This window comes from Ambystoma mexicanum, chromosome 8, assembly GCF_040938575.1.
Source record: "Ambystoma mexicanum isolate Mex_15411 chromosome 8, UKY_AmexF1_1, whole genome shotgun sequence".
In the NCBI taxonomy this organism is placed as follows: Eukaryota; Metazoa; Chordata; class Amphibia; order Caudata; family Ambystomatidae; genus Ambystoma; species Ambystoma mexicanum.
In genome coordinates, this window is record NC_090929.1 from 1,715,588,483 (window position 1) to 1,715,876,840 (window position 288,358).

Below are 288,358 nucleotides of genomic sequence, written 5' to 3' on the forward strand. Positions count from 1 at the left end.
CCCTGGATTATTGTAAGGTTGCATGCTGCCGCACCCCAGACCTGCTGCCACCAAAAGGAAACTGTAAGGCCTGCACTACCGTGAGATGCATAAGCAGCCCTGTTACTTGGCAGAGACAGAGCTCAAGTGGAACCTAGAAGACTGAATTGGGCCGCCTTCTGAAATTGTGAAACTGGCACAGTTAGGACGAAAGGAATTCTCCTACACAGCTGAAACTGGAAAGAGGCACAACACGGGCAGGCTTGCCATGTAAACGAAACACTACACAAGCTGTGAGGACATTGAACGCTTGCTGGGGGGCATTGTCACTGGAGTACTATAAACAGTGTACCGGAGCAGAAGAGAGCTGGATTGGGGTACGTGGCAGAAGATGCAATATGGAGACCCAGCCCACGGACAGGAGGGGCCGTTCAGACAATTAAAGAACTTGGGTGCAAAAAAAAAGTTTTTTTCACGACCGTACACCGCAATCAAAAAGTGAGTAAAAAGGGGATCGGCTGACTGGAAAGGGCACAGCTGATGGGAGCCATTTCAAGGCAGAGCTGGAAGGACTCCAGAGCCTAAGACATTCAAGAGAATGTAGCAGGTCCCACCAGAACTATAGCTGCCACAAGACAGGCCCTGAAGGGCGTCAGTCTACAAGTGCGAGGTAGTACCGCCCATACCAATACCCAAAGGGCCCCCAGCTGGTTCAAAGAGTTGTGGCAACCACATCAACAAGTAAACGGAAGTACTGGGGGGGTCAACAACCGGACAGGGTGCTAGAGAACAGAGGCTCCAGAGAGGCAGAGCAGGCCTATGAAATAGGACGGGTGAACCCGTGCAGGAAGTTTAACACTGGCCACCACCGGAGCAGTCCAGTCCAGATCTGGCAGGATAAGCATTAGGTGCAGTCTGAATGCTGTGTTAACTCTGCTACAACACAAGCCCAGTAATGGAAGACAGCAGCAGCACAGTGGCTGGAAGAGAGTGGGCCAAAAGATGGAGGTGCAGGTATAGTGCCAGCTGCATCACACAAAGGGTGAACCAGCACATATTGAGCAATCACAGACGTGGAACCTTATAACGAACATAACCTGGCAAGGCGGGAAACCCCTCTAATACCACGAATGCAGAGCGCCTGAGGCGCGGCGGCCTTGTTCAGTGCCACAACGGCATTGACCACGGATGCAGAGCAACAACAAAAAAGAAACCCCCAAGAACAGAACGAACTGTCCCCAACAAGGGGATTGAGACCTATCACAAAGCAGCACCTGACACGTCTGCCTTACTCGTGTGAAGATGACATCTAAGTTGCCCAAAGCCAAGGGGAAACAACGTACCGAGAGGAGATCGCTAAATCACCACCATCAGTGAAAGGGGCCAGACCTAAGGGACAGCACACACAACAGGAAGAAATCACAGCTCGCAGCGACAAACAAATACTAGATGCCATAGCGGAATTAAAAGTATCTTGGGCGAGCCAGATGGACACTGCTATCCAAGAATTGAAGACCTCGCTCGAGTGCAAAATTGGCGCAGTAAGTGTGGACTTCAATCTGCTGCGACAAGATGTTGGAGTGCTAGCCGAGCGCACAAGGAACATGGAAAAGGAGGTAAAAGCAAACACAGGCAAGTGCTCAACCAATGCCAAAGAGATCCACATGTTGCAACAAGTGCACAACCTCGAAAGCAGAGCTGAAGAAGCAGGAGGGCGTGCGCGCAGAAATAATGTACGCATTGTGGGACTTCCGAAAGGCGAGGAAGGATCGGACCCGACAAATTACGTCGAGAATATGTTATTGTAAGAGATAACTGGTGGAGCACTCAGCCAGGGGTTCGCAGTGGAACGAGCGCTCAGAGCCTTGGTCAGAAAGCTGCCACCGGGAGCCCCCACCATGGCCGATCATCGCTAAAATACTGAACTATAAAGACAGAGAGAAGATTTTGGAACATTTCGGCAAAGGGGGGATGATAAGCAGAGCATCGGCAACCATCACGGCGTACCCGGACTGCACCCTCTTGGTGCAGAGACAGCGTATGAACTATGTGGTGGTCAAAAGGAGGCTGCGGGAGGCGGGCTACAGATACATGCTGCTGTATCCCGCGTAGATGAAAGTGCTCCATAAAAACAAGGCCCTTTTTTTTGACTCACCAGAGGATGTGATGGCATGGCTGGACGCAAGGAACTGCCCATCAGGACCGGAAGACCACGCGGAGAGGGAGATGGAAAAGTGAATCAGTACCTTCGCAAGGCCACACATGCGGACACATAGATCCTATGGAGATAAGTACAGCACATATATTAACTTTGGGACTAGATTAAAATCGCGCATTAGATCCGTACCCCGGATCTATAATATATATAAAGACAGTTGAACTGAGTTGTGGAAGTTATGCAGTGCTTAATAATATACAGAAACGTATAATAAACTATAGCTTCAATGCAGGAACAGAGGAGACGCACCTATAACCCCAGAAGTTAGATTAGGTAGGATATTAGTAGTAAAGTATCCCCCTGCTGGGTTCTGAGTATCGGCTAGGCCGCAGAAAGGGAATAGATGCAGGGTAGCCTGAGATCCAGGAGTGGAGCTGGGCAATTGTTTGGGGAGTTGGGGACGGGAAGGGTGGGGGGTGGGAAGGGAGTTGGGGGATTTGCAGTGGGGAGTTGGGGGATTTGCAGTGTTATTTGTTGGGAAACGAGCTTACACACATGCGCGCCTGCGCTTAAAGCGGATGACGGGGAGGGACAATGGAGGGGAATGGATATGGTCGAAATATGGGGGACCTTAAGATAGTTACCTGGAAAGTCAGGGGGCTCAACAGTTACCTGAAGAGGAACAATATTATGATGTACTTAAGAAGGCAGAAAATAGATATAGCCCTCATACAGGAAACATACCTCACGAAAGAGAAGGTGGTTCAGAGCAAATGGAAGGGCACCATCATTGGTGCAACATACTCGGCTTATGCCAGAGGGGTGATCACTTGGGTAGCACCACATGTCCCTTTCCAACTGCTACAGACCACAGTGGAAGCGGATGGGAGGATGGTGGCAATAAGGGATTCATAGAAAATAGAGAAATATGCATTATCAATACATATGCCCCGAATCAAGACACAGTGGCTTACTTCAAGACCCTATATAGAAAAATGAGTCCGTACCTGGGGGGGGGTGGGGCAGGGATATGGGGAGGCGACTTTAACTGCATGTTGCACCCAAGGGTACACAGGGCAGACAGGAAATCGGACAAACCCACCCCTGCTGCCAAAACCCTAAAGACCCTGTTGATAGACCTCCGGCTAGAGGATATGTGTAGGCTACACCATCCACACGATAGACAGTATTCTCATTACTCTGCCCCACAAAACTTGTGCACATGGTTAGACTATATATTTGCCTCGCAGGAGATGATGGCGGAAATAGTGCGATCAGAGTACAAAGCGAGGGTCCTTTCGGACCACTCGCCATTGGTCTTAACATGGCAATATCTGACTCCAAGGGCTAGGATCTCAATGTGGCGACTCAGAGCTGAAGCATTGAAAGACACAGTGTTCGGGGAGTACCTGAGAGACGAAATTACAGAATACTTTGGAAATAACACTGGGAGTGTTGAATTGGCCAGCACTCTATGGGAAGCATTTAAGGTGGTGGTGAGAGGATAGGCTATAGCCAAATCCAAAGGGATGCAGGGAGGCAGAGGCGAAACTAGAGACAGTTTTGGGTAAAGGAGGTAACTCCCGGGAAGATGCTGAAACCATAAGCCATTTGCAGCAGGAATGTGCAGGGCACTGGGAGAGATTGTGCAATCTAAACTACAAGAAATACATAGAGAGGCAACACGTTGGGGGAGACAAGCCGGGGAGACTGCTAGCATGGTTGTATAAAAGTGAGACCCCCAGACCAAGGATCAGAACAGTAGTAGGGGAGAGTGGGCAAATATTGGATACCCAAGAGGGGGTGTGAACGGAGAGTTCTTTGAATACTATTAACGATTGTACGGGGAAGAAGGAGGGAGTGAAAGTAGCGAGATAATGGAAACACTAGAGGATATTGGCCCGCCAAAAATAAGTGCTGAAGAGCGAGAGGCCCAGATGCCCCAATTACATTGGAAGAATTAGAAGCAGTGGTTGAGCAACTTCCCACCAGCAAGACCCCGGGAGCGGATGGACTCCCCAGTGAGTTTTACAAAATGTATAGGAATGAAGTGCTCCCCTCGCTGCTCGCGATGTTTAATGAGGCATTTGAAACAGGACTGCGGGTCATATAGACTGCTGTCGATGCTGAACCAGGACAGCAAGATACTCACGGCTGTGTTGGAAAATAGAATGAGACAGGTTATAAGCAGGCTAATACACCCTGATCAGAGCGGTTATGCCCTGAGCAGAAGCATATCAGACAACCTCAGACGACTCCACCGGGTCATAGAGCACACAGTAGGAGACTCGAGCGAGATTGCAATTGTATCACTTGATGCAGTGAAGGCCTTTGACTCCATAAAATGGCCTTGGCTGATGGCAGCTCTAAGAAAATATGGGATGGGGCCCGGGTGCCGGGTAACTTAAGTGGGTGAAATTACTCTACAGTTCACTGATATCCAGAGTTAAGACGGGAGCGATCATCTCGGAAAGGTGGCAACTCAGTAGGGGCACCAGACAAGGATGCCCTTGGTCCCCGATGTTGTACATCCTAGCATTGGAACCCCTGGCGATATACTTGAGGCAGCAATACAAGGAAGACGGGATTTACACAAAAGGGGGACCTCACGTAATCTCATTATATGCAGATGACATGTTACTATACTTGAGATACCCTGAGGAAAATCTTCAATACATTCTAGAAGTAATCGATTTGCGTTGCTCTCTGGCATTGCAGTTAATCCCAAGAAATCATGCATATTCCGCCTGGGGAGGTATTTAGGGGTCCTGCGGGAACAACTGCCAGTCTTACAAATGGCGTGGGAGACCAGCACTTTCATATACCTGGGGATTGACATTTATCACACGGTGGGAGCAGAATATAAACACAACACTGAGAAAGCGGCAGTGAACCTTGAAAATAGCATGAGGTTCTGGACTAAGCTCCCCTTGGTCATGATAGGGAGGGGGCGCTGTTGTAGATGGTTGTGTTGCCTAGGCTACTACATTTTTTTGGGAACATACCATACATGATACCAAAGCTTTTCTTTGTCAAAATTCAGAGCATATGCAGGGGCTTTACTTGGCATGGAACTAGGAACAGAATTGCCTTATGAAAGTTGCAGAACACGTATGATAAAGAGGGTATAAAATTGCCTAATGGTGAGATCTATTACTTGGCCAGTCAACTGCAATATTTGATCAAATGCTTGACGGAACACTCGACATCAGAGTCCAGACTGTTGAGATCGGAGTGTGCGCCATTTTTTCTGAAAGAAGTGATATGGCTGCCCACATCTGAGCTAATAGGGCGCCTGGGGATGTTGAGATTGGGATGGAAGATATGGTGCAAAGCTTGTGGGGTCATGGAGAACCCAACCCTGTGTTCTCCGCAAGTGCTGCTTGTGGCATTGACTGGAGGAGATGTGCAACTAACAAAGACAATTCATAGGCACTGGGAACCGGTGGGGATAGCAACGGTGGGAGAACAATGGCAGGAGGGAGAAGTAAAGGAATTTGGAGTGCTGGCAGAGGAAATGGTTCTACACGTAGGGCAGTATATTACGTATACTAGAATGGTACGGTGGATCAGAGAGACATGGTCTGAAATTATACTGGAAGATCAACCTGATACGGCCATAGAAACGATATATGATATAGCAGAGGGAGGACATTAAGTTTCTCAAATCTATGAGCTGCTGATGTCCAGGGTGGGAAAGGAAGTGGCCCAATTAAATCAAGATTGGGAAGAGGAAGCCGGAGAACTCATGAGTGACGGGCTATGGGAGAGGCTCAAGGGTAATATAAAAAAGTGTCTAGGAACGCAAGGCTTCAACAAATACAGCTATATGTAACCCACAGGGCATACAGGACCCCCCAGAGGATAGCTCAATTTAAGAACGCCGATCGACAAACATGCCCCAAATGCGGGGAAGAAAATGCAGGGATAACACACATGTTTTGGGCATGTCCAGAAATTGGGAAGTTCTGGGGAGAAGTAGCCCATCGATTACATGAGAAAGGGATCAAGCTAAATATGGAATCAGTGTGGGCATGCATGGTAGGGGGGTTCGCTGGACCGCGCCAATTTAAACAGGTGAGCAATCTTAAGGACTTGGCATATATACTTGCCAAGCGCAGAATTGCTATGGGGTTGAAGGCATGCAACAGAACGAGGGTAGAGGTTTGGTGGAGTGACCTCTAGAAATGGACCAAAGCCGAAATGGCCGTGTGGTATGAAGCAGGAAGTAGGGGAGGGGAGGAGGAAGCAGAAACCCTGACGACATGGAAACACTTAGTGGCCACATTGTATGGGTCCATCCAGGACTGCTTAAGTGATCAGGAATCTTTGGAGAATACGGAAGGGGAGGTTCCCCCGAGGAAAGAGAAGCAGAATGCAAAGTGGAGTAGGCTCAAGTTGGGGGGAGGGTAAGGGGTGAGCGGTAGATATTTAACGATATGTACATGATGCTAAAGTGTTATGATAATTACTTCTGGTTTTGAATGTTGATTGTTTTTTGTAAAAAAACAATAAAATTGATTTAAAAAAAATGAAGGAGTTGAACTGTAATTGTTTTTGGAAGCTGGAAATGTTGAACTCTTGGGGAAGGGAACCCTGAGACGTTGGGAACTGTGGTGAACTCTTGGGAAAGTGATAGGCAGAATTACATGCAGTACCCTTTGGGAACACGACACACAATTAAGACTACAGATGTAACCTCAATCTCACCTTTGGTATAAGTCTGTACTACACAGTTTTGTGGTAGCAGGGCTGAGCAGCCAGGCTTATATCAAGAGGGATGTGAGCAGTACAAGGTGTTACACAAAGCACTTGCAATCACAGTGGTTCAAACAAACATTTACTCAAGGTTTCTTGGTAAAACAATATTAATTTATTTACACAGTTAGTAAGAAAACATTCCACTGGTAATAAGCAGCTCAATATTACACTATAATACACTACAGTACCAAACCAATACGTTTCTGAACAAGTTATGCTGCCCTGAAGTGGGAGCAAAATGGCACTTCAGTAACTTTCAAAGGGGGTAAGAAGACAAAGTTTATAAGAATCAAACACAATTACTTTCATAGGCAGGGCAAATAGTTTCAGTCACTACAAGAGGCAATTCAATTCAATAGGCCTGAGCCAAAGTCAATGGGCCTCATTATAAGTGTTGCGGTAAGGCAACAACAGCGCCGGTAGTGCTACCGGCGCCGTTGTTACCTAGTCGCAACATTACGAGTTCTGTTCGCGGGGGCCGCTCTGCACGTCTTGTCTGACCAGGCGTGCAGAGCGACCCCCGCAAGCAGATCTCGTAATGTTGCGGTGATGTAACAACGGCACTGGTAGCACTACCAGTGCCGTTGTTGCCTTACCGCAACCCTTATAATGAGGCCCAGTGTCTTGGATAGGATAGCACAGTTCTGGTAGTAAACGGTTAAGTCTTTGCCAATTTTCTTAGAAGTAGTTTGAATGGAAAAGAGTAATATGTCGGATTAGGAGCGAACAAGAGCCCAAAGTTGGGAAAGTTTCACAAACTTTCACTGCGACAAAGAGGATTTCTCTACCGCATTTGCACAGTACATTTTGAATGAAGAAAAGCTGTAGCTGAGGCAGCTGTTCCTGGCAGTTCCTGCATATCTCGCTGTTCCTGTGTCTCAGTTGTGGGGACAAGACGGAGGACGTCGGGAGGTTCCTGCACTGCACGGGGAAGGACCCACAAGCTTGGCAAAATGTTGGTTTAAGGTGTGAGTCCATTAAAGTCCACAAACTGGTATCTTTCTCACTGGCTATCCGGTTTTCAACAGCACTCTGAAGAAAATTCGACCAGTATGGAGATGGTTTCCAGGTGGCTTGCGAGTTGGTTGTTCCCACCAGCTCAAGGAAGAGAAGTCGTCCTTGAAGGGGCTTCTCTGTCAAGGGAGTTTCAGGCAATTCGGACCTGCAGCAGGGCTTCTCCGGGCAAACCAACGGTCCACGAGTTGCAGGAGTGGTCTTCCTTCAGCTCGACTTCGGTTCTTTCGTTCCAGTGGTCGACTCTGCCTTCCAAGTCCCAGAGAACTGCTTGTAAACAGTTTTCTCCCATTCATTCCAGCTTAGCTGTCACTCACCCAGCAGGGTGGCCATCCTTGCCGGACAGTCAGCCAGCCAATCACACCAGAGTGCATTCAGCTCTCCTAGGAGACTAAGCACAGGGAGTTTCGGGCACCTCCCTCACATCCTGTCCACCCCAGACACTCAGGCGCCAGAGGGGGGCTTCAGTACAGAAGCCCGCCAAAGGCAAATGACCAAAGGGACCAAACCTGGTTTGACGTGAAGGGACAAACACTAGAAGGACCTTTCCAAAAAGAAATGGCAAAAAAAGTTGATCAGAACCTGTTTTTACAGAGGGGGCTCAGACGCCATCTTGAAAAACATGGCTTCAGTGGATTTCAGCTACCGCAGCGTTTAAACCGGTCGCGGTCGGAGAAATCATAGTAATACCACTGCCACCAGCCATTCTGAGAGGAAAGGGTAGCTGAGGGCTACATGCGTTTTCTAGGCATAGGGAACACTAGGTATTCCCTCCAGCACTCTGCTGTAAGGCAGTGTCATGGTGCATGCCCCCAAAACCCTGAAACCCGCGAGCCCAGCCCAGACTCTGGCTTCCTTTGTGACTCCCAGGCCCCAGCTAGGCTCACCTGGGCTCCGTCCTGGCGCCGCTGGCGCCAGGCTCATGGCAAGCGTTAAATACATGGTCCATTTATTTGGCTCTGAGATGCTGAGCCATTCAGTACAGGGTGTGTCTTGGGACTACTTTGCCTGAGAGACAGGATACGATGAAGGGGACTATTCTCCTGGAACTACTTGCAAGGCTATTTGAACCGCACCCTGCAAACTGAACACGCTTCGCGTTTATCTGCACTCCTGCAGCATAACGCTCACCGTGTCAGTTCTTGCTTCCTTTCTGCCACGCCCGTCCAGAGTCTTCCATCCATCGGCACCTGTGAAAATAGAAGAACAAGAGTTATTCACTCATTGAAGGCCTTACCTGCAGAACATCCGGACCTCGCCTTCACGCTTATCCAAGGGCCGCCGCACCTGTAGAAGATCAGAACAGAAGGTACCCTCTCGGGTAGCGATGCACCTGACTCATCCTCCTCCAGGAACTCCACTGAGCAGTTCTCCATCATTCTGCATCGTGCCGCATCTCGACACTGTCAGTCGGACCTTCCATCTTCTTCCTGGAAAAGCGCTGCACCTGCCGAACAGAAAAGACAAAGCAGGTTAGTCGCACACAACAAGAAGGCTAAAATAAAGCAAACTATTAGCGTATCTCGCACAGCGCTCTACTAGAACCCTGCACATCATTGTCAGGAGAGTCATCCATCATCCGAAAACCAATTTTGTGCCGCACTTGAAAGACAAAAAAACAAACATTAGATATCTTGCATGCAAAGACTTAAGGCAGCTAGTTCAAGGAGTTATTGAAATAGACATGTACCTGCTTACTCCGGTCCATCCACTTCAGCAACGTCCATCGGATCAGTGAAGTAACTCGATCCTGGAACTACAGAGTAACCGCGCCCCTGCCAGAGAGTGTGCAGGTCAGAGAGCTCACCCATATAATAGACAAGGTGAGCCAGGGAAAGAGAAGGATAACACGGAAGGAGGTGAAAACCAAAACCAGCTCCACACTGTTGGCTAATATCTTGTTTCAACTTGCAGACGAAAATCTCCTGAGGCAAGACGGAAGGGAAGACGCAAGCAGGCCCTCATTAAGCAGAACAAAACCAGTGCAGACATCATCCTTTGCACACGAGCACGCCCCCGTGGAGACCAGGTGAGCGTGACAGAAAGCAAAGCCTTACACAAATTCTCTACCTGGCCGCCATGGAAACATCGGAAACGGATCAGCTAGCTCAGCTTTTGGGGGAACTCAGGGCCGAGGTACATTCGGCTAGGCAGGAAACCAATGCCTTTACGAAGGGAACTGATTGTATCAAAGGACCGCACCAATGATCTCGACAGACAGTTGCTCCAGTCACAGGTGGGGCAAACGCTACTACCTGGAGTGGGGTCAACGGTACCACCTGCATCAAGCAACACAATTCAGGTGCTCCTCCCAGGAGCTGTACCTTTGGCACCCCAGTACGATTCGCTGGAGATCCAAAAAGGTATGTGGTTTTTATGAATCAGTGCCGTCTACACTTCTTATGCAGACCAGGAGCCTTTCCAAACGACCAGTCCAAAGTGGCCTTTGTACTTTCATATCTTAGTGGCAGTGCTGCTGATTGGTCGGTATCGCTGGTCAGTCGGGATGATCCCATCTCGAGAGACATCCAAAGATTCCAATTGGATATGGAGAAGCTGTTTGCCCGGCGCTGCCAAGGTCAGGCAATGGACAATGAGCTTTTGTCTTTGCGTCAAGGCAACCAGGATCTGCTAACTTACATTGCGACCTTCATTAGACTGGTTGTGGAAACTGATTGGCCGGACGACAAACAAACAACGCTGTTTTACCGTGGCCTGAGAGGGGAATTAAAGGACGTTTTATCTCAAGTGGTTAATCCGCCCAGAGACTGTGCAGAGTACATAGACTCAGTGGTCCAGCTTGATCACAGACTGCAGAACCGTAAGGCTGATCGTGCTAGAATCGATTCAAGGGTATTTGTACGCCTCAAGGAAAACGCCTCCAAGGCCACCGACGTGTCAGAACCCATGCAAATCAGAGGAGTGCATGGGCCATTAGCCAAGGCTGAAAGAGATAGGAGAAGACAACAACAACTGTGTTTGTATTGCGGGTCAGCCAGCCATTTCCTTCGAGAGTGCCCAGTAAAGCCACCTAAAAAGACAGTGGGAGTCGCTGGTAAGGTTGAAACAGAGTCTGAGCCGGAAAACTTCTCTTCCCGGCAGGCGTAGAGGTCCACTTGCTGAGTGAAAAGAAGGACTACCAGACCTTGCACCTAGTTTTACCTATGGTCCTTATAAACCACCAACAGCCATCTCGAATGCATGCAGTCAGAGCATACATTGACAGTGGAGCCTTTGGAAATTACATGGATCAGGAGTTGGCTTCGAGGATGAACCTTTCCCTTTGCGAAAAGGCAACAACAGACTTAGTCACCACAGTCGACGGAACTGAAATCGTTTCGGGTCCAGTAACGCATTCTACGACAGAGATGACTCTTTTGTGCCAAGATGGTCATCGGGAAACCATAGTGTTTGATATAATCAAGGCTCCACAATTTCAAATAATTCTGGGAATGCCATGGTTAGTATCACATAATCCTTGCATAGACTGGCGTGCCAAGAGGTTGATCTTCTCAGTCGACTGTGCTCAAACTTGTTATCCAACTAAAGGACCTTTGGTCACTGGAGCGACGACGATCATGAAACCAACCAATTCCCTCCCTCTGGTATATCAAGACTACCAGGATATATTCCAAAAGGATCAAGCTAACACACTGCCCCCTCATAGGTCGTATGACTGCCAGATCAACCTTGTACCAGGAGGACAGATTCCGTGCGGTCGAATCTATGCTCTCAGAGAGCCCGAAAACCTGCTTTTGAGAAAATATTTAGACCAGTACCTGGCAAGCGGTTTCATTCGCCCATCCAAGTCCCCGGCGGCATCACCCTTGTTCTTCGTGCCTAAAAAGGAAGGTGACCCTAGGACTTGCATCGACTACCGCACATTGAATCAGGTCACTGTTAAAAAACGTTACCCTTTGCCTTTGATTCCTGACCTATTGGATCAAGTTAAAGATGCCCGAATTCACACCAAGTTAGACCTTCGCGGAGCATACCACCTGGTACGGATCAGGAAAGGGGACGAATGGAAGACCGCTTTCCGCACCAAATACAGGCTATTTGAATACCAGGTGATGCCTTATGCCTGTCAAGTGGCACAGCGAGTAGAGCGCTCGCTTTGACATCCGTGCAGAGCTTGCTAATGCAGGTTCGAATCCCAGCGGGGCCAAACTCAGCCTTTCATCCTTCCGAGGTCGATAAATGAGCACCACACACCGTGGGTAATAATAAGCAGCGCTCAGATACCCGAGGGTTCGTAGCGCTATATAAATGCCAAATTATTATTATTATTGGCCTTTGCAACGCCCCAGTGGCGTTCCAGTATTTCATGAACAATGTTTTGCGAGAAATGATTGATGTGTGTGTCTTAGTATACATCAACGACATTCTGGTATACTCTCGTTCAGAGCAAGAACACGTGAAACATGTCCGGGCCGTTTTGGACAAACTTCGACAACACAAACTGTTTGCAAAGCTGGAAAAATGTTTTTTCCATGTCACTTAGGTCGAGTTCCTTGGATTTGTATTAACCCCTCATGGTGTGTGCATGGATTCACGAAAGGTTGAAGCCATTCTCAACTGGCCATCTCCAACTTCGATTAAAGGAGTTCAGAGCATGTTCGGATTTGCAAACTTCTATCGTCGTTTCATTCTAGGATTTTCGCAACTAGTGCACCCCATCACCACTCTGCTGCGCAAAAACAAGCGATTTGAATGGTCCGAAGAGGCTGAGTAAGTCTTCCAGGAGCTAAAACAAAGATTCATCTCAGCCCTGATCCTGAAACACCCTCGTCCAGATCTTCCATACGTGGTTGAAACAGATGCTTCCAGTCTGGCAATGGGAGTGGTCCTTTCCCAAAGGAACCCCGAAACTGGTCAACTACACCCAGTAGCCTTTTGGTCACAGAACTTTACGGCTCTTGAGTTGAATTATTCTATTACGGATAAGGAACTGTTAGCCATGAAGGCGGCATTACCTCTCAGGAGCTAGGCAAACCAAAACAGTAATTACAGACCATCTCAATTTACAGTACCTAAAGGTGGCAAAAGCTCAATCATCGCGTCAACTCTGATGGGCATTATTTTTCGCGGAGTTTGAATTTGTAATTACTTACCGACATGGCTGTCGAAATGGCAAGGCAGATGCACTGTCCCGTATAGGATAGACAAGGAATACGCCAATCCCGACCCTGTGCCCATCATTTCTGGTGAAAAGATTCTTGGAATTACTACGTCTCTAACGCTAGAAGACATTCAAGAAGAAATCCCTCATCACATGGATTCCAACGCCCTAAAGAATTGGCTGAACAAAAGTCCTCACCATTCAGTCACTAACCAATTACCCTATTTTCGAGGACATCTCTACCTACCCAGCAAAGAACTTCAGGAAAAGGTTGTTTCACATTCCCATGACTCATTAGTGGAAGGTCATCCCGGAATTGCAAAAACTGAGGCTAAGGTCTAACGGCATTTTTGGTGGCCGACATGGCGTAAAGACATCAAGCAGTTTGTACTATCGTGTGGTGTTTGCGCTCAAAACAAGGCCCAGAAAAAGAAATCACCGGCCTGCTTCAGCCATTAGACATCCCACCTACACCTTGGCACACCCTATCTCTTGATTTTATAACAGATCTTCCTCCTTGTGACGGGTTCAACACAATTTTAGTAGTGGTGGATTTATTTTCAAAAATGGCCCATTTCATCCCTATAAAAGGATTGCCCTCCTCTTCAATTCTGGCTAAAGAATTTGTGGAGCAGATTGTTCGAATTCACGGATTTCTTTCCATCCTAATCTCAGACCGTGGCAGCCAGTTTATCTCACGCTTCTGGAAGAAATGTTGCGAGTTAGCTCAAATCGACGTAAGGCTTTCCACCAGTCACCATCCCCAAACTGATGGTCAGACAGAGAGAACAAATCAGACCTTAGAGCAATATCTCAGGTGCATGTTACATCAAACTGAAGGCAGCTGGAAGGATGTTTTATGGATCACCGAGTATGCCTATAACAACTCCCTGCACTACAGTACAGGTCAAAGTCCCTTCTATACAATCTATGGGTTACATCCGCGAACTTCCAATCTTGACCCACCGCAACTTCTGGAAATGCCAGCTGTAAAAAGTTTGCACTCTACCATCTTCCAAGCCTTCAAACAAGCGACAGATCATCTAAAACAAGCTAAGGAAAGGTACAAGAAATAAGCCGATGTGCTTAGAAGTGAAGCTCCAAAATATCATGTTGGAGATGAAGTCAGGTTGGCGTCTAAGCACATACCAGTGAAGGGACCTCGTACCTTCAACCCCAGATATTTAGGTCCATATACCATTAAAGCCATTATCAATCCAGAGGCTATGAAATTGGACTTACCTCCGCACATGAAGATACATCCAGTGTTCCACGTCTCACTATTGAAACCAATGCAACCTGGAACACGAGTTGTGAAACCACCGAAACCAATCACTGTAAACGGGGAATCTGAGTTTGAGGTGAAAGAAATTCTTGACTCAAAAATCACTAAGTCAAAACTATTTTATTTGATAGACTGGAAAGGATACGGACCACATGAAAGATCATGGGAACCTAGCGAGAATGTGCATGCTCCACAGTTATTAAAAAGGTTCCACTGCATTCACCCAAACAAACCAGGACCAATGGGTGAGTCTGCCATTAGGGAGGCCTTGGGGGGGAGTGCTGTCACGCTGCATGCCCCCAAAACCCTGAAACCCACGAGCCCAGCCCAGACTCTGGCTTCCTTTGGGACCTCCCAGGCCCCAGCTAGGCTCACCTGGGCTCAGTCCTGGCACCGCTGGCGCCAGGCTCATGGTAAGCGTTAAATAGATGTTCCATTTATTTGGCTCTGAGATGCTGAGCCATTCAGTACAGGGTGTGGCTTGGGACTACTTTACCAGAGAGACAAGATACGATGAAGGGGACTATTTTCCTGGAACTACTTGTAAGGCTATTTAAACCGCACCTTGCAAACTGAACACGCTTCGCGTTAATCTGCACTCCTGCAGCGTAACGCTCACCGTGTCAGTTCTTGCTTCCTTTCTGCCATGCCCGTCCAGAGTCTTCCATCCATCGGCACCTGTGAAAATAGAAGAACAAGAGTTATTCACGCATTGAAGGCCTTACCTGCAGAACATCCGGACCTTGCCTTCACGCTTATCCAGGGGCCGCCACCTCTGTAGAAGATCAGAACAGAAGGTACCCTCTCGGGTAGCGACGCACCTGACTCGGCCTCCCCCAGCGGAACTCCAGCGAGCAGTTCTCCATCATTCTGCATCGCGCCGCATCTCGACATCGTCAGTCGGACCTTCCATCTTCTTCCTGGAAAAGCGCTGCACCTGCCAAACAGAAAAGACAAAGCAGGTTAGTCACACACAACAAGAAGGCTAAAATAAAGCAAACTATTAGCGCAACTCGCACAGTGCTCTACTTACCGGCAAGAATCCTGCACATCATTGTCAGGAGAGTCATCCATCATCCGAAAAACAATTTTGTGCCGCACTTGAAAGACAAAAAAACAAACATTAGATATCTTGCATGCAAAGACTTAAGGCAGCTATTTCAAGGAGTTATTGAAATAGACATTTACCTACTTACTCCGGTCCATCCACTTCAGCAACGTCCATCGGATCAGTGAAGTAACTCGATCCTGGAACTACAGAGTAACCGCGCCCCTGCCAGAGAGTGTGCAGGACGGAGAGCTCACCCATATAATAGACAAGGTGAGCCAGGGAAAGAGAAGGATAACACGGAAGGAGGTGAAAACCAAAACCAGCTCCACACTGTTGGCTAATATCTTGTTTCAACTTGCAAACGAAAATCTCCCGAGGCAAGACGGAAGGGAAGACGCAAGCAGGCCCTCATTAAGCAGAACAACACCAGTGCAGACATCATCCTTTGCACACGAGCACGCTCCCGTGGAGACCAGGTGAGTGTGACAGGCAGTGTGTGCTGGGTATAGCAATTTAAAAAGACTAGCCAAGTCAATTTAACTTTACATTCACTGGGAGACAGTAGTCAGTCCCAGAGAAGGTATTTAAACCTTGGGAAGTCTGAAAGACATCCCTGTGCCACTGCACTGAGGGTTCTGTTTGACACACAAGAAAAAGATGATGCCTAGGGAGTTGTCTAAAACTCCATGTCCAAATAACACAAGAGTAAAACACACATCAAAATACATGAAAGAGTGGGAAAAAAGGCTCACACTCTTTCCAGGTAAAAATTAAAATCCTAGAAATCCAGCAAAGTTGCTGGGGGTCTCAGAAGATAAGGGAAATGAGCACATTTATGAGAATTCTCCCTAACACACGTCCCCTCCAGACTAAGGGATAGGAGGATTTAATCCACTCCTGGATGAATCTCCTTACTCCAGTCGGTCAAACATCCTAGAGAGACCACCAGCATGTTGGTGGTGTCACCCTGACCTGTGTTCAATGTTGAAATCAAACCCTTGTAGGCTGATTGACCATCTCAATAGTTTAGGTTTTCACCTTTCATTTGCATCAACCATCTCAAGGGTTTGTGGTCAGTCTGAATCACAAAAGTAGATCCGTACAAGTATGTTCTAAACTTCTTCAGTGACCACACAATAGCACAACATTCTCTTTCAATGGTTGCCCGCCTTGTTTCTGGTTCCTTCAGCTTCCTGCTGATGAAGCAAATTGGGTGTTCCCTACCTTTCTCATCCACCTGACTCAGAACTGCACCTATACCTGTATTGTAAGCATCTGTTTGCACAATGAAGGTTTGGTTGTAGTCAGGATCTCTTAAAAGTGGAGCTTGGCAAAGGGCTTTCTTCAGTCCTTCAAATGCTCGAGTGCACTCCTTATTCCACCTGACCTTTTGGGGTAATTTGGGTGAGGATATGACATTCAAGGGAGAAGCTATGGTCCCATAGTGCTCTATGAAGTTCCTATAGTAACCAGTGAGGCCTAGGAAGGCTCTCACCTGGGTTTCAGTAGTAGGGGTGGCCCAGTTTTGTATAGCTTGTACTTTGCTTGGCAATGACCTGATTTCACCTCCTCCGACCTCATGTCCAAGGTAGACCACTTCACTCTGACCAATTTGACACTTACTTGCCTTTATGGTCAGATGGGCCTGCTTAAGAGCCTGCAAAACATGTCCTAGGTGGTCCATATGTTCTTTCCAAGTAGGCCTGAACACTGAAATGTCATCCAAGTATGCCATGCAGAAGTCCTCCATCCCGTTCAGAACTTGATTAACCATCCTTTGGAATGTTGCAGGTGCATTCTTTAGTCCAAAAGGCATTACCTTAAACTGGTAGAGGCATGCTGGTTTAGAAAATGCAGTTTTCTCCTTTGCATGGTCTGTCAGTGCTATTTGCAAATAGCCTGAAGTGAGATCAAATGTACTTAGGTACTTGGCTGAACCAGGTTTGTCCACCAGTTCATCTGTCCTTGGTAAAGGATGGGCATCGGTCTTGGTGACTGCATTAAGAGCTCTATACTCCACACAGAATCTCAACTCTTTGGGTCCTGCCTTTGGCACTAGTACAACTGGACTAGACCATGGACTGATAGATGGCTCTATAACTCTGAGATCAAGCATCTTGTTGACCTCCTCCTTTATGTGGGTTCGTACATGATCTGACATTCTATAATGTCTGCTTTTAATAGGTAAATAGTCACCAGTGAGGATATCATGCTGGCCCCAAGGGGTCAAGCCTGGTGATAGTGAAAACAGGGAGGCAAACTGATTTAACAGAAACGTGCACTCCTCCTGTTGTTCCAGTGTCAGATTAGAAGTGAGATTGACTCCTTCTATCTTCTCATCTAAAGGCTGTCCTCTGAGTAGGTCAGGTAGAGGTTCACTCTCCTCCTCCTCTTGAGCTGAAGCTAGAAGCAAAGCTCCTACGTCTGGTCTTGAGACATAAGCTTTTAGACGGTTGGTGTGAAAGATTCTTCGAGCCTCCTTAGGATTGCCTAAGTCCACCAGATAGTTGACCTCTCCAAGTTGTCCCACAACCTTGAAGGGTCCTATCCATTTATCCTGTAAGGCCCTCTGCCTTGTAGGTACCATAACTAAAACTTGCTGGTCTTGAGTAAACTCAATCATGTTGGCCTTCTGGTCATGCCAATGCTTCACCAGAGCCTAACCTGATTTTAAGTTATCTGATGCTTCTGCCATCATGTGTGACATTCTCCTCCAGAGACCTATCACATAGTCAGTGACTCTCACTGGCTTGGAGGGAGGAGCACTCTCCAACCCCTCCATAATTAGGGCCAAGGGCCATCTAACTGGATGGCCATAGAAAAGCTCAAAGGGACGAAATCCAACTCCCTCCTGAGGGACTTCTCTATGAGCAAATAGAAGGCATGGCAGTAGAAGGTCCCACTTTCTTCTAAGGGGTTCCTCTAAGGCACCTATCATGCTCTTCATATTACCATTAAACCTCTCTACCAATCCATTTGTCTGTGGATGGTAGGTCGTTGAGAACATGTAAGTCAATCTACAGTTTTTCCACATGGCCTGCATGTAGTGGGAAATAAAATTGGATCCCCTGTCAGAGATGACTTCCTTAGGAAAACCTACCCTTTAAAAATACCAAGTAGGGCCTTAGCAACACCCTGAGCTGTAACAGTCCTCATAGGTATTGCTTCAGGGTATCTAGTTGCATGGTCTGCTACTGTAACGCTTACCTTATCTCTGTGGGAGCGCACAGGTCTAACCCCTGGTGCATTTGACTACTTCTTGTGATATGCCTCCCCAATGATTGATACTGGTGCTTGATTTTGTAGAGCTCTCCATCCTGCTTGGTAACAGGGGCGCTTGTCCTGAAGAATGATGAGATGTTGATGGAGAGGAGGAATACTTTTGAAGAAATTGGAATGGTGGATACTTAGAAAAAGGGTGGGTAAAGACTCTCACAGAATATATGTTCTTTATATTGTTCAGGGTACGGTAAAAGGTAGTCTTTACAGTTCATGGAAGGTAGTGGTATACTACTAGAACCGCACTAACAGATAGCGCGGAGAAAACAACGCTAAGGTAACTTCTTAAATAAATTGGCAAAGGATGAATATGTTTCAACTGAAAATGACAGCTACGTTTGGTTCCACAACACACTTGATGGTAATTTGTGTTGGTGTGCTAATGTCCCCTTCTTGCGTAGCTGTGTGAGGAATATTTTATGAGCTGTACCTTGTTATAAGTGTCACCAAAGGATTCCAAAGGCGTAGTATTCACGGATGAAGGTTTTCTCAGCTTCGTAGACGTTGCTGTACTAGTTGCTGGCTTCTGACGCTCCGTTGAGGTGAGGAGAACTGAATGGTGAAACAATTGGGAAGGTGACTGGAATACTGGAAAAAGAGAAGCGAGGAATAGGAGGGGACTGAAGGGGCATAGGAAAAGACTGCTGGCAGAGACAACTAGGGCAACTGTGAATCTTGGAATGACTGTGAGTTATTTGGATACTGAGGGCAGCGGTAAGCGTTGCACTGCTTGAGGCAGAATTCAATGCAAAGCGCTGGCTCCCCGATGGGCGGGCTTATAAGGAGAGCCTGACTCGAGGCATAGAATGGTACAGAGAGTAAACTGGCTACCAGCTGGGCGGACATCTTAGGTATCCACGAAGGACCTTGAATTTCATTGGGAAAGTTCAAAAGCAGAATTCAACTTGTGAGCAAAACAGGAACGCCAAGCCAAAGAACATTTCTTCTTTACACAGTAATACTGGCACCTTTGGTTAAGTAGATGGGTAGCAGATCCAAGAAACTTTGTAGTGGTCATGACAGTATTCACCCCCCCCCCAAGGCCCCTCCTAAACTATTTTCACCCCTCCCTGGTTTGTGTTAATTATACAGATGAAACTACTTCAACAACCTAGGAGCATGGATATTTTCAAGGGGTTCCCAAATTCTGTTTTGAGGTCCATAGCCCTTCCAATCCACTAAGGAACTTCGTACTCTGGCTGATCACTTTCCAGGTCCGCGGGATTATCTTGAATTTGAGTATTTGGGCAAACTAGTTTTAACAGAGAGACGTGAAAGACCGGGTATATCTTCATATGCCTGGGAAGAGCCAATTTCATGGCCACCGCATTGATGACCGTTTCAATTGTAAATGGACCCAAAAATCTTGGATGAAATTTCCGACATCCCTTCAAGGCTAGATTTCTTGATGCTAACCAAACAGTGTCCCCCACCTGATACACTGGAGTATTGCTGCGATGGCGATCGGCAAACTTCTTCTGAGCGTCTTTTGCTACAGTTAGTTAGCACCTGGGCCTTGGCTATTGCTGTGGAAATATTTTCGTGCAGTGATTTAACTGCAGGCATCTCCAAGGGTTCTGGCAGATCGTAAACTGTTGTCCGTGGATGCCGACCATTCAAAGTGTAGAAGGAGCTAGGACCGGTAGATGAGTGCACCAAATTATTGTAGGCATACTCTGCCACCCACAAAACATCCAACCACAAATTATCGGTCTGATGGAGCAAGCATCTCAGATACTGTTCAACGTCGGATTTGTGCGTTCTGTCTGCCCATCAGTCTGTGGTTGATGGCTGGTGGACAATCATACTTCAATTTTGGCCAACTCGAAACATTTCCTCCAGAACATTGTTAAGCGGAAAACCTGTGCAGTTCTCTCTGGGACCACTGCAAAAGATTTAGGCTTACAGGTGTTGGCAGTAAACCCACTTGGTAACTGTCTGTACCACACAGATTCACCTGGTAGCTGTGGCTGAGCAGTCAGACCTCTCTCAAGAAAAGTTAGGCAGTATGTGGAGTATACAAAATAGGGAAATTTACACAGTAGACCAAGCAAACACGGAACAGAGCTTGGGTGTAAAGATATATAGGTATTTATTTATAACAACACATCTATGAAAACACTCTGGCACTAATACGGCAAACAACTTCAATTACAATTACTATAAGTAAATCAATCCCCCTAACAATAGTTCGACAAGTCTAGGTTCAACAGCACCACTTATTTGCAGACAGAGGTGAATGCTTTAACATAGATGGCACTCTAATATTCGTTAGGATGGGAGAGAAAAGGCAGGGTATGAAATCAACTCGGTACCAACACTTTTACGAACAAATGCAAGGCAAGTAAGGCAGGGTCTATTGTGGATCGCAAAGTCAGAGGCCAGGCCCATTCGGAGAGAGGCAAGGCGATATGTCCCAAAAAGTATCACAGTGGAAATGCACTTCGAGTCTTTGTCGCAAATTGTTGTAGAAAGATTGGACTAGTTCAGAACAGAAAGTTCAGAAAGCTTGGAGGCGACCCAATGGAGAGGCGAGGATTAAGACACCTCACGCTACCCGTCACGAGGGAAGCCAGGCGGACACGGTACCTTGTATGTGGAGAGACAGCTCCGGTGGGGGCAGTTGTTCCTGGTGGTGGATGCAAGTCGGGGCTTTGCCAAGAGAAGAGATGATCTCGTCGTCGAAGGAAAGTTGAAGATCGTTGCACCACCAGGGAAGAGACCAGCCGCGGAGTGCTCCGTCACAAGGCACAACCTTTTGGTCGCGGTATGGGGTAGTGGCTATCCGGTTGCCGAGGTGCTCCGCACGGGCAATTCGACAACTACGCCCCGGAAGCGAAGAAAAAGCAAAGGGGACTGGTTGTGCCCACCAGTCAGGGGAAGAAGACTCTCCGCCGGGGAGATCTCCTCTGTCGTCGGAAAGTGGTGAGTCGGTTCAGCAGGGCTCCACCGGAGGTGTCGTCGATGCCAGTCGGCTCAGCTTTACCCTTGTCGGATTTTTAGGTCCTGTGGCGACTTCTGAAGATCCAGTCCCAAAAGCCCTGCTTTTATGCAGAAAACCCCCATTCATTCAGCCTAGCTGTCAATCAAAACACGCTAAGTAGTGAGTGGGGTGGCTCACCACTTGGGCCAATCACACCAGAGTGCGACTTGAGTTGGCAAGGCAACTCAGTCCAGGGTGCCTAAACCCCCTCCCACACCCCCTGTGGTACTCAGACAGAATGGCACCACTTTGGAGGGCCTCTGTGCAGAAGCCTGCCAAAAGTGGAACAAAGGGCTCAACCTTTGGTTTAGGAGTCACAGAGACGAACACAGACGCCATTTTAAAAAACGATTTCTGGCAGAAAATACCAACCGATAGATTTGTTTAAGACAAATAAACCAGTGGTATGTTAGAGATTAACGAGAAAAAGTATCAACCTCCAACAATGGGAAGAATCCCATAGAGTTATATTCGGGGTCGAATATAACAAGTAGTTTCCACTGCCACCAGCCATAACTCGACGAGAATGGACGGGACAGTGCCCCCTTGAATAACAGACCCAGGGGTAATCGGATTACCCCTACCAGTACGTCCACAATAGGATGGTTTGTACTAGTTCTGTTAGTAAATTTAGGTCTAGAAAAGCCAATGGTGACTTTACATGCCCAGGGAGACAGTATGGAGTCTATGGTGGGGGTCCTCTAGGACGCCCCGGTGTTACGGCACGGAGGGTGCGTTGTAACACACATAGCAAAACACATGAGACCCTATGGAGTAAAAGACTGCATAGCCGATAGAACACCTTGACATTCAAAGGAATTACCACATTCATGTCCAAGAGTGGGAGAAAAGAGTCTCACTCTTGGCAGGATGGAAAAAAACAAACTCCAGAAATCCAGCAAAGCTGCTGGGGGACTCACTAGGTTAGGAAATTCAGCCTAAACAGAGAATTTTCCCTAACAAACATCGAGATGAATTGGCTTCCATGGTCGTATATAACAGCTGATGGAAACCCATTTAATTTTTTGCAGTATTTTCTAAAAAGGTCTTTGCTAGGACCAGTGCCGAAGGAAGCCCTTTTAGGGCCATTAAATGAGCCATCTTGGAAAATAGATCTACCACCACTAGGATGGTGTCGAACCCTTCATACGGTGGTAAGTCTGTAATGAAATACATAGAGATGGTATGCCACGGGGTAGACGGCGCCGCCAATGGTTGGAGAAGACTTGCGGGTTTCTTTTTCTGAGCCTTATTTCGCACACAAATTCCACATGTTTGGATGAACATCTTTGTGCCAAGTTGGCCACCAGTGACCTCTTTTGATTTTTTTCAGTGTCTTGGACACCCCTGGGTGCCCTTCCATCAAGGAACCATGGTAATTGGCAATCACCTGAGTCTGCAATTGTGGTGTTGCCAAATATAGTCGTACTTGGTAACACGGCAAGCCGTCTTGAATACAACAGTCAGTCTTTCCTCACACCCACTCTTGCTGTTCTGCCGACATCATGCTGCTCTTCACTTCTTCTCTAAGATTTTCAAGGAATGCACTTTGAGTTTCAACAACCCCCAGCACATTTTCTCCTGAAATTATGTTCACAGGATTTAGGATTACATAAGCATCTTCACCTTTCCCGATACGAGACAAGGCGTCAGCCTTACCATTGCGTACTCCTAGGCGAAATGTAATCACAAAGTCATACTCAGCAAAGAAAAGGGCCCATCGCAACTGTTGTGAGGATTGAGCCTTGGCTGAACAGAGGTACTGCAAACAGTATGTCGAGCTCCCAGTAGAAAGTGTCTCCATTCCTAAAGGGCGCTCTTTATGCCAACAGCTTTTCAGTTACTGTGTAATTAAGCTCGGCTGCTGAACATTCTTTTGACCAAAAGGCTACCGGGTGTAGCTCCTTAGTGTCTGGATTGCATTGGGACAAGACTGTGCCCATTGCCACGCTGGATGGATCCGTCTCCACCACGAAAGGTAGGTCCGGTCTAGGGTGCTCTAGAACTGGGACTGTAGTAAACATGTTCTTTAAACTCTGGAAAGCCTCTTCTGCCTCACTGGTCCATTCAAATTTCATTTTTTTTCTGAGCAGGGACGGGATGGGGTGCACCAATTGAGAAAAGTCAGATACAATTCGTCTATGAAAGTTTGAGAACCCCAAAAAACTTTGGACACCCTTCACTGAAGTTGCGGCTGGCCAGGTGAGTATATCATCCACTTTTCGGTTATCCATCTTCACACCTTGAGGGGATAAGATAAATCCCAGGAATTCCATTTCTGTGACGTGAAAGGAGCATTTTTCCAACTTGACATACAAAGAATTTTCCCTCAGTCTCTTGTGAACGGAACGTACACGACTCACATGCTCCTGAAGATTTGCAGAATTTTTTTTAAATATCATCGATGTATACCACTGCACAAAAGTCCAGCAGTTCACATAGGATATCATTCATGAATCATTGGAAGGCAGCTGGAGCATTACACAGCCCAAAGGGCATCACTTGATACTCCAATAGGCCTTATCTGGTTCTGAAGGCGGTTTTCCACTCCTCTCCTTTCTGGATGCAAATCAAATGGTAAGCTCCTCTGTGGTCTAATTTGGTAAAAATCTGTGCCTGCTTTACTTGGTCCAACAGGACTGGGATGAGGGGAAGTGGATACTGATTTGTTACCGTAATTTGATTTAATGCTTGGTAGTCTATGCATGTTCTTAGATCCCCCTCGTTCTTAGGCACAAAGAAGAGGGGCGAGGCTGCAGGGGACTTCGACAGTCTTATGAAACCATTAGCCAAATACTTATCTAGATATGCCTTGAGATGGACCTTCTCCTGCTCGGTCAATCCGTCTATTCGGCTACACAGGATTTCAGCCCCAGGGACAAGATCAATTTGGCAGTCATAAGGCCGATGTGGGGGTAACGCTTCTGCTTGCTCTTCTTCAAACATGTCCTGAAATCCCTGGTATTCCTGCGGGAGCACGGCCATCAAATTCAGAGTCGATTCCACAGGTTGCATGGCACGCACGGATCTCTCAGCTTCTTGTTTCACCGTCTCACCAGTATCTTCATACTTCTGATCAAAGGTCAGTGTTCTGGACCGGCAATCAATAGTCGGGCTATGCTTTTCCAGCCATAGCATTCCCAAAATTATCTGAAACTGCGGAGCACAGGTCAGGTAGAATGAGTGCCTCTCTCTGTGGCCATCCTGACCAAGCAAGGTAAGATCGTCAGTACGCTGCGTTACAGGACCCGACACTAAGGGAGTGCCGTCCACAGCTTCTACTTTAGCAGCAGCTGACTTATCAATCATGGGAAATCCCATTTTGCTAGCCGGATTAAAATCCATTAAATTAGGTTCATCTCTGATCAACTGATGAAAGATCCTGTTTGTAGAAAGTTTGTATTCCCAACAAGTAAAGAAGGCGGCACATGCAGCCCAGTGTGTTCTCTTTGTGTGAAATGTAATCGTGGTGAGTCTGCAATGAGATTGTGATACACTATGAAATCCGAGACTACCGAAAGGTGATTTTTGTTTGGACATTCAAATGTGAAAGGCATGTTCGGAGTGAAATGTTTGAGGATGTAATTAGGAGTGTAAATGTGATGAGAATGTTTTAATCTGTTTATTTTAAGATTAGTCTATTTATGAAATGTTTTGTAAAGTTTTAAATAAATCAAATCAAATAAAGAAAAAAAATCCATATAGTTACCAATCGCCCCAAGATTATGGGAACCACAAAATGTGACGCTGTAGAAACCCCTTCCGTGCTCGACAAGCTGACCTCTAAACTTGTCGTGCGCTGGAGTTTTCTGGGATCTGGTCTTCTGGTTTAGTGTTGATTCCCCCCAAAGGTTTTCGAGGGGGGTTTACTGGGCAATCCTTGAGAAAATGGCTAGCTTTCCACAATATAAACATAGTTGCTGTTGCCGTCCCTTATCTCTCTCAGCCTGAGCTATTGGCCCTCTAACACCACCCAACTGCATTGGTGCTGGATGATTTTCCGCTGCAGATCTCGTTGGGTTGTCCTTAGGACGACCATAGTAGGTTCTGTTCTCCGAGTGTGCACAGTCAGCTCGACGGTCCTGCAAACGATGATCCAGTTGAATGGTCAGGTCAATGTACTCAGCAATACCCTCCGGTGGATTTACCACCTGCGCCAAAACATCCTTCAACTCACTACGTAAGCCATGATAAAATAAGTTTGTTCTTTTGTCAGCAGGCCAATTTGTCTCTACCACCAATCGGTTAAAGGTAGCCACATAAGCTAATAGATCCTGGTTGCCTTGTCATAATGACAACAGTTCGTTATCCAGGGCCTGTCCTTGAGTATGGCGGACGAAGAGCTTCTCCAACTCTCTCTGGAAGCCTTGGAAATTTCGTAAGAACAGGTCATCTCGATTAACCAGGGGAATAGACAAATCCGCAGCGTAACCTCCCAGATAAGACAACACAAAGGCAACCTTAGACTGGTCTGTGGGAAAAACCCCAGGTCTACTAAGAAAGTGCAATCTGCATTGGTTCATAAACACTGCAAATCTCTTCGGGTCTCCTGAAAACCGTTCGGGAGATTCCAGCGGAATACTACCAGGTACCAAAACTTGGACTGGAACCGGGGGCATCACTGGAACTGGGGCTGGGAGGTTCTTAACCGGAAGAGGAACTTGACCTGCTTGAGCTTGTAGAAATTGTTGGCCCAACTCTTCTGTTCGGTCTCGGTTTACTACTAACTCTCTCCGCAGTGCGCTTGTCTCGGAAGGAGCTGAATGGACTTCTGCTTGCAACTAACCCAGCAACTGTGCCAACTGATCTACCTCTGGGGTTTCCATAGCGCCCAGGCAGAGTAGTTTCCGTACAGCTTTGCGTTCTGTAACGCTTACCTTAATCTCTGCGGGAGCGGACAGGTTTAACCGCTGGTCCCTTTGACTACTTCTTGTGATGTGCCTCCCCAATGATTGATACTTGTGCTTGATTTTGTAGAGCTCTCCATCCTGCTTGGTAACAGGGGTGCTTGTCCTGAAGAATGATGACATGGTGATGGTGAGGAGGAATACTTGTGAAGAAATTGGAACAGTGGATACTTAGAAAAAGGGGGGAGACTCTCACAGAAGAAAGTTCTTTATATTGTTCAAGGTGCAGTAAAAGGTAGTCTTTACCGTTCATGGAAGGTAGTGGTATACAAATAGAACCGCACTAACAGATATTGCAGAGAAAACAACGCTGAGGTAACATCTTAGATAAGTTGGCAAAGGATGAATACATTCGAACTCAAAGTGACAACTACGTTTGGTTCCACAACACACTTGATGGTAATTGCTAAGGGCTGAAGAGAGGGTCTTGCGTAGCTGTGCGAGGAATATTTTATGAGCTGAAGCTCGTGAAGTTGTTGCGAATAAATACCCTCCAGTGGAGGAATAGCGTAACGAGTTTGTAACAAGAAATAACTTCCCTTTACTAACTCGGGAATTAAATGTAGAACTAAACAACGTTGGTGTGAAAATGTCCCCTTCTGTGTACCTTGTTATGTGTCCCCACAGGATTCTGAAGGCGTAATATTCACGGGCGAAGGTTTCCTCAGCTTCGTAGATGTTGCTGCACTCACAGCATGGCGAGTTGCTGGCTTCTGACACTTCAGTTGAGGTGAGGAGAAGTAATTGGTGAAACAATTGGAAAGGTGACTGGAATACTGGAAAAAGAGAAGAAAGGAATAGGAGGGGACTGAAGGGGCATAGGAAAAGACTGCTGGCAGAGAAAACTAGGGCAACTGTGAATCTTGGAATTACTGTGAGTTATTCAGATACAGAGGGCAGCAGTAACCGTTGCACTGCTTGAGGCAGAATTCAAGGCGAACTGCCAGCTCCCCGATGGGCAGGAGAGCCTGACTCGAGGCATAGAACGCTACCGAGAATAATCTGGCTACCAACTGGGCGGCCATTTTAGGTATCCAGGAAGGACCTTGAATTTTATTGGGAAAGTTCAAAAGCAGAATTCAACTTGTGAGCAAACCAGGAACGCCAAGCCAAAGACCATTTCTTCTTTACACAGTAATACTGGCACCTTCAAAGGGATTGTGTCCTCCGACGTATTCCTTATCTTGATAGATTACATTTCAGCTTGCTGGCCTCGGAAATTTTTTCAGTAGAGGGCGCTGCGCATCGACGTCCCTCGAGCTGGTGTCCCTCCACAGCCTCAGTTCCGGAGCCGACGTCATCGCACATATAAATAGACACGCGCAGCGGCCGTTGCTCAGTTCCATTTTTCCGTGCTTCGTGGGCCTCAGAATTGTGTTGCTCAGTTCTTTCTTCAAGAAGATTCAACTTATTCTTCCAAGATATCATCTTTATTCGATGGCTTCGAGCGGTTCCTCATCCGAACTATCGACCCTACGGTCCTGCTTCAAAAAGTGTCATGATTGTGGGAAGAAAATGTTGTTGACGGATCCTCACACGATCTGTTTGTGGTGCTTGGGACCGGAGCATCACTGTTCGGAATGCGAGGACTGTATGTCCATGACGGCGAAAGCCTTGAAGGGGCGAAAGGGGAAGCTTGAAAGAGGTAAGACTCTTAAAACTTCTACTCCCTCAAAAGTTTCTTTCATTCGTCTCCTCGCCGTCACAGGAAACATTCCCATTCAAGGTCTCGAAGCGGTTCCCATCAGTCTTCGAGATCGAAACACTCTAAGAAGAGGCGTTGTAGATCTCTCTCTTCTTCGTCTTTTTCTGTCTCCCCGGAAAGGGTCACCTGCCCCACGAAACACATCTTTCCAGCTAAGTGGGAGGAATTCCGTAAGAAAATGCTTAGCGTCTTCGAGAAAGCGGCCTCGACCCCCTCGGAGATGGCTAAAGGTGATACACCGGGTGAAAGACCCAAAAAATCAAAACGCTGCGAATCGTTGCACCCGGTGAAAGAAACTACCCGAAAGCGTCATGAATCCTCGAGTAAAGGCAGTAAATACGCGTCATCAACGCCATCGTCAAAGGTTTCTTCGACTCATAAATCTGCGTCATCGACGCCTTTGTCGAAGGGTTTGTCGATACATAAATCGGTTGCATCAACACCGTCTTCGACGCCTATGTCGACGCCGATAAAAGACAGACCTACAGCTGTCAGTACATCTCAGACAGTAAAGGTGTCGAGGACCTTGACCATTACCTCGAGGATGCCGTCGACAACCTTGACGACTCCGAGTAGGATTCCGATCCTCTCGAGTACTTCGAGACCTCTTCTAACTTTTTCGACGCCTTTTCCGGGTTTGTCAAAGCCTTTGACTTCCACGTCAACAACTTTAACGTTTTCTCAACCGGTGACAACCAATTTGGCGCCCTCTGCTCTAGAAATGGGTTTTAAACCATACCCTAGGTCTGATTACTTTAGAGCTTTCTCCTCTATATATGATGAAGGGGAGGATTCCGACCATGAGAGACCTTTTGGTTTACAAAGGACCACAACACCTATACCAGAGGAATTTATCTCTGAAGAGAACAGGTTAAAAGATCTTCAAGACTATTTACATGAAGCAAGTGGTTTAGATACTTCTCCAGAAGTAGAGTTTGCTAAACCAGACCTTGGGGAGCATGCTGAGACCCCTTATAGGGTTCTGATGGCTAGAATAATAGAATTCATAGGGTGGTCTACACCTACACCTTCTCTTCAGCAGGATGACCTTACTGACATTTTAGTTAAAGGTCCACAGGAAGATCCTGTTGTTCCTTTTCATACTGCTCTGCAAAGAAAGATCTCTGCTAATTGGGAAACCCCTGAAGTTATCCCTGCATTTAACAAGAAACTATCTGCCAAATACCGGGTATCTGCTACAGATCCTGAATACTTGAGCAAACATCCAACTCGAGAGAGTTTGGTTGTACAAGGAGCAACTTCATCAAATAGTAGATCTGCAAACCCTACTATTCCACAGGACAGGGGCGATAAAAGGTTTGATGCTATGTCAAAAAAAGTATTTTCGGCATGTAGCATGGCGCTTAAATCTATTAACGCCACTTGCACGCTTGCAAAATTCAGCCATACACTTTGGGAGTGTGCTTCATCTGCGGCTGACTGTCTCCCAGAAGGAGAGGAAAGGGAAGCATTTTTAAACATCATCAAAGATGGGAAAGATGCAATGTGCGAGTCCCTTCAAACTGGCATTGATTCTGCTGGCAGTATCAGCAGGGCCATGGCGGCAAGTACCACAATCCACCGATTTGCGTGTTTGCAGAAGTCTGGTTTTGCTCCAGATGTACAAGCCAGACTTTTGAACATGCCCTTAGACGGCACTTCTTTATTTAGTAAGAAGGCTGATGACAGCCTGGAGAAGTTACAAACATCCAAGGCAGCAGCAAAATCTCTTGGGGCTGCAATCTGACAGACTCCGAATTGCCCCTCAGGAACCTCCTGGAGGGTAGGTCCTTTCGCTTTTACTCCACATTCAGAAAAGGCAGAGGACAGCCAGCTCAAAAGGGCCAGAAACGATTCACCCGTGGTGGACGGGTCAAAGGTACAAAAACCGCAGCAGCAGGTGCCGCTTTGCCCTTGGCATCTGCGTCAGCCGCTTCTAAACCTCTCTGAGGTCTCCCCTCACACAACAACAGTAGGGGGCAGGTTAACTCAACATCTAACGGAATGGCAGGCTATTACGTCAGATGCTTGGGCATTGGAGACAGTTGCCCAAGGTTACTGCCTGCCCTTCCTACACACCCCTCAGAGTCATCCACCGGGGAACAAGTCTTTGAAGTTTCCAGACCCGCTCCTTATGCAGGATATTGTAGACCTGCTAGAGAAAGGTGCCATAGAACCGGTACCTGTAGCGGAGAGGAACAAGGGTTGGTATTCTCCCTACTTCCTAATACCAAAGAAGGACGGAGGACTGAGACCCATCTTGGACTTGAGGGAATCGAACAAATTCCTCAGGAAAGACAAGTTCAAGATGGTAACCCTTTCTCAGATCCTCCAGGCCCTCCAGCTTCAGGACCGGTTTGTATCTCTGCACCTTCATGATGCTCATTTCCATGTGCCAACCCATCTCAAACACAGGAAATACCGGAGGTTCACAATTGGCAACTCTCACTATCAATTTCGTTTTCTGCCATTTGGGCTGACCTCCTCCCCGAGAGTCTTCACCAAGCTAATGTCTGTAGTGGCTGCAAGTCTAAGGAGGGAAGGAATCCACGTCTACCCCTACCTAGACGATTGGTTGATCAGAGCAGTATCTTCAGAACAAGCTCAGATCCAGCTAGATTATGTCTGCCACTTCCTTCACAAGCTGGGCTTCTCTCTCAACTTAAAGAAGTCTCAGATGATGCCATCACAGGGACTCCAGTTCATTGGACCAGTCCTGGACACTTCCCTGGGAAAAGCCTCACCACCAGAGGTGAGGGCTCAAGATATTCTACAGATGGTCCCCAAGTTTCAAAATGCCTAAAGTCTTCGACTTTTTGAGGTTTCTAGGCCTCATGGCATCCTGCATCTTCCTAGTGCCGTCTCGCCTGAGAATGAGATCCCTCCAGTGGGCACTAAGAACCCAATGGTCGCAATTCTCAGGAAGAATGTCAGATCTCCTTCAAGTCCCGTACAGAGTGGCTCGAGACCTTCAGTGGTGGGCCTGCCAGGAGAACATCTTGAAAGGAGAACAGTTTTGGCACCCATGGCCGGAGATAACAGTAGTCACGGATGCCTCACTAACAGGGTGGGGAGCTCATGCCAACGACTTGACCATCAGCGGTCGTTGGTCTCCATCGGAGTCCAGACTACACATCAACCTGTTGGAGCTGAGAGCAATCAGACTAGCGCTGAAAGCCTTCCTGCCATCTGTACAAGGGAAAAATGTCCTAATGATGACGGACAACACAGTGGCCATGCACTACCTCAACAAAAGAGGAGGCGTAGGATCACTGCCACTGTGCAGAGAGGCGATGCAGCTCTGGTTTTGGGCAATTCAAGAAGCAATCTCTCTATCCCAGTTCACTTAGCCGGAGAGAAGAACTTGACAGCGGATGCTCTGAGCAGGCAGACCACAGTCTCCCACGCGTGGGAGCTAGCTCAGGAAGTCCTTCAAGGGATCTTCGCCCTTTGGGGAACCCCTCAAGTGGATCTGTTCGCCACCAGTATCAACAGGAAGTGCGATCAGTTTTGTTCAAGGGAATTTCCCCCGAGAAGAGCTCTAGGGGACGCGTTCGTAGTAGACTGGGAGTTTCCACTTCTATACGCGTTTCCTCCCGTCCCTGTCATTCCTCAGATGATCAGGAGGTTGAGAAGATTCCGGAAGACTATGATCCTAATTGCCCCAGATTGAGCCAGGAGAACGTGGTACCCGGATCTTCTGGACATGTCCATCTGCCCTCCGATTCATCTTCCGCAAAGAGAGGATCTTCTCTCGCAGAAGGGAGGTCAGGTTCTTCATCCAGACATCAGAACCCTCAACCTTCACACTTGGTTTCTGACAGGTTGAGATACAAGGATTGGGACCTCCCGGATGACGTCATGGAGGTGTTGCTGTCAGCTAGAAGGCCATCAACGAAGACTTTAAGCTGGTGTAGAGAAAAGAATATCGAACCCTTTTCATGCAGTACACCAATGGTGTTATCTTTTTTGCTCTATTTGGCGAATTCAGGTCTTCAAGTTGGTACTATCAAGGGCTACCTCGCAGTGCTGTCAATCTTTAGCGTACTGCGGAGGAGCCAGCATATTTCAAATTACCCCTAGTAATCCAATTTCTGAAAGGGTTAACTAATGTCTATCCCCCAAGGCCGTTCCAAGTTCCCTTGTGGGACTTAAATCTAGTCTTATATTTTCTGATGGGTACTCCTTTTGAACCACTCCACTCTTGTTCATTCAGATTTCTCACTCTTAAAACAATTTTCCTAGCGGCTCTAACATCTGCCAGAAGAGTGAGCGAATTACAAGCTCTGTCTTGCAAACCTCCTCATACAATTTTTCACAAAGACAAAGTTGTCCTGTAAGTGAAGCCTAATTTCCTCCCAAAGGTGGTTTCTGAATTCCACATCACTCAGAAGATAACCTTACCCTCATTCTATCCTCCTCCCCATCCTGGGAAAGAGGAAGAGAGGCTACATAAGCTGGATCCAGGGCGAGCCTTGAGATTTTATATCAACAGACTTGCTAGAATAAGGCAAGCAGACCAACTGTTTGTAGGTTATGCAGGACACAAATTAGGATTGCCAATCACAAAACAGACAATTTCAAGATGGATTATTTTAGCCATTCTAGAATGCTACAAATTGGCAGGGAAAGAGCCACCTCAACACCTTAGGGCTCATTCAACCAGGGGTATTGCAGCCTCTTCGGCTCTCCAAAGAGGGGTACCGATTCAGGACATATGTGCGGCTGCCACATGGTCGTCTGCACATACCTTTACAAAATTCTATAGTCTGGATTACTCCTCTAGCCAGGAGACAAGATTTGGCAAAGCTGTGTTACATTCTGTTCATTCTTAAAGGGGAATATTCCAATTTTACTCCCACCTCCTTTTTCACACCACTGCTATGGGCGTCTATCAAGATAAGGAATATGTTGGAGGACACAATCCCTTCAAAGAACAAGTTACTTCTTACCTTTAAACGTTCTTTCAATGGCATGTTCCTCCAACGTATTCCTTATCGCCCCTCCCATCCATCCCCGCAGTAAAACTTCCCTTGTAGTTGCAGTTTACGCCCCTTCAAGGTCAATAACCAATTCATGCACAGCCATCTTGGCTCCACTCTTGCCAGATGTCGGACAAGTGTGACAGCTCCTACAGAATTTATCTACATCAGAACCCAACTTAGGCCAGTAGAAATACAGAGAAAGCGTTTCCTTAGTCTTCTTGAACCTCAAGTGACCAGCCAAAGGAATCTTGTGGGCTAACTGTAGGAGCTGGTGTCTACTCTCTAGAGGTACTAGAAGTCTCCCGTAGTCCCCTGGGATAGACTCAGTTGGTTCACTGTAGAAGAGACCATCTTCTCAGTATAACCTATGTTTCCCTGGCTCTTGCCCTTCCAGCAGGAAGCTGCCTGTGGGCGAAGGGCTTCAAGAGTAGGACACTCTCTTTGACCTTTGCTGAAGTCTGCCCTACAGGGCCACCTTCTGCCAGTAAAGACTGCAACTCAGGATGGTCTTTAGGATCCAGATCTCCAACAGGGGGAAGGTCTTCTTCCAGCTCTGAATCTTCAGCAGCTGATTCAATCACTCATGGTGGTTCCTCACACTCAGCCTCAGCAGGTGGATGAGTCACACTTGTGCCTATGGACTTAGGTTTCCCCTTTTCCTCCATTTTCTTGGAAATAGCAGTCAGTAAGTCCTGTGGACTGGGGTTTATAGATTCCTCTTTAATTTCCCCTAGAGTCTTTCAGGGTACTCTCTCTGGCCTTCCTTCTCTGCTCCTGTTTCCTTTTGCTGGGAGGCCTGCGGGTGCTTGATACAACTCCAAGAGTTTTTAAGTCATTCCCCATCAGGACTCTCCCAGGTACTTCACTCTGCACATTAACAGGTATCTTGACAGTAGTGTCATTGCACTGGATGAAAGGTGGTAACTGTGGAAGCATTTGGACAGGGCCTCCAGAAAGCTTAGTGAGGTATTTGGGTGCCTTAGTAACATCCTCCACTTTGAAAAAAGATTCATCCACTACAGTAATGCTGGCACCAGTGTCTCTGATGGCAGGGGACTCCTGACCATTCACAAATACACTGCGCCTCATTCCAAGTTTGGAGGTAGCCATGGCGCTATTTGCGCCATGGCTGCCTCCAAACCCGGGTCCGTGTTCGGTCTGGGTGAATGGGGACTTACCGGGACATTCCGACCTGTGCGGACACGGTAAGTCCCCATTCAACCAACCATTCCCCATTCCCATTGAGCCCCCATAGGGCTCAATGGGAATGGGGAAAGCGCTAATTACGGGCCCATAAATTACGGGCCCGTTATTAGCGCCCTGGTACCTTAGCAGGACCCGCAAAGGGCGTGTGGTCAGACCACGCGGCCTTTGCGGGTCCCGCTAAGGGACCTCGGAATTGGGCGCTAAGGATTTAACGCACCGGTCTCCTTACCGGTGACCGTTAACCCTTACCACCCAACTCAGAATGAGGCCCACTGTCTTTGTAATACTCTTTAGTATTGTCTGGGATAGAATTATAGACATCTCAGTTATGTTGTGACCACAGACCTAGGGACACTAAAGAAACACTGGCTGAGACTTTCATGGGTTCCTCAGCCAGTAGGTGATAGTTTCCACTTGCCATTTGTACTTTTTCCTCTGAGGAGAAGGCTAAGTAGACAATGTGGATCCCTGAAGGTTTACCCTTACATCTGGGATCCGCTTTCACATGGTCAGTTGACCACAAGCAAAACACTTTCCAAAGTTTTTGATAAATGGGGGTTTGGCCTGACCTCCCCCTGGTTTAGCACCAGAGGTTTCACTAGCCTGATTCGGTTTCCCAGGGGGCTAACCCTTCTTATGTTTGGGGCCCTCTTTTGGATTGAAGGTATTGGATTTCTCTTTGTTATCTCTCTTGTGCTGATTTCCCTCATCCTTCTTCCGAGTAGCCCCATAATCCTTGTGAGTAGCCCTGTTGGTAACCCACAAGTCAGCAGCCTTTGCTAACTTCTTTGGATCAATTTCCTTAGAGTCAGCCAAGTGCTGTCTCATCTCAGAAGAGCAGGCATCATAGATAGACTCTAACATGAATATATTTACCTTCATAAGTGTTAACTCTGTAACCCTTAACCCAACCATCTAAGTGTTTCAAACATTCACACACCCAGGTAGCCCAAGGGGTGCCATCATGCTTTCTGAGGGTTCTAAACCTCTTAAGATACTGGGAAGGAGTTTTCCCAAACCTAACTATTAAAGCTAGTTTCACATTTTCATACTCCATCCTGTCTATTCCCCCCACCTCCATTACAGCAGCAGTTGCAACCTGGGGCAGCCTAGGCAAAAGCCAAGCAATCAGCTGATTCCCTGTAATTTCCTGACTCTCATAGTTTTACACAAAAACAGTCAACCAATCCAAAATTGGGCATGCAAGGCCTCTTACGACTGGAAGACCTAGAAGACTCTGGGAGAGAACCATTCTCAAGAGAGAATTTCTTCATTTCAAGAGCATGTTGTAATTCCATTTCCCTTAGTTTAAGTGATTGATGTTTACTTTCAGTTTGTGCTTGGAACCTTTTGAATTCTAACTCAAGCCTCATCTTCTCAAGAGAGACCACCTCTGGACTCAGTACCTGACCTGGTTGGGTCCCTGTGGCTAAAGGTTGAGGCCTAAGAGCAGGTAGAGGTGAAGTAGGGCCTACATCTTGGGACTCCTCTGTCTCTTCTAGCTCAATAATAACATTTGAGTTGGACTCTGAAACATTATCATCCTCATCATCATTTTCCACATTTTCATCAGAAGTAGGTACAGCAGACCTATTTTCTAGACTTTGACATTCCAACAATTTTCCTATCAATTCATTATTTTGCCTTTAACAGTGAGGTGCCTAGTTTTACACATTTCCCTTAGTTGATCAACTGTTAAAATGACTAGGGTTTCTTGTCTGTAGTTATCCATATCAGGCATGATAAAACTATTGCTTTTCTAGTGGTGCTTAGCCTTGTGAAGGTTATTTGAACAACAGTAAGAGCAGCACTCCCAATGTAACAACTATACTTTATCCTCAACTCTTGCCACCAGTGTTAGGCAGAATTACATGCAGTACCCTTTGGGAACACTACACACAATTAAGACTACAGGTGTAAGCACAATCTCACCGTTGGTATAAGTCTGTACTACACAGTTTTGTGGTAGCAGTGCTGAGCAGCCAGGCTTATCTCAAGAGGGATGTGAGCAGTACAAGGTGTTACACAAAGGACTTGCAATCACAGTGGTTCAAACAAACACTTCTTGGTAAAACAATATTAATTTATTTACACAGTTAGTTAGAAAACATTACACTAGTAATAAGCAGCTCAATATCACACTACAGTACCAAACCAATATGTTTCTGAACAAGTTAGGCTCCCCTGAGGTGGGAGCAAAATGGCACTTCAGTAACTTTCAAAAGGGGTAAGAAAACAAAGGTTATAAGAATCAAACACAATTACTGTCATAGGCAGGGCAAATAGTGTCAGTCACTACAAGAGGCAATTCAATTCAATGGGCCTGGGCCAAAGTCAATGGATCAGTGTCTTGTATAGGATAGCACAATTCTGGTAGTAAACGGTTAAGTCTTTGCCAATGTTCTTAGAAGTAGTTTGCACGAAAAAGAGTTATATGTCGGATTAGGACCGAACAAGACTCCAAAGTGGGAAAGTTTCACAAACTTTCAGACGGCAAAGAGGATTTTTCTACCACATTTGCACAGTACCTTTTGAATGAAGAAGAGCTGTTGCTGAGGCACTTGTTCCTGGCAGTTCCTGCAGATCTCGCTGTTCCTGAGCCTCAGTCGTGGGGACAAGAGGGAGGACGTCGATGTGTTCCTGCCCTGCACTGGGAAGAAGCCACAAGCTTGGCAAAACGTCGGTTTAAGGTGTGAGTGCCTTAAAGTCCACAACTGGTATTCTTCTCACTGGCTATTTAGTTTTCAACAGCACTCTGAAGAAAATTTAACCAGTAATTAGATGGTTTCCACTTGGCTTGCGAATTGGTGGTTCCCACTAGCTCAAGGGAAGAAGTCGTCCTTGAAGGGGCTTCTCTGTCGAAGGAGTTTCAAGCAATTTGGATCTGCGGCAAGGCTTCACCGGGCAAACCAACGGTCCAGGAGTTGCAGCAGTCGTCTTCCTTCAGCTTGTCTTCGGTTATTTCGTTCCAGTGGTCGACTCTGCTTTCCAAGTCCCAGAGACCTGCTTTTAAACAGTTTTCTCCCATTCATTCCAGCCTAGCTGTCACTCGCCCAGCAGGGTGGCTGTCCTTGCTGGACAGTCAGCCAGTCAATCACGCCAGAGTGCATTCAGGTCTCCTAGGAGACTAAGCACAGGGAGTTTTGGGCACCTCCCGCACATATTGTCCACCCAGACATTCAGGTGCCAAAGGGGGGCTTCAGTACAGAAGCCCGCCAAAGGCAAACGAACAAAGGGACCAATCCTAATTGGCATTACCAGCTCTAATTGGTCTGAGCTAGGTTCTTCTATGAAGTTTATCTATGAGGTAACTAGGGACTGCATTGTTTAAGGCTTTGTTGGTCAGTGATATCATTTTTAACTGTATTTTGTTGTTGGTAGAAAGCCATTTATGATGGAAGAGATATGAGTTCTTTTGTTTATGCCGAGTGCTGCTCTCAGGGCATTATTTTGTAATGTTTGTAGCCTTTGGATGGTGACTTTATTGGCACCACTGTATAGGGCATTACAGTAGTCAATCCTGGATAGTATTAAGGTTCTGGCCAGGATCATGCAGCTGTCGTTAGAGAGGAATGGCTTGCCAGCTCTTATCAGCTTGCAAGTGTAGGCAGTGGTGGAAGCCAGGGTTTTACCTGTTTGTCAAAGGACATGGTGGAATCAAGGTAGAAGCCAAGGGTTTTTACTTCCTTGGAAACTTTGATGATATTCCCGTCAACATTGAAAGAGGAAAATTCCTCTCCTAGTTTTTTAATGTTGGCATGTGTACCCATGATTATCAGCTCAGTTTTATCATCGTTCAGGCATAGGCCATGGGTGGTCATCCATGCCTGGATGATAAGATATACCCTGTTCACCAGCTCTGTGTCCTTACTATGATCCCCAGAAAGCAGGAGGAGAATCTGTGTATCATCTGCATAGTTAGTGTAGGTGATACCCAGACGGTCCAGATCATCAAACAAGGGCTTGGTGAAGATGTTGTATAGGGTTGGCGAGACACATGAGCCTTGAGGAACACCGCACAAGATGGGGGTAGGGTCTGCAGCTGCTGATGGAGAGAATACTCTCATAGCTCTCTCGCTCAGGAAAGACTCGATCCATTTGATATCCTCAGAGGAGAAGTGAGCAGCAGAGTCCAGGTGTCTACAGAGGACCTTGTGGTCCACTAGATCAAATGCAGCTGAGAGATCAAGTAGGAGCATAACTGTTGTTTTCCCTTTGTCTCTCAGCTCGTCAATTTGGGGTTTTAAATCAATTAAAGCAGTTTCCGTCCTGTGTATTGGGCGGAAGCCAGATTGTCTAGTTCCTAGGAGTTTATGCAGTTCTAAGTGTTTTTGAATCTGAATATAAGCAGCTTTATCCAGTATTTTAAGTAAGAATGGTACTGTGGTAATGGGACGGTAGTTAGTGGGAATGAAAGGGTCTAATGTCTGTTTCTTGAGGAGTGGGAGCACCCAAGAATGTTTTAGGTTGGCAGGGATGGTACCTGAGGCAAAGGAGGCATTAATCAGGTTGGAGATGAAAGGAGATAAGTCTCTGGCAGGGTCTTTTATTAGCTGAGCTGGGCAGATGTGCCCTTTGCAATTGGAGGGTTTAAGCGAAACGATAATTTTTTCTACTTCCAGGGTGGACATTTTAGTGAAGTGAAATGTATTGTTGTATGCCGTGCGTGGGTCACTGGGCGGCGGGATGTTAGGCAGGTGCTGTAGATTCAGCGTTTCTTTCTTTTGCTGTATTTTATTTTGGAGCATGTTGATTTTATTAGATAGTGCCTGTTGGATTTCTCTACACCAGGACTTATCCGTGGTGCAAATATCTGGTGTGGCTATTGGTGACTCTAATTCTTTTAATATGGAAAAGAGTTCCTTCATGCTAGAGTTAGATTTGCCAATGCTTTGTCATAAGAATTGTGTTTTGCCAAGAAGACTTCATTCTTATAGTGTGAGGAGAGGGAAGTTAATTTGGCTTGGTTGTCATTGGAGGGGTATAATCTCCAATTGGTTTCACTTTTTCTTTTCGGGAGGCCTAGGTCTCTAAGTTGTGGCGTAAACCATTTGTTTAAATGGGCTTTGGGTTTGCTTGATCTGAGTTTAAGAGGGGCGATTTTGTCCATGGTAGTGAGCATGATACTGTTGAATTCATGGACTAGATTACTGGGATCTAGATTTTCTGGCAGGCATTTAGAGTGGGCAGGATAGCAGGGATAATTTTGTCCACTGTGATGCTCTTTTTGTTTCTGGTTAAGCATGGTGGTGCTAGTAGAGGGGCTGTAGGAGTGGGTCTGGTGGCAGATAAATTAAAGGAAACCAGTGAGAGGTCAGTCCAGGGTAGAGGCAGGATGGATGAGATAGTAGCAGTGGAGTTATAGTCAGCTATCCAATCCAATGTTCTCCCCTTCAAGTGGGTGGGTTTGTTAACTTTTTGTTACAAGCCTAGTGCGTCAATGGTATTAGCTATATTGGTAGCGTTTTTGTCCATTGGATCATTAAAGCTTAGGTTAAAGTCCCTTAGTAGGAGTAGTTGAGAGGATAGTTTGAGGTGGTTAGTAAGTATGTTATGCGGATCCTCCTTGAAGGTGCCAAGAGGGCCAGGAGGTCTATATATTAGATGAATGGTAAGTGATTGTGAATTGTTTATCTGGAATTTAGCAGATAGAAATTCGCAAGATTGTGACAGTTGGGTGGGGGCTAGTCTGAGGGAGGGGCGCATTTTAGAGATAATGGCGATACCGCCTCCTTGTGCGCCATCTCGGTCTTGTCTAGATATAGTACAGCCGTCTGGGATGGCTAACATAAGTGAGGGTCCTGCCACATTACGCAGCCATGTCTCAGTAACCGCAAAGAAATCCAGATTACCTTCTGTAATTAGGTCAGCTATGTCGAGGGCATGGGCGACGAGCGATCTCGCATTGAGAAGTGCTCCTTTAAGGGAAGGGGCCTCAGATGCAGCTTTGGCCTGGATAGGCTTAGCTATGTTGGTGACAGTTGGCTTGGACTTGCGACTTTTGGGTTGGGAGGCATTTTTATTAGAGGTAGAATATAGCGATGGCAAATTGGTATGACTGGGTTTCATAATATACTGGTAGTTTGTTTTCAGATTGGTAGGTGGTAGAGATCTTCTCGGTTCATGTAATTTGGTAAGTCTGGCACAGAGTCTATAGTTTCTATCAGCCGTGGCACATGCTAAAGAGGATAGGTTACTGTCCCTAGGACACTGTCATGTTTAGCTTGGGAGATGGTGGCGTTATTCATAGCTGAATTGGTCAGGGTAGGTAGGCTAGGAGCTGGGAGAGGTGCTGGTGGGAGCTCCGTAAGGCATACTGAAGTTCTGGGAGCAGAGTGTAGAGTGACAGCCATTATGCAGAGCAGAGTTGTTAGACTTAGCATCTTGCACAACTTAAATAGCAAAAATATGTGCTGCACGTAAAGGCACCTAGGCCTGGTCGCAGTCAGACTGCGGAGATAGGGCAGTGCTTGTGAGGCACCTGGGCCCGATCTCCATTAAGCAGCAAGGATAGGGCAATGTGTGTAAAGGCACCTGGGCCCGAACACCATTAAGCAGCAAGGATAGGGCAATGTGTGTAAAGGCACCTGGGCCCGAACACCATTAAACAGCAGTAATAAGGCAATGCATGGGAGGCACCTGGGCCTGATCACAATTAAACAGCAGCAATAAGGCAATGCATGGGAGGCACCTGGGCCTGATCACAATTAAACAGCAGCAATAAGGCAATGCATGGGAGGCACCTGGGCCTGATCACAATTAAACAGCAGTAATAAGGCAATGCATGGGAGGCACCTTGGCCTGATCACAATTAAACAGCAGTGATAAGGCAATGCATGGGAGGCGCCTTGGCCTGATCAGAATTAAACAGCAGCAATAAGGCAATGCATGGGAGGCACCTGGGCCTGATCACAATTAAACAGCAGCAATAAGGCAATGCATGGGAGGCACCTGGGCCTGATCACAATTAAGCAGCAAGGATAGGGCAATGTGTGTAAAGGCACCTGGGCCCGATCACCATTAAGCAGCAAGGATAGGGCAATGTGTGTAAAGGCACCTGGGCCCGAACACCATTAAGCAGCAGTAATAAGGCAATGCATGGGAGGCACCTGGGCCTGATCACAATTAAACAGCAGCGATAAGGCAATGCATGGGAGGCACCTGGGCCTGATCACAATTAAACAGCAGTGATAAGGCAATGCATGGGAGGCGCCTTGGCCTGATCACAATTAAACAGCAGTGATAAGGCAATGCATGGGAGGCGCCTTGGCCTGATCACAATTAAACAACAGCAATAAGGCAATGCATGGGAGGCACCTGGGCCTGATCACAATTAAACAGCAGCAATAAGGCAATGCATGGGAGGCGCCTGGGCCTGATCACAATTAAACAGCAGCAATAAGGCAATGCATGGGAGGCGCCTGGGCCTGATCACAATTAAACAGCAGCAATAAGGCAATGCATGGGAGGCGCCTTGGCCTGATCACAACTAAACAGCAGTAATAAGGCAATGCATGGGAGGCACCTGGGCCTGATCACAATTAAACAGCAGCAATAAGGCAATGCATGGGAGGCACCTGGGCCTGATCACAATTAAATAGCAGCAATAAGGCAATGCATGGGAAGCACCTGGGCCTGATCACAATTAAACAGCAGCAATAAGGCAATGCATGGGAGGCACCTGGGCCTGATCACAATTAAACAGCAGCAATAAGGCAATGCATGGGAGGCACCTGGGCCTGATCACAATTAAACAGCAGCAATAAGGCAATGCATGGGAGGCACCTGGGCCTGATCACAATTAAACAGCAGCAATAAGGCAATGCATGGGAGGCACCTGGGCCTGATCACAATTAAACAGCAGCAATAAGGCAATGCATGGGAGGCACCTGGGCCTGATCACAATTAAACAGCAGCAATAAGGCAATGCATGGGAGGCACCTTGGCCTGATCACAATTAAACAGCAGCAATAAGGCAATGCATGGGAGGCACCTCGGCCTGATCACAATTAAACAGCAGCAATAAGGCATGGGAGGCACCTTGGCCTGATCACAATTAAACAGCAGTAATAAGGCAATGCATGGGAGGCACCTGGGCCTGATCACAATTAAACAGCAGCAATACGGCAATGCATGGGAGGCACCTGGGCCTGATCACAATTAAACAGCAGCAATAAGGCAATGCATGGGAGGCACCTGGGCCTGATCACAATTAAACAGCAGCAATAAGGCAATGCATGGGAGGCACCTGGGCCTGATCACAATTAAACAGCAGCAATAAGGCAATGCATGGGAGGCACCTGGGCCTGATCACAATTAAACAGCAGCAATAAGGCAATGCATGGGAGGCACCTGGGCCTGATCATAATTAAACAGCAGCAATAAGGCAATGCATGGGAGGCACCTTGGCCTGATCACAATTAAACAGCAGCAATAAGGCAATGCATGGGAGGCACCTGGGCCTGATCACAATTAAACAGCAGCAATAAGGCATGGGAGGCACCTTGGCCTGATCACAATTAAACAGCAGTAATAAGGCAATGCATGGGAGGCACCTGGGCCTGATCACAATTAAACAGCAGCAATAAGGCAATGCATGGGAGGCACCTGGGCCCAAACACCATTAATCAGCAAAAATAAGGCGATGCATGGGAGGCACCTGGGCCTGATCATAATTAAACAGCAGTAATAAGACAATGCATGGGAGGCACCTGGGCCTGATCATAATTAAACAGCAGTAATAAGGCAATGCATGGGAGGCACCTGGGCCCGAACACCATTAATCAGCAAAAATAAGGCAATGCATGGGAGGCACCTGGGCCTGATCACAATTAAACAGCAGTAATAAGGCAATGCATGGGAGGCACCTTGGCCTGATCACAATTAAACAGCAGTGATAAGGCAATGCATGGGAGGCGCCTTGGCCTGATCACAATTAAACAGCAGCAATAAGACAATGCATGGGAGGCACCTGGGCCCGAACACCATTAATCAGCAAAAATAAGGCAATGCATGGGAGGCACCTGGGCCTGATCACAATTAAACAGCAGTAATAAGGCAATGCATGGGAGGCACCTTGGCCTGATCACAATTAAACAGCAGTAATAAGGCAATGCATGGGAGGCGCCTTGGCCTGATCACAATTAAACAGCAGTAATAAGGCAATGCATGGGAGGCGCCTTGGCCTGATCACAATTAAACAGCAGTAATAAGGCAATGCATGGGAGGCACCTTGGCCTGATCACAATTAAACAGCAGCAATAAGGCAATGCATGGGAGGCACCTTGGCCTGATCACAATTAAACAGCAGTAATAAGGCAATGCATGGGAGGCACCTGGGCCTGATCACAATTAAACAGCAGCAAAAAGGCAATGCATGGGAGGCGCCTTGGCCTGATCATAATTAAACAGCAGTAATAAGGCAATGCATGGGAGGCGCCTTGGCCTGATCATAATTAAACAACAGTAATAAGGCAATGCATGGGAGGCACCTGGGCCTGATCACAATTAAACAGCAGTAATAAGGCAATGCATGGGAGGCGCCTTGGCCTGATCACAATTAAACAGCAGCAATAAGGCATGGGAGGCGCCTTGGCCTGATCAGGTTGAGGAGGAAAAATTATACAGGTGCATCGCATGTGACCAATGCCTAATTGGGAGTAACAGACAGCGAGTACGAAAGGTTGATTCAACAGTCAGGGACATTGGAGGTGTGCGGGTAAGGGGAGCACAATTGGAATGCACAGCATGTTAGATTGGGCACGTATGGCTCAAGTGGGCTCAAAGTAGATAGAGAGTGTTGCGGTTCATTAGTCAATGCACATGCGTGGGCGGATAGATAGGAGCCTCGTAGTAGTAGTTGTCACGACTTCAGCTTCCAGGCTCAGGAGTGGCACGAACCAACCTACCCCTCCAGGGTCTTGGCGCCTGCAAGTTTAGACTTACACAAGCTTCCGTGACCCGGGTGGGGAAAGAGGGTTAGGATCTCGATGGTTGGATAGGTTCAGTAGTTAGGGTAACTGGAAAGAGGACTGGGAGAGGGGAGGTGGTCAGGGAAGGGGACATTGGATAACACAAAGCAATAACTGGTATTCATAGACATAGGGCCTCATTACACGGTAGGCGGTGAGCCATGGCGCTATTAGCGCCATGGCTCATGCCGGTAAAATACTGGCACCGCCTTGGCGGAAAGGGGATTTACCGCCCCATTCCAAGGTTGGAGGGGCGGTAAATCCCCTTTCCGCCATTGCCCTTCCCCATTCCCATTTCTGCCCCATAGGGCTCTATGGAAATGGGGAAGGCGCTAATTACGGCACCGCAATTTTGCGGTGCCGTAATTAGCTCCGAGGTCCCTTAGCGGGTTGGATTTTAACGCCTGCAAGGAGCAGGCGTTAAATCCTCCAACCCGCAAAGGGACCTCGTAGTACGGCGGTAAGGGTTAACGGTCACCGTTGCCATTAACGGTGACCGTTAACCCTTACCGCCGTCCGTGTAATGAGGCCCATAGACATTCACAACATGCACATTTCCCCCCAGACCCCACAACAAGGCTTATAACCAGAAAGGGACTTATCTCAAGGGGTGAGTGCTGGCCTCCTGCCTGCGCACTCTCAGGTCCGGAAACCGGAGCAGTGTTATGCTGAAAAGAGAGTGGGAATTACCATCTGCGTGTTACCTCACACACCGAATGTTGACATTCACTCACTCTTGCACTAGAAGTTCATGCACCCTTCAGTGCTCAATAGTTTAGTACATGCAGCTGTTATAATGCCCCTTTACGAGCGGATTGCAGCTGCGCGTGACTCCGCGTCTTTTATTGCCCAAAAGTTATGCAGGCTTTTTCCCTTTACGAGCGGATGACTGCCGCGCATGGCTCCGCGTCTTTTATTGCCCAAATTGTGTTGCCCCAAAGGCTTCTGCGCAGCAACAACTCGTGGTGTAATCTAGATGGTTGTTAGTGGGTTAAAAATGCCCGACTATGCGCTGCGTGTTTTTCTATCGTTGCGCGTAGTTAAACTGCAGGCACTTATGGCGTTAATATTCAACACTTAGCTTGCTGGAGCGGGGGGGGACATGAGGAGTTTGGGCGGAGCCCCCCTGAGCGTGCCCCTGACCGCTGTTGCTGGTGGTATCCTCTGACTCTCTATGGTCGTGCACAGCGCTGCGCGCCTTCCCCCAGATCGGCTTACGCTGCTGATTGTCTGCTGTACTTATCTGTATGGCTTGAGGGGCCCGGGTGGAGGTTGCATGGGGCGTGGCCCCTCGTGAGCTTCCCCTTGCTCGGAGCTCCGAAGAACACGTCTTCTCTGGTTGCTGTCCTGAGCACAAGCCCCGTGCTCTTGTTGAACGCGTGCGCATGCGCGCGCGTGACCCGCCCGACGTGGGCTTCAACATGTAGTTCTTGGCCCCGGGGTGCTTGGGATATGTGGTCCTTGAGCTGTTTCTCCTGCAGAAAGGACACAACAGCCTTTTGTACAAAAGTATTTTGTTTTTTGTGGCTTGCATCTTCTTGATGCTGATTGTCATTAGTTCCTGAGCCCTTCCCAACACTGGAATACTATGTTTATTATTGTGGCCCATGACAGTACTCCCCCCCGCACAGGAGGATCTGGGCTTAGGTTTAGTTGGATGGTTACGATGGAATGCCTTGACCAGTCGCGGTGCATGAACATCCCTAGCAGATTCCCAAGATCGATCCTCCGGACCGTACCCTACCCAATCAATGAGGTAATATAGCCCATCTTTCCGGTGTTGTGAGTTCAAGATAGCCCGCACTTCATACTCAGGGTGTCCTTGTACCATAATGGGTGGTGGTTTTATAGTACGGATAGTAGGTAGGGCGGGCTTAAGCAATGATACATGAAAGGTTGGGTGGATCTTCATTCGGCTGGGTAACCTGAGTCTTACTGCCACCGGATTGATCACAGCGGTTATGGTAAATGGTCCAATGAATCGGGGCTGTAATTTACGGGGCCCTGTCATTCGAATGTGGTGTGTGGAGAGCCAAACTCGATCTCCTGGTTTATACTGGGGGCTATCACGTCTTTTTTTGTCTGCATAGGCCTTATAAGTTTGCTTGGCTTTATTTAGGTTTTGTTGTATGTTTGTCCAAACCTGGTGTGCATGTGAATGCAACCCTAACAGCGTGGGTAAGTTTTCCTGGGGTACATTAGCAACGGTGGGCAAGACCCTGGGATGGTAGCCGTAGACTCCATAGTATGGCGTATACCCTGTGGAGCAGTGTACTGAATTGTTGTAGGCGATTTCAGCCAACCAGACATATTCCACCCACAGTGATTCAGAGGTGGTGGTGTAACAGCGGAGGTACTGTTCAAGTCCCTGATTTACTTTCTCTGTCTGTCCATCTGTTTCCGGATGGTACCGTGAAGACAAACTCACCTCCATGCCAATTAGTTGGCAAAAGGCTCGCCAAAAGCGTGAGGTGAATTGTGGCCCGCGATCAGTAATGACTCGCATAGGTAAACCGTGGAGTCGTACTATGTTTTGCAGAAATAATTCTGCCGATTCTCCAGCAGTGGGGACACCCCGACAAGGGATAAAATGACCCATTTTGGTTAATGAATCAACCACGACTAGAATCGAAGTGTATTTTCGAATGGGTAGTAGATCCACAATCAGATCCATGGTAATCGTATGCCAAGGAGTCGGTGGAGAAGGCAGTGGTTGTAAAAATCCGGCAGGTTTCTGATGACTGGCCTTTTGCCTACTGCAAGTGCTACACTTGGTTAAATAGAGTCGTACGTCCCGGTGTAAGGCAGGCCACCAGTAATGACGTGCCACATTTTGTTGTGTTTTAGCTATTCCTGGATGTCCTGCAGTGGGAGCGTCATGACACCAACTCATAACCTCTTCCCTCAGGGCCGTCGTTGGTAAGTACAAGGCAGAGGCATAATACGGGAGACGCTTCACTAAGGTGTGTTGAGAACCTCGAGAACACCACTCATTCAATTCCTGGGTAGACATGGCGTGGAGTACATCCTCAAAGATATTGGGCCGACCTATTAACCCGACAATTCGAGCTGCAGGGATTATTGGACGTATTTCCCTGTTGTTTCTTATCTCATTTTCAGGGTATCGTGACAACAGGTCAGCTTTACCATTATCTGATCCTGGACGATAGGTTATGAGGAAGTCAAAATCCTCAAAATAAAGTGCCCAACGCAGCTGTCGGGGACTGAGGGTTTTTGCAGTTTTAATTAACTGTAGATTTCTATGATCTGTGATCACTGTTATGGTATGGTGAGCGCCCAGAAGATAATGGCGCCACTCCTCGAAAGCTGCCTTCACGGCCAATAATTCTCGGTCTGCTATGGTGTAATTTATTTCAGCCGGAAGCAGTTTCCGAGAGTAGTATGCAACTGGGTGTAATAACCATGTTGATCCATCCCGTTGAGATAAGACGGCTCCCAAGGCGTAATTGGAGGCATCAGTCTCAACCACGAAAGGCGACGCCAGATCTGGGTGCCTGAGAACTGGGGCCGAAGTGAAGGCATGCTTTAGTTTTTGAAATCCTCGTTCTGCAGCCTCATCCCACTGGAATGTCTTCCCCTTTTTTAGCAAGGTTGTAATGGGACCAACTCCGAGAAGTTTTTTATAAACCTGCGATAGAAATTCGCGAATCCCAGGAATGTCTGTGCTTCCTTCATAGTGGTAGGAGCCGGCCAATCTAGAACAGCCTGTACTTTTCGCTGGTCCATTAGAACACCAGAGGGTGTCAAAAAATATCCCAGGAAATCTACTGTAGTACAATGGAATTCGCATTTCTCTATTTTTGCGAACAAACGATGTTCTCGAAGCCGTTGGAGTACTGCCTTAACATGTTTTACGTGTTCTTGCATGTTATTAGAATATATCAAGATGTCGTCTATATAGACCACCGCGAACACGTCCAAATATCCTCGCAAAACCTCGTCTAAGAAGTGCTGGAAGGCTGCAGGAGCGTTGCACAAACCAAACGGCATCACTTGGTACTCATAGAGCCCGAATTTGGTTCTAAAGGCCGTTTTCCATTCATCACCGGTTCTTACCCGCACCAGGTGATATGCTCCTCGAAGATCCAGCTTAGTATAAACCTTAGCCTTGCGGACTTGCTCTAATAGAACCGGTATCAGAGGTTAAGGGTATCGGTTCTTGATGGTTATGCGATTTACCCCGCGATAATCTATACACGTTCTCAAGTCTCTGGTCTTCTTAGGTATGAAGAAGAGTGGAGACGAGACCGGTGAATTAGATGGCCTGATAAATCCATTCTTTAAATTAGTGTCTATATAGCTCTTTAAATGGATGGTTTCTGCTTCTGTGATGGCGTAAACCCTACTACAAGGCAAAACCGCCCCTGGCTCAAAATCAATTCGGCAGTCAAATGGCCTGTGAGGTGGCAGAGTTTCAGCTGCTTGCTTGCTAAATACATCCCGGTACTCGAGGTATTCTAGAGGCAAAGAACTCAGATCGGGTTCCTCGACGAATGTGGCACAAACACTTATTTCAGAGCTCTGAACAGGCTCGTCGACCTTCTCTGAGACAATACAATGCTCCAAGCAATATGGAGAGGTTAGAAAGACTTCCCCCTTAGACCATCGCACCTGCGGATCGTGTTTAATTAACCAGGGTAAACCTAGAATGATCCCAAACTGAGAGGCTGCAATCAGATCAAACTGAATGTTTTCCATATGACATTGTTGGCAGCATAACGACAGCGTTTGAGTACACTGTGTAATAAGTCCAGAACTTAATGCAGTGCCGTCAACTGCTCGTACCGCCTCTGGGGACGCCTTTTGACTTAAGGCTACTCCTAGTTTACGCGCATATGTTATGTCAATAAAGTTGCCGTGGCCCCCGAGTCCAACAGCAAAGCCACGGAGACCCTCTGATCAAGAAAACATAGGGTACCTGTCAAGGTTATATGTGGAGCAAAATTAGCAAACTTAACTGCTGGGGCATCTTCTGCCACTTGGCTCGACCGTATCACCCCTACTACTGTCGAGCCGATACATTTCCCTGTGCCTTGGGTTTGGTGGAACACTCCTTTACAAAATGTCCCTCTGAGCCACAATACATACAGAGCCCCTCCTTACGTCGGCGCTCTTTTTCCTCTTTAGTAAGAGGACCTCTGGTCGAGCCTATTTGCATGGGTTCGTCTCCAGACGTCTTTTCAGACGGGCCCGTAGGATGTGGCCCACGGAACTGATCTAACCGTGCTATCGGTCTTGAGTCCCCACGTTTCCTGTCTCCCCGGCGCTCTGCCTGCCGGTGATCTAATCGCAAAGCTAAATCGATCATTGCTGGGCAATCGAGTGGCTGGGGATCAACTTGAGCTATGAGATCTTTAAGCTCTTCTCTCAGTCCCTGAAAAAAAAGGGACATTTGTTTTTCTCGAGGCCATTCTGCCTCTGCAACCAGGCGGTTAAACTGGGTGACGTATGTCACCAATTCTTTATTCCCTTGACGCAAGGTTAGCAACTCCCGATCTTCGCACATAGTAGCCGCCCTACGATCAAATATCTTTCCGAACTCATTCTGGAAGTCTTCCCAGTCATACAAAACTGCATCATCCCTTTGTATTAATAGATTTGCCCAAGCCGCTGCGTCCCCCGTCAAATACGAAATAACAAAAGCTGTTCTAGCTTGGGTTGATTGAAACACTGCAGGTTTGGTCAAGAAATTAAGTTTACATTGTGTGAGGAAGGTTTGATATTTCTGAGGATCCCCCCATACCTTTCCGGTGGAGCCAAGGGAACCATGTGTTCGGGAGTTACATGTACCTGGACCGGAGTAGGCGTCGCTGCACCACCAGGAAGGGGGGAAGTTTGGGCAGATAGACTGCGCACCTGGGTGGCAAACACTGCGTAATCTTGTCTAGTGGCAGCAAGCTCAGCCTGCAGATTCTGCAGGACCTTGGTGAGTTCCTCCATGACTGGTTGGGTCGTACCACTCGGGAGCCGGTGACACTTGGGCTTGTGCTTCTGTCATGGCTTCAGCTTCCAGGCTCAGGAGTGGCACGAACCAACCTACCCCTCCAGGGTCTTGGCGCCTGCAAGTTTAGACTTACACAAGCTTCCGCGACCCGGGCGGGGAAAGAGGGTTAGGATCTCGATGGTTGGATAGGTTCAGTAGTTAGGGTAACCGGAAAGAGGACTGGGAGAGGGGAGGTGGTCAGGGAAGGGGACATTGGATAACACAAAGCAATAACTGGTATTCATAGACATAGACATTCACAACATGCACATTTCCCCCCAGACTCCAGAACAAGGCTTATAACCAGAAAGGGACTTATCTCAAGGGGTGAGTGCTGGCCTCCTGCCTGCGCACTCTCAGGTCCAGAATCCGGAGCAGTGTTATGCTGAAAAGAGAGTGGGAATTACCATCTGCGTGTTACCTCACACACCGAATGTTGACATTCATTCACTCTTGCACTTGAAGTTCATGCACCCTTCAGTGCTCAATAGTTTAGTACATGCAGCTGTTAACATGCCCCTTTACGAGCGGATTGCAGCTGCGCGTGGCTCCGCGTCTTTTATTGCCCAAATTGTGTTGCCCCAAAGGCTTCTGCGCAGCAACAACTCGTGGCGTAATCTAGATGTTTGTTAGTGGGTTAAACATGCCCGACTATGCGCTGCATGTTTTTCTATCGTTGCGCGTAGTTCAACTGCAGGCACTTATGGCGTTAATATTCAACACTTAGCTTGCTGGAGCAGGGGGGGAACATGAGGAGTTTGGGTGGAGCCCCCCTGCGCGTGCCCCTGACCGCTGTTGCTGGTTGTATCCTCTGACTCTCTATGGTTCTGCACAGCGCTGCGCGCCTTCCCCCAGATCGGCTTACGCTGCGGATTGTCTACGGTACTTATCTGTATGGCTTGAGGGGCCCGGGTGGAGGTTGCATGGGGCGTGGCCCCTCGTAAGCTTCCCCTTGCTCGGAGCTCCGAAGAACACATCTTCTCTGGTTGCTGTCCTGAGCACAAGCCCCGTGCTCTTGTTGAACGCGTGAGCATGCGCGTGCGTGCCCCGCCCGACGTGGGCTTCAACATGTAGTTCTTGGCCCCAGGGTGCTTGGGAGATGTGGTCCTTGAGCTGTTTCTCCTGCAGAAAGGACACAACAGCCTTTTGTACAAAAGTATTTTGTTTTTTGTGGGATGCTGATTGTCATTAGTTCCTGAGCCCTTCCCAACACTGGAATACTATGTTTAATATTGTGGCCCATGACAGTAGTGCACTAGGAGACTAATACATATACAAAGTAGTCGGAGTGGATTGCTACTAAGGGCAAGGATCAGCGGTTAGGAAATGGCAGTAAAGAGTTACCTTGGTGTTGCATAGGGGTTAGTTCAGTTCATGCAGGGGTTCTGGCAGACGGCATGACGGCTGGTGACAGGCTGAGGACAGGTAAAAGCCTTGATTCCTCGGCCTTGTTGACGTGGGCCGGCTTTCGCCTGCCGGCTCACGGGATAGGCTGTGTAAATTCTACTAGAGGCCAATCGGTGCCTCCCGAGGTGTGCTTAGCCTGGAAGGGTGAAGAGAGGCTAAATCGAGCAGCAGTTAGCCATCTTGGAGGGGATTTCATTCCACGAGGAAGCCAATGGCATCTAGTATCACGAAGAGCGGCACAGGCCATCGGAGTCTGTTTCCAGCTGGCAAAATGCTGTTAGGCACATCAGGGCGATATTAGCTATATTTAGGGCGACCACCTTTGTCTTTCTACCTCTTTTGAAAGTTACTGAAGTGCCATTTTGCTCCCACTTCAGGGGAGCCTAACTTGTTCACAAACTTGTTGGTTTGGTACTGTAGTGTATCTTAGTGTGATATTGAGCTGCTTATTACGAGTGGAATGTTTTCTAGCTAAATGTTGAAATAAATTAATATTGTTTTACCAAGAGACCTGGAGTAAGTGTTTGTTTGAACCACTGTGATTGCAAGTCCTTTGCGTAATACCTTGTACTGCTCACATCCCTCTTGAGATGAGCCTGGCTGCTCAGCCCTGCTACCACAAAACTGTGTAGTACAGACTTATACTAAAGTTGAGATTGTGCTTACATCTGTAGTCTTAATTGTGTGTAGTGTTCCCAAAGAGTACTGCATGTAATTCTGCCTAACATGGAGCAAGCATCAACCATCAAATGAAAATAACGTAGTCCTAGTGGCGTTGTGTCAAATAAAAATTAAAATAACGCAGTCCTAGTGGCGTTGTGTCAAATAAAAAGGGCCTATACTAAGAAACCTATTACCAAACCTTACAATTAATACAAAAATGGTGTGGGAGGGTTTTCAAGAAAAGAAGTGTTCACAAATAATATCTCATGATGTGGTAACTTGGGTCTTCCTTCCCCACGTTTTGAACACATGGTAAGGTGGTATCTTGGAGCACAGCACACATTCAAACTTCCCTCTTCTGGACGCTGACCCTTTTTCTATTGATATCAGGTCCTCAGTGCTTGTCTCTCCTGTTTCCAAGGGCCTGATAGGTTTTGGAATAACAAAACAGCAAACAAACACAAAGTTCTGTTCTACATATTTCTTGGATGATGGACTCACCCATGAGCCCCCCTCTTCTGGGCACTGACCCCTCTTTGCTTTCAGCCTCCCTCCACCGAGTTCACTATGACTTTTCCAGGGTGATGGATTCACCCCTGGATCTCCCTCGTTTGGGCTCGGATCCCTCTCGACTGTTGGCCCTCCTCGACCTGGTTCACTGTGGCTTTCAACAATCTTCCTTTATCCTTCTCATATGACATCTTTTCAGCAGTACGTTGTGAACCTCCCTTTCGAATGGATTGTGTGCTCCCACATATTCCTCATCTTATGACGTATTCCTCATTTTATGACATTCGTATCCTGCCAGCTTTGCTACTTCGGAAAAGATTCTCGGCAGAGGGCGCTGTGCACGAGGTTGTGGCGTTGATGTCCCTCGACGGGCTCCATACTGTGTCGACGTCACCATCAGTATGAATAGCTTGTGCCGCCCCCGTTGGCTTCAGTTCCGTTTTTCCGATTGCTTCGCTCTCGACTACAGCGCGCTTAGAACATTTCTTCAAAAAATGTCGTCTTCTTCCACCGCTTCTACTCCCAAGACGGGGTTCAAAAAATGTATCAACTGTAGATCGAAGATGTCGATTACAGATCCTCAACGGGTTTGTCTTTGGTGCCTAGGTTCAGACCATCGAACCGGCGACTGTGGCTCCTGTCAGTCGATGACGGAGAAGGCCCTTGATGAGAGGAAAGGTAAACTGGCGGTGGGGCGAGAAGCTTCCAAGGCATCCTCGAAGGCCTCGTCAAAAAGACATATGAAATCGAGCGATTCAAAAGAATTGGATAGTCGTAAACACTCTAAAAGATCTCTATCACACAGTAGATCGAGACGCTCCTTATATTCAAAAAAGGTTAAGAGGAGACATAGATCTCCCTCTTGTTCCTGGGATACATCTGCCGAATTGGTACGATGCCCGACTAAGTCGGATTCCTCAAGAAAATGGGATGAATTTAGAAGGACGGTGATGAAGGTCTTTGAGAATGCGGCCTCGACCCCCTCAAAGAAGCCTCAAAAGAGCCAGACCCCGGTCGCTCCGTCAGACGACACAGGGAAGTCAGGAACTACTGTAGAAAAATCCAGTAGTAAGGGTAAACTCTAAAGACTCGAGTCGATGTCAAATCGCCGAAGATTCCTCGAGACTCGATTGTTTCCCTGACACAGTCTAAAAAACATAAGTCGTTGAAACCCTTGATGACTTTGTCGATGCCATCAGCGCTGACGGTTTCGACATCATAGCCAAAAGCGTTTTTGACTCCTTTGTCAAAGACGTCTTCGGTGTCTTCGAAGACTCCTTCGATAACATCGAAGATTCCTTCGATTCCTTCGACCCAAACTCTATGTACAGGAAAGGCGATTTACTCCTTTACCTAGGTCAGACTTCTTTAAGTCTATGTCTTCTATATTTGAAGAAAGTGGCTCTGAAGAAGAAGAGGTTTCTCCTTTTGGAGTACAATATGGTACTAGAGAGGCCCCAGAAGAATTAATCGATCCAGAATCCAAAATGAGAGACCTGTGTGATACCCTTCACTCTGCTAGTGGCATTGATACATCACCCGAGCTGGAGTTTGCAAAACCTGACCCTGCAGAACGTGCAGATTCAGGGTACAGGAGTCTAATGAATAGAGTGGTTGAATACAAGGGCTGGGGTAGAGCCTCACCCACTTTTGATCACAATGATATGACTGATATACTTGATCAGGGCCCCCAGAAGGATGCAGTTCTCCCCTTCCATAGGGCACTTCAAAGAACGGTAGAAAAAAACTGGGATAGTTCCTGATACAATTGCTGCAGTCAACAATAATTTTCCAAGGAAGTATAGAACTTCTAGTTCTGATCCTGATTATTTAAGCAGGTATCCCACTCCAGAAAGTCTGGTTATTCAGGCTGCAACTTCCTCAAGACAAATAGCATATCCATCTATCCCCCCGAATAGAGAGGATAAGAAGGTGGATGCTTGGGCCCGTAAGGTCTTTACCTCGGGTAGCATGGCTCTCAAGTCAACTAATGTCACCTGTAACCTGGCCAGGTTCACCCATACCCTGTGGGACTGCATTTAAGCGGCCGAGCATATTCCGGAAGGCGAGGAAAGGGAAGGCTTACTGAATATTGTCAAAGACGGAAAGGAGGCAATGGGGGAATGTCTCCAGTCTGGACTGGATCCTGCTGATAGTGTCAGCAGATCCATGGCTGCAAGCACAGTGCTGCACAGATTTGCATGGTTGAGGAAGTCAGGGTTTGCACCAGTTGTGCGGGCCAGACTTCTCAACATGCCTTTTGATGGCTTGAGGTTGTTTGGTAGTAAAGCTGATGAAAGCTTAGAGAAACTACAGACCTCAAAAGCGGCAGCTAAATCTTAGCGCCTCCATGCGATAGCATCAGAAACCTTATTCGGGCTCATCTTCCTGAAGAGGTCGTTCTTTTCGGTACTACTCCTCTTTTGGTAAAGGAAGAGGACAGTCCATTCAAAGAGGCAAGAGAAATGTCGCTAGTGGTGGACGAGGAAAAAGTGCAAAACCAGCCTCAGGAACGGCATCTTTGCCCTCAGCCGCTCATGCAGCCGCTTCCAAATCATTCTGAGGCCTCATCACACAAAACCCCGGTGGGAGGCAGAATCTTTCAGCATCTGAAAGAATGATGGGGCATTACTTTAGATGCTTGTGCACTGAAGACAGTAGCTCAAGGTTACTGCCTTCCCTTCCTAAAAAGACCTCAGGACCATCCACCGGGAACCAACTCTGTCAAAATTCCAGATACACTCCTGTTGCAGGACATTTTAACCCTGCTAGAGAAAGGTGCAATAGAACCAGTACCTGTAGCGGAGAGGAACAAGGTTTAATATTCCCCCTGCTCTCTCATCCCAAAGAAGGACGGAGGACTGAGACCCATCTTGGACTTAAGAAACTTGAACAAGTTCCTGAGGAAGAACAAGTTCAAGATGGTAACCCTTTCTCCTTTCTCAGATCCTTCTGGCTCTCCAACTCCAAAACTAATTGGTATCATTGGACCTTCAGGATGCTTACTTTCATGTGCCAATCCATCCCAAGCACAGAAAGTACCTGAGGTTGGCGGTTCTCACTTTCAGTTTCGAGTTCTGCCATAAAGGCTGACCTCCGCCGCGAGGGTGTTCACCAAACTGATGGCGGTTGTGGCAGCGAGTCTCAGGAGAGGGGGGGATTCACGTCTACCCCTACCTGGATGATTGGCTGATCAGAGCATGTTCTCCGGAACAAGCTCAGGAACATCTGTCAATCACCTGTCACTTCCTTCACAAACTGGCCTTCTGCCTCAATTTCAAGAAGTCTCACATGATACCTTCCCAAATGCTCGAGTTTATCGGAACAGTTTTGGAGACTTCCTCGGGCAAAGCCTCGCCTCCCGAGGTGAGAGCTCTCCACATTCTGCAGATGGTAACAAAGTTCCAGAATGCCCAGCATCTGCCGGCCTTTGGTTTTCTGAGGTTGCTCAACCTCATGGCATCCTGCATTTTTCTGGTGCCACAGGCTCGACTGAGGATGAGATCTCTCCAATGGGCCCTCAGAACTCAGTGGTCCCAATTCTCAGGGAGTATGTTAGATCTCCTGTAAGTCCTGAGCGCAGTTGCTCAGGATCTACTATGGTGGGCTTGCAACGAGAACATCCTCAAAGGAGAATATTTTTGGCAACCATGGCCGGAGATAACTGTAGTGACCGGCGCCTCACTCACGGGGTGCGGAGCCCACACCAACGATATGACAATCAGGAGTCGTTGGTATCCATCAGAGTCCAAACTACACATCAACCTATTGGAGCTGAGGGCAATCAGACTAGCGCTGAAGGCCTTCCTGCCCTCTGTATGGGGAAGAAATGTCCTGATAATGATGGACTACACAGTGGCCATGTACTACCTCAACAAGAGAGGAGGCGTAGGGTCACTACCACTGTGCAGAGAGGCAATACAGCTCTGGTTCTGGGCAATATAAGGAATCTCTCTATCAGCAGTTCACCTAGCCCCAAGAGCAGAACACGGCGGCAGACGCTCTGAGCAGGCAGAGCACAGTCTCCCACGAGTGGGAGCTAGCTCAGGAAGTCCTTCTGGAGATCTTCCCCCTTTGCCGAACCCCTCAAGTGGATCTGTTTGCGACCACGGTAAACAGGAAGTGCGAACAGTACTGCTCAAGGGAATTTCCTCAGAGAGTTTTCACTTATGTATGCGTTTCCTCCAGTCACTGTGAGTCCTCAAGTAATCAGGAGGTTGAGAAAGTTCAGGAAAACCATGATCCTAATTGCCCCGGATTGGGCCAGGAGGACGTGGTACACGGACCTTTTGGACATGTCCATCTGCCCTCCAATACATCTTCCACAAACAGAGGATCTTCTCTCGCAAGAGGAAGTTCGGGTACTTCATCCAGAGGTCAAAACACTCAACCTTCACACATTGTTTCTGAGAGGTTGAGATACAAGGATTGGGATCTTCCGGATGACGTAATGGAGATTTTGCTTTCGGCCAGAAGGCCAGCAACAAAATCCTTGTACCGGTGTCACTAGAACAAGTTCAGTAACTGGTGCAAAGATAAGGATGTGGACCCTTTTCAATGTGGCAGCCCAATGGTGCTCTCTTTCCCATTGCATCTAGCCAATTTGGGGCTCCAGATCGGAACAATTAAAGGATACCTAGCTGCGCTGTCCATTTTCAAGCGTTCCTCAGAAGAGGTTTCTTACTTCAAAATTCCATTAATAATTCAATTCCTGAAAGGGCTTACTAATGTATACCCTGCAGTCCCCTTTCATGTCCCAACTTGGGATTTATATCTAGTACTTAAGTTTTTAACTTGTATACCTTTTGAGCCTCTGCACTCCTGTCCCTTGAGACTTCTAACATTAAAGATTGTCCTTCTTGTGGCCTTAAAATTAGCCCGCCGGGTTAGTGAACTACAGGCTCTCTCGTGTAAACCTCCATATACTACTTTTTACAAGGACAAAGTGGTTCTTAAGGTTGAACCCTCTTTCATACCAAAAGTAGTTTCTGACTTCCATTTGTCACAAAAAATCATATCACCAACCTTCTATCCTCCTCCTCATTTGGGCAAAAGGGCTCTCAGTTTTTACATTTCAAGAATGTCAAAATTAAGTAAAGATGACCAACTTTTTGTAGGTTATACAGGTAATAAATTGGGATTAGCGGTGACAAAACAGACTATGGGCCTCATAACACGTAATGTGGTAAACCATGGTGCTATTAGCACCATGGTTGCCGCTGGTACCATACAAGTACCACCATGGAGAAAAGGGAAATTACCACCCCATTCCAAGGTTGGCGGGCGGTAATTCCCCCTTTCTCCATGGCCCTTCCCCATTCCCATTTTTGCCCCATAGGGCTCAATGGGAATGGGGAAGGAGCTAATTACGGTACTGCAAATTGCGGTACTGTAATTAGCACCAAGGTCCCTTTGCGGGTCCCAACTTTAACGGCTGGTGTACACAAGCTGTTAAGGTCGGGTCCCGCAAAGGGACCTCGTAGTAAGGCGGTAAGGGGTTACCGGTACCGGTGCCCTTACCGGTACCGGTAAACCCTTACCGCCTACTGTGTAATGAGGCCCTATATCCTGTTGGATCATTCTGGCTATAATTGAGTGCTACAGATTGGCAGGAAAAGACCCACAAGATGGGCTTCGAGCCCATTTCACTAGGGGGATTGCTACTTCTGCGGCTCTGAAGAGGGGAGTCCCTGCAGCAGATTTGTTCAGCTCCAACATGGGTGTCAATGCATACCTCCATCAAGCATTATTGTTTAGATGCCTCTTCTTCCAATGAGGGTTTATTTGCCAAGGCGGTACTTCATTCATGAGAACAATAACTAGTGCTCCCACCTCCAGAATTACCACTGCTATGAGAGTCAATCATAAAATGAGGAATACGTGGGAGGACACAATCCATTCGAAGAACAAGTTACTTAACAACTGTAAAGTTCTATCGACTGGATGTTCCTCCCACGTATTCCTCATCGCCCCTCCCATCCTACACCGCAGTACAGTTTACATTACTTACACTTTCCTCTCACCAAAAGTCTATCAGTCATGAGGCACGCCTGGGTGTTCCTCGAATATTTCCTCGAAAAAGCAGAATTGTAGTCAACAGGCACGGCACGGCACGAGCGATTTATACTGTTGGTGACGTCCACATGGTACGGAGCCCGTCGAGGGACGTCGACGGCACGACCTCGTGCACAGCGCCCTCTGCCGGAAACATTTATTCCAAAGCAGCAAAGCTGGCAGGATACGAATGTCATAAGATGAGGAATACATCCAGTTGAAAGAACTGTATAGTTGGTAAGTAACTTGTTCTTCTTGGGTTCAATTGATCAGGTTGATACTGGCTCACCCTTGGGTCCCCCTCTTCTGGCCGCTGACCGCTTCTCAAATCTTAAGGTCTTTTTAAACGTTTCGAGTGGACATCCCTCGGCCGGGTTCACTCTTGTCAACACACTTTTTCTTGGGACTTTAAACTTGCCCCCTTCTCGTCAGCATCCCTCTTCCGGGTTCACTCTTGACAACTTCATATTCACAAATGATTGTGGGATTCACTTCCCTTGCTTTCTTACAGTTCTTAAGTCAAAGGCTTTCGACTGAGCGCCAGGGGACCACTCCGGTGGTGATAGTGCGCGGTACAAATGACCTTTAACATTAACATTAACATATACAGGGATTTTGCTTGACCTCCTGTATGACCACTTGGACCTATCTTGCCGGCTCTCCTACGGACCTCTGGTTTTTGTAGTTTCTTTAAAACAGGTATCAACCATAGTCTCTCGAGTTAGCACCCACGTGGTGCTGGTTCCCTCTGCAGCTGGTCTCCTCTCAACACTTTTACAGTTCTTTGAACTTAGTTCAACTTGCCACTTTACGTCTTTCATTCACCACAGCCCGGCTCTTATTGGCTCTCCCATCGATTCCCCACTGCGATGAACTGCTTCACTTTCCTCGTAACTGGAGTCAAGGCCGGTAACACGATAGCAGGTATTTTCCTTGCTCTTGCTTAACAGCTTGACATCTGCTGCAACACACTTGTGCTATTGTCCTAGGTCTTACGATTCGCTCTGCGGAGGGTTTGCGGGTCTGCGTCGAAAAGCGCAAAGTCGTGTCCTTCCTTGTCAGCCTCTCGATATTCGCTGCTTTTCTCCTTCTTTTGAACTGCTGGGTTTGAATTGCTGTCTCGTTGTGCGGTCTTCCTTGCTCGTACACTGTGCTCTCTTGCTCCACCTTTTATCCCTGTGGGGAATCGAAAGGGCGGTCAGGTGTGTGTGAATCTGATCAATTGCCTGACTTTGTCTGACCCTTGTATTGGGACATGTCAGGTAAACAGCTCTGGTGTTAGTCCGTCCTCTGCTGTTTCACGCAAAAGTGTTTGTGTCGGAAAAGGCGGATGAGGGAGCAGTGATTTTGAATGTCTTCTGTGGTAGGATGGAGAAAAGGTAGTAAAAGAAGTGGGATACCGCGTCTCACCCATCGGTGTCCCACTTCCACTCCCTGACGACCCCCATCCAGGTGATCCTCCCTCAGTGCTCCACCCCCAGGAACTGGATCCAATAGCGATGGCTGTGTCTTGGCCACCTGGATGACATATCCCTGGGGACTAGTCAGGGAGACACCTTCAGGTTTCTCACACTTCACAGTCCTGAAGAAGAGTGTCTGGACATCTTGTGCCCAAGAAGTCCAGCAACATCGTACAGGGTCCGGAAGCTGTTTGTGGGCATTGGAAAGTCACTTTGCTGTGTATCACCCAGGAGAGGGGGTACGCTGGCATAGTGCTGCTCAATGCCTGGAGCTTGCCAAGTTCCAATCAACTGAAGAAATCTTCAAGTGGCACTGCAGCCATGACATTTGTCCACCTTTATATGGTTGAGGAAGTCCAGTGTTGCCACCTGCAGAGACGTGCTGGCCGGTGGGTTTCCTGCCGTTCCGAACCAAAGCATGAGTACTGGGGGTCCAAACTTGGTGGTGGTCCGCAGAGAAGTCAAGTGCTTGAGTCCAAGTTGGCAGAAGCCATCCAGTAATCCTTCCTGTTACTGCAACACCGAAGAATCAAACAGCGGGAAAATGAAAATTACCGAAACCCGACACCTATTTCTTTCACAGTACCAGTCACCACCGAAGGTCATCGATGAAACCCGAAAGGACTCATCCTCACCTCCCCACAAGCCTTGTCGAGGGCCGCAGTAAATTTCAGGTTCGTGCGACATCCACATCCGGCGTAGCGACCCGACCATGGATACCACTGCAACAGGCCTTCACTTTTGCCTTTCTGACACTGCTTGGTCCCCTTCTCCTGCTCGACAGCAACGACCCACTGACGTATTCTTCCAGGTGGGTAAATCCTCGAGGGGCATTGTCGAGTAAAGCTGAGGGGCTCCACCACTTTGCCTTCGAAGGAACCCAGGGTACTGTGATGAGGAAGAGGGGCTTCCGCCCTCAGAGGCCTCTCTTGGCCCCTCTCCCACCTGCAAGGCTAAAAACCTCGGGGTCATCTTCAACTCTGCACTCTCTCCTTCTCCCCTCACATCTCTGACATCTCTAAGAAGTCACACTATCAGCTGCACCTCCTTAGAGGTATTCTTCCTTTCCTCTCCTGCCCCCAGAAGCTCACTGTCTCCAGAGCCCTGGTCCTCTCTAAGCTGGACTATTGTAACAGCCTCTATCTAAATCTGCCTGCTCCTCTGCAACTTATCCAGAACAGGACTGCGAGACTTGTCCTTGTCCTCAAGCCCAGGGACAGTATCTCTCCAGGAATGAAATATCTGCACTGGCTCCCAGTGGCTGTGAGGATTAAGTTCAAAACCCTCTGCATTGTACACAAGGCCTTCTGGGGTCTGGGACCGCAATACCTTCAACTCTCTCTTCCTAAATATCTTCCTTCTCGAGCTCTTTGCTCATCTGCCTCCAACTCCCTCAGGGTCAGTCGCTTCTTCAAGCAACGAATTGGTGGCAGATCACTCTCTTCGGCAGGGGCCTCTCTCTGGAACAGCCTTCCTGCCTCTCTGAAACTTGAGGAGAACCATCTCTGGTTCCGGAAGCACCTCAAAACCTTCCTCTTTGCTTCTGCTTTCTCTCCTCCCCTCTCCTGCTGAATTCCTGACTGAAATTGCACTGGTTACCTGGCCACCCTTTTCTGATCTCTGGCCCAGGCCACGTCAATCTTCCACCTGCACTGCCTCCCTGGCAACCCCTGCACTTGGGGACTATTTTCTGTATCCCTACAGTCCCCCTACCAGCACTTATGTCTGCACTTCCTTGCACTTGCCACTAGCTGGCTGTTTTATTTGTCTTATTTATCTTATTTATTCCACTTTCCCATGTACTGCACTTTCCCCTCTCCCTTCCCCCCGCGCACTTTCCTCTCCCCTCTTCCCATGCACTTGCGCAATCTGAATGACTCCTGGTTTAGTAGGATCGTTGTCTGTCCTCCCTTGTTCCCCCCCTTGCCTCGTCGCGCCTTCAGACACTTGTGTATAGGCGCGTTATAAATGCCATATCATATCATATCCAGGGGTCTCAGATTCGTCTTGGGCTCGGCTCACCTGTTGCTTCCTAGGTACTTTTTGGTGGTGGGACCTGTAAAGAGAAAATCAGACAATTACTGAACATTTAAGGACTGACCTTTAATATAAAAGCAAAGTATAACTCACCTTTTATTGCAGGTTGCCCAGTTGGGGGGATATGCACAAAAAATAGCATTTTACCCTGACATGTATTGTGCCAGTGTTCTAAAGTAATGTGCCTGCATGTCTACATTTGTGGTTTTGAAGTTAAACAGTGTTTAGTAATTGTGGTGCATTTTATTACAACTACCAATTAGTGCATTATTGCTCAAGCTAAGACTAAGGGCCTCATCACGAGTTGGGCGCTAACCCCGGTGGTATTACAGCCGGGCCTATTAGCCCTACTGCCAAACCCCCCACCGCTATTAGCACCGGATCAAGGTTTTGGCGGAACGGTAAGTCCCCTTTCTCCATTGGGCTCATTCGGGAAATTCCCATTCCCCATACCGCCGGCGATAATAGCACCAAAAATCAGCAAAATCGCAGCAGATTTAAAATACGCCAAGCCTGTGATTTGGCGGACCCTTAAATGTGGCGGTAATAGCACTACTGCCGGATTTCAGGTTTACCGTCAAACTCGTGAAGAGGCCCTAACTGTGGTACCACATAGTACTGCACATGTAGTGTTAACTGTTGGAGTAGAGTTTTCTAAGTACAAAAGGAGTCTTATTTAAGTGTATATATTCATCTAAACCTAATCTATTAAATACAAGAATTGTGTTAGCACATAACATAGTGTGTGGCCATGCCATTGTGGGGAGCTTGGGGATTCACTGTACCTAAGAAGCAGCTGCATCGCCTCCCTTGAGTCTCAGCCTTGGTTGCTGGTCCATGGCTAGCCTTTGAGGCCCGTGGCTGGGGTGCTTCTGTGCCTCAACCAAATAGTGGGTAGTACCACCGACAAACCCCTCCAGTCTTTACACACCACATAACGAAACAGACCAGCTCATAGTGACCTGTTAATCCGAACTGAAGCCACAAACAGCTTCAGAGCACTCCCAGCCCCGCTTCCTTTTCAGGTCCACCAGAGCCCTGGAGACCATGAAAATGGCAGCGGTGCGCGGAATAAATCACCTTAACATAACATGCTCAAATATGTTAGGATCGTCAGTGAAGAAGCACAAAACCTTTTTAGGTTTTCTTTGAATGAAAAGGGTTAATTAATTGAAAATGTGATTGGACTTTATACGAATATGTTAACCAGTTCTGCAGTCTCTGTGCATCAATTAATGGGACTTGGTTGTTTGTTTTATTTCTGTAATTTTAAGAGGTCTTGTTCGTATTTGGTTTCTGTATGCATTATGGAGAAATCCCAAAACTCTTACTATTAAAGTCATTTAATCAAACCATTTTTTATGATTTTTGAGAAGTTGCTTGTAAATGAAAAGCCTTAGTAAATAAATAGAATGTTAGTAGACAGCTCCACAAAGTTGCATAGTTTAAACAGTTCATATGCATTTGCCAAAAAGTACCAAAAAAAAGGTTTATAAGCGATACTTACATGTTTGTTATTACTTTGAAGTAGCTTATTGTTTTAAAAACGATTTCAATTTTGGACTCAGCTGGGTTCTCAAACATCAGGGAATGATGTGATAATATGTGACATTTATAACACGCCTGTACACAAGTGTGTTTAAGGCACGAATAAGAAAGCAGATCTGAGGCCTGGTTACAGAAACTTTGCACAACTGTAAAAATGTATTGAAAGTTCATGTTTTTTCCACAACAGCAATTTTTGCCCTAGTGCTTGAACCCTGAAAAATGGCACTCGGCATGGTGAAAGGTTTTCTAATATGGCCTTAATGTTTTTAGCACTAAGGCAAACATTGCCCTAGTGGTACTATTGTGCAACTTTGCACTTGCCCCAGTGCATAGTCACAAAAGTGGAAATTTGCTGGCACCTTTGTGATCGACACGCCTGAAGTTTATTCATGAATGTGCTGTAGGTTGTGCAGACGAGGCTGGAGGTTGTGCAGAATGGCCCGAAGGTTGTGCGGACGGGGCCAGAGGTGATGCAGACAGAGCCGTAATTGGTGCAGACAGAGCCGTAATTGGTGCAGACTAGGATGGAGGTGGTGGTTCAGGCTGGGCTAGGGGTGGTGCAGACTAGGCCGGTGATGGTGGTGCAGACTGGGCCGCAGGTGGTGCAGATAGCACATCAAGTGGTGCAGAAGAGGCTGGAGGTAGTGCAGACGGGGTCGGAGGTGGTGCAAACGGGGCCGGAGGTGGTGCAGACTGGGCCGGAGGTGGTGCAGACTGGGCCGGAGGTGGAGCAGATGGGCCAGAGGTGGTGCAGATAAAGCCAGAAGTGGTGCAGAGTGGGCCAGAGGTGGTGCAGATGGGCCAGAGGTGGTGCAGACTGGACAGCAGGTGGTGCAGACTGGGCAGGACTGGTGCTGCTTTTCCATTTTCCATTGTTCTGGAATGTTGCATTTGGAATGGCTTTGGAATGAGTGAAAGCAGCAAAGGCTAATGGCTGCCCCCACCCAGGAGGCTGAAGTGAATCCCCCTGTGCGCCTGGCAGCAGGGTCCGTAACACGAGAGTGAGTGCCAGGCGTACTATCCAGTAATGGCTTTGGTCATGCCCTGCCTCGCAATGGCCGCTGCCACTAAGGTTTCCTCCTCAGGGGACTTCCTGTTACCAGCCTGGTGCTTTCTACACAGTCTCTGATTTTTCTGATTATGTCTCCTTATGATGTCCTACAAGTGGAAGAATAAACTGCCTTTCTATTGTGATCCAAACAGATTCTGGCGTGTCCGCGATGACCACTGGGGTCCCAGGTAAGAGCAATGTCCTGACTCTGAGGTTTTATTCAAGCTGGTCCTTCAGGAATTGAGGTGTTGCACCCTTGGATGGACAGAGCTTTACAGTAATAATAGGGACAGGCAGGGGAGGGGACACGAGAACTGGGTTTATAGACTGTTGAGAGGGTGTGGGTACATAGATCTGGCTCTATGAATGTCCCGTCCACCAATAGAAACCACCCATATATTCTAGACAGGTCGGCACACCATCAGTTTGCTAAAACTTGGCCTAGCACGAATTCAGTTTAGCACTCCAAGCACTTTACGCCGCCCTCGGGCATCCTTGGAATCTTACACAGTGGCAAAGCCAAGCTTCCAGCTGCCCGGGTCATTTGCCATCCACATTCATTTGACAATTTCTCCTTCAAAACACGTGTGCTCCCATATTGGTTTGCCAAGAACATGGGTCTGATGTCATCTGAGTTATGTTAACAGTGATTGGTCTCAGTGAGCAAGCATCCATCATGGACACACGTTTCGCGCCCCACAGTGCTTTCTCAAGGCTCTTGAAATGGCAGTCAACAGGGAATTAAAATATGTAGATTATGTGAAAAGCGAAAAAGCTGTTTAAACTGGAAAACTGAAAGTAGAAACATTTGCTATTTCGTTTTTCCATGTGCTGCCTCTCTGCCATTTTACTTCACTTCACGTCAAGAGCGCCGTGAACGCGCACTCCGGGCCACCATGAACGAGCCTCAGTTTAGAGGGCCTGTGTATTATACACTGCTGGGTAGCGCGGAGGCTGTGCGCTTGGGCCCATCACACACTTCAGGCACTTGTTTACTTGTCTATGCAGCGGCTTCACTCTAATGTGCCAGAACGGGGGGGGGGGGGCAGTGGTGCCCAGAGTCCTGGTGTCACTGCCCTGTGGGCCCGCCCGAGCCTGGACTCAGCCCTCCTCTCACACTTGCCAGCAGACGGAAGGGTCCACCTCTCGGTGTACTGGCGACCCGTCCGAGCCCAGCTTCCATCTCACTGTGCCCACCTCGGTTCCTTTACTGGGCACCATGGAGATGGGTGAAAGGGTTTCAGTCTGCAGACTTCAGGAATAAAATGTCCTTTTTTTCTTTTTAACTTTTCTAACAGATTTGGCAAAAAGACTATCAACAACAAAAAGACCCCGAGGTACAGTATTTAGCTTCTCAGCACTGCTGCTTGCTAATTGTGCTGGGTCTGCAGAGGAATGAAAGGGTGGGGGCAGGGGGTTGAATGAGCTGGGGAGGGACTGGTGTGGACATTAGATAATTGTTCATTGAGGGGGGGGGGCAATTAGGAAAAGAAGGTCACAAGGGTGATTATCCACATTTCACCCTACAATTATTTTTGGCAAAGGAGAAAAATGTTAAGTGACAAAAACAGAATTACTATAAGTTCGAATTAATTTTATAGACAAAGAAAATGTAGTAATCAAATATTCTGCCCCACATCTGCTTCTCATGTTCTCCCTCCTGCCCACCATTCCCACCTCCTCATGTTCTCCCTCCTGCTGCCCTCCATCTCCACCTCCTCATGTTCTCCCTCCTGCTGCCCTCCATCTCCACCTCCTCATGTTCTCCCTCCCGCTGCCCTCCATCCCCACACCCTCATGTTCTCCCTCCTGCCCACCATTCCCACCTCCTCATGTTCCCCCTCCTGCTGCCCACCATCTCCGCCTCCTCATGTTCTCCCTCCTGCTGCCCTCCATCTCCACCTCCTCATGTTCTCTCTCCTGCTGCCCACCATCTCCACCTCCTCATGTTCTCTCTCCTGCTGCCCACCATCTCCACCTCCTCATGTTCTCTCTCCTGCTGCCTTCCATCTTCACCTCCTCATGTTCTCTCTCCTGCTGCCCACCATCTCCACCTCCTCATGTTCTCTCTCCTGCTGCCTTCCATCTTCACCTCCTCATGTTCTCCCTCCTGCTGCCCTCCATCTCCACCTCCTCATGTTCTCCCCTCCTGCTGCCCCCATCTCCACCTCCTCATGTTCCCCCTCCTGCTGCCCTCCTCTCACCTCCTCGTGTTCTCTCTCCTGCTGCCCACCATCTCCACCTCCTCATGTTCTCCCTCCTGCTGCCCTCCATCTCCACCTCCTCGTGTTCTCCCTCCTGCTGCCCTCCATCTCCACCTCCTCATGTTCCCCCTCCTGCTGCCCTCCATCGCCACCTCCTCATGTTCTCCCTCCTGCTGCCCTCCTCTCACCTCCTCATGTTCCCCCTCCTGCTGCCCTCCATCTCCACCTCCTCATGTTCTCCCTCCTGTTGCCCCTCCATCTCCACCTCCTCATGTTCTCCCTCCTGCTGCCCTCCGTCTCCACCTCCTCATGTTCTCCCTCCTGCTGCCCTCCATCTCCACCTCCTCGTGTTCTCCCTCCTGCTGCCCTCCATCTCCACCTCCTCATGTTCTCCCTCCTGCTGCCCTCCATCTCCACCTCCTCGTGTTCTCTCTCCTGCTGCCCACCATCTCCACCTCCTCATGTTCTCCCTCCTGCTGCCCTCCATCTCCACCTCCTCGTGTTCTCCCTCCTGCTGCCCTCCATCTCCACCTCCTCATGTTCCCCCTCCTGCTGCCCTCCATCTCCACCTCCTCATGTTCTCCCTCCTGCTGCCCTCCTCTCACCTCCTCATGTTCCCCCTCCTGCTGCCCTCATCTCCACCTCCTCATGTTCTCCCTCCTGCTGCCCACCATCTCACCTCCTCGTGTTCTCCCTCCTGCTGCCCTCCATCTCCACCTCCTCATGTTCCCCCTCCTGCTGCCCTCCATCTCCACCTCCTCATGTTCCCCCTCCTACTGCCCTCCATCTCCACCTCCTCATGTTCTCCCTCCTGCTGCCCTCCTCTCACCTCCTCATGTTCCCCCTCCTGCTGCCCTCCATCTCCACCTCCTCATGTTCTCCCTCCTGTTGCCCTCCATCTCCACCTCCTCATGTTCTCCCTCCTGCTGCCCTCCATCTCCACCTCCTCATGTTCTCCCTCCTGCTGCCCACCATCTCCACCTCCTCATGTTCCCCCTCCTGCTGCCCTCCATCTCCACCTCCTCATGTTCTCCCTCCTGCTGCCCTCCATCTCCACCTCCTCATGTTCCCCCTCCTGCTGCCCTCCATCTCCACCTCCTCATGTTCTCCATCCTGCTGCCCTCCATCTCCACCTCCTCATGTTCTCCCTCCTGCTGCCCCATCTCCACCACCTCATGTTCTCCCTCCTGCTGCCCTCCATCTCCACCTCCTCGTGTTCTCCCTCCTGCTGCCCCATCTCCACCACCTCACGTTCTCCCTCCTGCTGCCCACCATCTCACCTTCTCGTGTTCTCCCTCCTGCTGCCCACCATCTCCACCTTCTCATGTTCCCCCTCCTGCTGCCCACCATCTCCACCTCCTCGTGTTCTCCCTCCTGCTGCCCACCATCTCACCTCCTCGTGTTCTCCCTCCTGCTGCCCTCCATCTCACCTCCTCATGTTCTCCCTCCTGCTGCCCTCCATCTCCACCTCCGCATGTTCCCTCTCCTGCTGCCCTCCATCTCACCTCCTCATGTTCTCCCTCCTGCTGCCCTCCATCTCCACCTCCTCATGTTCTCCCTCCTGCTGCCCTCCATCTCCACCTCCTCATGTTCCCCCTCCTGCTGCCCTCCATCTCCACCTCCTCATGTTCTCCCTCCTGCTGCCCCCCATCTCCAACTCCTCGTGTTCTCCCTCCTGCTGCCCTCCATCTCACCTTCTCATGTTCTCCCTCCTGCTGCCCTCCATCTCCACCTCCTCATGTTCTCCCTCCTGCTGCCCTCCATCTCCACCTCCTCATGTTCTCCCTCCTGCTGCCCCCCATCTCCAACTCCTCGTGTTCTCCCTCCTGCTGCCCTCCATCTCACCTTCTCATGTTCTCCCTCCTGCTGCCCTCCATCTCACCTCCTCATGTTCTCCCTCCTGCTGCCCTCCATCTCCACCTCCTCATTTTCTCCCTCCTGCTGCCCTCCATCTCCACCTCCTCATGTTCTCCCTCCTGCTGCCCCCCATCTCCAACTCCTCGTGTTCTCCCTCCTGCTGCCCTCCATCTCACCTTCTCATGTTCCCCCTCCTGCTGCCCTCCTCTCACCTCCTCATGTTCCCCCTCCTGCTGCCCTCCATCTCCACCTCCTCAGGTTCTCCCTCCTGCTGCCCTCCATCTCCACCTCCTCATGTTCCCCCTCCTGCTGCCCTCCATCTCCATCTCCTCATGTTCTCTCTCCTGCTGCCCTCCATCTCCACCTCCTCATGTTCTCCCTCCTGGTGCCCCCCATCTCCAACTCCTCGTGTTCTCCCTCCTGCTGCCCTCCATCTCACCTTCTCATGTTCCCCCTCCTGCTGCCCTACTCTCACCTACTCATGTTCCCCCTCCTGCTGCCCTCCATCTCACCTCCTCATGTTCTCCCTCCCGCTGACCTCCATCTCCACCTCCTCTTGTTCCTCCTCCTGCTGCTCTCCATCTCCACCTCCCCATACTCCCCCTCCTGCTGCCCCCATCCCCACCACCTCATGTTCTCCCTCCTGCTGCCCACCATCCCCACCTGCTCATGTTCTCCCTCCCGCTGCCCTCCATCTCCACCTCCTCATGTTCCCTCTCCTGCCCACCATTCCCACCTCCTCATGTTCCCCCTCCTGCTGCCCTCCATCTCCACCTCCTCATGTTCCCCCTCCTGCTGCCCTCCATCTCACCTCCTCATGTTCTCCCTCCTGCTGCCCTCCACCTCCACCTCCGCATGTTCCCTCTCCTGCTGCCCTCCATCTCACCTCCTCATGTTCTCCCTCCTGCTCCCCACCATCCCCACCTCCTCATGTTCTCCCTCCTGCTGCTCACCATCTCCACCTCCTCATGTGCCCCTTCCTGCTGCCCTCCATCTCCACCTCCTCATGTGCCCCTTCCTGCTGCCCTCCATCTCACCTCCTCATGTTCTCCCTCCTGCTCCCCACCATCCCCACCTCCTCATGTTCTCCCTCCTGCTGCTCACCATCTCCACCTCCTCATGTGCCCCTTCCTGCTGCCCTCCATCTCCACCTCCTCATGTGCCCCTTCCTGCTGCCCTCCATCTCCACCTCCTCACGTTCTCCATCCTGCTGCCCTCCATCTCCACCTAATCATGTTCTCCCTCCTACTGCCCACCATCCCCACCACCTCATGTTCTCCCTCCTGCTGCCCACCATCTCCACCTTAAAATGTTCCCCCTCCCGCTGACCTCCATCTCCACCTCCTCATGTTCCTCCTCCTGCTGCTCTCCATCTCCACCTCCCCATACTACCCCTCCTGCTGCCCCCATCCCCACCACCTCATGTTCTCCCTCCTGCTGCCCACCATCCCCACCTCCTCATGTTCTCCCTCCCGCTGCCCTCCATCCCCACCTCCTCATGTTCTCCCTCCCGCTGCCCTCCATTCCCAACTCCTCATGTTCCCCATCCTGCTGCCCTCCATCTCCACCTCCTCATGTTCCCCCTCCTGCTGCCCTCCATCTCCACCTCCTCAAGTTCCCTCTCCTGCTGCCCTCCATCTCACCTCCTCATGTTCTCCCTCCAGCTCCCCACCATCCCCACCTCCTCATGTTCTCTCTCCTGCTGCTCACCATCTCCACCTCCTCATGTGCCCCTTCCTGCTGCCCTCCATCTCCACCTCCTCATGTGCCCCTTCCTGCTGCCCTCCATCTCCACCTCCTCATGTTCCCCATCCTGCTGCCCTCCATCTCCACCTCCTCATGTTCCCCCTCCTGCTGCCCTCCATCTCCACCTCCTCATGTTCCCCCTCCTGCTGCCCTCCATCCCCACCTCCTCATGTTCTCCCTCCTGCTGCCCTCCATCTCCACCTCCTCATGTTCCTCCTCCTGCTGCCCTCCATCTCCACCTCCTCATGTTCTCCCACCTGCTGCCCACATTCTCCACCTCCTCGTGTTCTCCCTCCTGCTGCCCTCCATCTCACCTCCTCATGTTCTCCCTCTTGCTCCCCACCATCCCCACCTCCTCATGTTCTCCCTCCTGCTGCCCTCCATCTCCACCTCCTCATGTTCCTCCTCCTGCTGCCCACCATCTCCACCTCCTCATGTTCCCCCTCCTGCTGCCCTCCATCTCCACCTCCTCATGTTCCTCCTCCTGCTGCCCACCATCTCCACCTCCTCATGTTCCTCCTCCTGCTGCCCACCATCTCCACCTCCTCATGTTCCCCCTCCTGCTGCCCTCCATCTCCACCTCCTCATGTTCTCCCTCCTGCTGCCCACCATCCCCACCTCCTCATGTTCTCCCTCCTGCTGCCCTCCATCTCCACCTCCTCATGTTCCCCCTCCTGCTGCCCTCCATCTCCACCTCCTCATGTTCCCTCTCCTGCCCACCATCTCCACCTCCTCATGTTCCCCCTCCTGCTGCCCTCCATCTCCACCTCCTCATGTTCCCTCTCGTGCCCACCATCTCCACCTCCTCATGTTCCCCCTCCTGCTGCCCCCCATCTCCACCTCCTCATGTTCTCCCTCCCGCTGACCTCCATCTCCACCTCCTCAGGTTCCTCCTCCGGCACTCTCCATCTCCACCTCCTCATGTTCCCCCTCCTGCTGCCCTCCATCTCCACCTCCTCATGTTCTCCCTCCTGCTGCCCTCCATCTCCACCTCCTCATGTTCCCCCTCCTGCTGCCCTCCATCTCCACCTCCTCATGTTCCCTCTCCTGCCCACCATCTCCACCTCCTCATGTGCCCCTTCCTGCTGCCCTCCATCTCCACCTAATCATGTTCTCCCTCCTGCTGCCCACCATCCCCACCTCCTCATGTTCTCCCTCCTGCTGCCCACCATCTCCACCTCCTCATGTTCCCCCTCCTGCTGCCCCCCATCTCCACCTCCTCATGTTCTCCCTCCCGCTGACCTCCATCTCCACCTCCTCATGTTCCCCCTCCTGCTGCCCTCCATCTCCACCTCCTCATGTTCTCCCTCCCGCTGACCTCCATCTCCACCTCCTCATGTTCCTCCTCCTGCACTCTCCATCTCCACCTCCTCGTGTTCTCCCTCCTGCTGCCCTCCATCTCCACCTCCTCATGTTCCCCCTCCTGCTGCCCTCCATCTCCACCTCCTCAGGTTCTCCCTCCTGCTGCCCTCCATCTCACCTCCTCATGTTCTCCATCCTGCTGCCCTCCATCTCCACCTCCTCATGTTCCCCCTCCTGCTGCCCTCCATCTCCACCTCCTCATGTTCCCCCTCCTGCTGCCCTCCATCTCACCTCCTCAAGTTCTCCATCTTGCTGCCCCCCATCTTCACCTCCTCATTTTCCCCCTCCTGCTGCCCTCCATCTCCACCTCCTCATGTTCCCCCTCCTGCTGCCCTCCTCTCACCTCCTCATGTTCTCCATCCTGCTGCCCCCATCTTCACCTCCTCATGTTCCCCCTCCTGCTGCCCTCCATCTCCACCTCCTCATGTTCCCCCTCCTGCTGCCCTCCATCCCCACCTCCTCATGTTCTCCCTCCTGCTGCCCTCCATCTCCACCTCCTCATGTTCCCCATCCTGCTGCCCACCATCTCCGCCTCCTCATGTTCTCACTCCTGCTGCCCACCATCCCCACCTCCTCATGTTCTCCCTCCTGCTGCCCTCCATCTCCACCTCCTCATGTTCCCTCTTCTGCTGCCCTCCATCTCCACCTCCTCATATTCTCCCTCCTGCTGCCCACCATCTCCACCTCCTCATGTTCTCCATCCTGCTGCCCTCCATCTCCACCTCCTCATGTTCCCCCTCCTGCTGCCCTCCATCTCCATCTCCTCATGTTCCCCCTCATGCTGCCCTCCATCTCCACCTCCTCATGTTCCCCCTCCTGCTGCCCTCCATCTCCACCTCCTCATGTTCTCCCTCCTGCTGCCCTCCTCTCACCTCCTCATGTTCCCCCTCCTGCTGCCCACCATCTCCACCTCCTCATGTTCCCCCTACTGCTGCCCTCCATCTCACCTCCTCAAGTTCTCCATCTTGCTGCCCCCATCTTCACCTCCTCATTTTCCCCCTCCTGCTGCCCTCCATCTCCACCTCCTCATGTTCCCCCTCCTGCTGCCCTCCATCTCCACCTCCTCATGTTCCCCCTCCTGCTGCCCTCCATCTCCACCTCCTCATGTTCTCCCTCCTGCTGCCCTCCATCTCACCTCCTCATGTTCCCTCTCCTGCCCACCATCTCCACCACCTCATGTTCCCCCTCCTGCTGCCCACCATCTTCGCCTCCTCATGTTCTCACTCCTGCTGCCCACCATCCCCACCTCCTCATGTTCTCCCTCCTGCTGCCCTCCATCTCCGCCTCCTCATGTTCCCCCTCCTGCTGCCCTCCATCTCACCTCCTCATGTTCTCCCTCTTGCTGCCCTCCATCTCCACCTCCTCATGTTCTCCCTCCTGCTGCCCACCATCCCCACCTCCTCATGTTCTCCCTCCTGCTGCCCTCCATCTCCACTTCCTCATGTTCTCCCTCCTGCTACCCTCCATCTCACCTCCTCATGTTCCCCCTCCTGCCGCCCTCCATCTCCACCTTCTCATGTTCCCCCTCCTGCTGCCCACCATCCCCACCTCCTCATGTTCTCCCTCCTGCTGCCCACCATCTCCGCCTCCTCATGTTCTCCCTCCTGCTGCCCCATCCCCACCTCCTCATGTTCTCCCTCCTGCTGCCCCATCCCCACCTCCTCATGTTCTCCATCCTGCTGCCCTCCATCTCCACCTCCTCATGTTCTCCCTTCTGCTGCCCACCATCTCCACCTCCTCATGTTCCCCCTCCTGCTGCCCTCCATCTCCACCTCCTAATGTTCTCCCTCCTGCTGCCCACCATCCCCACCTCCTCATGTTCTCCCTCCTGCTGCCCTCCATCTCCACCTCCTCATGTTCCCCCTCCTGCTGCCCTCCATCTCCACCTCCTCATGTTCCCTCTCCTGCCCACCATCTCCACCTCCTCATGTTCCCCCTCCTGCTGCCCTCCATCTCCACCTCCTCATGTTCCCTCTCGTGCCCACCATCTCCACCTCCTCATGTTCCCCCTCCTGCTGCCCCCCATCTCCACCTCCTCATGTTCTCCCTCCCGCTGACCTCCATCTCCACCTCCTCAGGTTCCTCCTCCTGCACTCTCCATCTCCACCTCCTCATGTTCCCCCTCCTGCTGCCCTCCATCTCCACCTCCTCATGTTCTCCCTCCTGCTGCCCTCCATCTCCACCTCCTCATGTTCCCCCTCCTGCTGCCCTCCATCTCCACCTCCTCATGTTCCCTCTCCTGCCCACCATCTCCACCTCCTCATGTGCCCCTTCCTGCTGCCCTCCATCTCCACCTAATCATGTTCTCCCTCCTGCTGCCCACCATCCCCACCTCCTCATGTTCTCCCTCCTGCTGCCCACCATCTCCACCTCCTCATGTTCCCCCTCCTGCTGCCCCCCATCTCCACCTCCTCATGTTCTCCCTCCCGCTGACCTCCATCTCCACCTCCTCATGTTCCCCCTCCTGCTGCCCTCCATCTCCACCTCCTCATGTTCTCCCTCCCGCTGACCTCCATCTCCACCTCCTCATGTTCCTCCTCCTGCACTCTCCATCTCCACCTCCTCGTGTTCTCCCTCCTGCTGCCCTCCATCTCCACCTCCTCATGTTCCCCCTCCTGCTGCCCTCCATCTCCACCTCCTCAGGTTCTCCCTCCTGCTGCCCTCCATCTCACCTCCTCATGTTCTCCATCCTGCTGCCCTCCATCTCCACCTCCTCATGTTCCCCCTCCTGCTGCCCTCCATCTCCACCTCCTCATGTTCCCCCTCCTTCTGCCCTCCATCTCACCTCCTCAAGTTCTCCATCTTGCTGCCCCCCATCTTCACCTCCTCATTTTCCCCCTCCTGCTGCCCTCCATCTCCACCTCCTCATGTTCCCCCTCCTGCTGCCCTCCTCTCACCTCCTCATGTTCTCCATCCTGCTGCCCCCATCTTCACCTCCTCATGTTCCCCCTCCTGCTGCCCTCCATCTCCACCTCCTCATGTTCCCCCTCCTGCTGCCCTCCATCCCCACCTCCTCATGTTCTCCCTCCTGCTGCCCTCCATCTCCACCTCCTCATGTTCCCCCTCCTGCTGCCCACCATCTCCGCCTCCTCATGTTCTCACTCCTGCTGCCCACCATCCCCACCTCCTCATGTTCTCCCTCCTGCTGCCCTCCATCTCCACCTCCTCATGTTCCCTCTTCTGCTGCCCTCCATCTCCACCTCCTCATATTCTCCCTCCTGCTGCCCACCATCTCCACCTCCTCATGTTCTCCATCCTGCTGCCCTCCATCTCCACCTCCTCATGTTCCCCCTCCTGCTGCCCTCCATCTCCATCTCCTCATGTTCCCCCTCATGCTGCCCTCCATCTCCACCTCCTCATGTTCCCCCTCCTGCTGCCCTCCATCTCCACCTCCTCATGTTCTCCCTCCTGCTGCCCTCCTCTCACCTCCTCATGTTCCCCCTCCTGCTGCCCACCATCTCCACCTCCTCATGTTCCCCCTACTGCTGCCCTCCATCTCACCTCCTCAAGTTCTCCATCTTGCTGCCCCCATCTTCACCTCCTCATTTTCCCCCTCCTGCTGCCCTCCATCTCCACCTCCTCATGTTCCCCCTCCTGCTGCCCTCCATCTCCACCTCCTCATGTTCCCCCTCCTGCTGCCCTCCATCTCCACCTCCTCATGTTCTCCCTCCTGCTGCCCTCCATCTCACCTCCTCATGTTCCCTCTCCTGCCCACCATCTCCACCACCTCATGTTCCCCCTCCTGCTGCCCACCATCTTCGCCTCCTCATGTTCTCACTCCTGCTGCCCACCATCCCCACCTCCTCATGTTCTCCCTCCTGCTGCCCTCCATCTCCGCCTCCTCATGTTCCCCCTCCTGCTGCCCTCCATCTCACCTCCTCATGTTCTCCCTCTTGCTGCCCTCCATCTCCACCTCCTCATGTTCTCCCTCCTGCTGCCCACCATCCCCACCTCCTCATGTTCTCCCTCCTGCTGCCCTCCATCTCCACCTCCTCATGTTCTCCCTCCTGCTACCCTCCATCTCACCTCCTCATGTTCCCCCTCCTGCCGCCCTCCATCTCCACCTTCTCATGTTCCCCCTCCTGCTGCCCACCATCCCCACCTCCTCATGTTCTCCCTCCTGCTGCCCACCATCTCCGCCTCCTCATGTTCTCCCTCCTGCTGCCCCATCCCCACCTCCTCATGTTCTCCCTCCTGCTGCCCCATCCCCACCTCCTCATGTTCTCCATCCTGCTGCCCTCCATCTCCACCTCCTCATGTTCTCCCTCCTGCTGCCCACCATCCCCACCTCCTCATGTTCTCCCTCCTGCTGCCCTCCATCTCCACCTCCTCATGTTCTCCATCCTGCTGCCCTCCATCTCCACCTCCTCATGTTCTCCCTCCTGCTGCCCACCATCCCCACCTCCTCGTGTTCTCCCTCCTGCTGCCCACCATCCCCACCTCCTCATGTTCTCCCTCCTGCTGCCCTCCATCTCCGCCTCCTCATGTGCTCCCTCCTGCTGCCCACCATCCCCACACCCTCATGTTCTCCCTCCTGCTGCCCCATCCCCACCTCCTCATGTTCTCCCTCCTGCTGCCCCATCTCCACCTCCTCATGTTCTCCCTCCTGCTGCCCTCCATCTCCACCTCCTCATGTTCTCTGTCCTGCTGCCCTCCATCTCCACCTCCTCATGTTCCCCCTCCTGCTGCCCTCCATCTCCACCTCCTCATGTTCTCCATCCTGCTGCCCTCCATCTCCACCTCCTCATGTTCTCCCTCCTGCTGCCCCATCTCCACCTCCTCATGTGCCCCTTCCAGCTGCCCACCATCCCCACCACCTCATGTTCTCCCTCCTGCTGCCCTCCATCTCACCTCCTCATGTTCTCCATCTTGATGCCCCCCATCTCCACCACCTCGTGTTCTCCCTCCTGCTGCCCTCCATCTCCACCTCCTCAGGTTCCTCCTCCTGCTGCCCTCCATCTCCACCTCCTCCTGCTGCCCACCATCTCCACCACCTCGTGTTCTCCCTCCTGCTGCCCTCCATCTCCACCTCCTCATGTTCTCCCTCCTGTTGCCCTCCATCTCCACCTCCTCATGTTCTCCCTCCTGCTGCCCTCCATCTCCACCTCCTCATGTTCCCCCTCCTGCCCTCCATCTCCACCTCCTCATGTTCTCCCTCCTGTTGCCCTCCATCTCCACCTCCTCATGTTCTCCCTCCTGCTGCCCACCATCCCCACCTCCTCATGTTCCCCCTCCTGCTGCCCACCATCCCCACCTCCTCGTGTTCTCCCTCCTGCTGCCCTCCATCTCACCTCCTCGTGTTCTCCCTCCTGCTGTCCTCCATCTCACCTCCTCATGTTCTCCCTCCTGCTGCCCCCCATCTCCACCTCCTCATGTTCTCCCTCCATCTGCTCTCCATCCCCACCTCCTCATGTTCTCCCTCCATCTGCTCTCCATCTCCACCTCCTCATGTTCTCCCTCCTGCTGCCCTCCATCTCCACCTACGCATGTTCCCTCTCCTGCTGCTCTCCATCTCACCTCCTCATGTTCTCCCTCCTGCTGCCCTCCATCTCCACCTCCTCATGTTCTCCCTCCTGCTGCCCTCCATCCCCACCTCCTCATGTTCTCCCTCCTGTTGCCCTCCATCTCCACCTCCTCATGTTCTCCCTCCTGCTGCCCTCCATCTCCACCTCCTCATGTTCCCCCTCCTGCCCTCCATCTCCACCTCCTCATGTTCTCCCTCCTGTTGCCCTCCAGCTCCACCTCCTCATGTTCTCCCTCCTGCTGCCCACCATCCCCACCTCCTCATGTTCCCCCTCCTGCTGCCCACCATCCCCACCTCCTCGTGTTCTCCCTCCTGCTGCCCTCCATCTCACCTCCTCGTGTTCTCCCTCCTGCTGTCCTCCATCTCACCTCCTCATGTTCTCCCTCCTGCTGCCTTCCATCTCCACCTCCTCATGTTCTCCCTCCATCTGCTCTCCATCCCCACCTCCTCATGTTCTCCCTCCATCTGCTCTCCATCTCCACCTCCTCATGTTCTCCCTCCTGCTGCTCTCCATCTCCACCTACGCATGTTCCCTCTCCTGCTGCCCTCCATCTCACCTCCTCATGTTCTCCCTCCTGCTGCCCTCCATCTCCACCTCCTCATGTTCTCCCTCCTGCTGCCCTCCAACCCCACCTCCTCGTGTTCTCCCTCCTGCTGCCCTCCATCTCACCTCCTCATGTTCTCCCTCCTGCTGCCCTCCATCTCACCTCCTCATGTTCTCCCTCCTGCTCCCCACCATCTCCACATCCTCATGTTCCCCCTCCTGCTGCCCTCCATCTCCACCACCTCACGTTCTCCCTCCTGCTGCCCTCCATCTCCACCTCCTCATGTTCTCCCTCCTGCTGCCCTCCATCTCCACCTCCTTATGTTCCCCCTCCTGCTGCCCTCCATCTCCACCACGTCACGTTCTCCCTCCCGCTGACCTCCATCTCCACCTCCTCATGTTCCCTCTCCTGCTGCCCACCATCTCCGCCTCCTCATGTTCTCCCTCCCGCTGCCCACCATCCCCACCTCCTCATGTTCTCCCTTCTGCTGCCCTCCATCCCCACCTCCTCATGTTCCCCCTCCTGCTGCCCTCCATCTCACCTCCTCATGTTCTCCCTCCTGCTCCCCACCATCCCCACCTCCTCACGTTCTCCATCCTGCTGCCCACCATCTCCACCTCCTCATGTTCCCCCTCCTGCTGCCCCCATCTCCACCTCCTCATGTTCTCCCTCCCGCTGACCTCCATCTCCACCTCCTCATGTTCCCCCTCCTGCTGCCCCCCATCTCCACCTCCTCATGTTCTCCCTCCCGCTGACCTCCATCTCCACCTCCTCATGTTCCCCCTCCTGCTGCCCCCCATCTCCACCTCCTCATGTTCTCCCTCCCGCTGACCTCCATCTCCACCTCCTCATGTTCCCCCTCCTGCTGCCCCCCATCTCCACCTCCTCATGTTCTCCCTCCCGCTGACCTCCATCCCCACCTCCTCATATTCTCCATCCTGCTGCCCTCCAGCTCCACCTCCTCATGTTCCCCCTCCTGCTGCCCTCCATCTCCACCTCCTCATGTTCCCCCTCCTGCTGCCCTCCATCTCCACCTCCTCATGTTCCCCATCCTGCTGCCCTCCATCTCCACCTCCTCATGTTCCCCCCCCTGCTGCCCTCCTCTCACCTCCTCATGTTCTCCCTCCTGCTGCCCTCCATCTCACCTTCTCATGTTCTCCCTCCTGCTGCCCACCATCTCCACCTCCTCATGTTCACTCTCCTGCTCCCCACCATCCCCACCTCCTCACGTTCTCCATCCTGCTGCCCACCATCTCCACCTCCTCATGTTCCCCCTCCTGCTGCCCCCCATCTCCACCTCCTCATGTTCTCCCTCCCGCTGACCTCCATCTCCACCTCCTCATGTTCCCCCTCCTGCTGCCCCCCATCTCCACCTCCTCATGTTCTCCCTCCCGCTGACCTCCATCTCCACCTCCTCATGATCCCCCTCCTGCTGCCCCCCTTCTCCACCTCCTCATGTTCTCCCTCCCGCTGACCTCCATCCCCACCTCCTCATATTCCCCATCCTGCTGCCCTCCAGCTCCACCTCCTCATGTTCCCCCTCCTGCTGCCCTCCATCTCCACCTCCTCATGTTCCCCCTCCTGCTGCCCTCCATCTCCACCTCCTCATGTTCCCCATCCTGCTGCCCTCCATCTCCACCTCCTCATGTTCCCCCTCCTGCTGCCCTCCTCTCACCTCCTCATGTTCTCCCTCCTGCTGCCCTCCATCTCACCTTCTCATGTTCTCCCTCCTGCTGCCCACCCTCTCCACCTCCTCATGTTCACTCTCCTGCTGCCCACCAACTCCACCTCCTCATGTTCCCCTCCTGCTGCCCACATTCTCCACCTCCTCGTGTTCTCCCTCCTGCTGCCCTCCATCTCGCCTCCTCATGTTCTCCCTCCTGCTCCCCACCATCCCCACCTCCTCATGTTCTCCCTCCTGCTGCCCTCCATCTCCACCTCCTCATGTTCCCCCTCCTGCTGCCCTCCATCTCCACCTCCTCATGTTCTCTCTCCTGCTGCCCTCCATCTCCACCTCCTCATGTTCCCCCTCCTGCTGCCCTCCATCTCCACCTCCTCATGTTCTCCCTCCTGCTGCCCACCATCCCCACCTCCTCATGTTCTCCCTCCTGCTGCCCACCATCTCCACCTAATCATGTTCTCCCTCCTGCTGCCCACCATCCCCACCTCCTCATGTTCTCCCTCCTGCTGCCCTCCATCTCCACCTCCTCATGTTCCCCCTCCTGCTGCCCTCCATCTCCACCTCCTCATGTTCCCCCTCCTGCTGCCCTCCATCTCCACCTCCTCATGTTCCCCCTCCTGCTGCCCTCCATCTCCACCTCCTCATGTTCCCTCTCCTGCCCACCATTCCCACCTCCTCATGTTCCCCCTCCTGCTGCCCTCCATCTCCACCTCCTCATGTTCCCGCTCCTGCTGCCCTCCATCTCCACCTCCTCATGTTCCCCCTCCTGCTGCCCTCCATCTCCACCTCCTCATGTTCCCCCTCCTGCTGCCCACCATCTCCACCTAATCATGTTCTCCCTCCTGCTGCCCACCATCCCCACCTCCTCATGTTCTCCCTTCTGCTGCCCTCCATCTCCACCTCCTCATGTTCCCTCTCCTGCCCACCATTCCCACCTCCTCATGTTCCCCCTCCTGCTGCCCTCCATCTCCACCTCCTCATGTTCCTCCTCCTCCTCATGTTCTCCCTCCTGCTGCCCTCCATCTCCACCTCCTCATGTTCTCCCTCCTGCTGCCCCCCATCTCCACCTCCTCATGTTCCCCCTCTTGCTGCCCTCCATCTCCACCTCCTCATATTCTCCCTCCTGCTGCCCTCCATCTCCACCTCCTCATGTTCCCCCTCTTGCTGCCCTCCATCTCCACCTCCTCATGTTCCCCCTCCTGCTGCCCTCCATCTCCACCTCCTCATGTTCCCCCTCCTGCTGCCCTCCATCTCCACCTCCTCATGTTCCCCCTCTTGCTGCCCTCCATCTCCACCTCCTCATGTTCCCCCTCTTGCTGCCCTCCATCTCCACCTCCTCATATTCTCCCTCCTGCTGCCCTCCATCTCCACCTCCTCATGTTCCCACTCTTGCTGCCCTCCATCTCCACCTCCTCATGTTCCCCCTCTTGCTGCCCTCCATCTCCACCTCCTCATGTTCTCCCTCCTGCTGCCCACCATCCCCACCTCCTCATATTCTCCCTCCTGCTGCCCCCCATCTCCACCTCCTCATGTTCCCCCTCTTGCTGCTCTCCATCTCCACCTCCTCATGTTCTCCCTCCTGCTGCCCACCATCCCCACCTCCTCATATTCTCCCTCCTGCTGCCCCCCATCTCCACCTCCTCATGTTCCCCCTCTTGCTGCCCTCCATCTCCACCTCCTCATGTTCCCCCTCTTGCTGCCCTCCATCTCCACCTCCTCATGTTCCCCGTCCTGCTGCCCTCCATCTCCACCTCCTCATGTTCCCCCTCCTGCTGCCCTCCATCTCCACCTCCTCATGTTCCCCCTCTTGCTGCCCTCCATCTCCACCTCCTCATGTTCCCCCTCCTGCTGCCCTCCATCTCCACCTCCTCATGTTCCCCTTCCTGCTGCCCTCCATCTCACCTCCTCATGTTCCCCCTCCTGCTGCCCCCCATCTTCACCTCCTCACGTTCCCCCTCCTGCTGCCCTCCATCTCACCTCCTCATGTTCTCTCTCCTGCAGCCCTCCATCTCCACCTAATCATGTTCTCCCTCCTGCTGCCCACCATCCCCACCTCCTCATGTTCTCCCTCCTGCTGCCCTCCATCTCCACCTCCTCATGTTCCCCCTCCTGCTGCCCTCCATCTCCACCTCCTCATGTTCTCCCGCCTGCTGCCCTCCATCTCACCTCCTCATGTTCTCCATCCTGCTGCCCTCCATCTCCACCTCCTCATGTTCCCCCTTCTGCTGCCCTCCATCTCCACCTCCTCATGTTCCCCCTACTGATGCCCCCCATCTCCACCTCCTCGTGTTCTCCCTCCTGCTGCCCTCCATCTCCACCTCCTCGTGTTCTCCCTCCTGCTGCCCACCATCTCCACCTCCTCATGTTCCCTCTCCTGCTGCCCTCCATCTCACCTCCTCATGTTCTCCCTCCTGTTGCCCTCCATCCCCACCTCCTCATGTTCTCCCTCCTGCTGCCCACCATCTCCACCTCCTCATGTTCCCCCTCCTGCTTCCCCCCATCTCCACCTCCTCATGTTCTCCCTCCCGCTGACCTCCATCTCCACCTCCTCATGTTCCTCCTCCTGCACTCTCCATCTCCACCTCCTCGTGTTCTCCCTCCTGCTGCCCTCCATCTCCACCTCCTCATGTTCTCCCTCCATCTGCTCTCCATCTCCACCTCCTCATGTTCTCCCTCCTGCTGCCCTCCATCTCCACCTCCTCATGTTCTCCCTCCTGCTGCCCTCCATCTCCATCTCCTCATGTTCCCCCTACTGCTGCCCTCCATCTCACCTCCTCATGTTCTCCATCCTGCTGCCCCCATCTTCACCTCCTCATGTTCTCCCTCCTGCTGCCCTCCATCTCCACCTCCTCATGTTCTCTCTCCTGCTGCCCTCCATCTCCACCTCCTCATGTTCCCCCTCCTGCTGCCCTCCATCTCCACCTCCTCATGTTCCCCCTCCCGCTGCCCCATCTCCACCTCCTCATGTTCTCCCTCCTGCTGCCCTCCATCTCACCTCCTCATGTTCTCCCTCCTGCTGCCCTCCATCTCACCTCCTCATGTTCTCCCTCCTGCTCCCCACCATCTCCACATCCTCATGTTCCCCCTCCTGCTGCCCTCCATCTCCACCACCTCACGTTCTCCCTCCTGCTGCCCTCCATCTCCACCTCCTCATGTTCTCCCTCCTGCTGCCCTCCATCTCCACCTCCTTATGTTCCCCCTCCTGCTGCCCTCCATCTCCACCACCTCACGTTCTCCCTCCCGCTGACCTCCATCTCCACCTCCTCATGTTCCCTCTCCTGCTGCCCACCATCTCCGCCTCCTCATGTTCTCCCTCCCGCTGCCCACCATCCCCACCTCCTCATGTTCTCCCTCCTGCTGCCCTCCATCCCCACCTCCTCATGTTCCCCCTCCTGCTGCCCTCCATCTCACCTCCTCATGTTCTCCCTCCTGCTCCCCACCATCCCCACCTCCTCACGTTCTCCATCCTGCTGCCCACCATCTCCACCTCCTCATGTTCCCCCTCCTGCTGCCCCCATCTCCACCTCCTCATGTTCTCCCTCCCGCTGACCTCCATCTCCACCTCCTCATGTTCCCCCTCCTGCTGCCCCCCATCTCCACCTCCTCATGTTCTCCCTCCCGCTGACCTCCATCTCCACCTCCTCATGTTCCCCCTCCTGCTGCCCCCCATCTCCACCTCCTCATGTTCTCCCTCCCGCTGACCTCCATCTCCACCTCCTCATGTTCCCCCTCCTGCTGCCCCCCATCTCCACCTCCTCATGTTCTCCCTCCCGCTGACCTCCATCCCCACCTCCTCATATTCTCCATCCTGCTGCCCTCCAGCTCCACCTCCTCATGTTCCCCCTCCTGCTGCCCTCCATCTCCACCTCCTCATGTTCCCCCTCCTGCTGCCCTCCATCTCCACCTCCTCATGTTCCCCATCCTGCTGCCCTCCATCTCCACCTCCTCATGTTCCCCCCCCTGCTGCCCTCCTCTCACCTCCTCATGTTCTCCCTCCTGCTGCCCTCCATCTCACCTTCTCATGTTCTCCCTCCTGCTGCCCACCATCTCCACCTCCTCATGTTCACTCTCCTGCTCCCCACCATCCCCACCTCCTCACGTTCTCCATCCTGCTGCCCACCATCTCCACCTCCTCATGTTCCCCCTCCTGCTGCCCCCCATCTCCACCTCCTCATGTTCTCCCTCCCGCTGACCTCCATCTCCACCTCCTCATGTTCCCCCTCCTGCTGCCCCCCATCTCCACCTCCTCATGTTCTCCCTCCCGCTGACCTCCATCTCCACCTCCTCATGATCCCCCTCCTGCTGCCCCCCATCTCCACCTCCTCATGTTCTCCCTCCCGCTGACCTCCATCCCCACCTCCTCATATTCCCCATCCTGCTGCCCTCCAGCTCCACCTCCTCATGTTCCCCCTCCTGCTGCCCTCCATCTCCACCTCCTCATGTTCCCCCTCCTGCTGCCCTCCATCTCCACCTCCTCATGTTCCCCATCCTGCTGCCCTCCATCTCCACCTCCTCATGTTCCCCCTCCTGCTGCCCTCCTCTCACCTCCTCATGTTCTCCCTCCTGCTGCCCTCCATCTCACCTTCTCATGTTCTCCCTCCTGCTGCCCACCATCTCCACCTCCTCATGTTCACTCTCCTGCTGCCCACCAACTCCACCTCCTCATGTTCCCGTCCTGCTGCCCACATTCTCCACCTCCTCGTGTTCTCCCTCCTGCTGCCCTCCATCTCGCCTCCTCATGTTCTCCCTCCTGCTCCCCACCATCCCCACCTCCTCATGTTCTCCCTCCTGCTGCCCTCCATCTCCACCTCCTCATGTTCCCCCTCCTGCTGCCCTCCATCTCCACCTCCTCATGTTCTCTCTCCTGCTGCCCTCCATCTCCACCTCCTCATGTTCCCCCTCCTGCTGCCCTCCATCTCCACCTCCTCATGTTCTCCCTCCTGCTGCCCACCATCCCCACCTCCTCATGTTCTCCCTCCTGCTGCCCACCATCTCCACCTAATCATGTTCTCCCTCCTGCTGCCCACCATCCCCACCTCCTCATGTTCTCCCTCCTGCTGCCCTCCATCTCCACCTCCTCATGTTCCCCCTCCTGCTGCCCTCCATCTCCACCTCCTCATGTTCCCCCTCCTGCTGCCCTCCATCTCCACCTCCTCATGTTCCCCCTCCTGCTGCCCTCCATCTCCACCTCCTCATGTTCCCTCTCCTGCCCACCATTCCCACCTCCTCATGTTCCCCCTCCTGCTGCCCTCCATCTCCACCTCCTCATGTTCCCGCTCCTGCTGCCCTCCATCTCCACCTCCTCATGTTCCCCCTCCTGCTGCCCTCCATCTCCACCTCCTCATGTTCCCCCTCCTGCTGCCCACCATCTCCACCTAATCATGTTCTCCCTCCTGCTGCCCACCATCCCCACCTCCTCATGTTCTCCCTCCTGCTGCCCTCCATCTCCACCTCCTCATGTTCCCTCTCCTGCCCACCATTCCCACCTCCTCATGTTCCCCCTCCTGCTGCCCTCCATCTCCACCTCCTCATGTTCCTCCTCCTCCTCATGTTCTCCCTCCTGCTGCCCTCCATCTCCACCTCCTCATGTTCTCCCTCCTGCTGCCCCCCATCTCCACCTCCTCATGTTCCCCCTCTTGCTGCCCTCCATCTCCACCTCCTCATATTCTCCCTCCTGCTGCCCTCCATCTCCACCTCCTCATGTTCCCCCTCTTGCTGCCCTCCATCTCCACCTCCTCATGTTCCCCCTCCTGCTGCCCTCCATCTCCACCTCCTCATGTTCCCCCTCCTGCTGCCCTCCATCTCCACCTCCTCATGTTCCCCCTCTTGCTGCCCTCCATCTCCACCTCCTCATGTTCCCCCTCTTGCTGCCCTCCATCTCCACCTCCTCATATTCTCCCTCCTGCTGCCCTCCATCTCCACCTCCTCATGTTCCCACTCTTGCTGCCCTCCATCTCCACCTCCTCATATTCCCCCTCTTGCTGCCCTCCATCTCCACCTCCTCATGTTCTCCCTCCTGCTGCCCACCATCCCCACCTCCTCATATTCTCCCTCCTGCTGCCCCCCATCTCCACCTCCTCATGTTCCCCCTCTTCCTGCTCTCCATCTCCACCTCCTCATGTTCTCCCTCCTGCTGCCCACCATCCCCACCTCCTCATATTCTCCCTCCTGCTGCCCCCCATCTCCACCTCCTCATGTTCCCCCTCTTGCTGCCCTCCATCTCCACCTCCTCATGTTCCCCCTCTTGCTGCCCTCCATCTCCACCTCCTCATGTTCCCCCTCCTGCTGCCCTCCATCTCCACCTCCTCATGTTCCCCCTCCTGCTGCCCTCCATCTCCACCTCCTCATGTTCCCCCTCTTGCTGCCCTCCATCTCCACCTCCTCATGTTCCCCCTCCTGCTGCCCTCCATCTCCACCTCCTCATGTTCCCCTTCCTGCTGCCCTCCATCTCACCTCCTCATGTTCCCCCTCATGCTGCCCCCCATCTTCACCTCCTCACGTTCCCCCTCCTGCTGCCCTCCATCTCACCTCCTCATGTTCTCTCTCCTGCAGCCCTCCATCTCCACCTAATCATGTTCTCCATCCTGCTGCCCACCATCCCCACCTCCTCATGTTCTCCCTCCTGCTGCCCTCCATCTCCACCTCCTCATGTTCCCCCTCCTGCTGCCCTCCATCTCCACCTCCTCATGTTCTCCCGCCTGCTGCCCTCCATCTCACCTCCTCATGTTCTCCATCCTGCTGCCCTCCATCTCCACCTCCTCATGTTCCCCCTTCTGCTGCCCTCCATCTCCACCTCCTCATGTTCCCCCTACTGATGCCCCCCATCTCCACCTCCTCGTGTTCTCCCTCCTGCTGCCCTCCATCTCCACCTCCTCGTGTTCTCCCTCCTGCTGCCCACCATCTCCACCTCCTCATGTTCCCTCTCCTGCTGCCCTCCATCTCACCTCCTCATGTTCTCCCTCCTGTTGCCCTCCATCCCCACCTCCTCATGTTCTCCCTCCTGCTGCCCACCATCTCCACCTCCTCATGTTCCCCCTCCTGCTGCCCCCCATCTCCACCTCCTCATGTTCTCCCTCCCGCTGACCTCCATCTCCACCTCCTCATGTTCCTCCTCCTGCACTCTCCATCTCCACCTCCTCGTGTTCTCCCTCCTGCTGCCCTCCATCTCCACCTCCTCATGTTCTCCCTCCATCTGCTCTCCATCTCCACCTCCTCATGTTCTCCCTCCTGCTGCCCTCCATCTCCACCTCCTCATGTTCTCCCTCCTGCTGCCCTCCATCTCCATCTCCTCATGTTCCCCCTACTGCTGCCCTCCATCTCACCTCCTCATGTTCTCCATCCTGCTGCCCCCATCTTCACCTCCTCATGTTCTCCCTCCTGCTGCCCTCCATCTCCACCTCCTCATGTTCTCTCTCCTGCTGCCCTCCATCTCCACCTCCTCATGTTCCCCCTCCTGCTGCCCTCCATCTCCACCTCCTCATGTTCCCCCTCCCGCTGCCCCATCTCCACCTCCTCATGTTCTCCCTCCTGCTGCCCTCCATCTCACCTCCTCATGTTCCCCCTCCTGCTGCCCTCCATCTCCACCTCCTCATGTTCCCCCTCATGCTGCCCTCCATCTCCACCTCCTCATGTTCTCCCTCCATCTGCTCTCCATCTCCTCATGTTCTCCCTCCTGCTGCCCACCATCCCCACCTCCTCATGTTCTCCCTCCTGCTGCCCTCCATCTCCACCTCCGCATGTTCCCTCTCCTGCTGCCCTCCATCTCACCTCCTCATGTTCCCCCTCTTGCTGCCCTCCATCTCCACCTCCTCATGTTCTCCCTCCTGCTGCCCTCCATCTCCACCTCCTCATGTTCCCCCTACTGCTGCCCTCCATCTCACCTCCTCAAGTTCTCCATCTTGCTGCCCCCCATCTTCACCTCCTCATTTTCCCTCTCCTGCTGCCCACCATCTCCACCTCCTCATGTTCTCCCTCCTGCTGCCCACCATCCCCACCTCCTCGTGTTCTCCCTCCTGCTGCCCTCCATCCCCACCTCCTCATGTTCTCCCTCCTGCTGCCCTCCATCTCCACCTCCTCATGTTCCCCCTCCTGCTGCCCACCATCTCCACCTCCTCATGTTCCCCCTCCTGCTGCCCACCATCCCCACCTCCTCATGTTCCCCCTCCTGCTGCCCTCCATCTCCACCTCCTCATGTTCCCCCTCCTGCTGCCCTCCATCTCCACCTCCTCATGTTCCCCCTCCTGCTGCCCTCCTCTCACCTCCTCATGTTCTCCATCCTGCTGCCCCCCATCTTCACCTCCTCATGTTCCCCCTCCTGCTGCCCTCCATCTCCACCTCCTCATGTTCTCCCTCCTGCTGCCCTCCATCTCCACCTCCTCATATTCTCCCTCCTGCTGCCCTCCATCTCCACCTCCTCATGTTCCCCCTCTTGCTGCCCTCCATCTCCACCTCCTCATGTTCCCCCTCTTGCTGCCCTCCATCTCCACCTCCTCATGTTCCCCCTCCTGCTGCCCTCCATCTCCACCTCCTCATGTTCCCCCTCCTGCTGCCCTCCATCTCCACCTCCTCATGTTCCCCCTCCTGCTGCCCTCCATCTCACCTCCTCATGTTCCCCCTCCTGCTGCCCCCCATCTTCACCTCCTCACGTTCCCCCTCATGCTGCCCTCCATCTCCACCTCCTCATGTTCTCCCTCCATCTGCTCTCCATCCCCACCTCCTCATGTTCTCCCTCCATCTGCTCTCCATCTCCACCTCCTCATGTTCTCCCTCCTGCTGCCCCCCATCTTCACCTCCTCATGTTCCCCCTCATGCTGCCCTCCATCTCCACCTCCTCATGATCTCCCTCCTGCTGCCCACCATCTCCACCTCCTCATTTTCTCCTTCCTGCTGCCCTCCATTCCCACCTCCTCATGTTCCCCCTTCTGCTGCCCACCATCCCCACCTCCTCATGTTCTCCCTCCTGCTCCCCTCCTCTCACCTCCTCATGTTCCCACTCCTGCCCACCATTCCCACCTCCTCATGGTCCCCCTCCTGCTGCCCTCCATCTCCACCTCCTCATGTTCGCCATCCTGCTGCCCACCATCTCCACCTCCTCATGTTCTCCCTCCTGCTGCCCCCATCTCCACCTCCTCATGTTCTCCCTCCTGCTGCCCTCCATCTCCACCTCCTCATATTCTCCCTCCTGCTGCCCTCCATCTCCACCTCCTCATGTTCCCCCTCTTGCTGCCCTCCATCTCCACCTCCTCATGTTCCCCCTCTTGCTGCCCTCCATCTCCACCTCCTCATGTTCCCCCTCCTGCTGCCCTCCATCTCCACCTCCTCATGTTCCCCCTCCTGCTGCCCTCCATCTCCACCTCCTCATGTTCCCCCTCCTGCTGCCCTCCATCTCACCTCCTCATGTTCCCCCTCCTGCTGCCCCCCATCTTCACCTCCTCACGTTCCCCCTCATGCTGCCCTCCATCTCCACCTCCTCATGTTCTCCCTCCATCTGCTCTCCATCCCCACCTCCTCATGTTCTCCCTCCATCTGCTCTCCATCTCCACCTCCTCATGTTCTCCCTCCTGCTGCCCCCCATCTTCACCTCCTCATGTTCCCCCTCATGCTGCCCTCCATCTCCACCTCCTCATGATCTCCCTCCTGCTGCCCACCATCTCCACCTCCTCATTTTCTCCTTCCTGCTGCCCTCCATTCCCACCTCCTCATGTTCCCCCTTCTGCTGCCCACCATCCCCACCTCCTCATGTTCTCCCTCCTGCTCCCCTCCTCTCACCTCCTCATGTTCCCACTCCTGCCCACCATTCCCACCTCCTCATGGTCCCCCTCCTGCTGCCCTCCATCTCCACCTCCTCATGTTCGCCATCCTGCTGCCCACCATCTCCACCTCCTCATGTTCTCCCTCCTGCTGCCCCCATCTCCACCTCCTCATGTTCTCCCTCCTGCTGCCCTCCATCTCCACCTCCTCATGTTCCCCCTCCTGCTGCCCACCATCCCCACCTCCTCATGTTCTCCCTCCCGCTGCCCTCCATCCCCACACCCTCATGTTCTCCCTCCTGCCCACCATTCCCACCTCCTCATGTTCCCCCTCCTGCTGCCCACCATCTCCGCCTCATGTTCTCCCTCCTGCTGCCCTCCATCTCCACCTCCCCATACTGCCTCTCCTGCTGCCCACCATCTCCACCTCCTCATGTTCTCCCTCCTGCTGCCCTCCATACCCACCTCCTCATGTTCTCCCTCCTGCTGCCCTCCATCTCCACCTCCTCATGTTCTCCCTCCTGCTGCCCTCCATCTCTACCTCCTCGTGTTCTCCCTCCTGCTGCCCTCCATCTCTACCTCCTCGTGTTCTCCCTCCTGCTGCCCTCCATCTCCACCTCCTCATGTTCCTCCTCCTGCTGCCCTCCATCTCCACCTCCTCATGTTCTCCCTCCTGCTGCCCTCCATCTCCACCACCTCATGTTTTCCCTCCTGCTGCCCTCCATCTCCACCTCCTCATGTTCCCCCTCCTGCTGCCCCCATCTCCACCTCTTCATGTTCTCCCTCCTGCTGCCCACCATCTCCACCTCCTCATGTTCTCCCTCTTGCAGCCCACCATCTCCACCTCCTCATGTTCCCTCTCCTGCCCTCCATCTCCACCTCCTCATGTTCCCTCTCCTGCCCACCATCCCCACCTCCTCATGTTCTCCCTCCTGCTGCCCACCATCTCCACCTCCTCGTGTTCTCCCTCCTGCTGCCCACCATCTCCACCTCCTCATGTTCCCCCTCCTGCTGCCCTCGATCTCCACCTCCTCATGTTCCTCCTGTTGCCCTCCATCTCCACCTCCTCATGTTCTCCCTCCTGCTGCCCTCCATCTCCACCACCTCATGTTTTCCCTCCTGCTGCCCTCCATCTCCACCTCCTCATGTTCTCCCTCCTGCTGCCCTCCATCTCCTCCTCCTCAGGTTCCTCCTCCTGCTGCCCTCCATCTCCACCTCCTCCTGCTGCCCACCATCTCCACCTCCTCGTGTTCTCCCTCCTGCTGCCCTCCATCTCTACCTCCTCATGTTCTCCCTCCTGCTGCCCACCATCTCCACCTCCTCATGTTCTCGCTCCTGCTGCCCTCCATCTCCACCTCCTCATATTCTCCCTCCTGCTGCCCACCATCTCCACCTCCTCGTGTCCCGCCTCCTGCTGCCCTCCATCCCTCTTGGAGATTTCTCCCATTTTCCAATTCATGGACTCCCTTAACGTAGATTAGATTTAATGGTTTTGCCAAAAGGCTTCAGCGTTCACTTCACAGGTCTTGCTTCTTCTTGGCATAGAAGGCACACAGGGGTTTCTGTGCTAGTTTAGAATGTCCAGATGCCCCCTTTCCATGACCTAGGCGAGTGCCGTCTGTAACGGGCCCCCCATTGCTGCTTGTCTGCAGTGGTTCTGTCTTTTATTCTGGAATGCCATGATGTTGATAAGTGTGTAGGTTCAGCGCCAGGACCCCAGCCTTGCAGTATTCTTTGATGAGGACAGGACTGTGCTTACGTCCTTCTTTGGTGGGTGCCAGTATGTCATTCTGAGCCCTTCATTCTCAGAGCTGGGGCCTGGGATTCCTCCAGTAACGCAGGGAAGTCCTTGATAGAGAGATTGAAAAGGGTTGGGCTGAGGTTGTAAACCTCGTCTCTTTCCTCGCTTCTGTTTAAATGGCAGAGATTAATTATTGTTAAACTTCACTTTGCATCTGATTGATTTAAAAAAAATTGAATTATTTTATGTCATAAGTCTCCCGATAACACCCCCCCCCCCGCCACCCCCCGGCCCCACTATTCAAGTCTGCTGTAGTTTAAGACTTCATGCAGGGTGCAGACCAAATCAAGCACTGTTTGAAAATCGATAAAACAAATACATATTGATTAACTCATTTTCACCCCATGCATGCTACCTCATAGCCTGTCATCACCATCCACACACCCTTAACCTCTGCCACCAAGTCCACCACTCTACCTCATAGCCTGTCATCACCATCCACCCACCCTAAATTAACCTCTGCCTCCAAAGTCCACCCACTCTACGTCATAGCCTGTCACCACCACCCACCCACTCTAAATTAACCTCTGCCACCAAAGTCCACCCACTCTACCTCATAGCCTGTCATCACCATCCACCCATCATTAACCTCTGCCACCAAAGTCCACCCACTCTACCTCATAGCCTGTCACCACCACCCACCCACTCTAAATTAACCTCTGCTACCAAAGTCCACCCACTCTACCTCATAGCCTGTCATCACCATCCACCTACCCTTAACCTCTGCCACCAAAGTCCACCCACTCTACCTTATAGCCTGTCACCACCACCCACCCACTCTAAATTAACCTCTGCCACCAAAGTCCACCCACTCTACCTCATAGCCTGTCATCACCATCCACCCATCCTTAACCTCTGCCACCAAAGTCCACCCACTCTACCACCAAAGTCCACCCACTGTACCTCAGCGCCTGTCACCCCACCCACCTTACCATAACCCATCACCTTCACCAATCCACACTAGCTCAAGTCCTTATAACCCTACCAAGCAGCCCTAGCCCCCCAAAGTTATGCCCCACGCCCACCATACCTCATGCCCGTTGCCCCCACCCTCACTACTTCAAACCCTGTCACTACACTCATCCCCTGCCACACGCCCACGCTAGATTATCCCCAATCACCCCCACCTGCTCACTGTACGTTATCCCCTGACACCCCCACCCACATTACTTTACCCCTATCACCTTAACCTGTTCACCCATACACTCTATCCCCTGCCGCATGCCCGACCTACGGTATCCCCCGACACTTCACCTGCCCACCCGCCCCATCAGCCCAAGCCCTACTTCATCCTACGTCACATGCTTTATCCTCCATGAGCCCTATACCCGCACACCCCGATGCATCCTCTGGAACTGGATTTGATGTCTTGAGAACAGCTGTGGACAGTCAATCTGTCTCCTTTCTTGTTCCCAAGAGTGATGTTACTGGAGCAGAGAGTCCGGCTGAGATCAGCGCAGTCTCCTCTGCCTTTTACTGCCTTTTTATTTTATGAGTTGCCATGGCATCGCGCTCATGATACCCAGCTCGGGTTTAGGGTGGCACCTGATGTCTGGGAGAACGCACCTGCTTCCCGGAATGCCTTTTGGCAGTTCACTGGTGGATGCAGGCAGACGATGTAACGATGAACCCAGTAAAAACTGACCTCATGGTCCTGTGGAATCCAACGGCCTAGGGCCTGTTATCTTCTGGCCCAATCAGCTTGACCCATGGCCACCTCTGTGATCAAGAAATTGTGCGACTCGATTGACACAGGTTTGGCCACAAAACCTCATATCTGTGCCATTGGCAAGAGGGTTTCTTGTTGGGAAAGATGTTCTCATTTCTCGTGTTTCCCAATAAGGTGCAGGTCACAAGGCTCCTGTTCTGCCTCGCCTGGACATTTGAATCTCTCTCTCTTGGCCTTCCTACACATGTGACGAGTCTCCTTCAGAGAGTCCAGACACACCTGCTCGACTTCTTTTGAAGCTCTGATGGCATGCTCAAGTCCCACCGGCCTTTCATGCTCTCTGCTGCTTCCTGTGGAAGGCAGAGGGGCAAGTAAGGAGCTGCTACTGCTTCTCTCTGCATGCTTTCATCTCGAGACACTAATCATGGAGATCAAGTTCCACATGATGACTTCCATCACCTCCTGGGTCTTCCAGTCCCACCCCACCACAAGGGCTAGATACAGAGGAGCTGGTGAAGTGAATGTCTCCTTGAATGCTGCTTGTCTCTGCATGGCCCTCTTGAGATCCTCAGGAGATCATTACAAGCCAGCCTCTTTCAGACTTAGGGCCTCATTATGACCCTGGCGGTGCCAGTAGAGCTGCGGGTGCCGTTAACCCCATACTGCCTCATTACGAGGTCCGCTCGTGGGACCCGCTCAGATTGCCTGGTTTTTAACGGGCCGTTGTTAGCATCCTCCCCATTCCCATTGAGCCCTATGGGGGCTCAAATGGGAACGGGGATTCACCGGGTCTGGGTTCCTTGAATGGGGAAATACCGGGCCCTCCTAGGTCCGAATGGCCCGGTATTTCCCGATTCAGGGAACCCGGACCCGAGTTTGGGGGGTAGCCATGCCCTTATTAAGGGCATGGCTACCTCCAAACTCGTAATGAGGCCCTTAGTTTCCTTTCTATTAATACCTCTGTCTTACTTCTCTGTGAACTATTTCTAGCGCCTGGAAGCTGCCTTACCCGAGTCAGTGTGCTCTAAAAAACACACTGACTCGGGTATATATTATAACATATTTTATAGCATAACAGTCAGTCAGTCAACACACGGTTATTCGATGTAAAACCTTCACGTTAATACACAATAAAGACAATCATAAGATTGGCATGAAGTATTATATAGAAAGAGGACCAAAGCCAGAATGAGAGCACTGCTCCCAGCCCCCAACAGTAGAAACACAATCTAAATACAATTAGCAGTTGAGTTTAACAGCTTCTTTCTCAGCAGCCGCGGCCTGGGTGTGTAAGGGGCGGTTCTGGGCTGTGCCTGAGAAACAGCCGAGCAGTGAGAGGACCCATCCGCCCCGCCTCATTGAGGATTGGCTTCCGGTGAATGCTCCGGAAGTGTTTTCTTTTAGTCCAAATCCCATACAGTGCAGCATGGTTTCTCTAGCCTCACAGCCCTAATGAGGGTGTGATATGTACTCAGCCTCCTGGGCTTCGGGAGGACGGGGTAGGGCCGGGTCAAGAGGGCAATAGGTTTATTGTCTCGTCCGACTAACAGTTTTCCAAATTGCCATCCAGTCCCCCCAAAACTGTGAGGCGGACTCTGCCCCTGGATCCCGCTGTCTACCCCCTGTAGATCCCTTGCTGCCAATTGCCCCCCTTCTTCTGTTGTTATCTCCCTGCTCCCTTTTTCTATACTTCCCTCACTGAGTCCTTCCCCCATGTCTGCGCTCAATCAATAACCTAATGATGATTTGTATTTTTGTTAATTATAATTTCTGTCTTTAAATATGTGCAAAACAAGCCCCTGTACTACGCGTCTTTGCTTATTCCAACCAAAATGCAATTGTTTTTTCTATCCAGCTTGAATTTTCATTTCTGACCTCATTGTGAGTATTGTGGTCCTTTACAGCAGGTCTGACCATATATCCTCTGCAATAACATTGGGAGGAAATGCAGTAAAGTTGGGGTACTTCAATTGCCACATGTTTCACTGCACACCACACAACCCATAATGCAGCATTATTATTGCGCGCGGTGCTTTACTGCCCTCTCGCACCGCTTGGCTCCAACTTCTGGAGATGACATCTTGTAGAAACAGAGAAATGCACAATGCAGCTATCGCACTGAACACACACACACACGGTGCAAAGACACACACACACACACACACCACACACACGATGCACACACCACACACACACACACACACACACACGCACACACCACACACACACGGTGCACACACACACCACACACACACGGTGCACACACACCGTGCACACACACACACACGCACACACCACACACACACGGTGCACACACACACCACACACACACGGTGCACACACATCACACACACACGCACACACCACACACACACACTGTGCACACTTCGCCATCACCTGGCACAGGCTTTCCATCACGTGTCCCTGTTTCCCATTGGAATAAAGCTGACTCCCTTTCCGTGTGTGTTCCTTGTCTTCAGAGGAGCTGGACCTGCGCCTGGTTGGCGGGGAGCACCGATGCGCCGGGCGAGTTGAGATCCTCTACGCTGGTTCCTGGGGGACGGTCTGCGATGACTACTGGGACATGCCTGAAGCAGAGATCGTGTGCAAGCAGCTTGGGTGCGGGGGTGCTGTTTACGCCACAGAAAAAGCCAGCTTTGGCCAGGGCCAAGGCCCTATTCTCATGGATAATGTCAACTGTCGGGGAGGCGAGCCCAACCTGTGGGCTTGTTCACACAGCGGCTGGGGACATCACAACTGTTTGCACTCATCGGACGCCGGGGTCATCTGCTCAGGTAGGTTGGGTGTTTCTCTCCCAAGTCCTTGTCGGGCTCCAATGGCTGCCTCCCAGTTGGGACACGAGTATGGGTGCAAGATTGAAATGACTGACTCTTGGCGCTGTATGTCTGGGTGCGGGTGCAAAGAGCAGGGGGCTTTGCGAAATCTCAAAGGGTGCAGTAGCAACTGAAAGTCCTTAGTGTCTCTTAGAGCACAACAGACAGATATGTGGCATTTACAATATGGCGTGGCCATGTCTAGCACTTACTTCATTTCCTCAACGGCCGGACCTCCTCCTTTCAAGATGTGGCCCTGCCCAGGGTAAGGGCCACCCCCGCATTCCTCTCCGGTGCCTACAGACTTAGAACTCATAAAGGGTTTCTGCCAACCTGCCTCGTTAGAGCCCTGCCCAGCATCATTCTCTTAGTGGACGAATACGTTTTTACTGCATTTTTGTTGCTGTTTTTCCTTTTTTACCACAAACCTGCAGATGGTGAGTTGGGGTAAGGTATATAGTGGGTCGGGGAGTTGAAGGGGGTGGTCGGGTGGTCTCCCCCCACTGTTCGTGGTAAAAAAAAAAGGGGTACATCGGCAAAAGAAATGCAGCAAAGATTCATAGAACTATTGGAAGCAAGTGAGTCAGTCTACATGGAGACTGTGTACCCATGGGTCCCTATGGTATAGGGTGCAGTACCCCACTCGCTGACTAGACACATAACTCTGCCATGCACGCTCTTCTCAGTACTAGTGTGAGAGCATTCCCTGAGCTTGAGTGGCTGCTAACAACTTCTGGTCTTTTTCTATCGAGATGTCACTGTGCAAGGGCCTTCCAAGGACATTCACTTGCACAGGGACCAGAGAATAGAGTAAGGTCCCTGACACTCGCCTTCCTCCAGAAAGGGATTTAATGTACAGACAAAGGGCAACAGTGCAATGGAGATGTTAAGTGGTAAGAAACGTTAGGCTGCAATGTTTGGGCTCCCTGGCGACCTACACACGGTCCTTAGTCTAAGTCCATGTGTTCATGTGATGTGAGACGCTCTTGGATGTACCAGCATCACCGTATCCTGTGTCCAGGTGGATTGTAACCGGGAGAATGGGGCTTCTTCTTTAAATGTTTCAGTCCTATTGGTCTGCTGTTCTACTTCATTAAAGTGAAGATCTTAGTTACAATATATTTCAGTGCTAAGAATTATGCCGAGAAAAAGGTTTCTTGTAATGTATTTTGGAATTTGTAAATATGAGTACCACTAATTCAATTCTTACAAAGGACGCCCCTGGCAGATTAAAATACCTTTTTGTTTGTTGCGCTAAGGAAAGATAGCAGGCCTTGTTTGTTAGACTAAAGCATAACTTGCTTTATTTAAGGAGTAAAAGTGTTGCCCGTCTTCCTTTGCTGGCTTCTAAGCGCACACAAGCTACATCCTGAGTGTTTCTCAGCCTACTACAGGAATTCGTTCCAGATGCTTTGAGCTCTTTAAAAAAAACCAAGCATGTTTCCAGAAGAGCGGCCTGCGCATTCTCAGTAGGACACACACTTCATCAGAGTCCCATCAGATTGGCTGCTGATAAGTAGCAACTGGCCCAAAGATCTGGTAGGTCAGATTCAGATCTCAGACCATTTGTCTCCAATCTCACCCCCGGCCCTGCAAAAGATGCAATTGTGTCTGTTTCCCATTGGCGTTAAGGGGGGACGGGGTGGGGCGGGCATTGGTTAGTCCTATTTTGTCCATGTCAACCAGTATCTCAGAACCTCATTGCTCCTTGCATACATGTACTTTCAATACCCTCAGAGATTAAGAATGCGCAAGTTGCATGAGGCCTCGCGCAAGGCGCTCTCCAAAATGTATTGTGTGGTCAACATGTTGTAAAGGTCAGGTCTTGTCGCAATCTGCCATAGTAAAAGGTGTTTCTGTTGCTCAAAGGACTGACATTCTACTGTTTCGCTGTATCGTCCCACAACTCTGCCAGACTATATGTGTTTGTATGTGTATTTTAGAAAGAGCACTGTCCATGCATTAGAGAGAACAGGATGGGAACGTATACCAGGCAATCCCGGGTGAAAGTAATCCACGGACAGTGGGTCCTAAAACACACCTAGAAACTCCCTCAAGTTATTTTCTGAACTGCAGGAGCTTAGGAGGGACAGGGATAGTATTCCGCCATACCGGGGGAAAAGTTTCATTTCAAGCCTTGGGATGGTTTGGCTCCTGGTGAGTGCCTTGCACCACAGCAGGCACATTTGGCAGCAAGGTAGGCAGGCTTTTGGGCGGTGGTTGGCATGTGTAAGCTGCATGCGATTAGGAAGAGAATCCTAGCAGAGAGAGGGAGCTAGTGTAGGTCAAGCAAAATGGGGCTGATGTGCTTGAATATCTTGGAATCTGTTATCAGGCCTGCCCGAGCATGACGGAGCGCCTTGGGGGGCGCCAGATGTGCAACAGGGAACCCATCAAAGATAGTGATTACAGTGAGGGCCTGCATCCTTGTCCAGAGGTCCTGTGGCAGGAGGAACCGCTTCATCTTGCAGAGCGGTGGGAGCGAATCTGCTGCTGGAAGAAGCGTGGACCCACCCACCGCATGTCCTTCAGCACCTTTACATGATTTCCTTTCTGGATGGATCCCCAAGCAGGATACATTGTATTTTGGTTAGGGTGAGATTTGGGTGTGTGCTTGTCATCCACATTTGAATACTGGCAGGGCATTCACGCGTGCGTTTGCTGGCAGGGGAGCGGTACACTCTAAGGTACCAATGGGTATCGTTCGGCCTTTGCTGTGGAGAGGTTTGGATCATTGGCGCGCTCATGTACAGGTTATGAATCACTGGCCAGAGGGCTTTGCGCCCTGATGCCTGCCGGCTATGGCGCGGTAGAAATAAATAAATACATACGTGTTTGGCCTTGTGGAGCTCTGCTGGTAACCGGGTGGCCGCCAGGTCTGGATGTGCCCGTCTGACCACCTTGGTGTCTGTCTGATAGGTAAGTGGAGACCCATGCCAGAGAAGCTGATTCCTTGCGGAAGAGGGCTGGTCAAGGTATGGTGGTCGAGTATGAAGAAGGCAGCAGAAATGTCCCCCAGTAAGAGCACGAGGCGAGAGCCTCCCTGTGCCCATGATCCGGAGGGCGTCGCCTATGACCCTAATAGCAGCGGTGACCCCAGATTGGAACTCCCAGAGCAGACAGTGGTGGCTCAGCTGGCCATGCGGTTTATTGGCTACTCTATGCTCAATGGTTTTACCACACATTGAAGCTGGTGATTTGCCGGTAGTTGAGAAGGTCACAATGGGTTTTTAAGGAGTGGGTGAATCATTTCTCTTTTTAGGTATCTTGGGAAGAGGTCCAGACTGTGCAAGTGGTTCACTATTTGGAGGAGAATGGCGACGACGTGTACCACGATATTTTGTAATTGTGGAGAAATGTAGGACATTGGCCTTCATTACGACCTTGGCGGAGATCCATGGTGCTATTTGCACCACGGTCCATGGCGCTAAGCTGCCAACTACGCCATGGTGGTTGGCGGACTTACCGCCCCATTCCGACCTTGGCGGGGCGGTAAGTCCCCAATCCCCATTTACCCTTCCACATTCCCATTTTTGCCCCATAGGGTATAATGGGAGTGGGGAAGGCGTTAATTACGCCACCGTAAATTACGGTGGCGTAATTAACAACAAGGTCCCTTAGCGCCATGGATTTTTCCGCCTGCAAGAAGCAGGCGTAAAAATCACCATGGCGCTACGGGAACTCGTACTCAGGCGGAAAGGGGCGCCATGGTTTACGCCGGCGTAAACCCCTTTCCGCCAGGGTCGTAATGAGGGCCATTGTCACTCACGCGTTTTGTTCAGAGCCCTGGGAGTTATGGTGGTGAAGGCAAAGCAGGGTTGGGATAGGCAAGGTGGGCTTGTTATTAGAAGTGTGGCCTTTTAGATGCATCAATGTGTGTTATCTAATTGTGTCGGATGTAGTGATGTAGACATGATTGAAGAAGTTGTATTTCTCCAGGGACTCTGCTATTTCTGGGTCTGGCATTGTTTGATTACAGCAGAAAGGACGTTGCACCGGTGCAAGGCTGCCACAATCGCTGTGGAGTATTAGGATGCTTTGGTGATGAGTATGTGAGGTGTAGCACGTTGTGCCTTGAGGTCGAGGGAGGTTCTCAGTCAGGCTGGCGAGATGGCATGCCCTCGGATGATGTGTTTGTTGATGGAAATCCCTAGCTGTGGGGGGGGGGGGTGTTGAACTCTGGTATGACGTCGTTGTAAGGGGGCATGTATTTTGGCCAACTTCTTTAAGGTTTGCTTGAGGGCTCCCACACACTCCTTGACTAAGAATGTTTAGTTCTCCTTTTAGAAATCAAGAAATCCCAGAATGACTCTGATGATGTCTCTGAGACGCTTGTTTGATGTGTCCTTGAGCTCAAATCTAGAAACTTTAATAACATGGTTCTATTTCACTCTTCCAACAGATACCGGAATCATCGCAACTACCAAAGTCCCAGGTAACTGAAAAGAAAGAATGGGAGGGTTTCAGAAGATGAGACATTCACTGTCTCGCAATCTGTCCGATGCTACAGTGCCCGCTCTTAGAATGAGGACCGCTGGAGCTGGCCGATCTGCTCTGCTCTCCAAAATTGCTTCTATTGGTTGCCACTCCCATTTTTTAATTTTTGTAATTTATGAATTGGCCTTACATAAATACAAATGAACAGTTGAGAGTAAAAACATCATAAAATCATCATAACATCATAAAACACGCATCCTGAGAACTGACTAACTGACTAACCTTCCTAAAATAAGGATTGCCTTATTTACATCTTTTCAGGGCAACATTGAATGTAATACTATACTTAATAACATATTTGCATTCAGAGGCCATATAGTTACTTAAGATGGAACTTCAGGGGCTGATGTTTCTTTCATTGGAATGGGGCCGCTGTTCCCAATAGTTTTAATGAGGCTGTCAGCGACACTTCATGGCCACTAACCACCCTAGACCCAAAATCACACGGCATGACCGAATGCACTGAACAGCATAGCCCTGGCATTACGAAGAGCCGGACACATCACCACACTATGCTCTCCAGGCTGCATTACTTGACAGAGGACAACCCAACCAATCAGAATCTCCATTACCGCGAATACATCATTTCCTCCAGTCATGATAACGGTCGGTCTGAATCGGAGGAACTGCATCCTCCAATATGGATTGGCAATTGCCACTCCCGTTCCCTCCCCACCTCCCTCACCTAACCATATCTCTCAAGCCCCACCTCGAGCAAGATGAGAACATTGTCCACTAATCACATGGCCATATTTCTATTCAAGTTTGCATGCTACTGCGGCCGTTGCTCAGGGTGCTGTCATTTGTGGACCACACCAATAAAACAGTGGCCCTTCTTCTAGCTCCAAAGGTTATTTCCACTTACTGAAAAAAAATGAAATTTTCTTTTCTGTTTACATTCATTTAAATGTATATATGTGGTTGCTACTGAAATATTTTATTTTTTATTTTAATTTTATTTGTATTCAGTCCCAGAAGAATTTGTATAGATTGCAAATTAAAGTAAGAAAATCAGAGAATCCCAAAATTTCTAAAAACGTACAATCAAGTCATAGGGCCTCATTATGGGTGCAGTGGTAACTGTGCTGGCACTACCGGCGGGTTTCCTCCGGACCCGTAAATATTTACCGGCGGCTGACTGCCCGGTGCCACTGGGAGATTACAACCCCTGAGGTCCAGAAAGTCAGGAGTCGGTAAATTGTAATTTCCCCATTCCCATACAGTGCCATAGGACTCATTGGGAATGGGGAACCCGGAAGCACTGGCAGCGTTGTTAACGGTGCCGATACTTCCGTGACGGTCTGCTTACCGCTGCCGCTGTGCCCATAGTCATCCTGTACAAAGGTTATCGTGATTTATACCTCTTGTTTTGTTGTAGCCACACCTAATCAGTTTATTCCTAGTGTAACACGTACAATCTTGCAGCTAATATATCTGCGGGTCTGTAAAAAACAACTAAAAACAGTCATCGGTCATCATATGTATACAGTGCATGCCATAGTGCCTAATGTACATATATATTGTGTATATAAAACATTAAATAATCAATAGTCATAAAATTACAATAGAATGGGCCAGAGTTACCTCATAGAGCCACCCCGTAAAATCAAATCAATTAGAATTAGGCCGGTGTTTTTTGGTAATGCGCCATGACCGGTACACAGCAATGGGCCTCATTAGAAGGTTGGAGGTAACCATGCCGCTTTTAGTGGCATGATTGCCTCCATACCGCAATCCGGGCCCGGGTTCCTCGAATGAGGAATTACCGGGTCATCGCAAAATTGGCGGACCCAGTAATTCCACGTCTGAGGAACCCGGACCCGGTCCATCCCCATTCCCATTCGATCCCCCATAGGGCTCAATGGGAATGGGGATGGAGCTAACAACGGGCCCGTTAATGACGGGCCCGTTGTTAGCTCCCTGGTCCCCTCGCGGGACCCGGTAAGGACGCCTGGTTTTTCCAGGCGTCCATTGCGGGTCCCGCGAGGAGACCTCGTAATAGGGCAGAACGGGTTTACCGGCACCGGCACCTTTGCCAGTGCCGGTAAACCCATTCCGCCAACCTTATAGTGAGGGCCAGTGTTTACACTTTCGGTCTTGGTATCAAGGCAGTATTTCCAAAATGCCTCCTCTCTGGACTGATAGCTCATATTGGGCACTGTGAAAAATAAACAATGGCAACTGGTTTATACGTAGCCTCCGTCAAAAACTCTGCCCCACTGGGTTTGGGCACTGTCTCAAATATCTGAAGGTTGGAGGAAACTGTGCACCACCCCTGAGACATAGTTGTAGGGACGCAGGGTAGCCAAATGGGGGTAGTTGTTGATCCAATCCCACTGCTTCAATTTACATTTAAAAATATTTTTTAAAATATCATACCTGGTTCCTCTATTAAAGTCGGGACACCATCCGATACTCTTATATGGCTTGGTAATTAGTGAGTCAAACCTCTCTTCCCTGTGGCTATGACAAGAATTCTGGCCAGGACCCAGCAGCGAGAGTAACCGACATTTCCGCTTGTTATGGATTGGCACGTGCAGTAGTCCCTATCTGATCAAAATCTGGCCCTTAAGAGAGACTAGCCCCAACTCCAGTCAGAGGTATTCAACTGTGGTGGTACGGCTCAGCTCAAGGACGAGCTTCCAAAAGGAGCCCTCAATCAAATCCAGCCAATGCAAGTCCCCCATGGCCAGTTCCTCCAGCCCATAAAGTACCAGGGGCAAACGGATTGGCTGTATAGGGTAGGTATCCCCTCCAAGGAGAACCCAACCGTATTTCTTGCAAAATTGCCAGTTGGGTAATGCGTAAACCCTGACCTTCTGGGCGTTTTTTATGCACGAGTATGTTCTACTGGCACTCATTTCTAATCCTAAGTATGGGTATGAAGTAACATAGTCAACCCTCCCAAGATTGGTAATGAAACAGGGGCACTGCACCCCATTGGGTGAGACCACCATGACCTTAGTCTTCCCATGTTAATACTCAAGTCACATTCGGCTGCGTATTGGACCAAACATGCCTTTAGCTGTGCTATCGCTCTATTTTAGCACAACTAAGTCATCGGTGTAGAGCAGACACGGGATGGACCTCCCGCCTCTGGTGGGGCAACAGCCGATGCCTGGAACGAATCGGCCCAGGAGATCAGACATGTCTATGTTATAGAGCAGTGTCGCAATCGTGCATCCCTGCTTCACCCCTTTAGTAATTGTAACTGGTGCAGACACTCCCTCCCTTTGCGTTCAACCGAACACGTGCTTGAGTATTCGAGTGAAGACCTTTTAGCACATTGACAAGCCATTTTGGGCACCCCCAGGATACCCTTTAAAACCACAGCTTCTCACGGTTGACCCCGTCAAACGCTGCTTGAAAATCCACAAAAGTGATGTTTAAAGTGGTACCAGCGGGATCCATCGTCCCCTTTATCAGGGCTTCCAAGATCTTGAGGTTGTGTGACATACAGCACCCTGGACGGAAACCCATCTGCATAACTTGCAGCCCTTGGGATTCCTCCACCCTGGCCTGAAGCGCCCCCAGGACAAGAATGGAGACAATTGTCCATGTAACGTCAAGTAATGACAGCAGTCAATAGTTCTCCACAACAAACGATCACCCTTTTTATAAACCGGGACAAGGACAGCCTGCTGCCATGATGCACAGGCCTTATCAAACAACATTTTAAGTATGCCAGCCCACTGATCGGGCTTCTCTTTTAATACCATGTTGGCTAGGCCGTTTGGACCAGGGGCCCTAGAGTTTTTAAGCTTTTGAATTACAGCTCGGATGTCAACTTCGTCGAAGGTCATAGGCCACCCCCTGATCAAATAATCCGGGGGTGAAGCCGCAGTGCTGGCTTCACTATTCCCACATACGTCCCCCCATCCATTCCAATTCCTGTATAGGGTTTAGGATACGTTTCTTACAATCCCCCTTAGTGTCAGCCAACATGCTCCATATCTTCCTAGGATTACAGCTTCGAAGCGCCAAAATCATACTCTCACGAATTAATAATAGATAACCTCCAGCGCTTGAGCCTTCCTTGGTAGTTTTTCTCGATGCACCTCACATGTGAGTACAACTCAGGCACTGACAGCCCGTGGGCATGGGAACTATTTTATAATCTGCCTAAGTAATGGGAATAGAAAACACATCAGCGAAAGTGCCTGCTCCAAGATTTGTCACATAATATTAATTTAAAAATATGTGCTTCTCTAGTTGTATTTGTTAGGTATTTGGGTGATGGGGTTGGCACTTTGGTGGTCATTACAAGTTTCCTGGCATCCCACTGGGATTATCAGCAGGATAAGATAGTCACTTGTCTGTTCCTCTACTCTTCCCTTCTCTCCCCTCCCCTATACCTTCCCCCCTTCCCCCTCCTCTTGTCATTCTTACACTGCAGCAATTGTCGTCAGGCATAGTAATGTTACTGCTAGTCTTGTCTCCTTGTTTCCTTCCTCTCCTCTCCCTTATGTTCCATGCACTTGTACTATCTGCTATGATATAATAGTTATTCTCACATTCTGATTTGTTTCAAGGACCTGTTTGAATGTAACTGTATTTCTCCCATGTTCCCTCCCTCCTTGATGCGCTTTGAAACGCATGTAAGCGCTATACAAATAAACAATCAATGCGGGCAAACGGACCTACCGTTACCGGCACCTGATGTCCCGGAATTACCAGGATATTACAAGTGCTGGCAACGGCAGCCATTCCCCATTCCATGGAGGACTCCATGGGGGATTGCCAGTATTACCGGCACCGGTAATACTGGCTGTTTCTTGCCAGTGGGGGCCTGATTTACCTAAAGCTCTTGGCCAGAGGCAAATCAGTCAACCCCCTCCGCCAGACTTGTAGTTTGTTCCCCATCCTAAACTCTCCTCCTGTGCGCCCAGGGGAAGCTATTCGCTACCTGATCCTGACCCTGGGGGTAGTGTTCTGAGGGTGGATCACATTTGAAGGAGATGGCTGTCAGAGGAGAGTGGTGTCTCCAAAAGTGTAGAGGCGGTATACTCCTCTTTCTTGTGAGGAAGATCCTTTCATTCCGGATTCTTTAATGGCCTTCTGTCATTACTTAGAACCATCTAATTGTAAAACTCTGAGGAACACTCTGATTAAACATCTTCATGTACACATGGTAAACCTAGAACATGTGAAAAATCTGATGTTTATGGTGATGGTAATTTTATTGCAACTGTTCAACCATGTGATATAAAATCCATTGAAACTTCACTGGACTCCAAGTCCCAGAAAGCCTCAAGTACTGTGACGAAGAAGAGGAGCAAGGAGTTCATGTAGAGGAAATGTGACCATAAGAACACTATGCAGTCTAGTTGTCATAACTCTAACCAGTTGCACAGAACCTTTACAGTTCCAAAGTACCTGCAGCAAGTGGGACTGGAGGAACACAGAAGGAGGGAGAAGAAAGACTGCAGAGTGCGCGGAGCGGGAAGCATGACCAGTGGCAGAGGAAATCCCACAAAGGAGCCGTAGGGAGAGCCGCTCGCCTGAAGCATGTTGGCAGCGTTTGCGACTGGAGGAGAGGAGCTCGGGAGGAAGAGAGAAAGCAGGCGGTGCTCAGCAGGTCTGTGTAAGGAGTCACAGGTCTTGGCGGCGAAGGACAGAAAAGACAACGCAGAGACCCAACGAGACTCTGCCTAGAAGGAGACCTGGCCCCTCGCAAACACTCTTCAGCAGCCGTTCGATGGACCAGTGCGTTGGCCTCATTGCATAGGGGGCCCCAGACATACCAATATGATAAAAAGCACTTTGAAAGTACTTTAGAATACCGGCGCAATAGAATTGGAAGGAATAGCCGAATATGCTACGAATCCCCCACGACATGGGATGTCAGTTGGGAGAAACCTGGAACCAACATTGCCAAGAGAGACTGTGAAGGAAATAAAGAGGCAAAATGTGTACAATTCTCCTGACGCAAGATGTCAGTTGGGGGAAACCTGGAACACTCATTGCCAAGAGCCAAGAGAGATTGAAAGAGACGTTGACAGATAGAGCTTGAACAAGCTCTCAGACATGGAATATAAGTTTGGGGGAGATTGGTACAAGTAACAAGAAGTCAACATGTGCGTGCTACTGAAGAAGCGCAATTGTGTAATACTGAAGCAGAAAGTGAATGTTTCAGAGAAGCCTGATAAGGGTATTAGGTAGTGAAGCCTTTTTGGAAGGCGATACCTGGCAGGAGAGTTCACCAGGGGATTTAAGTGAACCAAAAGGGGAATATGGCAGGAGGGTAAATCAGGATATCAACAGTTTTCATTTGAGGAGTGTCCTGGTAGGAGAGTCTTCTGGGAAACTCACTATGAATTTGTGTTGAAAAAAGACTTGCTCGTGTTAAGTTCTTGCTTCCTTTGAACATTTTGTCAACCAGAAACATTGAAAAGACTTTCCTTTGTCCATACTTGTATTTATGTTGTGGGAAGTGTATTTGTTTTGCCACTCTACAAAATAGTAAAGACTTTCCTTGGCCTTATTTCAACCTGCATTGTGGACAAGACATTTTGTGTTGCCCATGTGAGAGACTAGGAGAAACGTTCTCTTTACCAATTAATCTTAAGTATTAGGTAAAAGAGAGATTTGTAATGACTTTAAAAGACTGTTTTTGACAGAGAACATTGTGAATAATTTACCTGAAATAATCCAGGGGAAGGGATCCAATCCTTGGATACCATAGGGGTTTTGATTGAAGTTATATTTTTGAGTTATTTCACTTTTCTGATGAGTTGAACTTTGAAACATTTGCCATGCAAATTTTGCTTGTATGCATTAGTGTGAGGGTCAGATTGAATTTGGACACAAGATCATCTTGCTTTCGTTTTAGTTTCATAGGAAGAGACTTTCACATTAGGATGGGGAAAGTAGGCCTTTATCAAACCCCTTTCTTTTAATAAAATGGCTAACGTTGAAAATGATACCTCTTTTTGTCCATCTCTCATTTCTGACTCCTCACAGTGATCAGAGAGAATGGAGCCCAGTTGTATCAAATGGTCATTGGTCATGTGAGTGAGGTTGAGATCATCAATGATAGCAACATGAAAGTTGGTTGTGAGAGATTTGCATAGTAAGTCAAAGTCCGAGAAGAGACTTGGTGAAGGGTGCAAGATGCTCCCTCACTGTGGGGCTCTGCTTTCTGGCCTTCTACTTTAGGTCCCCTTCCCTGCACAGTCAGCAAGGTAAAAAATCTTGGGGTTTTTCTCTCTGACTCTCTCTCTATGACAACCCAAGTTGCGGCTGTATGTCAAGAAGGCCACTATCAACTTAAGATCCTGAAGAAGGTCCTCCCTATGATACCTGAACCTCTTCGCCCTCCGGTAGTTGTGGCATTGGTCCTATCTCGCCTGGATTATTGTAACTCTCTGTACCTGATTGGTCTGGTACAATGGCTGCAACGATTACAGAACCTCGTGGCTAGGCTGGCTACGGGCACCACATATGGAGCTCACATTTCTCCGGAGCTGCTCTCGCTTCACTGGCTGCCAGTAAACCAATGCATCCATTTTAAGGCTATGTTCATTGTCCATAGGGCTATTAAAGGCCTAGGGGCTAAATTTCTGCAAGCTAAATTCCTTCGTTACTACCCTGCACGGGATCCTGGCTCCTCTACCGCCGACCTCTTGGTCGTTCCGAGGTTTCGGCAGACCAGGATAGGTGGTGGAGCCTTTTCCATAGCCGCGGCTAACCTATGGAACGACCTGCCTTTTGGACTGAGGAAAATGTCTAATCATCTAGCTTTTAGAAGAGCACTTAAAACAACCCTCTTCTAGGCCTTTCTTGCTGCGGCTCAGTACTGCTGGTTCTCATCTCCCTCTCTAGCGCCATGATGTCTTCGGGGGACCGGGTGCCGTATAAATGAATATAACATAACATAACACATAACATAACATAACATAACATAACATAATGAGAGGGTGGGAATAGGAATTTGACAAAGATGTGTTTAAAAATACAAAAATATAGGGATCAAAGTCATCATAAACGGACAGGACAGTGGTGTATGCTTACTGATCATCAAGCCAAAGCTACCATCATTTTTGGCTAGTCAAGTGGAGTGGAGAATGTAGCTAATCCGGTGTGGAGGGCAGCAGAGTAGAGGTGCAAGCAGTGGAAGCCATGTTTCAGTGACAGCGATGGGCGTCAAAGTGATCAGTGAGAATTGGAACTTGTTCCAGAGGCCCAGCGTGAATTTAGTAGGCAAGCAGGAGGGTTTAGGGAGGGGATATGGATTCGCTCTATGGATTCGCTCTACGATTCCTCTACATTTCCGCATCGCGGCACCCCCGCGCTGCTGATTGGCTGCCTGACCCGCATTTCTTGCCGTCTTGCATTTGTAAAGTTCTATACCACGTAACATTTAAAGAATTTACGCAATTTCTATATGCCTGCCCTTCCTGATCATGCCACGATTCTCCCACAATAGCACACCTATTTTCCTTGCCCGACAATAGCGCATGCTGGGGGTTGGGTAATGTCTAACCAGCCTACCCCCCACTGATGCTTAATACATAGCCATTATCACTGTTTCTTGCTCAATCTGATGTTTATTACAGGGTCACCAAAGTTGTACATTTTTATGTAAACTTGCATAAACCCTGCACCGCCAACGTGCTCTATCACAGTAAGACAAGAAGGTGTTCAAAGAGATATAGGGGCCGATTCACATCAAACTCTACTACGAGTAAATCTGATGTACACTTGGTGTAAATCTGGAGTATGTTTTTTCAGTCACAAAAGTTATTATCAGTAACTCATGGCTGGGAGCAAATCAGGAGGAGCAAGTGCAGGGGAGTAAGTCCCAAGGAGCAACCCAGAGGTGCAAGTCAAGAGGAGCAAGTCAGGAAGAGTAATTCAGGAGAAGCAAGTTAAGAGGAGTAAGTCGGGAGGAGTAAGTCGGGAGGAGCAAGTCAGGAGGGGCAAGTCAGGAGGATACATCAGAGCTACTCTGCGTAACAGCTTTGGAAATTGGCCGCAGAGATTACAGATTAGAGAAGCAGATCTTCAGGAACTTGATTACTTTGCAAGAAAGATCAAATCACAGCTCAGTTCCTTAGTGTCTCTGCAAGTTTTGAAGGATCATGTAAAATAAAGATCTAGTAAGACAACTGTATTATGAATGTTCTTTGAACTAAGAAATAATATGCCTTTCTTTTACTTTCCTAACAGAAATCACGACGACAAGGCCTGAAGGTAAGTCAGCGATCCTCCTGACTGTACTTTAATACTGTGTTCATTTTGCAAGGTAGATGGGCCTGCAAAGGAATACTAAGAGGCTGGAGAAGGTTTCATGAATGATATGGCGGCGGAGTGGATGGAGATATACATTGATGGAGGGAAGATGGAACTGGGTTCTTTGACCGTGGCAGAATTGTTCATGGCGTAATTGACTGTAATCAATTTAGCTGCAAATAGAATTTAACTGCGGCCAAACTCACCAGATCTATGTCCCCCCAGCCCCCAATACATCCCCCATCTCTCCCTCACTTAGCTTTTCCAAATCCACCCCTGCAGCGTCGGTTCCACCCCTTTTCTTTTCTTTTTTTTCGTCCCCTGCCTCCAATCTTCAGGAAGCAGGGGCATGCCCGCAAACCCCTAAGGCCAAAATACCAAACAAGGGCAGCGGGGGAGACCCCTGCAGCCCCAGCTCCCCATGTTCGGTATGCATTGCCCAATTTGATCAAATCAAATTGATCTAATGGTACTGTCTGAATTCGCTCAAATATACCATTCGAATGTGGGTAATACTGGAAAGATTTGTGAGATCGGTAGATGGGCCTTAAAAGGAATGGAGGTTGGAGGCAGCAGAAAGAGGCAGGAGCAGGAGTGAGATCTCCACGTTTGCCCGGCACAAACTTTCCACCACTTTGCCGAGCATGAATTGACTATGACCGCTGGTGCATTTCATGGAGTTTTTTCCCTGATACCTTTTATGGAATTTACGCCAATGCTTTTGAATCTAGATTTTACACATATCTATTTTTTTTGATGAGTTTGTGACCAATATTTTCATGGTGCTTTTTACACAGCTGTTTGTCTTGGATTTTTGGGTCCAATCTAGCTGCACACTGCTTGCACTCTACCGTTGCAAGAAGGATAGTCCCAGAAGACAGCTCTGTCTACGCTCCAAGACTCTGGAACCTCCTGCCAGTCAGGACCAGATTTGCCCCCTCGCTTTTACAGTTTAGGAAGGAGCTCAATACCCCCTTCATCAAGGAATGGCTCTGCCCTAACACCTAGTTCCACACACCCGCCACTTCCCATACTAACCTGAGACTGGGTGATCTGCTCCTCACCTTTTCCTCCCCTGGTTGCGTGAAGATGCATTGCTGACAATTGCCCTCTTTCCCTTGCTGTTAGCTCCTTAGACTCTTGTTTCTCTGCTTCCCTCACCATGTTCCTCCCCTATCACTGTAAAGTTAACTGTTGCTTTCTGAAGCTAGGTCTGCACTCAATAAATATCCTAACAATAATATGAATAACAATGCTGACAAGAATAAATTCAAAACAGGGGTGGCGCTCAGTGCTTGTGTTATTATAATGCGATAATGCTAAAGGGGAGTTGCAGAAGTGAAGGGCTGTGCCTGAGTGGGGGATAGATTTCCGATTCTCCAGAGCAGGAGTGGGGGCTTTCAATTCAGCATCTCTTTCAGGGAGGGTTAATAGCGCAGGTATGATAAATAGAGAAAGTCCACAACTAAATCCTAAAGGGAAAAATGCCCCAACAGAAGACACTCGCTCATGATACTTGAACAACTTGGCCTAGTGGCAAAAGCAGGGCATTCACGAGAAATAAAACCATTGCAGAAAGCCACAGTGGGGATGCCTCAATGCAAGCTGCTCCTATCTATACCCTGTCAATGATTGATCATTTGTTCCAATGATATCTTACCAAGCAGATGTTCCAATTTCATTGACAAGGTCTACCTTTATGCCTTGAAGGACCAGCACTGATGAGGTGCAAACGACTAATTACTGCAGAACTGAAGCAAAGACCATAGTTTGTGGTCAAACACAGGACTTGCCTTCAGTCTAGAGGAAAATTAATCTGATCTGCTGGTGTAGCAGATGTTGTCATGGTAATTAAAAGTCCTGTTGAAGAGTTCTATCTAGGGTAGTTCGGTAAACCTTGGTATAGTCAGAATTTTGAATAAGGCCCTCTGTACTCTGAGGATTACTGTTATGTGGTACTTGGATGTAGTGGAAGCATCTCCCTTACAGACCATAATATTTCAGACCTTGCCAGGTAATGCCCGTTGCATGATGGCTGGTATAACCCTGAATTGATACATTGCCTCAAGTATGTCAAACCTCCTTCCCTTTATGCAGTAAAGCAGGATTCCCCTAACCCAGCAGGAAGCCGGGACTAACTAAAGCAATGCAGAACATTGTTTTCACTGGAAAAAGGTTGCAATGTATGCATAAATAATAACACAGCATCTAAATATTAATTTAAATAAACAGCAAGACTAAAGGTCATAGAAGTGTAAAGATATACATACGCTTATATATAAATATATAACTAGCATTTAGTAACAATAATGATTAACTAACATTGCACATATAAACAATGTATACATATAAACATATTAAAAACACAGAGGGATTACCTCCATGTTTTCATTAAGAAAACACAAACCAGAAAGAACAGATCAGCTCACTCAAGCCAACAATGTTTTTAAAACACACTAGAATTTAGATTTAGAACTAGATTGAAAAACATCAGAGTTGTTCAATGAACGAGCCCAGTTGTCGTCACCATCAACATCATCGCCGACCGGTTTCGACGTAAAAGTCCATTTATTTTGCCATGTCTTCTTCAGGGTGATAAAACTACAAAAGAATTTCAAAGATTAATTTCACACAACTATGGCTCCATTTGCCATTTATTTAGCAATTATTCAGAATACATTGTAGTCACCTGTATCCAGTCTGATAATATTCCTCTTGAATAATATTGTGGGATCACACAAATTAATTAAGGAATCCCACCCTTCTATCAGTGACCACTACCAAGTGCATCACGAATCACCACGGTACTCACATGAACATGCTATGATGATTACAGAAGGTTTAATAGCTGGAGAGAAACCGCAATAAGCACAGTTCTTGCTTGGGATGATAATGTGTACACAAGGATATGAACATGTAGTGCGGCAGTCCCCGCACTATAGCTAAAGTGAGTATTTCGTTCCATACCGAACCCAAAATATGAATTGCTAATAACTTTTGATTTGTACGATGGATTTGGTGGAAATTTTGCAAACAAAATTGAATTTACGGTCCCCTCCAGAATTCGAATGTGTTAAAAAATAGTTATCAAGAAAACAAAAAATGGAGTTTTTGCCTAATCCACATTCATTTTTCCATAGACCAAAATGTCCAATTTTCACACAAGCACACAGCTAAAACCGCTAATAGAATTGGACCAGGTATGAAACAACCTAGGCACAAAGTGTTGACTCGCCTTGCGGGGGTCGGAGGGGTGTCGATCTGGGGTTTTTGCGTCCAGTAGTTTAAAAAAATATTTGACAAAGAAGTGGTGGCCCCTTTCCTTCAAAATTATAGCTATATCTCCCATGGTGCTTTGCAGCAGAGAGGCTTTTATGAAATGAAAAAGCTGCCATTTTATTTTGCTCGTGGTGAGATAAATTCGTAACTATTCAGGGTAATATTCAGCGTTATCCGAAAACAAACATTTGAAATAAATTCCTTTGGAGGAGGAAAAGGGATGAAATGGCATTAGCATACAGGTGGGGAGGGTAAAAGAGAACAGACACCATGTGAAATTATGGAGCTGGGGTGCTGGGCACCAAGTTTTGAGCTTGAATGTTTTCGCATATTCAAGGTTATTTTTTCCATAATCAGGGTTTCTCATATCCAAGGTTATTTTTGCATATTCATGGTTATTGCATGTGCGTCACACTGCGGTTGTGGGAAAAAATATTGAAAAGAGAGTTAAGAAAATGAGATGAATGCAAAAAAAGTGTAATTTTACAGCTACAGTAAGGTGTGGGGTAAACTATTGGGGCAACATGTCAAAAGGGTGTAATATGGTCCTGGCCAGTGAGCACGAAGGCTGTGCTCATGTCGTGGCCACTGTGACAGGTCCAGCATTGTGGCTGTGTCAAGGGGGGGAGGGATAGAGAACCCACCCTGACCCAACACAGGTGCCTGAGTGCTGGCAGGCCCACTCCCCCCGCCCTCCTACCTGCGGTGATGGCGGCCTCCAGAGCAGAGCTGCAGCCGAGGGAGATGTGCACTCCGAAGCTGCAGACTGCAGTAGCATCCCTGGCACGGGGTGCTGTAAAACGCCACAACAATTGCCACAGGACGCAGCAAGGATAGATGCGACACCAAGGACTGCCGTGTCCATCACAACACAGAAAGGCTCCAGCAGACTTTGTCAGCTGGGTTCTGCAGCCACAAGGAGCCCCACTGGCTTACCAGGCTTTATTTTAAATCATAAATAAAGGCCTTTTCCCCACTATGCCACCAGGGAATATTATTATTTTAAAAGGCCCTGTAGGCCTTGAGCTATATAATGTCCCTGGATCCCAGTAGGGTCCATGTTGAAAAGGGGGCGGGGCTTTCCTGCCCTTTTAAGCCCTCTCATGGCCTTCTCCGTCACACCCCATGGAGCCAGGTAAGCTATTTATTAAGGTAAGTGGACAATCCTGGGAGGGGGTGGGTATTTAAGGAGGTGTGTCAGAGTGTGCAAGTGTGGGTTAGTTGGGTGAAGACGAGCAACGGTGTAGGATGTCAGAGACAAGAGGAGGCGGGAGCGATTGTAGTGCAGAGATTAGTGAGTAGAGAGAAGGAAACTTGTGGTAGTGGTAGGCAAAGGTAGTAAGGATAGTGAGAGCAACGAAGTAGGAACAATAATAGAGTTTGGGAAGAGTGACAGTGAGTGGGAGAACAGCAGTAGCTATTGGCATAGAGTGAAACAGATTATTATATATAGAAGAACAGTGAGAAGCGGTGAAGTAGAGTGTGAGGAAGGAGGGAAGTGAAGACAACAGAGGTAGAGAGGTAGTTGGAGGTACAAGCGTTGGTAAGAATAGGAGTAGGAATCGAAGTAAGATCGAAGGGTGGAGGTGGAAAGAGGGAGTGAGAGATTGGAGGTACAGTGACGTGGTGGCAGGAGAACATCTTAAAGAGGCCAGTATAGTGAATGGTCAGATATGAGTGGGTGTGAGAGAAGCAAAAGTGATACCAGGCGGAAGAAGGCACCATTCCTAACTCCCAAAGACAACTAAGCTGGCTAGGTTAGCCAAAGCCTAGAAGACCCCTAGGGAGACAAGTAACCATCATCTTAAGGAAAAATCTTTAGTACCAGTCAGAAGACAAGCGTTAACGGTAACCGATCCAAGAACTACCAGCCCGCCGCCCATTAGCGATGCCTGGGTTAGGGAGGTGGGGGTAAGACCGGGGAAGCCGAAGCAGACAAGGACCTCCCTAGCGCCAGTTCCCCTTAATCCCTTGTAGGGCCTGAAGAACCTTGAAATCGGAAGCCATTGTGACCATCTGTCATTTTAATAAACACACTTGGACTTACTCTAAGAGTCAGTGTGAATCATTGTGGTGGACCAACCCGTCACACCACATAGTGGGTCCAAAAGAAACATATTGGGGGAACATGTACAGTGGACATGGCCGAAGGCCACAGCTAGTGGCCCGGTAATGTTTTTAAATGTACAGTGGGCATGGCCAAAGGCTATTCTCACTCGCCAGGGACAAAGGCCCTGGCTAGTTTCCCCAAAATGTATGTATAGTGGCCACGGCTGAAGACTGTGGCCACCTAGTGGGTCCAAAAGAAACATATTGGGGGAACATGTGCAGTGGACATGATCGATGGCCATGGCTAGAGGCCTGAAAGACATGCATATGGCCCTGGCCACCTTATCGGGGAACAGGCATGTCCACTGTCCATGGACAAAGGCCCAGCAGTGTGTTAAAATATAGAGTGGGCAGGGTCGAAAGTCTGTGCGCACTGGCCAGGTACCAAGGCCCTGGCTAGTGGGCCTGAAAGACATGTCTATGTCCCTGGCCACCTTATCAGGGAACAAGCTTGTCCACTGGCCATGGACGAAGGCCCGGCAGTGTGTTAAAATATAGAGTGGACAGGGTCGAAAGTCTGTGCGCACTGGCCAGGTACCAAGGCCCTGGCTAGTGGGCCTGAAAGACATGTATATGTCCCTGGCCACCTTATCAGGGAACAAGTTTGTCCACTGGCCATGGACGAAGGCCCGGCAGTGTGTTAAAATATAGAGTGTGCAGGGTCGAAAGGCCGTGCTCACTGGCCAGGGACCAAGGCCATGGCTAGAGGCCTGAAAGACATGCATATGGCCCTGGCCACCTTATCGGGGAACAGGCGTGTCCACTGGCCGTGGACGAAGGCCCGGCAGTGTGTTAAAATATAGAGTGGGCAGGGTCGAAAGGCCGTGCTCACTGGCCAGGGACCAAGGCCATGGCTAGAGGCCTGAAAGACATGCATACGGCCCTGGCCACCTTATCGGGGAACAGGCATGTCCACTGGCCATGGACGAAGGCCCGACAGTGTGTTAAAATATAGAGTGGGCAGGGTCGAAAGGCTGTGCTCACTGGCCAGGGACCAAGGCCCTGGCTAGTGGGCCTGAAAGACAAGCATACGGCCCTGGCCACCTTATCGGGGAACAAGTGCAATCACTGACCATGGGCAAAGGCCATGGCTAGTAGCCCGGTAATTTGTTAAAATATACAGTCGAAAGACATGTATAGTGGCCACTACCGAAGGCTTTGGCCACCTAGTGGGTCCAAAAGAAACATGTACTATGGTATAACAAAACCCTTGAAATTCACTAAAAAAACCTTAGTTACGGTGCAGATTTACTGCAAAAAATTGAAATTCAGCCAATGTGGGAAGTCATGACTAGCTCAACTCGGCGTGCTCCCATTTCAAAGCCCATGACCACATACGTATTATAAGAGAAGGGATTCACAATTACATGTGAATGGTATTATGGGAGAAATCGATGGGAGCGTGCAGAGCGTGCCGAGTTAAGCTGGTCATGACTTCTCGTATCCGCTGAATTTCAAGGATTTTGTTGCATTAAATCTGTGCAACATAACTACACCGTAACTTAGGTTTTTTCAGTGAAATAAGGATTAAACACAATTCTCAGTCTGGGAAGGGAACCCAGCCAATCAGGTGGCTGGAACAGCTGTCGGGAATGAACTGTGTACCACCCGCTGCTTCCAGCCACCGAGGCCTTTCCCTGGGTGGCGCCATCTTGATTGTTCCGAGGCAACAGGTAGCCCCTCCCTGTTGCCCCCCCACGTCCCCACCCTTCTGCCACCCCCAAAAACAAACCTTACCCTTTCCCCACCCCCTCAATCCCTCCCCACTTACCTGCTTGACGCGATCTTTACGCTCAGGTCCCGGTGCTCCTCCCATCCCCGGCCACCATAGAAATGATAAAGGGACTTGGTCCCTTTCATCTGGCAGTGGCAAATGTCTTTTTGTTCCGGGAAATAAACACCGAGCCCACCTCCCAAAAATAAATTAAACCATGTTCACCCCGGATGAACGCCCGGGTGTGAATGGGTATCACGCCCTTGTCGGCAGGCAGACAAGGCCGGAAACAGCCCACAGCCCTCGCTGAGGCTATGCCCGGGTTGGGGGGCTGTTACTGGCCTTGTCCGCTCTCCCAACGCGGGGATGATTGCCATCATGTATGAGACTCATTTACTTAGCTGTATTGTTGCTTTTAAATGAAAATCCAAGCACAATAGCCTTCAATGTGCTTTGGAAGACACACTGACTGAACTGACGCTTCCGTCAACTAAACCCCTCCAGCGCCATTGCCGCGTCGGGGGACCTGTCCTGATGAAGGCGTGCCAAGGCGAAGACCTTTCCGACTCACCATTAAGTCCAACTTTGAAATTGCATCTTGGACGTCACATATTTTGCTTTTATTCCTTTGTTAGGCAGAACATGGCTCATGCAGGTCAACCTAGTAATGAGAACAAAAAGTCCCTTCCGAGCGGGGTTGCGGGGGTCCACAAATAATGCAAACTGGCAAAACGCATCCTTTTCTTGGTCATCTCTTGTTTTCTCCCCTTTTTATGTGTTCTATTTGGTTATTTCTTTTAATTTATTCTTTTCTTGCCATTTTAGTCTAAAAATGCATTGTATATTTTGTGCTTTTCATTCTTTTTGTAAATGGTTACATTTCGTTAAAAAAGGCACCATTTCAACTCCCTAAAATCGTGCTGTCATAATCCTGCAATAGCAGGCGCTCATAGACAAGAATTCAAAAAAGGTTTACAGCTAAGTGGAAAATGGCAGTCAAATCGGAAGGTTGGGTACTACGTGAGCAGGACGCTCTTGCCACTGTTAGCAGCAAGTTCCAGAAGGTACTCATCGAAAGTCTTTCATCAGCTGTGCTGCTACCTATTAGTATATCAATGTGTGTTGAACAGTTCACCCTATTATGCAATCCCAAGACCAGCACTGGCAATGCCTCAAATGCTCTGTGTTTGGGGGGACCAGAGAGAATCTGACAGATTCTTTCCCTTTCGCTAGTAAGGGGTTGCACGAGGGTCTGTATGAGCCTGCCAGTCTGAAAGCCTGAAAGCCTGTGGTCCAGATACAGTCACTGAGGCAGGAGTCTGGGCCCCCAGGGTCTTCAATGCTATAGCAACATTAATCTGCCCACTGCCTAGCTAGAGCCAGGGGAGAGCCACCCCAATGTTTAAGAATGGAGAGGACCACGTTGCTAATAGTGCTGCTCCCTTCTGGACTTTAGCTGGTTGGTTTGGTTTGAAAGACTGATTGACCGTTGGGTTAAGAGGTGAAGACCCACAGCAGCTTTGCCTGCTCTCGGTATATGGCTTCCGGAAAAATACGGATTATTTTATGGCTTGGAATGTAAGGCCATAATGTTGGATTTATGGATCGAACTGCTGCCTTTGACAGCATTACTGGATCAGAACTACATCCTACCCTGAAAGCTATGGGGATCCAGGGCCTCTGTGGTCAATCCTGTTTGAAAAGCACTGCTTCTCGATCGAGGACAGTTCAGGTGAAATGGCATCCCCAACTTCCCAGGGTTGGAACCCCCCCTTCTCAATCCATGTGCCAACTTATTCTTTTCTTTTTTTTTGGTGGAGTTTTATTAATAATTTATCATTTTCAATCCATCAAATACAAGCAGTAAACAACAGTGTTGATGCAATATAATACAAGTAAAAAAGAAAGAAAGTGTAACGTGAGTTCTTGCAAAAGCCGAGCATAGCAAACAAAACAAAACATCTCATATTGCTGTGATAATACAGAATATACCAACCCCACTTTACACACTTCTCCCCGAACACAACAATACACAGCCCATAACACAAGAAAAGACAGGACAAACAACACGAGCAAACACTAGGTGCAAAAAGGGACGAGGGTGAGCCAAAGCAGCAGATCCTTAACATACACACATTAAAGTTCTCATTTCATGTATTAATATACTTAATAGCCTTTCGGCTTTGTATATACAACGTTAAAACAAAACATACATAAATCACAATCATTATCCAAACGATACAGGATCGACCTAAAAATCATTGCATTAAAATCCATCTCAATAAAAGGCTGACATATTCATCACATCATAAAATGCACCAGATAATTAACAAATTATGATAAACATTTTAAAATGTCCACTATATGAGGATAACATGTGACCATTAAATAGATAAGGTTAATATCATCCCCTTGCATAACATTCTCCTGCAAATTATCAATATTATTAATATCGGTGGTGTTGTCATAACACTTAAGACATTTTATACATAAACCATTCACACTCTCACAGGCTAATAATTGGTGATGTATTGACTCGAGGACCTCACAGCTGCATAAGCGACTAGAAGAGTCGCATATAGTGGCACATGCCTAACCATGCCTCCTTATTCTCTATGGCCTCAGAATGGTTAAATGTCATCATTAAATAGGTTCTGAATGTCACAGGGCTTGGATATGCAATTACATACTTCGGTGCTGTTACACGATACACTCTATATTGACAAAAGGCCCACTGTGTGATTTCGTTGCTAGTTGGATTACATGCCATTCAAAGAAATACATTGTTAATGTCTTATTTAGCCATCTTTTCATTAGTGGAATACTTAAGCATTATGACCCGAGCAGCGGGGGCATTACCTGAGTCGGTAATGTCCCCGCCGCGAGGGTCATATTGCTATTAATACCCCCGGCTCGCAATATATGTACTAAAAGCATTTTTTTCGGTCCCGAAAAGCCACTGCATTTCGGGACAGAAACAAAAAAAAAAACGACCAAGAAAATGGCCACCGGGAAAGGGAGGCGCAGAGTCTTCACACTTCTGGAGGCTGCCATCGTCCGCCACCAGGGACGCAGGAGCAAGAAGGTAAGTGGGGTGGGGTAGGGAGCAGGGAGGGAAGAAAAAAAAAAGCTTACCTGAGTCCCCAGCGCGGTGCGAAGGCAGCCTCTCAGCCGTGGGGAGGCTCGGAGCGGGGATGGCCCCGCTTCGAGCCTCCTCATTGGCTGAGAAGCTGCCACGCCCCCCGCCGAGGACAAGGCGGCTGGAATCCCGGCCGAGAATCAAAGGATTCTCGGCCGGGTAAGGACCCGGCGAGAGCCAATCAGAATGCGTGTTGCATTCTGCTTGACTCTCGCCGGGTACTAATATTTGTTTCACCACTCTGAAGGTAAAATTCCAACTATGGGTGATACATGGACTTTAGTTTGCCCATTGTACCCAGCGTTCCACCACTATCAGTTCCGCCAAGCGCCTGCACATAGGTGACATTAATTGTGCTATTAGATCATTTTGTCAAATTAACGCAAGACATTACTGCCCTTCTTATGTATTCTAATGTAGCACATTTCAAGTCGAACTCTAAATAAAAGTATTCAACAGATATGGACTGGGGTAGCTGCATGAGTATACGAATTATAAAATTCAATAACAGTAACATTTTAAGCATATAAGTCATTGAAAATACCCCAAATTAATTGATAGTGTTCAACCTCATTTTTTTTACCATATGAAACGTTTTCTCTAGCAGCCAATAGCAACATACTCTGAACCCAGTCCTCAAGTTGGGGTTTCCCATTAGACTTCCTTTTCTTCAAAATCTGTTGCTTAGCCAGTAATAATGCTTTGTATGTCCAATTTTTAACTCCAGCTGATAACTTCAAACCATATGGGAATAAGTCCAGAACACAGAATAGTGGAGTACGTGGCGGTACTGACTGGGTTATAAACTCCATTAGGGAGAGGACGTGCTCCCAGTGTTGCGATACTTGTGCACGAGACCAAAACAAATGGGTATTAGTTCCAATTTCCTTTTTGCAGTTCTAGCAAATATCAGATTGGGAAGGTTTACATACTTTCATCCTCCACGGCGACCAATGCAGGCAGGCTATAACCTGCTGTTGTGTGTAGCGTAAATCCAGGTCCAGTGTGAATTTCTTCAGGCTTTTACCGATTATCGACCAGTTGGAATCAGGTATCTGCAAATTAATTTCAGAATCCCAATGTTTTCGCAGTGGCCAATCCAAGGGCACTTTAGAGGTGACAGAGAGTAGGTGGTAGACCACAGATGCAGAGAGAGGGCTGTTCTTCAACTTGACATATAAGTCAGGAGGGTCATGGATCTATGCATTTAACGGCTAGAAAATGGATGTCAAAATTCCTTGCAGCACTATATACCTTGATCTTTCAGAATTATGTAATTTATATTTAAATTTCAAGAAGCCAAAGTCTAATAAGGTGCTATTCCCTAGAACATGTTTCAGCTTCCGAATACCTGCACGGTGCGAAGTGCGCCAATTCAGCATCTTATTGTCAATTATAATCGCTGGATTCTTCCAGAAACATGACTTCAGAGATAGAGGATTTTTGACTCAGTTATACAATTCGCACGTTTCCAATCAGAAACCATGTGTCGTACTGTAGGGAACGTTTTGTAAAGACAGAGTCTATTATACAATATAAGAAAACAATCCAAGGGTATAGGTGAGACTCCTTTTCCATGCCTACCCACATGGAGATTGACTCAGAATTGTCATTAATCCAGTGATGTAAATTCCTCAAGGAGAAAACAGTGTGATATTTCCTCACATCTGGAAAACCAAAGCCCCCTTCCTCCACTGAGCGCAAAAGAATTGACATTGGAATTTTCGGGTGTGACTCCAATCCCTCATACAAAGACTTGACATATCTTCTTAATTTCCTCAAATAAAGACTGCCAAAGAGGAAGAGGGAACATACTGGACAGATATAAGATCTTAGGAAGCATGGTCATCTTAATCGTGCCAATTTTCCCCCATATTGTAGGGTGATTCTATACCACCTTTTTCAGTCTGAAATCACGCCCCTGAGTTTAAGACGTATGTTATTCTCCAGCATATGAGTGATCTCCCTGGATACATGAGTGCCTAAATGCACAAATCCTTTGGAACTCATTTCCAGGAACACAACTTATGTTACACATTAGGGTGATTGGAAAAATGTTGGTCTTAGATATATTCATTTTAAAATTTGATATGTCACCAAAACGATGAAATAGTTCCAATGCATTCCGAAATGAGTACTCTAGATTTGAAAGAAACAGCAGGAGATCATCTGCATATAGTTGCTCTTTAGACCCATAAGTGCCACATTTAATACCTTGGATGTTGTCATTTAATCGAAGTGCTGCCGCTAAAGTTTCCATAAATATATTAAACAAAAGAGGAGATAAAGGACCTCCCTGGTGGGTTCTGTGCTGTATATTAAAGACAGTAGATTTAGCCCTATTCACTAAACTCTGAGCTTTTGCACTACTATACAGGGCATGAAAGAACCGCATAAAGACAGGGCCAAAGAGAAGATGTTCCAATATAAATCTTAAATACGCCCAGTTTCCACGATTGAACGCCTTCTCTGGGCCACACTCACTGCCATTAACGGTTCATGCTTATGCTTATTAAATGAATGACATCCATAACCTCCCGCATGTTGTCATAGCTATAACGGCCCTGCACAAAACCAGTTTGATTTCCATGAATAATATGAGGTAATGTTAAACCCAGTCTACTCGCATACTTTTTAGACAAAAGCTTAACATCCACATTAAGCAGAGAAATAGGCCTATAATGTGCGCATTTGGTGCCATCCCTTCCTGGGTAAGGGTTTAAAGTGATTAAAGCCAATTGCATGGGCTCCGGTAGGAGACCCCGCTCCACAATTGCCAAATAGACATCTAACAAAATAGGACAGAGTAGGTCACTAAATTCACTGTAAAACTAAACCGGGACCCTGTCAGGCCCAGGACTTTTGTTCCTAATTGCCATTAACAGTTCTTCTTCGGTAGGCTTCACATCTAAAGATTCAATTTCATTGTCCTGCAATACTGGCAAATTAATTACTTGTATAAACTCTAATTTTTCAGCTTTTGTGCCTGATTTGTCAGCCCTATACAATTCCTCATAAAAGGTTCTGAATTCTTCCATAATAGCCTCATTTTTTGTCAACACTGCATTATTATTTATGACAGTGGACATACTATTCTTACTCTCCTCTAATTCTTTAAGCCTGTCAGCCAATAACGTTCATGATTTCTCCCCATGCTCCCAGTAGAATTGCTTTACATCAAACAATCCTCTTTCAGCTTTTTCAGTCGACCAAACATCTAACTGCTGCCTTGCTCTTCATACTCTCTCCGTTTGATCATCTAATGGGTTTTCACAGTAGTCTTTTTCTGCTTCCCTTAGGGCACACACTAAATGCTCTTCCTCACACGCTCAAATCTTTTAATATGAGAAGAAAGGCTAAGTATCTTCCCTCTGATGGTGGCCTTAAGCACCTCCCAAAAAACTCAAATATCCTCCACTGAGTTTTTATTTTCACTTTTGTAACTAGTATGTTCCTCTGTAATGGATTCTCTAATCGCTGTGTCAGAAAGCAACGTAGTATTGAATCTCCAACCAGTATTTTTCTTCTTATTCACTAAGGAACACGGCATAGACATTCTAACATATGCAGGATCAGAAATGGCTATACTACCAATAGAAGAATCCAGAATATTAGGGAATACTCTCTTAGAAACCAAAATAAAGTCAATACGAGAGGAGGTGTCGTGCAGACTGGAATAAAAACAAAACTGCCTTGTGCTAGGATTCAACAGCCGCCATGGATCAACCAAGTCCCATGCCTGCAGCAAATCTTTGACTTCCTGAAGCAACCACCCTCCTCTTTGCATAGGGATGTTGGACAACCTATCCAACACTACATTAAGTACCTGATTAAAGTCTCCACCTAACATAATACTCTCTCCTTGAATTGAATAAAAGCACTATTGGCATGCCTAAGGTGGGTAAGCAACTTGTGCTCTCTGGCCACACTCTTGCGAACACCATACACAATACAGGCCCTGCACAATGAATATGTTGCTTTCCTGGCCGTGCGAGTTCTAGAATTTGCAGCTGCCAAGACACACATAATGTGCATCAGTAAGCTTTGTTGGCAACTCCAAACCATTTGGATCCCAGAAGGTAAACAACAGAGTAAAAATGCATTACACATTAAAACCCAACCAACTAATGTGGCCTGGGTTAACAGTGCCATATAAAGTTAGGAGAGAATATTTAATGTTTTTTTTTATCTGAAAACCTTTTTTGCTGAAATATATGTCAAACTTCATTCCGGTGGCTTTGCAAGGCTCGAGAGGGCGGGGTTACTTTGCTCCATCGTTAGTACAGACTAAGCACCCAATTCTTAGGGTTTTCCTTTATGCCCACCTCTTTTGGAGTGTGGACTGATTAACCAAAGCTCCTTCTGCTCCTGTCCTGTTAATGGAGGGACAGCACTCTTGGTTTTACTCAAGCCTCAATCCTAGATTTGTTAACTCAGATGTTAATGAAAGCTGTGATTGGCTCCTGTATGTCACGAAAGCCTGGCCGTTTTTTGTTTTTCCCACCAGTATCAAAATACTATTGGTATTAAAGAAAACATAGATAATGGTTCAAGCCCAAACATGTATTTCTCTTAAGGCTAATGTTAGGGAGAGTAACATCCTTGTTACAATAGTATCTTCTGCTATAGCAGCATATGGCCATTACGCTTCTTCCCATTGGTTTGTTAAGCCTATTGAGGGAGCCACCTTGTTAAAAATAAGTCCAAACATGTAATCATTGTTTGGCTTGGCCTCTAAATGGAAAGGCATTAACATACTTCATGATTGACACTTTTGTGATGATTTGACAGTAGAAAGTGTGTTTAATTTTCTTTCTTTTTCTCTCCAGCTTATGCTCGTATAAAAAGGCCTTCTGCCCGCTACTGGGAACATGGTAACCTGCACAGGCTCATGCAGCACCATTTCATCTTATGGCTCGGCTTGATGGCTTCAACATGGTGGCTGTCCTAGAGTGATGAGCGCACCAATGCTAATGGGTTCCTGGTTGGGCCTTCTCACCGCTCTTAGGAACATGAGAACCTACTCAGGCTAATGCGGCACCATTTCATCTTGTGGCTCGAGACCTTGTGGCTCATGTTGAAGCTTGATGGCGTTAACATGATGGCTGTCCTAGAGTGATGAGCGCACCAATGCTAATGGGTTCCTGGTTGGGCCTTCTCACCGCTCTTAGGAACATGAGAACTTACTCAGGCCAATGCGGCACCATTTCATCTTGTGGCTCGAGACCTTGTGGCTCATGTTGAAGCTTGATGGCGTTAACATGATGGCTGTCCTAGAGTGATGAGCGCACCAATGCTAATGGGTTCCTGGTTGGGCCTTCTCACCGCTCTTAGGAACATGAGAACTTACTCAGGCCAATGCGGCACCATTTCATCTTGTGGCTCGAGACCTTGTGGCTCATGTTGAAGCTTGATGGCGTTAACATGATGGCTGTCCTAGAGTGATGAGCGCACCAATGCTAATGGGTGCCTGGTTGGGCCTTCTCACCACTTTTAGGAACATGAGAACTTACTCAGGCCAATGCGGCACCATTTCATCTTGTGGCTCGAGACCTTGTGGCTCATGTTGAAGCTTGATGGCGTTAACATGATGGCTGTCCTAGAGTGATGAGCGCACCAATGCTAATGGGTGCCTGGTTGGGCCTTCTCACCGCTCTTAGGAACATGACAACTTACTCAGGCCAATGCAGCACCATTTCATCTTGTGGCTCGAGACCTTGTGGCTCATGTTGAAGCTTGATGGCTTCAACATGGTGGCTGTCCTAGTGTGATGAGTGCACCAATGCTAATGGGTTATTGGTTGGGCCTTCTCACCGCTCTTAGGAACATGAGAACTTACTCAGGCCAATGCGACACCATTTCATCTTGTGGCTCGAGACCTGGTGGCGCATGTTGAAGCTTGGTAGCTTCAACATGATGGCTGTCCTAGTGTGATGAGCGCCCCAATGCTAATGGGTGCCTGTTTGGGTCTTCTCCCCGCTCTTAGGAACATGAGAACTTACTCAGGCCAATGCGGCACCATTTCATCTTGTGGCTCGAGACCTTGTGGCTCATGTTGAAGCTTGATGGCTTCAACATGATGGCTGTCCTAGTGTGATGAGCGCACCAATGCTAATGGGTGCCTGTTTGGGTTTTCTCCCCGCTCTTAGGAACATGGGAATTTACCCAGGCCCACGCAGCACCCTTTCATCTTGTGGCTTGGTGTGACGAATCAACTACTGGGGCGCCATTGGTCCAGGGATGAATATCGGTTTCTACGCCTCTAGTACAGCAGAAGGGATCCACACAGATTGGAATAACACGCAAATTATAAATTTCGTTGTCCAATTTTGGTAAAATGGAAGGAACAGCAGGCTTATCTCCGATAGGTCGTGGATTATTGGTTAATTACACTTATTACCCAATGATGAAAGGGACGTTCCAGTCAAGGTTGCATCCAAAATATCGGGTTTTTTGTATATCACAACAGACAGTTCTAGCAACACTACGAAATACAATCCACCCTGTAAAGGAATGCAGAGGACTTACAGTTTCAAAGAAGAAAAAGGGGATTCACTCTGGATACTGACAGGACGGTAGTCGATATAGTTAATAACCACAACAGTTTAATGTTACTTGGCTTCAGCACAAAGTGAACAATGTGTCGTAATGTGTCTATAGGGGCCTTCTGGGAAGTGTAAGGAACTCATGGTGGCAACATAAATACAGACACAAGTGATCACAGTTCAAGGGTGTTTATTAAACTGTAAATGCAGGGTAGAAAAAGGCCTAACCTAAACCTAAATCTGAGATGGGAGTAGGCGTTGACCATCAAATGAAAAATTAAGCTGACCTTGTGGTATCTTGTCAAAGTAAAAGGCCTATACTAAAAAAAAATCTATTGCCAAATCCTTGCAACAAATTACAATAAAGAAAAAAGTGTTCACAAATAATAAGTCAGGATGTGATTGCCAGGGGTCTCTCTTCCCCACGTTTTGATCACGGGACAAGGTGGATTTCCTGAGCACATCACACACTTGAGCTTTCCCAGCACGAGCCGACAGTTACGTACCAGTATCAGGATCTTCGATGGTTAAGTCTCTTTTCAATGAAAAGTCTCTCGCCTTCGAGGGCCTGATGTATTCAACAAAACAAACAAACAAAAATGTCCTTTTCAAATGACTTTCCACCCCTGTATCTCCTGCGGTCGGGCTCAGACCCCTAGGGTTCCCTCAATCAGGCTCAGGCCTTTTGGGAATTCCCTCTGCCGGGCTCGGATCCAGTTGTCAAGGGGGACAATCCACTTCCCCTGGTCTTACAATACTCCTTGCATTCACAAATCTTAATGTCCTTTCAAACAATTCACTGCGGACATCCCTCGCTCAACACACTGGTCATGGGACTTCAGGCTTCGCCCCTTTTTGTTAGCATCCCTCCACCGGGTTCACTCTTGCCAAACTTTGCAACACACTGTTCATGCACTAATTTCACCAAGCGGGATTCATTTCCCTTAGCTTCACAATCATCTGGTTGTCAAAGACTTTCGACTGTACAGAGGATTTTACAAGACTCCTGTATGACCACTTTGACCTCTTTTTGCCTTTTTCCAAGGCCTTCTGGATATGGTAGTTTGAACAATCGGGTAATTGCCCAGAGCTCCCTGAGTGAGCACCCACGTGGTGTCGGACTTCTTTGTTGCTGGTTTTTCCTCTTATTGGCATCAATAGCTCTATCAGCTGTTCCCAGTTCAATTTAGCCGTTTGCTACTTCTCGTTCAACACAGTTTGGTTTCTTGTCGACTTTCCCTTCGACTCACTGACTGTGATGAACCGCTTGGCTTTCTTTCTCTTTGGAGTCAATGTTGGTACCAAAGAGACAATCGTCTCTCCCCGGCTTGGTTATCAGGGGAGGAGGGTCTTGTGTACCGTTGACATCTGCTGCAACACATGCTGGTTATTGTTCACGGTCCTACGATTCCTTCTGCAGAGGATTCACAGGCCTTGGTTGGAAAGGGCAGGGTCACTTCTCTCCTTGTCACCCTCTCCGTATATGCCGTCTTTCTTCTCCTTTTGAACTGCCATGCTGAGTTAGCTCTCACGTTGTGCGGTCTGCCTTGCTCTTCCTGTGTTCTCGTGCTCCCCCTTTTATTACTGTGGGGAAGTGAAAGGGCCGTCAGGTGTGTGTGATTCTGGTTAATTTTCTGAATTTGCCTGACCCTTGTATTGGGACATGTCACGTAAACGGCTCTGGTGTTAGTCCATTGTCTTTCATGTTGTGCAAAAGTGTTTGTGTCGAAAAAGGGGGTGGTGCAGTGTTTTGGACTATCCTGTGTGGTTGCATGGGGGAAAGGTGTTGAAAGAAGGGGGATACTGCATCTCACCAGTTGGTGTCCCACTCCAACTCCCCAGAGACCCCCCATCCAGGTGATCCTCCCTCACTGGTTCCCCCACAGGAACTGTATCCAATAGCGATGTTTGTGGCGACATGGATGACAGATCCCCGGGGACTTGCTATGGAGACACCGTCAGGTTTCTCATAGAAGGACTAGGGGGGCAGAACCACAATGTACCTTGTGCTGTAGGTGTTCATGTTGCTTGATAGGGTCGAGTCAGCCTCAGTGCGCTTCGTAGGCTTATGTGACAGAGTTCAAGATGGGAGTCAGCTGTGGGTATCAGGCGGCAAGAAGATTTGGCGAGCAAAGCTGGACAAATGGCTGCAGGCTGGCCTGCATGGCGGCTCAAGGTCCAGAAGAGTTGTCTTAGTGCTGGTCAGCAATTCTGAAGCACTGGTTGAGATGTCTCGAATGTGTTTAAGCGACTGCGGCTTGACAGTGGTCAGCATTGCAGTGGGTTTCAGCTGGAGGAACTCAACTGGCTCGAAAACTTCCTTTAAGGTGGACTTTGATAGATGCTTGTTGAGGCACTTCTCCCAGCTTCTTCAATGGGCTTGTGTCGTCCTTCAAGGTGGATGGCCCACAGCTGAAGTGTGTGTTGCAGGCACTTGCTCTGTCCATTGTTGTAGGTTCAGAGACCTTCTGGCGCCTCCTACCTAGGAAGCTTGCTGCAGAACCTAGCAGGGAACACTGTGTGCTGGCTGGGTACCGGTTCTGGAGCAGCCGACGGGTCCTCTGAGGTCTTTATCTCCCTCTGTTCCCTTGAAGATGTTTAGGAGATGGATCTTGTTTTACTCTGTGGAGGTCCCAGCCTTTCTTTGCTGGCGGAAGAAGTAAGGCACGCTGTACCTTCAGCCAGGGTCCAATGATGAGTTCTTCTTGCTACTTCGTGCAAAGTCTTCAGGTGATCTGCCAAAAAAGCCAAGTGGGCCACAGTGATTGGTGTAGGCTAAGCCTACCTTAATGAACCAATCCTGGGGTTTCTACCAACAATCTCCTGTATGCATGAGGTCATAACCAGAGTGCTTTGCAACAGGAAAGGTAAAGGGGTGAAAACTTGTGATACCAAGTTCCATCCATCTTCCTGTCTGTTGTTGATCAAAGAGTCTCTCTGGTTCATGGATCTCCTTGTGGTTCCTGATTAAAGCGACAGGTCTCCCTTGAAGCTGTAGCGAGACCAGACTCTCTGACTCCTGCAAACCGAATTCTCATATCTTTATGAATGGAGTCCCCCTGCCGTGGTGGCCTACTGTAAACAGGCCATTACAGGCAGAATGTTGGTCCTCCCCCTTTCTAGAGATGACATAGTGTACTCCTGGCTGTCATATCCCAACAAAATATGACAGGACGGACTGTGTCTGTAGGCTGTGTCAACCCAGAGTACACAAGTCTATGCATTTGTTGTGGTGTGAACATAGTGACATGTGTGTGGATTAGCCCCACACATTTTCCGGTGGTTGGTCTACCATCATTCCATTTCAAAAATGTCAAAAAAGCTCAGCCGAGCGCACACCGACCATGCGGATGGTTGAATTCCTCACTCTCGGCTTCATAGCTTCAACATGATGGCCCTCCTAGTGTGATGAGCACACCAATGCTTACAGGTTTCTGTTTGGGACTTCTCCCCGTTCTCCTGAACATGGGAATTTACCCAGTCTCACGTAGCAACCTTTCATCTTGTGGCTCGCCTTGATGACTTCAACACGATGGCTGTCCTAGTGTGATCAGCACACCAATGCTTACAGGTTCCTGTTTGCGCCTTCTCCCGCTCTTAGGAACATGGGATTTACCCAGGCCCATGCAGCACTCTTTCATCTTGTGGCTCGGCTTGATGACTTCAAGATGATGGCTGTCCTAGCGTGATGGGCTCCCCAATGCTTACAGGTTCCTGTTTGGGCCTTCTCCCCGCTCTTTGGAACATGGGAATTTACCCAGGTTCACGCAGCACCATTTCACCTTGTGGCTCGGCTTTATGTTATGTTATGTTATCTTATAACATTTCTATAGCGCCAAAGCCCTAAGGAATCTAGGCGTTCCTTCACAAGCAGAAAAGGGTCAGTGAGGATGGCCGAAGATTAGACGAAATATGTTATAACATTTCTATAGCGCTAAAGCCCTAAGGCATCTAGGCGCTCCTTCACTTGATGGCCGTCATAGTGTGATTAGCACACCACTGCTAATGGGTTCCTGTTTCGGCCTTATCGAAGGAGTTCAATACATATTGTTTGTCCAACCCTGAGAAAATCCTGGTTGTTTAAGAAATGTTAAGGATTTATTCAGGTTTATGATCTTTTACTTAATTGTTTGGTCATCTTAAACCTATGTATATAGTATAGTGCGGTGGTTGCGGCACTATTGTTAAGTTGAGTATCAAGATAAGTAGGAAACCCGGAAATTGAATTGCTAATAAGGTTTTACTCGTATGACGTATTTGGCTGATATTATGCAAAAAACAAAGTGTCACGGGATCCCCCAGACAGGAGATTTTTGGAAAGATTTGTTAAAAAGTAAAAAAGGTAAATTAATTAGGAAAGCAAAAAATGCTGTTTTCGGCCTAGTCCCATTAATTTCCCCATAGAGAAAAAGTCAAAATGTCTGTGCAGCACAGCAAAAACCTCTGGATTGAATTGAAGCATGCATGAAACAACTTGGTCACAAAGCGTTGACTCGATTTCCGAGAGGGGTCTGAGGTTATTTCGTCCAGTCGTTTTTTAAAATATTAGACAGAGAAGTGGGTGCCCCTTCTCCCAACATTATAGGTATATCTCCCATGGCGCTCTGCAGAAGAGAAGCTTTTCAGAAATGAAAAATATGCCATGTTTTTTGTTCGATGCGAGAGGTGCTCGTGAACATTTTCGAAATAGTCACTAACATCCGATAACGAAAAGTAGAAAAAATGCCTTTTGGAAGAAGAAGAAGGATGAAATGGCATCAGACTAGAGGTGGGGAGGTGGATAGAGGAAACCATATGAAATTAGGGAGTTTGGGGGTCGGGGTGTGGGGACCATGTTCAGAGCTCAAACATGTATTCATATTTGGGGTTATTTTTTCATTTTCAGGGTGATTGTTGCATTGTCAGGGCTACAGTAGAAAACTGGATCGGGGTGAAAGTGCATAACACGTACAATAACCGCAAATATTTTCAAAATATTCACGGTTATTTGTAGTCCAGGTTAGGGGGAAACCGTGGAATTCTACAGCTACAGTGAGGTATGGGGTAACCTATTGGGGCAGCATGTCAAGGTGTGCAATTATGCCCGAAAGACATGTATAGTGGTCACGGCTGTAGGCTGTGGGCACCTAGTGAGTCCAAAAGAAACCTATTGCTGGATGATGTACAGTGGCCATGGCTGAAGGCCATGGCTAGTGGCCTGCTAGTGTTTTAAAATACACAATGCCCATGGACGAAGATTGGGGCCACCTAGTGGTTCCAAAAGAAAAATATTGGCAGAACTTGGACACGGCCAAAAGCTATGGCCTTTGGCCATTGCCGAATGATGTGGCTAGTGGCCCGGTAGTGTTAGTGTTTTCAAATATACAGTGGGCAGGACCAAAGGCCTTGCTCGCTTGCCAGAGCCAAAGGCTGTGGCCACCCAGTGGGTCCAAAAGAAACACTGGCAGAGCATGCACAGTGGATAGGACCGAAGGCCATGGCCAGTGGCCTGGAAGTGTTTTAAAATACACATGAGCATGGCCAAAGGCATGCTCACTTGCCAGGGCCAAAGGACTGCACCATTCAAAAACATTACACACACATACATGATGTATGGGATCATGTGTAGGATTGCAGATATTGCTTGATAACGATTGTTTGCAGCAAGATAATCACAGTGTGCTGTAACAAGACCCAGCACCCGTTTGCCAGTCACGCCAATGTAAGAGAGCATTAACACAGTGTTACCATGCTTGGTGTAACTATTGAAGGAAAATCAGATATCCTTAAAGCCGTATGCCTGTTACGGCTGAGACAAATGTGAGTAGCATTCATGCCTTACCATTTACCTCTAGGACAACTTAAGCCACTGCTCTACTCAGTGCTTGCCTTCACGTTACTTGCTTAATAACAGAACTTAAGTGCCACGCATGCCACAAACCCTCCAACCAAACTAGGTCCCTCGTATGAAAATGTAGAAATACCACACACAGGTCCCTATGCAGGCTTAGGGACTTGGGGGGGAGACTGGAGGCGGGGGGAAGCGCATCAACCTTTATGCTTTCAGAATCCATCCCTCTTACAAACTCTCCATTCAGCCTTTGCTAGAACGATTTCCTCCCAGTTCGGCAGCACACTCCCCACTGAGCCGACGGGGAAATGAAGAAAGAGCTGTGTACATCTGAATGCAGCCCCTGACAATAAGGACTTGCTGTGGGACTAACCGAGAAGAGAAGGGTGGAGCCTGGGCAAGTATAAGCGGAGATACAAGACCTGGCAAAGGTTATATCAGGCCTGAATGGAGAAGCGATGGCCAGTTTTCTGTAGGGGTGGGTGTCAGAAATGCGTGTGCTTGTTCCCGCCCTACTTAGCCACTTCCAGAATGATTAGGGGGATGTTCAGGTTAGCAAAGAACTAGATGCTTGGAGGGTTTGAGTCAAGGACATATCCCCATTTATTTCTATGTGCAGGGAACTCGGTGTTGCTCATTGGCACCGAATATAGCAATGTTTGAACTGCGGAGCACTTTAAAGACGCTGTTCATTAACGAGAGCAAAACAAAGGCAGTGATGATGGGAACAGCTAAATGCCCCAGAAGGAGCATCCTGTCAATGGGAGTAGTTTAGATGTCGTATGTGACTGATAAAGGGGGTGGGGGGGGGGGGGGGGTAGGTGAAAAGGAAAGCAGGTAAATTGGCCAATCTGTCTGCAGGGTATGGAGATTCAGTAGGACGTTTGGGTGGGCGCGCTTGGCATCTATCAACGGAAGTCTATCCCAGCTGTAATATGTGGCGCTGAAATGTGCTGTTATGCACCCTTTGTTCCAGTGACTGTGGGAGAGTCTATCCCAGCCGTGATATGTGGCTCTGAAATGTGCTGTTATGCACCCTTTGTTCCAGTGACTGTGGGAGAGTCTATCCCAGCTGTAATATGTGGCTCTCAAATGTGCTGTTATGCACCCTTTGTTCTAGTGACTGTGGGTGAGTCTATCCCAGCCGTAATATGTGGCTCTGAAATGTGCTGTTATGCACCCTTTGTTCCAGTGACTGTGGGAGAGTCTATCCCAGCTGTAATATGTGGCTCTCAAATGTGCTATTATGCACCCTTTTTTCTAGTGACTGTGGGTGAGTCTATCCCAGCCATGATATGTGGCTCTGAAATGTGCTGTTATGCACCCTTTGTTCTAGTGACTGTGGGTGAGTCTATCCCAGCCATGATATGTGGCTCTGAAATGTGCTGTTATGCACCCTTTGTTCTAGTGACTGTGGGTGAGTCTATCCCAGCCGTGATATGTGGCTCTGAAATGTGCTGTTATGCACCCTTTGTTCTAGTGACTGTGGGTGAGTCTATCCCAGCCGTAATATGTGGCTCTGAAATGTGCTGTTATGCACCCTTTGTTCCAGTGACTGTGGGTGAGTCTATCCCAGCAGTAATATGTGGCTCTGAAATGTGCTGTTATGCACCCTTTGTTCTAGTGACTGTGGGTGAGTCTATCCCAGCCGTAATATGTGGCTCTGAAATGTGCTGTTATGCACCCTTTGTTCCAGTGACTGTGGGAGCGTCTATCCCAGCCGTAATATGTGGCTCTGAAATGTGCTGTTATGCACCCTTTGTTCCAGTGACTGTGGGAGAGTCTATCCCAGCCGTAATATGTGGCGCTGAAATGTGCTGTCATGCACCCTTTGTTCCAGTGACTGTGGGTGAGTCTATCCCAGCCGTAATATGTGGCTCTGAAATGTGTTGTCATGCACCCTTTGTTCTGGTGACTGTGGGTGAGTCTATCCCAGCCGTAATATGTGGCTCTGAAATGTGCTGTTATGCACCTTTTGTTCCGGTGACTGTGGGTGAGTCTATCCCAGCCGTGATATGTGGCTCTGAAATGTGCTGTTATGCACCCTTTGTTCTAGTGACTGTGGGTGAGTCTATCCCAGCCGTGATATGTGGCTCTGAAATGTGCTGTTATGCACCCTTTGTTCTAGTGACTGTGGGTGAGTCTATCCCAGCCGTAATATGTGGCTCTGAAATGTGCTGTTATGCACCCTTTGTTCTAGTGACTGTGGGTGAGTCTATCCCAGCCGTAATATGTGGCTCTGAAATGTGCTGTTATGCACCCTTTGTTCTAGTGACTGTGGGTGAGTCTATCCCAGCCGTAATATGTGGCTCTGAAATGTGCTGTCATGCACCCTTTGTTCTAGTGACTGTGGGTGAGTCTATCCCAGCCGTAATATGTGGCTCTGAAATGTGTTGTCATGCACCCTTTGTTCTAGTGACTGTGGGTGAGTCTATCCCAGCCGTAATATGTGGCTCTGAAATGTGCTATCATGCACCCTTTGTTCTAGTGACTGTGAGTGAGTCTATCCCAGCCGTAATATGTGGCGCTGATGTTGTTATGCACCCTTTGTTCTAGTGACTGTGGGTGAGTCTATCCCAGCCGTAATATGTGGCTCTGAAATGTGCTGTTATGCACCCTTTGTTCTATGTTATGTTAACATTTCTATAGCGCTAAAACTCTAAGGCATCCAAGCGCTCCTTCACAAGCAAAAATGTTGTGAGGATAACCGAAGATAGAGATAAATGAACAGTTCTGTGACTGTGGGTGAGTTTATCCCAGCCGTAATATGTGGCGCTGATGGTGTTATGCACCATATGTTCCGGTGACTGTGTGTGAAGTGACGCAAATGGGCGGGGGAAAGTGTGTCACTATAAAAATGTAGACATTGTCAATGTAACCTGCCAACTCCCGGTAAGTCCAATCGCTGCAGGATGACATGTCTTCATCACAGTAGGGCGCTCTCCAAAGATTCGCGCAGATGGGTCTTCCCCTCTGTGATGCTGGAAATGCATCGGAGGGACAGGGCCTCTGTATCGTTGTCCTTTACTGCTTTTTATCGTGTGTTCTGTTGTGTTTTCGGTACAGGAGTTTATGTGGGACTCCTGGCGGTGCAGCTCTCTCTCTTTTGGTTTGGTGAACAGACCCATGGGATATCCTTCTAGCACCAATGGGTAGGGGTGCAACCCTGTGCCCCTAGTGTATGTTTTTGGGCACCTGTGGGTGACCCACAGAGCAGGGTATGGGCTGGTGGCAGCTCGTGCTGAATTGACGGGTGCCCTGAGCGTCCTCCATTTTGGGATGCACAGGCCCTGTCATTGGAATCGGTAGATTCCAGATGGAGACGAAATGGCCCCCTGGCCTCTTGTCTTCCATCGCCTGTTTCCTTGATCTTTCCCGAAGTCCCGGGAAGCCCTGACTGTGTCCCTTCCCCCTGACTGGCTGTTGGGTGGAAGTTCCATATATGGTAGTGTGGAGAAGCGCTGACCAGACTGGGTGGAGCCTTCTCAACGACCGTATGTTGTGGGTACGCCTGTGGGTGGGACCTGGGTGAATAGAGTGTGCAACGAATATGCATTCTATGTTATGGGTGTCTACTATCTGGTGTTTGACACAATGGTTGAGACAGCCCTGCCAGAAACCGGTATGAATGCAGTTTGAAGTGTTGAATGGCTCGGTACTTGCCCAATACGCATAACTTGTTGTGAGTGTCTGGAGAGAAGTGAATGGCCTGAATACCTCCTGTCCCTGATTGGCTGCCTGCCTGCACGAATGCCCTTAGTCGTGATTGGATGCTTGTGTATGACCCAGCGGAATGAATGGGAGATCAACAGTATATCTGGGGACCTCTCACTGCTAGGAATCGTGTTCAGAAGCTGAAGTCCACTACAACGAGTAACTGGAGTAACTGAAGCTTGACCTTGAAGCCCTGCTGGAAGAGAGGAATTGCTGTTGCTTTCCTTCACAATCTGAAAGCTGCTGTGCCTCCAAGGACTGACCCAGAGAGGACCTGGTAAGGCGCCCCTTTCCTGAGCTATGGGGGACCATCGTGTACCAGCTGATCTTTGCCAAAGCTCCCTGGTAGACAGACCTTCGACAGGCTGCCGACCCGAGATGAGGACTGCTGCAGAATCCCAAGGAGATGCGCCCGGACTGTTGTCCGCCACTGTCGCCGACTGCCATCACCGACCGGTGCCGCCGTGCTCCGTTTTTGCCTAAGAACTTCAATCATCCAAGGACGCTGTTGTCTGCATTGTCACCGCTGTATCCTGCTGCAGAAGGCCTGACCGTCGACGCGCCGAGGAGCATCCACCGGTGGGTGTCCCGCCACCCAAAGACCACAGAGATACTGACAACTCGATGCCCTTGCTGGGCCACAGTTCTTCAACTCTTTGCGGTCCAGAACTATCGACACCGAGGTGCCTCGCACGCCTCTTCCTTGCAGGACTTCGCGCTTCCCTGCCAACGAGCACGCTAGGAACGACGCAGCCACTTCACCGTCGTAGCTTGACCTGTTCTCCGTCAGACGTTTGACCACCCGTGACTCCTGCCTTAAAGGGAGGGCACTCAAGAAAGGTCGTTGATTCCCCGACGAGGAACGCTACAACGCCAGGTACTTTGGGGTTGCAGAACTATTGAAAAGTCTAGTGGGATCAATATATGGACTGGGCTTGTGATACATCTTCGCTTTACAGGTTGCCCAGGTGGGGGGATCTCAACACAGAACTGTGTCTAGGTATCGGGGCCAGTATTCTGCCAAATTGTTCCACCATCTTGCTTTCCTTCCCCTCTCTACTGCTGGTTCCCTCTTTATTCTGATCTGTGTGTCATTCTGACCGTATGCACTTTAATGAGATCTGATAACGTTAGTGGTACCACTTTAGAACTGTATATATTTACCATTGCTGATTTTCGGAGTACAAAGTGAGTTATCGTGATAGTGTATGTTATCTTTGAATATTAATTATATAAAGACTGTGTTTTCAGTAATACAGTGTGTGGACATTCCTTTGTGGGGGTTCGGGGACTACACTGTACTTATGAACCAGTCTGCATCACCTCCTGAGAAGCAAGGGCTCGACCACGCACCAATAATAGAGAATCTTGGCTATGGGTCCTCCCTGCCTCTCCTCTACCATATAGAGAGCGGAAGTGCAGACCCCCCCTCTGGTCTTTACACTCGCCACCACCTAGAGGTGGGTATATGTGCTCCTCAAGTCCAACAGTCATCTCTTCAGAGTGTGTGAGGCTAATCAGTTGCCGGGTTTCTTGAGAGTCGCTGTTGTGGTTACATTCAAATTCTCCTCTGGTCTACTCTCTGTTCGTCCTGATTAAAGAATATTCACTCTTCAAATATCCAGAATAAGTGCATGCAGGCTTCACACGAGCAGAATTCCCCTCAGCGCCCTTTGATCGTGCACCAACTTTAAGTGTATATAGTAGGCATCTCGAACACAGTTTAGATTGTAATTCTCAATTAATGAGAGGAAGGTAAACACTTTCAGTAAAATATGCTACTATTTGTTTTCATAATTGTACGTGATTGTCTTAAATGTATTTTTTTAGGGAATTCATTCCAAATGAAAGGTTTGTAGTAAGGTTCATTATAATTTCTGCTACCAAGTTCCTGCAACCCCAACAGTAGAAAATACAGTTCCATTTCTGTTGCTCCAGCCATGGTGACATTGCAGTGTGCATGTTTGGTTCTGTAGGGTCACACCATCATGACAGTGCCATTACAGTGCACGTGTTTGGTTCTGTTGCATCACTGCCCACTTCAGCTACAGCTGCTTTGTGTTAACCCTGGCCCCGTTGTTCCCTGTTGAACGTTTCTTAGGTTGCTGGACAGTTTATTGAGAGGTCAATGTGTAGAGCCGTTCTCCCGGCACAGCGGCCTTCAAGAGCTGCCTAAGCAGACATATAGTAAGGGGCTGGGTCCTGTAGGCCTCAGTCAATGGTGATATGCTGTAGTTAACACAGAGTGTGCATCAGGGCCTAGGACCTGATGAAGTCTACCTTCTCCAGGAATGTTTTCCACCACTTGCCTATGCTGACTTTACTGTCTTGTTGTGCCCTCCCTTCTCTGCAGAGGAAGTGGACATGCGCCTCGTGAATGGAAGCCACCGGTGTGCTGGCCGAGTTGAGGTCCTGTATGGCGGTGTCTGGGGGACGGTGTGCGATGACTTCTTTGATATACATGCTGCAGCGGTGGTGTGCAAACAGCTGGATTGTGGTGTGGTTGTTTCTAATGCTTCCGCAGCCTATTTTGGTCAAGGTAAAGGCATAATTCAACTGGACGATGTAGTGTGCCTAGGATCGGAAGCCCACCTGTGGGACTGTACCAACAACGGCTGGGGCCTCACTGACTGTTACCATTCCGAAGACGCCGGAGTCGTGTGTGCAGGTACGTAGTCAGTCCCACTATCACGATTGCACCGGGCTTTGGCGATCACCTCTGAAGTGGCAAATGGGCACATGCTCCAGTCTGGAAGGTTGCTTGCCACTATAAGCAGGTCCCACTGTGGGGATACTCTCCAGTGAAGCGAGTGACAGAGGGAGAGACAAGGACAGAAAAATAACTATATAGCAGAGAGGCCTAGTTACCATCCATCTCCCCAATATAAAAGGAGACAAAAGGCAAACGTGGCTAATACAATTTGATGCCTACTCTGTGGTCCTGAGAAAGAGTAGGTGTCCCCCGGAATGCCAGGGGCGGAAGCAGAGAGGTAGCCAGCATCACTATCTGGTGTTTGATTAGGCTTGAAAGAGGTGATTCGCCAATGAGAAGAATCCAGAAATCAACTTGCTTTCCAGGTGGGTCTGGGCGACCAGATTCGAGTAAACCCCAACTCTCCCATGGTTTCAGGTCATTCCACAGCTGCCAAATCTGTTTATATTGAGTTAGGAGAAAATATGTGTCGAGTATTGACCTTTCTGGGGTCGTCAGGACACAGCCAGTTGGAGAAATGCTGGAAAGATGGTTGTGTTTTTAGGGCAGATATGCCAGGAGAAAGGGGTATGTAGGGCATTTGAAGTTATTAGTAAGGTCAGGGCAATAGGACAATTATTTTTAAACTATTTGCATGTACATTTTCACCACGTTATTTATTTATTTATTTTTAAAGAAAAGCACATTGCGAAACATGTAGGGAAACATTGATTGAACGCCTATCATAGTACTTCTGTTGGTGACAATAGCATATGTCAGTGGGGCGCAAGTCACTGTTGAGTGGGGCAACACAACTGGAGAAAGGCCTGTCTTGTGTGAGTAAAGAGACTTCAATGAGAAGGAGGCCTGATTGTGCAAATTTGAGAGCGAGAGCAACATGTTTCGCCAGTTACTGGACCAGGCTTGTGTGAGGGTAAGCCACGCGGGAGGGACATTATTGTTTGTATGCACGACTGCACTATATTTGATAGAGTAAAGGAAATATGATCAGCTGTGCAGGATTGTATGAAGGATCACAACTCGAGTGAGACAATTTTGAAAAATGGACAGTCACTGAATTGGATTTCTTAGAGAAAAATGGCAACGTGTTTTTCCGGTCAGCATGGGTTGTGGGAGCCACGATTAGGGAAGAACTCTCATTAAATTGAGGTGGTGAGGTATAAGAAAACGGCATTGTTAATCAGGTAGCTGGGTCAGAACTATGTGAACGAACATGTCTACAAAAATCGGAAAGCCATCTTAGCCCAGTTATAAAATGTCCCTCCAGCAAATATACTTGCGTGTAGAGAGAGATATGAAAGTGTCAGTATGTGAGCTCCAAGGTTAGCTGCTGCGCCATGCTGCACAGAAGCCCCACTTCTGTGTAATCCAGCATTTCCTACTGCACCGCTGGTACCAGACCGACCAGTGAAGTCCCCCGGTGGTGGTGGGGTACGTGCTGTACATCTGGTGTTACTCCGCAGGGAGTCCACTTTATAAGTTCCTATACCTGTGAGAAACCTGGCGGTATTCTCCCACCCATTCCCTCAGGATCTTCCATTCAGGTGGGCAGGGAAGGGCCATCACTTTTGGATCCCAACCCTCTGGGTGGACAAGTGAGGGAGTATCACCTGAGTGGAGGGTCCCGGGGGATTGGGAGGAGAATACCCGAGGGCGAGACATGCTATTTCCCCAGTCCCAACAACACCCAAACATACTCTCCCTCAGTCTTTATGGGGTATTGTCAATCTCACCCCAACTTCTCCACCCCCATTTCCAACAAAGAATGAGATGAGGAAGAAGCAACTAAGATCAGTAAAGATTACCCATAGGAATAACGTGAGGAAAACTTATCATAGAAACAACTACCAATGTCCCACTAATGAAGTCAGGCAGGGTCAGGCGTTTAAGGGTAACTCTTCACACCTGACTCCACTTAACTGGTCTTTTCACTTTAAAAGGTGTGGTCTGACACAAAGGTATGAGCAAGTAGGAGTGCAAGCAGGAGAGTGAGCTGAGAAGAGAATCGAGACAAGTTGTCCAGGACCAGATGCCAGAGACCGGTAAGGCGTGATGCTGTGGGCTGTAGTGCGAGAGCAGAAGCATGGCGAGGGAGCCGTGTCACCAGAGAGCCAAGAAGGGTCCGTGCATGGAACTCGATGGGTTGCTGGTCCCCTTGTCCGGTGAGACGAGGGACAGGTGGTCAGACCCTGACCTCGGAACGAAGTGCCATGTGAAAACGAAGCACAGAAGTCAGCCCAGTGAATCTGAATGCATTGGGACGCTGGGTTAAGAGCGTGATCCAAAGTAACACGGACAACGCGTAAGAAAGAGGACCGCGTTTGTGAAAGTGTTCCGTAGCAGTTAACAGGAAGAATACTGAATGTAAAGACATTGATACAAGTAACCGCATGAAGTGTAAACCCGAAACTGGGAAGACACGCGTGTGTGCAAGATAAAGAAAGGTGAATGAAAAGGGGTCTGGAAGCCCGTGAAAAAGATGCAAGAGGCACGAAAGGCAAGGAAAAACTGCAAAAGGGTGCGAGTGACCCAAGGAGATAGAAAAGGCACAGAAGAGAATGTAAAAGTAAAAGAAACGAGCAAGAGACACGAAAGGCAAGGAAAAATTGTGAAAGGGTGCGAGTGACCCAAGGAGATAGAAAAGGCACAGAAGAGAATGTAAAAGTAAAAGAAACGAGCAAGAGGCACGAAAGGCAAGGAAAAACTGCGAAAGGGTGCAAGTGACCCAAGGAGATAGAAAACGCACAGAAGAGAATGTACAAGTAAAAGAAACGAGCAAGAGGCACGAAAGGCAAGGAAAAACTGCGAAAGGGTGCGAGTGACCCAAGGAGATAGAAAAGGCACAGAAGAGAATGTAAAAGTAAAAGAAACGAGCAAGAGGCACGAAAGGCAAGGAAAAACTGCGAAAGGGTGCGAGTGACCCAAGGAGATAGAAAAGGCACAGAAGAGAATGTAAAAGTAAAAGAAACGAGCAAGAGACACGAAAGGCAAGGAAAAACTGTGAAAGGGTGCGAGTGACCCAAGGAGATAGAAAAGGCACAGAAGAGAATGTAAAAGTAAAAGAAACGAGCAAGAGGCACGAAAGGCAAGGAAAAACTGCGAAAGGGTGCGAGTGACCTAAGGAGATAGAAAAGGCACAGAAGAGAATGTAAAAGTAAAAGAAACGAGCAAGAGGCACGAAAGGCAAGGAAAAACTGCGAAAGGGTGCGAGTGACCCAAGGAGATAGAAAAGGCACAGAAGAGAATGTAAAAGTAAAAGAAACGAGCAAGAGGCACGAAAGGCAAGGAAAAACTGCGAAAGGATGCGAGTGACCCAAGGAGATAGAAAAGGCACAGAAGAGAATGTAAAAGTAAAAGAAACGAGCAAGAGACACGAAAGGCAAGGAAAAACTGTGAAAGGGTGCGAGTGACCCAAGGAGATAGAAAAGGCACAGAAGAGAATGTAAAAGTAAAAGAAACGAGCAAGAGGCACGAAAGGCAAGGAAAAACTGCGAAAGGGTGCGAGTGACCCAAGGAGATAGAAAAGGCACAGAAGAGAATGTAAAAGTAAAAGAAACGAGCAAGAGGCACGAAAGGCAAGGAAAAACTGCAAAAGGGTGCGAATGACCCAAGGAGATAGAAAAGGCACAGAAGAGAATGTAAAAGTAAAAGAAACGAGCAAGAGACACGAAAGGCAAGGAAAAACTGTGAAAGGGTGCGAGTGACCCAAGGAGATAGAAAAGGCACAGAAGAGAATGTAAAAGTAAAAGAAACGAGCAAGAGGCACGAAAGGCAAGGAAAAACTGCGAAAGGGTGCGAGTGACCCAAGGAGATAGAAAAGGCACAGAAGAGAATGTAAAAGTAAAAGAAACGAGCAAGAGGCACGAAAGGCAAGGAAAAACTGCGAAAGGATGCGAGTGACCCAAGGAGATAGAAAAGGCACAGAAGAGAATGTAAAAGTAAAAGAAACGAGCAAGAGACACGAAAGGCAAGGAAAAACTGTGAAAGGGTGCGAGTGACCCAAGGAGATAGAAAAGGCACAGAAGAGAATGTAAAAGTAAAAGAAACGAGCAAGAGGCACGAAAGGCAAGGAAAAACTGCGAAAGGGTGCGAGTGACCCAAGGAGATAGAAAAGGCACAGAAGAGAATGTAAAAGTAAAAGAAACGAGCAAGAGGCACGAAAGGCAAGGAAAAACTGCAAAAGGGTGCGAATGACCCAAGGAGATAGAAAAGGCACAGAAGAGAATGTAAAAGTAAAAGAAACGAGCAAGAGACACGAAAGGCAAGGAAAAACTGTGAAAGGGTGCGAGTGACCCAAGGAGATAGAAAAGGCACAGAAGAGAATGTAAAAGTAAAAGAAACGAGCAAGAGGCACGAAAGGCAAGGAAAAACTGCGAAAGGGTGCGAGTGACCCAAGGAGATAGAAAAGGCACAGAAGAGAATGTAAAAGTAAAAGAAACGAGCAAGAGACACGAAAGGCAAGGAAAACTGTGAAAGGGTGCGAGTGACCCAAGGAGATAGAAAAGGCACAGAAGAGAATGTAAAAGAAACGTGCAAGAGGCACGAAAGGCAGAAGAAATAAAAGGACAATGCAAGTGTGCACATCACAAGGGAAAGAAGCTAAAGAATGCATGAGAGCTGCAACAGGGTCATAGTGGTCATGCCGACGAAAGGCCAAAAGCCTGGCGTTCTCGAAAGCCTCTGACCCTACCTTAGGCGCAGATGTATGGAAAAGGCACATCCTGATTGGTGTTTGCAATTGGAGGCGCCTAAGCTTGAGGAAGGGTGCGCTGAGAAGACAAGAAGGAACTGTGATATATGTTGTTTTGTGTTTTGAAATGGGAAGAGGCCTAAGCTTGGGGAAGGGAACCCTGAGAGGCCATTGAAGGAAAGTACTGTTTTAAGTAAAGTGAGCAAGTTAAAGCTTGGGCAAGGGAACCCCAAGGAACTCAAACACATGTTTGTGACATTGACCAAGGAACACCTGAGGAAAAGACCAGTTGAACCCAACCCTGGGTTTTGCCATTTTTGTTGATTCACCATTTTTGATTTTCAAACACTTCCTATTACATTTGGATGAGCGTGAGGGCAATCATAGGTTTAGACACAGACAGACTTTTCTTTTAGACTATTAGACAATGACGGCCCTTAGAAGCATCATTTAAGGAACATACCTTTAGAGTTAGGGCCAGTTAGGTATTCCCCCAACCCCCGGAACCTTAGTAAATAAAGGTTTTTGAACTAACACTTCTGAGTCTGTGTCTCTCTTGATACCATGCCTGCCTCACAACGCACACGGACATTCACTTTTTCACTGACTGCCTTAGACTATGACCTCATAATATGGTCCTCATTAAAGGCACCTGTTAGCAGGTCATCACAGTCTGGCTAGGTACAGCTTCTCCCAGGTTTGAGAAGGTACAAAAGAGGTTCACAATACAATACAATGGAATAAGAAAATGAGACAGGATGGATTCAGTTATTTGAAGAATCTGCAGAGGGGGGGACCAGGAATCATAGGAGGAAGGAGGGGCCTCTCCAGAGTAATGTGAGGGAGTCCCAGGATTATGGGCTGTGAGAAACAGGAACGGTACCCAGTAGAGTCAAGAGCCTGCAAACAGGATTGCCCTAGAGAGGAGTTCCACAGTGGGAAATGTGCACATGAAAAGGTGAAGGTTTCCTCTCCTCGTCTAAGAGGTTCAGTGCCTATTGAATGAACGAGGGTATTAGAACTGGGAAATAAAGTCTAGTTCTGAATCGAGGGCAGGTTGCCACGTCTTAGAACAAACCAAGGATGCCCTGACTGTGCAGGGCTGATTCTCCTGGTAACTTTTAACATTGCTCTATTTTTTTTAGATTCAGTAACACATTTCTGAGTAAAGGCAATATGCATTTGTGGCGCTCCAATTTCAGAAGAGGTGATTCAAGCCTCAATGCTTGTTTCTGACACTACTGAAGCCAAGGAGAGATCTAGCTGATGCTTGCACGTCCTTCCCTCTACTTGGCTTTCAGGGTGAGCTTCTCACTGACAGTCCCACAGAGGGCCCACCCACTGTTAGGGAAACAGATACAATGATGCGAACCCTACGTAGGTCCGAAACTGTAGGGCTGCTTAGATCATGCAAAGTGAATCATGCACAATTGTCCTCCTTAATCTGCAAAGTAACTAAGGAATGCAAATGTGTTTCTTTTATCATCCCAACAGCTTCAGGAATCACAGCTGTGACGACAACACTTGCACCAGTGTTTCCAGGTAACGTCAAGTTCTTGTGGATTACACCATCTCACTGTGATGGACGCTGATGGGGGTGAGAGCTGTGGGATGGGGTGTCTAGGTCTGCGGCTCTAGAGTATTGTAAGGGTGTTGAAGAAAGAAGCTGACACAAAGGTGGCCTGATGTTGGTTATAGAATTTTATTAGTGCATACAAGAAAGGTCCTCACTATCCTTGTCTTCTAAGAGGGGTTTCCCTGCCCCAAAACTAATCCTAAAGGGTCCGTCAGAATGTCCATCAAATTAATCTCCACACCCTGTGTCACAACCTACTTTTATTCCTCATACTACAACTAAAGAATAAACTAACAGAAAGTTCCTTCTTCAGGAGAATGACTCCCTTCTCCTGCTTCTCGGATAGTATTCAAAAGAATGTTCTCTTACAACAAAAATGCAGGGTGGAATGACTCCCTTGCCTTGGCTTACGGGTTTCACCCAGTCTTTATATAATTTCACGTCCAAGAGAATGGCTCCCTTCTCCTGGTGTAGATCTATATGGTTTCCAGGATTGTCACAAGGCCAATATAACCGTTTCTCTGTTCTTGTTGTTTTCATTGATATCCCATGTTCCCGCCACTCTCTTTCTTGTCTTGTGGTGCCTGCAAACATTTGTGTATAGGCGCCTTACAATAAAATAATATTTTCTTTTAAAAAAAAAAACAGGGGGAATGACCTCCTTCCCCTGGCGTCTTTAACACCACTCCTGGTTCATACCAGGAGAATTACGCCCTTCTCCTGGTATTGCTTGGCACAGTTTACAACAAGGCCAGGGGGAATGACTGCCTTCCCCTGGCGTCTTTAACACCACTTCTGGTTCCAGGAGAATTACGCCCTTATCCTGGTATTGCTTGGTACAGTTCACAACAAAGCCAGGGGGAATGACTCCCTTCCCATGGCATCTTTAACACCACTCCTGGTTCATACCAGGAGAATTACGCCCTTGCCCTGGTATTGCTTGGCACAGTTCACAACAAGGCCAGGGGGAATGACTCCCTTCCCCTGGCGTCTTTAACACCACTCCTGGTTCATACCAGGAGAATTACGCCCTTCTCCTGGTATTGCTTGGTACAGTTCACAACAAGGCCAGGGGGAATGACTCCCTTTCCCTGGTGTCTTTAACACCACTCCTGGTTCATACCAGGAGAATACACCCTTCTCCTGGTATTGCTTGGTACAGTTCACAACAAGGTCAGGGGGAATGACTCCCTTCCCCAGGCATCTTCATCACAACTCCTATTTCGCTACCAGGAGAATGACTCCCTTCTCCTGGTACTGCTTGCCACCGTTCTTTTTCACTGCTTTAAGCTTAATGTACACTTCGCCACTCTGGGTTGGTATTAACAAAGTCCTAAATCTTGTCAGGGTCCCAGACCCTTCTCTGGTGGTCAGTGGTTTTCTCTTTCCCACTGTGACAAGGGAGATTTCCTCTAATGCTCTCAGTATTCGCTTTCGGGTCCCAGACCCTTCTCTGGTGGTCAGTGGTTTTCTCTTTCCCACTGTGACAAGGCACATTTCCTCTAATGCTCTCGGTATCAGCTTTCGGGTCTCAGACCATTCTCTGGTGGTCAGCGGCATTCTCTTTCCCACTGTGATGAGGGAGATTTCCTCCAATGCTCTCGGTATCTGCTTTCGGCTCCCATACCCTTCTCTGGTGGTCAGTGGCTTTCTCTTTCCCACTGTGACAAGGGAGATTCCCTCTAATGCTTTCGGTATCCACTTTCGGCTCCCAGACCCTTCTCTGGTGGTCAGTGGCTTTCTCTTTCCCACTGTGACGAGGAAGATTTCCTCTAATGCTTTCGGTATCCACTTTCGGCTCCCAGACCCTTCTCTGGGGGTCAGTGGCTTTCTCTTTACCACTGTGATGTGGAAGATTTCTTTTAATGCTCTTCGTAACGGCTTTCGGGTCCCAGACCCTTCTCTGGTGGTCAGTGGTTTTCTCTTTTCCACTGTGACGGGGAAGATTTCCTGTAATGCTCTCGGTATCTGCTTTCAGATCCCAGACCCTTCTCTGTTTATACCAAGTAGTGGGCTTTCCACTACTGAAGCGAGAGAAAGCTTTGTGAACCAGCCTTTCTTCTACCTTTGTGTCCCCTCCGTGTCTCCCGTACCTCCTGTTACCATGTGTGGGATCGTGGTACACCAACGCGACTTCCTGAGATCATGGGTCTCTCTGGCTTTGCTGGTTCACTGCCGTGGCTCAGTCAGCTTTATGGTACTTCTCTTGTCTGTTCTGCGCCTCTGCTCACTTGCTTGGTCTGCGCCCGGATTTGCTCCTGCAGAACCCATAGAGGACTCCCATGGCACTTCACTGACGTCCACTTCCCTCCGTCATTCGGTAGCATGGGGAGGAGTATGGATGAGATTGGGATGAGAGGGACATAAAACCCTAGATTATCCGTGTTTACCACCACCATCGCCTCTTAGGAACAGCCGGCTCTACTATACATGGAACTCTCGCGCAGGTTCGCCTCCACACCTGCTGCCGGACCCTGCAGGGTTTGACACGGCTGTGCTCGACACTGCTAGGCTGGACACATTTGATAGTCCTTTGTTCCTTTTTATACATTGTATTCAGTTCCTCCCATGTGGATTGTACAAGTCCTTTGTCTCTGTTAACAGCTTAATCCTCATGCCAACTCATGCCACCTCGTACCAGTATCTTTGGCTTCACCTCCTTTGTTATAATAATACATCTCTTTGTTTTCAATGTAGTGGTTCCGAACAGTGGGGAGGACTAGTGAATGCTGGGGAGTGACAATATTCAAGCATTCAATGGCTATACCCCAGGTGATAGTCCTTGTCCCCAGAGGGGGAGTCCCTCCCCATGAAGTCCTCCTGCATTAAACCACCCCTACGGTGACTATTGAGTAGCGGCCGTACCTCCCTAGCCTCGTGGGAAAGGGCTTCCCCTTGGCTAGAAGTGACGACACCTTGTGAATCTTCACAGTACCTATAAAGCACTTAATGGTTGCAGTGCAGCGCAGGTGATGCGGATGAACACTTCCATGAATTGAACAAATGGCAGAGGGATGGGGTGGAGGAGGGACAAATAATGAGGTAACTGGATGGGTAAGGGACGCAGGAGTGTTTGGACCTTGAAAAGACGTATGGGAATGGCTGGATGTCTAAGTAGGTAGTGGGGCCCATGGTCCACTAAAGTAAGGGGTTAGTGGATGCATGGGGAGGAGTATGGACGGGATGAGCGAGAGACAGAACCCTAGATTATCGGTGTTCCCCATCACCATCGCCTCTTAGGAAAAGCTGGCTGTAATATAAATGGTAAGTTAATTTAAAATAATGTACACAATCATATGAAGGTACTCAGGTTACATGGAATACGTTCATGTGCAGGCAATTGGGTTAGTAGGTAAACAATTATGTGCAGATATTTGAGTTACATGGTACACATTCATGTGCAGGTACTAGGTTTAGACGGTTCACATTCATATGCAGGTTCTAAGGAGATGGTATGCATGTATACTCTGGTTAGATGGTATGCATGTATACTCTGGTTAGATGGTATGCATGTATACTTTGGTTAGATGGTATGCATGTATACTTTGGTTAGATGGTATGCATGTATACTCTGGTTAGATGGTATGCATGTATACTCTGGTTAGATGGTATGCATGTATACTCTGGTTAGATGGTATGCATGTATACTCTGGTTACATGGTATGCATGTATACTCTGGTTACATGGTATGCATGTATACTCTGGTTACATGGTATGCATGGTATGCATGTATACTCTGGTTAGATGGTATGCATGTATACTCTGGTTAGATGGTATGCATGTATACTCTGGTTAGATGGTATGCATGTATACTCTGGTTACATGGTATGCATGTATACTCTGGTTAGATGGTATGCATGGTATGCATGTATACTCTGGTTAGATGGTATGCATGTATACTCTGGTTATATGCTATGCATGTATACTCTGGTTAGATGGTATGCATGTATACTCTGGTTAGATGGTATGCATGTATACTCTGGTTAGATGGTATGCATGTATACTCTGGTTACATGGTATGCATGTATACTCTGGTTAGATGGTATGCATGGTATGCATGTATGCTCTGGTTAGATGGTATGCATGTATACTCTGGTTAGATGGTATGCATGTATACTCTGGTTAGATGCTATGCATGTATACTCTGGTTAGATGGTATGCATGTATACTCTGGTTAGATGGTATGCATTAATGTGCAGGTAATTGGGTTACAGGCTTGGTTTAGATGTTACACAATCATATGCAGGTGTTCATGTTATATGGTACAGATTTACAAGCAGGTATTCTAGTAAAATGGTATACATGCATGTGCAGGACCTCGGATTAGATGGTACACGTCTATGCACCGGTACTCGGGTTACATGGTGAACATTCAAATGCACTTTCTAGGGTTATTTGGCACACATAGATATACTGGTACTCAGTTAGATGGTAAACATTCATATCCATTCATATACAGATGCTCAGGTATTACAGTACACATTTATACTCTGGTTAGCTGGTACATATTTATATGCAGGTACTCAGTTAGATGGTGTGCATTTATGTGCAGATACTAGGTTTAGAGGGTACACCTTCATATGCAGGTTCTCAGGTTACATGGTATGCATTAATGTTTATCTCGCCTCTCTTTTAGATGGTACAGGTGATGAGGTTATACAGTAATGATTTATACCCTGGTAAAATGGTAAACATTCATATTCAGGTAAATAGGTAAGATGGTACACCTTTATATACAGGTGCTCAGGTTATACGGTATACACTTTGCTTCGATGGTATACATTTACATTCTGGTACCTTGGTTAGAAGGTATGAATTCATATGCATGAACTCAGTTACATGGTATACTTTAATCTGCAGGTAAAGGGGTAAGATGGCATACATTCATAGGCAGGTATTAAGTTTAGATGGCATACATTCATAGGCAGGTACTAGGTTTAGATGGCATACATTCATAGGCAGGTAATAGGTTTAGATGGCATACATTCATAGGCAGGTACTAGGTTTAGATGGTATACATTCATAGGCAGGTAATAGGTCTAGATGGCATACATTCATAGGCAGGTACTAGGTTTAGATGGTATACATTCATAGGCAGGTACTAGGTTTAGATGGCATACATTCATAGGCAGGTACTAGGTATAGATGGCATACATTCATAGGCAGGTACTAGAATTAGATGGCATACATTCATAGGCAGGTACTAGGTTTAGATGGCATACATTCATAGGCAGGTACTAGGTTTAGATGGCATACATTCATAGGCAGGTAATAGGTTTAGATGGCATACATTCGTAGGCAGGCACTAGGTTTAGATGGCATACATTCATAGGCAGGTAGTAGGTTTAGATGGCATACATTCGTAGGCAGCTACTAGGTTTAGATGGCATACATTCATAGGCAGGTAGTAGGTTTAGATGGTATACATTCATAGGCAGGCACTAGGTTTAGATGGCATACATTCATAGGCAGGTACTAGGTTTAGATGGTATACATTCATAGGCAGGTACTAGGTTTAGATGGCATACATTCATAGGCAGGTACTAGGTTTAGATGGTATACATTCATAGGCAGGTACTAGGTTTAGATGGCATACATTCATAGGCAGGTACTAGGTTTAGATGGCATACATTCATAGGCAGGTACTAGGTTTAGATGGCATACATTCATAGGCAGGTACTAGGTTTAGATGGTATACATTCATAGACAGGTACTAGGTTTAGATGGCATACATTCATAGGCAGGTACTAGGTTTAGATGGTATACATTCATAGACAGGTACTAGGTTTAGATGGCATACATTCATAGGCAGGTACTAGGTTTAGATGGTATACATTCATAGGCAGGTACTAGGTTTAGATGGCATACATTCATAGGCAGGTACTAGGTTTAGATAGCATACATTCATAGGCAGGTACTGGGTTTAGATGGCATACATTCATAGGCAGGTACTAGGTTTAGATAGCATACATTCATAGGCAGGTACTGGGTTTAGATGGCATACATTCATAGGCAGGTACTAGGTTTAGATGGTATACATTCATAGGCAGGTACTGGGTTTAGATGGCATACATTCATAGGCAGGTACTAGGTTTAGATGGCATACATTCATAGGCAGGTACTGGGTTTAGATGGCATACATTCATAGGCAGGTACTAGGTTTAGATGGCATACATTCATAGGCAGGTACTGGGTTTAGATGGCATACATTCATAGGCAGGTACTAGGTTTAGATGGCATACATTCATAGGCAGGTACTAGGTTTAGATGGCATACATTCATAGGCAGGTACTGGGTTTAGATGGCATACATTCATAGGCAGGTACTAGGTTTAGATGGCATACATTCATAGGCAGGTACTAGGTTTAGATGGCATACATTCATAGGCAGGTACTAGGTTTAGATGGTACACATTCATGGGCAGATACTAGGTTTAGGTGGCATACATTCATAGGCAGGTACTAGGTTTAGATGGCATACATTCATAGGCAGGTACTAGGTTTAGATGGCATACATTCATAGGCAGGTACTAGGTTTAGATGGCATACATTTATAGACAGGTAAAAGGTTTAGATGGCATACATTCATAGGCAGGTACTAGGTTTAGATGGCATACATTCATAGGCAGGTACTAGGTTTAGATGGCACACATTCATAGGCAGGTACTAGGTTTAGATGGCATACATTCATAGGCAGGTACTAGGTTTAGATGGCACACATTCATAGGCAGGTACTAGGTTTAGATGGCATACATTCATAGGCAGGTACTAGGTTTAGATGGCATACATTCATAGGCAGGTACTAGGTTTAGATGGCACACATTCATAGGCAGGTACTAGGTTTAGATGGCATACACTCATAGGCAGGTACTAGGTTTAGATGGCATATATTCAAAGCAGGTACTAGGTTTAGATGGCATACATTCATAGGCAGGTACTAGGTTTAGATGGCATACATTCATAGGCAGGTACTAGGTTTAGATGGTATACATTCATAGACAGGTACTAGGTTTAGATGGCATACACTCATAGGCAGGTACTAGGTTTAGATGGCATACATTCATAGACAGGTACTAGGTTTAGATGGCATACATTCATAGGCAGGTACTAGGTTTAGATGGCATACATTCATAGACAGGTACTAGGTTTAGATGGCATACATTCATAGGCAGGTACTAGGTTTAAATGGTATACATTCATAGGCAGGTACTAGGTTTAGATGGCATACATTCATAGGCCGGTACTAGGTTTAGATGGCATACATTCATAGGCAGGTACTAGGTTTAGATGGCATACATTCATAGGCAGGTACTAGGTTTAGAAGGCATACATTCATAGGCAGGTACTAGGTTTAGATGGCATACATTCATAGGCCGGTGCTAGGTTTAGATGGCATACATTCATAGGCAGGTACTAGGTTTAGATGGCATACATTCATAGGCAGGTACTAGGTTTAGATGGCATACATTCATAGGCAGGTACTAGGTTTAGATGGTATACATTCATAGGCAGGTACTAGGTTTAGATGGCATACATTCATAGGCAGGTAATAGGTTTAGATGGCATACATTCATAGGCAGGTACTAGGTTTAGATGGTATACATTCATAGGCAGGTAATAGGTTTAGATGGTATACATTCATAGGCAGGTACTAGGTTTAGATGGCATACATTCATAGGCAGGTACTAGGTTTAGATGGTATACATTCATAGGCAGGTACTAGGTTTAGATGGCATACATTCATAGGCAGGTACTAGGTTTAGATGGCATACATTCATAGACAGGTACTAGGTTTAGATGGTATATATTCATAGGCAGGTACTAGGTTTAGATGGCATACATTCATAGACAGGTACTAGGTTTAGATGGCATACATTCATAGGCAGGTACTAGGTTTAGATGGTATACATTCATAGACAGGTACTAGGTTTAGATGGCATACATTCATAGGCAGGTACTAGGTTTAGATGGCATACATTCATAGGCAGGTACTAGGTTTAGATGGTATACATTCATAGGCAGGTACTAGGTTTAGATGGCATACATTCATGGGCAGGTACTCGGTTTAGATGGTATACATTCATAGGCAGGTACTAGGTTTAGATGGCATACATTCATGGGCAGGTACTAGGTTTAGATGGCATACATTCATAGGCAGGTACTAGGTTTAGATGGTATACATTCATGGGCAGGTACTAGGTTTAGATGGCATACATTCATAGGCATGTACTAGGTTTAGATGGCATACATTCATAGGCAGGTACTAGGTTTAGATGGCATACATTCATAGGCAGGTACTAGGTTTAGATGGCATACATTCATAGGCAGGTACTAGGTTTAGATGGCATACATTCATAGGCAGGTACTAGGTTTAGATGGCATACATTCATAGGCAGGTACTAGGTTTAGATGGCATACATTCATAGGCAGGTACTAGGTTTAGATGGCATACATTCATAGGCATGTACTAGGTTTAGATGGCATACATTCATAGGCAGGTAGTAGGTTTAGATGGCATACATTCATAGGCAGGTACTAGGTTTAGATGGTACACATTCATAGGCAGGTAGTAGGTTTAGATGGCATACATTCATAGGCAGGTACTAGGTTTAGATGGCATACATTCATACGCAGGTAGTAGGTTTAGATGGCATGCATTCATACGCAGGTAGTAGGTTTAGATGGCATACATTCATAGGCAGGTACTAGGTTTAGATGGTATGCATTCATAGGCAGGTACTAGGTTTAGATGGCATACATTCAAAGCAGGTACTAGGTTTAGATGGCATACATTCATAGGCAGGTACTAGGTTTAGATGGCATACATTCATAGGCAGGTACTAGGTTTAGAATGCATACATTCATAGGCAGGTACTAGGTTTAGATGGCATACATTCATAGGCAGGTACTAGGTTTAGATGGTATACATTCATAGGCAGGTACCAGGTTTAGATGGCATACATTCATAGGCAGGTACTAGGTTTAGATGGCATACATTCATAGGCAGGTACTAGGTTTAGATGGCATACATTCATAGGCAGGTACCAGGTTTAGATGGAATACATTCATAGGCAGGTACTAGGTTTAGATGGCATACATTCATAGGCAGGTACCAGGTTTAGATGGCATACATTCATAGGCAGGTACTAGGTTTAGATGGCATACATTCATAGGCAGGTACCAGGTTTAGATGGCATACATTCATAGGCAGGTACTAGGTTTAGATGGCATACATTCATAGGCAGGTACCAGGTTTAGATGGCATACATTCATAGGCAGGTACTAGGTTTAGATGGTATACATTCATAGGCAGGTAATAGGTTTAGATGGCATACATTCATAGGCAGGTACTAGGTTTAGATGGTATATATTCATAGGCAGGTACTAGGTTTAGATGGCATACATTCATAGGCAGGTACTAGGTTTAGATGGCATACATTCATAGGCAGGTACTAGGTTTAGATGGCATACATTCATAGGCAGGTACTAGGTTTAGATGGCATACATTCATAGGCAGGTACTAGGTTTAGATGGCATACATTCATAGGCAGGTACTATGTTTAGATGGCATACATTCATAGGCAGGTACTAGGTTTAGATGGCATACATTCATAGGCAGGTACTAGGTTTACATGGCATACATTCATAGGCAGGATCTAGGTTTAGATGGCATACATTCATAGGGAGGTACTAGGTTTCGATGGCATATATTCATAGGCAGGTACTAGGTTTACATGGCATACATTCATAGGCAGGTACTAGGTTTAGATGGCATACATTCATAGGCAGGTACTAGGTTTAGATGGCATACATTCATAGGCAGGTACTAGGTTTAGATGGCATATATTCATAGGCAGGTACTAGGTTTAGATGGCATACATTCATAGGCATGTACTAGGTTTAGATGGCATACATTCATAGGCAGGTACTAGGTTTAGATGGCATACATTCATAGGCAGGTACTAGGTTTAGATGGCATATATTCATAGGCAGGTACTAGGTTTAGATGGCATACATTCATAGGCAGGTACTAGGTTTAGATGGCATACATTCATAGGCAGGTACTAGGTTTAGATGGCATACATTCATAGGCAGGTACTAGGTTTAGATGGCATACATTCATAGGCAGGTACTAGGTTTAGATGGCATATATTCATAGGCATGTACTAGGTCTAGATGGCATACATTCATAGGCAGGTACTAGGTTTAGATGGCATATATTCATAGGCAGGTACTAGGTTTAGATGGCATACATTCATAGGCAGGTACTAGGTTTAGATGGCATACATTCATAGGCAGGTACTAGGTTTAGATGGCATACATTCATAGGCAGGTACTAGGTTTAGATGGCATATATTCATAGGCATGTACTAGGTCTAGATGGCATACATTCATAGGCAGGTACTAGGTTTAGATGGCATATATTCATAGGCAGGTACTAGGTTTAGATGGCATATATTCATAGGCAGGTACTAGGTTTAGATGGTATATACATTCATAGACAGGTACTAGCTTTAGATGTTATACATTCATTGTCAGGTTCTACGTTTAGATCCTACACATTCATAGGTAGTGTTAGGGAGAATTCTCTGTAAAGGCTAATTTTCCAAACCTAGTGAGTCCCCCAGCAGCTTTGCTGGATATTTGGGGTTTATTTTTTTCTCCTGCCAAGAGTGAGACTCTTTTCCTCCCACTCTTAGGCATGATTTGAGATGTCCTTTTGACTGTTAATTTGTTTTATGGGCTATGGGGTCTTTTACTCCATAGTGCTTCATGTGTTTTTGGTATGTGGGTTACACAGCTCCCTCAGTGCAGTACCACAGGGGTGTCACAGTGACCCCCAAACATAGACTCCATACTCTGGGACTGACTACTGTCTCCCAGGGCATGTAAAGTCACCATTGCCTTTACTAGTCTCAAATTGTGAACAGAACCAGTACACACCATCCTATTGTGGACGTACTGGTCGGGGCAATTCGATTGCCCCGGGGTCTGTTGTTCGAGGGGGCACTGTCCAGTCCCCCCTGACCAAGTTTTGGCTGGTTGCAGTGGATACTACTTTTTATATTCGACCGCGAATATATTCCTATGGGATTTTCCCATTGTTCGAGGCTACCACTTTTTAAAATAGCCTCAAACATACCGCCGGTTTATTAAATTAATATAAATTCACCAGTTGGTAATGTTTGCCGAAACCTGGTTCCAAAATGGCGTTTGTGTTTGCTTCTGTGACTCCAACCCAAGTCGAGCCCTTTGTTCCACTTTTTGGCTAGCTTCTCCACAGAAGCCTCCAAAAGTGGTGCCACTCTGTCTGGGTACCACTGGGGTGCGGGAGGGGGTTTAGGCACCCTGGACTGAGTTGCCTCGGCAACTCAAGTCACACTCTTGTGTGATTGGCCCAAGTGGTGAGCCGCCCGGCTCACCACTTAGCATGTTTGAGTGACAGCTAGGCTGAATGAATGGGGGTTTTCTGCATAAAAGCAGGGCTTTGGGGACTGGAACTTCAGAAGTCGCCACAGGACCTAAAGAATCCGAGGAGGGAGAAGCCGAGCCAACCTGCAACGACGACACCACCGGTGGAGCCCTGCTGAACCGTCTCACCACTTTTCCCGACGACAGAGGAGATCTCCAGTCCGGAGAGTCTTCTTCCTTTGACTGGTGGGGATAACCAGTTTGCCCGTCTTTTCGCCTTCCTGGACCATCTCGTGGCCGCCTTGCCAGTGCCAAGCACCCCGGCAACTGGAATACCACAGTTTACCACTACCGCGAAGAAAAGGGTGGTACCTTGTAACCGGGAAACTCCGCGGGTGGTTTCTTCCCTGGCAGCGCAACGACCTTCAGCTTTCCTCCAAGTCGAGACCTCCTCTTCCTCTGGACGAAACAATGACTTGCACCCGCTGCCAGGAACAACTGCCCCCGCTGGAGCATTCTTCCCACTTTCAGGTACTGTGTCCCGCCTGGCTTCCCTTGCGACAGATCGTTCGGGGTGACAGTAAATCCTCGACTTTCTAACCTGGGTTAGCTTGGGACCTGTTAACTAACTTTTCCTGACTTGATCTCAATCTTTTGTGACCTTTCTAGAAAGACTCTTTGGGCATAACCCCACTGTGTGATCCTGGACACATTTTGCTTGCTCTCTCTAAGAGTGGGCCTGGCATTTGAACTTCCTTGCTCTCCAGTAGACTTTGCCTAACCTGCCTCCCTGTGGTTCTTTGAAAACTATTGAAATTTGTGTGCTTTCATAACTCTGCCTTTTTCCCTCCATTTTTAATAACTTGTTAGAGTGCCATCTTATGTTAAGCGCTCACCTCTGTCTGAAAATAAGTGGTGTTTCTCATTAAGACTTGTCTAATAGGTAATTAGGGTTGTATATATATAATAGTGACTGTGTGTTGAATTTACTTACCTCTTTGTGCTAGTGTAATTTACAAGTGTCTTTAAATAAATAATTATATACTTTTACTCCAAAGCTCTGGTCAGTATTTGCTTGTGCTACTGTGTCTCTGTACCTATTGTGTATACTCTATATACTGCCTAACTCATCTTGAGAGAGGTCTGACTGCTCAGCCACAGCTACCAGGTAAATCTGGGTGGTACAGACTGCTACCAATTGGGTTTACTGCCACCCACCTGTAGTCCTAAATCTTTTGCAGTGGTCCCTAAGGGAACTGCACAGGTTTCTGCCTAACACTGGTGTACACCAGTGGGATTTGTATTGAGTGTACATTTTAGTGTGCTTATAGATACCTTAGTGCAACTAACCACAAAGCTTAGCACTAAAGAAGTTATTTTCTAAAACATGTCAACTATGGAAAGCTATAGTCAAGAGTCCCTTGCTACAAAAACCGCTGACTGTTTAAGAGCTCTCTGTAAGCATAAGAATCTCCTGACTAAAGGCAAGACAATTGAGGTAATAGAAAGGTTGTTAGCAAACCAAAGTCTGGATGGTGGTTCAGAGGAACCTACCACTCCAGCAACCGTAGATAACAGCAATGATATTGATATGAATGTTAGTATTGCTAACTTTGAGTCAGAAGCAGAAGAGGAGGGGGAAGATGTTAGAGTTGTCTCCCCTGGGCCTCTACCTGTCCTGCCAGCTGTACCTACTGGACCTTTACCAGGTCCCACACTTAATCCTCAATATATGGAACTAGAAAAAATGAAGCTTGAATTAGAATTCAAAAGAATTAATGCTCAAACAGAACAACAGCACCAAGAACTAAGGCTCAGAGAAATGGAGCTCAGCCATGACCTAGAAATGAAAAGATTGTCTGTGGAAAGTGCTTCTCTCTCCGAATCCTCTAGGAGTTCCAGTCCCAAAAGACCCCGGATGCCTAAGGAGTTGGTGGGTATGTATGAGCCTATGTTGGATGTGTTGGATTGGTTGAGTTTGTTTGAATATAATCATGGGCTCCAGAACATTACAGGGAAATGAATTATTTCCTGGTTGTTCTCTAGGCTCCCCCCTGTTGCAACTGATGTGGTAATGGAGTTGGGGGAGGAGGATAAGAAGGATTATGAATGTGTGAAACTAGCTTGGATAGCTAGATTTGGGAAGACCCCTTCCCAATACCTTAAGATGTTTAGGACCCTCAAAAAGCATGATGGTACCTTTTGGGCTACCTGGGTGAGTGAGTGTCTGAAAAACTTAGAGGGATGGATTAAGGGTTACAAGGTGAACACTTATGAAGGAATGAGAGATCTTGTAATGTTGGAGTCTATTTATGATGCCTGCTCTCCTGAGCTCAGACAGCACTTGGCTATGTAAGGCTGCTGACTTGTGGGTTGCCAACAGGGCTACTCACAAGGATTCAGGGGTCACTCAGAAAAAGGATGAGAGAAAGCAGCCACCAAAAGGGAACCAAGCAATACCTCCCAAACCAAAGAGGGCCCCAAACAACAAAATAACCAGGGTAAGCCCCAGGTTAAACCACAACAGGCTAGTGTACCTTCTGGTCACAAACCAGAGGAGGTCAGGCCAAGCCACCCTTCCAGAGAGCATTTGGAACATGCTATCTCTGTGGGACAACTGACCACATCAAAGGAGATCCCAGATGCAAGGGTAAACCTAAAGGGATCAGCACAGTCTCCTTAGCCTTCACTCCTGAGGAGGAAGTCCACTGGCTAGTGCTCACTTTGAAGTCTTTGCTGACAAACCTTTGGGTCTTCAAGCAAGTGTAACAGTAGAGTCCATCGGTCTGGTTAGTGATCAGAATAGGAGTGTGTACAACTCCATACCAGAAAACTATAAAGTTTATTATATGGGCAGTGTTCTTGTCAATGGCCAGGATACTCCTGCCAGGCGAGACTCTGGGGCCAGCAGAACAGTAGTGGATGAAAGCGTACTGTGAGAAACCAGAGGGTGTCTCACCATCTAGTCACTCTGAGCGAGGCAACACAGACGAAGGAGGAGTTCTTCCGAGGCGACAGCTGAGGGGTCCGAGAAAAACGACAAAGTGAAAGGCTGAATCAAGAAGGGGAATGCCCTTGAACTTTTCGGCGGATTGTAGCTGTATGCCTAGAAACTTGAAAGCAGCATATGAAAGTCTGGAGAACAAGACTGTGTGTCGAGAGATACCTGCCCCCCCCCCCCGAAAGGCTGACCGGGCTGTGGAGGAACAGCAGCTGCTGTGGTATCATCCTTGGCTCCTAGATCAAAGCCGCAAAAAAAGCCGGTGAGTCCGTGAAACTTGTGCAAGGCCGGTCTGTGTTGAAGCGAAGGTTGCAAGCGGCAACAGAGTATCCGGAGAAAATTAACTTTGACACGTTTAATGAAAGATGCGAGTGAAAGCTGATTTACTGATAGCGGTTTGAACTTGATTTGAACTGTGAGTTAAAGGATACATAATAGCAGAGTGTTCCGGCATCGCGGGTGTCCCCAATTGAAGGTCTCTGTTGATTGTATTGCACAAGGAACTGATAAAGGAGGGATTGAAAGTAAAGTTTTGGTTAAGTTAAGTGAATCAAAGTGGTCCTGTGACCATCTTAGAAAAATCTGTCGCACTGTTGAAAGTCTTCGATGTACTTAAAGTCAAGAGGAAATATGTTGTGAAAGGTCCGAACCCAACCGAGGCAGACCTATTTGGAAAGTGTGTTTGGAAGGTCTGAGCCCGACCGAGGGGGACCTATTGTGAATTTGCATTGTGAAAGGGTCCAAGCCCGACCGAGGGAGGCCCAGCATACACTGTGAACCCTAAACTGTGAGAACAAAGAGCTAAGAGAAGAACAAACTTTGTTTTTATACTCTTGCCAGGCCCCTACGGCCAACTGACTTTGTCATGGAAAGCTGTGGCCTGTATCCTGAGCTGCGCCCTCGTTCCAGAGAAGTCAGTGTGTGCTCCAAAGCCTGAGTGTGACACCTTGTCCCATGCTGAAAACGTGGTGAAGGGTGTCACTATTCAGATACCCTGATCTATTGTTTCTTGACATTGTTTTCTTTTGCATACACATTTTCTCCCCTCCCAGTGTATATTGATTTATTTGAATAGCTTCACTGCATAGGACATGTTTGGGGTGCTGTACTGCAGGTGGCCATGAGAGGGCAGACGCTACCTGATCCCAGGCCTGGGGGTGCTGTACTGCGGGTGGCCATGAGAGGGCAGACGCTACCTGATCCCAGTCCCGGGGGTGCTGTACTGCAGGTGGCCATGAGAGGGCAGACACTACCTGATCCCAGTCCCGGGGGTGCTGTACTGCAGGTGGCTATGAGAGGGCAGACGCTACCTGATCCCAGTCCCGGGGGTGCTGTACTGCAGGTGGCCATGAGAGGGCAGACGCTACCTGATCCCAGTTCCGGGGGTGCTGTAGTGCAGGTGGCCATGAGAGGGCAGACGCTACCTGATCCCAGTCCCGGGGGTGCTGTACTGCAGGTGGCCATGAGAGGGCAGACGCTACCTGATCCCAGTCCCGGGGGTGCTGTACTGCAGGTGGCCATGAGAGGGCAGACGCTACCTGATCCCAGTCCCGGGGGTGCTGTACTGCAGGTGGCCATGAGAGGGCAGACGCTACCTGATCCCAGTCCCGGGGGTGCTGTACTGCAGGTGGCCATGAGAGGGCAGACGCTACCTGATCCCAGTCCCGGGGGTGCTGTACTGCAGGTGGCTATGAGAGGGCAGACGCTACCTGATCCCAGTCCCGGGGGTGCTGTACTGCAGGTGGCCATGAGAGGGCAGATGCTACCTGATCCCAGTCCCGGGGGTGCTGTACTGCAGGTGGCCAAGAGAGGGCAGACACTACCTGATCCCAGTCCCGGGGGTGCTGTGCTGCAGGTGGCCATGAGAGGGCAGACGCTACCTGATCCCAATCCCGGGGGTGCTGTGCTGTAGGTGGCCATGAGAGGGCAGACGCTACCTGATCCCAGTCCTTGGGGTGCTGTACTGCAGGTGGCCATGAGAGGGCAGGCGCTACCTGATCCAAATCCTGGGGGTTCTGTACTGTGGGAGTATCACCTGGATGGGGACAAGGCCCAGGATGATGGAGAGGTTTTGCAGGGTGAGACCCAGTATTTTTCCTTGAAGAGGAATACTCTTGTCACAGACTTAAGGGAGGAATTGGCTTATTGCCATTTTGATATATCTCGACCTCCTACTAAAGATGGAAGGGTAAATTCGAAAGACGTGATTCAACATAGTGTTGTACCCAAGGAACAAGTCTTTTAAAACCCTAAAACCCTATATCCCCCACAATACCAAAGGTATACAAAAAGAAACAACGAATATGTGCCTTCTCCTGTCCCATTTGTCTCTGAAAATGTTAAACTCTATGGGGGTAATTCATGGAATTCAGCGCACAAGCGGCGCACGCGGCTGGCGCACAGTGTGCGTGTGCAAATTACTGCGCCAGCCGCGTGCGCTAAAAACCAATTCCGCGCACAGCGTATTCATGGATTTTAGCTTCCAAAACCAGCCGTGATGCAGAGTGGCGCAGGGGTTCGTGGGAAGTTTCACACGCGAAATGCCCTGTGCGAGTGGGGTACGTGTATTCCTGGGGTGCGCAGGAAGTTTCACACGCGATAGGCCCTGTGCGAGTGGGGTACATGAATTCCTGGGGTGAGCGGGAAGTTTCACACGCGATTGGAGAGGGGAACGTGTATTTTGGTGGTGCGCAGGAAGTTTCACACGCGATAGACCCTGTGCGAGTGGGATACGTGTATTCCTGGGGTGCGTGGGACGTTTCACACATGATAGGCCCTGTGCGAGTGGGGTACGTGTATTCCTGGGGGATACGTGTATTCCTGGGGTGCGTGGAACGTTTCACACGTGATAGGCTCTGTGCGAGTGGGGTATGTGTATTCCAGGGGTGCGTGGGAAGTTTCACACGCGATTGGAGAGGGGAACGTGTATTTCCTGGGTGTGCGGGAAGTTTCACACGTGAAATGCCCTGCGCGAGTGGGGTACGTGTATTCCTGGGGTGCGCGGGAAGTTTCACACGCGATATGCCCTGTGCGAGTGGGGTACGTGTATTCCTGGGGTGCGCGGGAAGTTTCACATGCGATAGGCCTTGTGCGAGTGGGGTACGTGTATTCCTGGGGTGCGCGGGAAGTTTCACACGCGATTGGAGAGGGGAACGTGTATTTCGGGGGTGCGCGGGAGGTTTCACACGCGATAGGCACTGTGCGAGTGGGGTACGTGTATTCCTGGGGTGCGCGGGAAGTTTCACACGCGATTGGAGAGGGGAACGTGTATTTCGGGGGTGCGCGGGAAGTTTCACACGCGAAATGCCCTGTGCGAGTGGGATACGTGTATTCCTGGGGTGCGCAGGAAGTTTCACATGCGATTGGAGAGGGGAACGTGTATTTCGGGGGTGCGCGGGAAGTTTCACACGCGAAATGCCCTGTGCGAGTGGGGTACGTGTATTCCTGGAGTGCACGGGAAGTTTCACACGCGATAGGCCCTGTGCGAGTGGGGTACGTGTATTCCTGGGGTGCGCGGGAAGTTTCACACACGATTGGAGAGGGGAACGTGTATTTCGGGGGTGCGCGGGAAGTTTCACATGCAAAATGCCCTGTGCGATTGGGGTACGTGTATAACTGGGGTTCGCGGGAAGTTTCACACGCGATAGGCCCTGCGCGAGTGGGGTATGTGAATAACTGGGCTTTGCGGGAAGTTTCACACGCGATTTTGCTGTCAGAGCGGGGTAAGTGAATTTCGGGGGTGCGCGGGGAGTCCTACTCGTGAATTGGCAGTGTGTGTCCTCCCAGGTATTCCCTCTACACCCTCCACGGCCCCCGCAGGCAGCCCACACCACAGGGGACTTCCCTGCACCCCTGGTCATGTCCCGCAGGCAGCCCATCCACCATGGGTATGCCTCCCAGCCAAGCCACATGTCACCTTGCACTAGTGATCACCAACTCATGTCCCCATCACCCCCACCCCCCAGCAGTCAGGGGCACCTGCTAGCAGGCCCCCACACATGTCCCACTCATGTCCCCCAGCACCCCCACCCCCCAGAAGTCAGGAGCACCTGCCAGCAGGCCCCCACACATGTCCCCCAGCACCCCCACCCCCCAGCAGTCAGGGGCACCTGCCAGCAGGCCCCCACTCAAGTCCTACACATGTCCCCCAGCACCCCCACCCCCCAGCAGTCAGGGGCACCTGCCAGCAGGCCCCCACACATGTCCCCCAGCACCCCCACCCCCAGCAGTCAGGGGCACCTGCCAGCAGGCCCCCACTCATGTCCCACACATGTCCCCCAGCACCCACGTCATGACGATCCTCAATCATGGGCCTCATGGTCACCCACACCACACCCCACGTCACCCCAGCCCAAAGACCCAAACAAGTATTGCATCCACCCACAGAGAAATGGCCATTACATGATACAACCCGAATGGCAAGTATGTACATGAACACATGTCCGTCACACACACACAATGGGTGCATGTGAATGAGAAAACCCATATCATGACATGCATGAAACCAATGAGAGAATACCACACATCGAAGTATGAAACAAAAATGTATCGAACACAACATGAATATAATGAAAAAAAATCTATAATGGGAATAATAAATAAAATGCAGCATGTCTGGAAAAAAATAAAAAATATGAAATCAGAATCTAAAGAACTCCAAATGAAAATTTGTCCAAAGTCTCAGTCCAACAAAGCAAATCCAAGGAAAAAAAAAAATATATGAAATCCATTGCGCCATGGTGAAATTAAAATAAAAACGAGAAACAACCACTGTTCAACTATATACAAATCAACAATCCAGTGTCCATGAGCCCAACAAATAAAATGAAACCTACAAAAAACCCTAACTAATAATGAACTATATACAAAAATGTGGTGCATTGTCCAAGCGGCCCAAAATAAACAAAAACAGAAAGGAAACCTAACACTATCTAACTATTTACAATGGTAGCGTGCTAGTCCGATGGCTCACTTATTGATGCCCGGGCCAGGGCATCATCGAACTCCCGCTCAATGTCCTAGAGGCGGTCCTCTTCCACGGCCCCAAGGGTTCGCAGGGACGACGACATGTTCACCTCCAACTCCCTGCGAATTGCCTCGAGGCACTCGGCCCGCCTCAGGGCCCTCCGCATGGAGTTCTCCGCACTGACCATTGTGAGCCGTGCCTCTTCCGCCCGCTGCCGCTCTGCATCTATGGCATGGCCCAACCGCTGCCACATGGAAGACACATGAAATCCGGGGTCCTCCTGCCCTATGGCCGATGCCTGCCCCTCCGATGTTGAAGGCCCCGAGCCATCATTGCTCCCACCATGTTGCTGCTGCTGTGCCTGTGCCGGCGCCCTGGCTCTTGCTGCCTGCATGTTTTCCTCCGGCTGGGGTGCAGTTGTCGTGGCGGCCACCCCTGCTGGACGTCCGACTCCCGACTGGCAGGTATGTGTCCTCCACCAGCCTGGCGGCTGGGTCAGGGGCAGCTCCACAGGGTACCCAGGTGACACATGGGTGGGAAGATGGCATGGAGGACGACTGGCGCGTAGGGGGTTCAGGTGAAGAGGGGGTCGCAAGAAGGTCCAGCACACGGAGGAATCCAGCACCGGTGACCCGTCCCAGTAGGTCAACGTGGTCAAAGAGGCATGCAAGACGACATGCAGTCTCTCCACGAAAAGACTGCAGGTCACCTTGCATGCCCCGTTGATGCAACGCTATCCCACTCAGGGCAGGCTCAACACGGTCCCGGATAGCCACATCCGCAGAGAGAGGAAGGCCAGTTGTTGTGCGCTCATCCCCTCCCTGAAAACGGGTCTGGACATAGGCATCCCTGCTGGTGCCAGATGATGCAGTGACAGGATCAGGGACAGGATTACACACAGGCACCTCTGTGGCAGCCTGTGCTGCCTCCTGTCCCTGCCCCTCCGCTGCACCACTAGCACCAGTGGAATCCCCACCTCCAGACCCCGTGTGTGTCCCTTCTGCGGCCTCCTCCTCCACCAAACCCCCCACCAACCTGGATGAATCCGTGCCATCTTCCTCCGTTGGACCCTGTGGGGTCTCAGCTGCCCCTTCTGCTCCCGAGGAGTCCACCTCCGACCTCTGCCTCTTGGACCTACCCTCGGCAGCTGCGGCCTGGGAAGCGGCACCAGACTCCTCACTCCCCGACGAGATGACAATCTGGGAGGGGAGCCGGGCCCTGCATCTCCGGCTGGTGGTGCGATCCTTGCCGCTGTGCTCCACAGCACCCTCTCCACCCTCTTCATCAGTTGACGCTGCAGACAGGGAGAGATAAAACACAGACATCAGGGCACTGTACAATGGACTGATACACACATGACAGTTGCACATGAGTGGCAGTGTCAAACTTCAGACATGGCATCACACTCCACGGCACACATGTAATTTCAACTCACACACATGAGCATTTACACAGCAATATTGCACCAGGCAGCAACATCCGTACACATACAACAGCATGAACAGCCGAAGGTGAGCCTGACATCACTTGAAACACAGTTAGTGCACTAGACACGCACACACGCCACCACACTTACATGCATGTCTACATCTCCTCCAGCTGTCGCAGTGATGCGAATGCCATACATGTCACATCTAGCATTCAGCCTTCCACATATCAGTGTCACGTGCATCCATGTTACATCGCAGTTGCACACTTGTCAAATACACACACATGCACATGTACACAGTGCAGATACATGCAGCAGGAACCACCATCCATGTGTGACACCACAACCATGCCAACGTACATACACAGAAATGCAAACATGTGTGCTACCACACCTGCATTTGCCCAGCATGCTTACCAACACATACACCATCGATGTGTCTCACACCTAAGAGGACTCACATGTGGCAGCCTCACACCCATGTTCATACACATCCCTACATGGCCCTACAAAAACACATGTGCAACCTGCACACTACTGGCACACCACCACACGCACAGCGTTCAATCAGTATGCATATACACTTACCGCTCGACTCCAGATGGGTCTGCCTCTCAAGGACCTGGACGTGGAGCGCTGGGCATATGTGTTCTAGGACCCTCATCTGGTGGTCGGACAGGTGGCCCTCGGCGCCCCTTGGCATCCGCTGCCTTCAAGAGGCGCCGGGCCTTGTTGAGGGTCTTGGACCTGAAGTCCTCCCAGTGCTTCTTGACATGGTGTAAGTCGCAGACTGCCACCCCCTCTGCGTTGATGGCAGTCACGATGTCCATCAAGATCCTGGTCCGTCCGTCATTGTCGGCGTGCGAACATCCAAAGAGGGCATCATACTGCCCCAGGACTTGCTCCACCAGGACACCAACTTCCCTGGCACTGAAGCTGGTGGCCCTCTGCCTCTCTGGCTGGGGGTTGCCAGTGGTGCCAGATGGTGTTGTGTCCGACATGGCAACCCCAGAGGCAGGAGTGGGTGGGCAACTGGGTCCTGGGGCTGGGCTGTGGAGCAATGGTATCCAAGCCGGGAGTCTTCGGTTCCAGCAGGGGTGGTCACAGCAACTGCACCCCTGGCTGACGCGCAGGCAGCAAATAGCAGGGCACATGGGCAGCAGGCAGTCAGGCAGCAGCAGATGGCAGGTGGGAGCGTGCTCGGGGCTCTGGGGGGCAGTAATTCAGGCCTTCTGTGCAGGAGCGTGGTCTTCCGTGTGTTGTTGCATGGCCAGCTTGATACAGAGTGATTTGGCATGTGAAAATCTTGCATGTACGTGGTTTCATTGGACCAAAGGCCCTTAGCGCGTAAGCGCTTCTGAGACGTGACTCGCGCGGGTGTTTCCCTCGTGACGTGGGCATAGTGGTGTGTGGAAAAACTGCACGTCCACGTGTGGATGCGTGTAATCCGAGGAAAGGGCCTACGCATGTAAGTGAAGTGACGAGCGCAGGCGTTTCCATCAACACGGTGCATGTTCATCGTACGCGTCCAAAAACTGCACGTCCGAGTGTCAGTTCGTGTAATTGGAGGAAAGGGCCTTAGCGCGTACACGGGTAAGTGACGCTGTACGTGTGGGCCGATTTAAAAGGTACGTGTAGGACCCCACGCTTGTTTTTGTGTTTCTGGGTGCCACAGCGTAGTGCGGGTTCATTTTTCCACACACGTGGTCTATGAGGGGTTGCGTCCACGTTACTTTTTGTTTTTGGGGTGCCTGTGCGTTGCATGACCCATCATCTTCCCACAGGGGTCACAGACAGCCTTGCTAGAGCACTAGGGTACGAATTCCATCTAGTACCCTACCCCTTTCACGCCCAATTGCCCAGGACAATTGTTTACTGCAACTCCCATACGCACAACAACATCAGTGCCATGGTTGGGAGGCGACCTAGCGGTAAGGGAGGCAAAGGTGGCCGATCTCCAAAAGGTGGGCGTGGTGGGCGCGGTAGGGGACGCGGCCAGGATTTGCAGGGTGCCCCTAGACCTCCATGTGTGGAGGACCAATCAGGGACCGACATCCCCCCCCCATGGTTGAGGGAAACGTGGCTGACACATCCCATCTCAGCCCTTGTTGGACCAGCCCATTGTGGCACCTGAGCCGGCACAGGATGACTCCCAGGCTGACTTCTAGGTCAGCAAGTCTAAGCCACGTGTGTCGATGCAAGTTGGTGTCACCAGGCCACGTGGATCTGGGGCAGCGATGTCATCTACTGCCCCAAGTACGCAGGGTGGGGAGGCCGCAGGGGCAGCTGAAGCTCTATCCACCCGAGCTCAGAGTCTCCCAGCCGGGACAGTGTCGGTCCTGCCATCAAACTGATGTTGCCCCTGCCAACATCACACTTCAGCCAATGCCTGCATCAAGACCTATGGTCATTGCGCCTTCGCATACTCCCAGTACCCAGTCCACCTGCGCTTCTGCCCCTACTGACCAGAGCGGCGCAAGCCACTCAGGCTCTGCTCCACCTTTGAAGAAGAGGAAGAAGGGTGCTCTGGCACTACAGGCTGAGACCCCAGACACGGCTACACAGTCCGGCATGTCAAGGAAGCATAGCTTTAATGACCCCGAACTTGATGCACTTGTGAGCTATGTGTCGGCACATAGCCGCGAAATGTTGGTGACTGCAGGGTGCAAGACCACACCTGGTCAACGTAGGGCACACTGGCAGACCATCGCGGACCGCATAAGTGCCCTTGGATTTGTGAGGTGCACAGCTGATGATTGCTACAAGCGGTGGAATGACCTGAAACGCAGAGCAAAGGACAAGCTTGCCTCAAAACATGCCGCTCCTCTGGTGACTGGCGGTGGGTCTCCACAAGAGGACAACAAACTTACTGAACATAAGTCTGTTGCTGGGACCTTCGTCACAGAGGAACAGATCCAAGGTGTGGGAGAACTACCTGATTACGAGGCATTGTCCGGTGAGTGCCCATTCGTGTGTGTGTAATCCATGTGTATGTTGTTTGGGTGACGGGTTCTGATTGAGTGCCAGGTGAGGGTGTGTACTCCTGAGTGTTATGGGTCACCCATTTGCTTCCTCCCATACATTCATGTGCCTTGGATTTGGCTATGACTGTATCCCTTCTGCCCACAGTTGCCAATTAGGCCCACATTAGTGCACTTTACCTTGAACTGTCATCTTGCAACTACATTGTTCAGATTTTGTAAGTGTTCATTCAGGCTGATTGTTTCCACTCTCCCATTTTTGCTACGCATTATTCTGCCCTATTGCAACATATGTGATATGCTTCAGTCATTGTTTACAGCCCACACTGGGCCACTACTTTGACCTGGTTATTATGTTAATGATTACACCATTCAGGCCGATGGAGTATTGGGTTGCAGACATTTTTTATTACAGCCTGTTTGCATGTGGAAGATGACAGGTGTTTCCTGTAATGTTAAAGTGACCAGCCATTGATCAGCCCACAATGACTGTATTATTGGACACTGGATGTGTTTCAGTGTGTGGCACATGCATATTTTGCAACACTATTCAGCGTCAATCTTCGCATCATGTCTATGTGACATGGAAGTGTGACAGTACTCATTCACTGACATATTGCTGTAGTTTTGTAATTTACCGTGGCTATGCTACACAACATCTGTGTGGTGGCATGTGTCATGTATGTGTATTGGACATGCTACTCACAGCCTGATGTGTGATGCCAGTGCTACCCAACATGCTGCAAATGTGTTGCTTTTCCATCTTGCTCTCCCCAGTGTCTGCCTTTTTGACTCCACTTCCAACTCTTTGACAGTGCATGCATGGCAGGGTTATAATCATGTGGGACATGTGTAAATCATGTACTGGATCCCTGGCTTGTCACGGCCTATGTGTGTGCTATGGTGCTCATGCCTGTTTCCATTTGTTGTCTTTCATGTTTTTGCAGGTGATGACGCACTTGATGTTGTTGAGGTTGAGGAGATGGTGCAGACCTAGGAGGAATCTCAGGCACGACCGGGCACCAGTGGGGGACATGGTGTGGTGGTGGGTGAAAACCCAATCTTACTGCAGACCATACTGTCCAGGGGTGTCTCTGGGTGCACCTCCCCAGACCTCTATTCAGGTGCTGAGTCGGATGATGAGACTTATGTGCTGTCGCAGGTAAGTGTTTCTGGCAGGGATTCTGTTCTGTCCAACCCACCTGCACCAGGGGGAGAACCCTCTATGGGGATGTCAGTGTTGGTAGGTCCGCCTTTGGCGGTTACGGATGCAGGGTCACACTCCACAGCATCTGATCCTGTTCCTGGGCCAGCAGATACAAGGGGGAATGCAGTCCTGCAGCCTCAGGCAGTGCCAGCACAGCAAGGTGCAGATCGCTTTGCCCCAAACAGGTGTGGTGCCCGTCGACGCGGTGGCCATGTGCCACCAGGCAATACTGTATGGGAAAACTCCATGTACGGTATGGCAAACCAACAGGTAGCATCAGTAGAAATGATGGCTCAGGCAATGGAGAGGGTGGCCACTTTTATTATCCCACCTGAAAGGCAGATGGAGCAACAACAGCAGGCAACAGACTCCATTTGCCAATCACACAGGGAAGAGATGTTGGCGTCCAACAGGGGCCGACGGGTGGCACTGGAGACTCTGCGCGAATCCATATCAATAGAGTCACAGGGCCACAGGGAAGCCCTGAGGGTGGAACTCCATAACCTCAGGTAGAGTCTGCTTGAACCTGAGGCTTCCCGAAATGTTAGGGCAGAACAGCAGCTACAGCAGCTCACACGTTCGCTCTCAGCTGAGCTGCATGCAACACGTGAGGAGATCCGGGCATCACGCGAGGTCATGCATGCAGAAATGCAGGCAACCCGTGATGTGCTGCATGGGGATCTCCGCACTTTAATCCTCCAGAATCAGACCTTCCAGACCCGCATGCTTGCTGCCATGGAGGACCATACCCGGGCTTTGCGTGGGCTGCCTCCCGTAGTGCCACCGCCTCCTGATGCAGCAGCAGAGGATGAGCAGAGCGACAGCATTTCTCCCACAATGGCATAGCCGTGCAGCCCAAGGAGTTTTTTTTTTTTCTGCAACATCCACGCAGGTGGGTGTTGGTGTGCACCCTGTCCTCAAACCTCCTGGGTGGCCTCCCCAACCCCCCCTCCCCCCCACATGGCCATTTTTGATTTTTGATTTTTTTTTACAGTGTGTTGCCTTGTGTGGCTCCCGTGGGCATCCACTGTATTCCGGCTGGGCACATGCAGGCTAGTCCTGAGTCTGGGTTAGATGCTTGGGTTCGTGAGACACACACACCTCCTGCTTCCCGTTTCCATGGGCTTTCAAAGGGTGTGACCAAGTGACAGTGAATTACACAGTGACGTTGGGCTCCCGTGAGCTGTGTGGGCAGTCAGTAGTCAATACTGTGTAGACATCCCTAGTGGATATTGTTGTTGTATTGTACACTGCATGGTGTATTGATATGCGCTTGTGCATCCATGTCTTCCTCCTAATCTGCAGGTTCCTTCCTCATGTCTTCACAGGGCCGTCTACTTTGCAGATGCAGTTCATGTTGTATGCAGTACACTGAGACATTTGCGTGGCAGCAACACTCTACAGTTGGAAGGGGTCGATGTGCTGGCGTATTCAGGTTGTAAGACTACCACTACTTGAACTTAGTACTGTCATGTTTTTGCATTTTTCCATGGTTTGTTGCAGCATTGTGTTGGTGGTAAGTATTTGGTAATGTGTGCTGTTAGTTATACATTTCTGGGAGCATATTGTGTGTGGGCAGTTTCCATTTGGGACAGTGTACTTTGTGACACTTGTGTCAGGTCTTGTGCATTGCTTTGTTTGCTTTCACATTGCATGACATGCCATGGTGTGTTGGGTGGGGGAACTGGGGAGGGGTTGTGTGACATGGCGCTATTCTCATGTTGTATTTATCAAGGGGGTCATGAATTTAGCAGCATAGATGTATGTCTTTTGAGGACACAGCATTGGTGGTGTTTGGGTAGGTAGGGATGCACACAATGTAACACTTCCAGGTGACCAATCTCAGGATGGTATGGTTGTGACAGTTGACTGTCCCTTATGTCATCATCATTGATTGTCAGCTGGTATGTGCCAGGGCTGTGTGCACTCCACAGGGGTGTGATTTTATGTGAGTAATTCGCCACCAGCTGCGTACGGGCTGCCTCACCACGTGCCCTTTCCCCTCCCATGCTCAGCGGGCTTGCATGTGGTTGGGGATGTGGGGGCACCACCATGTTCACCGGCAGGCCCCCGCATGTTGCAACGTTGTGCAGGACACATGCTGCCACTATGATCCTGCACACTACTGGGGGAGCATATAACAGCTGCCCACCAGAGCGGTCAAGGGAGCGAAAGCGTGACTTGAGCACTCCGAATGTGCGCTCCACTATGCCCCGGGTTGCAATATGGGCTGTGTTGTATCTTACCTCGGGTGGCGTGGTGGGGTTCCGAATTGGCGTCATCATATGGGTGCTCAGAGGGTAGGCACTGTCCCCTGGTGAGGAGGTGATGGGCATCATTAGTGGGGTAGTGACATAACTCTGCATCTGACATGCATGCATGTGCAGTGGCATTCATACTCACCAAGCAGCCATGTATCGCCATGCCGGCCAGCTTCTAGGTTCCGGCTTAGGGTGGACATTCTGTAAATGAAACTGTCATGGGTGGACCCTGGATAGTTGGCATATACTGAGGTGATGATTCCCTTGGCATCACATACTACCTGGACATTGATGGAATGCCAGTGCTTGCGGTTTCTATAGATGTGCTCTGATGCCCTGGGGGGACGTAGAGCCACATGGGTGCAATCAATGGCACCTAGCACTTTGGGGAATCGTGCCACCCCGTAGAAATTCTGGACGGCAGCCTGCCTTTCTGCAGGTGCTCTGGGCAGGTATATGTGCCTGCGGACTGATGGGCGTGCAGTCATGATGGCCAACACGTGGTGTAGGCAGCGTGACTGCGTGGCCTGTGACACCCCCCCCCACTATAGCACTTGTCCGCTGAAATGATCCAGTGGCCAAGAAGTGCAGTACATTGAGGACATTTTCCAGGGGGCTAAGTGCTTGGGAGCACAGGGTAGGTGATGTGAGGTCATCCTCCCACTCACTCACCAGGTCGAATATTATGTGAGGTGGAAACCTGTACCTCCAATACACCTGGTCATCAGGCATCCCTAAAAGGCTGGTTCTGGGTGTAAAAATTCTGGGCCTGACTATCCTTCTCCTCCTCCTGCGGAATCCCACGACCACTGCTGCTAGGAACGGTATATTCAACTTGGCGTCTGAGCTTGTTTGTTGTTTGCGCGCAATTTTATGCTGCGCGGGTCCACGTACGCCTGCTTCCTGCTGGCGGTCGTGTTTCCGGATTAGCGCGTCTTTTTGGCGCACGCATTAGCCCCGTTCGATTCCATGAATACGTGTTGTAGAGGCGCGTGTGGGCGTTCTGCGCATTTGCCTCCTGTACTTCCCCCGTGATGCCCACATTTGGGAGCAAATGGGAGCTTCAGGAATGTGTGCTAAGGGAGCCTTTACAGAAAGACCCTACGTGTGCTAAATGAAGCAGCAAGCCTGCATGTCTGCATACTGGGAGCAGATGGGAGCTACTGGAATGTGGGCTGAGGGAGCCTTTACAGAATGTCCCAAAGTGTGCTACCTGAAGCAGCAAGCCTGCATGTCTGCATTCGGGGAGCAGATGGGAGCTAGTGAGATAAAGACTCTGGGTAAGGCTCTCTTAACCAGGACTAATGTCTGGCAGAGAGACCCCCAGGACCCCACTTCTTACTTGCATATTTTAAGTAACTTTGGGTCTCTAACTAAGTTACTAGGGCAATCCAGACATCCACCCCTTGCTCACTATTCTTAGAGAGGCACAGCTCCACCCTACTGATGAGGTCCAATCAGACCGAAACATGTGTGGGGTTGCTGTTGGTACTCTTGTTCAGAGGAGAATTGCCTAGCATTTCAGTGCTGGACTGCCCTAGGGCAGGACAAAGACTGATATGTTTTGGATATTTCTCCTCTGTGAAAGATAGTGAGCTAAAGACTCTGGATAAGGCTCTCGTAACCAGGACTAATGTCTGACAGATAGACTCCCAGGACCCCCCTTGTTATTTGTCTGCATACTGGGAGCAGATGGGAGCTTCAGGAATGTGTGCTATGGGAGCCTTTACAGAAAGTCCCTAAGTGTTCTAACTGAAGCAACAGGCCTGCATGTCTGCATACTGGGAGCAGATGGGAGCTACAGCAATGTGTGCTATGGGAGCCTTTACAGAGAGTACCTAAGTGTGCTAACTAAATCAGCAAGCGTGCATGTCTGCATACTGGGAGCAGATGGGAGCTACAGGAATGTGTGCAGGGGAGCCTTTACAGGAAGTCCCTAAGTGTGCTAAATGAAGCAGCAAGCCTGCATGTCTGCATACTGGGAGCAGATAGGAGCTACAGGAATGTGTGCTATGGGAGCCTTTACAGAAAGTCCCTATGTGTGCTAACTGAAGCACCAGGCCTGCATGTCTGCATACTGGGAGCAGATGGGAGCTACAGGAATGTGTGCTAAGGGAGCCTTTACAGAAAGTCCCTAAGTGTGCTAACTGAAGCAGCAAGCCTGCATGTCTGCATACTGGGAGCAGATGGGAGCTACTGGAATGTGGGCTGATGGAGCCTTTACAGAATGTCCCAAAGTGTGCTAACTGAAGCAGCGGGCCTGCATGCCTTCATACTTTGAGCAGATGGGAGCTACAGGAATGTGTGCTATGGGAGCCTTTACAGAAAGTCCCCAAGTGTGCTAACTGAAGCAGCGGGCCTGCATGTCTGCATACTGGGAGCAGATGGGAGCTACAGGAATGTGTGCTAAGGGAGCCTTTACAGAAAGTCCCTAAGTGTGCTAACTGAAGCAGCAAGCCTGCATGTCTGCATATTGGGAGCTACTGGAATGTGGGTTGATGGAGCCTTTACAGAATGTCCCAAAGTGTGCTAACTGAAGCAGCGGGCCTGCATGCCTGCATACTTTGAGCAGATGGGAGCTACATGAATGTGTGCTATGGGAGCCTTTACAGAAAGTCCCCAAGTGTGCTAACTGAAGCAGCGGGCCTGCATGTCTGCATACTGGGAGCAGATGGGAGCTACAGGAATGTGTGCTAAGGGAGCCTTTACAGGAAGTCCCTAAGTGTGCTAACTGAAGCAGCAAGCCTGCATGTCTGCATACTGGGAGCAGATGGGAGCTACTGGAATGTGGGCTGATGGAGCCTTTACAGAATGTCCCAAAGTGTGATAACTGAAGCAGCGGGCCTGCATGCCTGCATACTTTGAGCAGATGGGAGCTACAGGAATGTGTGGTAAGGGAGCCTTTTCAGAAAGTCCCTAAGTGTGCTAACTGAAGCAGCAAGCCTGCATGTCTGCATACTGGGAGCAGATGGGAGCTACTGGAATGTGGGCTGATGGAGCCTTTACAGAATGTCCCAAAGTGTGCTAACTGAAGCAGCGGGCCTGCATGCCTGCATACTTTGAGCAGATGGGAGCTACAGGAATGTGTGCTATGGGAGCCTTTACAGAAAGTCTCCAAGTGTGCTAACTGAAGCAGCGGGCCTGCATGTCTGCATACTGGGTGCAGATGGGAGCTACAGGAATGTGTGCTAAGGGAGCCTTTACAGGAAGTCCCTAAGTGTGCTAACTGAAGCAGCGGGCCTGCATGCCTGCATACTTTGAGCAGATGGGAGCTACAGGAATGTGTGCTATGGGAGCCTTTACAGAAAGTCTCCAAGTGTGCTAACTGAAGCAGCGGGCCTGCATGTCTGCATACTGGGTGCAGATGGGAGCTACAGGAATGTGTGCTAAGGGAGCCTTTACAGGAAGTCCCCATGTGTGCTAACTGAAGCAGCAGGCCTGCATGTCTGCATACTGGGAGCAGATGGGAGCTACAGGAATGTGTGCTATGGGAGCCTTTACAGAGAGTCCCCATGTGTGCTCACTGAAGCAGCAGGCCTGCATGCCTGCATACTGGGAGCAGATGGGAGCTACTGGAATGTGGGCTAAGGGAGCCTTTACAGAAAGTCCCTAAGTGTGCTAACTGAAGCAGCAGGCCTGCATGTCTGCATACTGGGAGCAGATGGGAGCTACAGGAATGTGTGCTATGGGAGCCTTTACAGGGAGTCCCCATGTGTGCTCACTGAAGCAGCAGGCCTGCATGCCTGCATACTGGGAGCAGATGGGAGCTACAGGAATGTGGGCTATGGGAGCCTTTACAGAGAGTCCCCATGTGTGCTAACTGAAGCAGCAAGTCTGCATGCCTGCATACTGGGAGCAGATGAAAGCTACAGGAATGTGTGCTATGGGAGCCTTTACAGAGAGTCCCCATGTGTGCTCACTGAAGCAGCAGGCCTGCATGTCTGCATACTGGGAGCAGATGGGAGCTACATGAATGTGTGCTATGGGAGCCTTTACAGAGAGTCCCCATGTGTGCTCACTGAAGCAGCGGGCCTGCATGCCTGCATACTGGGAGCAGATGGGAGCTACTGGAATGTGGGCTAAGGGAGCCTTTACAGAAAGTCCCTAAGTGTGCTAACTGAAGCAGCAGGCCTGCATGTCTGCATACTGGGAGCAGATGGGAGCTACAGGAATGTGTGCTATGGGAGCCTTTACAGAGAGTCCCCATGTGTGCTCACTGAAGCAGCAGGCCTGCATGCCTGCATACTGGGAGGGCATTACAAGTATACCAATGTGTGCCACATGTGGCAGTGTGAGACTTGATAAGCAGGTTAAGTGAGCCCTCAGGTCTGGAAAATGTGAGAGTGCAACAAGGCACTGCGCTCAACCTTCACTTTACCCTAATTATTAAACTCATGCCTTTTTTTGAGTCGTGTTATTTTAATAGTTTTTTTTGCGAAAAACATGTGAATTGTTATGTATGAGCAGACAAGGTTTTAACCCTGCCTGATGTATTTCACTGGAGTGATCCTGCTGTACCCCACTTTTCAATGATGGAGCTTTTCATTATGAACCTACGCTGGGAGAGGGGGGTCAGAATAGTGTATGAGGCAATACTGGAAATTAGCAGTTCTCATCTGGTCATCATGAAATATTTAAATATGTGCTACTTTAGGTTGCCAGTGCAGTGTGCTGAGTGTGGCATACATGGAAAGGAAAATGGCTAGTTGTGTGCCACACTCGTCAAACTGTGAATTGGCCACCAAGACCTCGGGGTGGAGTTGGGGAAGGGAGGGTTGGAGAGCAGGGTGTGGTGGGGGTGGGGGAGGAGGGGGGTGCTTTTCTTGGCTATGCCCATCACTCACCCCTCATCCCATGTCCTCCTTATTTCCTACAGTTCTGGAACTGCGCCTTGCCAACGGAGGGCACCGCTGTGCCGGCCGGGCTGAGATACTCTACCAGGGCTCCTGGGAGAGCATCTGTGACGATGGCTGGAATGAGCTTAATGCAGAGGTGGTGTGCAGGCAGCTTGGATGCGGGACGGTTCTCAATGTTACGACCAAGGCTTATTTCGGTGAGGGTGCAGCCAGCATCCTCCTGGATGAGGTGCACTGCAACGGGACCGAACCCTACGTCTGGAACTGCACCAACAGAGGCTGGTACACGCACAACTGTGCCCATTCTGAAGACGCCGGGGTCATCTGCTCAGGTAGGCCAGGACTCCACTTCCATCCGCTCAGGGGGGCACCGCAATGCGCCTCACCTTATGGAAGGATTCTCTTGCTGGGAGTTTGTGGAGGGAAAACGGGAGCAACACTAGTTCCTACAAGGAGGAAACAAGCTTTGGCAAAGTCATTAGCTTGTGCTCATCCGTAGTGTTAGTGACATACAGACATAGGGGACAAAATGAAGGAACGCAGCAGAAAGATCGGGGGTTGGGGGGGGGGGGGGGGCTGCGAGAGGAGCAACATGAAAGTAACTGGTATTTTCTGTGGGTTCAGGGTGATGTAAACGTTGATTCTGGGGCGGGAACAGTTGGTAGTGTCTGATTGATTGGAGAGTGCCCTTTCTCTCTCTGCCTCTCCTTCTCGCTTCTTGCTCCACTCACATGGAATTAACTTCCTCCCAGGCATCTGAGAAACAGTCCACACGGATTTGTTCCAAACCAAACTGAAAGTCTACCTCCTCGCCTCTGAGTTACCATAGTAATCTACCTTTCATCTGCCTGCTACATAGTGTGTTTCCCTCGCCTCTAACCTGCCTCTGTCCCTCACTTCCTCTGCCTCCAGTCTAGCACTTCATCCATCATGGCCACATCCCGGGCAGAGCTGGCCGTATCACGCCTACCTGCACTTTAAAATGTCCAATGTTCATTGTCCTTTATCTATGCATGTCCACTTATGTATTGCTCCCGTCGACTGTTCCATTTACTCCCCCCAGAACCTGGTCAGAATGACCCTCACACTCACCCCATTGGAAGAAGCTCACTCTGTCACATCTGATTTCTTATCTATTGTACGTTCTTTTGTGATCGAACAAGCATTATTCCTTCTGTAGATAAAGGAATCATTGCACAAATATAGAAGTTAAAAAGGTGGGTTCCTAACATAGCCAACACCAATGCCTGAAACATATAGTTGAGCTGTCTGCCTGTCAGCCTAGCAGTGCTGGGAAGGTTGTTTCTATATATGGTATTGTTAGGAAATTCCAGAACACAAGATAGAAATTGTAGTTCTTAGCACAGATAAGCCATGAAAACCAAGTTAAAGAACCCTGTATGCGGGATTGAAAATCTGTCAGTGTAAAGTCTTCATGCCATCCATTAGCCCACAAACACCTACAGTCTTTCTTTAAAAAGAAGAGCAGGGGGGGGTATGGCATAGCGTGGGTACCTGTTTAGGATTCTTTGTTTGGAGAGGACTTGAGACACCTCAATGAGGCTGAGAACTCAGCCCATCTCTGAGATATACAATGCTTACAGTGAACTCATGAGAAACAGCAATAGGGATTTTAGTGATGCTGGCATTACTGCTTTTACGCTCAAACTTCCTAAAGGGTTGGCCCTCCTATAACATCTGAATAACCTCCCTCACTCCATAAATGCATTGTGCAGGGCCCTGGCTCTCTACTTCTGCTCCACCTAATGTCTATTTTATAGTCACTTTCAAACTGATGGAATCCCAGGATGCACCTGAGAAAATGGAGGTGGAGCATGTGCGTGTGTGAGATGTCCTGTGATTGGTGGAATAACGTGTCATTTTATGGTCACAAACAGGTTCAATAACTACGACGCCAACCACCACCACAACTACACCAACGACAACCACAACAACGACTACAACCACAAGTAAGTGCCAATTCCTGCAGATTCCACTAAATAATGGCCTTGTTTCTTCATAGTAGGCAGCACTGTAAAGAAGAAGGTTGTAATATTTGGCCCTTTGGATTAGGAAATCGCTGCTCCCCTCACCACCACCTTAAATGCCTCCCATAGAGTGACAGCTGATTTTACATCTTCCAGTGTTATTTTCGAAGTATTCTACCACTTCCTTTCTCAGGTCCTCCATGAACACTGTATCTTTCAATCCTTCGGCTCTAAGCTGCCACGTTGGGATCCTAGCTCTGGGAGGTGAATATTGCCATGTTACGATCAATGGCGAGTGGTCTGAAAGGACCCTCGCCTTGGATTCCGACCGCACTAGCTCCCCGTCAGCTCCAGAGTAGCAAACATATAATGTAGCCGTGTGTACACGTTTTGTGGGGCCGAGTAATGAGAACAATGTCTTTCATGTGGGTGGTGCAGCCTCCATACATCCTCCAGATGGAAGTCTTCCAGCAGGGCCCTCAAGGTTTTGGCTGCAGGGGTAGGTTTGTGTAGCTTCTTGTCTGATCTGTCTACCCTAGGATCCAGCGTGCAATTAAAGTCACCTCCCCATATCACCCCCCCACAAGGTACGGACTAACCTTACTATATGAGGTCTTGAAATAGGCCACAGTGTTTTGCTTCGGGCATATTTACTAATGACACACAGCTCTCTATTTTCTATCAATCCCCATATAGCCACCATCCTCCCATCTGATTCCACGATGGACTGTAATAACTGAAAGGGGACATGTGGTGCTATCCAAGTAATCACCCCACGGGCGTATACAGAATACGTTGCCCCTATGGTAGTCCCCTTCCATTTCTTTATTATCATATCCTGTTTTTCTTTTGTACGGTGTGTTTCTTGCAATAGGGCAATGTGTATCCTCTGCCTTTTCAGATACATCATAATCTTAATCCTCTTCAGGTAACTATTGAGCCCCCTGACATTCCAGGTTGCTATCTTGAGGTCTCCCATATCTCATCCGTACCCCGTCCCGCCTCTGTCCTCTCTTGTCTACCGTACCATGAGCAGTAGCACGTGGATGTAAGCTTGTTCCCTGTCCCTAACTCCCCCCTGCACCCACAACAAAACTCCCCCAACCCACCCTCCCCAACCCCAAATGTTGTTTAGCCCCCCCTCCCTCCCTTCAACTTCCCTCAACTGTTGCCCAGCTCCATCCCTGGATCTCAGCCTACCCCGCATCTAGCCCTTTTCCCGGTACAACCAATGCTCGGTACTCAGCAGGGGGATACCACCCTAGTGGTATCCTAACCAAACTACCTCCGGGGGGAATGGTAGCATGTCTCCTGGTGCTGTGCCTCCTGCATTGCGCTAACATGTTGCCATGTAGGGCCACATAGGCTATCGTATTGAGTCCTCTGCATTCTACTATAATTAAGTCCCAGTGTCACTATGTGTGCTGTACTTATCTCTCAATTGTCTGCTTATGCGACAATGCAGCATCAACACGGCGCTGGTTCACTTTTCCGTTCTGCTTTCTGTCTGGTCTTCTGCTTCCTTCGGACAGCTTTGCAAGTCCAGCCACGCAGTCACATCTTCCGGTGTTTCGAAGAACCGCGCTTTATTCTTATGCAGCACCTTCATCTTTGCCGGGTATAACAGCATGTATCTGTAGCCTGCTTCCCGTAGCCTCCTCTTTACTGCCACATAATTCAACCGTTGCCTCTGCACCAAGAGGGTGTAGTCTGGGTATGCAGTGATGGCCACCAATGCTCTGCTTATCGTTCCTCCTTTGCAGAAATGTTCCAGAACCTTCTCTCTGTCTTTATAGTTCAAAATCTTGGCAATAATAGGCCACAGTGGGGCCCCCAGTGGTGGCCTCCTCATCAGGACACTGTGCGCGCTTTCCACTGTGAATCCCTGGCTTAACGTACCACCTGGTATCTCTTGTAATAGCATTTTTTCGACATAGTTCGTCGGGTCTGATCCTTCTTCACCTTCCGGGAGCCCCACAATGCGCATGTTATTCCTGTGGGCACGCCCTTCCGCTTCTTCGGCTCTATTCTCCAGATTGCGCGTCTGTTTTTTCAACATGTGAACTTCTTTCGCGTTGGTCGTGCATGTGCTTGTGTTGGCTTTCACTTCCTTCTCTGGGATTCATGTGCGCTTGGCCAACGCTCGTACGTCTTGTCGCAACAGATTCAAGTCCACGCTCACTGCATCCAGCGAGGTTCTCAGTTCTGAGATTGCAGTGCACATCTTACTTACTTTCCCATGACACTTTCAGTTCAGCTATGGCTTCTAGTATCTGTTGGTCACTGCGCGCCATAGTCTTGCTTCCTCGCATACTTTGGCACTTTCCGCTGGATCCTAATGTCACCTGCGGAGACTTGGCAAACTCATCTATGGTGGGTTGTTTCCCTTTGCTTTTGGGCAGCCTTGACGTCATCCTTGCTTGCGGCCTCACTTATCGAGTTGCACCTCTCTGTGGGATTCCCTCTGCTATAAGGGCACTTCTCCCCAGTTCGGGGGTGTCTTCTTCAGTCTATCCCCACGTGGCTGCTCTGGGCCCCCCCAGCACTCTTTGTCACTGGGGTTCACTTGCCCCCTCAGTATATATGCGGGTCAAAGTGCCACCTAAGCCAGACTTGTTGTGTCAGGCTGGTGCGTGCGGCTCTCTCGTGCTCTTCTGCAGGTGGCTGGCTCTGGCGCGTTGTTGTATAGCCTTGATTCAAAGCGCCCCAGAGTTTGCTTCATTATTTCAGCTCTTGTGTTATTTGCACTGCAGGCCCCACAGATGGTTGTATTTACTGCCAACAACCCCTGTCTTTAACTCCCAACCAATTGCCCCATCAGAGGCATTAACGGGGCTATCCAGCTCGCATGTGTTCTTGTCACTTGGAACTCCACAGTGATGGGGTTTAAGCACTTCCACTGCGATAGAATCTTGACCGTGGTGCTCCTCCGCACCTAAGCTGCATCCACACATTTAGTGTTGCTACTATAAAGCACTGCACGCATTATGGGATTTCCAGGACCCTGGCCTTTTCGGGCTTCTTCAGTGTCGGGCTTTGTGGGTCACGTGCCTGCCGTCAGCTCCAGCTTTGGTGTGCATACTAGTCCATTGTAGCAGTTGCAATCCTCAAGTCAGTTCTTTTGCTCACTGCGTTTCAATTTGGACGTGTGCGGTGTAACTTTATCCTGGACACTTTGCAGTGTGGATGTACTGCAATGTTAGTCAAGATCTAATAAGCGTTCGGCATGAGTCGCTTGCACCGTAGTCCATGCAAGCAATACACAGTGCTCTGGCGGGCTTCACAAATGTTTCCTTCTCGTCCGCTCTGTATAGCCCATTTCACTGTTAAATCCGGCAATGCGCCCTGCACCGTCCGACGTCCATGAGGTGTGACGTTCATTTATGTGCTGCGGCCCGTAGCTCGGTGTCTTGTCCTGTGCATCCGATTTCTATCAGAATACCCGCAGCCAGTGCCAACAAAAGGGTGTATCTACTATGGCGATGTGTGCGTTTCGTTTTCCGGGCTCTATAAGCTCTGCCTCATCCACTTTCCCAGCGATTGCTAGCTGTATTAGGTCCATGCTGGCCCATGCATCCACAGTTTCACAAGCTTGTGCAGCGCTTGTGATTGAGTGTTGCACCCAACTTTGGGCTTGTATGACAGTCTATCGCCGTGTCCGCTCTGGCGGCAGCCTCATCCTTTGTTATATAGCGGGTGCCATTTTCTTTTCAGTTGCCCCGGGATTCGTGTTTGCAGTTATCTGTATAGCCACATTTCTTCATCTCTGGTCTTCCTGGAAACACAATCCACTGCTTTACTGCGCGTTCCCACAGCAGTATCTTCATTTGTAGTTCGAGTGCATTAATATTAGCAGCCATTTAGTTCAGGATCTTGCAGGATCAGCATGAGGCTGATCTCATGGCTACTTAGCCAGGCCCCCACTCCTACACACCTTAGAGTCCAATATAGCGTGTACTTCGTACTCCTCACAAGCCTCCACCATCAGGGGGGCAGGAGGTTCATGTATCCTGGTATTGGGTAGGCAGGGCTTTAATGATGAAACATGGAATACAGGGCGGATACGTCAGTGTCTAGGGAGATCTAGGCGAACCACTGCAGGGTTCAGGACATGAGTAATAATGTACAGACCAACGTATCAGGGCAGCAGTTTCTTCTTCCCCGACAGTCTCAGGTGTTTAGTTGAAAGCCATACTTTCGTCCCCACTGCATACAAGGGAGACAGAGTTTGGTGAGTATTCGCATATTTTTTGGTCCCCTCTTGCGCCTGTGTCAGATGTTCCCTTACTCCGACATGTAACAAAGCCAGGTCACACACACAATCAGCAGCTGCAGGACAGATCCAGAGGAATGGACCTAGGATGCTGTCCATACAATGCATAAAAAGAAGACGATTTAGTATAGGAATGCAAGGAATTATTATAAGCCAACTCAGCCGTGGGCAAGACAGATAGCCTGTTTTCTTGATGTTGGAGACAAAGACAACAGAGATACTGTTCAATGGTGGCATTCAGTCTCTCTGTCTGCCCATCGGTTTGTGGGTGGTAAGCACTAGAATATCGATCCTCAACACCAAGCGAGGCAGTCAAAGCAGTCCAAAAATGGGATGTGAATTGAGATCCCCTGTCAGAAATAATGATAGAGGCTAACCCAAAAAATCAGAAGATGTTTTTGGAAAACAGGTCCGCCAACACTGGAGGTGATGGAACTCCTTGACAAGGAACAAATATGGCCATTTTAGTGAAATAATCGATGACGGTCCAGATAGTGTAATAACCATGTACATGAGGGAGTTCTACGATAAAGTCAATGGATACCATGTATCACCATATACCAGGGCTTATGGGGACTCGAGAGAGGGTGCAAAAGACCCATGGGTTTTGTGTATTGACTTTTGCACAGAATACATACAGAACATGTTGAACATACTCACAAGGAGGAGGCATTTCCCTCAACATTAGGAATATGTTAGACATAAGAATTGCCACCACCACTACACTCCCCTCATGTGATCTGCTCACAGCTAAATTCCAAACTTCGCACAACAGCACCATTATGATACACTTAATCTATAGACTTAATGGGCCCATGGGCACCTTCAATGAAGATATGGTGACCCTACTATCAGACAATATCAAAGCCTCTTCACAAATTATACTATTAGGCGACTTCAATCTAGGCTACAATGATCCCAAATGATCTGCAAGCTTCAGCAGTCGCAAACATCCTAGTGGAACATGGCTTCCTTCAAATAATTTAGCAGCCCACACACGAGAAATGGAGGACCCTTGACTGGCTAGCAGTCCACAACTGTAATATCACAGTTAATTAAATCATGCCCTTACATTGGACGGATCACTACCTTGTCACTTTTGAATTTATTACTAACAACTGTCCTAACAAACTAAGCCCCCAGGCACCACCATGTCCCACCAGAAGCAAAAGGAACATTACAGCCGAGGCAATCACACCTCTAGTAATCCCCACATTAAATTCACTAGACACTTGCGACCCAGACGTACTAGTTAACACTTACAATGCCATTATGGCTAAAGCTCTAGACATTATTGCACATCTTAAAATGCGTAAAGGAAAACCAAAAGCCCATGTAAACTATTGGTTTACCCCAGAGCTTAAAATGCTCCGTGCAGAAAAAGAAAAACCGGAACTCTTTGGAAAAACTCCCCCTCATCAGAGAACAAATCTAACCTTGCTATTATCTCAGCCAACTACAAAGCCAAAATCATAACTACCAAACGCAACACCTTTAACAACAGAATAAATAAATCGAAATCTAGTACGAAAGAGCTCTTCATTATCCTGATAGAAATGGAGACTCCTAACAAACCTCCTGACACCTGCCAAAAAGACAAAACCTGGTGCACAGACATCCAGAACGCCATCTCCAACAAAATTGCCACCCTGCAATAAAAAATAGCAAAAAAACACCTTAACCTAACTACCCTCGATCCAACGAAGCCTACAGGCACGCTGCCTACACACCAAGCTCAAGGCTTCAAATTTACAAATGTTTCAATTCCTGAGGTACAAAAAATGATCGCCTCACTGAAACCCTCAAACTGCCAGGGGGACAGCTGCCCAGCACAGATTATAGAAGATGCGGCCAGAGGCTTGGCCCCATTTACTACCAAATTGATTAATGCCTCTTTTTCCAGCGGCACCGTACCCAGCAACCTGAAGGAATCTTGGGTATTGCCACTACTAAAAAAACAAAGGCTAAACCCAACCATCCCCACAAACTACAGACCTATCACTACAGTCCCCTTCTTATTAAAAATATTGGATAAAGTTGCATATCTACAGATCCAAAACTATCTGGAGGTCAACAAACTCCTGGGGACTCGACAATCTGGCTTTAAACTTCAACACAGGACAGAAGCAGCCCTCATTGATTAAAAAGCCAGATTGACGATCTCAGGGACAAAGGAAGACTCGCCATCCTGCTCCTATTGGACCTATCGGCAGCCTTCGGCCTGGTCGACCACATGGTGATGTGCGACCATCTCGACTCAGCGGCCCACTTCTCTAAGCCAGCCATCACCTGGATTTGTTCCTTCTTAAGCAACAGGACCATGCGTGTCTTTTCAACATCCGCCTTAGCGGATCCCATCCCGATTACCTGCGGTGTACCCCAAGGCTCGTGCATATCCCAAACTTTGTATAACTTTTTTACAAAGCCCCTATTTGATAAATTGGACCGTCTGGGTGTCACCTATACAAACTACGCAGATGACACCCAGATCCCCCTACCCCTCCCAGGCATCTACGACACTGATGTTAAGCGGGTGAACGAAATCTACTCAATCATTCAGGCATGGATGGCCCAACATGGCCTCTGCCTTAATAATGAGAAAACTGTCATGACCCTCACCCAAAACCCCCTCTGGCAAACCCATTGGCCAGGTGGAGTCAGGACTCGACCCTCTAGACCCTGGCATCCTCTTCAAAAGCCCTCATGGAGCCAGTCCTGGCGCCTATGGCGCCAGGCTCATACACCATGAAAAACAATGTGCTTGGGAACTACTTTATTGTATTGTCAGCCAACATGGAGGTATCCACATAGCTTGGTTCCTAAGAACCAAGCTATGCGGTCTAGTGTTTTGGGTGTGGTAGCCTAGGGACTACTTTAACTGGACTATTTTGTTAGCACTATTTAAACCACACCCGAGCAAGACAGCACGCTTTGCGTTATTTTGCAGCTTGCAACGTGACGCTCACCGTGTCCAGCTATTCCCTCGAACCTCGGAGAAGCAGAACCTGCAAGGAGACAAAAGGAACATCATTAGCAGCAGCATCTTACCTGCAGTCTTCATCTTTAAACACTCGCAGCTACTGAGAACAGCTTCCTCGAATCTGCACGCCTCCCGGACAGAACGACCTGAAAGAGGAAGATAGAGGCAACATTAAAGAAAGCTGTAGAGACATTTACAAATTACGAACTGCTCAAAAGGCTTACCTGACTGGTCGCCTCTCGGCTGGCACCACTCCGGGCGTTCCACTCGCGCTGAAGAACACCGCGACCTCCAAGGAAGGAAAACACAGCATGCACCTCTGCCAAGGCCTCTGCATGCACCTTTGCCAGGGACTCTGCACGGACCGAGATTCAAGCCTGTGCTGCTCTGCGTCACCTTGCTTCCAAGACGAGCGTGTTGCCACTGAGCTATACTACCCTAGTAGTGGTGCATGCAGAGTCCCTGGCTGAGGTGCATGCAGAGTCCCTGGCTGAGGTGCATGCAGAGTCCCTGGGTGAGGGGCATACAGAGTCCCTGGGTGAGGGGCATACAGAGTCCCTGGGTGAGGTGCATGCAGAGTCCCTGGGTGAGGTGTATGCAGAGTCCCTGGGTGAGGGGCATACCGAGTCCCTGGGGCATGCAGAGTCCCTGGGTGAGGTGCATGTAGAGTCCCTGGGTGAGGGGCATACAGAGTCCCTGGCAGAGGTGCATGCAGAGTCCCTGGCAGAGGTGCATGCAGAGTCCCTGGCTGAGGTGCATGCAGAGTCCCCGGCTGAGGTGCATGCAGAGTCCCTGGCTGAGGTGCATGCAGAGTCCCAGGCCGAGGTGCATGCAGAGTCCCTGTCTGAGGTGCATGCAGAGTCCCTGGGTGAGGTGCATGCATAGTCCCTGAGTGAGGTGCATGCAGAATCCCTGTCTGAGGCGCATGCAGAGTCCCTGGGTGAGGTGCATGCAGAGTCCCTGGGTGAGGTGCATTCAGAGTCCCTGGGTGAGGTGCATGCAGAGTCCCTGGGTGAGGTGCATGCAGAGTCCCTGAGTGAGGTGCATGCAGAATCCCTGTCTGAGGTGCATGCAGAGTCCCTGGGTGAGGTGCATGCATAGCCCCTGGGTGGGGTGCATGCAGAGCCCCTGTCTGAGGTGCATGCAGAGCCCCTGGGTGTGGTGCATGCATAGCCCCTGGGTGAGGTGCATGCCGAGACCCTGGGTGGGGTGCATACAGAGTCCCTGGGTGAGGTGTATTCAGAGTCCCTGGGTGAGGTGCATGCAGAGTCCCTGACTGGGGTGCATGCAGAGTCCCTGGGTGAGGTGCATGCAGAGTCCCTGGCTGAGGTGCATGCAGAGCCCCTGGTTGAGGTGCATGTGGAATCCTTGCCAAAGGTGCATGCAGAGAGCCTGGCAGAGGTGCATCCCTGGCAGAGTGCGGGGGGGGAGGAGGGGGACATGGCGCAGATTGTCTTCTGTGGTTCCCTGGAAATGAATAACATGTGTACCAAAATGGGCAGATGTGGTAAAACACACCAAAGCATTGTGTCTGCAATTAGCACTGTACTGAAAACCAGAGTGTAATACAGTGTTCAGTACCAGATGTACCGAGTCTGGGGTGTGCTAAATATGGGGGGCACAAACAAGACTGGGGCTGCATCGCATGACTGCAGACAGCTAGAACATGGAGGATCAGACCTCGCCTTTGGGGGAGGGGCACGCTTGATGAATTGTCTCACAAGCACTTTATGGCTCAGGCACACCATTAAATCGAGCCTCAAGCTCCACTGTTCTACTTCCAATCAACGGGGACCCGTTTCGGAATTTTCTACGCCCCTCAAGGGTGAAGTTTTCATCGAGTTATACTTCTTGGCGGATTCCAGAAGATCTGAGGCCTACCATGGACATGGCCCAGGACAAGGGAAGCTCGACGCCCGAATCCAAGCTGCTGCCCTGGATGCGGGTTACAGAATGTTTTCAAGGAGGACGAGCATTCGAGATGTCTCTACTGCCTTCAAGAGGACACGACGCACGACGCATGTGGAGAAGGACTGCGCATTCTGCAAGAACCTATCGGAACGGACCATGAGGGATCATCGTTCCCGCCTTGCCAGCTGGCTGGAGAAGGGCCCAACAGGTGAGAAGAAGAAAAGGTCAGAGCGGTCTTCTAAGTCCTGTGAGGGCGCCCCGGCGACAGGGGCCCAACAGAAGGCTAAGCACCGCAAGTCCGCGGGCACCGGGAGCGCCGAACGGTCAGGCTCTTCGGCTGCCACACAGGGAGCACCTTCCCCGGTACCATCGACCACGAGCCAACGCTCTGGTTCGGGGAAGAGGAAATCCGAGAACCCGGGTAAGCTTCTGGAGAAGCCCCGGTCGATCTCGAAGGATTCGGCCGTGGGGGAGCGAGGCGGTGACCCTCCCCCCAAGGTGAAGGCCTCAAGCATGTCAAAGATGGCGGAGGCCTTGATTCACCCGGCTAAGGCCTCTAGCGAGGGAGTCGCGGCGGCCCTGGCAAAGCCTGGGGATGCTACACCAGTGGAGGCGATCTCGGGGCCAAGAGTTTCCCAGCCACCGTGGAGGGAATCCTCTTTGCAGCCCATCGACAAGACCCCCGTGAAGACCCCAGTGGAAAAAGAGGGGGGGCGGTGGCCATCACGGACACAGATTCAGCCTCTGAGGAGGAGCTGGTGGAAACCGTGAAGAACCTCAACGAGAGGTTCGAGAAGGTACAATCCCACGGGAGGGATCCGGAAGAGGTGGTCGAAGAAAGCGACAGTGGCGCCGACGAGGCCCCAGTGGAGGAGCAGCCATCCCTCCCGTTGCATCCATTGCCCGAGCCTCAGGACAACGTGGCGGCCATTCTGATGGCAATCCAGACCTTATGCACGGAGATAAGGACGAGATTACCACGAACCCCGGCGGACGATCCAGAACCGGGCCCGTCGGGAAGCCCTCCGAACAAGCGGAGGAGAGTTCATCCCTCCTCGCCCTTCATGCCCCCACGACCCGTGGAGCCCTCATCCCCCTCACCGGACCCCAGGGATGACACGGCGATGGATACGACGATTGGGACGGATGATGACGGTGGTGACGATGGGACGGACTGTCACAACCACAGGTGACTGGCGTGTGTGGAGGAGGTGGAAACAAGGACGCCATTAGACTGTGCCGCCACGTTTCCTTGTCAACGTGGTTGACGGTCTAGTTTTTTCTTCCAACATGGCCACCGCCGAGTGTATTTACCATTCGGCACTCGGCGGTTCGGCGCGCTGCAACTGTGATTTTTCTTCGTTGCGTGCGCTCCGTTTTGTATTCCTCCCAGCGTTTTTTTTTTTCCACCCGCTAATTCCAGCTTGCTCTCTCTCTCCCTCTGCTTCCTGGCTTCGCCCCTTCCAACCTTTGCATAAGCCTTCTCTCGCTGCCTGTGCATTCTTTTTCTTTCTCATCTCCCGTACAATTCCTCTTGGATTTCTCACCTGCCTTTGTTTTTGGACTACTTACGTGGTCTCTTCCGCCAGACTTCCTCCAGTGCTGCTTCATCCTGAGGACCTTCCATTCTGCATTTGGTACTGTCAGTCGCCAATTCAGCATCTTCAGCCGTGTCTACTTTTGCCATCCCAGCCAATTCATCAACAGCTATTCCCGCTATCTTCAGTTTTCTCCAACGAACCAAGGGGTTTTTTGTGCCCAAAGGCTTTTTCCCCTTGCAACGTTACTGGCAGTCACGGAGGGGAGCCATTGTGGATTTCTAGACCTAGAGTCACAGTGGCTTCCTTTTGAGGCAGATCCTATCTACTCAAGAAAAAGAAGCCCAACGCTCGACACACTGTTACGCTCACCTGGCTCCCACAGGGGCGTCGATCTGAACTGGACAGCTGCGGTCTCCACCAATGTGACGCGTAGTGCCGAGATGACGGACTGGACTGGCCCACCTAGCTTCGTTTGCTTGGCCCGTAGGAATATTCTTCTGCAAATGGAGAAAGGGAATTAACCACCCGTGGAGTTGAGCGTAAACCCCCACCCCCGCTGTTCTCCCCACTGATCACCTTTAATGTCCCCTCTCATAGTCTCACCTGATGGTTTGGAAAGATGAGCTCTCCATCCTGCATTGAGCGCAGGGGCGCGTAGATAACCAGTTTCTTTACTGGTTCGAAGGAATTGGTGAGTTCCAGAACAATATTGACTCTGAGACTTCCGGCAAGACGCCGTAAGTATATAGTTCGTAAGAGTTCAAATGTCTGACTTTCACTCTTGTCCGATTCCTTGCAGGTTGCAGCTTGACCCTAGCGAAGAGTTCCTCGTGGCAACCGGTAACATTCAGGTAAGGATTTGTATTATCCAACACAGTTCGATAAAATAATGTCAGTATGCAACCCGTTGCTTTCTCCCTTATGCAGGTGCTGAGAGAAAGTGTGAAGTCTCAGGAATAATGCCTCCGGCGGTAAAATTAGGTAAGTCTATTGTGGTGACGAGGTTTCCCCTTGTTTGTCCCTTGGTTTCACCTTGCTGTCCTTTTGTTCCCCTTAGGGGCAGGGGTACGGCGAAGATGCGGTGGAGGCTGCGCCGACCCATGAAGAGGAATAGTACCCCCGGTGGTAAAATCAGGTAAGTCTATGGGGGGTAACTAATATTGCCTCTGTTTATTCCCTTGGCTCACCTTGCTGTTCTTGTGTTTCCCTTAGGTGCCGGAGTGCGGCGGGAACATGCAGAAGGATGCAGTGGATAGTGAAGATGCTGCGAAGGCCGGTGAGTTCAGCGCGGCGCTGCAGAAGACGAGGCGACGCGCATAAAATAACTTCTTTCTTCCAGCTCGAAGGCGCGGTGGATCGGGAATTCAGGTAAGGATCAAAGTTATTGCTCTTGTTCTAACCTTTTCTCTTTCTTTCTCCCTTTTTCTAGGAGCTCCAGACTCGAGGCGGGCGTGGCAGAAGACTGGATGCAGACTTGCAGGCACGGTGAGCGTTACGCTGCTGGATGCAGAATAAGGCGAAGCGTGAGCTGCTCTTCGGGCGTGGTTTAAATAGCCTCCAAAGTAATCCCAGGTAAGTATTCCTCCCTAGCCCCACCTGGGTAAAAAAATAGTCCCTAGGTAAAATAGTCCCTTCCAAGCCTCTTTTGGCTTGGAGCTCTTGCAGCATGGTCTGCATCAGGTAAGTTTGCAGCATGGTCTGCATCAGGTAAGTTTTAATCTATGAGCCTGGCTCCTATGGCGCCAGGGCTGACTCTCCATATGAGCCTGGCGCCATATATGCCAGGACTGCACCCAAATGGCCCCTAGCAGGGGTTGTTGGGCATGCTTGGAATAACCTGATGCCTGCTTCCGGGGCTGCTGGACTTGATCTGGATCCCCGGGGGTAGGCATCATGACACACACCCGAAGGAAGAAGTTGGACTATTCAACCTCATCAGTTGAGGAGGAAGAGGGGAAATTGGGAGATCTCCGTTATTTAAGTGAAGAGGAAGATATTGCTGACCCATTAGCCAATCCTATTGATCAGTCTGATAGTCCTGATAGCTTGCAACACCAAGGTGAAGATATGGCAATGCCACAACAGCTGCAAGAGCTGGTGGCAGCCGTCCAGAACCTCAATGTGGAAGTTCAGGCACTCAAGACCGACAATGCGGCCCTCCAGCAAAGAGTAGCTGCCAGGGAACAACAGGCGTTAGATTTACCCCCGCTACCCCTGGTGTCAGGGAAGTTCGACGGCTCGGAAAGGAAGGTGAAGAAATCTCTGGAAGCCTGTAATATACACTTCACATTCAGACAAAATGCCTTTTCCACTGATCTTGCTAAGGTGGGTTTATGATAACCCGTATGACAGGGAATGCATTGGCATGGGCAACACCGTTGGTATCCCTGTCCGACACTGTTCTACAAGACTACGCTGCATTTAAAGATCTCCTAAAACAAACCATTCTTCGGACAGAATGCGCACATTTAGCCAGCGAGGACTTACTAGATGTGCGCCAAGGAAGCTCTGACCTACTTTCCTACATCTCCACCTTCAAGAAACTGCCCGCAGAGGCTGGCTGGCAAGAACAGGCCCAGTACACTATTTTCCGTAGGGGCTTGCGGGAAGAATTAAAGGATGAACTCGCCCGGATCCCTCGTCCTGAATCCTTCTAGGATCTCCTTACAGCTGTCCTACAAATTGATTTCCGCCTGACAGAATGGAAGAACGAAAAGAAAAAGACTTGAAGTTCTACCCCATTTCCGGAGACACACACTTCAGCCTCCTCACCTGTTAAACGCACTGCCCGAGATGAACCCATGTAAATAGGGACTACCAGAGACCCATTGACTGCTGAAGAGAAAAAGAGGAGACGTGAAGGAAGTCTATGCATGTATTGTGGATAGGCCACTCACCTATTGAGAGATTGCCCAGATGTGCCCCCAAGGAGGTCGGGAAACGAACACCCTCGGTAGTTGGTTGGACGGACTATCGAGGGGCATTCCCTTGTTCCTACACCACTCTATCTGTAACCTCCGCCAAGTCGGCTGAAGATTTGCACTTGATGGTAATAGCTATCAAACTTCGATTCCGAGAAAAAGAAGTTGACACTCAGGCACTACTGGTCTGTGGAACAGCGGGAAATTTCCTGGACACCTTATGGGCGGATAAGGTGGGTCTGTTCAGGATTGCCAAAAAGGAAAATCAAAAGGTAGAGGGAGTTGACAGAACTCCTTTATATTCCGGACTCATAACCCATACCACGGAAGAAGTTCAGGTCTCCATACAGCAACACACAGAGCTGATAAAGTTCGACATAATCCGTGCAGCCCATTTTCCGGTCATATTGGGGATCGGTTGGCTCTGTAAGCACAACCCCACTGTGGACTGGACAGACAATCTATTGAGTTTTCACTCCAAATACTGCCAAGAAGAGTGCCTACCTGAGCCTTTGTTCGAAACCGTCAAGACCGTATGTGCGGCTGAAAGGAGTTCTATTCATTGTATCCCGGGGTGTTTTTCGGAGTTCTCTGAGGTCTTCCAGGAACAGATACCCATTAAACTCCCTCCGCATAGACCCGAGGACTGCTGTATAGATCTTGTCCCTCAGGCCTTGGTTCCCTTTGGTAGGATGTACCCCCTCTCTATGTCAGAAAAGGCGGTACTCTGGAGCTACCTCGATGACAACCTCGCTAACGGACTGATCCTACCTTCCAAGTCACCTGCAGGGGCCTCATTGTTTTTCATACCCAAACGGGATACCAGAGAATTGAGGCCTTGTATCGACTATAGAGGATTAAACAAAGTGACCATCAAGGATCGCTACCCCATGCCCATCATCTCAGAAATACTGGAAGCAGTTTAGGGCTCAGTGGTGTTCACTAAACTCGACCTACGGAATGCCTATCATCTACTCCGTATCAGAACAGGGGATGAATGGAAGACGGCCTTTCACACTCCCTACGGCCCGTTTGAATACCAGGTGTTGCCATTTGGCCTGGTCAACGCACCCTCGATTTTCCAAAGATTTATGGACCGTTTGTTCTCGGATTTATTGGGTCAAAACACAGTGGTCTACTTAGATGATATACTGGTTTATTCCTGCAACCAGGAGGAACATACACTACATGTTAAGGGGGTTCTACGCAGACTGCAGCAGCATCATCTTCTGGTGAAACCAGAGAAATGTGCATTCGCTCAGTCCTCCTTATCGTACTTCGGGTTTATCCTGTCTGAGCAAGGGATTACCATGGACCCTAAAAAGGTAGATGCCATTCTAGCCTAGCTGCCGCCCTCATCGGTCAAAGAGATTCAACGGTTCCTTAGAGTGGCTAATTTTTATCGGAAGTTTATTCCTGAATTTTCTCAATTTACACTTCCAATAACCTCTTTGCTAAAAAAGTCTTCAAGTCCTTTCACCTGGTCCAAGGAAGCTGATGACAGCTTTCTCAGTTTAAAGCGGAGATTCTGCACAGCCCCCATTTTGAAACAGCCTGATCAACAACGACCCTTAATCCTGGAAACTGATGCTTCAGCTGCGGCGGTGGGTGCCTTTCTCCTTCAATCTGACCAAGGCCAGGAACATTCAGTAGCCTATTATTCAAAGACCTTGAGCCCAAGTCAACGAAATGACTCCGTCATAGAATGAGAACTTCTAGCTATGAAACTGGCTTGCCTGGAGTGGAGGCATTTACTCCAGGGGAGTCTGCATCCTTTTCAAATGCGGACTGACCATAAGAATCTCCAAATACTCAAACAGCAAGAATGTTAAAACACCCCACAAGCCAGAGGGGCGCATTTCTTTGCTCAATTCCATTATTCCTTAACATACATTCCGGGCTCCCAAAATCAGATAGCTGATGCTTTGTCCCGCAGAGACGACGCTAACCCGACCTACAAGAAGGAAATTATGTTTCCCCATACTCGGATCATTACTGCAGTGACCTCCTTTTTGCAAGAAGTAAGAGAAGCTTCTCCGGATGAGTCAACCCTAGGCCTTGGAAATCTGCCAGTCGATACAAGAGACGGCCTGTACTTCCTCCGCGGAAGATTGTTCGTTCCATCTCAAAGTCTTAGACTACGATTCCTTCGGTGGTGTCATGACACTAAGAGCCCGATTCTCAACTGCGTGGTAATTGCCGAAAATGTCGTTAAAAGGGCTAACAACATTTTTGGTAATTACACCCTATTCTAAAGGTGGTGCAATATTACGAAGTCGGAATCATTGCGCCACTTTTGGGATAAGGGTGCCGGTTGCTAGGAAGGGCTGGAAACTGACCTAGCAACCGGCACTCTCGTTAATCATGCCTTTGCAAGGTTATTCTTGTGGCACTCCTCCAATATTGCAAGCCCTCGAAATTGGCGCAGAAGTATGGCACACAATTGGTGGTGCCATACGGAGGAGTGCCACAAGAAGCAGTTTGTTTGGTGTGTGAAGTGGGTGAGAAATGCCCAAGTATGTAGCCTGCTCTCTACATACTTGCCAACATTCTGTGACCATAAAGATGTAGGTTTTTCAAACTTCAAAAATAATACCTAGCATAACAATGACATCACAGGAAATTACAAAACATACATTGTTGGCACCACTCGACCATTCTAAAATGCACAACCCATCCAACAGCACAACATAGAAGGATGCTCAAATGTTTAAAATGTAAAATTGTGCACGGTAAGTTAACACCAAATTCAATACCTAACTTCACAGAAAAAAAATCAGACAGAGCAGGTAGGCAACGTTTGTCAATGCTCTGTAGAAGCAGCCCGGGCAGTACATATTTATTCCTGCAGTGCAGGCTGAACAACATGATTCTGTGTGATGGTGGTACGCTCTGCCAATTGCCTTCACTGATGCACTGAAAACAAAAGCACGTGCTTTTGTTTTCATTCTCAGCAGCAGTTTCGTTAGACAACGATTTCCTCATTATTTTTCGAAACTGCTGCCGAGATCTTCAACCGCCTGTTTCCAAAGGAAACAGGCGGATAATAACGAAAGCACTGTAGGGCTTTCCGATGATGCCCAGGCCCACTTCGGAATAGCAGTGGTGCCTGGGCATCATGAAATGGCGCAGTGAATCGTGCTATTTAGCACGTTCACTGCGCCATATTGAGAATCGGGCCCTAAGACTGCCGGACATCGAGGTGTACGAGGTACCCTGGAATTGCTTCAAAGATCTTTTCATTGGCCCAACATGAAGGCTGATACCCAGGCCTACGTACAGTCATGTCTGGTGTGTTTACAGAGCAAGCATTCTACTCTAAGGCCTTTGGGGTTGTTACAACAAGAACAGATCACTCTGGGTCCCTGGAAGTACATCTTTACAGACTTCATTGTTAAACTACCTATTTCCCAAGGTTGCACTTGTATCATGGTAACCGTGGACTCTTACTCCAAGCTTGCGCATTTCTCCCCACTGTCCAAGATACCGTCAGCCTCCGTCATGGCCGAAGTCTTTCTGAAGGATATCTTTAGGTTGCATGGTCTTCCCCAGAAGATAGTGTCGGATCGAGGAAGTCAATACACCTCCAGATTTTGGGCGGCCTTGTGTAACCTACTGGGTATTGAGAGGGCCCTTTCTTTGGGATTCCACCCCCAAACCAATGGACAGACCAAAAGGCTAAACGGAACCTTGGAACAATATTTCAGGTGCTTTGTCAACCAGCAACAGGACAACTGGGTAGCCCTGCTCCCCACTGCAGAGTTTGCATATAATAACGCAGTGCATACAGCCATTGGTATTAGCCCTTTTTATTGTACCTACGAGTTCCATCCTCAATCCATCGTACCTACCTTTTGGGGAGAGACAAACATCCCGTCATTAGAGACTACACTCGAGCAGCTAAGGAAAGCCCATGGCACTGCCAGACAGAGTCTACAAGAGGCAAACAGACGCTACAAGGAGCAATCAGATAAACATCGGAAACAAGTACCTGCTTGGGATAAGGGTAATAAGGTCTGTCCACAAAGTTTTTGCCTCGTTGGGTCCGTCCATCCAAACTATCTCCCCGGTACATCGGACCTTTTGAAATCCTGTCAAGGATCAATCCTGTTGCCTATCGTCTAAAAATGCCAAAGACTCTTAGGCGGGTTCATCCGGTATTTCATTCCTCACTCCTACGCCCTTTCGTGCCAGATACCCGGAAGCAAGTTACTCCCAAACTATGGATCTTGCCCACTCCGGCCTCTGATGAATACGAAGTCTCCCAAATCCGAGACTCCCAATGCCACAGAGGCCGCCTTGAGTATCTCATTCACTGGAAAGGATACCTTTCATCTGAGGATACTTGGGAACCCCATACTCACGTTTGTGCACCCCGTTTGTTACTCAAGTTCCCCAGACTTCATCCAGGAAAGCCGGGAGGAAAAGGCCTTCGGAGGGGGCATACTGTCAAAACCGCGGGTGACTGGTGTGGGTGGAGGAGGTGGAAACACAGATGCCATTAGACTGTGCTGACACGTTTCCTTGTCAACGTGGTTGACGGTCTAGTTTTTTCTTCCAACATGGCCACCACCGAGTATTTTTACCATTCGGCACTCGGCGGCTCGGCGCGTTGCAACTGTGATTTTTCTTCGTTGCGTGCACTCCGTTTTGTATTCCTCCCGGCAGTGTTTTTTTCCGCCCGCTAATTCCAGCTCGCTCTCTCTCTCCCTCTGCTTCCTGGCTTCGCCCCCTTCCAACCTTCGCATCAGCCTTCTCTCGCTGCCTGTGCATTCTTTTTCTTTCTCATCTCCTGTACCATTCCTCTTGGATTTCTCACCTGCCCTTGTTTTTGGACTACTTATGTGGTCTCTTCCACCAGACTTCCTCCAGTGCCGCTTCATCCTGAGGACCTTCCATTCTGCATTTGGTACTGTCAGTCGCCAGTTCAGCATCTTCAGCCGTGTCCACTCTTGCCATCCCAGCCAATTCATCAACAGCTATTCCGGCTATCTTCAGTTTTCTCCAACGAACCAAGGGTTTTTTTTTGCCCAAAGGCTTTTTGCCCTTGCAACATCACTGGCTGTCACGGAGGGGAGCCACTGTGGATTTCTAAACCTAGAGTCACGGTGGCTTCCTTTCGAGGCAGACCCTATCTGCCCAAGAAAAAGAAGCCCAACGCTCGACACACCCGAAGGAAGAAGTTGGACTATTCAAACTCATCAGGTGAGGAGGAGGAGGGGAAATTGGGTGATCTCCGTTATTTAAGTGAAGAGGAAGATATTGCTGACCCATTAGCCAATCCTATTGATCAGTCTGATAGTCCTGATACGGACCTTCCATCACCACTCTCTCGGGCTTCCCTGCCCGACGAAATTGGCTCCTTTCACACCATGATCGCCAGGGCATCCGAGCTCTATCCCGAGGAACAGAAGAAGGAGGGTTTCCTCTATCAACGGCGAGAGGCCAAGAGAAAGACGGTCCTCGCGGTACAGTTACTCGACGATATCTGGGACGAGGGGACTTGCGATCCTGAAGAACCCATCCACGACACCTGCCAAGAGGGACAGGTACAAGAAGAAGTACCGGGTCCCGACGCCGCCCCTTTGTGCCTCAGGGCTCAGCCTATGCCGGATTCGGTCGTCTGAGTGGCGGCCAAGAAGAAGGCGGCGGGGGCGACAGCCTCAACCTCTACTTCCCCACCTGACAGCGAGGGTAAGAAATTGGACGCCATGGGACGACGGGCCATCTCGTCAGCGGCAACGACAATTAAGGCGGCCAACGCCTTAGCGATTGTGGCCCGTTATGACAGGGAGCTATGGTACAAGATAGCCCCCCTACTTGACTTCCTACCAGAGGACAAGAGGGCGGAGGCCTGGAGATTCTGCAGGAAGGTGAGGTGGCGTCAGACCATGGCATAACGGTGGCAACGGACATTGCCGACACCGGGTTTCGCCAGTTAGGCAACGGTGTTTGCCTTCGACGACAAGGCTGGCTCAAGGCGACAGACTTCCATCAGGACGTGCAGACCAGGGTTTTGGACATGCCGTTCGACGGCAACAACCTGTTTGGGAAAACAGTGGATGAGTCGCTGCAGGCCATCAAGGCCGACACAGAGACGGCCCGAGCCCTCAGAGTCCTTCAGCAACGACGGCCCTTTCGGAGCGCCAGAGGCAGTAAGGGGGCTTCCAAGGGATCAGGCGGTGGCTCCTCTATGTACTGCCAAGCGGCCCACTCCTCGTCCCAGGAGGCTTACAGAGGTTGCGGCAAGCAAGGAGGATCTCGGCATCGTCGCCAAGGAGGACAAGGCGGCAAGGCTGCCCCCAAGCAAGATTGAACCGGCCGTAGCGTCGGGCCCCCACCGAAGCACCCCGGTGGGAGGACGGCTGGCGAAGTTTGTCAGCGTGTGGGAGTCCATCTCCACCGACCGTTGGGTGCTGGATGCCCTGGCCCATGGGCACACTCTCAAATTCCAAAAGAAGTGTCCCCGCATTCCTCCCGTGGCCAGGAAGGAAAATCACGTCCCTCAACTGCTGTTGGAGGTAAAGACGATGCTCAAGAAAGGTGCCATCGAGCTTGTCCAGAATAGGCTCCGGGGTTCCGGAGTATACTCAAGATACTTCCTCGTTAGAAAGAAGACAGGCGGTTGGTGCCCTATCCTGCTCCTACATCAAGGCACAGAAGTTCAGGATGGTCACTCTCCAGCATGTGCTGGGACAGCTGGAGGAGGGCGACTTCCTATCGTGGTTTCGTCGTTGGACTTGGAGGATGCTTACTTCCACATCCCCATCCTAAAAGGACACCGAAGGTTCCTCAGATTCGTAGTCCAAAGACGCCATTACCAACTCAGAGCTCTGCCATTCGGACTGAAGTCGGCACCCAGGGTGTTCACCAGTGCCTAGCACCAGTGGCGGCACGGTTGCGCCTGCAGGGGATCCACGTCTATCCCTACCTGGACGACTGGCTCATCCGTGAAAGGACAAGAGAACTCGCCGTCGAGCACACGGCGAGGACCGTCCGCTTACTCACGGAGCTGGGTTTCTCCATCAACTACCCGAAATCCCATTTGATTCCGTCGCAGGTGGCACAGTTTCTGGGAGCGAAGCTCGATCCAGTGGAACGATTGGCATCTCCGTCGGAGGAAAGGACGAAGGCAAGGCAAGGTGCAGCGCCTGCTAGCCACAGACGTGGCTAGGGTGAGATCCATCAAGTCCTTCCTCGGAATGATGTCCTCATGCATCTATCTAGTGCGCCTATGCAGGCTACGGATGCGTCCTCTACAGGAGTTCCTCAACGCCCGCTGGATGCAAGCGGCGGGCAGCTTCAAAGACAAGATCCCGCTCAACGAGGTTTTCCGTCGGGCGATTCAGTGGTGGGGCACCTGTGCACACCTCACGGTGGGTACGGACTTCCAGACCCCGGCACATCAGGAGACGGTGACAACGGACGCCTCCCTGGAGGGATGGAGAGCGCACACCGGAGATCTCCACGCAAGAGGCCTTTGGCTCCCGGAGGAGAGGTCCCTTCACATCAACATCTTGGAGGTCTGCGCCGTGTTCTGGGTGCTCAAGTTGTTCCTCCCGTCCCTCAAAGGCAAGGTTGTGAGGATCTTCACCGACAACACCACCACAATGGTTTACATCCGGAAGCAGGGAGGCACCAGATCCCCAGCCATATCCAAGGAGGCCCAGGATCTGTGGCACTGGGCCGTCGGCCAGGGGATGTTTCTGGTTCCTTTCCATCTGGCAGGAATAAAAAACACCATCGCCGACTCACTCAGCAGGGAGCTGCGATCGTGCCACGAGTGGGAACTACGCCAGGATCAAGTGGATCGGCTCTTCCAATGATGGGGCAAACCCCAGATCGACCTGTTCGCGATGGCGACAAACTCCAAATGCCAGAGGTTCGCCAGCAGGTTTCCCCAACCGAGGAGCATGGGCGATGCTTTCTCGTTCCCCTGGGACGGCCTGTTCCTGTATGCGTTTCCTCCATTGCCGCTGCTGCTTCGACTCATCAGCCAGTTCAAGAGGTCCCAGTGCAGGATGATCCTCGTCGCACTGACGTGGCCAAGACAAATCTGGTTCCCAGACCTTCTGGACCTCTCAGCGTCCCCACCAGTCAAGCTGCCGACGGATGCAGATCTTCTCTCCAGAGAGGGAGGCGCCATTCTTCATCACGACCCGGAGTCGCTGAACTTGCAGGCCTGGCTCCTGCAGCACTGGAGTTTGGAGGGTACGATATCCCGGCTGACTGCAGAGAGGTTCTTGCAAAGGCCAGGGCGTCCTCAACTCTCAAGTGCTATGGATAAGTGGAAGAGGTTCTCTGTCTGGTGCACAGAAGATCAACCCTCTATGGATTCCGGCACCTCAAGTGCTACCATAGCTACTGTCGCTGGCCAAAGCTGGACTAGCTCACGCTTCCATCAAGATACATCTGGCAGTGATCTCCCGATACACCCGAACTGCAGGACGGCCGTCCTTGTGGTCTCATCGACTGGTGAAGAAATTTATGAAGGGACTGTTCCGATCGTTCCCGCCGGTGAAGGCTCCAGCCCCGGCGTGGGAGCTCAACGTGGTGCTGACCAGGCTCATGGGGACGCCATTCGAGCCTTTGCATTCGGCTCCGTTGAAGTTCCTGTCATGGAAGACAGCGTTCTTTGTGGCCATCACCTCCGCACGACACATGGGAGAGATTCAGGCCCTATCCTGCAAGCCTCCATACTTGACTTTTCACAATACGAGGGTGGCGGAGCCTACTGCTACCTGGACCATAAGACCCTAGACTCTCCGCGGAGCGGACGCAGAGTCAGCTGACTCTTGAGAGTCTTTGGAGGCGTGGTGGTGTGGCTGAAAGAATGGCGGAGCCTGAGCCCTTGCCGGGTTCAAAAGGGCGAGGGATTGAAGCTGTACCTAGGCTGGAAGCAGTTCAGGACACCCAAGTAAGCTCAATCAATGATATTAGTTACTTGACTAACAGTTGCAAGGGGGGAAGCACCTCAAAAAGCCAGTTGCCATCTATCTCTGCATTGAACATACAAAGTTCTCCACATAGTGGAGCCAAAGCACCAAAAGCGGCGTATACGGCACAAATAATTGAACAGTTTGCTCTTCCTGTTGTGCCTTTACATTCCCAAAATCAAGTTCTCTCGGGAAACACACATTTGCCGCAGAATAACAAGAATTCATCTAATGGCTATGCATTGTTTGCCCATGAAAACATAACTGGTTCTGATCCTTCGGATGGCTCACCTTCCCCCCAGAACACTACGACCTACAGGGCCAGAGGCACTTCACAGCCCCCGCAGAGCACCTTACCTTCTGGACTCGCGGTGCCATGTGGCGCCGTGTCTTCGCTCCAGCTGGGCCCCGTGGGAGCTCCTCGGAGCGGACACTGCGGGACGGTGGTTGACGTTGGGGTGGCCGTGTTGCCTGAGGTGCCGCGGGGAGTGTCCGTGGAGCCACAGGCTGCTGTGCTTGCGGGGAGGGTCCTCGCGAGTGCCTTGGGCTCGGCTCCCGGTGGGGCTTCCCCAGGGGGGGCTCTGTGCGCTGAGCCTCAGGTGGTCGCTGCTGGGGGGCTGTTCCGGCCCTGGCTGTCCTGGCCACGCATGCGTGGTCTGTGTGCCGGGGACGGCTGCGATGCGGTGGACTGGCGCCGACGTGCGGAGAAATGGAGCGCTACATGCAGGCGACTCCTTACTTCTCTGCATATGAAAGGACCACGGATTTCATGCAAGAGCGAACGGCTTGCAATTTAGAAGTCCCCTCAAACACTTTTGAATGCAGTGTGTATAAGTCTGGAATACACTTTAAATTTCCGGATATTGATTTATCAACCTCGCACCATCATCAGAGTAACGGATTGCACACAAATTTATTACATACTGAAATGCCACCAGAACTCGTGTCTTATGGACAGAAAAATCTTGAGTTAAATATTAGACCCTTGCTTAGTGAGCAAGTAGAGGAGAAAACAAGAGAGCCTGTCCATGATATTCCATCCAGTAACAGTGTGCATGATGCACTCGGCAGAAAAAAGGTTAATGCTGTAAGCAGAATAATAGTGGGGTTGGATCCCTCGATTGAAAATACAAGCTCTGCTCAAATGAGGCCCGAAGTGTGGCAAACCACGGATACAACTTCCATAGAAGATCATAATGAACTTTCTCATAATGTTGTGAATGCAACACCAAGCTTAAACTCTCTCGAGGTAGTCAACAAGATTTTACAGGATCTAACGAAAATAAACCTGGCGCGAACTGCTTCAAAAGCTGATGAGTCAATGAATAACAGTAGTAAGAAGGCTGTGCTAGACTTTGGCACTAATCGACACAAAACAAAAAGTGTACAAGAAATCATGGGACGTTCCGTCCCCTCAAAGCGCAGAAGGATCAATAACAGCGATTCCCCAGGCATCATCTGCTCACAAACAAGAGCACAGAAGATACAAAATACTCAATTGCCTGCTCACAATATTGAAGATCTGGTGCAGAAACCTACAACTTTAAACATAAACAGGAGTCGAACAATTAGTGAAAAAGAGTCCGGTTCTGCTGATTCTTCTACGGACTCCTCGTTCGTAGAACGAGAATACCCAAAAATGTGTAGATTACAGCGCTGTCCCATGACGCACATAACAGAAAGGCCAGTAAATCAAGATGAGCTGCTTACTTCCATCATGCAAGCCTTGCAACCAACTTTAATATCCACACTGACCCTGTCCATGAGTCCGTTCATTAAGTTGTATGAGCAAGTGAAGGACAACCTGAATGATTTATCTACGTTAGTCACCTTGATGAATTCCAAAGTGGTCAATCTGGGATACGATAACAACTTATTCAAGCAAATGTTCTACGAATCAACAAATAAAATTGACAGCTCCTTGGCGACTTTAGTAGACCAAAAGCAAATGAACAGTGACGATAAGAAGCTTCTAGCTGGAGTGGCCAAAGAAGCTCTCATCTTATTAAGGCAACAAAGATATCCTGCCCATGAGGGGCTAAGCACTCAACCTAGAGCGGACTCTGGTGTCCATGACTGTGAACCTGCTGGGGTACGACCTGTACCAAAGGCCTTAAACAAAGAGTCTGTTACCAAAGAAGTGCTTATTGAAAGGTCTGCAGAGGCCTTGACTGTACTCAAACAAAGAGACCAGAACCTGAGAGCAGGTCAAAAAACAACAGTCACTCCAGTTGCATTAGATGTGCAACCAATAAATAACGGTGAACTTGGAGAAGTGACCCCCCGAAGTAAATTTACACATACTTATTCCCCAGAAGGGAGTGAATGTCCTTTTGGGGGAAAAGCCGCTCGAAAGAACAACTGAGCCATGTACTGAAGTTACATCCTTTGCTATAGCAGTAGAAAGTGCTCAAAGCATAGGAAACAACGCAAATGGCGACGCCCAGATGCCCTCAACATCAGCTGACCTTAGAGGCCGCACTATAGATCTTGTGAGCCCTGTGCTGCCTCCTCACTCAGACACAAACACCACTGAAGAGGTGTTTTCGATCTTTAAAGCGCCGCAAAAGGATGCCGCAAAAGTTGCACAAACGAAACCACTTCCAAGCAAAAAATCTAAAAACCAAAAAGGGAATAGAGCTCGGTTAGGTAACAACTCGAGAAAATTCCTTAGAAATATAAAAGCTGTAAGCTTTACCATCAATTCGAATGCTGTGTGCTCACAGGCAACTCCTATAGTTCCTCAATCTGCAAACATAAGTCAAGTGGTTCAAGATGATGCAAAAAAGAACAAGATAAACAACTATGATGTTCCATCTGACCTTTTGGATCTATCTGTTTATGAGGATGTTGATTTAGATGATGTCGAACAAGTTCAAGAGTCTAAAGAGGTTGAGGGTGCCGTTCAGGAACATGGTGAACTTTCAGTGATGTCGCATTCCATCAAAGATAAGCCGGTAAGAGTATGTACGATAGTGTCACCCATCGGTTCGGAACCGAGAATGTTGGCTGAGCCCGAGAAACCACAGAGCCCGCCATTTGTGACGCTCTGCCAAAAAGGGACAAATTCACCCTCCCTCAGTGTAATGTGTCTCAAGACCCAATACAAAGAAACAAAGGTCCGAAAATAGACATTGAAGTGGAAAAAGGACTCATTATCAAAAGAACTGTTGAGGAACGAGCGAGAAATAATAATCAGCAAGTCAATTCACAGCTGAGAGGACCTACTACGAGTGAGGGCCTTAATGGCCACAAGACAACAGCTGTGAAAAGAAATTATGAGAGGCAAATTGCCAAGAATCATTTAAGCGCGAAGTACTGCTTGTGCCTGGAACGCATAGAGAACATTGAAGATGCTTTGTCCTTGAATCGGAAAAATGTCCTCCAATTGTTGCATTATGTACCGAGTTTGCGTATGATTAACTCAAATGACATAAAAATTGTCGAATTCTTGAAAGAAAATCAAAATGATGCGGTAAAACTCCACATCGACTCCCAAATTATTTGTAATATCATACTGAATGCTGCGCCCGTTTTAATATCCATGGGCTTTGATATTACAGAATGGCAAGTAAAGTTGATTTCGGAAGACAAACAATATTTATCTGATGCTGATCCTAAAAAGAATAGAATGGAAAATCAGGGTCATAAACTGAATGAGATAAGACAGAAAGGATCTGGAAGCAATCTACACAATTATCAAACACCTATTGTCAAGAATATGTTACAGTCACAGCAAGAAATCTGTCATGAACCATCGAATTCGCCCCTTCTGGGCCTCCTGGTCCCTGACACGTCGGGCCTTACACTCCATAATACTACCAACATGGCGGCAAGCTCAGAACGCTGCTCGCCAGTCTTCACGTTCTACGCAGCGTCCTCTATAAAGAAGCCACACGCCTACGGCCCGCGCGTCTCAACGCTGCTACTAGCTGTGATCGGATGTGTGCTCCGAACCTTCTCTGGTGCTACTTGCTATCCCTTGGCCCCTGGATTCCCTTCTTCCGACTTCTTCCCTCTTTCCTAACTTCCCGGAATCCCTGCGTTGCTTCCACGTGCCCCCCAACTCCTTCTTGAATACTCCCAGAGTTTCCTGTGATCCTGGACATCGAAGCTGAACGTAATATGGAAGCCGAGGACGGCCGAGTGGGCTTATTTAAGTCCCGAACCATACGAAAGAAGACTTCACCTAAAGAGGACATCAGGCAACATAGACAGGTGAGAAGGGGGGAAACCTGTGACAGATTGAGACGCCACCTGACCGAAGTCGATACAGACAAGGAGGCGGCCATCCAGGATCTTATGCGTGGCATGCAAGAACTATCAACCGAAGTACAGAACTTGAAAGCGGAGAACGCTGCGCTGAAACAATTGGTACTTTCACGCGATTCTGCCTCAAAGGACAGCGTGCTATTGGGTGGCATTGTTGACAAATTTGACGGCTGTGCAAAAACCCTCCGAGGATTCCTGGATTCTTGTTTGGTCCACTTTACCTTTAAACCTTATTATTTTCCCACCCCCAGGGCTAAAGTGGGCTTTATTATTTCTCACCTCTCCGGGAATGCCTTAGCCTGGGCCACACCATTAGTTAACACCGGAGATTCCCTTTTGGATGATTATGATGGATTCATTCAAGCACTAAAGACTATGTCTGGCCGCCCAGAACAGGTCTTTAGTGCTCAAGAATGTTTACTCGATTTCCAGCAAGGCTCTCAGGACATGCTCACCTACGTAACTCGATTCAAGCAATTGACTAAAGAAGCGGGTTGGCCTTCTGAAGCTTGCTTCACCCTCTTTCGAAGAGGGCTAAATGAAGATGTTAAGGATGAATTAGCCAGGGTAGCACGTCCTAGTTCTTACCAGGCACTTATGGATCTTGCTCTACAGATTGATTTCCGCATCCTGGAAGGAAAGCCAGAGAAAAGGAAGAACAAGTCAACCATCCAAAAAAAATCCTCTTGTGAGCCCTTCAAAATCCGAACATTCTCCTGTTCCTACAAATGAACCCGAACCCATGCAGCTAGGGGCCTTCCGTGGACCCATATCCCCCCAAGAAAGGCTGAGAAGGATCCATACTGGCTTATGCATGTACTGTGCCTCGGACAAGCATTTGGTCAGAGAATGTCCTTTATCCCCTCCATGGCGTTCGGGAAATGCCAGCTCCCAATCCTAGATGGAGCTCAGTTTCGGGAGAGAGATGCAGGCTCCACATCTATACCATCCTTGAACTCTCCTGGACAAAACTCTCTGGTAGTCTTACAGGCTTTTCTATCGTCATCTAAGAAGGAATCCTACCCCATTCTGGCACTAGTGGACTGTGGAGCCATGGGAATATTCATAGAGCAGGAATGGGTCCTTAAACATCATATTCTTTACGAATCCCGGAACGTCCAGCAACCTGTTGAAGCAATTGATGGAAGACCTCTTTCTTCTGGACCCATAACCCTTCAGACTAAGGAAATTGAGCTTGCTATAAACCATCACCGAGAAAGGCTAAAGTTTGACATCATAAAATCTGCCCATTACCCAATGGTTTTGGGAATCCCCTGGCTACAAAAACACAACCCATAAATCAATTGGACAGCTGGTTCCCTATTCATAGGTTCCGAATTTTGCATGTCCCATTGTCTGCTCCAGGATCCTTCACTGACAACATCAGAAGAACATTCAACAACTCAGCAAGTTCCTCGTATGGTCTCCAACATCATCCAGGTTCCTAAAACCTACCAGGAATACGCTGATGTGTTCTCTTCTGCTATTGTCCAAGCCCTACCGTCCCATAGGCCTGAGGACTGTGCTATTGAAACCGAACCTTCAGCCGTCATTCCCTTTAGAAGGATGTTTATCCTGTCTGAACCAGAGAAAAAGGCCCTCCGTGAATACCTAGATACTAACCTAAAAAATGGCACCATTCGCTCGTCCAAGTCTCCGGCTGGAGCCTCATTATTTTTTGTTCCTAAAAAAGACACCAAGGAACTCAGACCTTGTCTTGATTATCGAGGTCTTAATCAGTGCACCCTTCAGGATCTCGGCTATCCCGGAAGCCATAAGAGGAGCCGTAATATTCACCAAATTGGATCTCAGGGGTGCTTATCACTTGATTCGTATTAGAGAAGGTGACGAATGGAAGATAGCCTTCAGAACACCCGTTGGTCATTACGAATACTTGGTCATGCCCTTTGGACTCTCTAATGCTCCGGCAATCTTCCAACGCTTTATGGACTGGGTGTTTTCGGATATGCTATTTCTTTTCGTCATCGTCTACTTCGACGATATTTTGATATTCTCTAAGCATCCTCTCAAGCATGAAGAACATGTTAAATCAGTGTTACAACGGCTACGTGAACACAAGCTTCTAGCAAAACCCGAGAAGTGCCTTTTTCATGTTTCCACTGTTCACTATCTAGGATTTGTCCTTAGCCCAGATGGCATAGGCATGGATCAATCCAAGGTTAAGGCCATACTATCCTGGCCAACTCCGACCTCCGTAAAACAGATCCAATCTTTCCTGGGCTTGGCCAATTTCTATCGGATGTTTATACCATCCTTCTCCGAGATTGTTCAACCGATCATCTCCTTGTTGAAGAAAGATACTCCCTATCATTGGACCCCAGCCCAGGAGAAGGCCTTCCAACGCCTGAAAACAGAATTTACACAAGCCCCCATCCTGGTTCAACCTGATATAAATCGACCATTCCTAGTGGAAACAGATGCCTCTAACTATGCCATTGGAGCAGTTCCAAAACAGGAACTAGATGATGGGCTGGAACATCCTACTGCCTATCTTTCACGGACATTGACCTCCAGTGAAACTCATTACTCAGTCTTAGAAAAGGAACTTCTAGCCATCCCTCAAGCCTTCACCGAGTGGCGTCATTTACTTCTAGGAGCTAAACATCCTGTCCAGGTTCGGACGGACCATCGAAATCTCCAAGTGTTACAGGCCCTGGAATGCAGGTACAGCCGTCAGGCCCATTGGGCGTTCTTCTTTGCTCAATACCAGTTCCAAATTCACCATGTTCCGGGAACACCAAACGTAATTGCTGACACCTTGCCTCGGCGCCCTGACTATGAACCTACTGATGACCGAACATTTCCCAAGATGTTTCCCCACACAATAATTGTAGCCCAGGCGACCAGCCTCCTAGATGAAGTCCGCAGTCAGACTCAATCCTCGGACCTCTGGAAAGATATCTCGGACAAGAACCAGTGAAAACTGAAGACCAAACCTGGATACTTGTTCAAAGACAATGCCTTGGTCATCCCAACACAAAAACTACAGCAAAGGATAATAAATCTCTGTCACGATACTCTTTACTCCGGGCATCGTGGTATTACCAATACCCTCCGATTAATACAAAGGCAATTTTGGTGGCCTGGAGTGAAAGCTGATGTACAAAGGTATATCCAGGCATGCTCTGTCTGTAATCAAAACAAACATGACAACAAGAGACCAGCGGGTCTATTGCAGCAACCTCCACTCCCAACAAGGCCTTGGGAATTCATAGCAACAGACTTCATTTTGGAATTACCACCTTCCAGGGGATACACAACCATCATGGTCACCATTGATTTGTTCACCCATGTGGCCCATTTTACACCTCTGTTTAAACTGCCATCCTCGTCAGAACTTTCTGGAATTTTCCTGGAACACATATTCCGACTGCATGGACTTCCTTCCAAGATCATATCAGACAGAGGGCCCCAATACATTTCTCAGTTCTGGAAACATCTTTGCCAAATACTTGGAATCCAACGCGCTCTTTCCTCAGGATATCATCCCCAAACCAACGGAGCCACAGAGCGCGTAAACCAAACCTTGGAACAATACCTCCGTTGCTTCGCTACCAAGGTCCAGGACGATTGGTCCCTCTTAATACCAGTGGCAGAATTCACCTATAATAATTCAGACCACTCTGCTATTAAGACCAGTCCTTTTTTCTGTAGCCAAGGATTCCACCCTTCGGTTCTACCCTCCATCCTTCCTCATCCTACACCAGTTCCAACAGTCGATTCCTGGATTGAAATGCTCATTAATGTTCAAAGAGAAGCCAAAGAACAATTAGAAAAGGCCAGGACCCAGACCAAACTGTATGTGGACTCCAAACGAAGACCAAGCCCCTCCTACACAATAGGGGGTAAAGGTTTGGCTGTCCTCAAAACTGCTACCACGGCATTTGCGACCAAATAAATTGGCTCCTCTATATTATGGGCCATTCCTTATAAAGGAAATCATCAACCCAGTGGCCTACCGACTCAGGTTCCAGACTCCTGGAAGAAAATCCACCCAGTCTTTCACACGTCCTTAATGAAGCCATATGTTCAGACCTCTCGAACTAACCTCCAGCCCAAACCAGTACTCATCAATGACCAACTGGAGTATGAGGTCTTCATGATTTGCGATTCTAGATATAGACGTGGCAAACTCCAGTACCTGGTGGAATGGAAAGGATATCCCCCCAGTGAACGCACTTGGGAACCAATCTCTAATCTAAATACCCCCAGGCTACTCAGAAGGTTCCATCTCATACACCCGGGCAAACCCGGTGGAACGAGTTTCCGGAGGAGGCATGCTGTCATGAACCATCGAATTCGCCCCTTCTGGGCCTCCTGGTCCATGACACGTCGGGCCTTACACTCCATAATACTGCCAACATGGCGGCAAGCTCAGAACGCTGCTCGCCAGTCTTCACGTTCTACGCAGCGTCCTCTATAAAGAAGCCACACCCCCACAGCCCCGCGCGTCTCAACGCTGCTACTAGCTGTGATCGGGCGTGTGCTCCAAACCTTCTCTAGTGCTACTTGCTATCCCTTGGCCCCTGAATTCCCTTCTCCCGACTTCTTCCCTCTTTCCTAACTTCCCGGAATCCCTGCGTCGCTTCCGCGTGCCCCCCAACTCCTTCTTGAATACTCCCGGAGTTTCCCGTGATCCTGAACATCGAAGCTGAATGGAATTCTGGAAGCCGAGGATGGCCGAGCGGGCTTATTTAAGTCCCGAACCATACGAAAGAAGACTCCACCTAAAGAGGACATCAGGCAACATAGACAGGTGAGAAGGGGGGAAACCTGTGACAAAATCTTTGAAGCACCTGAAACTAGAGAACCAATCAAAATAACCTTTGCTCATCAAGGTGCAATATCAGGCGGAGAAAATATCATACCATGCATTATTCAACATTGGAGTGAAGTCACTGACTGGAGCTGGATTGCGTCATCCTTGGCTGCCCAAAATCGCAGCTAATGCCAGGACTCGAGAAATCAGAGGGAATGCACCATTGGATGCTGGAACGCTCGTGGTTTTGCTCACCTGTTCCAAACCAATTGGTTGGGTAATTTTATGATAGAATGTTTGCAGGAAACATGATTGCTTGAGTGCCCTACAGTAGACAGTTATGAAGTTGCTATAAATCATGCAATTAAAAATGAATTGGGGCGGCCATCATCTGGATTATTGACATTTGTGCAAAGGAAATCTGGTCATAAAATTCTGGAAGTGCTTAATATATCACCATACGTTCAGAAGGTTGTGGTGATTACAGAAGGACCGACTGAGAATGTACAGAACTATCTACACTTATTTAACGTATACTGGCAACACAGCTCCAGTGACTCAGCCACCTTTATAGATCAAATGACACACTCCATAGATCAAATTTATGAGCAGGAAATGGCACCAAAAATCCTAATCTGCGGAGACTTGAATATCAACTGCTTAGATCTACCACATAAAAATCAAAATGTTGGAAGTGCAGGCAAAGTGGCACAATGGTGTGCCGAAATGGACATGAGAAATTTACATCTTCCGAATGGCAATACCCCAGGTGACATTCCACCAAAACTAACCTGGAAGAGACAGCAACAGGAATCAATACTCGACTATTACTTTGCCTCTGAAGCCCCACAAATCCATGTCAAAGAACTTCGTGTGGTGCCTAAAACTGATAGCGCCACAACTTAATTCTTTTGAGCTGCCACTGTTTGCAACATGATCAGTCTACACTTTGGAAACATGACAGAGCAGTTGAGCCAAGCCGCACTAGACTTGGAATTAAAGAAGAGAGTGTGAGAATGATTAACCACGCCGGTCAAGAAGAGGAATATCAACATCTTCTAGCTATCTTTGCTGAAACACAAGGTGTCAGAAACCACACATTTACAAATAAACATGCCTTTGATCTTGACATTATGAAACAAAAAAGACAGCTAAAAAGTAAAATTAGAGCATACGATAAACCGTATAACGATGAGATCCTGGCTAACATCAAAAAGGCTAAACAGTCCTATAAAAATTGGTTGAAGTCACACCGAGCAATCATGCTACAGCAAGATGCAGAACTGATGCTAGCAAAAATACAAAACAAAAACACCCGTCAGTTTTGGGCCCTAGTCAACGAGGAACAGGCTTCGCAGTCTGCACTAATCATGCATGGCCACAGAATCCGACTGGATAAGGCACTATGAACATCTATATAAAAAGAAAGGAGATTCCGTTGACCCAGAATTGCCACTCCTGGCTAGGTGGGATTTGCAATTTGAACGTTCCGATATTCTTGAAACCATCAACAGAATAAGTACCTCTCGCGCGCCAGGTCCAGATGGGTTAACTAATTCCATATTAAAAGAAAATCCGGAAGACTGGACAGACCTTTGCTGTACCTTATTTGAAGATATCGCACGTGTGTGCACTACCCCAACATCCTGGAAAAGTGCCTTAATCATACTGGTGTTTAAGAAGGGCAATCGCGCAAATCCAACAGATTATCGCCCTATTGCCCTATTGGATGTCCTAAGCAAGATTTATGCCACGCTCCTTCAATGCAAACTTTTAGCTTGGTCTATAGCCAGTAAGCACATCGATCAGAGGCAAACAGGGTTTGTGAAAGGAGTGGGCTGCAGCCTAAATCTCTTAATCGTTAACATACTGAAGATGGATGCAATAAGATCTAGCTCTAAGATCTATCTAGCCATAATTGATCTATCGCATGCATTTGACAGTATAGACCGTGAGAAATTATGGTCTAAACTGTCGAATTGGAATTGCATTCCGAGCTTGTTGTTGGTAATAAAAGATCTTCACACGAACACGGTGATGAGAATTCGTTTGGACCGCCTGGGTCATTTATCTGCGCCTATACAAACCTGATGTGGAGTCAAGCAAGGTTGCCCTTTGGCTGCGATTATCTTCAATTTATGTATCTCCAACATTGATCAGGCCATCGAGAGCCCCAGATCATTTTCACCAAAAATAAATGGAGCGCCTATAAGTCATCTCCTATATGCAGATTACTTGATATTATTAGATTTAACACCTATCGGCCTCCAAAGAAAATTGAACACATTGAATCAATATGTAAGAAATAACAGGCTGTTCATCAACACGTCAAAATCTGAGATCCTTGTTCTGGAGAACTTAAGCGGCCAAAAGAAGAAATCTCACCCTAATTTTCATTGGCATATGGACAAATCTGTATTGAACATCACCATGAATGCGTGATATTTAGGTATGCAAATTAATTTGAATATCAATGACTCCCCGTGGGTCGAAACAGCGAAAAAGAAATGTCACATTCTAGCAGTCCAGGCGACGGTACTAAATCGAAAATATGGGAAATACTCTCTGTTACCTGCTTTGGCCTTCTATAAACAAAAAGCAGTTCCTGCATTCATTTTTGGTGTAGAATGCGTATTCGGCTGCCCAGAAGAATTTTGGAGCTCGCTTGAGAACATCTTTTGGTCTAGAGTCTTGTGCCTGCCCAAGGGAACTCCCACCGATTGTATACGAGACAAACTTAGCTTAATCTCAATAAAAGCAAGAGTGTGTTGGAACATGCTTTCCCTATACAGGAAAATTACGATGTCAGATTCTCCTAAACAGTTTAAGATTCTACAAGCATCCACTAAATGTAACGAGAACTCAGTTTTTGCCTTGTGGATGAAACGATGCAGTGATCTAATGCTAGATCTCGATATCAAGCTGGAGACTCTACAAACAATTCCAGAACATGCAAAAAAAATGTTATGGAGACGTGATTGATGTTCAACCTGCGATCAAAAAAGAAATCATTTCATAATGAAAAACGTTCCACAAGAGAAGAGAGCATACAACGATATTCAAAAGTTCTGGAAATTATTTCCGGATCTCCATCGAAGGAAGTTGTACATGCAATTTCGTTTAAATCTGTTTAAAACAAGAGAAAAACCGAATATATGGGCTGGTGCCAACAATTAAAGTGATGAATGTAGACTCTGTAAAGCTCCGGAGGAAACCCTCAAACATTTAACATTGTTCTTCCCTTCACTCAGGCGGGAAAGAACAAAGCATTTGGGAAAATTCATCCGAAATTGTTCAACGCTAACCGCTCTAGACTGGTGGCAATTAATGTTTGATGAGACCGACAGGGCATTGACGATAACAGTAACCTTTTTCCTTGAAGACTTATTGCTTCGATTTCATGCTATAAATGAGGAACTGTAATAAGTTGTTTTCATCTCTCTGGCTTTTCTTTTTATATATATCATTAGGATATGAGCTGGAAGGACCACTATATGCACTTGATCTACTTGTATGTATAGTGTTCATACCTACGTTTTTCTTGGTTGTTATTTGTTACCTCATTTGCAGGATGCCAGTGCGATCTTTTTTTTTTAAGAGTGTGGTGATTTTATTGATCTAATGTTGATGTGATTTATTGATGATTTGTTATGTTTTCTTTTTTAAAGGTTTCTAATAAACCGTATAAAAAAAAAGGAACAAGTTACTTACCTGTAACTGTTGTTCTCCAGCATGGGTCTGGCATGGATTCACATGCGAACCCTCCCTCCTACCCCTCTGCGGCTCTTCACTTGGTCTTACTGCCAATTTACATGCTACCAAATCTGAGGATGGCTGCCAGGGGAGGGTCTTAGGGAGAGGGCAGTCATTGGCTGGGGGCAGTATGACCCAGAGACCAGCGATTGGTTACTACTTAGAAAGACAGATCATAAGCGAAACTGATACTGATTTTTTCTTTACCGAGGATTCCCGGCCTGACGACGGGGAATATTCATGAGCATGTGAATCCATGCCAGACCCATGCTGGAGAACAACAGTTACAGGTAAGTAACTTGTTCCTTACCTTAACACCCAGAACCTGCTTCCCTCTCATCAGTCTGGCTTCCGTTAGTGCTTCTCAGCTGACCTCAGCTCTGCGTTAGATAAGATTGATCATCAGAATGTTCTCTCGACTCTCTCTCCTCCATGGATCTTTCAGATACTGCTGTTCAGTAGCTTTCTTCTTACCTCTAGAATCGCTCTTTTGCTATGTCTTTAAAGGGCTCTTGCTCTCTTCTTTCGTTCCTTCTGGTCTTTCTTACGATGTCCCTCAAAGCTCAGTTTTGGGCCTGATTTAATTTGCACTTTATACATCATGTTTGTCCTCATGAATCTCAGAGCACACTTTCCATGTTCATCGTTACTCTGCTGATACGCAGATCGTGTTCCCTTTCCTCTGTTTCAATGATTCTCTTCATCAGAGGTTTTCTTCTTACCTATCTGCGGTTAAATCTTGGATGTCTTCCCGTTTTGTTTGTCTTAATACAAGAAATACCTGAACTGTTATTCTTCCCTGTCTCTTCCTCAGTCGCTTCACCTTCTTTAATTTCTTTTCCTCTACGGCAGGTAACTATTGGTCACCAATTGCGCAATCTGAGTTTTATTTTTGCCTCCTCCTTTTCATTACAAGCCCAGATTGGAGCCGCGGTCTAATCCTGCCGCTCTCATCTTTTTCATATCAGACAAATTCCTCGCATGATAACTTTTACGTCTGAGAAAGTCATGTAGCAAACCATTGTCCTATCTTGTGTCCACTATTGCCGTTCTTTATACGTGGGCCTTCCTTACGACGCTCTCTATCCTCTACGCTCCACTCTACACTCCAGGGGTGAGGATTTTATTTGCCCTACTTGTTTCTTCTAATATTTCTACTTAGTTGACTCAGCTTCATTGGCTTCCGTTCAAGCAGTGATTCGAGCATCAGTTCCTTTGCTTAGTCTTCCGCCCTGTCTTTCATCCTTGAGTTCTCTTTATCATCCTACCAGAGAGCTTGGCTCAGCACCTCAAACTCTTCTTTCTGTTCCCCTCTGTCCCCGACCACCTTGTGCCTCTTGATCTTTTGGCTCATTTCCACTCCATGCTCCTAAATTATGGAGCTCTTTGCCCCTGGATATTCACTCCTGTTCCTCTCTAGTTCAGTTTAAAAAGCGCCTTGAATTACATTTATTTCAGACTGCTTTTTCATACAATTTCATTTTTGTTTATTCATGTTGTCATGTCTTGGCCCATGCCTTTTTGTCATTATTACTGTGCTGCTGCTAAATGTTGTTTTGTTCAGCCCTTTGGGTAAAGGCACTATATAAGCGTTCCTATATAAATGAAATATAAAAACGTGGCCTTCATGGCACCCTCTCTTGATCTCAGTCCCTCTGTAGCCCAGTTTCCTTTTTCTTTCAGCTAGAGTGGCACGCATCCTAGACCAGCGCCCTCTTTTCCTTTCTTATAGCCTCAAGATCCCTGTGGATCCATTAGACTATAAGCTGCCCTGGCTTCCAGACCTTCTCTCTGTACTTCCCACCCTAAGAGCAGCACCCACCTCGTCCCTCACCTACCTATTCCAATTTAAAAATATATCTTTAAACTTTCAAACTATAAACTCGTTAAAACTATTAACTCTTGAAACCCTGCCTTCTGAAAATACATCTGACATCCAGAAAATCCCTCACAGAAAGTATTATTTCAGCCTGGCCAGTTGTCTGGTTACCACTTCTTGGAGTTACTCTAATCTGCGAAATATTGGTCTCCAAACCCCCCCTCTCACTCCCCCCACTGCCGGCCAGTGCAACTTGACTGGATTTACCACATGCACCAACCGGACCATACTTATATGTCAACCTCAACAAATTAATTTGCTGTCTAGGGGCTGGCATGATATGTCACACAGGCGTGTCTAGGCACGTGTAATAATCGCTCAAGGTTGCAATAATTAATCTGTCAAATGGCTTCTTCTTCATTTGCTCATGAATTAAAATGTGTGCTCTTTTTAGAATGAAAATAGAAGAGACTCCGTGAATCTGTGCCAATTTTTTTTTAATAATTGGTTACATTTTATTGTGTTGTAAACCCTTGATAACACGTGTTTCTGCTCAGCAAAGCCTTTTTCAAATCTGGGCGAAAGAAACATACTCTCTTCGACAATTAGAACTTAACTATCTTAACACATCTGCAATTTCCCAACCAGATTGTTCTAGATATTTTCGCTCATTGTCTTGGTAGTGAATTGTGTCTAAGGGTTAATCCCAGAATATCTTCCTTAAGATCCTTAGTCTCTTGCGTTGGCTGTATGCTAGTTGTCTGGAGTCGCCCACAGGATCAGCTGTACTCTTTTTAGAATTATGTTACTTTTGAAATTGACTAAAAGGAAATACAAAATCACATTATTTATTCCTTCTCTGTGGGTCTGTACCTTCACAGGACCACATTCCACAAGAGCATTGACCGATAGAGAACACATCAGGAAACAGTAGAACGTGTAGAAGGCAAGCAGGCTTTGCTGCTTTAGGAGTGGATGGGCCCTGCTGTAGACCCCTTATGACTGCTGCTCATCCTGTGATAGAAACAGGCCCCACCCTGTTGTGAGTGGTAACAGCTGCCTTTCATTAAAAGCAGCCCAGGTTTGAGTCGTTTCCCTCTGTCTAGGTCATCCTGTCCATCACACTCCCCTGGAGCAGGGAGAAGCCTGAACCACACTGACTGCACCCCCCCCCCCCCCCACAGCATCACCCAGCGCCATGTTTCATTCCTTTCACTTCCAATGCTTTGTGTTTTCTGGATAAGGCACAGTAATTGCTCTTATGCTGCAGTGTATGCTGACAAGTAATTTATGGCTGTTTCCCCATCACAACAGTTTTCATACGCAAACCACCAACGCCATTCCACACTTTGGGGCCACCCCATGGTATGTAGGAATACTATATAAGTGGGATGGGGCAGTGGGCGGGGAGTGGAAGGGGTGGATCGACTTTGTAAAGAGATGGGTGGGTGACCGTGGGGCAGGGATTAGCAGGGGTTACTAGACTAAACGTTAAGTCAGATCCTGGTACTCTGTTCCCAAATCTTAGCGCTCATAATCTCCCTAAGGACGAGGGGCTACCTGCAATGGATTCTGGGCAATGCTTGCTCCGGTACTGGCCCTCTTGCTGATGGAGCAAGGAACGCTTTGTCACCTTTGACCTAGGAGCTGTGCCAGACCATCAGCTGGTTTGATTCATTCTCAATGGGTGCAAATCAGGAGACCGGGTACATTAATCTTGGTGGCAACCAGATTCTGCTGTTATTTGGGAAAACAGTTACTCAAAGTATGTTCAATTTTAGTTAAATTAGGCAACGCACCATAGGCAGGATCCAAATGACCTCTTTTTTCTATTTCAGCCTTGTCTCAGGGCCATGTGTAGAAATGTTTCAGAAAAGGGAGCAGGCGCTCCTCTCCAGAAAGAACATGGCATGATAACCTGTTCCGAGATGAGAGTTTGCAGCACACGCTTTTTGCTCACTGTGCCTTTCACAGATGGCAAATAACCATTTGCATATCAGGCTTTGTTCCGCCCACATGGGCAGTCCAGCACCGAAATGCCATGGCAATTCCTCTCTGAACAAGAGTACCAACAGCAACCCCATACACGTGTTTCAGCCTTGTTTGGCCTCATCAGTGAGGTGAAGCTTTGTCTCTCTGAGCACAGTGAGCAGGGAGTCCACGTCTGGTTGCCCCCAGGAAACTCAGGGTGATCAACCCAAAGTTCCTTTCAAATGTTTCAAAAAAGGTAGCAGGTGCTCCTCTCCAGAAAGAACATGGCATGATAACCTGTTCTAGACAAGAGTTTGCAGCACACGCTTTTTGCTCACTGTACCTTTCACAGATGGGAAATATCCATTTGCATATCAGTCTTTGTCCCGCCCACATAGGCAGTCCAGCACCGAAATGCTATGGCAATTCCTCTCTGAACAAGAATACCAAAAGCAACCCCATACACATGTTTCAGCCTTGTTGGGCTTCATCAGTGAGGTGAAGCTTTGTCTCTCTGAGCCCATGTGGGCAGTGAACAAAGAAAGCATTACATGATGAATTGATTGAGGTAAAATGTACTTTCCAAAACAGACAGGCAATAGGTTTAGAGCCTCAGCACCATGCAATACAATATCCTTGTGTGTGCTATTTAAGTCTGGTGAACAAAGGAATCTTACTTCTTTAGATCAGTCAGCCTTGCGGGGCCGCTCCAAGGTGGGGGCCCTGGGCAAGTGCCCCTTTTGCCCTCTCATAAAAACGTTCCTGCTTGTACTTAGGCTGCTAACACACCGGCTGCTGTTGTTTGGGCCCTGAAGCTCGGGGCCCATTTCACCCAACAGAGTTGAAAGGCCCTACACCGTCCCTGAGAGGCCACGCCAAACACCCTGTTCCCAAGGGTAGTGCCCACTGATAAAGGTTGACGGCTATGGTTAAAATCTCCAGGCTCTATGAGGCGAGAAATATTAATTTACGAAAGCAACCTGGTCCTTCCTAGGAGGACAGTCCTACACCGAAAGGGTTGGCAATTCCCCACTGAAGTAGAACACAGAGCGATCCCAGACATGTGCTAACGCCTTTCACCCAGTATCCCTTATGCTTAAAATGATTTTGTTTTTTTCCAAGCTTTAATGATTAACACAAAAAAATGAAGGAAATTGGGCTTTTAAAACTGCTCTACAAATGGATAAATAACCATTTGGCTTTTTAACAGGTTTAACGACAAAAGCCACAACACTAACAACAATAAAAGGGGCCCCAAAACTTCCAGGTAAGTGGTCACACTTGATAAGTGCATGGAGCAGTGGTGCAGGGGGGGGGTGTGGATAAAGAAGTGGGAGAAGGGAGCGTGGATAGAGAAGCAGGGACGGGGGAGCGTGGATAGATAAGCACGGACAGGGGGTGTGCATAGAGAAGGGGGGACAGGGGGAGCGTGGATAGAGAAGCACGGATAGGGGGAGCATGCATAGAGAAGCGGGGACAGGGGGAGCGTGGATAGAGAAGCGAGGACAGGGGGAGCATGGATAGAGAAACTGGGATGGGGGGGCATGCATAGAGGAGCGGGGACGGGGGAGCGTAGATAGAGAAGCACGGACAGGGGGAGCACGCATAGAGAAGCGGGGACAGAGGGAGCGTGGATAGAGAAGCAGGGACAGGGGGAGTGTTGATGGAGAAGTTGGGCCAGGAAGATTGTGCCTAGAGGAGCAGGGACGGAGGAGCGTGGATAGAGAAGCAGGGACAGGGGGAGCGTGGATGGAGAGGAGAGGATGGACCCAGGGCGAAAAGGGGTGGGTGGAGAGAGCATGTGACTAAGCAGGTGAGGGGCAGGTAGGATAGACCAGAGTAGAAACCACTGGCCATCATTGTTGCTATGCTGTCCTGCTCATTATGGACTATTTAAATATTTGAATGCTTGAATCTTTGCATCTTTTGCCATGCGTGGTCTCAGAGCCTCTTCATCTCCCACACTTCTATCCATCTGGAATTGCCACATTTTTGTAGTTTATCGTCTATTTTGCACGAGGAATTTCCCAGAGTTCCAGTGGCAACGAAGAGATGCAGTTTAAGCAGCAAGGTGGTTAGTTTGCAAAGTGTTTGCATTTACTGTAGGTAATCCCATGCTTACATATTCCACACTCTTTACCTTCATGGCCTAGCTCTTCCTAATACATAAATGTCTTGATTTAAGAGAAAGGCCAAACAAAAGATGGGCCGGGTTTCTGTGCCCTCGTGTTCAGGTGGAACTCCTGGTTTTGGAGGCCCTTCTGAGAGAACCTACCAAATTCCCTCTGTAGCTGGTGATTGAGGAATACTTTTTCATATCAGGATTTTATTGGGAACATTGAGACTGGGTTTAAGGCCCACTGAATTTATAGGTGGGTAGTATCGCCTGGTTTTGACAAATAGATTTACCTTCCTATTAGGTTTTATATGATAATCTGATCATCTCAGGGCATTGGACAGAGGGCGTACTTGGAAGAGAAGTCTTTCACAACCATTGGGGATTGGATATGGATCCACCATTACTTGTTTGATGTTAAAGATGGTCTCAGCGAGGCCACTTCAAGTGTGAACTCTTCTCCTTGCAGTTGTTCAATGTTCAAAATCATGGGAGGCAATCCTTTGGTGAATTAATACAAGTATAATGTGGGATTCTGGTAGGTTCCCCAGTTTGTATCAGCTGAGTCAGTATCCACTCTGACACCATATGTGAGGAACCAAAAAAGAGACGCGGACACAGAGAACCCATGGTTCTGGTTACAGACTTTTATTAAATAATAAAGGGTTGGAAAATACCTCCCTATCCCTAATCTAGGAGGTATTTCCCTACCTCAACCACAAACGAAGGGTCTGTCTTTTGTCGAGATGTCTAAAGCAGAAATATGTCTTGTGTCCAAAATCCCATCCTAGCCCACACATTCTAAAACTAACTTTAAGGTGCTAGGGCTATTGCCTCTCGTTCTCAAAGTGCACAAATGTTCAAATCCAACATAAAGGTGTAAATACAACAAAAGCTCCAAGTGTACAATGTTCAAAGTTCTAGGGAATGACTCCCTTCCCCAGGTCTCTCTCCTACACAAATGAAAAGCTCAAAACAAAGAATAACTAAGTTCCTTGTAGCCCTACAGGATAACTCCCTCCTCTTGGTGGTGCAATCCACTCCCAGGGAAACAGCTTTGTTCCCCACATTTCTCTTCACAGTCAAGATAAGTCAAAGTCCTAAGGGCCTGCGTCTTCCTTTGGATTCTCTTCTTACTGTATTACATTTTGGGTGCAGGTCCCAAACTCGCAGGATATCTGGTATACTCTCCTGCCAGGTTCTCTTTCACATTCAAACCAACTCAAACTCCTTAGTGCATGGGTCTTCCTTGGGTTTATTTTCTTATGATACGTCAATTGAGGTGCAGGTTCCAGACTCGTAGGATCCCTGATATACTCCCTAGTTCTCTTTTACATTCAGTGCAGTGTATTACACACATTTGATGTTGACTTGTATACTCTCCTGTCAGGCCTTTCATGCAGTTCAGTTCACACAATTGACTTTGCCTGGTATACTCTTGTGCCAGGACTTCCATGAAGTTGCTTCACACACTTGGCTTTTCCTGGTATACTCTCCTGCCAAGACGTTTATGTATTTAAGTTCACCCACTTGGCTTTACCTGGTATACTCGCCTACCAGGACTTACATACACCGTTCATTTTCAGGGTCCCGTACTCTCTTTTCAATGGTATTTTGTGGTGTTCAAGCAGCAAACTCGCCCGACCTTCCCAGGGCTTCCAAACCTTTCATACTCTTACTCCGCGACTTCCCTGGGTTTCCAACACCTTTTCGTCTGCCTGCATACATCTCTCTTCGGTTTGTGTCTTCGGGTTAGCGGGGCATCAATCTGGGGCTCCTGTAGCTCTCTGGAACTGCTGCGTTGCGCTTTCTGTGCACTTGGCTTCCACATGTTTTTCTGCACGTCTCACTTTTTTGCTGCGTTTTGGCTAAGGCTCCGTTAGCTTTTCGGATTACTCTGCTCCGGTTCTCCTTCGGGCTGGCTTCTGCGACTTGTCCAGGGCGTCTCGCCTCCTTGCCACTGCTTGCAATTTCCCAGACTGGACACTGCGTCTCATTTTGGTTTTCCGGGGCTGCAAGTAAGGTTGCTCCAGCAGTTCCGACATTGGCAGCAGTTTCTTCCCTGGGACTACCGACACGCGTCAGGGACAGTGAACTCTCTTTCTTCCTCTAGACTGCTGAGCAGACCAGGGTTTCTGCAATGCCGGCTGTCCCTCACTGTGCACCGAACTGGAGAACTCCATATTTCTCTTGGATCCATGTCGAGCCGATTGGATTCTCCCTGCAACTAGACAGCTGGTGTTGGTTCTCATTGGAAGTAATCATCACTGCTCCTTTTCTCTTCCTCAACTCAGTTGTTCTCAAACTATGGTTTACATGATATTGAGGAACACTGGCACCATCCTGTGCCACTCCCTAGTGTATGAGGAGTCCAAGAAGGAACTCAAGGCCCTCCTCTTCACGGAGAACCTCCTTTATGCATCTTAAACACTTCCAATCCCACCTGCTGCCCAGCACCCACCTCACCCCTAATTACTGCTCCACTTTCTTAATTGTAACACGTGCCCATTTACCTGTATTCATGGTAACCCATTGTTGTAAAATGTTCTGCTACTTTCTGAAACTAGATCTGCACTCAATCAATACGTCAAAAAAAAAATGGGAAAATGTGTTAGCTACGTTGTGCACACAATGTCCCATTCACTTCACTCTCAGTTTTTTCTTCTACTGGCAAATATAGGCTGCTTTATTTTCTGCGTCTCGAGCCATCTTTCCTCAGCCAGTCTTTCCTCACTTTCATCTCCTCTCATTCCAGTCTGTCTTCTGTGGCTATCTTCTCTTTGTCCAAGGGCCCAACTGGACTTGTAATTGGTGCGCTTCCAGGCATGCTTGGGGGCCGTGGGTTGTTGGATGGGTGACAATTGACTAAAACTCAATGGAGACAAGATAGAGGTCCTGGAGGTCCTTGACTACCTTTTGTTCACCAGGCCATTTATGGACAAGGGCCGGAATATTTATGGAAGAAATGTGTGTCGTTTTCATCTTTTCAATATTCGAAAAGTTAGACCTTTTCTAACTTTCAGTGCCACTAAGCTTCTATTCTTTAATCTTCTTGCGACAGTTCTATTGTTCTGTACTCCATTTTGTTCTTCCTGTCTCTCGTGTAGCTTCTCTTAAGTCTGTTTTTAATTCCACTATCTGTCTTCTGTATCTATTCGTGACTCCATCTCTGCCTCTTTGGCCTCTCTTCAATGGCTATCCTTTGTGAGAAACCTGAGGGTGTCTCGCCTGCTAGTCCCCGGAGATCTGTCGTCCAGGTCGCCAGGACACGCCATCGCTATCGGATCCAGTTTCTGGGGGTGGACCAGTGGGGGAGGATTACCTGGGCTAGGGGTGTTCGAGGAGTGGAAGTGGGACACAGAGGTTTGAGACGCGGTATGCCCTTCTTTGTAACACCTTTTCCCCATCCTACCCTGTAGGATATTTAGAAGCTCTACCCCCCTAAGCCCCTTTTTCCAAAAAAACACTTTCTCACATTGTAACAGACAATGGACTAACACCAGAGCCATTTACCTGACATGTCCCAACACATGGGTCAGGCATAGTCAGGCAATTGAGAATAATCACGCACACCTGACGGCCCTTTACCTTACCCACAGGGATAAAAGGCAGAGCAGAAAAGCACACTTTGAGCAAGGCCGAATGCACGAGGAGATAGCACCACCGAACCGGCAATTCAGAAGGAGAAAAAGGCGGTGAGACCTGAAGGACGACGAAGGGGGAATTGCCCATGCCCTTTTCAATTCAGACCTGCAAAGCCTCCAAAAGGGAAAGCATAAGACCGGGAGTTGCAGCTGGTGTGTGGAACAGGGAATGTCAATGGTACATGAATGCCTCCCACTTTGATAACGCAGGCAGAGCGGCAAGCTTGCTACCGTGGTACTATCCGTGACTCCAGAGAACAAAGAAGTCAAAAGATTCAACACAGACGATGAGTCGGAGGAAGCTGCAAGCAAACCGATCTGTGTTGAGCCCAAGGTTGCGAGTAGCAACATTGTGAATGCAAGGAATTCGTACAAGAAAGAACTTGTGTGTGTAGTTGAAATTTAAATAAAGCCCAGTTGAGGTCCAGGTGCAGAGGGGTCCGGCGCCACATGGGCACTCATTTGAAAGAATCTGACCAGGACCTGCTTTCGAAACTGCAAGAACCAGAAGGTTCTAGGAAGGGGTGGCGTGAGGCATCAGAGTGGTCCTATAAGGGTTATGTCAAATCCCTTATCCAATCGAAAGTCTCTGACCCGGGGCCAGAGGAAATCTAGGGGAAGTGCACCCTGCTTTCCAATAAGATTGTCAGCTGTGGAATAAGGCAAGTGTGAACCCGACAGAGGAATGCCAAAAGAAAGCTAGGAGAAGGAAAACCAACGCTTTCTAATGAAATTGAGTACAACATGAACTGTGTTAAAAATACATTAACTGTGCTAAAGAAGGCTGTAGTGAACCAACGGAAAGAGGCCCATATTCACAAAGAGGATTTGAGCACGACAAAGCGAGATGCAAGGGGCGAAGAGCAATCGCCCATGGTACAGAAGGAACTTGTGTTTGTTTGTCATTTGGAATCAGCGGGCCTCCTACGGCAAGAGACGTTTGCAGGAAAGAGACTTAGCTTCTGAAGGTTTTGATATCGTTGACCTGGAACTGTGAACCGTGTGCTGACGACGCCAAGGAGTTTGCTGTTCTCGGAAGTCCCGCCTTGGCCCTTGCTGAAAACATGGGGGAAGGGAGACCCAGCCATACCATCCTGATATTTAATTTTATGAACATAAATGTTCATAAAATTAAATTATGATTGGCAATATGATTGGCAATATTTATGATTGGCAATATTTTTTTTTAGTATAGGCCCTTTTTATTTGGCAAGATGCCACTAGGACTGCCTTATTATTATCTGATGGTCTTAGCTTGCCCCCATCTTAGATTTAGTTTTAGATTAGGCGTTTATCTCACCCATTATAAAATTCAATAAACACCCTTGAACTGTGATCACTTATGTCTGTCTTTACTGTTGGCACCAAGAGTTCCTTACACCTTCCACTTTCAACTTAAATTCGATTTTCAAATGGATTGTGTCCTCCCCCGTATTCCTCATCTATGATAGTTCCGAAATCCCAGCTTTGCTGCCTCAGAATGCTTTTTTTCAGCAGGGTGAGCTGTGGGTTTGTGCCTGTCGCAGTCGATGTCCCTCTGAGGCCTCTGTTGCGATGTCGACATCACTGCAGGTATATGTAGCATGCGCAGCGCCCGTTTGACCTCAGTTCCGTTTTTCCACGCTTTCAGCTCCGGATGCATAACGTCTCGTTCCTAACAGAAAAATTTGCAAAATCTTCTTCAAATTTTTGGGGAAATCTCATCACCATCTCAAGTTTCGACGTGAAATGGCTTTCTCTTTGGCGTCGTCCACTCCTCGTTCCGGCTTCAAGAAGTGCTGTGACTGCGGTGCATAGATGTCCGTGACAGACCTTCACAGGACCTACCTGTGGTGCATGGGGTCAAATCATCCGCCTTCGGAGTGCAAGGACTGCCTGTCTATGACCTCCAAAGCTTTAAGAGAGCGTAGAGGGAAGCTTGCAGCAAGTAAGCCCAAAAAATCCTCTTCTACGTCATCTAAACAAAAAACCTCAGACGAGTCGAGGACAGTTTCTCCTCCTCAAAAAAGGTCCAAACGTTCCCACTCACTAAGTGGTTCACACCATTCGTCGACTTCGCAGCATGCTAAAAAATGACTCCATAGGTCACCATATTCCTTGTCGTCTAGTTCACCTGAACGGGTCGTTTGCCCCACCAAATATAGTTCACCGGCTCAGTGGGAGGAGTTTAGACTCCGAATGTTAAGGGTTTTCGAAGACACGCCCTTTCCTCCCTCAACAAAACCTAAAGGCAATGCTCCAGTCGAAAGACCTCGGAAGCGCAAGAGCCTTGCGTCTTCGGACCCTGCCGCCAAATACTGACATCATCGACATCGAAGGAGTCCACTATGACAGGACCGAAAAGTGCATCATCAACGCCATCAGCACCGATATCGGTGGAGAAGCCATTGACACCTTGAGTGTTGACCTCCTTGATGCTACAATTGTTGATTCTATTGACAAAATCGTTGAAGGTGGGGGCCCTGGGCAAGTGCCACTTTTGCCCTCCCATAAAAACGTCCCTGCTTGTACTTAGGCTGCTAAAACACCGACTGCTGTGTTTGGGCCCTGAAGCTCGGGGCCCATTTCACCCAAAAGAGTTGAAAGGCCCTACACCGTCCCTGAGAGACCATGCCAAATACCCTGTTCCCAAGGGTAGTACCCACTGATGAAGGTTGACTGCTATGGTTAAAATCCCCAGGCTCTATGAGGCAAGAAATATTAATTTGCAAAAGCAGCCTGGTCCTTCCCAGGAGGAGAGTCCTACACCGAAAGGGTTGGCAATTCCCCACCGAAGTAGAACACAGAGCGACCCCAGACATGTGCTACTGCCTTTCACCCAGTATCCCTTATGCTTAAAATGATTTTGTTTTTTTCCAAGCTTTAATGATTAACACAAAAAAAGGAAGGAAAATGTGCTTTTAAAACTGCTTTGTAAATTGATAAAAACCTTTTGGCTTTTTAACAGGTTTAACGACAAAAGCCACAACACTAACAACAATAAAAGGAGCCCCGAAACTTCCAGGTAATGGTCACACTTGATAAGTGCATGGAGCAGTGGTGCAGGGGGGGGGGCGTGGATAAAGAAGTGGGAGAGGGGAGCGTGATGCAAAAGTAGGGACGGGGGAGCGTGGATAGAGAAGCACGGACAGGGGGTGTGCATAGAGAAGGGGGGACAGGGGGAGCGTGGATAGAGAAGCACGGACAGGGGGAGCATGCATAGAGAAGCGGGGACAGGGGGAGCGTGGATAGAGAAGCAGGGACAGGGGGAGCGTTGATGGAGAAGTTGGGCCAGGAAGATTGTGAATAGAGGAGTAGGGACAGGGGGAGCGTGGATTGGGAAGCATGGACAGGGGGAGCACGCATAGAGAAGCGGCAACAGGGGGAGCGTGGATAGAGAAACGGGGACGAGGGAGCGTGGATGGAGATAGAGGGACGAAGGAGCGTGGATAGAGAAGCAGGGACGAGGGAGCGTGGATGGAGAAAGAAGGACGAGGGATCGTGGATGGAGAAGCAGGGACAGGGGGAGCGTGGATGGAGAGGAGAGGATGGGCCCAGGGTGAAACGGGGTGGGTGGACAGAGCGTGTTACTAAGCAGGTGAGAGGCAGGTAGGATAGATCAGAGAAGAAACCACTGGCGCATCATTGTTGCTATGCTGTCCTGCTCATTATGGATTGTCTACATGGCTATTTAAATATTTGAATGCTTGAACCTTTGCATCTTTTGCCATGTGTGGTCTCATAGCCTCTTCATCTCCCACACTTCTATCCATCTGGAATTGCCACATTTTCACAGTTTATCATCTATTTTGCACCAGGAATTTCCCAGAGTTCCAGTGGCAACAAAGAGATGTAGTTTAAGCAGCAAGGTGGTTAGTTTGCAAAGTGTTTGCATTTACTTTAGGTAATCCCATGCTTACATATTCCACACTCTTTACCTTCATGGCCTAGCTCTTCCTAATACATAAATGTCTTGATTTAAGAGAAAGACCAAACAAAAGATGGGCCGGGTTTCTGTGCCCTCGTGTTCAGGTTGAACTCCTGCTTTTGGAGGCCCTTCTGAGAGAACCTACCAAATTCCCTCTTTAGCTGGTGATTGAGGAATACCTTTTCATATCAGGATTTTAGTGGGCCTTTTGAGACTGGGTTTAAGCCCCACTGAATTTATTGGTGGGTAGTATTGCTGGTTTTGACAAATAGATTTACCTTCCTATTAGGTTTTATATGATAATCTGATCATCTCAGGGCATTGGACAGAGGGCGTCCTTGGAAGAGAAGTCGTTCACAACCATTGGGGATTGGATATGTATCCACCATTACTTGTTTGATGTTAAAGATGGTCTCAGTGAGGCCACTTCAAGTGTGAACTCTTCTCCTTGCAGTTGTTCAATGTTCAAAATCATAGGAGGCAATCCTTTGGTGAATTAATACAAGTATAATGTGGGATTCTGGTAGGTTCCCCAGTTGGTATCAGCTGAGTCAGTATCCACTCTGACACCAAATGTGAGGAGCCAAGAAAGAGACGCAGACACAGAGGACCCATGGTTCTGATTACAGACTTTTATTAAATAATACGGGGTTGGAAAATACCTGCCTATCCCTAATCTAGGAGGTATTTCCCTACCTCAACCACAAACGAAGGGTCTGTCTTTTGTCGAGATGTCTAAAGCAGAAATATGTATTGTGTCCAAAATCCTATCCTAGCCCACACATTCTAAAACTAACTTTAAGGTGCTAATCGTCTCTCGTTCTCAAAGTGCACAAATGTTCAAATCCAACACAAAAGTGTAAATACAACAAAAGCTCCAAGTATACAATGTTCAAAGTTCTAGGGAATGACTCCCTTCCCCAGGTCTCTCTCCTACACAAATGAAAAGCTCAAAACAAAGAATAACCAAGTTCCTTGTAGCCCTACAGGATAACTCCCTCCTCTTGGTGGTGCAATCCACTCCCAGGGAAACGGCTCCCTACCCCAGATTTCTCTTCACAGTCAAGATAAGTCAAAGTCCTAAGGGCATGCGTCTTCCTTTGGATTCTCTTCTTACTGTATTACATTTTGGGTGCAGGTCCCAAACTCGCAGGATATCTGGTATACTCCCCTGCCAGGTTCTCTTTCACATTCAAACCAACTCAAACTCCTAAGTGCATGGGTCTTCCTTGGGGTTATTTTCTTATGATACGTCAATTGAGGTGCAGGTTCCAGACTCGTAGGATACCTATTATACTCCCTAGTTCTCTTTTACATTCAGTGCAGTGTATTACACATATTTGATGTTGCCTTGTATACTCTCCTGTCAGGCCTTTCATGCAGTTCAGTTCACACAATTGACTTTGCCTGGTATACTCTTGTGCCAGGACTTCCATGAAGTTGCTTCACACACTTGGCTTTTCCTGGTATACTCTCCTGCCAAGACTTTTATGTATTTCAGTTCACCCACTTGGCTTTACCTGGTATACTCGCCTACCAGGACTTCCATACACCGTTCATTTTCAGGGTCCCGTACTCTCTTCTCAATGGCATTTTGTGGTGTTCAAGCAGCAAACTCGCCCGACCTTCCCAGGGCTTCCAAACCTTTCATACTCTTACTCCGCGACTTCCCTGGGTTTCCAACCCCTTTTCGTCTGCCTGCATACCTCTCTCCTCGGTTTGTGCCTTCGGGTTAGGGGGGCATCAATCTGGGGCTCCTGTAGCTCTCTCGAACTGCTGCTTGCTGCTTTCTGTGCACTTGGCTTCCACATGTTTTTCTGCACGTCTCACCTTCTTGCTGCGTTTTGTCTAAGGCTCCGTTAGCTTTTCGGATGACTCTGCTCCGGTTCTCCTTCGGGCTGGCTTCTGCGACTTGTCCAGGGCGTCTTGCCTCCTTGCTGCTGCTCGCCATTTCCCAGAGTGAACACTGCGTCTCCTTTTGGTTTTCCAGGGCTGCAAGAATGGTTGCTCCAGCAGTTCCGGCATTGGCAGCAGTTTCTTCCCTGGGACTACCGACACGCGTCAGGGACAGTGAACTCTCTTTCTTCCTCTTGACTACTGAGCAGACCAGGGTTTCTGCAATGCCGGTGGTCCCTCGCTGTGCACCGAACTGGAGAACTCCATATTTCTCTTGGATCAATGTCGAGCCGATTGGATTCTCCCTGCAACTAGACACCTGGTGTTGGTTCTCATTGGAAGTGATCATCACTGCTCCTTTTCTCTTCCTCAACTCAGTTGTTCTCAAACTATCATTTATGCGATATTGAGGAACACTGGCACCATCCTGTGGCACTCCCTAGTGTATGCGGACTCCAAGAAGGAGCTCAAGGCCGTCCTCTTCCCCGGGAACCTCCTTTTTGCAGCTTAAAAACTTCCAATCCCACATGCTGCCCAGCACCCACCTCACCCCTAATTACTGCTCCAATTTCTTAATTGTAACACGTGCCCATTTACCTGTATTCATGGTAACCCATTGTTGTAAAATGCTCTGCTACTTTCTGAAACTAGGTCTGCACTCAATCAATACGTCAAAAAAAAAATGGGAAAATGTGTTAGCTACGTTGTGCACACAATGTCCCATTCACTTCACTCTCAGTTTTTTCTTCTACTGGCAAATATAGGCTGCTTTATTTTCTGCGTCTCGAGCCATCTTTCCTCAGCCAGTCTTTCCTCACTTTCATCTCCTCTCATTCCAGTCTGTCTTCTGTGGCTATCTTCTCTTTGTCCAAGGGCCCAACTGGACTTGTAATTGGTGCGCTTCCAGGCATGCTTGGGGGCCGTGGGTTGTTGGATGGGTGACAATTGACTAAAACTCAATGGAGACAAGATAGAGGTCCTGGAGGTCCTTGACTACCGTTTGTTCACCAGGCCATTTATGGACAAGGGCCGGAATATTTATGGAAGAAATGTGTGTCGTTTTCATCTTTTCAATATTCGAAAAGTTAGACCTTTTCTAACTTTCAGTGCCACTAAGCTTCTATTCTTTAATCTTCTTGCGACAGTTCTATTGTTCTGTACTCCATTTTGTTCTTCCTGTCTCTCGTGTAGCTTCTCTTAAGTCTGTTTTTAATTCCACTATCTGTCTTCTGTATCTATTCGTGACTCCATCTCTGCCTCTTTGGCCTCTCTTCAATGGCTATCCTTTGTGAGAAACCTGAGGGTGTCTCGCCTGCTAGTCCCCGGAGATCTGTCGTCCAGGTCGCCAGGACACAGCCATCGCTATCGGATCCAGTTCCTGGGGGTGGACCAGTGGGGGAGGATCACCTAGGCGAGGAGTGTTCGGGGAGTGGAAGTGGGACACCAAGGTTTGAGACGCGGTATGCCCTTCTTTGTAACACCTTTTCCCCATCCTACCCTGTAGGATATTTAGAAGCTCTACCCTCCCACCCCCTTTTTCCACACAAACACTTTATCACATTGTAACAGACAACGGACTAACACCAGAGCCATTTACTTGACATGTCCCAACACATGGGTCAGGCAGAGTCAGGCAATTGAGAATAATCACGCACAACTGATGCCCCTTTACCTTACCCACAGGGTAAAAGGCAGAGCAGGAAAGCACACTTTGAACAAGGCCGAATGCACGAGGAGATAGCAGCACCAAACCGGCAGTTCAAAAGGAGAAAAAGGCGGTGAGACCTGAAGGACGACGAAGGGGGAATTGCCCATGCCCTTTTCAATTCAGACCTGCAAAGCCTCCAAAAGGGAAAGCATAAGACCGGGGGTTGCAGCTGGTGTGCGGAACAGGGAATGTCAATGGTACATGAATGCCTCCCACTTTGATAACGCAGGCAGAGCGGCAAGCTTGCTACCGTGGTACTATCCGTGACTCCAGAGAACAAAGAAGTCAAAGGATTCAGCACAGACGATGAGTCGGAGGAAGCTGCAAGCAAACCGAACTGTGTTGAGCCCAAGGTTGCGAGTAGCAACATTGTGAATGCAAGGAATTCGTACAAGAAAGAACTTGTGTGTGTAGTTGAAATTTAAATAAAGCCCAGTTGAGGTCCAGGTGCAGAGGGGTCCGGCGCACACATGGGCACTCATTCGAAAGACTCTGACCAGGACCTGCTTTCGAAACTGCAAGAACCAGAAGGCTCTAGGAAGGGGTGGCGTGAGGCATCAGAGTGGTCCTATAAGGGTTACGTCAAATCCCTTATCCAATCGAAAGTCTCTGACCCGGGGCCAGAGGAAATCTAGGGAAAGTGCACCCTGCTTTCCAATAAGATTGTCAACTGTGGAATAAGGCAAGTGTGAACCCGACAGAGGAATGCCAAAAGAAAGCTAGGAGAAGGAAAACCAACGCTTTCTAATGAAATTGAGTAAAACATGAACTGTGTTAAAAATACATTAACTGTGCTAAAGAAGGCTGTAGTAAACCCGACGGAGGGAGGCCCATATTCACAAAGAGAATCCGAGCAAGACAAAGCGAGATGCAAGGGGCGAAGAGCAATCGCCCATGGTACAGGAGTACAGAAGGAACTTGTGTTTGTTTATCATTTGGAATCAGCTGGCCTCCTACGGCAAGAGACGTTTGCAGGAAAGAGACTTTGCTTCTGAAGGTTTTGATATTGTTGACCTGGAACTGTGAACCGTGTGCTGATGACGCCAAGGAGTGTGCTGTTCTCGGAAGTCCCGCCTTGGCCCTTGCTGAAAACATGGGGGAAGGGAGATTGAGCCATACCATCCTGATTTATTATTTTATGAACATTTCTTTCTTTTCTGGTGAACATTTATCCCACACTCTTTTGTAATTTAGCAGTAAGGATTGGCAATAGTTTTTTTTAGTATAGGCCCTTTTTATTTGGCAAGATGCCACTAGGACTGTCTTATTATTATCTGATGGTCTTAGATTGCCCCCATCTTAGATTTAGTTTTAGATTAGGAGTTTATCTCACCCATTATAAAATTCAATAAACACCCTTGAACTGTGATCACTTATGTCTGTCTTTACTGTTGGCACCAAGAGTTCCTTACACCTTCCACTCTCAACTTAAATTCAATTTTCAAATGTATTGTGTCCTCCCACGTATTCCTCATCTATGATAGTTCCAATATCCCAGCTTTGCTGCCTCACAATGCTTTTTTCAGCAGGGTGAGCTGTGGGTTGGTGCCTGTCGCAGTCGATGTCCCTCTGAGACCTCCGTTGCAATGTCGACATCACCGCAGGTACATGTAGCATGTGCAGTGCCCGTTTGGCCTCAGTTCCATTTTTCCACGCTTTCAGCTCCGGATGCGTAACGCCTTTTCCTAACAGGAATATTTGCAAAATCTTCTTCACATTTTTTGGGAAATCTCATCACCATCTCGAGTTTCGACGTGAAATGGCTTTGTCTTCGGCGTCGTCCACTCCTCGGTCCGGCTTCAAGAAGTGCTGTGAATGCGGTGCATAGATGTCCATGACGGACCCTCACAGGATCTGCCTGTGGTGCATGGGGTCGAATCATCCATCTTCGGAGTGCAAGGACTGCCTGTCTATGACCTCCAAAGCTTTGAGAGAGCGTAGAGGGAAGCTTGAGGTAAGTAAGTCCAAAAAATCCTCTTCTACGTCATCTAAACAAAAAACCTCAGACGAGTCGAGGACAGATTCTCCTCCTCAAAAAAGGTCCAAACGTTCCCACTCACTAAGTGGTTCACACCATTCGTCGACTTCGCAGCATGCTAAAAAATGACGCCATAGGTAACCATCTTCCTCGTCGTCTAGTTCACCTGAACGGGTCGTTTGCCCCACTAAATATAGTTCACCGGCTCAGTGGGAGGAGTTTAGACTCTGAATGTTAAGGGTTTTCGAAGACACGCCCTTTCCTCCCTCAACAAAACCTAAAGGCGATGCTCCAGTCGAAAGACCTCGGAAGCGCAAGAGCTATGCGTCTTCGGACCCTGTCGCCAAATACTGACATCATCGACATCGAAGGAGTCCAATATGACAGGACCGAAAAGTGCATCATCAACGCCATCAGCCCCGATATCGGTGGAGAAGCCATTGACACCTTGAGTGTTGACCTCCTTGATGCTACAATTGTTGATTCTATTGACAAAATCGTTGAAGGTGGGGGCCCTGGGCAAGTGCCCCTTTTGCCCTCCCATAAAAAGGTTCCTGCTTGTACTTAGGCTGATAACACACCGGCTGCTGCGTTTGGGCCCTGAAGCTCGGGGCCAATTTCACCCAAAAGAGTTGAAAGGCCCTACACCGTCTCTGAGAGGCCATGCCAAACACCCTGTTCCCAAGGGTAGTGCCCACTGATGAAGGTTGACCGCTATGGTTAAAATCTCCAGGCTCTATGAGGCGAGAAATATTAATTTGCAAAAGCAACCTGGTCCTTCCCAGGAGGACAGTCCTACACCGAAAGGGTTGGCAATTCCCCACTGAAGTAGAACACAGAGCGATCCCAGACATGTGCCTAGGCCTTTCACCCAGTATCCCTTATGCTTAAAATGATTTTGTTTTTTTCCAAGCTTTAATGATTAACACAAAAAAAGGAAGGAAAATGTGCTTTTAAAACTGCTTTGTAAATTGATAAATAACCTTTTGGGTTTTTAACAGGTTTAACGACAAAAGCCACAACACTAACAACAATAAAAGGAGCCCCAAAACTTCCAGGTAAGTGGTCACACTTGATAAGTGCATGGAGCAGTGGTGCAGGGGGGGGGGCGTGGATTAAGAAGTGGGAGAGGGGAGCGTGGATGGAGAAGCAGGGACGGGGGAGCGTGGATAGAGAAGCACGGACAGGGGGTGCATGCATAGAGAAGCGGGGACAGGGGGAGCGTGGATAGAGAAGCACGGACAGGGGGAGCACGCATAGAGAAGCAGGGACAGGGGGAGCGTGGATAAAGAAGCAGGGACAGGGGGAGCGTTGACTGAGAAGTTGGGCCAGGAAGATTGTGAATAGAGGAGCAGGGACAGGGGGAGCACGCATAGAGAAGCGGCGACAGGGGGAGCGTGGATAGAGAAGCGGGGAGAGGGGAAGCGTGGATGGAGAAACAGGGACGAAGGAGCGTGGATGGAGAAGCAAGGACGAGGGAGCGTGGATGGAGAAGCAGGGACAGGGGGAGCGTGCATGGAGAGGAGAAGATGGGCCCAGGGTGAAACGGGGTGGGTGGACACAGCGTGTTACTAAGCAGGTGAGGGGCAGGTAGGATAGACCAGAGTAGAAACCACTGGCCCATCATTGTTGCTATGCTGTCCTGCTCATTATGGATTGTCTACATGGCCATTTAAATATTTGAATGCTTGAACCTTTGCATCTTTTGCCATGCGTGGTCTCAGAGCCTCTTCATCTCCCACACTTCTATCCTTCTGGAATTGCCACATTTTCACAGTTTATCATCTATTTTGCACCAGGAGTTTCCCAGAGTTCCAGTGGCAACAAAGAGATGCAGTTTAAGCAGCAAGGTGGTTAGTTTGCAAAGTGTTTGCATTTACTGTAGGTAATCCCAAGATTACATATTCCACACTCTTTTACCTTCATGGCCTAGCTCTTCCTGATACATAAATGTCTTGATTTAAGAGAAAGGCCAAAAAATGGGCCGGGTTTCTGTGCCCTCATGCTCAGGTGGAACTCCTGCTTTTGGATGCCCTTCTGAGAAAACCTACCAAATTCCCTCTTTAGCTGGTGATTCAGAAATAACTTTTCATATCAGGATTTTAGTGGGCCTTTTGAGACTGGGTGTAAGGCCCACTGAATTTATTGGTGGGTAGTATCGTCTGGTTTTGACTAATAGATTTACCTTCCTATTAGGTTTTATATGATAATCTGATCAACTCAGGGCATTGGACAGAGGGCGTCCTTGGAAGAGAAGTCTTTCACAACCATTAGGGATTGGCTATGTATCCACCATTACTTGTTTGATGTTAAAGATGGTCTCAGCGAGGCCATTTCAAGTGTGAACTCTTCTCCTTGCAGTTGTTCAATGTTCAAAATCATGGGAGGCAATCCTTTGGTGAATTAATACAAGTATAATGTGGGATTCCGGTAGGTTCCCCAGTTTGTATCAGCTGAGTCAGTATCCACTCTGTATAATACACGGTTGGAAATACCTCCCTATCCCTAATCTAGGAGGTATTTCCCTACCTCAACCACAAACGAAGGGTCTGTCTTTTGTCGAGATGTCTAAAGCAGAAATATGTATTGTGTCCAAAATCCTATCCTAGCCCACACATTCTAGAACTAACTTTAAGGTGCTAATCGTCTCTCGTTCTCAAAGTGCACAAATGTTCAAATCCAACACAAAAGTGTAAATACAACAAAAGCTCCAAGTATACAATGTTCAAAGTTCTAGGGAATGACTCCCTTCCCGAGGTCTCTCTCCTACACAAATGAAAAGCTCAAAACAAAGAATAACTAAGTTCCTTGTAGCCCTAAAGGATAACCCCCTCCTCTTGGTGGTGCAATCCACTCCCAGGGAAATGGCTCCCTACCCCAGATTTCTCTTCACATTCAAAATAAGTCAAAGTCCTAAGGGCATGTGTCTTCCTTTGGATTCTCTTCTTACTGTATTACATTTTGGGTGCAGGTCCCAAACTCGCAGGATATCTGGTATACTCCCCTGCCAGGTTCTCTTTCACATTCAAAACAACTCAAACTCCTAAGTGCATGGGTCTTCCTTGGGATTATTTTCTTATGATACTTCAATTGAAGTGCAGGTTCCAGACTCGTAGGATACCTGGTATACTTCCTAGTTCTCTTTTACATTCAGTGCAGTGTATTACACACATTTGATGTTCCTTGCATACTCTCCTGTCAGGCCTTTCATGCAGTTCAGTTCACACAATTGACTTTGCCTGGTATACTCTTGTGCCAGGACTTCCATGTAGTTGCTTCAAACACTTGGCATTTCCTGGTATACTCTCCTGCCAGGACTTTTATGTATTTCAGTTCACCCACTTGGCTTTACCTGGTATACTCTCCTAGCAGCACTTCCATACACCGTTCATTTTCGGGGTCGCATGCTCTCTTCTTAATGGTGTTTTGTGGTGTTCAAGCAGCAAACTCGCCCGACCTTCCCAGGGCTTCCAAACCTTTCATACTCTTACTCCGCAACTTCCCTGGGTTTCCAACCCACTTTCGTCTGCCTGCATACATCTCTCCTTGGTTTGTGTCTTCGGGACAGCGGGGCATCAATCTGGGGCTCCTTTAGCTCTCTGGAACTGCTGCTTGCTGCTTTCTGTGCACTTGGCTTCCACAAGTTTTTCTGCACGTCTCACCTTCTTGCCGCGTTTTGTCTAAGGCTCTGTTAGCTTTTCGGATGACCCTGCTCCGGTTCTCCTTCGGGCTGGCTTCTGTGACTTTTCCAGGGCGTCTGGCCTCCTTGCCGCTGCTAGCCATTTCCCAGAGTGGACACTGCGTCTCCTTTTGGTTTTCCGGGGCTGCAAGCATGGTTGCTCCAGCAGTTCCAGCATTGGCAGCAGTTTCTTCCCTGGGACTACCGACATGCGTCAGGGACAGTGAACTATCTTTCTTCCTCTTGACTGCTGAGCAGAGCAGGGTTTCTGCAATGCCAGCGGTCCCTCGCTGTGCACGGAACTGGAGAACTCCATATTTCGAAGGGATTGTGTCCTCCGACGTATTCCTTATCTTGATAGATTTACTTCCAGCTTGCTGGCCTCGGAACATTTTTTCAGTACAGGGCGCTGCGCATCGACGTCCCTCGAGTTGGTGTCCCTCGACAGCCTCCGTATTGGCGCCAACATCATCATGCGTATAAATAGACTTGCGCAGCGTCCATTGCTCAGTTCTGTTTTTCCGTGCTTCGTGGGCATCCGAATCGTGTTGCTCAGTACGTTATTCAAGTAGATTTTACTTTTTCCTCGAGTATATCTTACTCTTTTCGATGGCTTCCTGTCTGCTGCCTTAAACCTAGCACTTGCAAATTGCTGGCTGCATTACCACTTTTTGTTGCCTTTATTATTTATTTATTGTTATTTATCTGTTTCTCCTCTGCTTCGCACTTTCCACCTCTCCCCCTTCCATGCACTTTTCCCCTCCCCCTCTCCCATGCACTTGCGCGTTCTCAATGTCACTGGGCCTAGTAAGATCGCTGTTTTGTTCTTCCCTGTTCCCCTCCCTTGCCTTGTCGCGCTCTGAAACACTTGTTTACGAGCGCATAGAAATAAAATATCAATCAATCAATCAATCTGAACTGTCGACCCCATGGTTCGGCTTCAAAAAGTGTTGAGATTGTGGAAAGAAAATGTCGCTGATGGATCCTCACAGGATCTGTTTATGGTGCCTGGGATCGGAGCACCATTGTTCAGAATGCGAGGACTGCATGTCCATGACGGCGAAAGCCTTGAAGGAGCCTAAGGGGAGGCTCGAAAGAGGTAAGTCTGTTAAAACTTCTACTCCTTCGAAAGTTTCCTCGGCAGAGTCGAGAAATTCGTCTCCTCGCCGTCACAGGAAACATTCTCGTTCGAGGTCTCGAAGCAGTTCCCATCACTCTTCGAGATCAAAACATTCGAAAAAAAGGCGTCGAAGATCTCCCGCTTCTTCGTCTTCTTCTGTTTCCTCAGAAAGGGTCACCTGTCCCACAAAACACAGCTCTCCAGCTAAGTGGGAGGAATTCCGTAAAAAGATGCTTAGCGTCTTCGAGAAAGCGGCCTCGACCCCCTCGGAGACGGCTACAGGTGATACCCTTGGTGAAAGACCCGAAAAATCGAAACGCTGCGAGTCGTTGCACCCGGCGAAAGAAACTGCTCGAGAGCGTCATGAACCCTCGAGCAAACGCAGTAAGACTGCGTCATCGACGCCTTTGTCAAAGGCCCGTTCGACTCATAAATCTGCGTCATCTACGCCATTATTGAAGGGCCCATCGATGCATAGATCGGTCGAATCGACGCCATCCTGGACACCGATATCGACGCTGATGAAGGCGAAACCTACGGCTGCCACTACTTTGCAGTCAGTAGTCATACCAAGGGCTTCCACCATGACCTCGAGAATGTCGTCGATAACCTCGACAACTCCGAGTAGGATTCCAATCCTCTCGAGTTCTTCGAGGTCGCTTCATACCTTTTTGACACCTTTTTCGGTTTCATCGAAGCCTTTGACTTCCATATCGACAACATCGAGGTTTTCTCAACCGGTTACTACAAGCTTGGCCCCTTCTGCTTTAGAAATGGGTTTTAAGCCTTTTCCAAGGTCAGATTATTTCAGAGCCTTGTCCTCTATTTATGAAGAAGGTGAGGATTCTGATCAGGAAAGACCTTTTGGGTTGCAGAGAACTACAACACCTGTACCAGAGGAAATGATCTCTGAAGAAAATAGGTTGAAGGACCTTCAAGAGTCCTTGCATGATGCAAGTGGGTTAGTTACTTCCCCAGAAGTAGAATTTGCAAAACCAGACCTAGGGGAACATGCTGAGACCCCTTATAGAACTTTAATGGCCAGAATAATAGAATTCATGGGTTGGTCTACACCTTCACCTGCTTTTCAACAAGATGATCTTACAGACATCTTAATTAAAGGCCCACAGGAAGATCCTATGGTTCCATTTCATACTGCATTACAGAGGAAAATATCCCCCCTTCCATGCACTTTTCCCCTCCCCCTCTCCCATGCACTTGCGCGTTCTCAATGCCACTGGGCCTAGTAAGATCGCTGTTTTTTTCTTCCCTGTTCCCCTCCCTTGCCTTGTCGCGCTCTGAAACACTTGTGTACGAGCGCGATAGAAATAAAATATCAATCAATCAATCAATCTGAACCGTCGACCCCACGGTTCGGCTTCAAAAAGTGTTGAGATTGTGAAAAGAAAATGTCGCTGACGGATCCTCACAGGATCTGTTTATGGTGCCTGGGATCGGAGCACCATTGTTCAGAATGCGAGGACTGCATGTCCATGACGGCGAAAGCCTTGAAGGAGCGTAAGGGGAAGCTCGAAAGAGGTAAGACTGTTAAAACTTTTACTCCTTCGAAAGTTTCCTCGGCAGAGTCGAGACATTCGTCTCCTCGCCGTCACAGGAAACATTCTCGTTCGAGGTCTCGAAACAGTTCCCATCACTCCTCGAGATCAAAACATTCGAAAAAAAGGCGTCGAAGATCCCCCTCTTCTTCGTCTTCTTCTGTTTCCCCAGAAAGGGTCACCTGTCCCACAAAACACAGCTCTCCAGCTAAGTGGGAGGAATTCCGTAAAAAGATGCTTAGCGTCTTCGAGAAAGCAGCCTCGACCCCCTCGCAGACGGCTAAAGGTGATACCCTTGGTGAAAGACCCGGAAAATCGAAACATCGCGAGTCATTGCACCCGTCGAAAGAAACTGCTCGAGAGCGTCACAAACCCTCGAGCAAAGGTAGTAAGACTGCGTCATCGACGCCTTCATCAAAGGCCCGTTCGACTCATAAATTGCGTCATCGGCGCCATTATCGAAGGGCCCATCGATGCATAGATCGGTCGAATCGACGCCATCCTGGACGCCAATGTCGACGCTGATAAAGGAGAAACCTACGGCTGTCACTACTTCGCAGTCAGTAGTCATACCAAGGGCTTCCACCATGACCTCGAGAATGTCGTCGATAACCTTGACAATTCCGAGTAGGATTCCAATCCTCTTGAGTTCTTCAAGGTCGCTTCATACCTTTTTGACACCTTTTTCGGTTTCATCGAAGCCTTTGACTTCCGCTTCGACAACATCGACGTTTTCTCAACCGGTTACTACAAGCTTGGCCCCTTCTGCTTTAGAAATGGGTTTTAAGCCTTTTCCAAGGTCAGATTATTTCAGAGCCTTGTCCTCTATTTATGAAGAAGGTGAGGATTCTGATCAGGAAAGACCTTTTGGGTTGCAGAGAACTACAACACCTGTACCAGAGGAATTGATCTCTGAAGAAAATAGGGTGAAGGACCTTCCAGAGTCCTTGCATGATGCAAGTGGGTTAGATACTTCCCCAGAAGTAGAATTTGCCAAACCAGACCTTGGGGAACATGCTGAGACCCCTTATAGAACTTTAATGGCCAGAATAATAGAATTCATGGGTTGGTCTACACCTTCACCTGCTTTTCAACAAGATGATTTTACAGACATCTTAATTAAAGGCCCACAGGAAGATCCTGTGGTTCCATTTCATACTGCATTACAGAGGAAAATATCGGCCAACTGGGAAACTCCTGAGATTATTCCGGCAGTTAACAAAAAACTATCTGCCAAATATAGGGTATCTGCTTCTGACCCTGAATATTTGTCCAAACAGCCAACTCCAGAGAGTCTGGTTGTTCAAGCAGCAACTTCATCGAACAGTAGATCTGCATACGCTACTGTTCCACAAGACAGGGATGATAAGAGATTTGACGCTATGTCAAAAAAGGTCTTTTCTGCGTGTAGCATGGCACTTACATCCATTAATGCCACTTGTATGCTCGCAAGATTCAGCCATACACTTTGGGAGTGTGCTTCATCAGCGACTGACTGCCTCCCGGAAGGAGAAGAAAGGGAAGCTTTTCTGAACATCATTAAAGATGGTAAAGACGCAATGTGCGAATCCCTTCAATCTTGCATTGATTCTGCTGACAGTATCAGCAGGGCCATGGCGGCAAGTACTACAATCCGCAGATTTGTTATTTTATGTTATGTTATGTTATGTTATGTTACTTTGCATTTATATAGCGCCTTATGTACCATTGGTATGGTCTGAAGGCGCTGGTAGGTTGAACGCCCTTGGGAACCGGAGTTCAAGTCAGTAGAGAGAGGGGAGAGAGTAAAAGGTGCGTGTGAGCACCGGATATGTGTGCAGCTGGTGTGGCATTCGTGTAATAGCTGCTTCTTAGCGGTAGGTGTGGTGGTTGAGAGATCAGGAGTATGTGTTGGTTCTGGCAGGATTCATCCAGACCGAATGTGGCTACGTTAGGCCCGAGGAGAACGCCTGGCCTGGGGGGGTGTAACCAGCAGTGTTTACATAGAGTGATGGGGAGTATGCTGCAGATGTTGGTATGAGAAGTTATACTAAATGGTGTCATAGTATCTCTGTGTTCTAGTTGAATGGTGGTGTAAAGAAGAGAGTAAGCGTGGTGATGTGATATGATGGGTTACATGCTCTTTCAAACATTCCATGCACTCCAAACCATTCCATGTATGTCACGCAATTCCACGCACTGCAATCCGCCCCACGCACTCCAACCCGCCCCACGCACTCCAATCCGCCCCACGCACTCCAATCCGCCCCACGCACTCCAATCCGTTTCATGCATTCGAATCTGGTGTATTTACTCCGATCCGTTCCGTTTATTCTAAGTTGTTTTATGCACTTCATCCACATATTTCACCCGTACCACCTACGTACTTTGTCCGTTCCATCCACATATTTCACACATTCCATCCACATACGTCACCCTTTCCGTCTGCTCTACGCATTCAGCGGCTCTACGTACTCATCCGCTCTATGCACTCATCCGCTCTACCCAACTCGTCTGCTCTACCCAACTCGTCTGCTCTACCCAACTCGTCCGCTCTACACAACTCGTCCGCTGTAGGCACTCGTCCACTATAGGCACTCGTCTGCTTTATGCCCTCACATGCTCTATGCACTCACCCGCTCTATGCACTCACTCGCTCTATGCACTCACTCGCTCTTACGTACCCCTCCTTTCTTATGCACTCATTCGCTCTTACGCACCCCTCCTTTCTTATGGACTCATTCTCTCACACGCACTCGTCGGCTCTACCCACTAGTCTGTTCTATGCAATCATCCGCTCTACACACTCCTCCATTCTTACACACTCCTCCGCTCCAGGCACTCATCCGCTCCACGCACTCATCTGCTATATGCACTTATCAGCTCTACAAAGTCGTTCGCTCATACGGTCTGCACATTCTGCTCCAGCATTCTACACACTCTTCTTGACTTCCGCACTCATCTGCTCTACACACTCATCCGCTCTACACTCATCCCTTCTGCAAATTCATTTGCTCTACGCACTCCTGCGTTCTACACACTTCTCTATACTTAAGCACTCATCCGCTCTACACACTCGTCCGCTTAACATATTCATCCGTTCTACACACTCATCCGATCTGCACACTCATCCAATCTACACACTCCTCCGAACTACACACTCATCTGCTCATCGCATTCATCCGCTCAGTGCATTCATCCGTTCCACACGCTTCATCCATTCTAAGGATTTCATCCACTCCATTCACTTCGTTCATTCATCATGCATTTCATCCATTTCATTCATTTAAATCTCGTTACTGTTTTCGTATCATTTATTCTTATTATCCACTTCACTGCTTTGATCTACTTTACTCATTCTATTCTGTTTGTCCTTTCATTTTATATTAGCGGTTATTAGATGTCAATTTCTCGCATCTAGTAGTTTGTGCGTGGTTGCGAAAGTCTGGTTTTGCTCCAGATGTACAGGCCAGACTTTTGAATATGCCCTTTGACGGCTCTTCTTTATTTGGTAAGAAGGCTGATGACAGCCTACAGAAGTTACAAACATCCAAGGCAGCAGCAAAATCCCTTGGAACTGCAATCCGTCAAATTCCCTATCGCCCCTCAGGAACCTCTTGGAGAGGTAGGTCCTTTCGTTTTTATTCTGCATTCAGAAAAGGCAGAGGACAGCCGGCTCAAAGAGGCCAAAAGAAATTCACCCGAGGTGGACGGGTTAAAAGTACAAAAGCCGCAGCAGCAGCAGGTGCCTCTTTACCCTCGGCATCTGCATCAGCCGCCTCTAAACCACTCTGAGGACTCCTCACAAGACACCAGTAGGGGGCAGGTTAACTCAACATCTGACGGAATGGCAGGCTATTACGTCAGATGCTTGGGCTTTGGAGACAGTTGCCCAAGGTTACTGCCTGCCTTTTCTACGCACCCCTCAGAGTCATCCACTGGGGAACAACTCTTTGAAGTTTCCAGATCCGCTCCTTTTGCAGGAGATTCTAGACCTGCTGGAGAAAGGTGCAATAGAACCGGTACCTGTAGCGGAGAGGAACAACGGTTGGTATTCCCCCTACTTCTTGATACCGAAGAAGGACGGAGGACTGTGACCCATCTTGGACTTGATCACATTCCTCAGGAAGGACAAGTTCATGATGATAACTCTCTCTCAGATCCTTCAGGCCCTCCAGCTTCATGACTGGCTGGTATCTCTAGACCTTCAGGATGCTTATTTCCATGTGCCGATCCATCTCAAACACAGGAAATACCTGAGGTTCGCAATTGGCAACTCTCACTATCAATTTCGAGTTCTGCCATTTGGGCTGACCTCCGCCCCGAGGGTCTTCACCAAGTAATGTCAGTAGTGGCTGCAAGTCTAAGGAGGGAAGGGATCCACGTCTATCCCTACCTAGACGATTGGTTGATCAGAGCAGTATCTTCGGAACAAGCTCAGATCCAACTAGATTATGTCTGCCACTTCCTTCACAAACTGGGCTTCTCCCTCAATTTAAAGAAGTCACAGATGATACCATCACAGAGATTCCAGTTCATCGGAGCGGTCCTGGACACTTCCCTGGGGAAAGCCTCGCCACCAGAGGTGAGGGCTCAAGATATTCTGCAGATGGTCACCAAGTTTCAAAATTCCCAACGTCTCCCAGCCTTCGACTTTTTGAGGTTGCTAGGCCTCATGGCATCCTGCATCTTCCTTGTGCCAGAGGCTCGCCTGAGAATGAGATCTCTCCAGTGGGCACTAAGAACTCAATGGTCGCAATTCTCAGGAATAATGACAGATCTCTTTCAGGTTCCGGACAAAGTGGCTCGAGACCTTCAGTGGTGGGCCTGTCGGGAGAACATTTTGAAAGGAGAACTGTTTTGGCAACCATGGCCGGAGATAACAGTAGTCACAGATGCCTCACTCATGGGGTGGGGAGCCCATGCCAACTACTTGACCATCAGCGGTCGTCGGTCTCCATTGGAGTCCAGACTACATATCAACCTGTTGGAGCTGAGAGCTATCAGACTAGCGCTGAAGGCTTTTCTGCCATCTGTACAAGGGAAAAATGTCCTAATAATGACGGACAATACAGTGCCCATGCACTACCTCAACAAAACAGGAGGCGTAGGATCACTGCCACTGTGCAGAGAGACAATGCAGCTCTGGTTTTGGACAATTCAAGAAGGAATCTCTCTATCGGCAGTTCACTTAGCCGGAGAGCAGAACACGGCGGCAGATGCTCTGAGCAGGCAGAGCACAGTCTCTCACGAGTGGGAGATAGCTCAGGAAGTCCTTCAAGAGATCTTTGCCCTTTGGGGAACCATCAAGTGGATCTGTTCGCCACCAGTATCAGCAGGAAGTGCGATCAGCTTTGTTCAAGGGGATTTCCCCCGAGAAGAGCTCTAGGGGACTCGTTCGTAGTGAACTGGGAGTTTCCACTTCTGTACGTGTTTCTGCCAGTCCCTGTCATTCCTCAGATGATCAGGCGGTTGAGAAGATTCTGGAAGACTATGATCCTAATTGCCCCAGACTGGGCCAGGAGAACATGGTACCCGGACCTTCTGGACATGTCCATCTGCCCTCCGATTCGCCTTCCACTCAAGGAGGATCTTCTCTCACAGAAGGGCAGTCAGGTTCTCCATCCAGACATCAGAACCCTCAACCTTAACGGTTGGTTTCTGAAAGGTTGAGATACAAGGATTGGGACCTCACAGATGATGTCATGGAGGTGTTGCTTTCAGCCAGAAGGCCAGCAACAAAGACTTGATACCGCTGCCGTTGGAACAAATTTTGCAGCTGGTGTAGAGAAAAGAATATTGAACCCTTTTCATGTGGTACACCAATGGTGTTATCCTTTCTACTCTATTTGGCGAATTCAGGTCTTTAAGTTGGTACGATCAAGGGCTACCTCGCAGCGCTATCGATCTTCAAGCGCACTGCAGAGGAGCCATCATATTTCAAATTACCCTTAGTAAAACAATTTCTGAAGGGGTTAACTAATGTCTATCCCCCAAGACCATTACAAGTTCCCTTGTGGGACTTAAATTTAGTCTTAAATTTCCTGATGTGTACTCCTTTTGAACCACTCCGCTCTTGTTCGTTAAGATTTCTCACCCTTAAAACTGTCTTATTAGTGTCTTTGACATCTGCCAGGAGGGTGAGCAAATTACAAGCCCTATCTTGTAAACCCCTCATACAATTTTTCACAAAGACAAAGTTGTCCTGTAAGTGAAGCCTAATTTCCTCCCAAAGGTGGTCTCTGAATTCCACATCACTCAGAAGATAACCTTACCCTGATTCTATCCTCCTCCCCATCCAGCGAAAGAGGAAGAGAGGCTACATAGGCTAGATCCAAGGCGAGCCTTGACTTTTCATATCAGCAGACTTGCTAGAATAAGGCAAGCAGACCAACTGTTCATAGGTTACAAAGGGCACAAATTAAGATTGCCAATCACAAAACAGACTATTTCCAGATGGATTATTTTAGCCATTCTAGAATGTTACAAACTGGCAGGGAAAGAGCCCCCTCAAAATCTTAGGGCTCATTCAACTAGGGGTATTGCAGCCTCTTCGGCCCCCCAAAGAGGGGTACTGATTCGAGACATATGTGCGGCTGCCACATGGTCGTCCGCACATACCTTTACAAAATTCTATAATCTGGACTCCTCCTCTGGCCAAGAGACTAGGTTTGGCAAAGCTGTGTTACACTCTGTTCACTCTTAAAGGGGAATATGACAATTTTACTCCCACCTCCATTTACACACCACTGCTATGGGAGTCTATCAAGATAAGGAATACATCGGAGGACACAATCCCTTCGAAGAACAAGTTACTTCTTACCTGGTAACGTTCTTTCGATGGAATGTTCCTCCAACGTATTCCTTATCGCCCCTCCCATCCATCCCCTCAGTAAAACTTCCCTTGTGGTTGCAATTTACGCTCCTTCAAGGTCAATAACCAATTAATGCACAGCTACTCTTAAGCTTCAAAACCGAACTGAGCAACGGACGCTGCGTAAGTCTATTTATACACATGATGACGTTGGCGCCGATACGGAGGCTGTCGAGGGATACCAACTCGAGGGACGTCGACGTGCAGCGCCCTCTACTGAAAAATGTTTCCGAGGCCAGCAAGCTGGAAGTAAATCTATCAAGGTAAGGAATACGTCGGAGGAACATCCCATCGAAAGAACGTTAGCAGGTAAGAAGTAACTTGTTCTTCTCTTGGATCCATGTCGAGCCGATTGGATTCTCCCTGCGACTAGACAGCTGGTGTTGGTTCTCATTGGAAGTAATCATCACTGCTGCTTTTTTCTTCCTCAACTCAGTTGTTCTCAAACTATCATTTATGTGATATTGAGGAACACTGGCACCATCCTGTGCCACTCCCTAGTGTATGCGGACTCCAAGAAGGTACTCAAGGCCCTCCTCTTCACCAGGAACCTCCTTTATGCAGCTTAAACACTTCCAATCCCACCTGCTGCCCAGCACCCACCTCACCTCAAATTACTGCTCCAATTTCTTAATTGTAACACGTGCCCATTTACCTGTATTCATGGTAACCCATTGTTGTAAAATGCTCTGCTACTTTCTGAAACTAGGTCTGCACTCAATCAATACGTCAAAAAAACACAATGTCCCATTCACTTCACTCTCAGTTTTTTCTTCTACTGGCAAATACAGGCTGCGTCTCGAGCCATCATTCCTCAGCCAGTCTTTCCTCACTGTCATCTCCTCTCAGGCCAGTCTGTCTTCTGTGGCTATCTTCTCTTTGTCCAAGGGCCCGACTGGACTTGGTATTGGCACGCTTCCAGGCATGCTTGGGGGCCGTGGGTTGTTGGATGGGTGACAATTGACTAAAATTCATTGGAGACAAGACAGAGCTCCTGGAGGTCCTTGGCTACCTTCCAGTTCACCTACAGATGCGGGTGGTGGCCTCTGTAGTGCTGAGTAGTATCAACTATTGCAACACTCTCTTTTTGGCCCAGACTCTGTTTCTCATACATCTGCTGCAACTGCTTCAAAACACAGCAGCCTGAGTGGCTACGGGGTCTCCTTATGATGTTCACATTTCCCCTGTATTTAAGGTCTCTCCAGAAGGCTCCCATTTGCTAAGAGGGTGCTAAGAGGGAGGTGTTCAAATCCTTGTGTATTGTTCACCAGGCCATTTATGGACAAGGGCCGGAATATTTATGGAAGAAATGTGCGTCGTTTTCATCTTTTCAATATTCGAAAAGTTAGACCTTTTCTAACTTTCAGTGCCACTAAGCTTCTATTCCTTAATCTTCTTGCGACAGTTCTATTGTTCTGTACTCCATTCTGTTCCTCCTGTCTCTCGTGTAGCTTCTCTTAAGTCTGTTTTTAATTCCACTATCTGTCTTCTGTATCTATTTGTGACTCCATCTCTTCCTCTTTGGCCTCTCTTCAATGGCTTCCCTTTGTGAGAAACCTGAGGGTGTCTCGCCTGCTAGTCCCCGGAGATCTGTCGTCCAGGTGGCCAGGACACAGCCATCGCTATCGGATCCAGTTCCTGGGGGTGGACCAGTGGGGGAGGATCACCTGGGCGAGGAGTGTTCGGGGAGTGGAAGTGGGACACAGAGGTTTTAGACGCGGTATGCCCTTCCTTGTAACACCTTTTCCCCATCCTACCCTGTAGGATATTTAGAAGCTCTACCCTCCCACCCCCTTTTTCTACACAAACACTTTCTCATATTGTAACAGACAACGGACTAACACCAGAGCCATTTACCTGACATGTCCCAACACATGGGTCAGGCAGAGTCAGGCAATTGAGAATAATCACGCACAACTGATGCCCCTTTACCTTACCCACAGGGTAAAAGGCAGAGCAGGAAAGCACACTTTGAGCAAGGCCGAGTGCACGAGGAGATAGCAGCACCAAACCGGCAGTTCAAAAGGAGAAAAAGGCGGTGAGACCTGAAGGACGACGAAGGGGGAATTGCCCATGCCCTTTTCAATTCAGACCTGCAAAGCCTCCAAAAGGGAAAGCTTAAGACCGGGGGTTGCAGCTGGTGTGCGGAACAGGGAATGTCAATGGTACATGAATGCCTCCCACTTTGATAACGCAGGCAGAGCGGCAAGCTTGCTACCGTGGTACTATCCGTGACTCCAGAGAACAAAGAAGTCAAAGGATTCAGCACAGACGATGAGTCGGAGGAAGCTGCAAGCAAACCGAACTGTGTTGAGCCCAAGGTTGCGAGTAGCAACATTGTGAATGCAAGGAATTCGTACAAGAAAGAACTTGTGTGTGTAGTTGAAATTTAAATAAAGCCCAGTTGAGGTCCAGGTGCAGAGGGGTCCGGCGCACACATGGGCACTCATTCGAAAGACTCTGACCAGGACCTGCTTTCGAAACTGCAAGAACCAGAAGGCTCTAGGAAGGGGTGGCGTGAGGCATCAGAGTGGTCCTATAAGGGTTACGTCAAATCCCTTATCCAATCGAAAGTCTCTGACCCGGGGCCAGAGGAAATCTAGGGAAAGTGCACCCTGTTTTCCAATAAGATTGTCAACTGTGGAATAAGGCAAGTGTGAACCCGACAGAGGAATGCCAAAAGAAAGCTAGGAGAAGGAAAACCAACGCTTTCTAATGAAATTGAGTAAAACATGAACTGTGTTAAAAATACATTAACTGTGCTAAAGAAGGCTGTAGTAAACCCGACGGAGGGAGGCCCATATTCACAAAGAGAATCCGAGCAAGACAAAGCGAGATGCAAGGGGCGAAGAGCAATTGCCCATGGTACAGGAGTACAGAAGGAACTTGTGTTTGTTTATCATTTGGAATCAGCTGGCCTCCTACGGCAAGAGACGTTTGCAGGAAAGAGACTTTGCTTCTGAAGGTTTTGATATTGTTGACCTGGAACTGTGAACCGGGTGCTGATGACGCCAAGGAGTGTGCTGTTCTCGGAAGTCCCGCCTTGGCCCTTGCTGAAAACATGGGGGAAGGGAGATTGAGCCATACCATCCTGATTTTTTATTTTATGAACATTTCTTTCTTTTCTGGTGAACATTTATCCCACACTCTTTTGTAATTTAGCAGTAAGGATTGGCAATAGTTTTTTTTAGTATAGGCCCTTTTTATTTGGCAAGATGCCACTAGGACTGTCTTATTATTATCTGATGGTCTTAGATTGCCCCCATCTTAGATTTAGTTTTAGATTAGGAGTTTATCTCACCCATTATAAAATTCAATAAACACCCTTGAACTGTGATCACTTATGTCTGTCTTTACTGTTGGCACCAAGAGTTCCTTACACCTTCCACTCTCAACTTAAATTCAATTTTCAAATGTATTGTGTCCTCCCACATATTCCTCATCTATGATAGTTCCAATATCCCAGCTTTGCTGCCTCACAATGCTTTTTTCAGCAGGGTGAGCTGTGGGTTGGTGCCTGTCGCAGTCGATGTCCCTCTGAGACCTCCGTTGCAATGTCGACATCACCGCAGGTACATGTAGCATGTGCAGTGCCCGTTTGGCCTCAGTTCCATTTTTCCACGCTTTCAGCTCCGGATGCGTAACGCCTTTTCCTAATAGGAATATTTGCAAAATCTTCTTCACATTTTTTGGGAAATCTCATCACCATCTCGAGTTTCGACGTGAAATGGCTTTGTCTTCGGCGTCGTCCACTCCTCGGTCCGGCTTCAAGAAGTGCTGTGAATGCGGTGCATAGATGTCCATGACGGACCCTCACAGGATCTGCCTGTGGTGCATGGGGTCGAATCATCCGTCTTCGGAGTGCAAGGACTGCCTGTCTATGACCTCCAAAGCTTTGAGAGAGCGTAGAGGGAAGCTTGAGGTAAGTAAGTCCAAAAAATCCTCTTCTACGTCATCTAAACAAAAAACCTCAGACGAGTCGAGGACAGATTCTCCTCCTCAAAAAAGGTCCAAACGTTCCCACTCACTAAGTGGTTCACACCATTCGTCGACTTCGCAGCATGCTAAAAAATGACGCCATAGGTAACCATCTTCCTCGTCGTCTAGTTCACCTGAACGGGTCGTTTGCCCCACTAAATATAGTTCACCGGCTCAGTGGGAGGAGTTTAGACTCTGAATGTTAAGGGTTTTCGAAGACACGCCCTTTCCTCCCTCAACAAAACCTAAAGGCGATGCTCCAGTCGAAAGACCTCGGAAGCGCAAGAGCTATGCGTCTTCGGACCCTGTCGCCAAATACTGACATCATCGACATCGAAGGAGTCCAATATGACAGGACCGAAAAGTGCAACATCAACGCCATCAGCCCCGATATCGGTGGAGAAGCCATTGACACCTTGAGTGTTGACCTCCTTGATGCTACAATTGTTGATTCTATTGACAAAATCGTTGAAGGTGGGGGCCCTGGGCAAGTGCCCCTTTTGCCCTCCCATAAAAACGTTCCTGCTTGTACTTAGGCTGATAACACACCGGCTGCTGCGTTTGGGCCCTGAAGCTCGGGGCCAATTTCACCCAAAAGAGTTGAAAGGCCCTACACCGTCTCTGAGAGGCCATGCCAAACACCCTGTTCCCAAGGGTAGTGCCCACTGATGAAGGTTGACCGCTATGGTTAAAATCTCCAGGCTCTATGAGGCGAGAAATATTAATTTGCAAAAGCAACCTGGTCCTTCCCAGGAGGACAGTCCTACACCGAAAGGGTTGGCAATTCCCCACTGAAGTAGAACACAGAGCGATCCCAGACATGTGCCTAGGCCTTTCACCCAGTATCCCTTATGCTTAAAATGATTTTGTTTTTTTCCAAGCTTTAATGATTAACACAAAAAAAGGAAGGAAAATGTGCTTTTAAAACTGCTTTGTAAATTGATAAATAACCTTTTGGGTTTTTAACAGGTTTAACGACAAAAGCCACAACACTAACAACAATAAAAGGAGCCCCAAAACTTCCAGGTAAGTGGTCACACTTGATAAGTGCATGGAGCAGTGGTGCAGGGGGGGGGCGTGGATTAAGAAGTGGGAGAGGGGAGCGTGGATGGAGAAGCAGGGACGGGGGAGCGTGGATAGAGAAGCACGGACAGGGGGTGCATGCATAGAGAAGCGGGGACAGGGGGAGCGTGGATAGAGAAGCACGGACAGGGGGAGCACGCATAGAGAAGCAGGGACAGGGGGAGCGTGGATAAAGAAGCAGGGACAGGGGGAGCGTTGACTGAGAAGTTGGGCCAGGAAGATTGTGAATAGAGGAGCAGGGACAGGGGGAGCACGCATAGAGAAGCGGCGACAGGGGGAGCGTGGATAGAGAAGCGGGGAGAGGGGAAGCGTGGATGGAGAAACAGGGACGAAGGAGCGTGGATAGAGAAGCAGGGACGAGGGAGCATGGATGGAGAAGCAAGGACGAGGGAGCGTGGATGGAGAAGCAGGGACAGGGGGAGCATGGATGGAGAGGAGAAGATGGGCCCAGGGTGAAACGGGGTGGGTGGACAGAGCGTGTTACTAAGCAGGTGAGGGGCAGGTAGGATAGACCAGAGTAGAAACCACTCACCCATCATTGTTGCTATGCTGTCCTGCTCATTATGGATTGTCTACATGGCCATTTAAATATTTGAATGCTTGAACCTTTGCATCTTTTGCCATGCGTGGTCTCAGAGCCTCTTCATCTCCCACACTTCTATCCTTCTGGAATTGCCACATTTTCACAGTTTATCATCTATTTTGCACCAGGAGTTTCCCAGAGTTCCAGTGGCAACAAAGAGATGCAGTTTAAGCAGCAAGGTGGTTAGATTTACTGTAGGTAATCCCAAGATTACATATTCCACACTCTTTTACCTTCATGGCCTAGCTCTTCCTGATACATAAATGTCTTGATTTAAGAGAAAGGCCAAAAAATGGGCCGGGTTTCTGTGCCCTCATGCTCAGGTGGAACTCCTGCTTTTGGATGCCCTTCTGAGAAAACCTACCAAATTCCCTCTTTAGCTGGTGATTCAGAAATAACTTTTCATATCAGGATTTTAGTGGGCCTTTTGAGACTGGGTGTAAGGCCCACTGAATTTATTGGTGGGTAGTATCGCCTGGTTTTGACAAATAGATTTACCTTCCTATTAGGTTTTATATGATAATCTGATCAACTCAGGGCATTGGACAGAGGGCGTCCTTGGAAGAGAAGTCTTTCACAACCATTAGGGATTGGCTATGTATCCACCATTACTTGTTTGATGTTAAAGATGGTCTCAGCGAGGCCACTTCAAGTGTGAACTCTTCTCCTTGCAGTTGTTCAATGTTCAAAATCATGGGAGGCAATCCTTTGGTGAATTAATACAAGTATAATGTGGGATTCCGGTAGGTTCCCCAGTTTGTATCAGCTGAGTCAGTATCCACTCTGTATAATACACGGTTGGAAATACCTCCCTATCCCTAATCTAGGAGGTATTTCCCTACCTCAACCACAAACGAAGGGTCTGTCTTTTGTCGAGATGTCTAAAGCAGAAATATGTATTGTGTCCAAATTCCTATCCTAGCCCACACATTCTAGAACTAACTTTAAGGTGCTAATCGTCTCTCGTTCTCAAAGTGCACAAATGTTCAAATCCAACACAAAAGTGTAAATACCACAAAAGCTCCAAGTATACAATGTTCAAAGTTCTAGGGAATGACTCCCTTCCCGAGGTCTCTCTCCTACACAAATGAAAAGCTCAAAACAAAGAATAACTAAGTTCCTTGTAGCCCTACAGGATAACCCCCTCCTCTTGGTGGTGCAATCAACTCCCAGGGAAATGGCTCCCTACCCCAGATTTCTCTTCACATTCAAAATAAGTCAAAGTCCTAAGGGCATGTGTCTTCCTTTGGATTCTCTTCTTACTGTATTACATTTTTGGTGTAGGTCACAAACTCGCAGGATATCTGGTATACTCCCCTGCCAGGTTCTCTTTCACATTCAAAACAACTCAAACTCCTAAGTGCATGGGTCTTCCTTGGGATTATTTTCTTATGATACTTCAATTGAGGTGCAGGTTCCAGACTCGTAGGATACCTGGTATACTTCCTAGTTCTCTTTTACATTCAGTGCAGTGTATTACACACATTTGATGTTCCTTGCATACTCTCCTGTCAGGCCTTTCATGCACTTCAGTTCACACAATTGACTTTGCCTGGTATACTCTTGTTCCAGGACTTCCATGAAGTTGCTTCAAACACTTGGCATTTCCTGGTATACTCTCCTGCCAGGACTTTTATGTATTTCAGTTCACCCACTTGGCTTTACCTGGTATACTCTCCTAGCAGCACTTCCATACACCGTTCATTTTCGGGGTTGCATGCTCTCTTGTTAATGGTGTTTTGTGGTGTTCAAGCAGCAAACTCGCCCGACCTTCCCAGGGCTTCCAAACCTTTCATACTCTTACTCCGCAACTTCTCTGGGTTTCCAACCCACTTTCGTCTGCCTGCATACATCTCTCCTTGGTTTGTGTCTTCGGGACAGCGGGGCATCAATCTGGGGCTCCTTTAGCTCTCTGGAACTGCTGCTTGCTGCTTTCTGTGCACTTGGCTTCCACAAGTTTTTCTGCACGTCTCACCTTCTTGCCGCGTTTTGTCTAAGGCTCTATTAGCTTTTCGGATGACCCTGCTCCGGTTCTCCTTCGGGCTGGCTTCTGTGACTTGTCCAGGGCGTCTGGCCTCCTTGCCGCTGCTAGCCATTTCCCAGAGTGGACACTGCGTCTCCTTTTGGTTTTCCGGGGCTGCAAGCATGGTTGCTCCAGCAGTTCCAGCATTGGCAGCAGTTTCTTCCCTGGGACTACCGACATGCGTCAGGGACAGTGAACTATCTTTCTTCCTCTTGACTGCTGAGCAGAGCAGGGTTTCTGCAATGCCAGCGGTCCCTCGCTGTGCACGGAACTGGAGAACTCCATATTTCGAAGGGATTGTGTCCTCCGACGTATTCCTTATCTTGATAGATTTACTTCCAGCTTGCTGGCCTCGGAACATTTTTTCAGTACAGGGCGGTGCGCGTCGTCGTCCCTCGAGTTGGTGTCCCTCGACAGCCTCCGTATTGGCGCCGACATCATCATGCGTATAAATAGACTTGCGCAGCGTCCATTGCTCAGTTCTGTTTTTCCGTGCTTCGTGGGCCTCCGAATCGTGTTGCTCAGTACGTTATTCAAGTAGATTTTACTTTTTCCTCGAGTATATCTTACTCTTTTCGATGGCTTCCTGTCTGCTGCCTTAAACCTAGCACTTGCAAATTGCTGGCTGCATTACCACTGTTTGTTGCCTTTATTATTTATTTATTGTTATTTATCTGTTTCTCCTCTGCTTCGCACTTTCCACCTCTCCCCCTTCCATGCACTTTTCCCCTCCCCCTCTCCCATGCACTTGCGCGTTCTCAATGTCACTGGGCCTAGTAAGATCGCTGTTTTGTTCTTCCCTGTTCCCCTCCCTTGCCTTGTCGCGCTCTGAAACACTTGTTTACGAGCGCATAGAAATAAAATATCAATCAATCAATCAATCTGAACTGTCGACCCCATGGTTCGGCTTCAAAAAGTGTTGAGATTGTGGAAAGAAAATGTCGCTGATGGATCCTCACAGGATCTGTTTATGGTGCCTGGGATCGGAGCACCATTGTTCAGAATGCGAGGACTGCATGTCCATGACGGCGAAAGCCTTGAAGGAGCGTAAGGGGAGGCTCGAAAGAGGTAAGTCTGTTAAAACTTCTACTCCTTCGAAAGTTTCCTCGGCAGAGTCGAGAAATTCGTCTCCTCGCCGTCACAGGAAACATTCTCGTTCGAGGTCTCGAAGCAGTTCCCATCACTCTTCGAGATCAAAACATTCGAAAAAAAGGCATCGAAGATCTCCCGCTTCTTCGTCTTCTTCTGTTTCCTCAGAAAGGGTCACCTGTCCCACAAAACACAGCTCTCCAGCTAAGTGGGAGGAATTCCGTAAAAAGATGCTTAGCGTCTTCTAGAAAGCGGCCTCGACCCCCTCAGAGACGGCTAAAGGTGATACCCTTGGTGAAAGACCCGAAAAATCGAAACGCTGCGAGTCGTTGCACCCGGCGAAAGAAACTGCTCGAGAGCGTCATGAACCCTCGAGCAAACGCAGTAAGACTGCGTCATCGACGCCTTTGTCAAAGGCCCGTTCGACTCATAAATCTGCGTCATCTACGCCATTATTGAAGGGCCCATCGATGCATAGATCGGTCGAATCGACGCCATCCTGGACACCGATATCGACGCTGATAAAGGCGAAACCTACGGCTGCCACTACTTCGCAGTCAGTAGTCATACCAAGGGCTTCCACCATGACCTCGAGAATGTCGTCGATAACCTCGACAACTCCGAGTAGGATTCCAATCCTCTCGAGTTCTTCGAGGTCGCTTCATACCTTTTTGACACCTTTTTCGGTTTCATCGAAGCCTTTGACTTCCATATCGACAACATCGACGTTTTCTCAACCGGTTACTACAAGCTTGGCCCCTTCTGCTTTAGAAATGGGTTTTAAGCCTTTTCCAAGGTCAGATTATTTCAGAGCCTTGTCCTCTATTTATGAAGAAGGTGAGGATTCTGATCAGGAAAGACCTTTTGGGTTGCAGAGAACTACAACACCTGTACCAGAGGAATTGATCTCTGAAGAAAATAGGGTGAAGGACCTTCCAGAGTCCTTGCATGATGCAAGTGGGTTAGATACTTCCCCAGAAGTAGAATTTGCCAAACCAGACCTTGGGGAACATGCTGAGACCCCTTATAGAACTTTAATGGCCAGAATAATAGAATTCATGGGTTGGTCTACACCTTCACCTGCTTTTCAACAAGATGATCTTATAGACATCTTAATTAAAGGCCCACAGGAAGATCCTGTGGTTCCATTTCATACTGCATTACAGAGGAAAATATCGGCCAACTGGGAAACTCCTGAGGTTATTCCGGCAGTTAACAAAAAACTATCTGCCAAATATAGGGTATCTGCTTCTGACCCTGAATATTTGTCCAAACAGCCAACTCCAGAGAGTCTGGTTGTTCAAGCAGCAACTTCATCAAACAGTAGATCTGCATACGCTACTGTTCCACAAGACAGGGATGATAAGAGATTTGACGCTATGTCAAAAAAGGTCTTTTCTGCGTGTAGCATGGCACTTACATCCATTAATGCCACTTGTATGCTCGCAAGATTCAGCCATACACTTTGGGAGTGTGCTTCATCAGCGACTGACTGCCTCCCGGAAGGAGAAGAAAGGGAAGCTTTTCTGAACATCATTAAAGATGGTAAAGATGCAATGTGCGAATCCCTTCAATCTTGCATTGATTCTGCTGACAGTATCAGCAGGGCCATGGCGGCAAGTACTACAATCCGCAGATTTGTTATTTTATGTTATGTTATGTTATGTTATGTTACTTTGCATTTATATAGCGCCTTATGTACCATTGGTATGGTCTGAAGGCGCTGGTAGGTTGAACGCCCTTGGGAACCGGAGTTCAAGTCAGTAGAGAGAGGGGAGAGAGTAAAAGGTGCGTGTGAGCACCGGATATGTGTGCAGCCGGTGTGGCATTCGTGTAATAGCTGCTTCTTAGCGGTAGGTGTGGTGGTTGAGAGATCAGGAGTATGTGTTGGTTCTGGCAGGATTCATCCAGACCGAATGTGGCTACGTTAGGCCCGAGGAGAACGCCTGGCCTGGGGGGGTGTAACCAGCAGTGTTTACATAGAGTGATGGGGAGTATGCTGCAGATGTTGGTATGAGAAGTTATACTAAATGGTGTCATAGTATCTCTGTGTTCTAGTTGAATGGTGGTGTAAAGAAGAGAGTAAGCGTGGTGATGTGATATGATGGGTTACATGCTCTTTCAAACGTTCCATGCACTCCAAACCATTCCATGTATGTCACGCAATTCCACGCACTGCAATCCGCCCCACGCACTCCAACCCGCCCCACGCACTCCAATCCGCCCCACGCACTCCAATCCGCCCCACGCACTCCAATCCGTTTCATGCATTCGAATCTGGTGTATTTACTCCGATCCGTTCCGTTTATTCTAAGTTGTTTTATGCACTTCATCCACATATTTCACCCGTACCACCTACGTACTTTGTCCGTTCCATCCACATATTTCACACATTCCATCCACATACGTCACCTTTTCCGTCTGCTCTACGCATTCAGCGGCTCTACGTACTCATCCGCTCTATGCACTCATCCGCTCTACCCAACTCGTCTGCTCTACCCAACTCGTCTGCTCTACCCAACTCGTCCGCTCTACACAACTCGTCCGCTGTAGGCACTCATCCACTATAGGCACTCGTCTGCTTTATGCCCTCACATGCTCTATGCACTCACCCGCTCTACGCACTCACTCGCTCTATGCACTCACTCGCTCTTACGTACCCCTCCTTTCTTATGCACTCATTCGCTCTTACGCACCCCTCCTTTCTTATGGACTCATTCTCTCACACGCACTCGTCGGCTCTACCCACTAGTCTGTTCTATGCAATCATCCGCTCTACACACTCCTCCATTCTTACACACTCCTCCGCTCCAGGCACTCATCCGCTCCACGCACTCATCTGCTATATGCACTTATCAGCTCTACAAAGTCGTTCGCTCATACGGTCTGCACATTCTGCTCCAGCATTCTACACACTCTTCCTGACTTCCGCACTCATCTGCTCTACACACTCATCTGCTCTACACTCATCCCTTCTGCAAATTCATTTGCTCTACGCACTCCTGCATTCTACACACTTCTCTATACTTAAGCACTCATCCGCTCTACACACTCGTCCGCTCAACATATTCATCCGTTCTACACACTCATCCGATCTGCACACTCATCCAATCTACACACTCCTCCGAACTACACACTCATCTGCTCATCGCATTCATCCGCTCAGTGCATTCATCCGTTCCACACGCTTCATCCATTCTAAGGATTTCATCCACTCCATTCACTTCGTTCATTCATCATGCATTTCATCCATTTCATTCATTTAAATCTCGTTACTGTTTTCGTATCATTTATTCTTATTATCCACTTCACTGCTTTGATCTACTTTACTCATTCTATTCTGTTTGTCCTTTTATTTTATATTAGCGGTTATTAGATGTCAATTTCTCGCATCTAGTAGTTTGTGCGTGGTTGCGAAAGTCTGGTTTTGCTCCAGATGTACAGGCCAGACTTTTGAATATGCCCTTTGACGGCTCTTCTTTATTTGGTAAGAAGGCTGATGACAGCCTACAGAAGTTACAAACATCCAAGGCAGCAGCAAAATCCCTTGGAACTGCTATCCGTCAAATTCCCTATCGCCCCTCAGGAACCTCTTGGAGAGGTAGGTCCTTTCGTTTTTATTCTGCATTCAGAAAAGGCAGAGGACAGCCGGCTCAAAGAGGCCAAAAGAAATTCACCCGAGGTGGACGGGTTAAAAGTACAAAAGCCGCAGCAGCAGCAGGTGCCTCTTTACCCTCGGCATCTGCATCAGCCGCCTCTAAACCACTCTGAGGACTCTCCTCACAAGACACCAGTAGGGGGCAGGTTAACTCAACATCTGACGGAATGGCAGGCTATTACGTCAGATGCTTGGGCATTGGAGACAGTTGCCCAAGGTTACTGCCTGCCTTTTCTACGCACCCCTCAGAGTCATCCACTGGGGAACAACTCTTTGAAGTTTCCAGATCCGCTCCTTTTGCAGGAGATTCTAGACCTGCTGGAGAAAGGTGCAATAGAACCGGTACCTGTAGCGGAGAGGAACAAGGGTTGGTATTCCCCCTACTTCTTGATACCGAAGAAGGACGGAGGACTGAGACCCATCTTGGACTTGATCACATTCCTCAGGAAGGACAAGTTCATGATGATAACTCTCTCTCAGATCCTTCAGGCCCTCCAGCTTCATGACTGGCTGGTATCTCTAGACCTTCAGGATGCTTATTTCCATGTGCCGATCCATCTCAAACACAGGAAATACCTGAGGTTCGCAATTGGCAACTCTCACTATCAATTTCGAGTTCTGCCATTTGGGCTGACCTCCGCCCCGAGGGTCTTCACCAAGTAATGTCAGTAGTAGCTGCAAGTCTAAGGAGGGAAGGGATCCACGTCTATCCCTACCTAGACGATTGGTTGATCAGAGCAGTATCTTCGGAACAAGCTCAGATCCAACTAGATTATGTGTGCCACTTCCTTCACAAACTGGGCTTCTCCCTCAATTTAAAGAAGTCACAGATGATACCATCACAGAGATTCCAGTTCATCGGAGCGGTCCTGGACACTTCCCTGGGGAAAGCCTCGCCACCAGAGGTGAGGGCTCAAGATATTGTGCAGATGGTCACCAAGTTTCAAAATTCCGAACGTCTCCCAGCCTTCGACTTTTTGAGGTTGCTAGGCCTCATGGCATCCTGCATCTTCCTTGTGCCAGAGGCTCGCCTGAGAATGAGATCTCTCCAGTGGGCACTAAGAACTCAATGGTCGCAATTCTCAGGAATAATGACAGATCTCCTTTAGGTTCCGGACAAAGTGGCTCGAGACCTTCAGTGGTGGGCCTGTCGGGAGAACATTTTGAAAGGAGAACTGTTTTGGCAACCATGGCCGGAGATAACAGTAGTCACAGATGCCTCACTCATGGGGTGGGGAGCCCATGCCAACTACTTGACCATCAGCGGTCGTCGGTCTCCATTGGAGTCCAGACTGCATATCAACCTGTTGGAGCTGAGAGCTATCAGACTAGCGCTGAAGGCTTTTCTGCCATCTGTACAAGGGAAAAATGTCCTAATAATGACGGACAATACAACTTCTGTACGTGTTTCTGCCAGTCCCTGTCATTCCTCAGATGATCAGGCGGTTGAGAAGATTCTGGAAGACTATGATCCTAATTGCCCCAGACTGGGCCAGGAGAACATGGTACCCGGACCTTCTGGACATGTCCATCTGCCCTCCGATTCGCCTTCCACTCGAGGAGGATCTTCTCTCACAGAAGGGCAGTCAGGTTCTCCATCCAGACATCAGAACCCTCAACCTTAACGGTTGGTTTCTGAAAGGTTGAGATACAAGGATTGGGACCTCACAGATGATGTCATGGAGGTGTTGCTTTCAGCCAGAAGGCCAGCAACAAAGACTTTATACCGCTGCCGTTGGAACAAATTTTGCAGCTGGTGTAGAGAAAAGAATATTGAACCCTTTTCATGTGGTACACCAATGGTGTTATCCTTTCTACTCTATTTGGCGAATTCAGGTCTTTAAGTTGGTACGATCAAGGGCTACCTCGCAGCGCTATCGATCTTCAAGCGCACTGCAGAGGAGCCATCATATTTCAAATTACCCTTAGTAAAACAATTTCTGAAGGGGTTAACTAATGTCTATCCCCCAAGACCATTACAAGTTCCCTTGTGGGACTTAAATTTAGTCTTAAATTTCCTGATGTGTACTCCTTTTGAACCACTCCGCTCTTGTTCGTTAAGATTTCTCACCCTTAAAACTGTCTTATTAGTGTCTTTGACATCTGCCAGGAGGGTGAGAAAATTACAAGCCCTATCTTGTAAACCCCTCATACAATTTTTCACAAAGACAAAGTTGTCCTGTAAGTGAAGCCTAATTTCCTCCCAAAGGTGGTCTCTGAATTCCACATCACTCAGAAGATAACCTTACCCTGATTCTATCCTCCTCCCCATCCAGCGAAAGAGGAAGAGAGGCTACATAGGCTAGATCCAAGGCGAGCCTTGACTTTTCATATCAGCAGACTTGCTAGAATAAGGCAAGCAGACCAACTGTTCATAGGTTACAAAGGGCACAAATTAAGATTGCCAATCACAAAACAGACTATTTCCAGATGGATTATTTTAGCCATTCTAGAATGTTACAAACTGGCAGGGAAAGAGCCCCCTCAAAATCTTAGGGCTCATTCAACTAGGGGTATTGCAGCCTCTTCGGCCCTCCAAAGAGGGGTACTGATTCGAGACATATGTGCGGCTGCCACATGGTCGTCCGCACATACCTTTACAAAATTCTATAATCTGGACTCCTCCTCTGGCCAAGAGACTAGGTTTGGCAAAGCTGTGTTACACTCTGTTCACTCTTAAAGGGGAATATGACAATTTTACTCCCACCTCCATTTACACACCACTGCTATGGGAGTCTATCAAGATAAGGAATACATCGGAGGACACAATCCCTTCGAAGAACAAGTTACTTCTTACCTGGTAACGTTCTTTCGATGGGATGTTCCTCCGACGTATTCCTTATCGCCCCTCCCATCCATCCCCTCAGTAAAACTTCCCTTGTGGTTGCAGCTTACGCTCCTTCAAGGTCAATAACCAATTAATGCACAGCTACTCTTAAGCTTCAAAACCGAACTGAGCAACGGACGCTGCGTAAGTCTATTTATACACATGATGACGTTGGCGCCGATACGGAGGCTGTCGAGGGATACCAACTCGAGGGACGTCGACGTGCAGCGCCCTCTACTGAAAAATGTTTCCGAGGCCAGCAAGCTGGAAGTAAATCTATCAAGGTAAGGAATACGTCGGAGGAACATCCCATCGAAAGAACGTTAGCAGGTAAGAAGTAACTTGTTCTTCTCTTGGATCCATGTCGAGCCGATTGGATTCTCCCTGCGACTAGACAGCTGGTGTTGGTTCTCATTGGAAGTAATCATCACTGCTGCTTTTTTCTTCCTCAACTCAGTTGTTCTCAAACTATCATTTATGTGATATTGAGGAACACTGGCACCATCCTGTGCCACTCCCTAGTGTATGCGGACTCCAAGAAGGTACTCAAGGCCCTCCTCTTCACCAGGAACCTCCTTTATGCAGCTTAAACACTTCCAATCCCACCTGCTGCCCAGCACCCACCTCACCTCAAATTACTGCTCCAATTTCTTAATTGTAACACGTGCCCATTTACCTGTATTCATGGTAACCCATTGTTGTAAAATGCTCTGCTACTTTCTGAAACTAGGTCTGCACTCAATCAATACGTCAAAAAAACACAATGTCCCATTCACTTCACTCTCAGTTTTTTCTTCTACTGGCAAATACAGGCTGCGTCTCGAGCCATCTTTCCTCAGCCAGTCTTTCCTCACTGTCATCTCCTCTCAGGCCAGTCTGTCTTCTGTGGCTATCTTCTCTTTGTCCAAGGGCCCGACTGGAGTTGGTATTGGCGCGCTTCCAGGCATGCTTGGGGGCCGTGGGTTGTTGGATGGGTGACAATTGACTAAAATTCATTGGAGACAAGACAGAGCTCCTGGAGGTCCTTGGCTACCTTCCAGTTCACCTACAGATGCGGGTGGTGGCCTCTGTAGTGCTGAGTAGTATCAACTATTGCAACACTCTCTTTTTGGCCCAGACTCTGTTTCACATACATCTGCTGCAACTGCTTCAAAACACAGCAGCCTGAGTGGCTACGGGGTCTCCTTATGATGTTCACATTTCCCCTGTATTTAAGGTCTCTCCAGAAGGCTCCCATTTGCTAAGAGGGTGCTAAGAGGGAGGTGTTCAAATCCTTGTGTATTGTTCACCAGGCCATTTATGGACAAGGGCCGGAATATTTATGGAAGAAATGTGCGTCGATTTCATCTTTTCAATATTCGAAAAGTTAGACCTTTTCTAACTTTCAGTGCCACTAAGCTTCTATTCCTTAATCTTCTTGCGACAGTTCTATTGTTCTGTACTCCATTCTGTTCCTCCTGTCTCTCGTGTAGCTTCTCTTAAGTCTGTTTTTAATTCCACTATCTGTCTTCTGTATCTATTTGTGACTCCATCTCTTCCTCTTTGGCCTCTCTTCAATGGCTTCCCTTTGTGAGAAACCTGAGGGTGTCTCGCCTGCTGCTCCCCGGCGATCTGTCGTCCAGGTCGCCAGGACACAGCCATCGCTATCGGATCCAGTTCCTGGGGGTGGACCAGTGGGGGAGGATCACCTGGGCGAGGAGTGTTCGGGGAGTGGAAGTGGGACACCGAGGTTTTAGACGCGGTATGCCCTTCCTTGTAACACCTTTTCCCCATCCTACCCTGTAGGATATTTAGAAGCTCTACCCTCCCACCCCCTTTTTCCACACAAACACTTTCTCACATTGTAACAGACAACGGACTAACACCAGAGCCATTTACCTGACATGTCCCAACACATGGGTCAGGCAGAGTCAGGCAATTGAGAATAATCACGCACACCTGACGGCCCTTTACCTCACCCACAGGGATAAAAGGCAGAGCAGGAAAGCACACTTTGAGCAAGGCCGAGTGCACAAGGAGATAGCAGCACCAAACCGGCAGTTCAAAAGGAGAAAAAGGCATTGAGACCTGAAGGACGACAAAGGGGGAATTGCCCATGCCCTTTTCAATTCAGACCTGCAAAGCCTCCAAAAGGGAAAGCATAAGACCGGGAGTTGCAGCTGGTGTGCGGAACAGGGAATGTCAATGGTACATGAATGCCTCCCACTTTGATAACGCAGGCAGAGCGGCAAGCTTGCTACCGTGGTACTATCCGTGACTCCAAAGAACAAAGTCAAAGGATTCAGCACAGCCGATGAGTCGGAGGAAGCTGCAAGCAAACCGAACTGTGTTGAGCCCAAGGTTGCGAGTAGCAACATTGTGAATGCAAGGAATTCGTACAAGAAAGAACTTGTGTGTGTAGTTGAAATTTAAAGAAAGCCCAATTGAGGTCCAAGTGCAGAGGGGTCCGGCGCCACATGGACACTCATTTGAAAGAATCTGACCAGGACCTGCTTTCGAAACTGCAAGAACCAGAAGGCTCTAGGAAGGGGTGGCGTGAGGCATCAGAGTGGTCCTATAAGGGTTACGTCAAATCCCTTATCCAATCGAAAGTCTCTGACCCGGGGCCAGAGGAAATCTAGGGGAAGTGCACCCTGCTTTCCAATAAGATTGTCAGCTGTGGAATAAGGCAAGTGTGAACCCGACAGAGGAATGCCAAAAGAAAGCTAGGAGAAGGAAAACCAACGCTTTCTAATGAAATTGAGTACAACATGAACTGTGTTAAAAATACATTAACTGTGCTAAAGAAGGCTGTAGTGAACCAACGGAAAGAGGCCCATATTCACAAAGAGAATCCGAGCAAGACAAAGCGAGATGCAAGGGGCGAAGAGCAATCGCCCATGGTACAGGAGTACAGAAGGAACTTGTGTTTGTTTGTCATTTGGAATCAGCGGGCCTCCTACGGCAAGAGACGTTTGCAGGAAAGAGACTTAGCATCTGTAGGTTTTGATATCGTTGACCTGGAACTGTGAACTGTGTGCTGATGACGCCAAGGAGTGTGCTGTTCTCGGAAGTCCCGCCTTGGGCCTTGCTGAAAACATGGGGGAAGGGAGATCCAGCCTTACCATCCTGATTTTTTATTTTATGAACATTTCTTTCTTTTCTGGTGAACATTTATCCCACACTCTTTTGTAACTTAGCAGTAAGGATTGGCAATAGTTTTTTTTAGTATAGGCCCTTTTTATTTGGCATGATGCCACTAGGACTGTCTTATTATTATCTGATGGTCTTAGATTGCCCCCATTTTAGATTTAGTTTTAGATTAGGCGTTTATCTCACCTATGATAAAATTCAATAAACACCCTTGAACTGTGATCACTTATGTCTGTCTTTACTGTTGGCACCAAGAGTTCCTTACACCTTCCACTCTCAACTTAAATTCAATTTTCAAATGGATTATGTCCTCCCACGTATTCCTCATCTATGATAGTTCCAATATCCCAGCTTTGCTGCCTCAGAATGCTTTTTTCAGCCGGGTGAGCTGTGGGTTGGTGCCTGTCGCAGTCGATGTCCCTCTGAGGCCTCTGTTGCGATGTCGACATCACTGCAGGTACATGTAGCATGCGCAGCGCCCGTTTGGCCTCAGTTCCATTTTTCCACGCTTTCAGCTCCGGATGCGTAACGCCTTTTCCTAACCGGAATATTTGCAAAATCTTCTTCAAATTTTTGGGGAAATCTCATCACCATCTCGAGTTTCGACGTGAAATGGCTTTGTCTTCGGCGTCGTCCACTCCTCGGTCCGGCTTCAAGAAGTGCTGTGACTGCGGTGCATGGATGTCCATGACGGACCCTCACAGTATCTGCCTGTGGTGCATGGGGTCGAATCATCCATCTTCGGAGTGCAAGGACTGCCTGTCTATGACCTCCAAAGCTTTGAGAGAGCGTAGAGGGAAGCTTGAGGTAAGTAAGTCCAAAAAATCCTCTTCTACGTCATCTAAACAAAAAACCTCAGATGAGTCGAGGACAGTTTCTCCTCCTCTAAAAAGGTCCAAACGTTCCCACTCACTAAGTGGTTCACACCATTCGTCGACTTCGCAGCATGCTAAAAAATGACGCCATAGGTAACCATCTTTCTCGTCGTTTAGTTCACCTGAACGGGTCGTTTGACCCACCAAATATAGTTCACCGGCTCAGTGGGAGGAGTTTAGACTCTGAATGTTAAGGGTTTTCAAAGACACGCCCTTTCCTCCCTCAACAAAACCTAAAGGCGATGCTCCAGTCGAAAGACCTCGGAAGCGCAAGAGCTGTGCGTCTTCGGACCCTGTCGCCAAATACTGACATCGTCGACATCGAAGGAGTCCAATATGACAGGACCGAAAAGTGCATCATCAACGCCATTAGCCCCGATATCGGTGGAGAAGCCATTGACACCTTGAGTGTTGACCTCCTTGCTGCTACAATTGTTGATTCTATCGACAAAATCGTTGAAGGTGCGGCCCTGGGCAAGTGCCCCTTTTGCCCTCCCATAAAAACATCCCTGCTTGTACTTAGGCTGCTAACACATCGGCTGCTTTTTTTGTGCCCTGAAGCTCGGGGCCCATTTCACCCAACAGAGTTGAAAGGCCCTACACCGTCCCTGAGAGGCCATGCCAAATACCCTGTTCCCAAGGGTAGTGCCCACTGATGAAGGTTGACTGCTATGGTTAAAATCTCCAGGCTCTATGAGGCGAGAAATATTAATTTACAAAAGCAGCCTGGTCCTTCCCAGGAGGACAGTCCTACACCGAAAGGGTTGGCAATTCCCCACTGAAGTAGAACACAGAGCGATCCCAGACATGTGCTAACGCCTTTCACCCAGTATCCATTATGCTTAAAATGATTTTGTTTTTTTCCAAGCTTTAATGATTAACACAAAAAAAGGAAGGAAAATGTGCTTTTAAAACTGCTTTGTAAATTGATAAATAACCTTTTGGCTTTTTAACAGGTTTAACGACAAAAGCCACAACACTAACAACAATAAAAGGAGCCCCAGGTCAGTGGTCACACTTGATAAGTGCATGGAGCAGTGGTGCAGGGGGGGCGCGTGGATAACGAAGTGGGAGAGGGGAGCGTGGATGGAAAAGTAGGGACGGGGGAGCGTGGATAGAGAAGCACGGACAGCGGGTGCATGCATAGAGAAGCGGGGACAGGGCGAGTGTGGATAGAGAAGCACGGACAGGGGGAGCACGCATAGAGAAGCAGGGGGAGCGTGGATAGAGAAGCAGGGACAGGGTGAGCGTTGACTGAGAAGTTGGGCCAGGAAGATTGTGAATAGAGGAGCAGGGACAGGGGGAGCGTGGATAGGGAAGCATGGACAGGGGGAGCACGCATAGAAAAGCGGCGACAGGGGGAGCGTGGATAGAGAAGCGGGGACAGGGGAAGCGTGGATGGAGAAACAGGGACGAAGGAGCATGGATAGAGAAGCAGGGACGAGGGAGCGTGGATGGAGAAGCAAGGACGAGGGAGCGTGGATGGAGAAGCAGGGACAGGGGGAGCGTGGATGGAGAGGAGAGGATGGGCCCATGGTGAAACAGGGTGGGTGGACAGAGCGTGTTACTAAGCAGGTGAGGGGCAGGTAGGATAGACCAGAGTAGAAACCACTGGCCCATCATTGTTGCTATGCTGTCCTGCTCATTATGGATTGTCTACATTGCTATTTAAATATTTGAATGCTTGAACCTTTGCATCTTTTGCCATACGTGGTCTCAGAGCCTCTTCATTTCCCACACTTCTATCCTTCAGGAATTGCCACATTTTCACAGTTTATCATCTATTTTGCACCAGGAATTTCCCAGAGTTCCAGTGTCAACCAAGAGATGCAGTTTAAGCAGCAAGTTGGTTAGTTTGCAAAGTGTTTGCATTTACTGTAGGTAATCCGAAGATTACATATTCCACACTCTTTACCTTCATGGCCTAGCTCTTCCTAATACATAAATGTCTTGATTCAAGAGAAAGGCCAAAAAATGGGTCGGGTTTCTTGTCCCTCATGTTCAGGTGGAACTCCTGCTTTTGGAGGCCCTTCTGAGAAAACCTACCAAATTCCCATTTTAGCTGGTGATTGAGAAATAACTTTTCATATCAGGATTTTAGTGGGCCTTTTGAGACTGGGTGTAAGGCTCACTGAATTTATTGGTGGGTAGTTTCGCCTGGTTTTGACAAATAGATTTACCTTCCTATTAGGTTTTATATGATAATCTGATCATCTCAGGGCATTGGACAGAGGGCGTCCTTGGAAGAGAAGTCTTTCACAACCATTAGGGATTGGATATGTATCCACCATTACTTGTTTGATGTTAAAGATGGTCTCAGCAAGGCCACTTCAAGTGTGAACTCTTCTCCTTGCAGTTGTTCAATGTTCAGAATCATGGGAGGCAATCCTTTGGTGAATTAATACAAGTATAATGTTGGATTCTGGCAGGTTCCCCAGTTTGTATCAGCTGAGTCAGTATCCACTCTGACACCAAATGTGAGGAGCCAAGAAAGAGACGCGGACACAGAGGACCCATGGTTCTGGTTACTGACTTTTAATAAATAATACTGGGTTGGAAAATACCTCCCTATCCCTAATCTAGGAGGTATTTCCCTACCTCAACCACAAACGAAGGGTCTGTCTTTTGTTGAGATGTCTAAAGCAGAAATATGTATTGTGTCCAAAATCCTATCCTAGCCCACACATTCTAAAACTAACTTTAAGGTGCTAATCGTCTCTCGTTCTCAAAGTGCACAAATGTTCAAATCCAACACAAAAGTGTAAATACAACAAAAGCTCCAAGTATACAATGTTCAAAGTTCTAGGGAATGACTCCCTTCCCGAGGTCTCTCTCCTACACAAATGAAAAGCTCAAAACAAAGAATAACTAAGTTCCTTGTAGCCCTACAGGATAACTCCCTCCTCTTGGTGGTGCAACCCACTCCCGGGGAAATGGCTCCCTACCCCAGATTTCTCTTCACATTCAAAATAGGTCAAAGTCCTAAGGGCCTGTGTCTTCCTTTGGATTCTCTTCTTACTGTATTACATTTTTGGTGTAGGTCACAAACTCGCAGGATATCTGGTATACTCCCCTGCCAGGTTCTCTTTCACATTCAAAACAACTCAAACTCCTAAGTGCATGGGTCTTCCTTGGGATTATTTTCTTATGATACTTCAATTGAGATGCAGGTTCCAGACTCGTAGGATACCTGGTATACTTCCTAGTTCTCTTTTACATTCAGTGCAGTGTATTACACACATTTGATGTTCCTTGTATACTCTCCTGTCAGGCCTTTCATGCAGTTCAGTTCACACAATTGACTTTGCCTGGTATACTCTTGTGCCAGGACTTCCATGAAGTTGCTTCACACACTTGGCATTTCCTGGTATACTCTCCTGCCAGGACTTTTATGTATTTCAGTTCACCCACTTGGCTTTACCTGGTATACTCTCCTAGCAGCACTTCCATACACCGTTCATTTTCGGGGTCGCATGCTCTCTTCTTAATTGTATTTTGTGGTGTTCAAGCAGCAAACTCGCCCGACCTTGCCAGGGCTTCCAAACCTTTCATACTCTTACTCCGCGACTTCCCTGGGTTTCCAACCGACTTTCGTCTGCCTGCATACATCTCTCCTTGGTTTGTGTCTTCGGGACAGCGGGGCATCAATCTGGGGCTCCTGTAGCTCTCTGGAACTGCTGCTTGCTGCTTTCTGTGCACTTGGCTTCCACACGTTTTTCTGCACGTCTCAACTTCTTGCCGCGTTTTGTCTAAGGCTCTGTTAGCTTTTCGGATGACTCTGCTCCGGTTCTCCTTCGGGCTGGCTTCTGCGACTTGTCCAGGGCGTCTCGCCTCCTTGCCGCTGCTCGCCATTTCCCAGAGTGGACACTGCGTCTCCTTTTGGTTTTCCGGGGCTGCAAGCATGGTTTCTCCAGCAGTTCCAGCATTGGCAGCAGTTTCTTCCCTGGGACTACCGACACGCGTCAGTGACAGTGAACTCTCTTTCTTCCTCTTGACTGCTGAGCAGAGCAGGGTTTCTGCAATGCCGGCAGTCCCTCGCTGTGCACGGAACTGGAGAACTCCATATTTCGAAGGGATTGTGTCCTCCGACGTATTCCTTATCTTGATAGATTTACTTCCAGCTTGCTGGCCTCGGAACATTTTTTCAGTACAGGGCGCTGCGCGTCGACGTCCCTCGAGTTGGTGTCCCTCGACAGCCTCCATATTGGCGCCGACATCATCATGCGTATAAATAGACTCGCGCAGCGTCCATTGCTCAGTTCTGTTTTTCCGTGCTTCGTGGGCCTCCGAATCGTGTTGCTCAGTTCGTTATCCAAGTAGATTTTACTTATTCCTCGAGTATATCTTACTCTTTTCGATGGCTTCCTGTCTGCTGCCTTAAACCTAGCACTTGCAAATTGCTGGCTGCATTACCACTGTTTGTTGCCTTTATTATTTATTTATTGTTATTTATCTGTTTCTCCTCTGCTTCGCACTTTCCACCTCTCCCCCCTTCCATGCACTTTTCCCCTCCCCCTCTCCCATGCACTTGCGCGTTCTCAATGTCACTGGGCCTAGTAAGATCGCTGTTTTGTTCTTCCCTGTTCCCCTTCCTTGCCTTGTCGCGCTCTGAAACACTTGTGTACGAGCGCGATAGAAATAAAATATCAATCAATCAATCAATCTGAACCGTCGACCCCACGGTTCGGCTTCAAAAAGTGTTGAGATTGTGGAAAGAAAATGTCACTGATGGATCCTCACAGGATCTGTTTATGGTGCCTGGAATCGGAGCACTATTGTTCAGAATGCGAGGACTGCATGTCCATGACGGCGAAAGCCTTGAAGGAGCGTAAGGGGAAGCTCGAAAGAGGTAAGACTGTTAAGACTTCTACTCCTTCGAAGGTTTCCTCGGCAGAGTCGAGACATTCGTCTCCTCACCGTCACAGGAAACATTCTCGTTCGAGGTCTCGAAGCAGTTCCCATCACTCTTCGAGATCAAAACATTCGAAAAAAAGGCGTCGAAGATCTCCCGCTTCTTCGTCTTCTTCTGTTTCCCCAGAAAGGGTCACCTGTCCCACAAAACACAGCTCTCCAGCTAAGTGGGAGGAATTCCGTAAAAAGATGCTTAGCGTCTTCGAGAAAGCGGCCTCGACCCCCTCGGAGACGGCTAAAGGTGATACCCTTGGTGAAAGACCCGAAAAATCGAAACGCTGCGAGTCGTTGCACCCGGCGAAAGAAACTGCTCGAGAGCGTCATGAACCCTCGAGCAAACGCAGTAAGACTGCGTCATCGACGCCTTCATCAAAGGCCCGTTCGATTCATAAATTGAGTCATCGGCGCCATTATCGAAGGGCCCATCGATGCATAGATCGGTCGAATCGACGCCATCCTGGACGCCAATGTCGACGCTGATAAAGGAGAAAAGTACGGCTGTCACTACTTCGCAGTCAGTAGTCATACCAAGGGCTTCCACCATGACCTCGAGAATGTCGTCGATAACCTTGACAATTCCGAGTAGGATTCCGATCCTCTCGAGTTCTTCAAGGTCGCTTCATACCTTTTTGACACCTTTTTTCGGTTTCTTCGAAGCCTTTGACTTCCGCGTCGAGAACGTCGACTTTTTCTCAACCGGTTACTACAAGCTTCGCCCCTTCTGCTTTAGAAATGGGTTTTAAGCCTTTTCCAAGGTCAGATTATTTCAGAGCCTTGTCCTCTATTTATGAAGAAGGTGAGGATTCTGATCAGGAAAGACCTTTTGGGTTGCAGAGAACTACAACACCTCTACCAGAGGAATTGATCTCTGAAGAAAATAGGTTGAAGGACCTTCAAGAGTCCTTGCATGATGCAAGTGGGTTAGTTACTTCCCCAGAAGTAGAATTTGCCAAACCAGATCTAGGGGAACATGCTGAGACCCCTTATAGAACTTTAATGGCCAGAATAATAGAATTCATGGGTTGGTCTACACCTTCACCTGCTTTTCAACAAGATGATCTTACAGACATCTTAATTAAAGGCCCACAGGAAGATCCTGTGGTTCCATTTCATACTGCATTACAGTGGAAAATATCCCCCCTTCCATGCACTTTTCCCCTCCCCCTCTCCCATGCACTTGCGCGTTCTCAATGCCACTGGGCCTAGTAAGATCGCTGTTTTGTTCTTCCCTGTTCCCCTCCCTTGCCTTGTCGCGCTCTGAAACACTTGTGTACGAGCGCGATAGAAATAAAATATCAATCAATCAATCAATCTGAACCGTCGACCCCACGGTTCGGCTTCAAAAAGTGTTGAGATTGTGGAAAGAAAATGTCGCTGACGGATATTCACAGGATCTGTTTATGATGCCTGGGATCGGAGCACCATTGTTCAGAATGCGAGGACTGCATGTCCATGACGGCGAAAGCCTTGAAGGAGCGTAAGGGGAAGCTCGAAAGAGGTAAGACTGTTAAAACTTCTACTCCTTCGAAAGTTTCCTCGGCAGAGTCGAGACATTCGTCTCCTCGCCGTCACAGGAAACATTCTCGTTCGAGGTCTCGAAACAGTTCCCATCACTCTTCGAGATCAAAACATTCGAAAAAAAGTGGTCGAAGATCTCCCTCTTCTTCGTCTTCTTCTGTTTCCCCAGAAAGGGTCACCTGTCCCACAAAACACAGCTCTCCAGCTAAGTGGGAGGAATTCCATAAAAAGATGCTTAGCGTCTTCGAGAAAGCGGCCTCGACCCCCTCGGAGACGGCTAAAGGTGATACCCTTGGTGAAAGACCCGAAAAATCGAAACGCTGCGAGTCGTTGCACCCGGCGAAAGAAACTGCTCGAGAGCGTCATGAACCCTCGAGCAAACGCAGTAAGACTGCGTCATCGACGCCTTCATCAAAGGCCCGTTCGATTCATAAATTGAGTCATCGGCGCCATTATCGAAGGGCCCATCGATGCATAGATCGGTCGAATCGATGCCATCCTGGACGCCAATGTCGACGCTGATAAAGGAGAAAAGTACGGCTGTCACTACTTCGCAGTCAGTAGTCATACCAAGGGCTTCCACCATGACCTCGAGAATGTCGTCGATAACCTTGACAATTCCGAGTAGGATTCCGATCCTCTCGAGTTCTTCAAGGTCGCTTCATACCTTTTTGACACCTTTTTTCGGTTTCTTCGAAGCCTTTGACTTCCGCGTCGAGAACGTCGACTTTTTCTCAACCGGTTACTACAAGCTTCGCCCCTTCTGCTTTAGAAATGGGTTTTAAGCCTTTTCCAAGGTCAGATTATTTCAGAGCCTTGTCCTCTATTTATGAAGAAGGTGAGGATTCTGATCAGGAAAGACCTTTTGGGTTGCAGAGAACTACAACACCTCTACCAGAGGAATTGATCTCTGAAGAAAATAGGTTGAAGGACCTTCAAGAGTCCTTGCATGATGCAAGTGGGTTAGTTACTTCCCCAGAAGTAGAATTTGCCAAACCAGATCTAGGGGAACATGCTGAGACCCCTTATAGAACTTTAATGGCCAGAATAATAGAATTCATGGGTTGGTCTACACCTTCACCTGCTTTTCAACAAGATGATCTTACAGACATCTTAATTAAAGGCCCACAGGAAGATCCTGTGGTTCCATTTCATACTGCATTACAGTGGAAAATATCCCCCCTTCCATGCACTTTTCCCCTCCCCCTCTCCCATGCACTTGCGCGTTCTCAATGCCACTGGGCCTAGTAAGATCGCTGTTTTGTTCTTCCCTGTTCCCCTCCCTTGCCTTGTCGCGCTCTGAAACACTTGTGTACGAGCGCGATAGAAATAAAATATCAATCAATCAATCAATCTGAACCGTCGACCCCACGGTTCGGCTTCAAAAAGTGTTGAGATTGTGGAAAGAAAATGTCGCTGACGGATATTCACAGGATCTGTTTATGATGCCTGGGATCGGAGCACCATTGTTCAGAATGCGAGGACTGCATGTCCATGACGGCGAAAGCCTTGAAGGAGCGTAAGGGGAAGCTCGAAAGAGGTAAGACTGTTAAAACTTCTACTCCTTCGAAAGTTTCCTCGGCAGAGTCGAGACATTCGTCTCCTCGCCGTCACAGGAAACATTCTCGTTCGAGGTCTCGAAACAGTTCCCATCACTCTTCGAGATCAAAACATTCGAAAAAAAGTGGTCGAAGATCTCCCTCTTCTTCGTCTTCTTCTGTTTCCCCAGAAAGGGTCACCTGTCCCACAAAACACAGCTCTCCAGCTAAGTGGGAGGAATTCCATAAAAAGATGCTTAGCGTCTTCGAGAAAGCGGCCTCGACCCCCTCGGAGACGGCTAAAGGTGATACCCTTGGTGAAAGACCCGAAAAATCGAAACGCTGCGAGTCGTTGCACCCGGCGAAAGAAACTGCTCGAGAGCGTCATGAACCCTCGAGCAAACGCAGTAAGACTGCGTCATCGACGCCTTTGTCAAAGGCCCGTTCGACTCATAAATCTGCGTCATCTACGCCATTATTGAAGGGCCCATCGATGCATAGATCGGTCGAATCGACGCCATCCTGGACACCGATATCGACGCTGATAAAGGCGAAACCTACGGCTGCCACTACTTCGCAGTCAGTAGTCATACCAAGGGCTTCCACCATGACCTCGAGAATGTCGTCGATAACCTCGACAACTCCGAGTAGGATTCCAATCCTCTCGAGTTCTTCGAGGTCGCTTCATACCTTTTTGACACCTTTTTCGGTTTCATCGAAGCCTTTGACTTCCATATCGACAACATCGACGTTTTCTCAACCGGTTACTACAAGCTTGGCCCCTTCTGCTTTAGAAATGGGTTTTAAGACTTTTCCAAGGTCAGATTATTTCAGAGCCTTGTCCTCTATTTATGAAGAAGGTGAGGATTCTGATCAGGAAAGACCTTTTGGGTTGCAGAGAACTACAACACCTGTACCAGAGGAATTGATCTCTGAAGAAAATAGGGTGAAGGACCTTCCAGAGTCCTTGCATGATGCAAGTGGGTTAGATACTTCCCCAGAAGTAGAATTTGCCAAACCAGACCTTGGGGAACATGCTGAGACCCCTTATAGAACTTTAATGGCCAGAATAATAGAATTCATGGGTTGGTCTACACCTTCACCTGCTTTTCAACAAGATGATTTTACAGACATCTTAATTAAAGGCCCACAGGAAGATCCTGTGGTTCCATTTCATACTGCATTACAGAGGAAAATATCGGCCAACTGGGAAACTCCTGAGGTTATTCCGGCAGTTAACAAAAAACTATCTGCCAAATATAGGGTATCTGCTTCTGACCCTGAATATTTGTCCAAACAGCCAACTCCAGAGAGTCTGGTTGTTCAAGCAGCAACTTCATCAAACAGTAGATCTGCATACGCTACTGTTCCACAAGACAGGGATGATAAGAGATTTGACGCTACGTCAAAAAAGGTCTTTTCTGCGTGTAGCATGGCACTTAAATCCATTAATGCTACTTGTACGCTCGCAAGATTCAGCCATACACTTTGGGAGTGTGCTTCATCAGCGACTGACTGCCTCCCGGAAGGAGAAGAAAGGGAATCTTTTCTGAACATCATTAAAGATGGTAAAGACGCAATGTGCGAATCCCTTCAATCTTGCATTGATTCTGCTGACAGTATCAGCAGGGCCATGGCGGCAAGTACTACAATCCGCAGATTTGTTATTTTATGTTATGTTATGTTATGTTATGTTACTTTGCATTTATATAGCGCCTTATGTACCATTGGTATGGTCTGAAGGCGCTGGTAGGTTGAACGCCCTTGGGAACCGGAGTTCAAGTCAGTAGAGAGAGGGGAGAGAGTAAAAGGTGCGTGTGAGCACCGGATATGTGTGCAGCCGGTGTGGCATTCGTGTAATAGCTGCTTCTTAGCGGTAGGTGTGGTGGTTGAGAGATCAGGAGTATGTGTTGGTTCTGGCAGGATTCATCCAGACCGAATGTGGCTACGTTAGGCCCGAGGAGAACGCCTGGCCTGGGGGGGTGTAACCAGCAGTGTTTACATAGAGTGATGGGGAGTATGCTGCAGATGTTGGTATGAGAAGTTATACTAAATGGTGTCATAGTATCTCTGTGTTCTAGTTGAATGGTGGTGTAAAGAAGAGAGTAAGCATGGTGATGTGATATGATGGGTTACATGCTCTTTCAAACGTTCCATGCACTCCAAACCATTCCATGTATGTCACGCAATTCCACGCACTCCAATCCGCCCCACACACTCCAACCCGCCCCACGCACTCCAATCCGCCCCACGCACTCCAATCCGCCCCACGCACTCTAATCCGTTTCATGCATTCAAATCTGTTGTATTAACTCCGATCCGTTCCGTTTATTCTAAGTTGTTTTATGCACTTCATCCACATATTTCACCCGTACCACCTACGTACTTTGTCCGTTCCATCCACATATTTCACACATTCCATCCACAAACGTCACCCTTTCCGTCTGCTCTACGCATTCAGCGGTTCTACGTACTCATCCGCTCTATGCACTCATCCGCTCTACCCAACTCGTCCGCTCTACCCAACTCGTCTGCTCTACCCAACTCGTCCGCTCTACACAACTCGTCCGCTGTAGGCACTCGTCCACTATAGGCACTCGTCTGCTTTATGTCCTCACATGCTCTACGCACTCACCCGCTCTACGCACTCACTTGCTCTACTCACTCACTCGCTCTTACGTACCCCTCCTTTCTTATGCACTCATTCGCTCTTACGCACCCCTCCTTTCTTATGGACTCATTCGCTCACACCCACTCGTCTGCTCCATACACTCGTCGGCTCGACCCACTAGTCTGTTCTATGCAATCATCCGCTCTACACACTCCTCCATTCTTACACACTCCTCCGCTCCACGCACTCATCCGCTCCACGCACTCATCTGCTATATGCACTTATCAGCTCTACAAAGTCGTTCGCTCATACGGTCTGCACATTCTGCTCCAGCATTCTACACACTCTTCCTGACTTCCGCACTCATCCGCTCTACACACTCATCCACTCTACACTCATCCCTTCTGCACATTCATTTGCTCTACGCACTCCTGCGTTCTACACACTTCTCTATACTTACGCACTCATCCGCTTTACACACTCGTCCGCTCAACATATTCATCCGTTCTACACACTCATCCGCTCTACACACTCATCCTATCTACACACTCCTCCGATCTACACACTCATCTGCTCAGCGCATTCATCCTCTCAGTGCATTCATCCGTTTCACACGCTTCATCCATTCTAACGATTTCATCCACTCCATTCACTTCGTTCATTCATCATGCATTTCATCCATTTCATTCATTTAAATCTCGTTACTGTTTTCGTATAATTTATTCTTATTATCCACTTCACTGCTTTGATCTACTTTACTCATTCTATTCTGTTTTGTCCTTTTATTTTATATTAGCGGTTATTAGATGTCAATTTCTCGCATCTAGTAGTTTGTGCGTGGTTGCGAAAGTCTGGTTTTGCTCCAGATGTACAGGCCAGACTTTTGAATATGCCCTTTGGCAGCTCTTCTTTATTTGGTAAGAAGGCTGATGACAGCCTACAGAAGTTACAAACATCCAAGGCAGCAGCAAATTCCCTTGGAACTGCAATCCGTCAAACTCCCTATCGCCCCTCAGGAACCTCTTGGAGAGGTAGGTCCTTTCGTTTTTATTCTGCATTCAGAAAAGGCAGAGGACAGCCGGCTCAAAGAGGCCAAAAGAAATTCACCCGAGGTGGACGGGTTAAAAGTACAAAAGCCGCAGCAGGTGCCTCTTTACCCTCGGCATCTGCATCAGCCGCCTCTAAACCACTCTGAGGACTCTCCTCACAAGACACCAGTAGGGAGCAGGTTAACTCAACATCTGACGGAATGGCAGGCTATTACGTCAGATGCTTGGGCATTGGAGACAGTTGCCCAAGGTTACTGCCTGCCTTTTCTACGCACCCCTCAGAGTCATCCACTGGGGAACAACTCTTTGAAGTTTCCAGATCCGCGCCTTTTGCAGGAGATTCTAGACCTGCTGGAGAAAGGTGCAATAGAACCGGTACCTGTAGCGGAGAGGAACAACGGTTGGTATTCCCCCTACTTCTTGATACCGAAGAAGGACGGAGGACTGTGACCCATCTTGGACTTGATCACATTCCTCAGGAAGGACAAGTTCATGATGATAACTCTCTCTCAGATCCTTCAGGCCCTCCAGCTTCATGACTGGCTGGTATCTCTAGACCTTCAGGATGCTTATTTCCATGTGCCGATCCATCTCAAACACAGGAAATACCTGAGGTTCGCAATTGGCAACTCTCACTATCAATTTCGAGTTCTGCCATTTGGGCTGACCTCCGCCCCGAGGGTCTTCACCAAGTAATGTCAGTAGTGGCTGCAAGTCTAAGGAGGGAAGGGATCCACGTCTACCCCTACCTAGACGATTGGTTGATCAGAGCAGTATCTTGGGAACAAGCTCAGATCCAACTAGAGTATGTCTGCCACTTCCTTCACAAACTGGGCTTCTCCCTCAATTTAAAGAAGTCACAGATGATACCATTACAGAGACTCCAGTTCAACAGAGCGGTCCTGGACACTTCCCTGGGGAAAGCCTCGCCATCAGAGATGAGGGCTCAAGATATTCTGCAGATGGTCACCAAGTTTCAAAACTCCCAATGTCTCCCAGCCTTCGACTTTTTGAGGTTGCTAGGCCTCATGGCATCCTACATCTTCCTTGTGCCAGAGGCTCGCCTGAGAATGAGATCTTTCCAGTGGGCACTAAGAACTCAATGGTCGCAATTCTCAGGAATAATGACAGATCTCCTTCAGGTTCCGGACAAAGTGGCTCGAGACCTTCAGTGGTGGGCCTGTCGGGAGAACATTTTGAAAGGAGAACTGTTTTGGCAACCATGGCCGGAGATAACAGTAGTCACAGATGCCTCACTCACGGGGTGGGGAGCCCATGCCAACGACTTGACCATCAGCGGTCGTCGGTCTCCATCGGAGTCCAGACTACATATCAACCTGTTGTAGCTGAGAGCTATCAGACTAGCGCTGAAGGCTTTTCTGCTATCTGTACAAGGGAAAAATGTCCTAATAATGACGGACAATACAGTGCCCATGCACTACCTCAACAAAACAGGAGGCGTAGGATCACTGCCAGTGTGCAGAGAGGCGATGCAGCTCTGGTTTTGGGCAATTCAAGAAGGAATCTCTCTATCGGCAGTTCACTTAGCCGGAGAGCAGAACACAGCGGCAGATGCTCTGAGCAGGCAGAGCACAGTCTCTCACGAGTGGGAGATAGCTCAGGAAGTCCTTCAAGAGATCTTTGCCCTTTGGGGAACCATCAAGTGGATCTGTTCGCCACCAGTATCAGCAGGAAGTGCGATCAGTTTTGTTCAAGGGGATTTCCCCTGAGAAGAGCTCTAGGGGACGTCTTCGTAGTGAACTGGGAGTTTCCACTTCTGTACGTGTTTCTGCCAGTCCCTGTCATTCCTCAGATGATCAGGCGGTTGAGAAGATTCCGGAAGACTATGATCCTAATTGCCCCAGACTGGGCCAGGAGAACGTGGTACCCGGACCTTCTGGACATGTCCATCTGCCCTCCGATGCGCCTTCCACTCAAGGAGGATCTTCTCTCACAGAAGGGCAGTCAGGTTCTCCATCCAGACATCAGAACCCTCAACCTTAACGGTTGGTTTCTGAAAGGTTGAGATACAAGGATTGGGACCTCACAGGTGATGTCATCGAGGTGTTGCTTTCAGCCAGAAGGCCAGCAACAAAGACTTTATACTGCTGCCGTTGGAACAAATTTTGCAGCTGGTGTAGAGAAAAGAATATTGAACCCTTTTCATGTGGTACACAAATGGTGTTATCCTTTCTACTCTATTTGGCGAATTCAGGTCTTTAAGTTGGTACGATCAAGGGCTACCTCGCAGCGCTATCGATCTTCAAGCGCACTGCAGAGGAGCCATCATATTTCAAATTACCCTTAGTAAAACAATTTCTGAAGGGGTTAACTAATGTCTATCCCCCAAGAACATTACAAGTTCCCTTGTGGGACTTAAATTTAGTCTTAAATTTCCTGATGTGTACTCCTTTTGAACCACTCCACTCTTGTTCGTTAAGATTTCTCACCCTTAATACTGTCTTATTAGTGTCTTTGACATCTGCCAGGAGGGTGAGCAAATTACAAGCCCTATCTTGTAAACCCCTCATACAATTTTTCACAAAGACAAAGTTGTCCTGTAAGTGAAGCCTAATTTCCTCCCAAAGGTGGTCTCTGAATTCCACATCACTCAGAAGATAACCTTACCCTCATTCTATCCTCCTCCCAATCCAGGGAAAGAGGAAGAGAGGCTACATAGGCTAGATCCAAGGCGAGCCTTAACTTTTTATATCAGCAGACTTGCCTGATATATAAGGCAAGCAGACCAACTGTTCATAGGTTACAAAGGGCACAAATTAAGATTGCCAATCACAAAACAGACTATTTCCAGATGGATTATTTTAGCCATTCTAGAATGTTACAAACTGGCAGGGAAAGAGCCCCCTCAAAATCTTAGGGCTCATTCAACTAGGGGTATCGCAGCCTCTTCGGCCCTCCGAAGAGGGGTACTGATTCGAGACATATGTGCGGCTGCCACATGGTCGTCCGCACATACCTTTACAAAATTCTATAATCTGGACTCCTCCTCTAGCCAAGAGACTAGGTTTGGCAAAGCTGTGTTACACTCTGTTCACTCTTAAAGGGGAATATGACAATTTTACTCCCACCTCCATTTACACACCACTGCTATGGGAGTCTATCAAGATAAGGAATACGTTGGAGGACACAATCCCTTCGAAGAACAAGTTACTTCTTACCTGGTAACATTCTTTCGATGGGATCTTCCTCCGACGTATTCCTTATCGCCCCTCCCATCCATCCCCTCAGTAAAACTTCCCTTGTGGTTGCAGCTTACGCTCCTTCAAGGTCAATAACCAATTAATGCACAGCTACTCTTAAGCTTCAAAACGGAACTGAGCAACGGACGCTCCGTGAGTCTGGTTATACACATGATGACGTCGGCGCCGATACGGAGGCTGTCGAGGGATACCAACTCGAGGGACGTCGACGTGCAGCGCCCTCTACTGAAAAATGTTTCCGAGGCCAGCAAGCTGGAAGTAAATCTATCAAGGTAAGGAATACGTCGGAGGAACATTCCATCGAAAGAACATTAGCAGGTAAGAAGTAACTTGTTCTTCTCTTGGATCTATGTCGAGCCGATTGGATTCTCCCTGCGACTAGACAGCTGGTGTTGGTTCTCATTGGAAGTAATCATCACTGCTGCTTTTTTCTTCCTCAACTCAGTTGTTCTCAAACTATCATTTATGTGATATTGAGGAACACTGGCACCATCCTGTGCCACTCCCTAGTGTATGCGGACTCCAAGAAGGTACTCAAGGCCCTCCTCTTCACCAGGAACCTCCTTTATGCAGCTTAAACACTTCCAATCCCACCTGCTGCCCAGAACCCACCTCACCTCTAATTACTGCTCCAATTTCTTAATTGTAACACGTGCCCATTTACCTGTATTCATGGTAACCCATTGTTGTAAAATGCTCTGCTACTTTCTGAAACTAGATCTGCACTCAATCAATACGTCAAAAAAACACAATGTCCCATTCACTTCACTCTCAGTTTTTTCTTCTACTGGCAAATACATGCTGCGTCTCGAGCCATCTTTCCTCAGCCAGTCTTTCCTCACTGTCTTCTCCTCTTATTCCAGTCTGTCTTCTATGGCTATCTTCTCTTTGTCCAAGGGCCCGACTGGAGTTGGTATTGGCGCGCTTCCAGGCATGCTTGGGGGCCGTGGGTTGTTGGATGGGTGACAATTGACTAAAACTCATTGGAGACAAGACAGAGGTCCTGGAGGTCCTTGGCTACCTTCCAGTTCACCTGCAGATGCGGGTGGTGGCCTCTGTAGTGCTGAGTCGTATCAACTATTGCATTACTCTCTTTTTGGCCCAGACTCTGTTTCTCATACATTTGCTGCAACTGCTTCAAAACACAGCAGCCTGAGTGGATACGGGGTCTCCTTATGATGTTCACATTTCCCCTGTATTTAAGGTCTCTCCAGAAGGCTCCCATTTGCTAAGAGGGTGCTAAGAGGGAGGTGTTCAAATCCTTGTGTATTGTTCACCAGGCCATTTATGGACAAGGGCCGGAATATTTATGGAAGAAATGTGCGTCGTTTTCATCTTTTCAATATTCGAAAAGTTAGACCTTTTCTAACTTTCAGTGCCACTAAGCTTCTATTCCTTAATCTTCTTGCGACAGTTCTATTGTTCTGTACTCCATTCTGTTCCTCCTGTCTCTCGTGTAGCTTCTCTTAAGTCTGTTTTTAATTCCACTATCTGTCTTCTGTATCTATTTGTGACTCCATCTCTGCCTCTTTGGCCTCTCTTCAATGGCTTCCCTTTGTGAGAAACCTGAGGGTGTCTCACCTGCTGGTCCCCAGCGATCTGTCGTCCAGGTCGCCAGGACACAGCCATCGCTATCGGATCCAGTTCCTGGGGGTGGACCAGTGGGGGAGGATCACCTGGGCGAGGAGTGTTCGGGGAGTGGAAGTGGGACACCGAGGTTTTAGACGCGGTATGCCCTTCCTTGTAACACCTTTTCCCCATCCTACCCTGTAGGATATTTAGAAGCTCTACCCTCCCACCCCCTTTTTCTACACAAACACTTTCTCACATTGTAACAGACAACGGACTAACACCAGAGCCATTTACCTGACATGTCCCAACACATGGGTCAGGCAGAGTCAGGCAATTGAGAATAATCACGCACAACTGATGCCCCTTTACCTTACCCACAGGGTAAAAGGCAGAGCAGGAAAGCACACTTTGAGCAAGGCCGAGTGCACGAGGAGATAGCAGCACCAAACCGGCAGTTCAAAAGGAGAAAAAGGCGGTGAGACCTGAAGGACGACGAAGGGGGAATTGCCCATGCCCTTTTCAATTCAGACCTGCAAAGCCTCCAAAAGGGAAAGCATAAGACCGGGGGTTGCAGCTGGTGTGCGGAACAGGGAATGCCAATGGTACATGAATGCCTCCCACTTTGATAACGCATGCAGAGCGGCAATCTTGCTACCGTGGTACTATCCGTGACTCCAAAGAACAAAGTCAAAGGATTCAGCACAGCCGATGAGTCGGAGGAAGCTGCAAGCAAACCGAACTGTGTTGAGCCCAAGGTTGCGAGTAGCAACATTGTGAATGCAAGGAATTCGTACAAGAAAGAACTTGTGTGTGTAGTTGAAATTTAAAGAAAGCCCAGTTGAGGTCCAAGTGCAGAGGGGTCCGGCGCCACATGGACACTCATTTGAAAGAATCTGACCAGGACCTGCTTTCGAAACTGCAAGAACCAGAAGGCTCTAGGAAGGGGTGGCGTGAGGCATCAGAGTGGTCCTATAAGGGTTACGTCAAATCCCTTATACAATCGAAAGTCTCTGACCCGGGGCCAGAGGAAATCTAGGGGAAGTGCACCCTGCTTTCCAATAAGATTGTCAACTGTGGAATAAGGCAAGTGTGAACCCGACAGAGGAATGCCAAAAGAAAGCTAGGAGAAGGAAAACCAACGCTTTCTAATGAAATTGAGTAAAAAATGAACTGTGTTAAAAATACATTAACTGTGCTAAAGAAGGCTGTAGTGAACCCGACGGAGGGAGGCCCATATTCACAAAGAGGATTTGAGCACGACAAAGCGAGATGCAAGGGTCGAAGAGCAATCGCCCATGGTACAGGAGTACAGAAGGAACTTGTGTTTGTTTGTCATTTGGAATCAGCGGGCCTCCTACGGCAAGAGACGTTTGCAGGAAAGAGACTTTGCTTCTGAAGGTTTTGATATCGTTGACCTGGAACTGTGAACCTTGTGCTGATGACGCCAAGGAGTGTGCTGTTCTCGGAAGTCCCGCCTTGGCCCTTGCTGAAAACATGGGGGAAGGGAGATCCAGCCTTACCATCCTGATTTTTTATTTTATGAACATTTCTTTCTTTTCTGGTGAACATTTATCCCACACTCTTTTGTAACTTAGCAGTAAGGATTGGCAATAGTTTTTTTTTATATAGGCCCTTTTTATATGGCAAGATGCCACTAGGATTGTCTTATTATTATCTGATGGTCTTATATTGCCCCCATCTTAAATTTAGTTTTAGATTAGGCGTTTATCTCACCTATTATAAAATTCAATAAACACCCTTGAAATGTGATCACTTATGTCTGTCTTTACTGTTGGCACCAAGAGTTCCTTACACCTTCCACTCTCAACTTAAATTCAATTTTCAAATGGATTGTGTCCTCCCACGTATTCCTCATCTATGATAGTTCCAATATCCCAGCTTTGCTGCCTCAGAATGCTTTTTTCAGCCGGGTGAGCTGTGGGTTGGTGCCTGTCGCAGTCGATGTCCCTCTGAGGCCTCCGTTGCGATGTCGACATCACCGCAGGTACATGTAGCATGCGCAGCGCCCGTTTGGCCTCAGTTCCATTTTTCCATGCTTTCAGCTCCGGATGCGTAATGCCTTTTCCTAACAGGAATATTTGCAAAATCTTCTTCACATTTTTTGGGAAATCTCATCACCATATCGAGTTTCGACGTGAAATGGCTTTGTCTTCGGCGTCGTCCACTCCTCGGTCCGGCTTCAAGAAGTGCTCTGACTGCGGTGCATAGATGTCCATGATGGACCCTCACAGGATCTGCCTGTGGTGCATGGGGTCGAATCATCCGTCTTCGGAGTGCAAGGACTGCCTGTCTATGACCTCCAAAGCTTTGAGAGAGCGTAGAGGGAAGCTTGAGGTAAGTAAGTCCAAAAAATCCTCTTCTACGTCATCTGAACAAAAAACCTCAGATGAGTCGAGGACAGTTTCTCCTCCTCTAAAAAGGTCCAAACGTTCCCACTCACTAAGTGGTTCACACCATTCGTCGACTTTGCAGCATGCTAAAAAATGACGCCATAGGTAACCATCTTTCTCGTTGTCTAGTTCACCTGAACGGGTCGTTTGCCCCACCAAATATAGTTCACCGGCTCAGTGGGAGGAGTTTAGACTCTCAATGTTAAGGGTTTTCAAAGACACGCCCTTTCCTCCCTCAACAAAACCTAAAGGCGATGCTCCAGTCGAAAGACCTCGGAAGCGCAAGAGCTATGCGTCTTCGGACCCTGTCGCCAAATACTGACATCATCGACATCGAAGGAGTCCAATATGACAGGATCGAAAAGTGCATCATCAACGCCTTCAACCCCGATATCGGTGGAGAAGCCATTGACACCTTGAGTGTTGACCTCCTTGCTGCTACAATTGTTGATTCTATCGACAAAATCGTTGAAGGTGGGGGCCCTGGGCAAGTGCCCCTTTTGCCCTCCCATAAAAACGTCCCTGCTTGCACTTAGGCTGCTAACACACCGGCTGCTGCGTTTGGGCCCTGAAGCTCGGGGCCCATTTCACCCAAAAGAGTTGAAAGGCCCTACACCGTCCCTGAGAGGCCACGCCAAACACCCTGTTCCCAACGGTAGTGCCCACTGATGAAGGTTGACCGCTATGGTTAAAATCTCCAGGCTCTATGAGGCGAGAAATATTAATTTGCAAAAGCAACCTGGTCCTTCCCAAGAGGACAGTCCTACACCGAAAGGGTTGGCAATTCCCCACTGAAGTAGAACACAGAGCGATCCCAGACATGTGCTAATGCCTTTCACCCAGTATCCCTTATGCTTAAAATGATTTTGTTTTTTTCCAAGCTTTAATGATTAACACACAAAAAGGAAGGAAAATGTGCTTTTAAAACTGCTTTGTAAATTGATAAATAACCTTTAACAGGTTTAACGACAAAAGCCACAACACTAACAACAATAAAAGGAGCCCCAGGTAAGTGGTCACACTTGATAAGTGCATGGAGCAGTGGTGCGGGGGGGGCGTGGATAAAGAAGTGGGAGAGGGGAGCGTGGATGGAAAAGTAGGGATGGGGGAGCGTGGATAGAGAAGCACGGACAGGGGGTGCATGCATAGAGAAGCAGGGACAGGGCGAGTGTGGATAGAGAAGCACGGACAGGGGGAGCACGCATAGAGAAGCAGGGGGAGCGTGGATAGAGAAGCAGGGACAGGGTGAGCGTTGACTGAGAAGTTGGGCCAGGAAGATTGTGAATAGAGGAGCAGGGACAGGGGGAGCGTGGATGGGGAAGCATGGACAGGGGGAGCACGCATAGAAAAGCGGCGACAGGGGGAGCGTGGATAGAGAAGCGGGGACAGGGGACGCGTGGATGGAGAAACAAGGACGAGGGAGCGTGGATGGAGAAGCAAGGACGAGGGAGCGTGGATGGAGAAGCAGGGACAGGGGGAGCGTGGATGGAGAGGAGAGGATGGGCCCATGGTGAAACAGGGTGGGTGGACAGAGCGTGTTACTAAGCAGGTGAGGGGCAGGTAGGATAGACCAGAGTAGAAACCACTGGCCCATCATTGTTGCTATGCTGTCCTGCTCATTATGGATTGTCTACATTGCTATTTAAATATTTGAATGCTTGAACCTTTGCATCTTTTGCCATACATGGTCTCAGAGCCTCTTCATCTCCCACACTTCTATCCTTCTGGAATTGCCACATTTTCACAGTTTATCATCTATTTTGCACCAGGAATTTCACAGAGTTCCAGTGGCAACCAAGAGATGCAGTTTAAGCAGCAAGGTGGTTAGTTTGCAAAGTGTTTGCATTTACTGTAGGTAATCCCAAGATTACATATTCCACACTCTTTACCTTCATGGCCTAGCTCTTCCTAATACATAAATGTCTTGATTTAAGAGATTAGGCCAAAAAATGGGCCGGGTTTCTGTGCCCTCATGTTCAGGTGGAACTCCTGCTTTTGGAGGCCCTTCTGAGAAAACCTACCAAATTCCCTCTTTAGCTGATGATTGAAGAATAACTTTTCATATCAGGATTTTAGTGGGCCTTTTGAGACTGGGTTTAAGGCCCACTGAATTTATTGGTGGGTAGTATCGCTGGTTTTGACAAATAGATTTACCTGCCTATTAGGTTTTATATGATAATCTGATCATCTCAGGGCATTGGACAGAGGGCGTCCTTGGAAGAGAAGTCTTTCACAACCATTAGGGATTGGATATGTATCCACCATTACTTGTTTGATGTTAAAGATGGTCTCAGCAAGGCCACTTCAAGTTTGAACTCTTCTCCTTGCAATTGTTCAATGTTCAAAATCATGGGAGGGAATCCTTTGGTGAATTAATACAAGTATAATGTTGGATTCTGGTAGGTTCCCCAGTTTGTATCAGCTGAGTCAGTATCCACTCTGACACCAAATGTGAGGAGCCAAGAAAGAGACGCGGACACAGAGGACCCATGGTTCTGGTTACAGACTTTTATTAAATAATACAGGGTTGGAAAATACCTCCCTATCCCTAATCTAGGAGGTATTTCCCTACCTCAACCACAAACGAATGGTCTGTCTTTTGTTGAGATGTCTAAAGCAGAAATATGTATTGTGTCCAAAATCCGATCCTAGCCCACACATTCTAAAACTAACTTTAAGGTGCTAATCGTCTCTCGTTCTCAAAGTGCACAAATGTTCAAATCCAACACAAAAGTGTAAATACCACAAAAGCTCCAAGTATACAATGTCAAAGTTCTAGGGAATGACTCCCTTCCCGAGGTCTCTCTCCTACACAAATGAAAAGCTCAAAACAAAGAATAACTAAGTTCCTTGTAGCCCTACAGGATAACTCCCTCCTCTTGGTGGTGCAATCCACTCCCAGGGAAATGGCTCCCTACCCCAGATTTCTCTTCACATTCAAAGTAAGTCAAAGTCCTAAGGGCATGCGTCTTCCTTTGGATTCTCTTCTTACTGTATTACATTTTGGGTGTAGGTCCCAAACTCGCAGGATATCTGGTATACTCCCCTGCCAGGTTCTCTTTCACATTCAAAACAACTCAAACTCCTAAGTGCATGGGTCTTCCTTGGGAGTATTTTCTTATGATACTTCAATTGAGATGCAGGTTCCAGACTTGTAGGATACCTGGTATACTTCCTAGTTCTCTTTTACATTCAGTGCAGTGTATTACACACATTTGATGTTGCCTTGTATACTCTCCTGTCAGGCCTTTCATGCAGTTCAGTTCACACAATTGACTTTGCCTGGTATACTCTTGTGCCAGGACTTCCATGAAGTTGCTTCACACACTTGACTTTTCCTGGTATACTCTCCTGCCAGGACTTTTATGTATTTCAGTTCACCCACTTGGCTTTACCTGGTATACTCTCCTAGC

The 288,358-nt window shown here is 48.7% G+C and overlaps 1 protein-coding gene across 1 annotated transcript; it reads left to right on the forward strand.

Moving 5' to 3' along the window:
* The first annotated feature begins 65,309 nt into the window (after positions 1 to 65,309).
* Positions 65,310 to 187,390, forward strand: LOC138473482 (deleted in malignant brain tumors 1 protein-like). The gene is made up of 9 exons (XM_069612126.1): positions 65,310 to 65,328; positions 95,759 to 96,073; positions 124,914 to 124,958; positions 138,527 to 138,845; positions 173,955 to 173,965; positions 177,294 to 177,596; positions 179,046 to 179,109; positions 179,163 to 179,234; positions 186,856 to 187,390. The coding sequence occupies exons 1-9, from the start codon at positions 65,310 to 65,312 to the stop codon at positions 187,388 to 187,390; spliced, it is 1,683 nt and encodes a 560-aa protein (XP_069468227.1).
* The last annotated feature ends 100,968 nt before the right edge of the window (positions 187,391 to 288,358 follow it).

Excerpts from the sequence above, each read along its gene's own strand:
- LOC138473482 (XM_069612126.1), top strand. Across the intron at positions 124,959-138,526 it reads TGCCCGCTACTGGGAACATG|AGGAAGTGGACATGCGCCTC; the intron begins GTAACCTGCACA and ends CCTTCTCTGCAG. Across the intron at positions 179,235-186,855 it reads AACAACGACTACAACCACAA|GGACTCTGCACGGACCGAGA; the intron begins GTAAGTGCCAAT and ends CACCTTTGCCAG.